The sequence below is a fragment of the Lissotriton helveticus genome, chromosome 3_1 (assembly GCF_964261635.1).
Source record: "Lissotriton helveticus chromosome 3_1, aLisHel1.1, whole genome shotgun sequence".
Lineage (NCBI taxonomy): Eukaryota > Metazoa > Chordata > Amphibia > Caudata > Salamandridae > Lissotriton > Lissotriton helveticus.
In genome coordinates this window covers 152,318,465-152,553,966 of record NC_136061.1, presented here as the reverse complement: position 1 = coordinate 152,553,966, position 235,502 = coordinate 152,318,465, and the positions used below count along the sequence as shown (strand labels likewise).

The following is a 235,502-nucleotide window of genomic DNA, read 5'->3' as shown; positions in this document are numbered from 1 at the left end:
CAGGGGAGAGTTGAAGGCTGTACTGTTCTGCGAAGTATTGCCTGATCCACTATCCTCCGATTGACTACCAAATATGTCTGTAAATTAGTGCATCGTTTCTTTACACTGCAACTATAACTAAGTTTGGGAATCATCCCACAGACCTCTGTGAGGGCCAATTAATCATTCTCTCCTTCCTGGACTGATCAGAGGTAGAAGGCACACACTGTCCCTAGGTAACAGGAACTGGAATATCTTGGAGCTATGGAGGTTACCTCTTTTATCTTTCTTTCTTCCAACCACGACTTTATCTCTTAAATTATCTTCCGTTAAATCCCAGGCACTCCGGATCAACGAGCAAGTGGCACGTGATGCCAATTAAATACCCAATAAATAAATACACGTAGCTCAGCCATGATACAGTTTAAAGGAATCCTGTTTCCACTTCATAAGACTAGAGTCAGTAGAGTGGGACTATAACTCTTGCACAATTACCTTCATTCTTAAATGATAATTCTACACTGCGTGCAACACTGTTTTATTTTATTCTAAAACGTCTTCATTGTTTTTAGAAGTGGCAGAAGTAGGTAGCTAAGCCCTTGTCACTTTGCAAAGATCTTATGGCACAACTAATTTCACTGACTTCCAGGTTGGATTATAGCAGAAATGCATTTATATATTTGCAAAATCCTCACATGGTTATGTGTAATGTTACATCTCATAACTAGTACAACAAAGCAACAATTCAAAACAATTTCAAAAAGGATGCAAATTTCTGATCACTTCCTGCAAACCATATAAGGGGCACAACTAAGACTATATCAGGCATCACATTTTGTTTTGGCTTACATTTCGATTTGTCCTACTACACAGAGACTAAATTGCAGTCACTCATTTTTCAATCCTGGCAATAATGTTTACCTGAGATTTCTTCTTTCTTTTGTTTGTTCATACTTTATAATTATAGATGGAGGTGCCTCTTTCTTCAAAAGAATCTAGTCTGTCAGTCGTCACCACATATTTCACTGAACCTCTTCTGAGGCTTCTTGGAACCCAATCAAAATTTGTATGATCGAGTCTAACACTTCTGTTTTTTTGTTGATGGCAGGGTTCCGAGCTGCCTTACTCTAAACGACAAGGACGCCCGCGTTGGTCTCTGAGGCACAGCTCATTTTTTAATTGAGGATATACTTCACGCACTTTTTCCAATCTGTGCTGCAATTTGACATCTCACAGCTCATGATCACCAGCTGATAGTAGCTTCAAGCAGTGCCTGTGCAGACACCAGCTGCTAATTCAGATGTACATTGTTTATGGAAATTAATTCAAGGTCTCATGATCACCCGTTCAGGAAGCAGTTATTATGCACTTAATATGTTTGTCAATTGCTTTTAAACGGGAAACAGCTTTAGCACTTATGCCCGTGCCATAGTAAATATATAAGAATTTCTGTAGACAGGGCATTGCTGGGTTTCTAACAGTGGGACCTCCGCAGGCTCTGCCATGAGAAACACTCTGCCCATCTGCTACTCTACCTCTATAAACCAGCCATGCCATGCTACGTCCTATGTGCCTCATATGCCATGATGTCTCACTTTCCTCTAAATCAAGGTTATTGCCAATACCCCAATGATGGAGATCATCTTATTAAAAGTGCTTATGAAGTGCTCAGCTTAGCCATTTACCTGTGGCCCCTAGGGCATGTTAAATATATGTTTATGTCCCTAGAGACTTAAGGTACTCGGTAAATCCCCAGCCATTGCCAGTCCGGTCTTTTCCAAGCCTGTGGGCACTTAGCTTTTCTCCAGTTTATTTGCATTCTATATCCCGTTTTTGTTGTTGTGCTACAATGCACCATATGGCAGCTCCATAGCACTTGACATCGGGAGATAAAAAGGAAGGAGCTAGATGATCGGCTAAATAAACGAAAGAACATAGGAAATACTAAAAAAATCCAGTTCCACCAAACAGTCCAAAGATCATAGGAAACTATCAATAGTCCAACAGAAACTTAGAATTGAGGAATGGGGTTTGTCCTACATATGTTCAGATACTCCGTCTCAAATGCCTTGGAATGAATGAAGAACAGAATCTTAGTTCTTCACTTGAGGTGAAGGGGACACAGTACCCGCGTCTGACGGGTAGAGTAACAAATGAAAGACTCAAGACATGTGTAGGCATTACTGGTGAGGAGGGTAGCTTAAACGTTGGTCTGAAAAAAAGAGGTGAATTTTGACACTGGTGTTTTAATAGAAGGAAGTCATTTTCAAGTCTTACTTGGAATGGTAAGGCATTCCAAAGTGAGCAATCTTGGACTTATAAAGATTTTCCACAAGTCTGCATGATGGCATAGTTCAGGTCTACTGCTCAAATATTTATCAATGGCTCACATGGATCAAACATTTCAGAAAGATATCCTTTTGAGTTGCCATGATGGGTTTGGGTTACTGAAAATCGATCTTTTAGGTGGTTCCATTGGCATGATCTCAGTACTGGTGTGGTATGGTCATGGCATTTCAGGCCTAGCAAGGAACAGACGACAAGCTGCTGGAATCTAGGGTTTTCTGAGTGACTGTTTTTGTAGATAAGTGTAGGTACCTTTCCAATAGTTGAGGAGAGACACTACCACTGACAAAACTGATGAGGGTTGCATGAAGAGGTGAAGGAGACATAGGAATATTCTTAACATCAGCAGGTGGCGGAAAGTTTATTTGGAGAATGCTTTTTCTGGGGAGTGAATAATAGACCATTGTGCAAGAGAGTATAAGTAAGTTTCAAACAGGAGATAGAGGAGTACCCGGATATTCTAGGAAGCTAAAAGAGAGTAAATGGACTACTTAGGTCAGGGGGAAAAAAAATGTATCATCATTTCTGTAATGACAATTTTGAAACATCCAATGAGGTACTTGTGGTAAGCAATATGAAATATTTGGAGGAATCTCACATTTGTTGTCTAATCTGAGATTGAGATGTACACCTTTCCCATAAGCATTTGAGAGATACCATATAGCAGTTGAAGAGTAAGGGTGACAATGTAGAACCCTTGGGGGACCCACATTTTGGGCCAGATGTAGGAAGGCCGTTACCATTCGGTAACGGCCGAAAATCGGTATTTTCGGTCGTTACCGACCGGTATTTAGCATTCGGCATGTAGGAGATAGAAAATCATCCGGATCGGTAAATTTACCGAATCGGTAAAGTTACCGAATCGGTAAAATACCAAATCGGAAATTTTACCAAATTGCAAAGGTTTGCGAATTGGTAAATTTACCAATCGGTAAATTTACCGAATCAGTAAATTACCGAATCGGTAAATAAGAAGTGGTAAAAATGGATATTGAGATGTAGGGAAGCTCTGAAATACCGAATTTGCTTGAAATTCGGTATTTAAGAGTCGGTATTTACCATGGATTGGAATCAGGTGGTAAACAGGTGCAACCTATAAAAATGGACCCAAAATGCAATTCTTCTTGCACAATGGCGGCATTGTATGTGATTGCAAGACGGCTAAGGCTACAGGAGGAAGGGGAGAGGGAATGGCAGAGAGAGGAGCAGGTCTACAGGCAGAGGATAACCCTGTTCATGCTCACAGAGGCAGAGATACTCCAGAGGTACAGGTCGGCCCCAGACACCATCACTGACCTCATCAGGGACCTCCACCCACTGTTGGAGCACACTACCCCAAGGGCACACGCTATTCCTCCCCATGTGCAGGTGCTGTGCAGCCTACACCTGCTTGCCTCTGGGAGCTACCAGAGTGTGGTTGCTGCGGTAGGTGGGCGACCCAGAGCAGCCTGTCAAGGTTTTTTCACAAATCCTTGACGCCATGTTGCAGAGGATGGAGCATTACATTTCTTTACCTGCCACCCATGCTGAACTGGTCCAAACAAAATCAGACTTCTACCAGATGGCACGTTTCCCCAATATCATTGGCTGCATTGATGGCACGCACATTCCCATTTGTCCCCCTGCTGCCACAGAATACATCTACAGGAATAGGAAGTCCACCCACACCATCAATGTGCAGGTGATCTGCAATGCAAAGTTCGCTATTACTGACCTTGTGGCAAAATTCCCTGGGAGTACCCATGACTCCTATATATTTCAGAACAGTGGCATCTATGCACGTCTGACTGCAGGTGAATTTGGTGAAGGATACCTCCTAGGTAAGACACAGTTGTGCGACCCCTATAAGACCTATTGCAGTAAGCTGTACAAGTATGCATGTGATTAAATCATACCCATTTTCTTTTAGGAGACAGTGCATATGCCCTCCGCTCCTTCATACTCACCCCCTACCTCAACCCCTCAACACCCACCCAAAGGAGATATAACGGCGCACACAAGAGCACACGCAATGTTGTTGAGAGAACATTTGGCATCTGGAAAAGCAGGTTTAGATGCTTGCACAAGAGCGGAGGTGCAAGGCAGTATACCCCCATCACCTGCTGTAAGATCATCGCTGCCTGTGCTATGTTGCACAATCTCGCTGTAAAGAGGGGTACTGAGGTGGATTTGTCAGACTATGAGGATCATGACGACGACATTGCTGTGCCTGAAACACAACCTGCTGGAGTGTCAACACCAAGTGATGGCAGATACAGACGTGAGGAAATAACACGCAACTATTTCTGAGTGAGTGATGACACTGAAACCTATATTGAAAGCACAAGCTTATGTTTAATTTAGAATATTTCCAGGTATGTTAAAGAACAAAAGTGCAACAGTAAGCATTTCACAGCAATGCTCACAGTGAGCAAACACACACACACAGGTGTTGAATCCACCCACCATAGTTGTATATTATCACTAGGCAGGTTTAAATGGCACAAATGTGCAACTAAAACTTTATTGTTCCAAGATTAGAATGTCCAATGGCAGTAGGCCATATCATCAACTGTTCATTTACGGCCACGCTTTGCACTAGCAGGTGTTTGTGGCTCAACCTGTTCACTGGGCGTTTGGCCTGTAGCCTCACTCTGTCGCCTGCTGCTCCTCCTTGTCTCTACGACATGGTGGCTTGCCGTGCTGCTCCTACTGGTGCTACCTTCAGTGTCCGGCACGTCAATGGCAGCAGTTTGTGCACTCTGGGCATTGAGTAGAGCCTCCAGCGCACCGGTCATTCCGGCTATGCCCCTTGTGAGCTGATTGCTGTTATTAGTCAGGACTTCCTGACTATTCATGCTACGTCTGCATAGCAGGGATGTGGCTGTTGCCAGGCGGTGTATGGATTTCTCAGTTCTCTCTGCACGCTGCTTGTCCCTGCGCCTTGAAGTAATTTCAGAGTCCAGTTTTGTGCACAGTTCCTGTATGCCTGTTGCCATGCTCTTGTTCACTTCCACCAGCTCCCTGATGCCCTTGCCAATGTCCTGCATGTTGATGTTGAGGTTTCACATGTGTCTTTGACAGGCCATGATGCCCTTGCCCTGCATCCTCTGAATCCTGACCATGGATCCCTCCAGGCCTTGGAAGACACTGGACCCCTCCCCACGTGCACCTACACTCCTTCCTTGTACTGTGCGCCTTCTAGTGGTACTTGGTACAGGCTCTGTGCTGGGCTGCAGTGTGACAGAGATGGCAGCTCCAGCCAAGTTGTGTGAGTCTTCACCCACCATTTCACCAGCAGCTGTCTCCATTTCCAGCAGTGGGGAAACAACATGCCTCCTGCTAGGGTGAGCAGCAGGTGTTTCTACCTCCAGGGATGCTGGCATTTCAGGTGATGATAGCAATAGTGGGGACTGTGTTGGTATTGGGGAGGCCGGCATTTCCTCACTGACGTCAGGTTCTTGGGAAGGTGGCTGCCCACTTGGAACACCTGTGTCCTGTGATGCACTGGGACCTGGCTCATGACTGTAATCCCACTCGGGTGCCGTGCCTTCTGCCTCCTCAGACTGCCTTCTGGATGTGTGACCTTTGGACATATGAGCACATATCAGCTAGGTGCAAATGTCTCACAGCCACTACTATTAAACATATGTATTTGCACTTAGTACATGCTGCCTGCCCTTCATTATGTATGCATTCAGTTGAATAACTTGGTGGTTACAGTGCTGTGTGACATGCTCTTTCATTAACTGACTACGTGTACCATGATGCATTCTACAGTTTGGCACAGACACCCTGGGACTGGGGTAACTTAGCTGCAAGGGGTGAGGGATGGATTAGGGTGTGAGGGGGGATTGCTGTGCATGCTTCTTACCTTTTTTGATGCAGCTTTCGCCGAACTGTCCACTTCTCCCAGTCCATGGACACTTTCATGCTCCAGGGTTGTGGCTACCATCTCCTCCAGGTCGGTGAGGGGGGTGCAGTGTTCTTTCCTCCACGTGTTTGCGAGGCCTGTTTGTGGTGGTCAGCCAATTGTTTTTTGGTGAGGCTCCTTAGGTCATAAAACCTCTGTTTTAAATCTTCAGTGACTCTGGTGGTCACTCCCACTGCATTTACTTTCTCCAGGATTTCCAGCCAAATCTTCCTTTTTGCAGATTCTGGAACTGTTAGGGACTGCTTTCCAAAATGTCTGTGGTGAACCCTAATCACCTCCTCAACAAGGACCTGTAGCTCCATGCTGCTGAATTTGAGCTTTCCTTTCCTTTCAGCCTGCTCTGTGTCCTTGCTGCTTGCCATGTTTTAATTTAAAAGTGCACAAACTCTGTCTGCTGCTGCTCCCAGTCTCTCTGCTCCAACTGCCTCTCCAGAACCTTCTAATTACTTGCAGCTGCCTGTGTAGCCACTTCCTGGTAGGAAGGGGGAGGGTGGTTGCACCTGATTGGCTGTTGTGTTAAGTTTCACTTTTGCTTGCAGTCTGATTCAGTATTTACCGATTCGGTATTCCCAATGCATTCCTATGGGCCAAAAGGCCCATAGGGATGCATTGGGAATACCGATTTCGTAAATACCGATTCGGTAAATACCTATTCGGTAATTTCCGATTTTCCGATACCGAATTTTACGATCCGGTAAAAAATACCGATTTTTCACCTACATCTCATTTACCGATTTTTGAATACCGAATCGGTAAAATTCGGTATTTAAGAATTGGTCAAATCAGATTACCTACATCTGGCCCCTAATGTTTGCAGCCCGGTGGCCATGAGCATGTGCTGTAGTGTCACTAGTTTTAGCCTTCATAACCTAGGGTGGGAACTGGACCTGAGAATAACAAGGCTCTCATCCTTGCTAGTGAATGGACTATGGAAGGAACATTGACGTGTCCTGAAATATGGTATTCTTTGAACAGCTATAGAAACCACCTACCCATTTGCCATTGCCTCCAAACGTGCTGCAATGTTTAAGAGACAGGTAGAGATCAGGGCAATGCAGAAAATAGAGGGTGATAGAAGCCTGCCTGCTGAAAGCTTTCAGATAACATGAGAAAAATTGTGAAGAATTGCGCCAACTGTCTATTCCAGCCACAAATCTTGGGAGCCCGCAAGGTTTTCTTTAATGCAGTGGATCGCACTCTAAATTTCATACGGAAACTCAGAGTCGTACCCAGGAATTTAACATCCCTCATTTCTGCATCCGGAAAAAAGTGAAGGTGAATTGCAAACATTCACCACGTTTCTCTTTACTCTTCTTGTATGCTGTATATGCCTTCTCCCACAACACTGTTACAGGAAGAAGAACAAGGGGCCAGCTATACAAATAATTTTTACAGTTGCATTTTTTAAATGTACTAAACCTATTTTAAGGGTCAATACATTTTACGGACTCCTAAAATGGGATTACAACCCCATACTGATTTGTTATTGGGGCGGGGTATATTGTAGGCATCACTTAATCAGTATGACATATGTCAATGTTTTATGATATCTGACTGCAAAATACTGAAAATGTACTAACTCCTGCATTAAGGTGATAAGGCATTTGCAAAAAGAAAGTGGTCTGCATGAAACCCGTCCTGCTTTTTGAGTTCTTTTTCTTTAAAGAAAATAATAGCGTTAGTCAGTAAAGCTGAGGAAGAGGTAGTGAAATTGAATGTCCTCTTCCCGGAGAAGAGAGTAATAACCATAAAGGAAGATCATTAAGCACTTTTTTCATTGATTAGAGATCATTTAACCAAAGTAAAAAGGGGTGATACTAAAAATTTAAAGGAAGTACCCTGGTACAACAAAGCACGTGGGACAGTGAAAGCAGGTTTAATAACGCCAATTAAATCTAAGTACAAGAGTTATCTAATGATGTGTAGAGCAGTATTAAGGGGGGAACTGGCCAAAGCTAAGAGAGCCTGGGAGAATACCACATGGGAATATTTTAATTGAGCCATAAATAACAAAGATAGCAAATCAAAGATAACAAAACATTTTGGGAAATAGCTGCAAGGAGAGTAAATGGTTCTTGGAAGTCTAACCACATTATTGGGTGGTTCACTTTAGTAACTTATACTCAGATGTAGAGAAATTATACTGGAATGTCGTAGATCCGACTCTGGCTAATAAATTGGAAAACTAAAATACATAGGAATTTGAGCTAAGTGAAACTTTGGTGGCCATAAAGACTAACCTAGCACTAGATACCCAATGACCTACCTGGCCCATCCAGATATGTGGGATCCTTATATTAACCATCTACCAAATTCTATTTCTTTTTTTAAAACATATTTTATTGAACAAAAGCATTACAGTACATAATCAGGCAGTGCATCACCCCCGGCGGAATTGTGACAAGATAGGACGCAGATCTGCAAGGAGACCTAGCCATGGATTACATCTATGTACCTCGCTTTTTGGGGGTAACACAACATGCATTAATCAAACATCTAGTCCAATAGTACTGCGACTATACATCACTTCTCAATTGAATTTTAAGAAACCAAAAAGGGAACAAGACCCAACAACCACCCCCCCTCCTAACCCCTCCCCCCCCTTGGCTCATTCAACACATAAATGCACAGCATAACATGTAGTAGTTGCAACCTTATTTCTCTGTGCGCATCTGCTTTAGGAACCAAAATAAATGGGATACATTCCTGGCCCATAACCAAAGGTGCAGGGCTCTGCACTCCAGAGACCACTGCCACAGCAATATATGAAGCGCAAGCGGGCATTGAGCTTAACATAGAAACAGATCCCGCCACCAGAGAACTGAGTCAAACAAGCCAATTAACCTACACCCCCCGCCACCGCACCCCAGATTGCGCTACCGACTACCGAGTTCAAAGCAAAGACTACCAATGGATCACCCGTTGAAAGCTACACACACACACAGAGGTCCCCGCAGCAGGGTCCCCCCCCTGGCCCCGCACCACTCGGGAGCACCCGTGCCAAAAAGGACCTATCCCTACTGTCAGCCTGTCTCACATCAATCACCAGGGGGATCATCTGACTCACCCGGGGGATCCAGCCACAATCCTCTATAATCCGCCCACCTCTTCCATATTTTATAATGCTTCTGCGGACAGCCACGGGCAACGAAGATGGGTTGTTCCAGCCCCGTGTTAAAATCCAGACCATTCCTCCAGACAGAGAGCGGGGGCCCCCGATCATTCTTCCAGCCCCTGGCGATGTCCCGTTTTGCCAGGGTGAGCCCCAGGAGCAGCAGATGCCGTTTATAGGTGTTGCCACCGATCCCATCCATCACGTGGAGAAGAGCCAACCGCGGGGTGCGCGGGAGCATCCACCCGAACACCTCTGACAAGCATGCAAAAACCCCTCGTCAAAAGCGGACCAATGCGGTGCATGACCATACCGTATGGAGAAAGGTGCCCTCCTCCCGGCCGCATCGAAGGCACTCCGGGGAGGCGATCAGACCCGCTCGCCACAACCGGGCCCGGGTGAAATAGATGCGATGCAGAAATTTTAATTGAATGAGCCGCAGATGCATGGCTATCGCGGCCCCCCGTGGGGCCGCTAGGGCCTCCCTCCAATCCTCTTCCTCAAGAGCGCCGATGTCCTCCTCCCACACTCCTCGCAATTTGTCCATCGTCGAGGCACTATGAGTGACCAGGGACTGGTAGATCCTCGAAATCTTTTTGGTCTCCAGATCCCGCATAAAGACCTTGGCCTCCAGGGGGCTAATCTCCGGGAGCGCCTCAATGCCCACCAAGCTAGCGGAAAGGGCATGGCGGAGCTGCAGGTAGTGGAAGAATTGAGATCGAGGCATGTGGAATTCTCTCTGCAGGTCCGTGAAGGACTTGAGCGTCCCATTCCGCACCACATCCCCCCGGGGCCGAGATCCCTATGGCATCCCAATCCCGATAGCCCCGTAAGGTCGCGAGCTCTGGCAATCGCCCGTTATGCCACAACGGGGTCTCATCCATCAACTTATTCCACCACCCCATGCACTTTAAGTATTTTCGCCAGATATTAAAGACTAGCTTTGTAGCCGGTGGCAGGTCCCTCAGCAACAGCGCCGAATACAGTACCGTGTGTAAGGTGTGTGGCTCCATCAAGAGCCGCTCCAGTGCGTACGCCGGGTCTCCTCTGTCCCCATACCACCACTCATTCAAGATCAGGAGATGGTAGGCCTGATAATAGGAGAGAATATCAGAGGTCGCCAGTCCCCCACAGTATGTGGACAGAAAGCACGTACAAATCGCTACTCGGACCGCTTTACCCCCCAATAGGAACTGTTCCAGCGCAGAATTTACCTGTGAAAACCATCTGGGCGTTATCGGATATGGGTGGTTCTGCAGCTTGTAGTTCAACCGCGGGAGTGTGACCATCTTGAAAATCGCCGACCGGCCATAGATCGTTAGAGGCATACGGGACCAGTTTCATGTCCGATTTCGCGCGCTTTCAAACCGGTGCCAAGTTCCTCTCCCATGATACCACGGGCACGTCTGTGAGGAACACTCCAGGTATTTGAGCCCTCCATCCGCCCTCTGCAGCGCAGCGGCCCAGGGCCCCACCGCTTCGTGATTTCCCAGTATCCATATCGTGGACTTCCGGGGATTCATGTACAGTCCGGAGGACTCGCCAAAGATTCTCATGACTTCCAGTATTCTCGGCCCGACCTGTTCAAGTCCGTCAGAAAGAAGAGGACAACCAAATTCTATTTTAAGAGCCCTGGAGGTACCATTATCTTGCAGATGGCAGAGATCGTTCCTATTTATAAGAAGGGTCAACGCAATGATCCTTGTAACGCAATGATCCTTGTAACGCAATGATCCTTGTAACTACCGGCCAATTTGTTAGGTAGATGTGCTGCAGTAGATCTTCTGCAAACAGGTTCTAGCACATCTCCAAGAGTGGATGAAGCATAATGATGTGTTGCCCGATTCCCTGGCAAGTTTGAGAAGTGGTATAAGCACTATCGATCAGGTCTTTAGTTTTAATTGTATCTATTGGAAGACTGCAGCAATCAACAGGGGCAGACTGTATGTGCCTTTGTTGATCTGTGATTCAGAAAAGGGGGTGGTGATGAACAGAGTGCCTGAATTAAGCAGACCACTCTTACCCAGTCCAAAGATCAGGGCTTGATCCATCACCGTTTTTTAGCTCACTGCACCATCCCAGCTCAGAACTTGGCTATATGCAAATTAGTCTGTTCCTGTCCCAGTGCATGATGGGAACAGGGCAAACCAAACTACCAAGCCAATTCTTATACTGGGAAGGAAACAAGCTTCCGGGGACCGGTTTCTGCCATTTCAGGCGTCGTCGGCCCGGCTTGCTTGAATCCTGATGGTGCAATGAGCAAGGGACTCACATCTGAGTATACCCTTCCACGCTTATGGTGGACAAAATGATTCAGAAAAGGGGGTGGTGATGAACAGAGTGCCTGAATTAAGCAGACCACTCTTACCCAGTCCAAAGATCAGGGCTTGATCCATCACCGTTTTTTAGCTCACTGCACCATCCCAGCTCAGAACTTGGCTATATGCAAATTAGTCTGTTCCTGTCCTAGTGCATGATGGGAACAGGGCAAACCAAACTACCAAGCCAATTCTTATACTGGGAAGGAAACAAGCTTCCTGGGACCGGTTTCTGCCATTTCAGGCGTCGTCGGTGTGAGAAGTTGGCCTGATATGCAGTGCTCACTATTCTAGTGATCACTATGTATCAGTCCAAACAACCCTTATTGATGATTGGTTGTAAGTCAACCTTATAGACCAGCTATCCTAGTAGCATGGATACGAGCAGTCTAAGGCTAAACTCTAGAGGGCGTGTTAAGCCAGCTGTTTTACCATCACATTACCCCTTGAACACCAAGTGAAAGGACACCACACAAGTTGTTATCAAAAATAAAGTATATTTATTTATAACAAGACTACCCTGGCTCTTTATGAGACAGGGAGCTAAGCACACAACAAAACTCTTAAAGAAATACTGAAAGTCGCACAATTTACACAAATGCCCGGGGGCACGAAAAACCATATACACAAGAAGTGGAATGCGAAGTTACTAGCAGGTAAGTAATACTTTTCTAGACTGTAGAAACGCTAGGCCTACAATGCTGAACCCTTAGATTAGAAGCAGGAGGCCTAGGGACGCCGTGTGCAGAGTGGGAACTCTCACGCGTAATGCGGGAACAAGTCTATAGATACTAGCACTTGCAAAGTTACTGTTCTCGGGCGAACCCGACTAGGTGGGTCGAAAACAAGGGTGGATCCGAACACTTAGGGTGTTGCACTATGCTGGAGCACCGGAGTACTCAGTTTACCTAGCCCAGGGGCTGCGGCTGCATAGGGTTCAAGTTGCGTCGGAAACCCTCGTTGAGGATCCAGGAGCCTGAAGAAAGAAGTTGCTGGCAGGCGGCCAGTGAAGAAGTTCGTGGTGATCCAAGCCTGGATCAGGGAAGAAGAAAACCTGTAAGCAGAGGGGACCAAGTTCTGAATAACTAGCCAGTGATTTAGGTGGGCACCAGGATGGCACCGGACGAAGTCACCTCAGCCAGGTGAGTGGGCGCTGCTGGGCTCTGCAGTCTCTCGGACCAGGAGGCGTTGTCGGCGACCAGGAGGGAGGAGCGAGCTGTCCCACGAAGGTACTTGCTGTCGACGTCGCTGGACCCAGGATTGGGGCAACAAGTCTTGGCAAATGCAAGGCCCACGCGGTGGACCTAAAATGGCGTCTTGAGTGGACCAGGAGGGTCCAGGGTGCTTCTCTGAAGAAGGGAAGCAAGGGCCAGTCTGGAGCAACCAGACCAGCGGTGTTTGTCGTTAGAGTTCGTCGTCAGAGGGTCACTAGCCAATAGGCAAGTGACCTGGACAACGCGGTGAGCAGCAAAAAGCAGAAGGGCCCCACGCAGATCTCGTGGATGCAGGGGGGCTGAACTTCGGTGCTGGAGCTGCTCAGGGTCGGGGCTTCTCTTACCCCAAAGCACTCAGTCGAGGGTCACTCGGTGGTCGTGCTGGACAAGCGTCGTGCAGTTCTGAAGATGGCCGGTCCCTCGAGGTCTCGTCGCACCCACGGATCACAGCTGGGCTGATGATGTAGGTTGAGGTCAGAGGTGCCAGGGAAGCTGGTTCTCGTCGTGCTGGAGCAGTCTTGATCCAGAGGAGAGACTGGCAACAAACCACGATGCTTGGTTGGTGCCTGCTGCTGCAGGGTGACTACTCCTTAGTCACAAGGGAGAAATCTTGAGAAGAGTCTTGAGTTCTTCGTTTAGAAGGTCGGTTCAGGATTCAAAGATTGATCTAATTTGGAAGGGGGCCAGTTCCTACCTTTATCCTGCAAAAAGGGGCTGGCACGCGACTAAGTCCTGCCCTATGGGTGGGACTAGGAGGGGGGTGGTTACACCCCTCTCCTTTGGCGGGCTTTCCCCAGATCAGGGGCTGGAGTGCCCCTGGAACTGGTTCAAGCCGGCCTATGCACAGTGAGCACCGGGGTGCCACTTGCAGTCACCTTCCTCTAAAGCCCTGCCTACCTAGGATACACAAAATCCTGTCTGGGACGGTGCTGGCACCGCCCCTGGCAGGAAACCCTTTGTCCTTGCCTCCTGGGCTGGGAGGACTCCCAGCAGCAGGAGGGCAGACTTGTGTCTCGGTGGCAGCATCCATTTTGTGGAGCTAAGGCTCTGTCTGACTTTAACCGGGGTTACAGGTTACATACATGTCGTGTCCCTCTAGAAGGGTGGAATGCTAACCCCGTCACCAGAATTGGCGAGGGGTTAGTATTCCAATTCGTATGACACCTTACTCGACATGTTTTGATAAAGCGATACCAGAGTTGGCATATAACCGCGAGGATTATAATGCACTTAAGAGTATATGGTATGCGATATCATGGAAACGGCTAATGGATAGATCCCGAAAGCCGCAGATAGGCTCAGCTCATGCCAGAGCACTATCTCACACGATTCCAAGCACTCTGCCTTCAGGATTGTCAAGGCCTGCCATAGGAGTGACTGATAGGAGATCTGTGTGCCCATTTAGGTTTAGATATAGGAATACTATATCTACAGCAGAGGGTGAGTACACCACTCTGCCCCAGCTGTCAAGCAGCCAGTTGTGTCTGTTTGGTTAGTCAGCCCAGGGGTGGCATAATACATGCTGCAGCCCCTGGGAGACCTCTGGGTACATCTCAGCCCTGGATACAGGGACTTAGAGAGGGCCCAGTGCCAATTCAGTACCTGGGTACACTTTGGAATAGAGAGAACAGCTAGGCTGTGGGTCTGATTAGCAGGCCCACAGCCAGGGAAAGTCGTAAACCAGTGAAGCAAAAAAGCAAAAATCTGGGTGATCATAGGATTGCAGACCCTACTCTCCTACAGTCGGCCCGGCTTGCTTGAATCCTGATGGTGCAATGAGCAAGGGACTCACATCTGAGTATACCCTTCCACGCTTATGGTGGACAAAATGATTCAGAAAAGGGGGTGGTGATGAACAGAGTGCCTGAATTAAGCAGACCACTCTTACCCAGTCCAAAGATCAGGGCTTGATCCATCACCGTTTTTTAGCTCACTGCACCATCCCAGCTCAGAACTTGGCTATATGCAAATTAGTCTGTTCCTGTCCCAGTGCATGATGGGAACAGGGCAAACCAAACTACCAAGCCAATTCTTATACTGGGAAGGAAACAAGCTTCCGGGGACCGGTTTCTGCCATTTCAGGCGTCGTCGGCCCGGCTTGCTTGAATCCTGATGGTGCAATGAGCAAGGGACTCACATCTGAGTATACCCTTCCACGCTTATGGTGGACAAAATGATTCAGAAAAGGGGGTGGTGATGAACAGAGTGCCTGAATTAAGCAGACCACTCTTACCCAGTCCAAAGATCAGGGCTTGATCCATCACCGTTTTTTAGCTCACTGCACCATCCCAGCTCAGAACTTGGCTATATGCAAATTAGTCTGTTCCTGTCCCAGTGCATGATGGGAACAGGGCAAACCAAACTACCAAGCCAATTCTTATACTGGGAAGGAAACAAGCTTCCTGGGACCGGTTTCTGCCATTTCAGGCGTCGTCGGTGTGAGAAGTTGGCCTGATATGCAGTGCTCACTATTCTAGTGATCACTATGTATCAGTCCAAACAACCCTTATTGATGATTGGTTGTAAGTCAACCTTATAGACCAGCTATCCTAGTAGCATGGATACGAGCAGTATAAGGCTAAACTCTAGAGGGCGTGTTAAGCCAGCTGTTTTACCATCACATTACCCCTTGAACACCAAGTGAAAGGACACCACACAAGTTGTTATCAAAAATAAAGTATATTGGAGCCTCCGGGCTCTGGGTGTGTTCTCCTGATCGTGGAACCGTCCCCTCCGCTCTTTGGGCTGACCTTAATTATCGTCCATTCGCCTTTAGTGTTTATGTTTTCTTTTTGTAAAAAATAAAAATACAAATTGTTCTGTGATGTCTATAAAGTAACGCTCTGTACTTGAGCTGTACCTATCCACGGGTGTATAATTTCTTACATGCATTTTGCCTTGTTATTAGCGGCCAGCCCGTGAGGTTGTAGGCCCATTCTTGTACTTTTCTATGCTTACTCCAATAAAGGTTTTGAAAAAAAAATAAAAAAAAATAAATAAATAAATAAAGTATATTTATTTATAACAAGACTACCCTGGCTCTTTATGAGACAGGGAGCTAAGCACACAACAAAACTCTTAAAGAAATACTGAAAGTCGCACAATTTACACAAATGCCCGGGGGCACGAAAAACCATATACACAAGAAGTGGAATGCGAAGTTACTAGCAGGTAAGTAATACTTTTCTAGACTGTAGAAACGCTAGGCCTACAATGCTGAACTCTTAGATTAGAAGCAGGAGGCCTAGGGACGCCGTGTGCAGAGTGGGAGCTCTCACGCGTAATGCGGGAACAAGTCTATAGATACTAGCACTTGCAAAGTTACTGTTCTCGGGCGAACCCGACTAGGTGGGTCGAAAACAAGGGTGGATCCGAACACTTAGGGTGTTGCACTATGCTGGAGCACCGGAGTACTCAGTTTACCTAGCCCAGGGGCTGCGGCTGCATAGGGTTCAAGTTGCGTCGGAAACCCTCGTTGAGGATCCAGGAGCCTGAAGAAAGAAGTTGCTGGCAGGCGGCCAGTGAAGAAGTTCATGGTGATCCAAGCCTGGATCAGGGAAGAAGAAAACCTGTAAGCAGAGGGGACCAAGTTCTGAATCACTAGCCAGTGATTTAGGTGGGCACCAGGATGGCACCGGACGAAGTCACCTCAGCCAGGTGAGTGGGCGCTGCTGGGCTCTGCAGTCTCTCGGACCAGGAGGCGTTGTCGGCGACCAGGAGGGAGGAGCGAGCTGTCCCACGAAGGTACTTGCTGTCGACGTCGCTGGACCCAGGATTGGGGCAACAAGTCTTGGCAAATGCAAGGCCCACGCGGTGGACCTAAAATGGCGTCTTGAGTGGACCAGGAGGGTCCAGGGTGCTTCTCTGAAGAAGGGAAGCAAGGGCCAGTCTGGAGCAACCAGACCAGCGGTGTTTGTCGTTAGAGTTCGTCGTCAGAGGGTCACTAGCCAATAGGCAAGTGACCTGGACAACGCGGTGAGCAGCAAAAAGCAGAAGGGCCCCACGCAGATCTCGTGGATGCAGGGGGGCTGAACTTCGGTGCTGGAGCTGCTCAGGGTCGGGGCTTCTCTTACCCCAAAGCACTCAGTCGAGGGTCACTCGGTGGTCGTGCTGGACAAGCGTCGTGCAGTTCTGAAGATGGCCGGTCCCTCGAGGTCTCGTCGCACCCACGGATCACAGCTGGGCTGATGATGTAGGTTGAGGTCAGAGGTGCCAGGGAAGCTGGTTCTCGTCGTGCTGGAGCAGTCTTGATCCAGAGGAGAGACTGGCAACAAACCACGATGCTTGGTTGGTGCCTGCTGCTGCAGGGTGACTACTCCTTAGTCACAAGGGAGAAATCTTGAGAAGAGTCTTGAGTTCTTCGTTTAGAAGGTCGGTTCAGGATTCAAAGATTGATCTAATTTGGAAGGGGGCCAGTTCCTACCTTTATCCTGCAAAAAGGGGCTGGCACGCGACTAAGTCCTGCCCTATGGGTGGGACTAGGAGGGGGGTGGTTACACCCCTCTCCTTTGGCGGGCTTTCCCCAGATCAGGGGCTGGAGTGCCCCTGGAACTGGTTCAAGCCGGCCTATGCACAGTGAGCACCGGGGTGCCACTTGCAGTCACCTTCCTCTAAAGCCCTGCCTACCTAGGATACACAAAATCCTGTCTGGGACGGTGCTGGCACCGCCCCTGGCAGGAAACCCTTTGTCCTTGCCTCCTGGGCTGGGAGGACTCCCAGCAGCAGGAGGGCAGACTTGTGTCTCGGTGGCAGCATCCATTTTGTGGAGCTAAGGCTCTGTCTGACTTTAACCGGGGTTACAGGTTACATACATGTCGTGTCCCTCTAGAAGGGTGGAATGCTAACCCCGTCACCAGAATTGGCGAGGGGTTAGTATTCCAATTCGTATGACACCTTACTCGACATGTTTTGATAAAGCGATACCAGAGTTGGCATATAACCGCGAGGATTATAATGCACTTAAGAGTATATGGTATGCGATATCATGGAAACGGCTAATGGATAGATCCCGAAAGCCGCAGACAGGCTCAGCTCATGCCAGAGCACTATCTCACACGATTCCAAGCACTCTGCCTTCAGGATTGTCAAGGCCTGCCATAGGAGTGACTGATAGGAGATCTGTGTGCCCATTTAGGTTTAGATATAGGAATACTATATCTACAGCAGAGGGTGAGTACACCACTCTGCCCCAGCTGTCAAGCAGCCAGTTGTGTCTGTTTGGTTAGTCAGCCCAGGGGTGGCATAATACATGCTGCAGCCCCTGGGAGACCTCTGGGTACATCTCAGCCCTGGATACAGGGACTTAGAGAGGGCCCAGTGCCAATTCAGTACCTGGGTACACTTTGGAATAGAGAGAACAGCTAGGCTGTGGGTCTGATTAGCAGGCCCACAGCCAGGGAAAGTCGTAAACCAGTGAAGCAAAAAAGCAAAAATCTGGGTGATCATAGGATTGCAGACCCTACTCTCCTACAGTCGGCCCGGCTTGCTTGAATCCTGATGGTGCAATGAGCAAGGGACTCACATCTGAGTATACCCTTCCACGCTTATGGTGGACAAAATGATTCAGAAAAGGGGGTGGTGATGAACAGAGTGCCTGAATTAAGCAGACCACTCTTACCCAGTCCAAAGATCAGGGCTTGATCCATCACCGTTTTTTAGCTCACTGCACCATCCCAGCTCAGAACTTGGCTATATGCAAATTAGTCTGTTCCTGTCCCAGTGCATGATGGGAACAGGGCAAACCAAACTACCAAGCCAATTCTTATACTGGGAAGGAAACAAGCTTCCGGGGACCGGTTTCTGCCATTTCAGGCGTCGTCGGCCCGGCTTGCTTGAATCCTGATGGTGCAATGAGCAAGGGACTCACATCTGAGTATACCCTTCCACGCTTATGGTGGACAAAATGATTCAGAAAAGGGGGTGGTGATGAACAGAGTGCCTGAATTAAGCAGACCACTCTTACCCAGTCCAAAGATCAGGGCTTGATCCATCACCGTTTTTTAGCTCACTGCACCATCCCAGCTCAGAACTTGGCTATATGCAAATTAGTCTGTTCCTGTCCCAGTGCATGATGGGAACAGGGCAAACCAAACTACCAAGCCAATTCTTATACTGGGAAGGAAACAAGCTTCCGGGGTCCGGTTTCTGCCATTTCAGGCGTCGTCGGCCCGGCTTGCTTGAATCCTGATGGTGCAATGAGCAAGGGACTCACATCTGAGTATACCCTTCCACGCTTATGGTGGACAAAATGATTCAGAAAAGGGGGTGGTGATGAACAGAGTGCCTGAATTAAGCAGACCACTCTTACCCAGTCCAAAGATCAGGGCTTGATCCATCACCGTTTTTTAGCTCACTGCACCATCCCAGCTCAGAACTTGGCTATATGCAAATTAGTCTGTTCCTGTCCCAGTGCATGATGGGAACAGGGCAGACCAAACTACCAAGCCAATTCTTATACTAGGAAGGAAACAAGCTTCCGGGGACCGGTTTCTGCCATTTCAGGCGTCGTCGGCCCGGCTTGCTTGAATCCTGATGGTGCAATGAGCAAGGGACTCACATCTGAGTATACCCTTCCACGCTTATGGTGGACAAAATGATTCAGAAAAGGGGGTGATGATGAACAGAGTGCCTGAATTAAGAAGACCACTCTTACCCAGTCTAAAGATCAGGGCTTGATCCATCACCGTTTTTTAGCTCACTGCACCATCCCAGCTCAGAACTTGGCTATATGCAAATTAGTCTGTTCCTGTCCCAGTGCATGATGGGAACAGGGCAAACCAAACTACCAAGCCAATTCTTATACTGGGAAGGAAACAAGCTTCCGGGGACCGGTTTCTGCCATTCCAGGCGTCGTCGGCCCGGCTTGCTTGAATCCTGATGGTGCAATGAGCAAGGGACTCACATCTGAGTATACCCTTCCACGCTTATGGTGGACAAAATGATTCAGAAAAGGGGGTGGTGATGAACAGAGTGCCTGAATTAAGCAGACCACTCTTACCCAGTCCAAAGATCAGGGCTTGATCCATCACCGTTTTTTAGCTCACTGCACCATCCCAGCTCAGAACTTGGCTATATGCAAATTAGTCTGTTCCTGTCCCAGTGCATGATGGGAACAGGGCAAACCAAACTACCAAGCCAATTCTTATACTGGGAAGGAAACAAGCTTCCGGGGACCGGTTTCTGCCATTTCAGGCGTCGTCGGCCCGGCTTGCTTGAATCCTGATGGTGCAATGAGCAAGGGACTCACATCTGAGTATACCCTTCCACGCTTATGGTGGACAAAATGATTCAGAAAAGTGGGTGGTGATGAACAGAGTGCCTGAATTAAGCAGACCACTCTTACCCAGTCCAAAGATCAGGGCTTGATCCATCACCGTTTTTTAGCTCACTGCACCATCCCAGCTCAGAACTTGGCTATATGCAAATTAGTCTGTTCCTTGTTGATCTGTGTGCAGCCTTCAACTTGGTTCCCAGGGCAAAGTTGTGGATGGTTTTGGATAGGATGGGTATTCCCTCTAACCTGTTTGCTATCCTTGTGCATCTATAAGCAGAGAACTAGGCACAGGTTAGGTGGGGGCCCGGACCAACTAACTGAATCAATAGTGATCAAGGGCAGAGTTAGACAAGGTTGTCTTTTGGCCCCTACCTTGTTTTCATTGTATATAAATGGGGTTGTGGAATGGCTCAAAAGGGATGGGTGGGATTCACCAAAAATGGCTGGGCGAAGGGTGCCCCGCCCTGCTTTTTGCTGATGACACCCTATTACTCTCCAAAATCCCCTAGGGTTTACAGCAGATTTTGACCAATTTCAATACAATTTGTGCAGACTGTGGGTTGGAGCTAAATAGCTAGAAGACTAAATTTATGATCTTTAGCACTGCAAAGTCAAAGAATTGCATATGCAATATGTATTTGGGAGAAGATTTAATTGAACCAGTTTCCTGTTTTGATTGTGTGGGATTAAGACCAGCCCCAAATCTAAACTGGGATTTTCAAGTGCAAGAATCGCAAATATCTTTAATACAGCATACTGCAAATATATCTAAGCTTCACTAAAAGACTGTATATAGTTGCACCGGCCCTGGAGATTTTTAACATTAAGGCTTTGGGAGCAGCCCTGTGCGGCTCAGAAATCTGGGGGTACGTGAATACCAGCATACTGACAGTGATAGAAAACAAATGTATAATATCTCTTCTGCCACGCCCTCTGAGTACTCCATTGACTCCAGTGTACCTGGAGATGGCAATAAAGAAAACTGCACAGAAAGTTGAGTGTAGACCTTTGGTGTATTGGCACCCTTATGGTCCTTGACTGCTCTAGGAGTATAACAAGAGGGTCTAAGCGATTTCATGTCCCCTCTTGGTGTGCAGAAAATACTGTGGTTGAGCTCTGTTAAAGCTTTATGGGGAGAATTGGGTCTGGAGGGATTTTGGGTTTTTCCAGAGAAATTAAATTCACTCTCTAATGTGGAGTTAAAAGCATTGAGCTGGGAATATGTGTCTGTTCAAACTGTTCGCAGTTTCAAAGGATCACTGGAAGTGGAGTTTATTGATATTAAACCTTTTTCTTTATATAAGAGTATGATCGCTGAAATTACTCCTCCACTTGCGTGCAAATTGTATTTGCAATTCAGATACAAATCCCTTCCTACAAGAGCCTTTTGCAGCAAGTAGGCCAATGCATTCCCTATGGGAGATGATTGTCCCGCTTATGAAGGGGCTCCTGAGTCAATAATACATATATTCTTTTTTTGTACAGCTTATAGATATCAAAAAGCCAAATTGATAGAGCCCTTGTATAGGAAATTGCAGCATATTCAGGCTTATAGGATTTTCAGCACTGACATAGAACTGTGGTATATTCTATTTCCAGATTACTTATGTCGGCTTGGATCTGGTGAAGCAAGTGTATTCAGGCTAGAGAGTAGCTAATGCCACTATATCATAATGGTGTCTTAAATACTGCTATATTGGCGCATATTCCTAGGATCTAAATGGTTTGGTACTTTAAGCCCATGTGAAAAAATGTGCACTTTATTGCTAAGGTGACTATTGCTATTTTGCACCTGTTTTATGGTTTAAACGGATTGATAGTCTGAGCTCATGGGGAACATATGAAGACTTGCACTTGTATTGCTAATTTGTACAGGCCTATCTGCATAGCAGAACTGGGACTAGTGGGATATTTTGCATTTGATAAATCTGACCCTATTGTTCATTTTTATATTTTTGATGCTTTGATCTGTATGGATTTTTATGTAGAATGATTATTGGTCTATCTATGTTTTTATGTGTACTTTTATGATCCTTGGTGATTGAAATAAAGTTGTTATGATGAACATTTTAATTTTAATTGTGAATCTAAGAAAATACAAAAAAGTTAATTTTTTCGATCAATGTTATTGATTTTAAAAACATTAAAGAAATACAGCACTGAAACTTCGTCTCGAGCATGGTACATTAAATGACTTGTCACTAAATATGCACCATCACACTTGTGGCCCATACCCATCCTTAATGTCGTACACAGACTCGACCCCAGAGGGGAAAGGCAAACAGGCAAACAGTGTCCCGCAGTGCAGAGAGTCCTTCCCTCTTTTCAGCTGTTCGAGGTGGGGCGGGGCGGTCAGGGAGAGCGGGGCCAGGTGACTCGGCCTCTCACACACCGGGACTCCTGGGAGTGTGAGTCCCGGGTTTTGCGCTCGCAGCCCTGCCGCTTACCACAACCCCACAGCAGCGTCCACAGAACGGGAGAATCCGAAGCGGGACCCGCGGAGCGGGTACCGCGAGGCGTTGGTCAAGGACAGAAGAGCCTCCAGCAATTGGCAGCGCCATCCAGGTTAGGCAAACAGGCAAACAGTGTCCCGCAGTGCAGAGAGTCCTTCCCTCTTTTCAGCTGTTCGAGGTGGGGCGGGGCGGTCAGGGAGAGCGGGGCCAGGTGACTCGGCCTCTCACACACCGGGACTCCTGGGAGTGTGAGTCCCGGGTTTTGCGCTCGCAGCCCTGCCGCTTACCACAACCCCACAGCAGCGTCCACAGAACGGGAGAATCCGAAGCGGGACCCGCGGAGCGGGTACCGCGAGGCGTTGGTCAAGGACAGAAGAGCCTCCAGCAATTGGCAGCGCCGTCCAGGTTAGGCAAACAGGCAAACAGTGGGGAAAGGGTAACTCTGCTAATCAAACTGGCCCAACCACTTACCCCAGACCTCCCATGCATGGCTGGACATGCCGTGACCTCGTACAGTGGTTTCTCCTGGTTTCTCCTGCGTTGCGCACCAGTGTACGCCTTTGCACCATTTGGTTAAGGTAGAGGGGGGAGGATTCTTCCATGTGGCGGCAATATCTTGCTTGGCCACCACAGTGGCTGTGCCCAGAAAGAGCTTATCCGCCCTGGTCCCATCCATGCCGTCCATAATCCCCAGGAGTAAGTTTAAGGTTTTAAGTGGCAGCTCCCAGGCAGATACCAGTGCCTGCCAGTACGGGGTGAGACCAAACCATGTGATAAAAGTCTGCTGATTCTAACAGACATTGTGTCCAAGATGGGGTGGTTCTTAGGCCTGCCTGATGGAGGCGACTGGGGCTGAGCTACGCACAGTGGAGGTAGAACAGCTGGACAAGGCGGAGCTTGGCTGAGGTAGTAATGATTTTAGGAGCCATCGAGGCGTCACACCAGACCTCGTCGTCTAGCAGGCCCAGTCATGCCTCCCACCGGAATCTGAGCGGGTCTAGTGTTGCTGGACTGTTGTTGGTCAGGGAGCGATATATCCTCCATATTCCTCCTTTCCCTAGGCCTCTAATCATGATCTGCTCCTCCACTGGGCTGAATTCTGGCAGTGTTGTGCCTATTGGTATTTGTACATTAAGAGTGTGGCGTAGCTGCAGATATTGATAGAATTGTGATGAGGGAAGGGATTAGCGCGTCAGCAGGTCTTGGAATGATCGTAGGTGATCCACTACCGGTACATCTCCCAATTGCGAGATGCCAATGAGGTCCCACCTCCTGAAACCTTCTAGAGCGTCTACGTCCCTGAGCCCGGCGCCCTGCCAGAGGGGTGTTTGCTGTGTCAGCTTGTTGTCCCAGTGGGTGTAGCGTAAGGCTGAGCGCGAGGCCAGCAGGACCACTCGATTCACTGTCGGTAGGGTAGTGGGTATTGGGCTCTCCGTACATCATTGTCTGGATCCGAGTCAGTCCTATACAAGAAAGTTGATTGGAGTCACAATCCAAAACTTGCTGAACTATTAGATTTTGCCAAATATATTGACAGATTGATCTTGTCAGTGTAGGTAGTAGCAATATGTTTAGCTAATACTAGTACATTAATGTGTACTATCCAAAGTAATGTGAAACAACAAAGTAATGCCTTGATGCACACACTTAGCATGTTGTTGCAATTTGACTTTGATGCATGAAGGCACAATTATGTGCCGGTTACAAAAATGGTTAGTAATCTCTCATTCTAGACCAGGGGTCTCCAACGAGTAGCTCGGGAGCTACTGGTAGCTCAACAGCACCCTCAAAGTAGCTCTCAGTGTTTAAGCCAAACCAAGCCATCGCAGAGATTCTGTGTATATTAAAGAAGGCAGCACTGCTCATTTCACTACCCATGAGAGTTACAGACAGCCAAACGAATGGCAGGGCCTGTTGATAACACTCAAACACACAATCAGGGATTTATAGAGTGCACTACTCACCTGTGAGGGTCTCAAGGCGCTGGGGGTGTGTGTGTGGGGATTTGGGCAGCTCAGGTAATTCGAAAAGCCAGGTCTTGAGGCTCTTCCTGAATGCTTTCAGTGTGGGGCTTCATCTGATGCTAAAGGGGAGTTTGTTCCAGCTCTTGGCCATGATGTAGCAGAAGGGTGTGCCTCCTCTCTGGTTCTGTGGATGCAGGGGATTTCAGCCAAGGCCTGGTCAGCGGAGCGGAGGTTTCTTTTGGGGGTGTAGAAGGAGATTCTATTGTTGAGGTATTGGGGTCGGTATTGGGGTCCAGTGTTGTGGAGGGCTTTATAGGTGTGTGTGAGCAGCTTGAAGGTCATTCTGTTTTCTACGGGGAGCCAGTGGAGTGCTCATATATGCTGGATAATGTGGTCTTGTCGTGGGATGCTGAGGATGAGTCTGGCTGTGGCGTTCTGGACAGTCTGAAGATTGTGGAGTAGAGATTTGTTAATCCGGCATATAGGGCGTTCCCATAGTCCAGCATGCTGGTGATGAGTGCATGGGTGACGGTCTTCCTGGATCCGGGGGGTTGGTTCATTTGAAGGTCTTGCTGAGTATGGGGAGGGTGTTGAAGCATGTGGAAGCTGCAGCGTTGGCCTATGGGTCTCCCACATGAACCATCTTTATTCACTTTAAATCTGCCTAAGAAGGAGATTGGCCATGTTATCTGCCCTGCTCGATCAGTCGCACTGTGTGTGACATCAAAGAATAGTAGCAGCAGTAACCAGGGCTGACCCACCAAAGGGTGTGACTGCAAGAACTAGAGTGAAAATGTGTTAGTTGGGAGCATGATCAACCAAAGAGCTGAGGAGAAGAGAGTATGCATCTAGGGCAGAGAAAATTAAAAGCATCACATTCATTTTTGTGTGGGTGTGTGACATTGTGTCCTTCCTAAATAAACAGTGTTGATTCCTTAAAGCTACTCCTAGCGTCAAGGACTGCCAAATATGTATGCTGGTCTCCATCATAAGAGTTTTATCTCTGAGGCAATTGCGCCCATTCATGGTATAATTGTGCCATAGCCATAATATTTTCGTCCTTGACTATTTTGGGCATTCAAGTCTAGTAATTGCATACTTGCTGCCATCACTGACATATTAAGAGCATGACTGGCCTGCTTTTAGCCATCCCTGACAGAGTGGCAACCACTTCTCCCATAAAAATGGCCATTACTGATATATGTTGGGCATCCAGCTGTGGCACAGTGGTAGCCCTGGTTTAATGGTGAGCATTATTGGCATTCTTAGTGTTATGGTGAGGAAGCATGGCCTATGATTCCAATACCTGGGTATTTGAAGCACAATTTGTCCATGAGAGGCACTTTTACATGGTAGTACTCAATGAAAACAAAAAGCTGATGTTTAGGGATTGTGTATTTTCTAACGATGAAAACTGATTTGATTTTTAAAGGAAAAAATTATGCTTTTTCAGAAAAGGTTGTTCTTCTGGAAAATTGAGTTTGATTGCTCAAAGTGGAAAGGGATTTTGATAGAAAAATATGTGTATTTTCAAAAACGAATATGCTAATGACGACAAAATATTGCAATTCTAAAACACATTTAAAGTTGTTAGTTGAATGATAATTCAATTTGAGTTGGGGAGACTTACTGCTGCGGTAATACCCTTTGTGGCACACACCATGTGATGATTTGAATTTTACTTGATTACAAGCATTTAATATTGATAAACGTTTTCCTAGCATTCTGCTGATAACTTCACCTGGAATTTTTGGGTGGTTACTACTGATAATTGTGCTTATGGTGGTCATAGTGTAACATTAATACATATAATCAGCATTTTACAGTGATAAAATATGCTAGTAGCTCAGCAGGACTTTCCTTGAGCAGAATTAGCTCTCATTACAGAAAAGGTTGGAGACCCTTGTATCTAGACAAATAGAGGAACATTTCCTGAAGTCTGGTCTCTACTAGCGTGCATACTTTTTTGGGTGATAGTGTCACACCATTAGAGTAGATGATAGGTGGGAAAGCATACCACAGTAGAGTAGGGATTAGACTCAATTTGATCCTGAAGAAAGCCCATTGACCCTCATGGGCACTTAGTGGGGCTGAAACATGTCGACCCAACCTTGATGTTTCGGTCATTATACCCAGCAACATAATTTTTATTTCTATTTTTAACCTCACCAAGGGTACTCAGATTAAAGACACAGCAAGAGAAACCTGCAGGCAATTTTAAAAAGCATAATCTCAGTTTAGAAAGTGCTCTGCTTACAAAGTGTGTGGAGCTCACCCACTCACATTAGGTGTAGTGGGTTATGTTATGGGGTTATTGATATAGTGCAAATGACTCGTCCCCAAAGTGCCACCTCAGCGCTTTGAAGACCGGCAGATGGAGCAGCAGCCAATCAAAACAACTAGGTTTTACAGTGTTTTTTTAAGCCAGGGAAGTAAGTGCATGCACGGATAAACAGAGGGAGCCTGTTCCAATGGTAAAGGGCCAGGTAGGAGATAGGAGCCCTGCCGCCATACTTTGACATTCAGATGAGTCAAGGGCATAAAGGAAGTTCACTTTTGGCTCTAAGGTTCCTGGCAGGACGGTAGAAGATGAGTCTGTCCTATAACTATTTAGGGCCACTGCCTGATAGTGATTTATGAGTAGGACAGAGCAGTTTGAACAGAGCTCTTTTTTTAATTGGGAGCAAATAAAGAGCCGTGAGGGTAGGGACTGAAGGTGTATGAGGGGGTAGATTATTGACTAGGTGGGCTGCCGTGTTTTGAACCATATGCATTTTGGATAAGAGGAATTCATTCTATGCTAGAATAAGGGCATTGCCATAATCAAAGCGACTGGTTATCAGCACCTAGGTGGGGGCCTTCAGAGAGTTTCAAGGAAACCACTGAAAGATTTTACTCATGCAAGTGCATAGTGTCGAAACAAGTCCTACAAGTTGACATAATCTATTCTTTCATTGATAGCCTGTCATCTAGGAGTATATCCAGCTTCCTAGATGTTTAGCTGGGAGCTACCCTGGCTGATGAGGGGTGTTACCACGAAACTGGTTCCAGGATGCACGTTTCCTGTCCAATGAAGACCTGGCTTGGCAGTTCCGTCTGGACTGTTCCCATGTGGCACAGGGTGAAGACTGATTAGTATATGGCTGGGTCTGAACTGGGGTGGTGAAGTGAGCTAAAGAACGATGATGGATTAAATCCAGATCTGTGACTGGGGTTGAGTGTCTGAAAAGTTTCAGCTCTCCGTTCATCGCCTCCTTGTGTTTGCTTTGTTCGCCCTAAATTGGCAGGGTATGCCCAGACGTAGGTCGCTTACTCACTTTGCCACTGGATTCAAGCTAGCCTGGCTGATGAGGGGTGTTACCCCGAAACCGGTCCCAGGATGCTTGTTTCCGGTCCAGTGAAGTCCTGGCTTGGCAATCCAGTCTTGACCGTTCCCATGTGGCACAGGGTCAAGACTGATTTGCATATGGCTGGGCCTAACTTGGGGTGGCGAAGAGAGCTAAAGAACAATGATGCATTAAACCCAGATCTGTGACTGGGGGTGCGTATGAAAAGTTTCAGCGCTCTGTCTATCTTCTCCTTGTGCTTGTTTTGTTCGCCCTAGGTGGCAGGGTATGCCCAGACGTAGATCGCTTACTCACTTTGCCACTTTATTCAAGCTAGCATGGCTGATGAGGGGTGTTACCAAAAAACCGCTCCCAGTGTGCTTGTTACTGGTCCAGTGAAGACCTGGCTTGGCAGTTCGGTCTGGACTGTTCCCATGTGGCACAGGATCAAGATTGATTTGCATATGGCAGGGTCTGAACTGGGGTGGCGAAGAGAGCTAAAGAACAATGATGCATTAAACCCAGATCTGTGACTGGGGGTGCGTATGAAAAGTTTCAGCGCTCTGTCTATTTTCTCCTTGTGCTTGTTTTGTTTGCCCTAGGTAGGCAGGGTATGCCCAGACGTAGGTCGCTTACTCACTTTGCCACTGTATTCAAGCTAGCATGGCTGATGAGGGGTGTTACCAAAAAACCGCTCCCAGTATGCTTGTTACTGGTCCAGTGAAGACCTGGCTTGGCAGTTCGGTCTGGACTGTTCCCATGTGGCACAGGATCAAGATTGATTTGCATATGGCAGGGTCTGAACTGTGGTGGCGCAGTGAGCTAAAGAACGATAATGGATGTAACCCAGATCTGTGACTGGGGTGAGTGTCGGAAAGTTTCAGCGCTACGTCTTTTGTCCCCTTGTGTTTGCCTTGTTCGCCCTGAAATGGAACAGAGCCAAGCTCAGCTGGGCACCACTCATCTGACCAGTGGAGCTGAGATTTGCCAAACAGAAGGATCTCTGTTTGTTCCGTATTTAATTAAAGACAATTAAGGGATATCCAAGTGGCAATTGTCCTCATGCTGACGTCAAATCGCTGTTTGATGTTCTCAATGTCCTACCCAAAAGAGATAACTAATTGGGTGTCGTATGCATAAGAAAGTATCTCAAAACCACAGAACTTGACTAGCTGGGTAAGGGGAGCTACATAGATGTTAAAGAGCATGGGGCTCAAGGAGTATTCCTGAGGGAATCCCTTGCCCAGGGAATTGGTTTTGAATTGAAAAGCAAAAATGGATACCATTTGGACCCCGTGGCTAAGAAAATCTTTAAACCGCTGTGCCCTAGATACCTGTCTTGTAGAGACGCTGAATCAGATTAGAGTGCCATATGGTATCAAATGCCACCGACAGAGCAAGAAGAATGTGCATGGCTGGATTACCCACATACAGGGACATTCTGATTGTGTCCACTAATGCTAGTAGGGCAGTTTTGGTGCTGAGGGTCTAAAACCTGACTGAGAAGCGTCCAGCAAACAATGATTCTCTAAATAGGAGGACTGCTGTTTGTTGATGTAGGATTCCAGCACTTTGCCTAACTTAGGAAGGAGAGATATAGGAGGATAGTTAGCTTACTCTTTAGTGTCACCATTGGGCTATTTTTAAAATGGGAATAACATACGGCTTTCCATTTCCGAGGGATGGTGGCTAAGGTCATAGATTGATTGCACAATGATGTAATTGTAAGTGCATGAAGGATGGACAGGGTGACCATAACATGAGGAGGATATGGCTCGGATGGGGAGCCGGATTTAATTTTAGCTACTAGATTTGGGTACCTGAATTCGAGAGATGGTCTTGAACTTTTTGTGTATTATGATGGTATTGTTACAGGAGGGATATGTGTGAGGGTTGGCAGTAACGCCTTGGTGTGAAAGTTTTGGTAGATGCTGCCAATTGTAGTTTCGAAGTGACTGGCTAAGGGGGTCCCATAGTGTCTGGGAAGCTGGTATAGCTGACTTGTGGGCACAGGGTTTGGAAAATTTGTTTAGGACATTGAACAATTCTTTTGTGGAATTTCTAGCCTGATATATCATGTTGATAATATGTTACCTTCGTTCTATACTAATTATGGTGTGCTAGACACTTAGTGCTTGTTTGTAGTTATTTTTGTCTATGCTAGTATTTGAGGCCCTCCATTTGCATTCCAGTCTTTTACAGCTTAATTCATCTGCTCTCAGTTCAGCAGTGTACCAGGAGACATTGGGTCTTCATAATTTAATGATCTGTTGTTTGTGAGGAGCGACGATGTGGAGAGCTTGAGAAAAAGAGTCATGATACACAGCTATGGTCGAGTTGATGTCCTGCGAGTTGCCACGGTTGGCTGGCATGGAAAGTGGATTGAAAAGATGCCAAAGTGATCTGCCTTCATGACCTTGATCTCAGATTTAAGTTTAACAGAAGTTGCCCCGATGGGGAGCTGAAAGCTGATCAAAAAGTGATCTGTCCGGGTCAAAGGTTCTGGAATGTCAACCTGAAGGAGTAATAATGGGATAGGTTTATTACTGTATTCTGTTCCGAAATTTAGAGATAGGCAGGCCATTAAATTAAACACAAAAAAATACAAGCTAGCCCAGTCTTGGACGGTTCTTCGGATGTCTTCAATGAGGTCCACCACTGAAGGAGTTTTTTCTCTCTTCTGTTAAGGTCTGGTTAGATTCCCGATCTTGTTCTCAAAATTAAAAGAAAAGAAAAAAAAGGCGCAGTCAATTCTCAAGCACTATTGGTTACCGTTAGCTGCCACCGCACCTCGTGAGGGATTTGTGAAGATGGAATTTATCAGGTGTACCGTCCGGTTCCAAATCTGCCTCTAACCTCCCCACCTCCGCCTCCAGTGCCACCAATTCCTTACGATGTTCCTTCTTCCTCCCCGAGATGAGAGAGAGTGTCTGACCCCTTATCACTGACTTAGAGTCCTCCCTTGGGAGGACTCAACCGAGCCCTCATTTTAACTGTAGTAATTCTCAATGGCTTTAACCCCTCCCATGCTGATGACGAGCTCAGCTCGTCATCGGCCACGGTGCTCGTGTGCTGATGACGAGCTGAACTCGTCATGGCCATTAGAACGCTCGCATGCTGGGATAATTCCCCTGCTGTGCTGAGCGTTCTGAGGAAACGGGTGTGGCCATGACGACCTCAGCTCGTCATGAGCACAGGAGAACTGTAACTCATGACAAGCTCAGCTCGTCATGAGCACCGGAGCGCTGTGCGCGCCCCCTCCCCTACCCCCCAGCACAGCAGGAAAATTACCCCAGCAGCCAAGGGGTTAAGGAGCTCCCGCCGGATATGGGGATCACACAAGTACCATGCATTGATGGGGGCCACACGTCCCACCTGTTGAAAGCCAAGTGACAAGTGGATCTATAGTGGTGAATGATCTGAAATGCCTCTGTCTAAGTGTTGTATTTCCCGTATGTGGGAGAGTTGCGAAGCAGGTAACAGGAAGTAGTCAATTCTGGACAAACTTCCGTGCGCCCCTGAATGGAAAGTGTACTAGGAGGTATCAGGATGAAAAGCCCTCCATCCGTCCGCAAACCCCATGGATTCTTAGAACTCAGGCAACCAGTGATGCGAGCAGGGTAGGTCGCGCGGGGAATACCGGTCCAAATCTCCAGCGACCCCCGAGTTAAAGTCCCCTCCCAGCACCAAAAGGCCATAAGGAATTTCCAACAGCATCTTACCTAAGTCCCTGAATGTGGAGACCTGAAGGCCCGGCGGTACATAAATCGAAAGGAAAGTGATGGAGCGGCACTCCCACGTACCCGAGGTTCCCACATATCTCCCTCTTGCGTCACACCAAATATCCTGCACTGCTAGGGGGAAGGATTTTTTCATTAGTATACCAACCCCCCGTAAGCCCGTGGTGAATCCTGCGTGGGCTAACAAAATGTATCCCCCCCTATGCAGCGCTTTACAAGTGTCTCCTATCAAATGGGTCTCCTGCGGAAGGACAATATCAGGGGCCTGACGCTTAATGTACTGCAGAACTACACTTCGCTTGATCTTGTGCCCTAACCCGTTGACATTCCAGCTCATCAATTTAACCCCACTGTCCCCGACTGATGCCATTTCTGAGTTTAATGAACACCATGAAAAACAATATTGCTCCCCCAATCAGTGTATCCATAGCCGCTGCTGATGCAAACAAAAATAAAACCAAAAGATTAAACAAGCCCTCCCAACTCCCCCCACCCCGCTGCCCTGCCCTCTGGGTCTAGAACTGCCCATGATAAAACTGGCAGAGTGCCTGTTGCCCCGGAAAATTTAAAGGAAGAAAAGAGAAAAAAGAACCCCAGTGGGGGAAGGGGGGGTATAGGCAGGGTCCCTCCCGCCCAAGCCCAGGAGATCTATGCCCTGTCCCTACTAAACACATTCCCAACTCTTCAGAATGACTCACCATCCGGCTCCAAGTCCAAAAGGAGACCCCCACCCATTCACAACGCCCACCCCACATTACATACACTACAAATCCAACCACTGAAAGGGTGCCAATTTACTGCTGACAGTATTCCCAGGTCAAACAGGATTACTTTAGAAGCCATCACAGATCCATTGGAGGATCATCCAACTACTATAGAAGTCATTTTCACATCATCAGACCTCATCAAGCTCTTGAAGTCATCAGCAGAGTTTAGAAACTTGAGCCTGATGATTCAAGAATGACTATACCCGTCCAACATAAAGTTTGAATGGTATCACTCAGTGTTCGTCATAAACTCAAAAAACATCTTGATATGTTGTGTGAAGAAGGTATTATTGGAAGAACAGATAGCTCAGAATAGATATCTGCAATTGTAATTTCCTTAAAGAAATCTAGTGATATATGCCACTGTGCTGACTTGTGATCATTGAACAAATATATTGTGGTAGATTCCCACAAGATACAGAGAATAGAAGATTCACTGGCGGCTATCTATGGAGCTAAATATTTTTCTATTCTATTCTTGATCTGAAGTCAGCATATCATCAAGTTGCTTTGGCTGAGGAGTCACAAGATTTTTCTACGTTTGTCACTCCATTTGGAGCTTAGAGATTTTTAGGATTACCATTTGGTATGGACACCACCAGCAGTGTCTTTCAAAAATTAATGGATAAACATTTCAAGCTCTAAGTGGAGTGCAAACCTTTCAATATTATATTTTAATCTTCGCAAAGACTCCAGATGAACACAAGTTATTAGGCAAGGTATTATAAATCTTGGAGAGTAAAGGCATGCCTGTAAGCTTTGAAAATAGAACATTTCTTCAAAATGAAATTGACTATCTGGGACACAAAATCACAACTTATACCATTCAACCTAAAACAGGTTTATTGAATCCAATGGCTAAAGCTGTAAAACATATGTTAAAGATTCTCGAAGATCATTTTTAGGGTTGGGAGAATATTAGGCAAGATTGTTGCAAAGTTATGCGATTTTTGCAGAACCCCTGCTAAAACTATTGCACATGGATAAGCATTTTACATGTGGTGAAGAGCAGGACGAAACGTTTGAAAGGATTAAGTCTTTGATTATTCAAACACCAGCACCAAACCTTTTTGATTCCCTTGGCAAAAGCTATTTAAATGTTAACGCAAGTTCTTTAAGATTAGGAGCTGTTTTTAGTTAAATTGTTTAGGGCAAAAAGAACAAACCTTATTTCATTTCTTGGGCACTGAGGGGTGCACAGTTACATTACATTTCCAATTGAAAGGGAGTTATTGGCCTGAATGTGGGTTGTGGAAAAACAGTTTTTTTATGGGGAAATTGTTATTGTTAAGTACTCTTATAACGCGCAACAGCTACTCCGAGGAGTGTCCGTGCGCAGAGCCAAGAGGAGTCACTGAACTACACCGCCTTCATCACGGAAACAGGTGCGTTTTAAAAGTTTCTTGAAAGTTAACGGGTCTTGGGTGTTGCGCAATGAGAGAGGACGGGCATTCCAAGCCTGGGCGCCTTGACAGCCAAGAAGCAACCGCCCAGCTTCTGACGAAAGAAGCGGGCACCCTAGCTAGAAGGAGAGCTGCAGAGCGGAGTTGTCTCAGCGGGACATGGAAGGAGAACCGCTTCTGTAGAAAGGCAGGCCCACGACCGTAGAGGCTCGATGAGCAATGACCAAATTTAACCCGGTCCGCCACGGGAAGCCAGTGGAGTACACAGAGATGTTCTAGCACGCTACTCCTCTTAGCAATACCCAAGAGGAGCCTGGCGGCCGCATTCTGGTAGACCTGAAGTCTATTCAGAGCGTATCCCGGGATGCCAATGTACAACTCATTAGAGTAGTCCAATTGGGAAAGGATCAAGGCCCAGATGACCGTCTCTTTGCCCGGCCTAGAGAGGAGAGGTAAAAAACTCCTTAGCGTTTTGAGAAGGCCAAGGCAGCTAGTTGAGAGCTGTTTCACCTGGGCAGAAAAGGAGAGGTTATCCTCAAACCACACTCCTAGGTTTTTTACTGCTCTGCCATTGGAGGTTGGTAGGGGGAACCCAGGAGGCCAGATGGTGTCTCTGAAGCCTAAAGGGAATTTCCCATAGAGTAGGATCTCTGACTTGTCTTCGTTACATTTGAGTTGGACCGCCCCAAGCCACTCAAAGACCAAAGACAAGCAGTGCTGAACCAAGGATACAGATTCCTCATCCTTTTCCCAAGTAAAGAGAAGCTGGGTGTCGTACGCGTAGGCTATCATCTTAGCCCCCAAGTCCTCGGCTAAATATACCAGAGGAGTGACGCGAATATTAAAAAGAAGGGGGCTAAGGGAAGACCCCTGTGGGACACCAGTGGTGACCGACTGTGGAGTTGAGGCGGCCTGTGGCAACCAAACCTGTTGAGCCCGCCCTTCAAGGAAGTACCTCAACCAGCCCCAGGCAGCGCCTGAGACACCAATTTCCGTGAGTAGGGCGAGCAGCAGGGAGTGTGGTACCGTGTCAAACACCGCGACAGGTCGAGTATTACCATTTCTGCTCTCCCACCGGTGACTAAGCACTCGCGGATGGCTTCGGAGATCTCTACCAGCGCTAACTCAGTTTTGTAGGAGGAGTGAAACCCAGACTGCGCTGGATGCAGAGCATCAGACCCTTCGACAAACTCTGTAAGTTGTCTGGTCACCACCTTCTCACAAACTTTCGCTAAGCTGGGCAGGAGGGAGATAGGACGATTATTCCCAAATAGTTTGATCTTCGGACTGATTGGTAAGACTAGTTTCTAGGCTGCATGCATTTACTTTTGAAATAAGACACATTGTAGAAAGGTGCATGCTTGCGCTATGTGCTGCTAGCTAGTTAAGCGTGGAGCGCTTACAATTCCTATTTTAGATAGCGTTTTTCATCTTTATGCTGTAAATCGTTTATTTGGTCTTAATATTTTAATAATATCGCCCACATTCTTGCACTATAAATTGTGCCCTCACCGCATTTTGTGGAGTCTGTTGTCCTTGCTGGAAGCCCTTGTGCTCCTTCGCGTGGCGCTTGGCCGCCATCTTGGGGGTGGTGTTTTGTTAACTGTGCCATCTTCTCGAGCGCTCTAGCGCTTGCCAGGACTCCAGGTGAGCCGGTATTTAAGACGAGCACTCTGTTTGCTCGTTCTTGAAGAAAGGTGCATGCTTGCGCTATGTGCTGCTAGCTAGTTAAGCGTGGAGCGCTTACAATTCCTATTTTAGATAGCGTTTTTCATCTTTATGCTGTAAATCGTTTTTTTGGTCTTAATATTTTAATAATATCGCCCACATTCTTGCACTATAAATTGTGCCCTCACCGCATTTTGTGGAGTCTGTTGTCCTTGCTGGAAGCCCTTGTGCTCCTTCGCGTGGCGCTTGGCCGCCATCTTGGGGGTGGTGTTTTGTTAACTGTGCCATCTGCTCGAGCGCTCTAGCGCTTGCCAGGACTCCAGGTGAGCCGGTATTTAAGACGAGCACTCTGTTTGCTCGTTCTTGAAGAAAGGTGCATGCTTGCGCTATGTGCTGCTAGCTAGTTAAGCGTGGAGCGCTTACAATTCCTATTTTAGATAGCGTTTTTCATCTTTATGCTGTAAATCGTTTTTTTGGTCTTAATATTTTAATAATATCGCCCACATTCTTGCACTATAAATTGTGCCCTCACCGCATTTTGTGGAGTCTGTTGTCCTTGCTGGAAGCCCTTGTGCTCCTTCGCGTGGCGCTTGGCCGCCATCTTGGGGGTGGTGTTTTGTTAACTGTGCCATCTGCTCGAGCGCTCTAGCGCTTGCCAGGACTCCAGGTGAGCCGGTATTTAATGCTCACACGGGCCGCGCAGCGGTGACGCGCAGCGGTAGCGCCTGACTCTCGCCTGAGTCAAGCCAGAGTCTGCCCGTCTGCGCCCGTCAGCGCTAAGGAAGTGCGGGGTGCGGCAGACCTTTTCATCTTCATTATGGCTGCTTCCATCCTCAGGTATGGTAGAGCAGACTTACTGGCCTTACGTGAACAATTTACTATTTGTCCACTTCCGTCTGTAGCACCGCTAAGGGGCCCTTATCGGTGCACCTGTTGCTGTTGGCGCCTGTCTCCCCCTTCTCGCGTCCGCTCCTTGCAAATTTCATCCCGGCAGATTAACGTGTCGGGGTGAATACTGCCAGTATATATAGCCTAAATGTCAGATCTCTGGTCAAACACCAGGCGGAGATCTTTGATATTGTCACCAATGACTCCCCTGATGTGTTTTTTATGACCGAGACATGGCTACAAGATGCTGACACTGCGATTTTAAACCTTGCCTTCCCCCCTGACTACACCGTGGCAACTCTCAACCGCGGTTCGAGAGGTGGTGGAATTGCAATGGCGGTGAAACACCGCTTTCCTTGTGAATGGAAAGAACTAAAACTTCCAGGTTGCGAATGTGCTCGCTTTAGAATCTCTCTGTCCCATTGCTATAGCTTTTCAGGTCTTCTAATATATCGGCCTCCGGGCTGCGATGCTGCCTTTAGGGCCGCTCTCCCGGACGTCATTAGCATAGAAGCTCTTGGTTGTGCGAATTTCAATGTGGTAGGTGACCTCAACCTGCACTTTGACTGCCCATCCCAATCCTCCATTAAGAGCTGCCTAGCAGATCTAGAAGCCTTGCAGCTCCTACAGAGAGTGCTGTCCCCCACCCACTCTGGCGGGCACATACTGGACCCGTTCTTCACCTCCTTAGAGGACATTACTTTATGCCAACCTGTCCAGTTGTCATGGACAGACCATATGCTGGTGAAGGCAGTTATCCCTGTGGTAGATTCTCTTTTTGTGGCACAGAATAAAACCTCTCTCTCCCGCCAGTGGAGTAAATTAAAACTTGAAGACTTCTACCTTTTATTAGGAAAAACACCCCTATCTCTTCTCTCCGATGCTGATTGTAGGTATGATTCATTCTGTACTTGGATTGGCACGGCCTTGGACTCTCTTATTCCCCTTGTACGCTCCAAGTGCCGGACCAAGGCCCATAGCCCGTGGTATGATGAGACCTTGTCGTCTCTCAAGAGAGAGTGTAGGCAAGCAGAAAGGCGATGGAGGAAAGCCTATGACCCCGCGCTCAAAACCTGCTACCTTACTCTATCCAAGGCATATCACAGAGCGGTTTGTCGAACACGTGCCGCATTTTATGCGCAGGAGTTCCGGAACAGCCCTAATCCCTCCAAACTAATCTTCAAGGTCCTAAAGGACCTTACAACTAAGAGGGCCTCCGCGGCAGAAATCTGCACTGATTCTCACTTCGAGAGTCTGGCCTTGTTCTTTGTTCAAAAGGTGCAACTAATCTACCTCACCTCTCCAACTATTGTGCACCGCTCGGATTCATCTGATTGTCCTAAGATCAATGATAGGATTCTGGATTTTTTGGCCCCCCTATCTGAGGAGGGTTTTGATTTATTGAGCCAAAAAATTAAATCTGGCTCCCCTGCAGACCCCCTCAAACCGGCCCTATTTAAAAACATGCAGGCCACATGTCGCGCACCCTTGCTTGCCCTTATTAATTTGTCACTGGGTTCAGGGATTGTACCCACCAAATGGAAGCAAGCGGTAGTTACCCCCATCCTAAAAAAGCCTACCCTAGATCCTATAAAACCTGAGAACTATCGCCCCATCTCTCTGCTGCCGTGGGCTGCTAAAGTCACCGAAGCCCACGTGAATGGGATCCTGGCCGACCATCTTGCCAAAGCTAACATCTTGGATCCCACGCAAAATGGCTTTCGTACAGGCCACAGCACGGAGACTGCCTTGTTATACATGGTTGAACATCTGCGCTCCGTGCTGGACACCGGACAAACAGCGGCACTCCTGTTGTTAGATCTGAGTGCCGCTTTTGATACGGTGACCCACGAAATCCTGTTGCGGCGGTTAGAGGAAGCTGGGGTTAGGGGGCTGGCACTAGGCTGGTTCCGCTCCTTCCTTTCCAATAGATCTTTTCAGGTTGCGATACCACCCGGTAAATCCACCTCTCACCCACTCACCTTGGGGGTCCCACAGGGATCATCTCTGAGCCCCACTCTCTTCAATCTTTATGTGAGGCCGCTGGCTGCGGTAGTCAAACGCTGGGGCATGACAATGGTGTCCTATGCGGATGATACGCAGCTGGCGGTCACACTAAGTGGGGACTCAGCCATGGATGCCCTCAACTTCTGTGAGGGGCTACGTTCGGTGGCCAATTGGATGAACCAGAATTGTCTCCAATTGAACACAAAGAAGACAGAGGTGATGGTGTTTGGGAAGCAACCTGGATGCTGGAATGACAACTGGTGGCCCCCCGAGTTAGGAATGATCCCCTCTCCTGCTATGGAGTTAAAAAACCTCGGGGTCTGGCTGGACCCTACACTTAGCTTCACTTGCCAGACTAAGAGGGTGGCTGCCTCTTGTTTTGGCATTATTAGGGGCATCAGGCCGGTGCTTAAATTCTTCGATGCCCCCACTAGACAGCTTGTGGTCCAGGCCTCGGTACTATCCAGGATAGATTATGCCAGTGCTCTGCTAGCAGGCACGAACAAGGCTGAACTTCTGCGGCTACAACGAGTGCAGAATGCCGCCGCAAGAGCGATATTTGGGTTGCCCAAACGTTGCTCAGTGTCCAGAGCATTGCAAACACTCCATTGGTTGCCTGTTGCTCGGCGGATTGAGTTTAAGGTGCTTTGCCTGGCCTTTAAAATTTTGAAAGGCATGGCTCCACCTATTCTCATGAACCTTCTGACCCCATATGTCCCCTCTCGCTCTTTGAGATCGATGGGCCAGAATTTGGCTGTTGTTCCTCGCTTTTTGCTGAGCAGGATTGGAGGCCGCTCCTTCCGAGTAGTAGCCGCTAAGCTTTGGAACGCTCTCCCTAATGATATCCGTGCTTTGGAAGATTTAACCAGGTTCAGACGTGTCATCAAAACTTTTCTTTTTAATAAAATTAACTGACTCTGCTGCATTTTGTGATGTTGTGTTTACCTTTCTTGGCGCCAGGACGCCCCTTTGCTGGGGCAGCTGTGCGCGGTATAAAAACCATTAACATAACATAACATAACATAACATTGCTGGTGGAAAAATATTTAACAGCTGATTTTTTATCCAGACTACAACAAAGCTCTAGTGGTGATGAAAATGTGTTAAATCAACTAGAATGTGTTGTCGCAACTTTAGATGCAGTTGATAATTATGATGGTGCCATTTCAGAGAAGGAATGTTTGCAGATGTGTGAATGTGATAATCAATTTGTGCTTATTAGACAATATTTGGTGAATGGATGGCTACCTTACAGAAACCTTGAACCAAGTTTACAAAGTTTTGCACAAATATCGGATGAATTAAATTTTGAATGAGGAATCTTGTTAGGACATGATTTATTTGTTCCTTCACTCCAATCGGCCAGATTAGCTCGTCAAGGTCATCCTGGGTTGTCAGCTATTAAGAAACGTCTTAAACAACATTACTGGAGGCCTAGCTTGGATTCTGTTATGGAAAGGTATATTGATTCATGTGCTGTTTGTTTAAACTCAGATAAATATTGGAAAATATCTTGTGAGCCATCCAATCTTACAGAATTACCTAAAGAAAACATGGGAGAACGTTTCTATTGCATTTTCAGACACCTAAAATGTGTTGGGGAAGAGCAAAAAGTTTTTGATTGTACTTATTGACATTTCTCATAGTGGACTTACCACTCCTTTGTTAGTAATCCAACTACCAAGTAAGTTATCTTTTCTCTTGGTAAGATTTTTCAAATGGAAGGTTTTCCCAAGGAACTTGCATTTGGCAATAGAGTCCAATTTGTAACAGGTTTATGAAAGAAAGTATTACATTTCGCCTGGCTAATAAAAATGTCAAGAGTTTTTGAAAGAAAACATTTGAGCCATCACAACACTCCATACTCGGTTAATGGGGTTTCTCCTAATCATCTGATGAGAGGAAGGGAAGCATGTACATTACTGACCCCAGATGTATGTCAGTTTTCTATGATATAAACTGAGTTTAGCAAAAATGTTGTTGATACCAAGAGGACGTGGCAAGTTACCAATAAACGTTATCAATAGTGTAAATAGAACCAAAGCAAAGAATGTAAAAAGGGATGATTGGGTGCTTATTTGTAAACTTAATATGGCTACAAAGGGTGAATCCAAATGTACTTATCCGGTACAAGTCTTTAAATTCACTGGAAGTACTGTGTTATTGCACAAAAGGGGGTGGTGGAACAAAGAGTTTTGTGGTTGTTCTCCAACCAGGACCAGAAGAGATTTTACATAAGCAAAGAAAACTTGTGGATAACCCAAATGAGGAAGAATTAACTGATGTAGAAATTAATATAAATAATTATATTTCTTCTGAAAACGGTACTTCTTCTGTACAGTTTCCAGCTGATGGTACAATTTCTGATAAGGTGGTGCGAAGTAGTATTATGGTTTGGAATGTTAATACACTAGATACGCCAGGTGGAGACATGTTTGGAAATACTTCAAGAGTTGTCAAAGTACTTGAAAAGTTTAATGATTTTATTTTCTACTAACTTAAGTTTCTTTTGCAGCATATACTTTTTCCATGTGCTGTTTGTTTTGTTAAATAACTAAAAAGAGGGACATGCTGTACCAGATTTATTAATGTATTTATTAACTACGTGTTACTTGCTTACTTGCTTAGGGTTAGGTTACACGCTCGGTGTTCTTAAATAGGTTTTAGAATGTATGAGTGTTATAATTGAGAGGACTACTGGTGATTGGTATGATTGCCAGCTGTGGAGACAGCACCTGTCACCCTTGCTGTTTCTCCTCCGTGTGGGCTTTTATTCTCTGTAAATAAAAGAAGAAAACACTTGTACTGGCATCGTATTATGTTTTGAGCTGTACTCGCTTTTTTACACGGACCTTATAGTACATAGGTTGGTTTATTGATTCCGGTCCGGGGAAGACATGGCTTGGCAGTTCGGGCTGGACTGTTCCCATGAGGCACAGGGTCAAGACTGATTTGCATATGGCCATGTCTGAACTGGGGTGGCGTTGTGAGCAAAATAACGATGGATTAAACCCAGATCTGTGACTGGGCGTGAATGTTTTGCCAATTTGCAACATTCCGTCCATCACCTTGTGTGTTTTGCTGTTTGCCCTATGTGGGAAGGGTACGCCTAGACGTGGGTCCTGTGCTCACTACGCCACTGGAGTCAAGCTATCCTGGCTGATGACGGCTGATAGCCAGAAACCGGTCGTAGGATGCTTGATTCCGGTCCGGGGAAGACGCGGCTTGACAGTTTGGGCTGGACTGTTCCCATGAGGCACAGGGTCAAGACTAATTTGCATATGGCCATGTCTGAACTGGGGTGGCATTGTGAGCAAAATAACGATGGATTAAACCCAGATCTGTGACTGGGGGTGAATGTTTAGCCAATGTGCAACATTCTGTCCATCACCTTGTGTGTTTTGCTGTTTGCCCTATGTAGGAAGGGTATGCACAGACATGGGTCCCGTGCTCACTACACCACTGGAGTCAAGCTATCCTGGCTGATGACAGCTGATAGCCAGAAACCGGTCCTAGGATGCTTGATACCGGTCCGGGGAAGACATGGCTTGGCAGTTCGGGCTGGACTGTTCCCATGAGGCACAGGGTCAAGACTGATTTGCATATGGCCATGTCTGAACTGTGGTGGCGTTGTGAGCAAAATAACGATGGATTAAACCCAGATCTGTGACTGGGGGTGAATGTTTTGCCAATGTGCAACATTCCGTCCATCACCTTGTGTGTTTTGCCGTATAACTGTTTGGAGGCAGAAGAAAGGAGGTTATTTGATCACATAAATTCCACTGAAAAAGAAGAGGGGAATGAAGAGTGGAATGTGTTTAAAGAAGCCAAATTGACGATGAAGAACTACTTTGATACCACCATGAGTGTGATAATGGAGAGGTACAACTTGTACTAAAGGTACCAAGCACCAGGTGAGGCAATTGAGTCTTACGTCGCAACATTAAGAATGTTGGCCACAACACCTGCATTCAAAGATACAGATGAGATGATACGCGATCAGGTGGTGATGCGAACCACGTGTGTGAAGCACAGGAAAAACTGTTATGCAATAGGAACCCAAATCTAGATAAGGTAGTCTCCACCATCAAGAGCATGGAAAGATCAGCCAAAGGAGTTAAGGTACTGGGCAAACCTGACAACCAACAAGTGAGTCTCAATCTTGTCCATAAGGATGAAGAATCTGCTTTCAACAGACCATGCAAGAATTTCACTAGGTAAACCCCCAGTATATACAGCAGAAAGCCTAGCTGTTATTGTTACGGATCCAATGCGCATGTGGCAACTAACAAAGAGTGTCCTGCATGGGGAAAGGTCTGCAAGGGATGGGGAAAAATTGGACGTTTCCTTAAAGTTTGCAGAACGTCGCTGTTAGACCTGTCTGGCTTTTTTGCGTAGTCCCTCCAACGTATTATTTATTTTGCCCCTTTTTGCCCCCCATACTTTTACTAATTTTTGTGTCCACTAGCTTTTCTAGGTGTTGGTGAAGGGGATAGGTGTTCTTTTCCCCCCTCATAGTTTTTCACCTCAGGCCTAGAGGCCTGTTCTGACAGGAATAAAGTTGGAGTCACAAAATGGTGGCTACCAACTGCCCTAACTGCCAAACCCAGAACCTGTCCCATAGAGTAGAATAGGGCGTTCTAGAACCTTCTGGTCCCTTCTGGACTCCTGAGGGTCAGCCTATAAAAGGCGGAATGCTGGACGGCCATTTTGTCTTACTGGAGAGAGTCAGCTGGAGGACAGGCTGTAGCTTAAGGTGGGGGTAGGATAGTCAGAGGATTGACCTATTGATTCACCACCCTTCCTCCCTTGGGTTATTTGTCCTGACCCTGCTGCTTTGGATGACTGGAGACCCTGGGCGCCTGGTTAACCCCTAGTCTAGCAATACAAGGGGGTGTAAAAAGGAGAAGGAGACTGCAGCGCTGCGGAGCGCAGTCCTCTACCCAGTAAAGAGACTGTTTCTGAGGGAAGCCTAATCCCCTCCTTACCCAGTAGGAACAGAGGCTTAGGGCGGAACCTGAGGGAAGTGACCCTTAGATACTTCTCTTATCAGTTAAAAGGGTCTGTGAGCAGGAGAGGAGTCACTCGCCATAAAACTCAAGTTTATTCCCCCTTTCCCTGTTACCTGGGGCAACCTTGCCAGGGAGGAATTGAGGTGACTGTGGTGGGGCTGGAAACGTGTCCTCAGCGGGGCACCACAGATGCACTGGCCGCCTGAATCAGCCCACCGACGTTGTCCTGTATCCGGTGACTGCGGCGGTAGAATTGTGAGGAGAAGTGCCCTTCCTCTTTCCTGGGTTTGAGAGAGAGTGCTGGCCCTGCCGAAGGAGCGTGACTGCTGGCGCGTGGGGGCGGGACCGGAGGAGGCAGTCCCAGTGAGCCGAGCAGACTCCGTCCTGAGCCGCTGTACTTCCGCGCATGCCCGGTCGCGCCGCGCTCCGTCAGGAAGGTGGAGGCGGGACCAGACGGGGAAGCGCCGGGAGCCCAGCAGCGGCTAGGAAGCGTTGAATCATCTCTCCCCCGCTCAAGCGCCTCACGGGAGAGCCGGCGCGAGCGGGAGGGGAGAGCTGAGGAGCCCAGCAGCGGCCTGTAAGCATTGTAGAGATCTCTTTTCCCCGCTCGTGCGCCACACGGAGGAGCTGGCTTGAGCGGGAGAGGGGAGCTGAGGTGCCCTGGAGGCTGGTGAGCCTTGCCAGCGCTTGGCTCCTTTGTCCTGGCAAGCGGTTACCCCACCCTCTGGCGTTTCAAGACTACAACTGGAAAACCCTACCACAAGTAAGGAGAATAACACGAGGGCAGGGGAGCGAGACTTAACAAGTAGGGGAATAAAGAATCTATTCCAAAGTGTGAAGTGCCCTTGGGGAATCCCTGAATGGAATACATGAAACGTTACTCTAATTGGAATAGTCACATTTCCAGTTGTCAGTAGTGAGGAGGAAGGAAAGGAGTCCCCTTTGCTAGAGGAGTACAGGCTCTACTTCAAGGAAACTACTGTTCTTTGATGGGAAGGTGACAAGCCAAAAAGGGGAATTGTAAGGTTGACAATGAAATGGTTATTGCATACCTGGCTAAATGTAAAGTGCTGACTCTGCCTCTTCTAAAGTAATGTTTGTGACGAAAGTTACGGAAAGTCATAATAGCAAAATTTAATCAATTCTAGAGTTTAATGAGATGTACTGTTAATACTGATTAATGTGATAAGTTGATACTTCTGAAAGTGCTATTACTAATTTTTTATGACATCCGTATGTACTGAGTTATGATTTCCAGAGGTATAAAACAGAGAATATTTTTATAAAGCAGCTCTTATTTTTCCATAATTTGGTGTAGTGTCATTTTTGTGTGTGTTATTGCGTGGAGTTACTGCTGGGTGGTTTTCAACCTTCACACTTGTGCTTCTAGCAATTGTGCCCTACCCTAGGCCAGGCTACCCTAGGTGACCTGTCATCCCAGGTTCCAACAAATTGGTGTCTAGCGGTGGGATCCTGACTGTGGTTGCAGCTACTCAGTAGTAATTAAACGTAATATACTAGCCTACACCAGGAGTTTTCTCCTAGCGGCCCTCCTAATTTGTGCTTTTGTTTTTCCAAATTTGTTCCTGGTGGTGGGGCGGAGGTAGCTTCAGGTTGCCCTTGCAACTCAAATTTCCTTGTGTGTATAATCTGGTTTTGCCTATTTCAAAATGGAGTTTGCACTAGAAAACCTAGATACCTATTCTGTGGCTCAGCTGAAAGATTTCTGCCAGAAAATGGGGGTATTTTTTAAGCATGGTGCCAAGAAGGGGGAACTCCAGACCAGTCTAAGGGCTTGGGTGGAGGCACACAAAGAAGGGAAGGAGGAGGATGAAGGGACAGACCGGGACCCGGTTGTGGAGATAAATGGATTATTCCACTCGGAGGGGGAAAACCTACTCCCAGGACCAGGGTCCTACTCCAGGAAAGGCAGTAGTGTTTCCGGGGGAGGCTTAACCGAAGCAGAGCTCACTGACAGGAGGGAAAAGAGGCAATTAAAATGGGAGTTGGCTAAGCTGGAGCAGGAGAAGGAAGAGAAGAGGATGGTTCATGAGTTCAGGTTGAAAGAGTTGGAACTCCAGGCCCTACAACGGGGGCCCTCTCCTGTAATGAATGGTGGCAGCGAATCTAAAGAGACAGCCAGGGAGTCCAGACCCTATTTACCAAAAGATCTCATTGCTAGCTTTAGTCAGGGAGATGACATAGCCAAGTGGTTGGCTGCCTATGAGGTCTCCTTAAGAGCCCATGGGGTGCAGGAGAAGCACTGGGGGGGTGGTTTGTATAAATACATGCCTCCTGCTGGCCGGGACACCTTGCTGGCCCTGGAACCAGAGGAGCAAACCAACTACCCCATCATGAAGCTAGCATTGGTAAGGAAGTTTGGGCTTACCCCAGAGAGGTACCGTCAGAAATTCAGGGGGAGCCACAAGTTGAGCACCCAGAACTGGGTGGACTTCCTTGACTATGCACGAAAGGCATTGGAGGGCTGGGTCAAGGGCAGCGAGGTGAAGGATTATGAGGGGTTGTATGATCTATTTTTGAAAGAGCACCTCCTTGAGAAATGTTTTCCCGGGCTGCGCCAACACCTGGTGGACAGCAAGCTGACCAATCCCCGGAAGCTTGCAGAGGAGGCGGACATCTGGGCAAGTACCCGGGTGTCCTCAAAGGGGACTGGAGGGGATTCCCAAAAGGCCGGACAGGGCGCCCCTCAGAAGAAGGAGGGGGGAGATAAAAAGAGGGAGTTCTCTAAAGGTCCCCAAAACAATTTCCAAGGAAAGGGAACAGGTTTCACCCCTAAGGTAAACCCGCCCAGAAACCCTAATCCTGGCCAAAGCCAGCAGCCAAGGGTTCTCCACTGTTTTGAGTGTGGTGGTGTTGGACATTATAAGGGGGATGTCAGATGCCCAAAGAGACCACCCCCTCCCACCGGAGGAAAACCACCGGGAGTAGCTAGTGTAGCGCTCGGGGAGGAGCTGCCCTTAGATAAGGGGGGTGAGTGGGCGGGTGTCACCTTAGTGTCCCTGGGAGAGCGGGAGATGGTTCCAAAGATCCAGGTGCCCCCAAATACTACAAAGTATGGGCAGTGGGTCACCATCAATGGCCAGAGAGGGGAGGCTCTGAGAGATACAGGAGCCAGTATGACTATGGTGAGAAGTCAACTGGTGTCTCCAGAGCAGGTGGTTCCCAATGTACTCCATCCCGCCGCGATGGCTGACGGCAGAATGGGCCACTATCCAGTGGCTGAGGTTCCCTTTGAGTGGGAGGGGGTTGCAGGTTCACTTCGAGTTGCCGTAAGCCCTGCCGTGCCAGTTGATTGTCTGCTGGGGAATGACATGGAGCACAACACTTGGAGAGAGGTGGAATACCGGACGCACTCTGCGATGCTGGGTACACCTGACTGGGCCTGTATGAGCACACGGTCTGCGACTGCCCGAAGAGGGAGTTCGCCTGGGTTGGAGCCTGGAACAATGGCCCAACCCGCTGCCAAAAAGGGACAGACCCGGAGACAAGAAGAGCCTGCTTCGGCTTCCACGCCCCATGTGACAGATCGGCCACCTGTGGTGGTGGACCAGGAGTCCGTGGAGGGGGAGGTAGACTCTCTGGAGGATTTACCCATCCCTGCTGAGTGGCATGTGGAGGGAGGACCTACCAGAGAGGAATTCTGTAAGGGGCAGAGGGAGTGCCCCACCCTTGAGGGACTGAGGCGTCAGGCTGAAGCCCAGGCAGCAGGTGATGCTACGGGACACCACCATATCTACTGGGAGGATGGACTCCTCTACAGTGAACCCAAGGTACCCTTACCTGGCTCATCAAGGGCCTTGGTAGTCCCGCAGCAATACCGAGCCTTTCTGCTGGAATTGGCTCATGCAATACCCTTGGCAGGACACTTCGGCCAGGACAAGACCTTTGCTCGGCTTGTCCTCCACTTTTACTGGCCTCAGATGAAAGTGGCGTCCAACACTTACTGTCGGACATGTGTATCCTGCCAGGCCAGTGGGAAAACAGGGGTAAAGCTGAAAGCTCCCCTGGAACCACTTCCAGTCGTTAGCACCCCCTTTGAAAAGGTGGGCATCGACATTGTAGGGCCATTGGATCCACAAACAACAGCTGGTCACAGGTTTATCCTGGTTCTGGTGGATCATGCCACACGGTATCCAGAGGCCATTCCTCTGAGGACTGTCACTGCACCTGTGGTGGCTAGGGCCCTGATGGGGATCTTTACCCGAGTGGGATTCCCCAAGGAAGTTGTGTCCGACAGGGGGACCAACTTTATGTCAGCTTACATGCGGGCGATGTGGAAGGAGTGTGGAGTGACTTACCGGTTCACCACTCCTTATCACCCCCAGTCGAATGGACTGGTAGAGAGGTTCAATAAGACCCTGAAGGGCATGATAAGAAGTCTGCCTGAGAGCCTACGGATAAAATGGGACGTCCTCCTGCCCTGTTTGCTGTTTTCCTACCGAGAAGTGCCGCAGAAGGGAGTGGGCTTCAGCCCTTTTGAACTGTTGTACGGGCACCCTGTGCGTGGACCTCTCAGCCTGGTGAAGGATGGATGGGAAAAGTCTCCCAGAAAACCTCCTCAGGATGTGGTGAGCTACATGCTGGCCTTTCGGAGCCAAACGGCAAAGTTGTGGAAGCAAGCTTCTGACAACTTGGAGGCCAGCCAGGCAGTAATGAAGGAATGGTACGACCACAATGCTCACCCGGTGGAGTTGGAGCCTGGCCAGAAAGTGTGGGTGATGGAACCTGGAGAGCTAAGTGCCCTTCAAGATCGTTGGACAGGCCCATTTGAAGTGTTGGAAAAGAAGGGTAAGGCCACTTACTTGGTGGATCTTAAGACCCCTCGACAGCCCCTTCGGGTGCTGCATGCCAATCGCCTCAAACCCCACCATGAGAGGCCAGAGGTCATCCTGATGATGGTGACTGATGGTGCCGAGGAAGCAGAAAGCGAGCCTCTCCCTGATCTCTTCTCGTCCCAAGAGAAGGATGGGTCGGTGGAGGGAGTGATTCTCTCCCCATCCCTAACTCCTGAGCAGCGAAAGGATTGCCACCAGGTATTGGAGCAGTACTCTTCGTTGTTCTCCCTTGTCCCGGGAAGAACCCACCTCTGTACCCATGATGTGGACACAGGGGACAGCCCACCAGTGAAGTCGAAGACCTACCGGCTGTCCGACAAGGTGAAGGCTAGCATCCATGGAGAGGTTGCCAAGATGCTAGAGCTGGGAGTTATCGAACCTTCCAACAGCCCTTGGTCCAGTCCGGTGGTGCTCGTGCCAAAAGCCGCGCCACCAGGCACCACACCCGAACTGAGGTTCTGTGTGGATTACCGGGGACTGAACTCAGTGACAAAGACTGATGCTCATCTGATCCCTAGGGCGGATGAATTAATTGACCGGCTAGGAGCTGCCCAATATCTAAGTACCTTTGACCTCACTTCAGGGTACTGGCAGATCTCCTTGACAGATGGAGCAAAGGAAAGGTCAGCCTTCTCCACGCCTGAGGGACACTTCCAATTTTGCGTGATGCCCTTTGGGCTCAAAAATGCCCCTGCCACATTTCAGCGGCTGGTGAACCAGGTCCTCTCTGGAATGGAGAGTTTCTCTGCTGCTTACCTGGATGACATTGCTGTCTTCAGTAGCAGTTGGGAGGACCATTTGCAACATTTGCAAGCAGTTCTCCAGGCCCTGAAACAAGCTGGATTGACCATCAAGGCCAGCAAATGTCAGATTGGGCAGGGGTCGGTTGTGTACCTTGGACACTTGGTGGGTAGGGGGTCAGTGCAGCCCCTGCAGGCAAAGATTGAGGCAATCATGGCCTGGGAACCCCCCAAGACACAGACTGAGGTCCGAGATTTCCTGGGCCTCACAGGCTACTACCGTCGCTTTGTGAAGGGATATGGCACTATTGTAGCGCCCCTCACAGAGCTCACCTCAAAGAAACAACCTCGACGGGTAGTTTGGACGAAAGCTTGTCAGCAAGCTTTTGAGAAACTGAAGCAGGCAATGTGTGCAGCACCGGTCCTGAGGGCCCCAGACTTCTCCAAGGAGTTCATTGTCCAGACAGATGCATCAGAACATGGCATTGGGGCAGTGTTATCGCAACTAAATGAAGAGGGCCTGGATCAGCCTGTGGTCTTCTTATCCAGGAGACTGCTTCCCCGGGAACAGAAGTGGAGTGCAATTGAGAGGGAAGCTTTTGCGGTGGTGTGGGCTCTGAAGAAGCTGCGACCATACCTCTTTGGCTCGCACTTCCTGGTTCAGACTGACCACCGACCCCTTCGTTGGCTGATGCAAATGAAGGGGGAAAATCCCAAGCTGTTGAGGTGGTCCATCTCCCTACAGGGAATGGACTTCCGGGTGGAACATCGGCCTGGAGTGGACCACGCCAATGCAGACGGTCTCTCCAGGTATTTCCGCCTTAGTGATGAGGACGCCCAAGGGGTTGGGTAGTTCTCCCCACTTTCAGCTGGGGGGGGGGACGCGTGTTAGACCTGTCTGGCTTTTTTGCGTAGTCCCTCCAACTTATTATTTATTTTGCCCCTTTTTGCCCCCCTTACTTTTACTAATTTTTGTGTCCACTAGCTTTTCTAGGTGTTGGTGAAGGGGATAGGTGTTCTTTTCCCCCCTCATAGTTTTTCACCTCAGGCCTAGAGGCCTGTTCTGACAGGAATAAAGTTGGAGTCACAAAATGGTGGCTACCAACTGCCCTAACTGCCAAACCCAGAACCTGTCCCATAGAGTAGAATAGGGCGTTCTAGAACCTTCTGGTCCCTTCTGGACTCCTGAGGGTCAGCCTATAAAAGGCGGAATGCTGGACGGCCATTTTGTCTTACTGGAGAGAGTCAGCTGGAGGACAGGCTGTAGCTTAAGGTGGGGGTAGGATAGTCAGAGGATTGACCTATTGATTCACCACCCTTCCTCCCTTGGGTTATTTGTCCTGACCCTGCTGCTTTGGATGACTGGAGACCCTGGGCGCCTGGTTAACCCCTAGTCTAGCAATACAAGGGGGTGTAAAAAGGAGAAGGAGACTGCAGCGCTGCGGAGCGCAGTCCTCTGCCCAGTAAAGAGACTGTTTCTGAGGGAAGCCTAATCCCCTCCTTACCCAGTAGGAACAGAGGCTTAGGGCGGAACCTGAGGGAAGTGACCCTTAGATACTTCTCTTATCAGCTAAAAGGGTCTGTGAGCAGGAGAGGAGTCACTCGCCATAAAACTCAAGTTTATTCCCCCTTTCCCTGTTACCTGGGGCAACCTTGCCAGGGAGGAATTGAGGTGACTGTGGTGGGGCTGGAAACGTGTCCTCAGCGGGGCACCACAGAGTGCACTGGCCGCCTGAATCAGCCCACCGACGTTGTCCTGTATCCGGTGACTGCGGCGGTAGAATTGTGAGGAGAAGTGCCCTTCCTCTTTCCTGGGTTTGAGAGAGAGTGCTGGCCCTGCCGAAGGAGCGTGACTGCTGGCGCGTGGGGGCGGGACCGGAGGAGGCAGTCCCAGTGAGCCGAGCAGACTCCGTCCTGAGCCGCTGTACTCCCGCGCATGCCCGGTCGCGCCGCGCTCCGTCAGGAAGGTGGAGGCGGGACCAGACGGGGAAGCGCCGGGAGCCCAGCAGCGGCTAGGAAGCGTTGAATCATCTCTCCCCCGCTCAAGCGCCTCACGGGAGAGCCGGCGCGAGCGGGAGGGGAGAGCTGAGGAGCCCAGCAGCGGCCTGTAAGCATTGTAGAGATCTCTTTCCCCGCTCGAGCGCCACACGGAGGAGCTGGCTTGAGCGGGAGAGGGGAGCTGAGGTGCCCTGGAGGCTGGTGAGCCTTGCCAGCGCTTGGCTCCTTTGTCCTGGCAAGCGGTTACCCCACCCTCTGGCGTTTCAAGACTACAACTGGAAAACCCTACCACAAGTAAGGAGAATAACACGAGGGCAGGGGAGCGAGACTTAACAAGTAGGGGAATAAAGAATCTATTCCAAAGTGTGAAGTGCCCTTGGGGAATCCCTGAATGGAATACATGAAACGTTACTCTAATTGGAATAGTCACATTTCCAGTTGTCAGTAGTGAGGAGGAAGGAAAGGAGTCCCCTTTGCTAGAGGAGTACAGGCTCTACTTCAAGGAAACTACTGTTCTTTGATGGGAAGGTGACAAGCCAAAAAGGGGAATTGTAAGGTTGACAATGAAATGGTTATTGCATACCTGGCTAAATGTAAAGTGCTGACTCTGCCTCTTCTAAAGTAATGTTTGTGACGAAAGTTACGGAAAGTCATAATAGCAAAATTTAAGCAATTCTAGAGTTTAATGAGATGTACTGTTAATACTGATTAATGTGATAAGTTGATACTTCTGAAAGTGCTATTACTAATTTTTTATGACATCCGTATGTACTGAGTTATGATTTCCAGAGGTATAAAACAGAGAATATTTTTATAAAGCAGCTCTTATTTTTCCATAATTTGGTGTAGTGTCATTTTTGTGTGTGTTATTGCGTGGAGTTACTGCTGGGTGGTTTGCAACCTTCACACTTGTGCCTCTAGCAATTGTGCCCTACCCTAGGCCAGGCTACCCTAGGTGACCTGTCATCCCAGGTTCCAACAGTCGCGTTCTAGAAAGATTTATACAGTGACTAAGTCCAAGTCTGAAGAAGACTCAGAGAGTGAACTATTGGAGAACTTGGTTCTGTTGCCCGCCATTATTAACAGTGAAGATGCGCAAAACCATCCCAGGTGAAAATATTTAGATTTTGGTGGATACTGGATCAAGGATTACAATTTTGTCAAAGGACACCTACCGTGGTCCTAAGTGAAAGACACCGTTGGAATCCAGCAGAATTGTTCCAGGCGCATATGGAGGACACAGGATAAAATTGGAAGGGGTATTCCAAGCGTATTTGTCATTCAAGGAAAAAAACACTTTCATAGGGATCTTTGTAGTGGATTACAACATGAACGTTCTGGGTTGGCTGAAACAACTTAAGATGATGATCAACCCTTGCCAACCACTGTATGTATTGAGCATTCAAGAGGACGACTTGAAAACAATTCTCCAGGAATTCAAGGAAGTGTTCAACGAGCAATTGGGATGCTTAAAGGACTTCGAGCAGTAATGCATACCCAGTGAAACAAAGGGTCAGGAACATACCATTATCTGCCCGTGCTGAAGTTTAGACAATTCTAGAGAATTGGTGCAAGGACTGTATAATCAAACCAATCAATGCATCTGAGTAGTTGTCGCCCATGGTTATTGCAAAGAAAAGGAATGGAAAGATCCATTTGTGCATTGACCTTCATGAATTAAATCACCACGTAGTAAATGATTGCCAACCCCTGCCTCAGATTAATGAAATGGTGATGACGTTAGGTCAACCAAAGATCTTTACTACACTATTCTCCAGCGCTGCATACCATCAAATACAATTACAAGATGAGTCAAAGAAATATACAGCATTAATCACACCAGAAGGTGCTTATCAATTCTGCATGTTACCCTTCGGGTTGTGTTCAGCATGAGCTGTATTTCAGCGCACGATGAATCAGTTGTTCAGCGGCATGGAAGGAGTTAGATCATTCCAGGACGATGTACTGATTTACAGCAAGGCGGAAGAAGAACACCTAGTCGTTTTGAGGAATGTTCTTCAAAGTATTCGGGACAGTAGTCTCACATTGCAAAAGGACAAATACAAATTTCTAAAAGGAACTGTGGAATATTTAGGTCACCTCATCGATGAAAATGGAGTACGACCAAAACCGTCCTTGATATCTGCTATTTCCTGTTCACCGAATCCCAAAAATAAGGAAGAACTTGCATCTTTCTTAGGCATGTGTAAGTTTCACTCCAAATTCATACAATATTACGCAGCCAAAGTCGAACTACTTTGAAAAATGATAAAGACAGATGCAGAATTCATTTGGGATGAAAAATGCGAACAGTATAAAAACCATAAAGAAGGAACTTGAGCAAGCACCATCACTCCAGTCATTTGACGAGAAGTTGCAAAGCACTGTAACCAAAGACGCCAGCCAGATCAGCTTGGGGGCTGTGCTCAGCCAAAGGCCTGAGAAAGGAGAGTAAATCATCGCATTCGCATCTCGGAAGTTAAGGTACCCAGTGATAAAGCACACAGTAATTGAGTGAGATTTATTGGTTTGTGTCTGGGCTGTTACAAAGTTTTTTGTGGGGCAAGGAATTCACCATCCGCACTGGTCACAAACTGTTGGTCAGTATACTCGAGGGAAAGGGTTCCAGCCGACCTTCGCCAAGAATTGAATAGTTGGCATGCAAATTGCAGGAGTATCAAGTTAGGATGGTATATATTCCAGGCCGAATGAATGTGTCGGCAGATTACTTTTCACGTGCCCCCTGTGAGGATGAATCTGAATGTGATGAGGATGAGGAAGATGATCTACTTGTTGCATGCTTGTTTGAAGGTCACGAATCCAATGGTACCATTACTAAGTCAGAATGGTTAGGAGCGATAAAAGATGACACAGTGTTGGAAGGAATTAAAAGATGCGTGATCAAAGGTTGGCCATGTGAAAAGGCACTCAACTAAGCACTCAGACCCTACTGGAAAATTAAGGAAGATATTGGTGTTGTTGAAGATGTCATTCTCCGGGGTGAGACTTTGATAGCACCAGTATCCATGAGGAGCAGGTTGGTGACTTTAGCCCATGAAGGACATGTAGGGATGACAGACACCAAACAGAGATTAGAGGAAAGGTACTGGTAGCCCTCCATGGATCGTGACGTTGATGTATATGTGACTCACTGTTCAGTTTGCACTGAAGCTGACAAAACCATGACTCTGTTGAACTACCAGGGGGTCTATTGATCAAAATCAGCATCGGCTTTATTGGACCTATGAATGCTTTGAATCTAGAGATAAGCTATGCCATAGTGTTAAATAATTACTTCAGCAAGTGGATGGAAGTCAAATTTGTGTCTCAACATACCACGTGTGAAGTAATTGACTTCTTGAAGGAATTGTTTTGCAGGGTAGGTTTCCCTCATCAGCTCGTCACCGAAAACAGAGTGCAGTTTATATCCTCTGAGTTAGTCTTGTTCCTTAAAAAGAATGGCATAGAACATGTGAAATCCTCTTTATACCATCCGCAAAGCCATGGCCAAGTAGAACGGGCCAATCGCTTGATTAAAGAAACTATCCAAATGGCCTTAAAGTCACACATTCCAGTCGAGGCAGCACTATGCACCAGGTTGCGGTCGCACCGCACCACCCCACACAATACCACTAGTAGAACCCCATGTGAACTAATAAGGGGTAGAGCAGCGATTACATGTTTTTAACCACATTAGTCATTAGCTTGGAAAAAATGGGAAAATGAGAACCACAAAGAAAATGAGAGCAGGGTGAGAAGTCTGGTGGACAAACGCCAGAAGCGCATGCGCATTAATTACGATACAAGAATTGGAGTGAAAGAGATGCCTGTGAAGGCAGGTGATGTGGTGAGAGTGAAGGGAAGGGGCTAACTTGAGCAATTACAGTGTACCTAGGCGTGTGCTCAATACAAAGGGCACTGCCGTCTTCCTCAACACTGGCCAATGGTGGGATGGTTCAAAAGTTGCTAGAAGCAGGATCCCCGAGCCTGTGAGCAGGGCCGGGAATTGCAGAATGAAGTTCTGGCATCCCCAGCAAAGGAACGCATAGGTGAAGTGTGTGGGGCTAGCACAGATTCTGCAACTGTTAGCGATCTCTCCAATGTGTCACCTCCTGAGCTGGCTACTGGACCGGTTGATACGGTTCGGGACAGGTGAACAATTGTTCCGCCCATAAGATTTAAGGACTATGCAATGTACTAGTTTACCTTTAAGAAAAGTAAAAGTAGTTCCTCTGCTTGTCTAAAAACTTTGTAATCCCATTGTTGTCTGAAAAAACGGGAGAAGATGTAATATGTTGTCATGATTAACCCTTGCCTGTGTCCCTTCCCCGCTCCTGTCTTACCTATTGTGTCTGTGTGCATGGTTCCCAGCGCGCGGTTAGAACGTTCATGTAGGAGTGGGAGGGAGCCTTTAGTTAACGGCATTCTGAGGTACAGAACAATAAAGAAGGTCGCTTTTCCAACCTCCGCCTGTCGCCTCATTAATACAAGTTTTAGTTATAAAACTCTTCATGTCTATGTTTAAAACGGGGGCATGCAAATGATGTTAACTTAAAGTTCACGAATGCCGACCCAGAGCAGCTAGCCGTGTAGCAAATTGAAAAGTCTTGAGTCAGTAGGACAGTGCCAACCACGCAAGGTTTTTCCATAAGGACCTGGCTTGATAAGGACGACTGCTGGCCGCAGGCCTGCCAAGTATCACGCATCAGGCGTGACTCTAACGCATTTCAGTGTGGTGTTCCACATCACCTCACTTAAATGTGTTGTCACCCATTTTAATGCCACTGACTCTTGTACCAGGGCTGAAGTAATTGGCCCCTCCAGGCTGCTAGAGCGCGCGCCTGTGACCTGCGCCCGCTCAGCTGCCCCCCGCAGACTTGCCGCCCAGGGCGCAGCCACCAGCACAGGCTCAGTCAGTAACATAATCTTGCACAAATGGCTGCTACAAAAGTATTTTAATAGCCTGCCGCTAGTTGAAATTCCCTGACCTCTCCAGGCCGGGGCAGTGCTGTATCCAATACTGAGACATCTGGGCGGGCCTGCCCTCAATGGTTGCTTGATTAGTGGCTGTGGCGCTGCGGGGCGGTGGTATGACCTCACCTCACATCCTGGAAGGAAATGAGGTCAGATTGAGGAAGCGGGGACTTTGAGGCGTGCTGCGAGAGGGCTGGCAGTCACTGTGTCCTGCCCGTTGTGTCCGTCAGCATAATGAGTCACTGGTCAGTGCGCTGCGAACTGTCAGTCATACAGTCGTTGGCAGCATCAGCATGGTGCCTGAGAACAGCGCTGCCTCCCTGCACCGGCCTCCGCACCCTGCCTCAGCTATCTGCTGAAATCAGATTTTACCATATAAATATCCTGGGACATTCTTATCACTCAGTTAGCATGGACCCCTGTTTAGGCCCTTACTGTTCAAAAATATAGGCCTAGGTTAAATTGGCCACAGTACTGCCATTTTCTGTTGAAGTAAGCAAAAGCAGGTCTGATCAAGAATTCACCCAGCATCTCTGTCTGCGAGCCGGCTCACTCCTGTTCTGGCCCCCACCCCGCTTGTGTGCTAAAGGTCGACTTCCATCCAATTCTTTCGACATGACAGGAGGCCACATCCTCTAACTGTATTTGAGAAAAGAGGAACTTGGACCCCTATAGGCATGGTAACTGGATACACAGATGGTACACCCTCACATAAAATGTACTGTAAAGCGCGTTTTCTGTTAAAATACAGCTAAAAGCTAATTTACGGTAAGCCTCAAGTCAACAAGGCATGACCTTTGGCCTAGCATAAAGTGCCATGTTTGCGGGAAAGGGCTGCTTTTCGAACATATGGATGGGAAGGGTACGGAAACTGGCCATAAATGACGCAGGATGCGTGGATAAGCACGAGGTGGCGCAAGATGACGTTGCTATACACTTCTCGCCATCTGAAAACATATAAAAAGGAGGTTCACAAAGACCTCTTTGAACTACTTCTCGTCTATACATAGGTATCAGACAGTGAGTTTTTCCCAAAGGCTACTCAAGAGCCTTTGTCCATGTTTCTTGTAAATATGCTGCTCAATTTTATACTCTGCAATATGAAATGGTAGACTTGATATATATTCTTTTAACATTGCTTTTTCCTTATTGCATTTGAAATGTATAACTTGTAATTCCAGGACTTCTCACTTATAGGCAGAAGTGAGTATTCCCAGGTGAAATGTGTCTTGTTTTTAAATGCATTTCTGCCACAAATGATAAATGTGTCTTTAGGTTTAATTCTTCACTCTGACTATCTCTGAAAACTGTCATTCTAATGTCCATGAGGCTATCTGAGACTGCAGAGCTCTGGACACAGAACTAATGTGATTTTTATGTCTTTATATTACTGTTTCTAGAAGTTGTATCTTCTTAATAAAACTGTTAACCTTTCAGCTTCAGTTTCCACGGCTCACATATCTGTTTTTCTCTACTTTTAGAGCAAGGGTTCCTGCACAACCGGTTACAAATTAAGGTGCTCCTTTGTCCCTAGTTCTCTCCCACGATCTTCCCAGCGCAGGATTCAGAGCCACTGCGCCCCGCCCCCTGACACCTCCTGCCCCGTAATAAATCTCCCTCTAACATTTTGGAGCCGTGACTCCGGATTAGCAGTACCAACAGACAGGAAGCACCTGGCCCTGGGGGAAATACAGAATGCTACATGATCGTGCCCTCCCTTCTGACTGAACCACATGCAGGAGCACAAGCGCACGGGTAAGTTTATATCTGGACTGCCTGGTGCGATATTGTCTTCTCTTGGTTGAGCAGGGGAGAGGTGTTCTATGATTATGATACAGCTGTGTCCCTCCCAGGTTATCAGTTACTGTCTAGTGGTCTCGCTACACATTTTGTTTTCAAAGAGAGGGAAGGTTATGTATGATACAGAGCTCTTGAGGCGGTAAGCCAAGAGCAGGAAGCAATTTTAAAAAGACTACGTTTTTAAATTGTTGTTATAACTTGTGTTCTTAAATCAGACCTTACTGAGACAGAGCTCTTGAGGCGGAAAGCCGAGAGCAGGAAGCAATTTTAAAAAGATTACGTTTTTAAATTGTTGTGTTACCTTGTGTGCTTAAAATCCTCTTGCCTCTTGCTCCTCTTGTGATTTCCTCCCCGCGCAGCTGAGTCAGTTGCTGAAGCGGGTCACAGGACAATCGCCGTGAACCCCCGGGCAAAGCCCACTGACACAGGCCACGCCCCCTTAACTATATCTAGGCGCGCTTTTGGGCTGCGCTTGTATGATACAGAGCTCTTGAGGCGGTAAGCCAAGAGCAGGAAGCAATTTAAAAAAGACTACGTTTTTAAATTGTTGTTATAACTTGTGTTCTTAAATCAGACCTTACTGAGACAGAGCTCTTGAGGCGGAAAGCCGAGAGCAGGAAGCAATTTTAAAAAGATTACGTTTTTAAATTGTTGTGTTACCTTGTGTGCTTAAAATCCTCTTGCCTCTTGCTCCTCTTGTGATTTCCTCCCCGCGCAGCCGAGTCAGTTGCTGAAGCGGGTCACAGGACAATCGCCGTGAACCCCCGGGCAACGCCCACTGACACAGGCCACGCCCCCTTAACTATATCTAGGCGCGCTTTTGGGCTGCGCTTGTATGATACAGAGCTCTTGAGGCGGTAAGCCAAGAGCAGGAAGCAATTTTAAAAAGACTACGTTTTTAAATTGTTGTTATAACTTGTGTTCTTAAATCAGACCTTACTGAGACAGAGCTCTTGAGGCGGAAAGCCGAGAGCAGGAAGCAATTTTAAAAAGATTACGTTTTTAAATTGTTGTGTTACCTTGTGTGCTTAAAATCCTCTTGCCTCTTGCTCCTCTTGTGATTTCCTCCCCGCGCAGCCGAGTCAGTTGCTGAAGCGGGTCACAGGACAATCGCCGTGAACCCCCGGGCAACGCCCACTGACACAGGCCACACCCCCCCTCTTGATATATAAGAATGTGCCATTTCTGGAGGCGCAGCGGACGGGCGCAGCGGGCGCGCCGGCGGTGCGCCGAAGGCGCGCCAAAGGCAAGCCCGTCCGCGACCTTACGGGACCCGGGGTCACCCCCCCTGGCCCCCACACTACCCAGGTCAGGACGTACAGCTCAACGGCAATCCACAACATAGGACTTGCAGCCGCTACATACTGTACACACATCTATTCTCCGGCTGAACTCCCCTCCCGTTGTAGTGGGTGTAAACACCCTTTTTCAAACAACGCCCCGTCAGTCATGACGCGGGAATATTACATGTATGTGCTAAACTGCCGTTCACTACCAAGGCACAGCACTCAAATTGCCCTGCTGCTAGAAGAACGCAAACCTGACGCTATCTTCCTTACCGAGACGTGGCTTTCGTCCCAATCAGAGCCAGACATAGTCTCTGCCCTTCCCCCTGGCTTTCAAATCCATAGACTAGACCGGACAAAGGGGAGAGGAGGTGGCCTGGCCATCATTGTTAAAGACCAGTATCACTGTCGCGTGACAACTGAAACTATACCTGAATGCGAGAGTCTTGCATTTAGGATAGATTTCACGGCGAACAGCTCCTTCTCCGGCACCCTGATATATCGTTCCCCAGAACCAGACAAGCTGTTTCATAGATCTCTTCCAGAAATTATAGCCAATAGAAGCATGACAGCCGCTAATTACACGGTTCTAGGAGACCTTAATTTCCATTTTAACTCCCCCACAGATCATACTGCCTTGGAACTCACAGATGATCTAGCAGACCTACGATTAACCCAGCTGGTCACAGCTCCAACCCATGAAAAGGGTAACCTCCTTGATCCGATTTTTAGCAACTGCACCGACTTGGTGGTGGGGCAACCCATTCGCCTCCCCTGGACGGACCATTTTTTAATTTCGCTTACCTGGCTCAGTATCAAGACCCCCCTGGCCACCCCCCAAACCATAACAAAGAGAAACTGGGCAAAACTACCTTTGGAATCTTGGAAAACCAACCTAGACTCCACTCGCCCACCCCCCTGCACAGACCCTAATATAGCGTATAAAAATTACGAGGGCTGGATTAGGGACTCACTAGATACGATTCTCCCTTCCCGGAGATCTTTTCCAAAGAGGCTGCACAAATCAGCTCCCTGGTTCTCGGACACTCTAAGAGAACAAAAACGCCTCTGTAGGAAACGAGAGAGAGCGTGGCGACTAAACTTCCTACCTGAAAAAAAGTCCCAATACAAAGAGGCAATCAAGGCCTATAGAGACGGGGTCAGGGCAGCCCAGGCTACTTACTTTGCAGATAAAATCATGGAAGCCAAGTCCAAGCCCAGGGAAATCTTTCAATTATTGAAAAAGTGCACTAAAGTGAACACGCCCCCCCCCTTGACAAAAACACAAGAACAATGTAATGAACTAGCGGATTTCTTTCTCAATAAAGTCACCCAGATCTATTCCTCTTTCCCAACAGCAGCCAGCAATTCGGGAACAGTCATTCAGACATCTGCAAGTATCTCCCCCCCCCCAGACCAGGCACATTTGGAATATTTCCCCCCACTTGACCTTGATACCCTCCACCAATTGGCACGCCAAATCAAATCTGGCTCCCCCCGTGACCCAGCCCCACCTGAGATACTATTCCAGGCAAGCCAAGCCACCCTGCCCGTGATTCTAGACCTACTAAACTCCTCCATCTCCTCCTGTACAGTGCCCAAGGCATGGAAGAGAGCCATGGTCCGGGCAATATTAAAAAAAACAATTTTAACCCAGATGATTACTCCAGCTACCGCCCTATCTCCTTACTTCCCTGGATAAGCAAGGTCCTGGAGAAGTATATCAACAATCAATTAGTCCAATTTCTTGAAACCAACTCGTTATTGGACTCAACCCAGACAGGCTTCAGACCCAAACATGGGACTGAGACCGCCTTGCTAGCGGTTACCGAAGAAACACGAAGGATACTAGATCGGGGAGGATCAGTGGCAGTGATCCTCCTCGACCTAAGTGCAGCCTTCGATACGGTCAGCTATGCCATCTTGCTGAACCGTCTTCGCAAAGTCGGAGTAACTGGAGATGCATTGAAGTGGCTGGACTCCTTCTTGACCAACAGATCCTTCCAGATCTTCGATGGGGAAACAGTGTCAGCTGAGAAACCACTTAGCTGTGGGGTACCGCAGGGCTCCTCTTTGAGCCCGGCACTGTTTAACATATACATGAGACCACTGGCTGGGGTCGTCAAACCATACGGTATCAAAATCATATCATATGCTGATGATACCCAGCTAGTGGTCTCCCTGGCTCAAGAGGGCAACAGCACAACATCTGAAGGGCTGATGAAGTGTCTAGAGGATGTCAAGGTATGGATGACATCCTCCTCCCTAAAACTTAATGGAGATAAAACTGAGCTCATGCTCCTGGGCCCAGCACTGCCAGTGTCTTTCACCTCCATATGGCCTCCTTGCCTGGGAACCCCTCCTACTCCTAAGGAAAGTGTAAAAAGCCTAGGAGTATGGCTCGACAAAAACCTTTCCTTCTCCACTCAGGCCACTAAACTCTCCGCTACTTGCTTTGGCTTGCTCAGAATGTTGAGGAAAGTCTTACCTCTTCTGCCTATGGAAGCCAAACAAATAGCAATGCAAGGCTTGATTCAGTCCCGGCTAGACTCGAACAACGCCCTGTACGTGGGAGCCCCTGAGATGACATTACGAAAGTTACAAGTGGTTCAGAACTGCGCAGCCCGCACCCTGCTACAAATCCCACGTACTCAGTCAGCCAGACCCGCATTGAAAAGCCTACACTGGCTGCCAGTAAGGCAGAGAGTGACATTCAAAGCATTATGCATTGCCCATCGGGCCTTCTGGAAAACAGGCCCCGCAATCAATACCAACTTAGTCACCCACTACCACCCAAAGATAACCCTTCGGCCGACGGAGGCCTTCTTGGCCGTGGTACCTAAAGTAAGGAGAGCTCGGACCGGAGGAAGGATGTTCTCTCTAAACGCCTCGAAGTTGTGGAACTCACTGCCTCTACAACTCCGGTCCAATTCGAACTTGCTCTCCTTCCGTAAACAATTGAAGACCCTCCTGTTTGCAAGGTCCTCTGAGCTCTAACCATCCCGCTTTCACCAGCCCTGTCTTTATGCTCAGCGCTTGGACGCCCATTGGGCAGCAATCGCGCTTTATAAGAATTAATACAATACAATTATGTGCGGAGTGGAATTCTGAAGACTGAAAGTGAAGTTGGGACATTGATATGATTTACGCATTTTTTCTTTCTCAATGATCCTCTGTAGACACATGTTGCTAAATGTGCCTTTTGTACAAACAAAGTATGAAAGACTGCGTCTTGCGTCATTTACCTAACTGGAGTTTCTAAGTGAAGTCTCTTTATAATAGAGATAAATACCCAGTATTTTTTGCTTTTCTAAGTGATTCTAACTCGAGTTTCTAAGTGAAGTCTCTGTATAAATAGAGATAAATACCCAGTATGTTTTGCTTTTCTAAGTGAGTCTAAGTGATTTGATTCTAAGTGAATCTCTGTATATCGTCTAAGTGACCTGATTCTAAGTCAATCTCTGTATATCGTCTAAGTGACCGGATTCTAAGTGAATCCCTGTATATCGTCTAAGTGACCGGATTCTAAGTGAATCCCTGTATATCGTCTAAGTGACCCTCCATTTCAATAGTCAATGGAGAAGAAGCTAAGTCTGAAAACCATGTAGCTAATGGTTTTTTCAGATGGTGCTTATGTAAATAACTAAGTCAATCCCCGTTGTTGAAAGTATTGTATTATTCGCCATTTAAAAGTACTTATTTTGCATTTTTTGCATCTTCTTTTTTCTCTTTCTGTACACCATTTGCATAGGAAGCACTTTAGCGCCCTCTAGTGGCCAAAGTGCGCAATTTTTTTAACGAAATTCAAACACAAAAAATATATTTTTGAAAAACATGAATGAAATAATAGCTATTTAGTAGGCATTTTTTAGGACTACATGTCACTGCTTAGTGCCATATATATATATATATATATATATATATATATATATATATATATATATATATATATATATATATATATATATATATATATATATATAGGTTTTTTATTAGGTATAGCTGCAGAACTTTTTGTTATTATTATCATTTCTTTATGGTCATTGAATTGGAAGTCACTGGCTGGTACAGAGGCTGACCTTAGTTAGACCATAATATCTAGGCACACATTGGTTGTTCTTTTTTTCAGGATTTATTGGTTGAGTATATGCACATATTTATTAATTGTGGAGTAATACTGCTGAAAAATATTTGGTGAACATTGTTGAAGGCCACTGCCAAATGCAGAATAGTGGTTCGTTAGTGAGATTCAATAACTAGGGAGAATGTAAATGCATTTATGTATCCCCATGTGTATTGATCTGCCACTGACTAGCTGAAGAGATTGTGTAAGCTAAGCATCGTGAGCACCATAATTGTCACAGATATACTATTTTAATGCCACTACCTTTCAGTGTGCATTCAGACTAGCCCCCCCTTATCGGCGCTCCAGGAGAAGCCAGAGAAGCTCACTGCTGTTTAAAATAACTAGGGGTCACTTAGGTCTACAGAAAATGTTTTTCTTTTAAATTAAATTTTCACACAAATGAATAGGATACAGGGTTACAGAACATACAAGACTGCACACACAATACACGTGCATGTTTCTATGATAACACCTGGATTAGAGTTACCAACTATTGTGATCACCTCTTGGCCCCGCAACCCCTTGCGCGGCAAGGTCCTCGTTGCTTGCTTGGGCGAACACCCTAGTGCCCTACAATTCCCCGACCTCTCTCCAAAAGGTGTTTATAACGGCCCAGATAAGGAGAAGATTAATGAGGGATTTTATTTAGTCATCAAAGAGGCATTAGGGAACAAACTTGTACTAGACTATCCTATAATTCTTAACAACTGATACATAAGGGCAGCGATAGTACATATACATATATATATTTTTACTAGAAGATACAGATGAGCTACAGTGAACAGCAACCAGTTGAGGTAGTTCTGCACATATTAGATAATACAATTATAGCAGTACAGAACACTAGCGCACAAAGTCTGTGAAAATTTAACAGACGCCAAATTTCCTTGATATCTAAAGAGTGGGACTTGTTGGGAATCCAACTCACACAGGGTACTGAGATAAGATTATCTACACTGCATCTAGTGAGACTGTACCGCACAGGGCGAACATATAGATCCCCTACCAATAGCCCACACCTTACACTTGAGGGATCACAGTACTCACAGGGCTCCCCATCTGTGAGGGACACTCAAGACATACCTTTGCAACTACCACTGGTGTTCCCATCAAGATCAGATACTACTGAACCGCCCTCCACAGAATTAATTCAGTCAGTGGGAAGTGTAGTAAATAGCGAAAACACTGATCTCACCCACCAGCATTCTTTCACACCATCTCCTCCAAGCACCAACTGCCCGGAGAAGCAGGGACATTCACAAGATACTCACACCCCACAAGGTTGTGAGCATCACGCATTATTTCTGCAGGCACTATATGACCCCAACTTGCCCTGGTTTGGAAGGATCACACCAAGGAATAAACGAGCAACTGGTGCAACAGCTTTTACCAAGTCTCATAGAGCTGTTACAGAGACATCTTTTCACAACGCATTACCCATTAGTATGAGCATATTTACAAGACCGCCAGTTAAAATGAGAATAATATTGTCACATTCACTGCCACAGATTGCTCACCTCAAAGGTAGCTCTAAGAGATGAGCAGACAGCCCACAGAATACACAAGACTACAGATCAAGGTACACATAGAGAACGGTTGTGTTACTGCCCTGTCTGAGGATCTAACAGCATCCTCTGTTCAGGTCGCACCCCTAACGCATACAGTCATCTGGACACTAATAACAGGCCTGGGAATTGACACAACAAACTTTCAGCAGGTGAGACTGACAATAACACGTAGTGGAATTACACCCTTAGTCCTTCCTATATAGAACGCAGAAGAAGAAGAATGCCAACACCCACGGCAAATTCACCAACCTATGACGTAGAAGGCATGTATCCAGGACAGGTTATAAAGACCGACCTAGAACACTTATCAAATGACCAGGCAGCCATAGGCCATGACGATGTCTCAGTCCCAGACATCTCAGATGATTCACAAGACAGTAGACCAGAGAGTACACAGGGCCAGCTATCCCTGAGCTCCCAAAGCACAGTACTGCAGGGCTCCGCATCAGGAATGCCAGTTCAAATTGTCACGCTATTTACAATAAAGATGACTCCTGTATCAAACTCAGCAGGCCCCCAGCTGGAACAGGACCAGGAAAGCGATGGGGCCTCTGGCGGTTCACAGCATAGCTCACACATGCCACTCCCCAGACTTAATAGCCCAGCCCCCACACCCCTAACTGAGGACCATAATACCCCAAGAAAAAGAACTAGACATTATGGCCCATTCCGATCCCCTAGCCAGCGGCGTTACAATACACAGGCACACTATAATGAGGGGCAGCCCCTGAACACTGGTCCCAGGCGAGAGGAAGAACACCTGCTACAGTTTAATAAAGAAAATAGGGACAGCAAAGAGTATCCCTCTGAGGTAGTAACTGAGGGAGACATTAGCAGGAAGAGGACAGAGCACAACATATGCCAAATAACGGATAGAGAAGCAGGGAACATATCACATGAACAGTACTCAAGAAGCACCACTGGCAATACAGCAACACTCCAGCAACTGTAATTACATGTAGGCAGGGTAGAGGATAGAATGACTGAACTGATGGGTGGCTTGGGCCAATTTAGTAAGAAGCAACAACAAGCACTCAATGAATTAGCAGGTGCTGCAAACGTAGCAGAGTCACACAGTGGCGGGGTCACAACTATCATGCCACAGCAAGGGCCATGGATAGACTTACATCAGGAAGCCCAAAGTGCAGCCCCACCACAGAGCAACACAGCAGCTTCTCTCACAGCCAACTTCTTAAGTATACCCCAAGCTCTACCTGCAGTCATTAACTTCAAACCTCAGGTGACACCACCACCTACGCTTGTACCCCAGGCATCACCTCCAGTAGTTACAACACGCAGGCTAGTAACGCCACAACTAGACCAAGATAATTTGGATCTGTCATATGTGCTCGAACGGGCAGAAAACAAGAGGAGTAGACAGAAAAGAACAGGGATAGGAAATGTCGCAGTATTAGGTAACAATGGGAGACCTGAGGACATCCCACAGGAATATGATGTATCCTGCGCACAGCCAGATCTAGAGAACTGCACCACATTGCCCTTAACAGGCCAAGACCGCCATTGACCAATAGTCTGACGCCAATTGAGATAGTAGTAGTTGGAGAAGGGTCTGACTATTATGTCGATCCATTCTCAGATAACTTGGCAGGCTGGACAGAAGCTAATGCACATCAAATGAATGTCTGGCCCGAGAAGGATCTTTTGAACGAGAGGAAATGGCCACTGCTGAAGAATGTATCTTGCAGGAGGCAGGAGATGACGATTGGAACTACACCTACATGCGCCAAGGCCTAAGGGTCTGGCAGAAATACGCACGCAGGTACGGTCACACAAGACCCACAGGGATAACACACCAGGTGCCCCTGCTGTCCGAAAAGGTCAATGACCCCCCCCATCTCGGTCCCTTGGTACCTAACGGACAAAGAAAATTTGAAGAAAGAACTCCCACCCCTCACAGAGGGTGCGGGAAAGTGGATACAAGCCTTTGAAAAGCACACTGTAGGTGTGCCATTGGCTATTTGGGATGTGAAAAGTCTGCTCACCTCCCTGATTGGAGAGGATGCAGAGGATGTGTTTTCACGCATCGACACAAGACTTTCCACCACTAATTCAGAATTAGATGGTGATCCTTTCAATAAAATAAGATCAGCGCTATGGAACGAACTGCGCCGGAAGTTTCCCGATGTCTCAGACATCGGATCTCTAATGTCACAAACAAGGCAATTAGCTATTGAGAACACAGCTGCTAAATTAGAATAGCAAAAATTAAAGAAAAGAGAGACTCTTGATGCAGGTATGGTAGCTACACTAGTGAGTCAAGTGACTACTGTTACTAATTTTTCACAAAATGCCTTGAATATACTAGGAGGTAACACACAGGTAACAGCACCACAGCTACCTCAGCAATACATGCCTGTGTACCAAATGGTGCCCCAGACTCAAGCCCTCGTACCACAGGGAGCTACAGTACTGCCCCCCATTAATTCGGTTTCACAGGGCACCATCCAGCAGTATCAGGCTGGAGGATATTCAAGTTAGGACAGCCCACAGATAACTCTAGTGTGTCCTTGTTGTCATGTCTCACAAACATTAGAGAGGACCCAGTTGTGCATGTCATGATTAACAACAACACGTATAGTTTCTTGATTGACACAGGTGCTACATTCTCCTGTATCAAGGAGGGGGCACTGCCCATCTCCAACGAGAGCACAAACACACTAGATTTCTCTGGGGCGATAACAAGGGTCCCTTTCACCGAGCCAGTACCAATAGAAATAGGAGGTAAATGTATTCAACAGCGTCTACTTTACACAACACAGTCCCCAGTAAATATCTTGGGACGTGATCTCATGGCCAAATTAAATATGAGAATATATTTCAATGAAAACGACACAATGACTTTCTCCATTCCTGATACACCACCGACCAGAAAGATGGCTGTCAAACAAAAATTCCTCAAGTTATTCCGTATTTCGATCGTAGGTCTGAAGACTGCCCTCTTCAGTGTCCCATTGCATGCTGACAGTTTTTATTCGCATTTTCATTCAGAAATAGGCAATTCACATATCAAAGGTGACATCAGGACTACTGTGAGTCCCCCAGAGTGTTCAACAGAGTTGTCAAGGATGATTGGCGAACTTCCAAATACACCTGATCCATCACTTCCATACACAATTGATAGTACACAGCAATATGATCTCATTGCACAACTGCAACTCATGTAGATACAGGGAAAGTGCCCCACCTGAAGAAAAAGAATTGTGGAAGAAGAGGGGAGTACACAGGATGTATCAGATTTTATTTATTTATTTATTTACAGACAGACAATGACAGGAAGGCTTTTTGCAAATAGCACTCACTTAGTTGCACCTTCCTACACATGTCCCTTGTGATATCATGTCCACAACTTTGCAGACAGAGTGGTTTATCCCCAATGCATATGAGCATATACAACTCTTTGTTCATTAATGCCTCATGTTGTCAACAGTATTCACTTAATACAGCTATAAAAGAGTCGCATCAATAATACCAAGGGCCCTTTTTAGAGAACTCCACATTGATATTGTAGTGGTTTGACCTTTTTCACGTGGATTGAAGCTGCACCATGTGTCCATTATGACACAAAGGCTGCAGCTACATTTCTGCTTTGTAAGGTCATATGTCACTGAGGATTACTGGATGCCATTCGCAGTGACTCACAGTGACAGTGGCAGACATTGTTCAAATGCCATTTTTGACACAATTGCGACAATGTTGGAAGTAAAACATAAGTTGACTTCAGCCTATCACCCCCAAAGAAATGGTATTTTTGAGTTCCTCAACGACCTGTTCAAAGCCAAGATCAGTAAGATAAGTGCCACAATTGGAAAGAAATGTCTCTTTTACTTTTCCAAAGCTCTGTTTACCCTTAGAAACACTCCCAGTTCTGATCATTACCTCACATCTCACCAGAGTGTCACTGACAGATCAGTGAATACGGTTGTTCTCTCCACCAGACTTAAAACAAGAAACTGAGCCTTCTTCTGATATTGTGAAAGATGAATTGTTTGTTGATTTATGTGCCCTAATGCGTGCTTCAAAGTTCCTTTCTATTCAGATACCAAAGACAAGGAACAAGGGTCATACTTCTAATGAACTTCCGCCTATCTGCCTTGGGATACACATCTTTGTAAAGGAAGCAGTCCGGAAGAGGAGAGACCTCAAATTCAGCGAACACTTGCAAATTGACTTTTCACCCACAGCTGTCCGAATAGCCAAAAAGGAATGGATTCATCGAAGCCACGTGAGGGGCCACCCGGCACCATCCGAAATTTAAACATTGACCAAGAGAAGGGCATCATGTACCAACTGACTATCCAAAAAAAAGAGTATGGAGATCGTAGGATGGCCTATGGATTAAGACGCAGCAACAGAACCACCCTCCATGTCAAGTTTTCAGTGAAAAAGATATGTACAATTGCAATTATTTTCTTTGTTATGTTTGTAGCTTCAGTAGCCATATTCCACTGGTTAGCAGTGCGATTAGAGAAAGAAAAAAGAGCTGCCAGCTACCTTAAAAATTTTACAACCACAGGGCACCCCATGTTCAAGTCACTTCCTGGTAACAGGCAAACTGGGATAAGCACCAGCAATAGTTATGACACCTATGCATCACCCACCTTGACACCTTCCTCACCCCAAGCAGACCCCACAGAATGGGACATGGTACCTCATCTCACCCTGAATCCCCCTATGATAGGTACCCCTAAACGTTCCCATCAAAATAAACGACGTGTCAGAGACAAAATGGGTCGTGGGAAAGTGCCAGTCAGATATACATCACGTACCGAACTTAAGGAAGAACAGGCTATGCAAATTTCAGACTGGGTCAGTAATCTCCAAAACACAGTTGTTTACGCTTTTTACCAGCACTCTATGCCTGATTTCCACTCAAAACGCCCTAGTAAGACAGCAGAGGATAATGGGATTCACAACGTTCTATTAGACAACATGTGGTACAGAGACATGAGGGAGGTTGGAAGAAAGGTCACAAATGAGTCCTGCTTTGTATGTTCACCCATTCCTCACGCTGTAGGCGCAGATAAATTGCTCTTTCCCAAAGAAGTCCCACCGCCCGCAGCCAAATGCCTCCTACACCTGTTTCTTTGCCGCATACATGGTCAGATACAGCTCCACTCAGCCAAAGTGGATGATGCATTTGTAAATACCACCGAGTGGGATGACAAGTATGTAACATTTACGGTCATCACTAATACATTGGAAATTGAAAGGAGAATGGAGGTTTACCGTGATATGAAAGTACCTGCAGACATAATGCAGGTTTGGGAACATCACTACAAGACACTAGGGTACTTCACCTTCCCAACGCCACCATCGAAATGCCACTCACCCGAACATCATCGATGTAACTATACCCATGACACATGCCCTTGTCAGTGGAGACCAATTCTGCACCTGAAGGCCAACATTTATGTCAACAGCAAGTGGAATGGCCCACATGACTTAATATGTAAGGCAGCCTCCTTAGGTAGCCCAATTGTAGGACAAGAGCACAAAAAATTTTTCAATGAGGATATAGAGAGGGAGTGTGCTGAGATATGGGCACAGGAAAGTAGAAGATACACTTTCAATGAGGGTACACCATACAAACAGAAAAGAGCATACAAGCTAAAGTCTCCTCTCCTTTGTTTCCCAGGTAATGGAACAGTTCCTGTGGGTCGAAATACTAATTGCAGTAACACACTTTTTAATTCGGACCTTAAGTACGGCACCTCCAGCCTCATGGACATCTATTGGGCCTGCGGAGACCACATCTATCTGCAGCTGCCTCCCCACTGGCAAGGAATTTGTTCCATCGTGACGATGCACAAATTGCATCTGGTTGTTCCAGCAGCGAACATTTCCAACATTCATACACACCCGATGACAAGTGATGTCACCCTGCTCCACCACCAGAAAAGGGAAGCCAAGAAGTATTTCTCAGATGGCCCTTTTCATGAGATTCCACAAGACTTTCGCCTTTTCAACGATGCTGAACTTTTCTTCGGGGGCTTTGTCCCATGTTCCAGACCAAAGCCAATGCTCGCTGGCTCCAAGTGACCAGGTACGAGCTGATGCAGCTTGTCAACAACACCCGTGGTGGGTTCAACGCCGTGAAAGAAGAACTACGACCTTTGAGACTCATGGTTCTGGAACATCGCTATGTTTTGGACCAGTTAACTGCAATGAATAGTGGTGGATGCGCCAAAGTGGGAAAGTCGTCCTGCTGTGTCTTCATTTTGGCCAATGATGCGGATAACTGAACACTTACAAAGGCCATTGAGGACTTGGACAATTTGGGAAGACAGATGCCTGAGGAAGGAGGTGTCTGCGGGAAAGGGCTGCTTTTTGAACATATGGATGGGAAGGGTACGGAAACTGACCATAAATGACGCAGGATGCATAGATAAGCACGAGGTGGCGCAAGATGACGTTGCTATACACTTCTCGCCATCTGAAAACATATAAAAATGAGGTTCACAAAGACCTCTTTGAACTACTCCTCGTCAATACATAGGTATCAGACAGTGAGTTTTTCCCAAAGGCTACTCAAGAGCCTTTGTCCATGTTTCTTGTAAATATGCTGCTCAATTTTATACTCTGCAATATGACATGTTAGACTTGATATATATTCTTTTAACATTGCTTTTTCCTTATTGCTTTTGAAATGTATAACTTGTAATTCCAGGACTTCTCACTAATAGGCAGATGTGAGTATTCCCAGGTGAAATGTGTCTTGCTTTTTAAATGCATTTCTGCCACAAATGATAAATGTGTCTTAAGGTTTAAATCTTCACTCTGACTATCTCTGAAAACTGCCATTCTAATGTCCATGAGGCTATCTGAGACTGCAGAGCTCTGGACACAGAACTAATGTGATTTTTATGTATTTATATTACTGTTTCTAGAAGTTGTATCTTCTTAATAAAACTGTTAACCTTTCAGCTTCAGTTTCCACGGCTCACATATCTGTTTTTCTCTACTTTCAGAGCAAGGGTTCCTGCACAACTGGGTACAAATTAAGGTGCTCCTTTGTCCCTCGTTCTCTCCCACGATCTTCCCAGCGCAGGCTTCAGAGCCATTGCGCCCCGCCCCCTGACACCTCCTGCCCCGTAATAACTCTGCCTCTAACAAATCAAAATAAATCACCTCCTCCCCCCGCCCTCCGCCGCTGCAAAACTTGCAGAGGGAAACTGTCCTAACCGAGAGGCGAGCCATTCACTTAATCACCTGCACAAGTTGGGTGCATGCATGCTCCCGATTCATGCCATATCTGTTCCAGTGACAACGAAAATGAAATGTGTCCTGAGGAACGACGCTAGACTTCTCGTCAATGAAGTAACGTGATGTGCCAAATTATTTCAATGTGATAAGAGTTGGTTTACACTTCACTTACACTAAAAGTGCTAACATGGGCTGTGTGCGTCATAAACACAGAAGCTGCAGTGTCCCTACTGAGCTGCATCCATAAAAAAAAAGTTATTAGTAGAAAGATTAAAAGAGTGGTCGGCGTCCACGGCACACCTCTTCCCCTCTCTGGTTAAGATATGGTCTTAAGAGGCATGCTTTCCTGAAATAAGTTGGAACAAAATTGCGCAGTTTGAAAAGTACTGTGAAATTTAGCTGCATATTAATTTAAAGTAAGTGTGTGCCTGGGATTATATAAAGCGCACTGATACCCATATGGTTTTGTGACAGTGCGCTCTATAGATAGCAGCAAAGAAAAATGTGTAACTTTTAGACAACTTCAGAAGAATGCTAAACTTAAACACCACGAGGCCTGCTGCACCAGCTAGCCGGATGCCTGCTGAGCAGTGAATGCCCAAAACTGGAGCTAACAGTCAGGCAGGCATCTTGTGCACGCAGAGTCTGAGCCATGGGGTTGATGCCAAATCTGAGGCGGGCTGCACAAAGAGTTTGAGGGCTGGGAGCACTGTATGCAGACTGAAGCTTGCTACACACAGACGTTCATCTGCGTGTCCTGAGGCATGCTATTTAAGAAGGACTGCTGCACACAGCTATACCATGCACACAGATGCAAGCCTCCTGCACCCATGCAGCATAGCACAAAGCTACACTGTGCACACCGACACAAGCCTCCTGCACCCATACAGGATAGCGCACAGCTACACTGTGCTCACACACACAAGCCTGCTGCACCCATATAGCATAGCACACAGCTACACTGTGCACACAGACGCAAGCCACATGCACCCATACATCATAGCGCACAGCTACACTGTGTACACAAACACGAGCCTCCTGCACCCATATAGCATCGCACACAGCTTCATTGTGCACACAGACGCAAGCCTCCTGCATGCATACAGCATTGTGCACGGCAACAGTGTGCACACAGACACAAGCCTACTGCACCCATACAGCACCGTGCACAGCTACACTGTACACACTGATGCAAGCCTCCTGCACCCATACAGTATCCCGCACCGCTACACTGTGACCACAGACGCAAGCCTCCTGCATACACACAGCACCACACGGCTGCAGACTCTGTGGTGCCCGCTGCCACACACAGAACAAACCTGCAGTCTATCATTCACAGAAAGTAAGGCCTGCTGCTAAAAAGGCAGTGCAATAACTGCTTGACAGTTTGAGGCCTTCTGCAAACAGGGCCGAGACCTGATGCCTGTAGTGCTCCGAGTCAGGCAGAGATCAAGGGCACACTAAACTCAGTTTAGTGTTGCGCTCTAGTGTTCCCGGTCACGTGTGTGGCAGGGAACGCCGGGAGCGCAGGGAGGAGCTGAGGATGTGGGCAGCCGTGGGGACAGGACGTTCTCCCGGCGCTCTCCTGGAGGAATATTAGTTTAATAAAGTGTAGTGGAACACATACGCAGTGTCCGCCTCTCCTTTAACCTTAAGCCTACCTCTACATATTGGCGATGAGGCTGGGAGGAGAGGCCGACATACCAGCGTGACCCGGTCGCCATTGCCAGGCGTACGGACAATGCGACCAGGAGAGCGCAACAGCAGGAGCAGCGGGAGTCTCCGCAAATGAGGTAGTGGACGGAGGCGGGAGGCGGAGAAGACACCCCAGCGGAGCGCAACCAGAAGCCCAGAGCACGCGAGAGGCATCAGAGTGCGCAGTGCGCCACCAGCCTGCCATCGAGGTACACACACGAGGCACCACCACCAGCACAGAGGCCACACCACGCTTCCCCTGTCTGCCCCAGCTGGTCCCTCATCACCTCAGCAGTGCCAAAGCCCAGAGGGAGGTTGCACCAGTCTTCCCCACAGCCCCCTAATAGCAGCAGGAATACTGGCACCCGGGCGCAGGATTAGAGCACTACAGTCACCAAGCTAGACAGCTCCACTGTCCGGTGACTTCTATAACGTACAACCAGTCAGATGGCTGGAGAGGCCGCGTCCGTCCAGGCGGCCACAGGGGCTTTGTTCACACTTCGCAGCAAGGCACAGCACTCAGCAGAGGCACGCGTGACTCTGGCACACCAAAGTCAAGGCAGCGGAGGAGAAAGTCTCCCGGCCCTAGAAGGGGCAGCAGGCCAATAGGGATAAGCACGCCGGGGAGCCCCAGAGCGCAGGAAGAATCGCCACAACAGCAGGCCGCCATGTGCGTACAGACCTTCTCCCTCACCAATCTGGTTCCCTCCGCACCAAACCCAGGGGAAACCACCATGAAATGGGAAGATTGGAAGGAGTATTTTTTTAACTATAGATTGGCGTTAGAGGACGAAAGGGGCACAGAATTCCCCAGCAAGCGGAAAAAGAAGATACTGCTACACAACTTGGGCCCAGAAGGCATTAGAGTGTACAAGAACCTAATCCCAAAACCCAGACAGGCCGACAATGAAGACGTGTTCCAACATGCCCTAGATGACCTGGACAGCCATTATCAACTGGTAGTCTGCACAGCCATCGACCGGTTCAACTTCTTTCACCAGAAACAGAAGGTGGGAGAGTCCGTGGATGAATACGTAGCTGCACTGAGAAGACTAGCGGTTACCTGCAAATTCAGAGTGCTACACGACGACCTCATCGGAGACCAAATCATCATGCACACAGTAACTACATCGATACAGGAAAAATTGTGGGTCAGCGGGGAGGCTCCCCTCAAATAGATAGTGGCCATGGTCAAAAAGGCGGAACTCTCAAAGAGATGCGCGGAATCCGCAAAAAAGAAACACGCCAGTACACCCAAGAGCGGAAGCAAACAGAGATGAGGAGCACGCGCCAGCAGAAGAAACACGCTCCCAAAATGGCCATGACCCACAAAACCCAAAGTGAAGACAAGAATACGTGCTATCGATGTGGAAGCAGAGCAAATGTAGCCAACGATAAACAATGCCCTGCATTCAGAGCCAAATGCATGTTCTGCGGGGTCATGGGGACATTTCGAGAAGGTATGCAGACGCAAACCCCGGAAGACTTCTGTGAAATATGTTGCACAAGAACAAGAAACAGAAGAGGAAGGTACAGGCGATGAAGAGGACAACGTACTATGCATAGAAGACAAGGTGTTGGGTATAGACTGCACCTGATCACGCAAACCGCAGTGTAACATATTCATAGGCGGTATCCAGGTCTCCATGGTGGCCGACTCGGGGTCACCATACACCATCATACAACGCAGCATTTGGAGCAGGGACTTTGCACCGATTATAGGGACACACCTCCTGGCAGCAGACATCCACCCAGTCACCTTTACTGGAGAACTGATTCCCATGGTGGGGTTTCACCCACTCCAATTTGAATTCAAGGGCCGCACAGCAGCGGGAAAGTTGTATGTAGTGGAGAAAGGGCCCTCAGTATTAGGATGGGTGGACCAAGAAGAGCTGGGGATCCAACTAAATCCCGAGGGCACGATGCAAGTGCTGATGACAGACTCGGCACAAGAACACGAAGCCGACAGATGGAAGTCGGGATTCCCCACGGTCTTCGGGGGCACCATTGGAAAACTGACGAAGTTAATGCATAAGATATGCCTCAAGGAAGGTGGCAAGCCAGTGAGCCACAAAGTGCGGAATATCCTGTTCAGTGCAGAGAGCACTACAGCAAGAATTGCAGAGATTGGAAGACAACGGAATCATAGAACCAATCGAGAGCGCTAAGTGGCTGGCACCCCTTGTCGTGGCCAGGGAGCTCAACAGCAAGGTACGCCTATGCATTGATTTGAGAGAACCGAATAAGAACATCCTGATAGACAAGTTTCCCTTGCCAAGAATAAATGAGATGCTGGCCCAGACGAAGGACATCAAGTGCTTTTCCACCATAGATCTAACCTCGGCGTACCACCAGATAGCATTGCACCCCACTTGCAAGAAACTCACATCATTTACCACGCACTTTGGGTGCTACCAGTTCCGGCGGATGCGTTTGGCTTGGCATCCGCCGCGGCGGTCTTCCAAAAGCTGATGCACAAATTGTTCAAGGACACAAAAGGAGTGCAGTACTTTCAGGACGACATCTTGATCATGGGGAGGACCAAAGCGTATCAAGAGACCAAACTAGACACGGTACTACACATCCTAGCACGGAATGGCCTCACAGCAGAGTGGGACAAGTGCAAATTTGGAGTGACCTCAGTCACATACCTGGGCCATGAAATAAGTGACCTGACCTCAGGACACCCCCATGCCGCACGGCCCTCCAGCTGTAGGCGATTCTGTGCCCCATCACCTCAGGTCCGCCCTTGACCTCGGTGCCCCCTCGTTGCTGCTGCTCGTTCTTTCTTCCTTCCCTCCGTTTTGCCCTCCTGTCCCTCTGTTGTAATTTCGTCTTGTTTTTGTTTGTATTTCACTGTATTTCTCTTTTTCTGTCTGTAGGATTGCGATTTTACCGCTCCCCGCCGCTGCTCCATCGCGGCCCGCCCCCTTTTTTTTCCTGTGTCCCCACTGGCCACCCCGCTCCCGCCTCCCAGCTGATCCTCCCTCCCACTTGGCCTTAAATGGAGACCGCGCAGACGCGCAGCGGACACGCCGATTGTGCGCCGAAGGCAAGCCCGTCTACGCCTGTCCGCGCCTGGACCGCGCCCAGCGCCAGGACCCCTGGCTCTCGTCGACGCCAGACCATAAGACGGACCTACGACGCCACCACCCTCCACGCACTCAACACCGGCCGAACCCCCGCCTGTATCGAGCCACCCCGAAACGCACCCAAGGACCCTTCACCTGCCAAGCCTGCAAATTCACCTGCCTCCGGACCTGCACCGCACCTGCCAAGCCGAGCACCAGCAGCGACCACCTCAAGTGCATCCTGCTCAACACCCGCTCCGTCCACAGACACGCCGTAGAACTCTGGAACCTGCTCGACTCAACATCTCCAGACGTCGCCTTCCTCACGGAAACATGGATGAACGCCTCCTCAGCGCCCGACATCGCCATCGCCATCCCGAACGGATTCAAGATCACCCAGAGGGACCGCGTCAACCAGACTGGAGGAGGCATCGCCATCGTACACAAGTACACCATCCACATCATGACCAGCGCCGACGACACCTTCACCGCCGCCGAACACCTCCACTTCCAGATACACACCGATCCCAAGACCACCCTCAGAGGCACTCTCATCTACAGACCCCCGGGACCACGCACACAATTCAGCGAAGACATCACAAACTTCATCAGCCCGCACGCCCTCATCCTCCTAGGGGACCTCAACTTCCACCTGGAGAACAACAAGGACAGCAAGACCACCACCCTGCTGGACAACCTCGCCAATCTCGGACTCAAGCAACTGGTGAACACCCCCACCCACTACGCCGGCCACACGCTTGACCCAGTCTTCTCCTCCAGCAAGTACATCACCTTCAGCCACTCCACCGGACTTCATTGGACGGATCACAGCTGCGTCCACTTCAGCTTCAGAAAAACCACGACCCACCACACCCCCCCAACAGGTTCCTCGCAGGCGCTGGAACAAGATCACCGCCGATCAGCTCACCACCTCCCTCAGCCAGAACCCTCCCGCCAGCACAACGGACCCCAACAAAGCAGCCAGCAACCTCACACAGTGGATCACCAACTGCGTAGATGACCTCGCACCACTAAAGACCCCTCCCAGCAGACACGGCAGCAAGAAAGCCCCTTGGTTCACCGACGAACTTAAGAACTCCAAAAGGAACTGCCGCACCCTCGAGAAAGTCTGGCGCAACGACCAGACCACAGACAGCATGACTGCCCTCAAGCACGCCACCCGCAAACACCACCAGCTGATCCGCACCACCAAGAAGACAGCATTCAAAAAACGACTGGACAACAACGCCCACAACAGCAAGGAACTCTTCAGCATCGTCAAAGAACTCTCCAACCCCAGCGCCGGAAACAACAACATCACTCCCTCGCAAGACCTCTGCGACTCACTCGCCTCGTTCTTCCACCGCAAGATCGCCGAAATACACAACAGCTTCGGCGCACCAACCACGCACCCAACCACCGAACCAACGCCCCCCACCACCACCCTCTGCGCCTGGACCCCGGTCAGCACCGAAGACACCACCCGCACGATAAACACCATTCACTCCGGATCCCCAACCGACCCCTGCCCCTACCACGTCTTCAACAAAGCCGACTCCATCATCGCACCCCAACTCCAGGACAACGCCTCCTTCAACACCGCCACCTTCCCGGAAAGCTGGAAGCACGCCGAGCTCAGCGCCCTCCTGAAGAAACCAACAGCGGACCCCACCGACCTCAAGAACTTTCGTCCCATCTCGCTCCTCCCTTTTCCTGCCAAAGTCATCGAGAAGACCGTCAACAGACAGCTTGCCGCCTTCCTCGAGACAAATGGATCCCTCAACCACTTGCAGTCCAGTTTCCGAGCCAACCACAGCACCGAGACCGCCCTCATCACAGCCACCGACGACATCAGATCCCTGCTCGACAACATGGAGACAGCGGCCCTCATCCTCCTGGACCTCCCTGCAGCGCTCAACACTGTCTGCCACCGCACCCTAGTGCAGCGCCTCAGCAACGTCGGAATCCAAGAGAAGGAACTGGAGTGGATCATCTCGTTCCTCGCCGGAAGAACCCAGAGAGTCCGCCTCCCCCCGTTCAGATCCAAGACCACCGAAGTCATCTGCGGCGTACCACAGGGATCATCGCTCAGCCCAACCCTCTTCAATGTCTACATGAGCCCCCTCGCAGCCATCGCACGCCATCACAACCTCAACATCATCTCCTACGCCGACGACACCCAGCTGATCCTCTCCCTCACCAACGACCCTGCCGCCGGCAGAAGCAGCCTACACGAAGGGATGAAAGACGTCGCCGAGTGGATGAAGAACAGCCGCCTGAAACTGAACTCAGACAAGACGGAAGTCCTCATCCTGGGGTCATCGCCCTCCGCCTGGGATGACTCCTGGTGTCCCCCTGCCCTGGGCACCACTCCCAAGCCAACGGACCATGCACGCATCCTGGGCTTCATCCTGGACTCCTCCCTCTCAATGACCAGACAAGTCAACGCCGTCTCATCATCGTGCTTCAACACCCTGCGCATGCTCCGAAAGATCTTCCGATGGATCCCCACCGAAACCAGGAAGACGGTCACCCAGGCTCTCGTCACCAGCCAACTGGACTACGGAAACACCCTCTACGCCGGAACCACAGCCAAACTTCAGAAAAGACTCCAACGCATCCAGAACGCTTCCGCATGACTCGTCCTGGACATCCCCCGACACAGCCACATATCCGGCCACCTGAGAGACTTGCACTGGCTCCCCATCAGCAAGAGGATCACGTTCAGACTCCTCACCCATGCACACAAGGCCCTCCATGACCTGGGCCCCAAGTACCTCAACAACCGCCTGACCTTCTACACACCCACCCGCCAGCTATGATCGACCAGCCACGCCCTCGCTGCCCTTCCACGCATCCGCAGAGCCACCGCCAGAGGAAGATCCTTCTCCTACCTGGCAGCCAAGACATGGAACTCCCTCCCCAGCCACCTTCGGTGAACCCAGGACCATCTCTCCTTCAGGAAGCAACTCAAGACCTGGCACTTCGAGCAGTAACGGACCCCTCTCCCCCAGCGCCTTGAGACCCTTCCGGGTGAGTAGCGCGCTATACAAGTATCATGATTGATTGCACCGAAACAGGTGAATGTGAGAGCAATACAAGATGCTCCCACACCGAGAAGCAAAGAAAACGTCTGTTCCTTCCTCGGAATGGCGGAGTTCTACAGCAAGTTTGTTCCCCACTTTGCCACCAAAACGCACAATCTAAGACCACTCCTTAAGGAAAAGACCACCTTCACGTGGTCGGACGCAGCCCAAGGCGAGTTTCAACTCAAAGAGGACATATGCGAAGCAGTGCCATTACATGTATTTGATCAACGGGCATTGTCGATCCTCACCACGGATGCGAGCGACAGGGGATTAGGGTAGTCCTCATGCAGAGAACAGAGGAAGGCACGACGACAACAGTCAGTTTTGCGTCGCGGTCCCTGACCCGGAACGAAGAGAAACTCAGCGTGGTGGAGAAAGATATGCTAGCGGCAGCCTGGGCCATGGAGAAGTTCCGCCAATTCCTCTGGGGCTCTAGATTCCTACTCCGAACAGACCACAAGCCGTTAGTGAAAGTGCTTGCTTCCAGAGGACATGCGAGCACCACGCCCAGAATAGCCAAGATGACACTAAAACTTCTGGACTACGTGTACGATGTCGAATACATCCCTGGAGCAAAGAACAAGGTAGCAGACTACCTTAGTAGATCGGCGGCTATGGAGGAAGCCCCTACGGAGGTGGAGGATGAGTCCTACACTGTGGCCTTTACAGAGGATCACGAAAAAGTAATCAGCGCACAGGAGTGGAAGGCAGCATATGACACTGACGCCTGTCGGAAAGGCACTCAAATAATTGGGATGGCTGGAGAAGAGACACTTAGATGCTGACCTAAGGAAATTCTATGAAGTTTGTGAAGAGCTGTCAGTAGGAGACAAGGACCAAGGACATGTTTATACTACGAGGGGACAGGATTGTTCCTCCCAGCCAACTGAAACGTCTACTCGCAATACTACACGAAGGACATCTGGGTATAGTAAAAACTAAACTGAGAGCCAAGCAGGCGTACTGGTGGCCTTTGATGGACAGTTGTGTGGAGAGGCACGTTAGAGAATGCCCACACTGCAGCGATGCAGACAAGACGCAGACCAAGCTACGACCCCCGCTGGGAAAATTTACCAATCCTGCCAACCCCTGGGATGAGCTGTCGGTGGACATTTTAGGCCCATCCTAGATGCGCAGAGCATACCTAAATACGTCATTGTGCTGGTCCACAGGTATTCCAAGTGGCCAGAACTCGAGATCTGTGAAGTAGTGGACATAGACGCAGTACTGGCATTCCTCACCTCCACGTTCCTTCGGGAAGGGATTCCAAGGATCATAACCTGCGACATCGGTCCGCAATTCACGTCCGACAAGTGGAATGCGTTCAGGAACAGGAATGGTATACAGGTGAAACACACCCCGGAATATCACCCGGCTGGCAATGGTCTGGCCGAAAGATTTAATCGTGTGATTAAGGGGTCAGTGCAAGCAGCCATCAGCGCAGGAAAAAACTGGGAGACGGAACTCAAAAACACAGCATGGGCCTACCGCATCACCTCTACCAAGAGGCGATATAGCCTCTTCAAGATACAGAGAGGGTGAGATCCCTTCAGTCGGAATAACATAGCTTGGAAACAACAGACAGTGTAGAGCAAGTGGTCCCCGGCGGTGGTACGTCAAAACCTGGAAGCCACACAGACGATGTACAAGGATCACTACAATGCCAGACACAACATCAAGGAAACGTCTTTGGAGAAGGGGGAGTGGGTCAGGGTCAAACTGGCCCAGCAGAGGAGGAAAGACGACAGCAAGTACAGTGCACTGTGGCAAGTACGTGAGGTGTACAACCGCTCGGCTAAGCTGAGTGATGGAAAAATATGGTCCCAAGACAGAATGACTAAGTGTAATATAGTCATAAACTGGGGCAAAGAGACAGACAAGACATCAGCAAGGAGAGACAAAGAGAACCCAGAGGAGGAAGAGAGGATCGCGGAAACCGGAACACTGAGCAGCAGCACCAGAGTCACAGCTCCCAAAGAAACCGGCTTCAGAAGGACGCAGAAGGAGCTAAGGAGCACGGGGCGAGGAGTGCGGCAGGAAGATCAAGAGGCGGGGGAACCCGAAGGGGGAAGCACAATGCAAGAATCACTCTGCAACCCCCCGCTTAGCAGTGCAGGAGACACAAGAGCGAGCACACCGCTGAGACACAGCCGCTCAGGAAGAGTTGTAAGGGTGTGTCACGGGGTCACGGGATCACCCGAAGTATCCCCCGTGACTGACTTTCAGTCTCCTTCGCAGGACTGGAGCGGGCCCTTCAACGAGGGCATGGACTTTCCTGAGCCGAGGCCTGCCCCCGTAATGACAGCGATCGTCGGCCTATCCCAGCCGACTACGTCTGAGAAAAGGGTGGATGCGGAAGAACCAGCGGAAGCAGCCGGGAGAAGAGGCGAGGAGAGACGGAGAGAAAGCCAGTCGGAGTGGAGACTCGTCGAAAACACGGAGGGACTCCCTAACAGCAAAGAAGACCCGAGGCAACCATCGGAAGGAGAGCCAGGAGGCCACCGACAAAACGCTTCGCCCAGCAACGCTCATGGAGACGCGTGGCTAAGCCAGGTACGGGGAAGACTCCAGGGCCTCTGCTATCTTAAGGGTGGGAACGGGTAACTGCAAGGGGGCGGTTTACAGTGTTGCAGAATACTCTACCTCGTTTCTTTCATTATAATCACGTCACGCCTTTTGGTGCGAGGAGTTGCTGCCTGTCACGAATATATTGTGTTCACATTGGTGGTGGCTGTTCACAAACGTTACCCGCACTCCCTTCCCCATATCGTTTGTAGTATTCAGAGCGGTCATCTAAATACTACCTATCCTTTGTTTTTTTCTCGGGGCACGTCCGGTGACGAGAACCGAAGACTCCGGAGGACCGGAAACAAAGAAGGACGGCAGGATACCGTCAGACCAGATTCGCCAAGACGGACTCTGTTTCCAATCAAATCCCCACTTCTGGCAAACCCCAAATAAACCCTTTTGTGTACAATTCACGTTGTTGTTGGCTCCTTCCCTGCTTGTTAGCCCCCACGGGTTACAAGTGGCGAGCCAGATAGAAGTTTTTTCCGTCTGCCAAGATGGAAGCCTTAATAAACCAAATGAGGGAGGGACAGGCCAAACTTGAATGGGCCATGGGACAGTCAAGCGACCAAGCTGAGCATGACCGAGCAGCTTTTACTACCGCAATACAACAACATGCAGAGAACCTAACAAAGTTAGCCGAAGGACAAACCCAGCTACTAGCGATGATAGGACGAACACGGGCTGTAGTTCCACTCCAAAAGTATGTTGCCGGAGACAATCCCATCTCTTTTTTCTTGAACTTTGAGAGGGAAGCAAGGGCTAGCGCCTGGCCGGGAGAACGCTGGCCTTTTTACTTAGCCCCCCTTTTGTCAGGGGAAGCCCAAGTGGCTTATCAGTTGGCCAACAAAGACGGGACAGCCAAATATGGCCGCGTAAAACAGTTTGTTCTGGATCGAATGGGAGTAGATGATGAGAGCCATAGACTGCGGTTCAGACAAGAGAGAGGGCTCCCCGCCGATACTCCTAAGCAATGTTCCCTCTAATTTTTTTCCTCTGTGTGCGGCAGTGGAGGGTCGCTGCAACCATGGCTATGTGCGCCAGGAACCAAACCGCGCGTGTCTGCGGCGCCAAATGGCACTCAAAAAGTTTACTTTAAAAAGTGAAAAGATGGTGCATTTTCACACATACAGCGCCACAATAAGGGTCTTAAGGGCAGTTTGCAAATTGGATAAGCACGCCATGACATGAATTGGTTACACTGGCAAGTACACTTCAAGTTTAGAAAAGCACAAGACTTCAATGGTGGTACCATCATAGGATTTTAATAAATATTCTTAACTGGAGCACAGTACATTGGGTGGAGAAATGTCCCCGTGCTCTCTCTGCCCGGTCTTTCCTTCTGTACCCCTCGCTGCCCCATGTCTCTGCCCAGTTTTCCCTTCTGTTCCCCTTGCTGCCCCTGTGCCTCTCTGCCCGTTCTGCCTTCTGTTCTAAGCTGCCCCTATATTTCTGTATTCTGTATTTTGCCTCTGTGCCATTCGTTTTTTGTGCCTTTCTGCCCTCTGTTCCACTCATTTTCCCTCGTTTTTTGTGCCTTTCTGCCCTCTGTTCCCCTCGTCTTTTGTGCCCTTCTGCCCTCTGTTCCACTCGTTACTTGTGCCTTTGTGCCCTCTGTTCCAATCGTTTTTTGTGCCCTTCTGCCCTCTGTTCCAATCGTTTTTTGTGCCCTTCTGCCCTCTGTTCAACTCGTTTTTGTGCCTTTCTGCCCTCTGTTCCACTTGTTTTTGTGCCCTTCTGCCCTCTGTCCCACTCGTTTTTTGTGCCTTTCTGCCCTCTTGCCTTCTGTTCCACTCGTTTCCCCAGCCGCTGTGGCCTTTTGTTTAGGTATCGCTGTTAATCAGAGCCCCTTCAAGTGTCTCTGGCACGCGGTGCATGCATAAGTGTCTCTGGCGCGCGGTGCAAGCACAGGTGTCTGTGGTACACGGTGCATGCATAAGTGTCTGTGGTACTGATACTCACTAATAAAGGAATAACCTTTAGGCATATCTTGAGGTAATCTTATGCATCCTGTTACACCTAGGACCTCTTAGCAGGAGCAAATTTTGGTTGGAAGCGCAATCTAAATTACGAAAACAATAACTCTTGGAAAGCCCTAATACAAGTTATCTAAAAACAAGGCACGAACAGCAAGTATTTTAACTTTACCTCCAGAGAGGGGCTTCTCCGCTGCCATGTGCTGTGACAAGTCCAGGGCTTTTATTCAGTGTACGAGCTGCCAATGCAATCAGGAGACTACCTACTCTACTTCCTAATTTGTATTTTTCTTTAGCTTCCTGACTGAGCGAAGTAGTCCGACACTTTTTTAGACACACCCCCATCCAGTAGGCCCATCTGCATGCTCCCTTCTAGCCCTGGTTAAGAAGACTTATCCATGTCCCTGTTCCTCCTCCATGGGTTCCACACCTTCCATTTTTTGAGCATCCCCTTCCTGTATATACCGGTTTCTCTGCCATCATGCACCAGTCCATGTCCTCCGCCCAGTCCTCCGCCCATGCTTGAATGTCCGTGCTTGGCACTCCCACCCCCCTAACTTTTGGCTGTGTTCCTCTTAGCCACTGCCAGTACCACCATTAGCAGCAGTTTGGTGTGCTGCGAGGATTATCATCACCCCGCATACGGAGTATCAGCATATTGACGGTATTCTCTACTTTTGTCCCTGTTGCTCTGTAGAAGCCCTGTCCATCTGGAACAGCGTAGGGCTGGATTCTCTCATAAGCCCACATGGTGTGTAGGAACTCTCAGTGTGACGCATCCCCTGCTGCACACACTGGAGCCTGCCCTACCCATGTTATAGATGAAAACCCCGTTGTCGTATGCTCTGTGCAGCAATCGCAGCTGCGCCAGATGCAGATCCTGGGAAGTAAATTAAGGGAGGCTGCCTGCAGTGGGAATGAGCGTGCTGTTAATTCAGGATTTGTTTTTCAATATGTAAACCCTGTGTTCTGACCCACCAAACCAACCCCACGGACCGCTGCGGCCGCTGGAACCCAGAGCACACCCGTTAATGTGCATGTCCAGGCGGCATGCTTTGCTCCGAGAACCGTTGTCACCACGGCTGAGCTCACGGTTGGCGCCGGAATCATGGTGGTCGGCTGGCTGGTGGCAGCACTACTGATAATTGCACCTGCTGCTGCCGGGCCGCCTGAGCTGTGTAGCTAAATGATGGCATCCCCCACCGCCTAATAATTATTTCCGAACCTGGCCGGCGAGCGTCAGAAATGGAATCAGCCCACGTGTACCATTCGGCCAGAACAGCACCACAAGCCAGTGTTACAGTAGAGGCAGCGAAGGTGGGTGCTGCAGCAAGTTGATGCTTTGTTTGCAGTATGTTTAACTGCACAGCGGGGGCACACAATATCTCACGCGACCGGGAGTGGGACACAGCCCACTCGGCCGCGGCACCACCAGCCGGGATCAGCTGCCCAGTAGCATGATGATCAGTGCCTGAGAAAAGCAGGTAATGTATTACCTAAAAATTAAGGGTTTATGCATATCTAGATTTCACTTACTTTACCATATACTTACCTTGCGTTGTAAAGGAATGCGTGATAAAGGCATTGCGTGGTTAATGATGCACGGTAAATGATGTGTGGTAAATGATACATGGTAATGACATGCGTTCCTCTGTCATACATCCACTTGAGCACTGAGCACAGTTACCACAAATTAAATCTTGCATACTTCGGTTTACTTTATGGCCATTGTTACGCATTCATTTAGTCTAAATTCCATCTGACAAATCATATCATTAATGACAAGTGACATTAACTGGTGTGTTCCTACTTTGAGTTATTTTAAATATTTCAGCAGAAATCATTGTTCTTTTTATTTACGATAGCCCCTGGTACCAGGGGGTTAAAAGTGTGTCTCTGTCTCTTATATATAATAAAAGTCTGGCATTAATATTGTTATTGCATTTAGATAGTGCTCCATACGCCTGATGTTGCACCAGTGTGCATCAGCGAATGGGTGGCCTGCAGCGACATGGCTGGAAGAGTACTGGATTGTACCATAGTTGATGTGGGGAGCTTTTTGATGTCATTCATGAGTAGCCACGGTGGTTGTCCTGTTGTCTGTCATATTGCCAGGCATGTAGTGGATGGAAGAGAAGAAATAGAACACTTGTAGTTTACATCCACTGATTGCTGAGAATGATTGGCTAACCCTCTAGAATTCACCCATGAGTGACAGGGGAGCCCCCCAATGGCATGCACTGGATACAGTCAGACATGACAGAGGCTCTCTATAATCCTCCAGAGCCAGAAGTGAGTAACCTCAGACATGCACTGTACACAGCCAGCTGCGGTAAAGACCTCAAGAATATCACACAGGCATAAACTGGAGACAGGCAGCCACTGAAGCTATGAAACCATGTGGCAATGGTTGCACCCAATGGTGGTTTTGGGGCTTCAAAGCACAAATAACCTTATCATATGCTTAGTGAAGTATTCTTGTAGAGTAAATCGCAGGAACAAACATGGGTGTGCTTGTGGCCTTTTTTATATGAAATCTGAAAAAGGGCAAACAAGTAATTTGGCTAGGCACCTGGAAAGATGGAAAGGGAAAGGCCCTTAGTGAACGTGTGCACATGTATATACTATATAATGCATACGAAAATCGCAATTATAAACATATGAGATGAGTTATGTATGTCATAAGGATAACCAGTGGGCATGTGGGTGCAGTACTCTCAGGAAGATATTCTTCAAAAGAAATTAATTAAGAGTCTTAATTAATAAGACCAAAGAAAGTTAATTATCATTATATGAGGCTCATGGTAAGCATACATCCTAGATCATGGGGTATATTGATGGATACACACCGCTGAAGCACACAGATCATAGTCCACACATGCATACATTGCTTTGTTAGTTAAGCGTATGTTAGAGTTCCAGGTTGATTCATGGAGCACAAAAACATTATAGCTACCATTTTAGGTTAGGGATGTATACTGTGTGGTACACCTCAGGGATAGATAATGGGTGACATGTATCAGCATACACAGTTGCATATTATGCTTTATTTATAAAAATAAAGCCATATATGTATTTTTTTATAAAAATTGCTATCAAAATGAGATCTGGTGTATACTATGTGTCTGGTGCAGCATGTGGTGTCAGTTAGGTGTGTGATGTTGGGTGTATGTTAAGTGGGTGGATTGCAAGTGCAGTGGGGGTGTATATTGCCCTGTTCTGGGAGTAGTTTGTGGTCATATGTTGAGTGTGGGTGGGGTTTGCATGGTGGTATGTGGCACGGGTCGGATATAGTCTGTTAAACAGTGCATTGTAAAAGTGTGTTTGAGACATGCACTGGGAATAATATGATACTTTCTTCTATTCAAAATGTCAGCTTAATGATGAAATAGAGAAAAGAGAGAAGCAGCAGGCTGCAAAAGAACAACATGAAACGCTGTGTCACAACTTGCCTGAAATAGTAATTTCTTTAGTGGCTTCAATGTTAATTGTGAAATTTGCCCAATGTGCACTTAAAAATAAATAAAATAAATGTCTACTCTGAAGTGTGTTCCTTCCATTTCTTCTGATATATCGTGTGAATTGTTTCAGTCTTACAAACTACAGAGAGCAGAGCTGAAGACCTTTGTGCCCAGACACATGCCACTCAGCCACATATTGCGAAGAGTCACATGTTTCCAAATAACTAAGGGGGTAATTATGATGGCTGGTGGACGAGAGTCTGCCCACCATCGAGGTGGTGAGTGAGACCAGCTGTCTGTATGACGGCGGTCCCGCGAGTGAAATTACGATGCAGCCCGCCATAGCACTTCTGGCAGTGGCGAGCCTTCCGCTCTTGTAATGACTCCCTAAGTCGTCTAGTCACTTCTCATTCTGTGGCAGCGAAGACACCACCGACTGCTCCCAGTGACCCCTGGCAATTGAGGGCTGGGTGGAGGTCAGTGGGAGGAGGCAAGCAGTGAGTTCCCTGTTTGAAGTGGTGTTGGGACTGCATCTCCCCTCCCTGCCTCCTCAAGGGCAGCTGCTGGTAGAAAGGAAACACAACCTGCCTCCTTCCTCATCCTCGCAGAAATCTCTCACACTTCTCCCATCTTTAAGCAGAATTGTGGCAACTACTGTGACTGTGAGCATTGAAAAACACATGGTCCTCCTTGGCTTCGGCTTAGGACACTCTTTTGCTCATGTCCACCCCTACAAAAGAGATACAATGAGTGAACACTATGAATAAAAGACTGGAGTCTTTTGGGCCACTGGGATATAGAACCAAGTCTGGTCGAGTTTTGTACTGGGCCTCATTAGCATAACAGAAGTTGCTCTGTCTTCTCCTAACCTCCTGCATAGCTTTTGTGCTCGGGAACATTAGTTGACCTTACATGCCCGAAAGCCACTAACTCAGTGCTGGCACTGGGAAATGTGTTCAGCAAGCCTTAGCCCTGCCAGTAGTAGAAGCTTTTATCCCACCACTTCAAAACTCCCCCAAGGAGAAGCCTTTGTTGAGAGTTGATAGATAGGTTGGTGGAGAGTTCTCTTCTCAGACTATGAAAATATTGCCTGATTGATAGGCACTTTCCTCTACTGCAAACACTGCTATTATAGGAACACCCATTTGGCCTTTCTAGCAAATCTGTAATTTGATCTCCCAAAATTCAACACTTTCTCTTCTGTTGCTCGGTCATGAGTGGAAATAGTCAATATGACCGCACCAGAGTCCAACACTTCCCCCAATGCAACTGCTACGTAATAAGATGATAGTGTGGACATAACCCAATGCTTTCGGGCAGTCAGCATATGAAGGAATGGCTTCATGGAGGAATATTTGAGGATAAGAATGGGGGAGTATGGAGTGGAAAGTGGCCTTTGTGGGTCTGAAAACGTCTGCTGGTCGGCAATGTTTCCTCCAGAGCCAGAGGTGAGTAAACTCAGACATGCACTGTACACAGCCAGCCGCGGTAAAGACCTCAAGAATATCACACAGGCATATACTGGAGACAGGCAGCCACTGAAGCTATGAAACCATGAGGCCCTTTGTGAAAACATTTGTTAATTGCAGCCCCGTCATGCGCGCGATTAACAAACATTTTCACAATGGTTCACAATCGGCCCCCAACCACGCTCCCTTAAGAGAAGACATTTAGCAAGTCCGTGCTTTTGGACTTGCTAAATGTCTTCTCTTAAGGGAGCGCGGTTGGGGGCTGATTGTGAGCCATTGTGAAAATGTTTGTTAATCGCAGGGCATGACGGGGCTGTAATTAACAAATGTTTTCACAAAGGGTCACAAACAGCTCGCAGCCACAGCCGGAATTACCGTTTTCGCGCCGCTCGCGTTTTAAAAGCGGCGGCGCAAAAGCACTCACAGGATGTGTGCGCGCTACCCTCGTGACTCTGCGCGCTCGGGGGTAAGCAAGGTGCGCGCGCGCGCGCGTTACAGGGAACACTGCTCCTAAGACTCTTTTTTATAAATTAAAAGACGCAGCTGATAGATGGCTGAAACCCCTGGACTCTACGATGGATGACGTGATGAGCAAGATCTATCTTGAACAATTCCTTGAAGCCCTGCCATATGGAACCCAGCGATGGCACAGGCAGCACGGAGGATTAAGCCTGGAGCAGGCCATAGAGATGGCCAATTCATATGTCAGGGCTCAGTCACGCACTATTCCCAGGGAACCGGAAAAGACCACCAAAACCATAACCCCTGCTAAAGTCGAAAAGAAGAACCCTAGACCCATTCCAGAACCTCCTTTCCGTGTTCGCCCCAGTAAGCCCAAAACTCCTGCTGTGGTGGGACCACAGTGTTACGACTGCGGGGAATGGGGGCATATAGCCCGGTATTGCCGGAAAAAGAGAGAGAAAGGAGAAGAAGAACCGATGAAAGTAGGCTACATGCCCCACGCCATCATGTATGCCCAAGAGACAGGACCCACGTTCTATGTAAGTGTGATCCTAAACCAACAAAAAACACGAGCATTGTTAGACTCAGGTTGCCACCATTCTGTTGTTAGGCAAAATCTTATCCCTACCTCATGTATCTTGATAGGCCGCACAGTTGGGATCACATGTGTACATGGGGACGTCAGGACCTATCCATTGGCCTGTGGAAACGACAATGAATATGTACATAAGCGGCGTTCATTTGTGTTCACCCTCGCCACTGTTGAAGGTGAAGCGAAAGTCACGTAACAGTGGCCCTGCCATCTTGTCCCCTTTTAGGCCCCATCACGAACATAGATAGTAGCCATTTTGTGTGTTATGACCTCTCTGCCCACTGCCAATAACCTGCGTCTCTCTCTCTCTCCCCCACTCCCCAGCCTCGCGAGTATTCCCCCGCGCCCCGACAGCCCCCGGTCTCTCCTGCTCGGGCCATAAACGCACCTCTAAACACGACCCTGTCTCCGTGCTGAACCCCTGCCCCCTCGCTCTTTCATCCTACCCATAGAACAGGCCCCCTTTGATAACCTCTTCCTCCTTGCCCGATTGTCCGGCCCGACCCCAGGCCATCACTTAGCCCAACAGATGCGGTTTATTGCCCCTACAGTAGGACCTTGCCTCACATCAAAGGAGCGGGGGTTAATCAATGCCCTCACACCCCTAGGTCCGATCGATCGCCCGCGTTCCTGTTCCCAGCGGAATGTCCAGCTGCGCGATAGCCATCATGCTGAGATTGGGGTGGGGACTCCTACTGTAGATATGTGTGGGAACGGGCCTGAACCGGGGATTCCAAAGACGCCTTTTCCGTACTTCAAAGCATTACCAAGAATGTGTTGCATGTAATAAAGTAATAAACCAGTGTATAAGAGGCCAGGCCTCAGAGATGTTGGCAGAGCACCTCGAGAAGATACCCTGTTGTCTGATTTGACGTGTTCTGTTCCGTCGGAAATAAACTCCTGTTTCCTGCCTTCCGGTCTCCAGCGCCTGCCTCTTTATTTGGTAATCGTGAGTTGGGTGAGAAGCGGCTAACGCCGGGCAAACCTAGAAAAGGGGTAAAACGACCTGATCTGCCTGAACCCTTTTTCATCAATTGGCGTCCCAAACGTGGGGCCCATCAGCGACACGTGGATCCAGTGAGAGAGGTCCCAACGACAGAGTGAACGACTGCAACGATCGGGAAGAGCTCCTGCCCGATAGACCCTTGTCTGGCAGCCGATCATCCGAACTTCACTGGTTACCTAGCAGACCTCTCTCGAGTGATCTACGGTCCTGACTGGGAACCATCAGGAGTGCCACAGCAATTACGGAGAATAGAGGACGATCGGGCGCTGGAAACGGAAGACGAGAAACTGTCCATACGGTCCGGGTAAGGTCGTGTAAACACGACAAATTGCGAATTGATTGTTTGATTGTCATTGGAAAATACTAGTATTACACATTTGATTGTTTTGTCCTGAGAGATTCTCTGTCTACAAACGGGGAAGGATAGGAGTTTTCTCCCTTTGCAGATAGTGAAGGGTGGGTAGCGCAGGCTTTTGCCCCCGTTGTAACCCGTCGCGCCTACTTCCCTCTCCATTTGATTGATTGTTATCCAAGCATTTATTGTTTTGGAATTGGTTCTGTTTGGATCATTCTCTATTTGCAAACAAGCACAGAGTCGCCATACTCTGTTTAGTCTTTGCAGATAGTGAAGGATAGGTAACGCAGGCCTTTGCCCCCGTTGTAATCCGTCGTGCCTATTTTTATCCCCCACTGATTGATTGTTTGACCGAACATTGATCATTCGGAATTGGTTCTCGGAAAGGATCTTCTCTGCCTACAAACAGAGAGGAACAGGAAGATCTCTCTCTTTGCAGATAGTGAAGGGTAGGTAGCGCAGGCTTTTGCCCCCGTTGTAACCCGTCGCGCCTATTTTATTCCTCATTTGATTGATTGATTGTTTGTCCGAACTTGACTGTTTGGAATTGGTTCTCTCTTTGGGTATTCCCTATTTGCGAATACTGTAGAATAGAAATATTCTATCTAGTCTCCGCAAAGTAGTGAAGGATAGGTAGTGCTGACTTTTGTCCCCGTTGTAACCCGTCATGCCTATCTCCTCCCCATTGCTCAGTAGTTGGTTCAGCCCGGACCATTTATTAGAGGTAGACCATCTGGCTCCACCGGAGGACACCCCTAATAAAAAGGACATATATAAAGAAAATGCGGATTAGCCGCTGTATCGTGCTAGCAAATAAAAGAACATAAAAATCGTTAGGAAAAACAAAAAGAATCGAGTAAAATCAGTAGGCCACTGATGAGATCTCTTTTCGACCTCACTGAAATGGAAGCATTAGGAACAACCCCTCAGGAAATATGAAACTAGTGAGGAAAGCCGAACTCAACGCCATGATGACTGCGAGACAGCTCGGCTTCACCGCCCACCCCGCCCAATTAACGACAAACCCTAGGCAAATATTAGAAATATACAACACTATAGCAAAGTAACAGGTTAAAACGTTTTTATTTGAACAAAAATATATTAAACAACTATTTACATGACAAACGGCTGCAACAACAAACCCACAATGCATTTCGCCATCTGCTTGACGCCGTTCCTGTCCCTCCTTCCCCAAAGTAGCAATGTTGGGCTACTTTGGGCTACTTTCTAGTAGGTTTTTGGGCATCAGAAAGTCTACAAAAGCCGTCGGCGGCGGCCTGGGGTGGAGGACCATTACGCGAAAAGTCCGGAGGCGACACCACGTGCCAAGGCCTGTCCCCAGGATGAACCAAGGGACCCGTTCCTGGGGCCGTGGTAAAGAGCGGCCGGCCGCCATCGGCCGGAGAAGGCATGGGCCCGACCTGAAATGTACTGGTCTTCCCGTTCCCTTCTTCTTTCGGCGCCTTGCAGGCCACAGGGGGGGGGATGTCTTGCATATGCCTCCGATCCCCCCCCCTCTTCTTAATCGCCTGGTCCGGCCATAACAAATGTCAGCGAGACGCCGCGGGGTGCACTGGGAGGGAGAGGTGGCGCGGACGAGCCTCTCCCGCCTCCCCAGGTGGAAGCCCCTCAGCTGCACCCCCAACGCTCCACGCACCCGGCAAAGGGTTCGTCCACTCTTGCGGTGCAGCGACGCTCCACGCACCCGGCAAAGGGTTCGTCCACTCTTGCGGTGCAGCGACGCTCCACGCACCCGGCAAAGGGTTCGTCCACTCTTGCGGTGCAGCGACGCTCCACTCACCCAGCAGGGTCTCGTCCACTGTGGCGGTGCAACGACGCCTCGCCCAGCAGGCTGGAGTCCGTCTGCTCATTTGACCCAGTGACTGCCGGTAGCTGCAGAACTCCTAAAAATGCCGGTCGACTTTGCAGGAATGAGCCTGGCGTGAAAAGTTGGCCTGGTCGCCTGTCAACCAGAAAATGGGCCCCTGTCCAGATGCGTTCTCCTCAGCTTTGAAGATTCTACGAGAACTGCGGAGGGCCCTCGACCTCCGCGGGCCCCCGACCGCCCCCCGATGGGAAATGACTGCCATGATTGCCCGCAGAACGACCAAGACGTAGCCACGAGACGTTGGCGCTCTCATGCTGACGCCAGCCTCAGTTTGAAAGACCACCAGTTTGAATGACCAAAAATCCTGCAGACTACTGATTTGATCAGTTCCGGTGGAACACCAGTATGACCCGGTAGGAAAGATTGTTGCCCCCTCCCTTTTCTTTGATTGATGGTTCATGTCACCGGTCCCTTCTGTTGCCCCTTAGCGGAACTTCTGGACTGCCGAAAGAGATTCTGGTCCAACCCCGAGTTGGTGGAGACATTTTGACTATACTTGGACCCGCCTGACCCCACCCAAAATGGCGCCGGTACAAACGAAACTCGCAACTCCCCGTTGTGTTCCGGATGCTCAGACTTGATATCATGAGATATGTATGCAGTTTTTGAAGCACATGGCGGGAGGGGATGAGTATTGCTTGAACATTCGGACAATGAATTGATATTAAGTTCTGACGCATCATTGATTACAGTATTATTGAAAGTTCGAATTTTTTGACACTGATGGTACTTGCCCACAATGAGTTTTCGATATGATTTTATTGCACTTATCGTACCTTGATGAAATAAAACGACCACCGACTCAGTTATGTTTTCCTCAGATAAATATGACCTCATGTACAGTTCCAGTCTGCTCCGTGGCTGGCCCACGTGGTTGTAGGCCTGCATTTGTACGTCAACATTTTTTTAAATAAAATTTTTGTGAAAAACAAATATAGTCGTAGCTCTTGGATTGGTAAGTTCGAATACATAGCCATTGTTTCCGATCTACGTAAAATACAGGCGAAATAAAGCAAGTCGATTACTGAAAGGTTAAAAAGCAAAGTACCCAGAAATATTGAAAATGTGAATGGTCCAAGTTTGTTGCGTGTGTTTTTTACTTTTGTGCAACATAAGGCAATCGATAAAGGTCCCGGTGTTCTGTTTTACTTTGTATGTCACATATCTCAGGGAAATTGTTTCAGATGCCCCTAAACCAGACCCGGTACCACTGTAGACCACCCCGCCTCCTCGAAGGAGAACACGAGTTCACCCCCACTTTACACTGACTGCCCTTTTGTTTCGACCCCCCCCCCTACATAAGATCCGCAATATCACACGTGGGCGATCTATGCAATATACAGCCCATCAAATGATTATGCCTCCCGCACTACCAGTCCCTCTGGGCTTAAAACGCCGAGATGGAAGGGACTGCACCCCGCGGAGATAGGTCGAATACGTGGTAAATAAAAGCCTTTTGGGTTTATGCGCGCGGATGTGTTTTAAAATGCTGCCCCCACCCTTTCTTCTTCCCCTTCTTTCTGCAGGTCACATCGGAACATCGACTAAAGTATGGAGAAGACCTAAGCAACACGCCAGGGTTCCGCGGGGAAAAATGATACATTAACCATGGGGACTGCCCCGAGGACATGATGAATATGGGTGATATGAATGCACGTGTGTATGACCGGATGTGTGTAACTCGACTGGACATACGTTGCACGCGTTGACTCGATAAGAGAGATGTTTTCGTACGACTTGAGTGATGAACGAACGACCGATGGAATGGGGAAAAAGGGGGTCTGAGCATGGCACCTATACACGACGAACAATGCAACCAAGAATGACGTGCACCTACGAGTAGGTTCATACGGTAACTAAATAGGGGAAGGTTCAGGACTATTCCAGGGTGAGGTTTACCCAAGTACCCTCCTCCTGGAAGACTAAGAAAATTATCAAATGTCTAAGATTTACCACCTCCCACTTGCACCCTCATAGACGTGAAACTCGAAACTGCCCATTGTTCCCCCGACTGACACCCCCGTTGCCTCAGCCTGGATGCCCATTCGCTAAAAACGATCCTAAGATCCCACCGTAAGTACTAGCCCGACCAGGTTAGTTCCCGAACAATTGACGAAAGTGTAAGTATTTGCAAAAGAGGCCAACTGCAAAAGACAGCCAGGCGAATTAAATAGGATACTAAGGATGCGCAGCATGCAGGAGGAAAATTTTTGGCCAAGTACTGTTCTATGTTTTGTCTTGAGTTCTGCATATAATCCATGTACCCCCCCCCCGCCTGAATTCATGTGTACGTAGTATATGGATTTACGTTGTCCCTCAGTCTGTGTTTCTATATAACGTGGCCCTACTGTTTCGTGTTGTGTGAGCATTAAATGGCCTATTACTGTACACGTTTCTCTCTCTCTCTTCTTCTCTCCCTTCATGTTGTACGTGTACCGAATAAGTCATTTAAAATACGGACGACTCTCCCTCCGAGGGTCTCCCTGTTCCCTCTTCCTTTGTGCGGTAACGTTGTGCCCCGCCGGCACGAGCCTAATTGGTTTTCGAACACAAAGGTGTTCGGCAAATTGACCGAATAAAAATAAAAATAAAAAAAACAGTTGTAATTTGCCATATTACTACCTCTCCTTTCTGTGAAATGATGGAACTTGAATTGGCTATGAAGGAAAGGACAGGTTAGACGACTGAAGTCCCCTAATCTGGCCTTCTTACAGGAGGACTATATGTCAGTGGCTTTCTGTTCTCAGCTCGTTAGAAACAATGCCCAGATTGCCCCACCCCTCTGCACCCAAGTACGGATGTCCAAAACGTCCCCGTTTTCTCCCGATTGGCCCCAGCTCCATAACACGAAGTATAACTGATGACCCCGATTAACTGTTCCCCCCCCCCCCCCCCCCCCCGAGAAAAGAATGTTTAGCCACTATCTCCCACTCTCATGTTGATAGAAGACTGCCAGGCTAGGGTCAGAAAGCCACATACGTCATGAATGAACGCCAAATAGACTTAGTACAAACTCAGTAGGCATGCCTGTATACATGCTCCACAGTGATAACTCCTGACCGTGACCGATGAAACGTACCCCCAACTACCTAGATCTGGGACGGAATTGAAATGTATAAATGTCTTCTCTTGCCAGTTCGCTAAAACCTGTTTTGTACCCATTCAAGGATACACAGTCACCGGAGGAGAGGGGCCGGACGTGACGCACAGCCTGGCCACAGATCATGAAGCGCGTGTGACCTCGACCTAAGATGGAGCCGCAGAGCAACGGGACGCGGGACGATGCACCACTCTCAAACGCAGAAAACGAAGGAATGGAGGGCTGCCTTGAAGCCCTCTACTTGTTGACCCACGCGTGCCAGAAGTCCCCGCCCCTTTGAGCCCGATTGATGGACCTGCCTGCGCATCACCTTTTGCTCCCTTGGTTTGTCTCAAAGATCCGGTCCCACTCCGCCCTCTCCTCCCTCGATTATCCGACAAAACCCCTTTTTATCCTTTCCACATGGATTTTGACTCCGAGAAAGAAATGCAGGTGCCCAGCATGAGGCACCCTTAAAAGAGATTAGTTAGGAAACAGGACTGTGGCCTAACAGCAAAGGACAGATCACACCCTGCGACGTGTAAAGAACGACCCGAGCTGGACCTATAGCTCCACCGCCGGTGCTCAACAGCGCCAACGGAAGAAAACGAACTACCAGAGCCTACCAGTGATGGCTCGCTACTGTGACGAAGATCCCCCCCCCCTTTTTCGGGACTTTCTACAACCCCTTGACTAATTGCTTGTATTGGACTAAATTCCTCCCTCAACCACTTTTTGCCTGTAAAATGTTTCATCTGTCACTTTTTAAATACGACAAATGTAAATTTATATGTATTCCACCTCGTATGTCGCATCAACTGCACACGGTTATATGCAAATCCACCAGTATTGACAAACGCTAACACACAACTATATGTACACCCCGTCAGTTATGATAAACACGGAAATGACCTAGCTTATGTTAAAAAGCGGCGACTGTGGAAAACGAAAATGAATATGTACATAAGCGGCGTTCATTTGTGTTCACCCTCGCCACTGTTGAAGGTGAAGCGAAAGTCACGTAACAGTGGCCCTGCCATCTTGTCCCCTTTTAGGCCCCATCACGAACATAGATAGTAGCCATTTTGTGTGTTATGACCTCTCTGCCCACTGCCAATAACCTGCGTCTCTCTCTCTCTCCCCCACTCCCCAGCCTCGCGAGTATTCCCCCGCGCCCCGACAGCCCCCTGTCTCTCCTGCTCGGGCCATAAACGCACCTCTAAACACGACCCTGTCTCTGTGCTGAACCCCTGCCCCCTCGCTCTTTCATCCTACCCATAGAACAGGCCCCCTTTGATAACCTCTTCCTCCTTGCCCGATTGTCCGGCCCGACCCCAGGCCATCACTTAGCCCAACAGATGCGGTTTATTGCCCCTACAGTAGGACCTCGCCTCACATCAAAGGAGCGGGGGGTTAATCAATGCCCTCACACCCCTAGGTCCGATCGATCGCCCGCGTTCCTGTTCCCAGCGGAATGTCCAGCTGCGCGATAGCCATCATGCTGAGATTGGGGTGGGGACTCCTACTGTAGATATGTGTGGGAACGGGCCTGAACCGGGGATTCCAAAGACGCCTTTTCCGTACTTCAAAGCATTACCAAGAATGTGTTGCATGTAATAAAGTAATAAACCAGTGTATAAGAGGCCAGGCCTCAGAGATGTTGGCAGAGCACCTCGAGAAGATACCCTGTTGTCTGATTTGACGTGTTCTGTTCCGTCGGAAATAAACTCCTGTTTCCTGCCTTCCAGTCTCCAGCGCCTGCCTCTTTATTTGGTAATCGTGAGTTGGGTGAGAAGCGGCTAACGCCGGGCAAACCTGGAAAAGGGGTAAAACGACCTGATCTGCCTGAACGCTTTTTCAGGCCAGGGTAATGATCACAACCGAGAAATGTAGAGGGTTACAGTATGAATTAGGGGTACTCCCGGAGTTACCCGAACCCCTCATTATAGGTACGGATAACTCATGTTTCTCCACCCTGATGGCTGAGTCCCTACACAAGAATAGGGCGATTGGTACTTCCATACCTGGACTCCTAGTTTCCGAGACCTGGGCCACTGACTCCAACTTCCGAATAGCCCAACTAAACGATGCCGCTCTAGCTCAGTCCTGGCAGAACGCCCAGGACAACAAAAACAGGGGCAACCGTACTTACCACTGTTTTATTGGACAAAAGGGTCTTCTTTATAGGTTAGGAAAAAGCACCCCCCAGCTGATAGTACCAAGTGATTGCGGTGAACAGGTTATGTTTTATGCCCATGCACATCTCCTGGCAGGGCATTCCGGGACAGAGAAAACCACTGACTCCATTACCCAAAATTTCTTTTGGCCAGGTGTGTATGCTCAAGTAAAGTGTTTTTGTCAAGAATGCCACATATGTCAAAAACGGAGTACCTACATTCCCCCAAAGGTCCCACTAGTTCCCTTGCCTATCATAGGGAAACCTTTCGACCTTGTAGGGGTTGACATAGTAGGCCCTCTTGCCAAATCAACCCGGGGGTATCAATATGTAATGGTTGTCGTAGACTACGCCACCCGTTATCCGGAGGCATTCCCCTTACGAGCTGCGACATCGGCAGCAATTGCACAAAGGCTAGTAGAACTGTTTTCACAAATGGGATTTTCCCAGGAACTGATAACGGACCAGGGCACTCCGTTTGTCTCCCGCATGATGAAGCAAGTGTGTGCCCTCCTGCATATAAAACACCTTCACACTTCGGTTTACCACCCGCAAACTGACGGGTTGGTGGAGCGATATAATGGCCTCCTCAAAGTCACCCTGAAGAAGCTACTGATGGGGGATGGGAAACAATGGGACCAGTTGCTTCCCCTGGCTCTGTTTGTTCTACGCAGCCAGGTTCAGAGCAGCCTGGGGTCCTCCCCGTTTGAGCTCCTTTTTGGTTGAAAACCCCGCACCCTTCTAGAAATCCCCTGGGATAGCTGGGAAAGGGAGGTGGCTCAGGATGCACACGAATTGCTTGAGTATACCAACCAAGTCAAAACCAGACTGCATAAACTAAGAACCCTCTCCTATGAGACCCTGGAGAAGGCCCAAATCAAACCAAAAACCTTCTATGATAAGGGGACGAAATGGAGGGAGTTGGCGGTTGGTGACTGGGCCCTTGTGTTATTGCCTACTTTGACTCACAAACTCCGAAAGGAATGGCAGGAACCCTATCCCGTTCAAAGAAAAATAGGAAGAACCGCCTATGTGTTACGGCTCTCCCCATCCAGAACACAGATATATCACATTAATATTCTAAAAAAATGGTTGGGACCCCCACCCCGTACCCCCAATCTGTGGCCACGATTACTCCGGTCTTGCATACAGTGGACCAAACCGTTATAAACCCTGACCTTACAGAGACCATGAAAAAAGAAGTAATAGACGTTCTTTTGAAAAACCAGACAGCATTTTCAGACCAGCCCGGAAGAACCTCCCTGGCGGTCCATTCCCTTCCCACTCCTAAAGGAGTAACAGTAAAACAAAAGCCATATCGGGTACCTGAAGCACAATGCAGGTTATTGAAACAGGAGGTAGACAAAATGCTAGAGTCAGGATCATTGTACCCTCTAAAAGCAGCTGGTCCTCCCCTGTGGTACTAGTACCGAAACCGGACGGAAGCACTAGATTTTGTATAGACTTCGGCGCCGTAAACAGGGTCTCCAAGCAAGACGGTTACCCTTTGCCTAGGGTGGACAAACTAATTGAACGCCTTGGTGAGGCTCAATACATAACAACTATTGACCTCACCAAGGGATACTGGCAAGTCCCCCTTCAACCCCAAGATCAGGAGAAAACAGCTTTTTCAACACCCGATGGCCTTTTTCATTTTACTGTTCTCACCTTCGGCCTGCACGGTGCTCCAGCGATCTTTCTGCGTCTTATGGACACCCTCCTGGCCCCCCATCATCAGTACGCGGCGGCGTATTTGGACGGCATAGTCGTCTACAGCCCTACCTGGGATACCCACCTACACCACATAGGACAGATACTAGGAGCCTTACAAAATGCTGGTTTACACATAAATGCAAAAAAGTCAAGGATTGCGTTCACACAAGTTAAATACTTGGGGTACGTCTTGGGTGAAGGACACATATTTCCACAACAAGAAAAAGTAAGAGCAATCCAGCCCCAGTCTTTCCCCTCCACTAGAAGGGATTTAAGGACGTTCCTTGGGTTAGTAGGCTATTACCGCCGTTTCATTCCCCATTTTGCTACGGTGTCTGCTCCACTCACTGACCTGCTCTAGAAAACAGCAACCTCCTCCCACTTAAAAAAACCTTCCCCCCAGGCTTGTTCCGCCTTCCAAACACTTAAGGACATATTGTCCTCTGCCCCTGTTTTAACGACCCCAGACTTTGGGAAACCATTCTTTTTACAGACAGATGCTTCGGGGGTGGGTTTAGGTGCTGTGTTGTCCCAACTGGATGAGGAGGACAGGGAAAGACCCATCTTATACCTAAGTCGTAAACTTTTCCCTAGGGAGGCCGCATACCCCACAATCGAGAAGGAGTGTTTCGCGGTCAAGTGGAGTATTGACAAGCTCCGTTATTATCTTGAAGGCCGTCAGTTTACGCTTTTTACGGACCATGCCCCATTGACTTGGTAACAGCAGAACAAAGGTCGGAATGATCGCATTCTACGTTGGTTCCTCTCTCTTCAACCTTATGACTTTGAGGTCCGCCATAGGAAAGGGCTGGATCAAACAAACGCTGACTTTCTGTCTCGTTATCCTCTTTCCCCCGAATGGGGAAAGCTAGGGGGGGGAGATTTGTCACAGGGTCACGGGATCACCCGAAGTATCCCCCGTGACTGACTTTCAGTCTCCTTCGCAGGACTGGAGCGGGCCCTTTAACGAGGGCATGGACTTTCCTGAGCCGAGGCCTGCCCCCCTAATGACAGCGCTCGTCGGCCTATCCCAGCCGACTACGTCTGAGAAAAGGGCGGACGCGGAAGAACCAGCGGAAGCAGCCGGGAGCAGAGGCGAGGAGAGACGGAGAGAAAGCCGGTCGGAGTGGAGACTCGTCGAAAACACGGAGGGACTCCCTAACAGTGAAGAAGACCCAAGGCAACCATCGGAAGGAGAGCCAGGAGGCCACCGACAAAACGCTTCGCCCAGCTACGTTCATGGAGACGTGTGGCTAAGCCAGGTACGGAGAAGACTTCGAGGCCCCTTCTATCTTAAGGGTGGGAACGGGTAACTGCAAGGGGGCGGTTTACAGTGTTGCAGAATACTCTACCTCGTTTCTTTCATTATAAGCACGTCATGCCTTTTGGTGCGAGGAGTTGCTGCCTGTCACGAATATATTGTGTTTACACTGGTGGTGGCTGTTCTCACAAACGTTACCCGCACTCCCTTGCCCATATCGTTTGTAGTATTCAGTGCGGTCATCTAAATACTACCTATCCTTTGTTTTTTTCTTGGGGCACGTCCGGTGACGAGAACCGAAGACTCCGGAGGACCGGGAACAAAGAAGGACGGCAGGATACCGTCAGACCAGATTCGCCAAGACGGACTCTGTTTCCAATCAAATCCCCACTTCTGGCAAACCCCAAATAAACCCTTTTGTGTACAATTCACAATTCCCTCCTTGTTAGCCCCCGCGGGTTACAGGGTGCCAAGAAGATATCCAGAGTTTGACATGGACAAATGAATGCCCGCCCGGCGGGACCACGTTGGGTATCGTATGCAGTTGTTTGTTATTGACTTTGTCACGTTGAAAAAGGAGGGAGATATGTAGTGTTGCGCTCTAGTGTTCCCGGTCACATGTGTGGCAGGGAACGCCGGGAGCGCAGGGAGGAGCTGAGGACGCGGGCAGCCGTGGGGACAGGACGTTCACCTGTCGCTCTCCTGGAGGAATATTAGTTTAATAAAGTGTAGTGGAACACATACGCAGTGTCCGCCTCTCCTTTAACCCTCAGCCTACCTCTACAACTAGTCTGTCTGCACAGCTGTGTCACTCATTTAATTTAATTTTAGAGGAGGGTGTTGGTGTAAGTCCTGATATTTATGTTTCCCTTGCCTTTTATTGCTTGATTTTGCTTGCGAGAAAGTGTTGCTCATAGTTGTTGAATGTCACTCATAATAATCACACTGACATTATGAAAATGTCACACATAGCAATCCAAATAAAACCTTGGCAGCTATATGGCCGAGAAATAAGCTGTGTGATGTATTGCCATCTATAGAAAATTAAAATGAATACCTTTTGAGGAAATATACGTTTCAGCTCCTGGTCAAGATGGCAGCATGGTTTAGAAAATATATATAATCTAAGGCAGTGGTTCCCAAACTTTTGACTCCTGAGGACCCCCTGTAAGTCACTACTGGAAGCCGGGGACCCCCAAGCAATTTGTACTATTTAAATTTTAAACAATAAAAGAGAAGTCTGTGAAAAATACACAGACAAGTGCATACCAAACAAATACTCTAATAGCTAAAGATTTGATTATTTTATATTGAAAGAATTTGCAAAAATTCAAACCTTTTAATGGGAAGGGTGGTGCTGCACTTCAGCGTCTAACTTTTTTCAATGTTTGCTTTTATTTTGCGGTATGAGGCTCCTGCTCCTGCCAGGGCCGTAATGGAAACCCATGGCAGCCCTGGCAAATGTCAGAACAGTCGCTCCACTGTGTGCACCAAGTGTAGCGAGTGAGCCTGACCACTACAAAGGGAGCTTTGTGGGGCTGTCCCCCCCCCAATAAAATTTGGAAAAAATGGTGCATTTAACATACATTTGTCATTATATATTGAACTGTATTAGCTTTTAAAGCATAGTAAATGATGACGTTACTGTGTAGCAGGATACAACGATCTTTTGTTTGGGCTCCTCAATGATTCCCTCACTATTACCCTCCAGCAGTGCCTCTTATCTCTCCATAGCTCCTCTGTCACATGTATTGCATTTGTTTCAAAGCGTCTCTCATACCAGTGTAGGGCAGAGACAATGAATCCTACATGTGCAAATCAGTGTACAGAAATTGTTACATAAGGCAAAGGTGACTTCAAGGTGTGGGATTTATGTCATCTGTACATGTAAGCATTTTTTTTAATAGTGCTTGGTCTGGAGAAGCACAAACTCAGGATTCAGAACATAACAGTGGTTAGCACTGATGTTAATAATAATCAATCTTAGCATTTGTAAAGTGCACTACTTACCTGTGAGGGTCTCAAAGCGCTGAGTGGTGGTGGTGGAGGTCGGGATAAGCTGCTACTGCTCGAAGAGCCAGGTCTTGAGGAGTCTTCTGAAGGTCGGCAGTTCTTGGGTCTGCCGTAGGTGGATTGGAAGGGTGTTCCAGGACTTGGCGGCAAAGTGGGAAAATGATCTGCCGCCGGAGGTCACTCTTCGGATGCGAGGGACTATGGTGAGGGCTAGGTCTGCAGAGAGGAGCTGGCGGGTGGGGGTGTAGAAGCTGAGTCGTCTGTTGAGGTACGCTGATCAGGTGTTGTGGAGTGTCTTGTGTGCGTGGAAGAGGAGCTTGAAGGTTATCCTCTTGTTGACGGGGAGCCCGTGCAGGTCTCTCAGGTGGGGTGTGATGTGGCTGCGGCGAGGGATGTCGAGGATCAGGCGTGCCAAGGCGTTCTGGATGTTTTGAAGCCGTTTCAGGAGTTTGGCCGAGGCTCCTGTGTAGAGGGCATTTCCGTAGTCCAGCCTCCTGCTGATGAGGGCCTGGGTGACCCTTCTTCTCGTTTCTGTGGGGATCCATTTGTAGATCTTGCGGAGCATGCGGAGGGTGATGAAGCAGGAGGAAGCAACGGCATTGACTTGCTTAGTCATGGAGAGGGTGAAGTCGAGGATGACCCCTAGGTTGCGTGCGTGGTCGGTAGGTGTTGGAGCTGTTCCCAGTGCGGTCGGCCACCAGGAGTCGTCCCAGGCCGACGGGGTGTATCCGAAGATGAGGACCTCCGTCTTATCCGAGTTCAGCTTCAGTCGGCTGCTCCTTATCCATTCGGCGACGGCCTTCATTTCTTTGTGGAGGTTGGTTTTGGCGTTGTGGGGATCCTTGGTGAGGGAGAGGATCAGCTGGGTGTCATCGTCGTAAGAGATGACGTTGAGGTCGTGAAGTCAGGCAACGTGGGCGAGCGGTGCCATGTAGATGTTAAACAGCGTTGGGCTGAGGGATGAGCCTTGGGGTACGCAGCAGATGATCTCGGCGGCTTCGGAGTGGAAGGGGGGGGGAGTCGGACGCTCTGTGTTCTGCCGGAGAGGAAGGAGGCGATCCAGTCTAGGGCCTTCTCTTGGATCCCGGCGTCGTGGAGGCGTGTGTGTAGAGTGCGGTGGCAGACCGTGTCAAAGGCGGGTGACAGGTCCAGGAGGATGAGGGCCGCGGTTTCTCCGTTGTCTATCAGATTCCTGATGTCATCGGTGGCTGCGATGAGGGCAGTTTCTACCCAAATAAACCTTTAATAGCAGCATCAAGATAATGAAAGACTGAGAGAAAACATAAATTACTACCTTGTACCATGCAGTTTGAATGCAGCTCTTTGATGGCAGTTCATAGCTCACTGTGCTAGTTTAAGATTGTAACTTATGAACTGCACAGTAACAACAGAAGCTCTGTCACAAAAGCCGTAGCCCACTGAGTTATGCACATAAAATATTGTTTTTTTAAATGCATGGTACATGTTCTTTGCAACAGGCATATTAACCCCTTCAGCGCGGCGCGAATTTTCGCGCTGTGCGGAAGGTTCTAATGAGCCTATGTGCTCATGACGGAATGGTTACATCATGAGCACAGCTCACCCGACGCTCATGACGGAACCGTTCCGTAATGAGCATGGAAGGGGTTAAACCTCTGCAGGAGTCAAAGCTGCCAATAGGCAAAACTCCCATCTCTCTCTCCAGCAGGTACATTAATCATCGGAGTTATCTTGACGCTATTATTGTTGCTATGAAGACTGCTGATTATAAAGGAACTTTGTAGTGCTTTTAAAGCTGCTGCCTGGGGACCTCCTGGGAGTGTGTCACGGACCCCTAGTGTTCCAGGGACCCCCGTTTGGGAACCACTGCTCTAAGGGCAAGGTGCATAGTGGATGCGACTAAATAATAGTGTACACTTCAGCGGCCATCTTAGAATGTACACATTTACGAGAAAACCAAGTAAATGATATGTATATGTTGAATATAAATGCCCTTCTCAAATGTAATAACTACATGCACCACGTGTATTATTTGATACACGTCACGCTTGTCAATATATGTATAGTTTTAAAATATTAGCATGCTATTAATTATTTAATAATGGTGTTGACGAATATTCGGAACTTTGATGATGTCAATACAGTCTTGAGAATTTAACAAAAATTCACAGACGGCTTTCGAGCAGAATTATCGAGAGTCTTTCCTGGGGCGTTCAAGAGCCACTGTCCTACCCTTACCTGCTCGCTGTGTCTGTCCGTCCTTTGTTTCCATGTTTGACGTTCCTGTACGTAAGAAGCATGGCTGCCCCCATAACCATCATGAGCCGGACCATAAACAGAACCCTTTTGTAACGTACCAACGCTTTCTCTACAGATTTCTACTGAAGTTATCGCTTTGCTGACTGAAGAACGTTATTGTCAGTTGTAGCACTGGTAAACACTAGCCAATGGCAGGGTGGTACTTTCCTGTTCCAGCACTTATTCTCCCTGCATTTTCTTCTTCCTGCTTGTTATATTTGTGTCCTTTGTTTCCATCTAGTCCTAGAAGTACATGACCCTCCCTAATTCTTGCACTACCGAGACCCCATAGAATTTTGTCTTTTTTCCTGCATATAAAATTCTGCACTTCGCACGTACTCGGATTTTTTCTCCTTTCCCATTAAGGTTGTTCAAGCAATTGTTGCCTGTCTGTCCTTTGGTTCTTGCTGACAGTGGCCTTCACTCCCCCATGCCTAGTTCTTTTGCTGAAAAACTTGACATGTATTGTTCCTAGAGTATCCAGAGTTTAGTGCCTGGTCACACCCAGTGATGCACATGGCGCTAACCATCCTGCCAGGTCTTGCAAGGCTTCGCCCTATTCAGATCAATGGTCCCTATAGATATCTTGCTCAGTTAGCTGGGAGCAGAAATGATGATGATCTCTTACCAACATTCAAGTATGTTGGTGATCGAGCCAAAAGAAAGGACAGAGTCTTTGTCTGGGGTTTCTCTTTCACAGGGGCCCTCGGTATTCCGAGCTTTGTGGTACCAGACACCGGCAGGAAAACACCTAAGAAAATGCAGCTTACTCCGTACCGACTGGATGTGGATGAGAAAGTAAGTAATGTTGCCAGTCACACTGCTACCCCATAAAACGTGAGAGTGTTTATATTATGGGATTTGTAAAGCGTGTGACTACCCTTGGGCATCTCAGCGCTGATGTGATGCAGAGGTAGTCTTATGGGAAAAGCCATGTCTTGAGTTTTTTCCTAAAGGATGCTTCATTTTCCGTGAGTCTGAACTCTGGGTCTAAACTGTTCCAGAGTGTTGGTACCAGATGAGTGAAGGATCTTCCACCCCATCTGGCTCTTTTGATTGTGGTCACTTTCATCAAGAATTTTGCGCTTGATCTAAGATGTCGATGAGGAGAATAGTGGGCAACCAGCTTTTGGATAAGGGTGGGACCCCTCCCATACATGTCTCTGTGGGCCAGGCTTAAGGACTTAAATTTGATTCTGACTTGAATCGGTAGCCAATGCAGTATTCTCAATGCTGGTTTGACTGATTGCCGTCTGGTTATGTTCAGTAGAAGTCGGGCAGCAGCATTCTGAACAATTTGTAATCTATTTGTTACATATTTGGGAGAGCCAAGGAAAAAGAGAGTTGCCGTAATCCAGCCTCGATATCACTAAGGCATGGGCTACGGTCCTCCTGACGTCCTCTGGGAGTAGGGATATAATTTTCCTAATTAACCGTATCATCCCAAAACAAGTGTCAGATAATTTATTGGCCTGTCCCTCCATTGTTAGATTCTGGTCCAGCCACATACCAAGGTTTTTTATGGCTATTTTGGGCGGGGGGGGGGAGAGGGCCCCCAGGTGGCTGGCCAGAAGATCTCTGATCGAGGATTAACGTTTTTAGCCAGAATCATCAGTTCTGTCTTAGCCCCATTCAACTTGAGTCTACAGTCCGCCATCCATAGGCAGGGGATGAGTAGTCGATGGTCTGAGTTGACAGAGTCTGAAATTGAGAACACTAGTTGCGTGTCATCCGCATATGACACAATGGAGATACCAAATTCCTGGGTTATGTGGGCCAAAGGACTAAGATAGATATTAAAAAGAGTCGGACTCAGGGAGGATCCCTGAGGGACTCCCCATGGTGCTGAGAGAGAGTCTGACACAGTGTCGGAGAAAGTCCTGCATAGTGATTGTAGGATGACCAGATTTTGAATACCAAAATGTTCAACATGTTTGCATCGCCAGTTGGGCAAAGAACGACTTAAGTAACACAACTCACTAACATAGAAAATACAGACTAGGAAGAATTAAGGAGAATTAAATACAACTTCTACACGCCTCATCTAACTAATCCTGCACTACAATACATAACAATTTCAATAGGACCTTTCTGAAAACCGGGACATGTGCTAAATAAATATGCTGACATTTGCCAGGTCAAATGGTAGAAAAATTGGACATTTTATGCAAAACCGTGATGGAAGGTCAGATAAGTAGGTGAAGATGCGAAAGTAAGTGATTCGCATCCAAAGCTGATGCCGAAGTCTATAAGTCATCAAAATTGGTATCTTATTTAAAAAAGTATCATAAGTATCAGTGATGCCTATTGAACGAAACAGTCCTCACCCTTCTGCATTGCAACCTTAAGCAGAGGTTGAGCAGGATATGCCGTGTAGGAATTGCTGAGATATCATTAACTTTTTGGAAGGAATTTCGTTTGAAATAATGGTGAGACAAAACCTGGGTATATCACACTTTCCTAACCTATTTGCATTGTGTTAAGACAATGAAGCCACCACCTCATGGGTGTATTGAAATTGAAAACATAAACTCCTTATCAGCTTCAGGGTCTGCTGCCTTAAATGGCATGTGATATAAGACTTCTAGCAATTCTCAGTTCTAGATATGGTTTCCTCAAGAGAAGAGCCATTTATTTAAGATAATTTAAAGCATTTAAATATATGGCTTGTATCATGCTATCAACTTATTACATGTAGTATTAGTAATCTGTTGAAGTTTTGTGTCCGCAACATTGGGAGTTTTGTTTACAACATTTCCACTTTTTTGCATTTATTTTCCCATGTCATGTATTAATGTTGGACTTGTACAAGATTATCCACCTTTGATGTAATCTTGCCTATTCTTACTAAGGAAGGTTTTTATAGCTTATTTTAGTAATGGGTTGTTTGCAATTTTCTCACATGCATAATTTCCTTTTTAGGTTTCTTCTGCCGCATGTGGCTATGGGTTCACATTATTATCCTCCAGAACAACTGATCTCAACAAGGTCTGGGGAATGGGCCTGAATAAGGATTCTCAGATTGGATTCCACAGGAGCAGGAGAGACAGAAGTAAGTCACCTAGGTATACTGAGTGAGTTGCAATGTAATTTGTTATGGATGACCCAAGCCTTTCCAAGTGAGTACCTGTTTTGAATGAATGAATGAATATGCAAAGTGCAAAACAGATTGCTCATTGGCATCTCAGCATCTTGAAATAATACTATGTATTTGTTTACATTGATATAGAAACTAAATAGGCATTTATATTTTAATAAGGGGGCAGCTGAACTAGTCATTGAGCTAACGCCTTAACTTCCCACCCCCTGCATACAACCAGCATTTGTAATCAGGAATACCATTTTAGCTGAACTAAAATAGCATTAGTTTTAAGGCAATCAACTAATAATTTAGCTGTAATGTAACACTTGAAGACTTCTAGGGCCTATTACATGCTACTAGTTATTGTATTGAAATTGTACACTAATTAGTGGAAGATACTTGTTAGACTGATTAAAATTTATAACCTCGTTTTGTTGAGTTATGCTTTTCTTCTTTCATTGCTGAGGATACTTCATAAATAGAGCCCATTAACTGTCATTGGGGCACAACCTTGCAGTAGCATTTTAAATAAGTGAACCGTTCAGGCACTGACAACCTTATTGTGCCCATTAGAACAGCATCTGGGTACAGCTCCTACTAAATGGTAACTTAGTGACTGCTGCCAAATCACATGGATGTCAGCAGTATTCAATAAATCCCCTTTCCTCTTTGTCCAGTGTTACAGTATACAAATGCGATGTCAGCACTTTAGGATGCTCTTTAAAATATACTATGTTTGAGAAAAGATGTAGTCCGCTCCCCTTTTTAGGGCTCGCCTGGCGTTGGAGCGCGAAGCGCTCCCGCCAGCGAGTTCTATAGTCACTATCCTCCCTGCCAAGGGAGTGAGAGCTGTGAACGAGCAGCTCCAAACCTGGGAACGAGCCGACTCAGGTCTGTGAACGCGCGTCACGCTCCTGGCCTCCCGCGTCTCTGCCGAGGCGCGCTCCAGGCCGACTTGCGGTGTGCGTCACAGCGTGTTCCAGCGGCCGGAGGTAGGTAAGTGAGGGCGGGGGGGGGGATTTGTTTGCTTGTTTTAAAGCTGGGCCCCCTCGCTTATCAATCTATAGGCCTCGTTATTTAGTTTTAACTTCCTCTTTTGTGTGCCGTCCTTTGTTGCATTAGTATCTATCATCACGGCAATCCCTGCTCCTCGACTATATTTTGAAGTTACACCTTCTATTTCGTGTGTGAATGTTTTACTTCTGTATATACGTTTGTTGTCTTAGCAGAGCTCTCATTATAAACACCGATTCTTGTGGGCAGTACAATTCCTTCATTACTCTGAGCGGAAAGGGACTTTTTTTGTGTATGTATGTATGTTTTGTGTGTAAAAAGTGACAGCACACGGCAAGCAAACGGCTTTGTTTTAACCCACACACTCGTCAGCAGACTCGCATGGATTGACTGGTTTATTTTTGGACAACCTCGTGTTAGACTTCCTCGTACTCTCTCTGCCTCGCCATAAGAATGCGGCGATTTTCTCTCAGATGTGGTTGCAGTTCAATGAAAACCCCTACGGAATGTAATCTCGTGATGAAAACTGAGGTCATGCAACAAATCACATGGGACCAACCATCATTCTTTAACAAGAAGCTGGCAAAGCTACCTTTCAAAAAGTATTTAATTGTTCAGGGCATGCATAGGTTACATTTTAGTAGTTTCAAGTTTAATGATTTCCTATTCAATGTATTTCATCCGGACAGTTGATAGGCATTAGGGGAGAGTTGGGGGCGTTACGGTCAGAGCTGCCGATTTTAAAACTTGGGAACAGGTTCGAATCTCGGTGTCAGCTCAACATCCTGCGGTTCTGGCGAATCAGTTAATCGTCCGGTGCCCCAAAGTGGATATGACCTTGTGTAATGGAACTCCGGTGCTGGTGTAAAGTGCTCTGTAACTACGGGTCGAGTACACGCTCCATAAAACTGTGGGAAAAAGGGCACAGTTTGGCTCTTATTTCACTTGTGTTACTAAAGATAAATATGCACAGTACAAGCATTACATCTGGAAGCCATACAAAGCAATGGCCTATGTGATAAAAGCACCAAAATCGGGTTAACCCCAGGACCCTGTAGGATATCGGGTGGAACGACCAAATATGATATACTCGCGCCCCTTTCTTACTAAAAGTATTTTGATCGAAACACCGTAATTTCAGATACCAGAATCATGGAAGAATGCTATTGAGGTTCTATTTAAAATGGGTGATCGCAAAGATTCAACCTTTTTTAGCCAAACATCTTTAATAACCACAATGTTATTTTGAGCAAATGTTTCATGACCGTTTCAATGAATGGGTGAAATAGAGAAACATCACTAAACCGTGTCAATGTATGTTTCGAAGAGATCGGTGCATTCAAGTTTTATTGATAGCTTCACGAATGGGCCACAGTAGAACGTCTTTGTAGTGTATATACATTTGAGTAAAGTTCTTGACTCTGTTAATCGAGCCAAATAATGGAAAGTATACACAGAGATAAGTGTGGAGCCTGAGTTGCTGAATTACGCAATGATTCTTCAAAGTGATAACAGGTCAAGGTAAAGATATTGCACTAATATACACTTCGCAAATGATATTCCACTCAGGGGTGTAGATTAGGGCTGCGTCCTTGTCTCACTACTGTTCTTTATATTTAAATGACCTGCCAGAATGCGTTAGGCAAGTATTTTCAGATGCTCCAATGGTAAGTGATATGAGAATTTCACTGCTATTTGTAGACCTCGCTGTGATCTTTGCTACAGAAATTACTGTTTTCTTTTGCAGAAGTAGGTATTTCCTATTAATGGTTATTTGGCAGAAAGAAAAAAAGGTTGGTAAGATGCTGTTGATGGATGGACAGACCGCTTGAGACGTTTGATTTCTAAGATTACTTCAACTCTAAATTGGAGTGGGGAAGGGGCTCAGATGAGTAGTGTAGCAGATGCTTTTTGGTAGAACTTAAGCTGTATCCTCACTGTCACAGTGCAAAACGTCTTCAGTACTCTCCCAGTCCACAACGGGCAGGTCAAGTGGGCAACCCATTCCCCCTCTGTCCACTGCCAGATGCCTCGAGTCCGAGGAGGGGGCTGCATGGAAAACAAAACATGGAGGGTGTTGGAATAGAGTCACCCCATACCAGCCCCACTGTCGGAGACCCATTTTTCCTCCAATGATAGAGTGCCCCAGTACGCTGATAGCTAGGCACCCATGTAGAAGATGTGGATATGATTTGGCACCCCAGAGGGTGATTGCATGATAAATCCTTTTGTGAGCCAGCGCTGGTGTTCCAGCATTGATGTTGAAAGTGCCTTCTCCTGCTCTTACATCATAACCGTGAGCCTGTCTGGGCTTTTATGGCTTGCTGTCGGACCCCATGCTATGTCTTCTACTCTACAATAGATAGTCACATCTGAAAATCAGGCAGTCGCTGTGCTTTTTTGAGTGTCCATCTTTTGAGATGGTTGGGTACCACACAGAGATTTGCCAAAACTCAAAGACCTGTATTAGTTGGTCACATGGCAAGTTCTAACTCTGTGGAGAGACACATTGTACCTGAGCAAATCTACAGACCCCTCCGGTGCGAGATTTTGACGTAAGAGTGTGGGTCAGAGCATTCCAGGTGGGAACATTTGATAAAGCAATCCAATGGCTATTATTCTTTATGCCAGTACTAACGCCTGCTGTAGGAATGCATATTGCATATTTATGCTTTGGTTTAGTAATGATATCCAGCAAGCCGCTTCTTGGAGAAAGTGCGATGCTTGCACCAGTAGCTATATGTAGTTTCTCGGACACCTCCCTCTCATCTGTAACTGTATCACATGTGCGGTGGAAGGAGGTGGCACAAATATTTCCTACATCTAGGGCATGCAGTCGATCTACCAGGGTGGATTCTACCTAGCTGTATCAAAGTTATGTTATGTTCTGCTGTTTTATGTTGATTTGTGGAGTATTTACGTAACACCATGAGGGTAATTTTGTGATTGAGGGTGTGTAGGCATGTGGCCCCGTGGACTTATTCAAAGTGCGAGGCTCTTATGAGTAGCGGGTGGTCATTCCATATGTTGGGTGCGATTTAGGAGAACAAGCTGCCTCCTGCTCTAGTTTTGTGGATGCAGGATGTATTCAAATGAGTAAGGCTGAGCTTAGGTGTCGGGGAGGATTGTTGAACTGTATGCGGCTTTTCAGGTATGTTGGTCCAGTGTTGTGCAGGGATTTGTAGGTGTGCGTGAGGAGTTTTAATAGGCTGCCTTTGTGAATGGGAAGCCAGTGGAGCTCTCTTCTCAGTGAGGTGAGATGTGTGCGATAAGGGAGGTTGAGGAGGAGTCTTCCAACAGTTTCCTGGATGGTCTGAAGTCTATGCAGGAGATACTTGGAGATTCTGGCGTAGGGTGCGTTACCGTAGTCGAGTCTGCTTGTGATGAGAGCTTGCTTGAGGGTATGTCTAGTATACTGTAACAGCCACTTTAAGATTTCCACTGTATTCACAGGGTGTGGAAGCAGGGAGAGCTCACTATGTCGATTTGTGCTGTCATGTTGAAGTTACAAAAATAAGAATTGATGGACAGAATGCAGAACAATGTCATACATTCACCCCAGTACAAAGATCTGGGCCTAAATCCATCGATTTGTTGCACACCATGCCATTCCAGTTTGGACTCACCCATATGCAAATCAGTCTTGACCCTGCGCCCAATGGCAACAGTCCAGCCGGAACTGCCAGGCCAGGTCCTCCCTGGACTGAAAACAAGCATCCTAGGACCGGTTTCGGGCTTTCAACCCTCATCAGCCAGGATAGATTGACTCCAGTGGCATGGAGATCACGGGAACCACGTCTGGGTATACCCGTCCCACTTGGGGTGACAAATGCAAAAAAGAACAATTGATGAACCGAATACAGAAAAATATCATACATTCACCCCACATGGTCAGTGACATCACTCATGACATCAATGAATTTAATAGGTTTTTTAAATGCTAATTCCGAACTATAACTGGTGTGAAACCTGTGGTTTTTTCAGTGAATTTCATAGGTTTTTTAATAGCAAATATCTATAGGTATGAAAAGTAATAACTTTTATAACAAATTTTAAATTGTGTAAATATGTTTTTAAAATTTTTTTTTATTGTTTGCCCCGGGGCGCTCCTGGTGCGCGTACCGGTGAACGTACGGGTAAGCGCAATGTTACGAAGCGCTCCGGGGCATGTACCGGGGAGCGTCCCGGGAGCGCTATTCCCGCGAACGAAAATAACATCATTACGTTTCGCGTCGTCGCGTGATGCGTCCTATGACGCACTGCGTAAGCGCACCCAGAAGCATGAGATCGCATACGATCGCGCAACGTCTCGACTCGCTTACGCGACGAGCCCCAAGGCTCGCCCCGGGGCTGCGCCTACGGGCGCGCCCCGGAGCGCATAGCGTAAGTGCGTCGGGTCATGTGATCTGAAAATAACACTTTTCATTGGTGCAGATCAGTTTTGGTTTCCAAATGATGAAAGCTTGGATCATGTGACTTGAAAATAACACTTTTCATTGGTCCAGAACACTTTTGTTTTCCAAATGATGAAAGCCCCCTCCTTTTTAGGTCGAGATTACTCGAACCTATTGTCGTGAACCCAAAAAATTCCTTTCCTAACAGGCGGATTCGGCGGATTTTGGACAGTGCACGAGAGTCACGTGACTCATCGTGGACGAGCATGCCCAGCCTTCCCACTGCCAGCAGCTTCAAAGGGATCTGCTTCCCCCCCGCCAATCAATCACCCTCCCACGCCAGCAGCTCTTCCCGCTCCGCCCCCTGCTCTCCGCACCCTGCTGCATCGAAGGCTTTTTTTTTTTTGGGATCCATTTCACGTGAAGCACTGACATCTTGTCTCGCTTGCAGTCTTGCTCACGCTGCCCAGCAGCCTGCCCCTCACTGCAATACAAACCCCAGGGTTAGCCAGGAAGCGCCAGCAGTGTGTCTGTCCATCCGTTTGAGACTGAGGTGATTTAGCTGAGGTTTGCACGTCGGAGCTCCGTTTGTCAGTGGGCTCGCAGACGGCGAGCCATCATGCCGGGTCCAGGTGTTCTCTGCTCGGCTGCGCTGCTCATATCCGTCAAATGCACAATTCAATTTCAAGAAGCTGTCTTGCTTAGAATCTTTCTTTCCTATATCCCACACAAAGTCCCCCCTCCCCCCCATGAGTTTTCAAATCTGCCCTTACACCTACTGTTTTTTTTTTTTATTTCGTTTTAGCGCACGCGCGCGCACACAACTTCTGGGCATGTCTTTCCTTTTGCCTGCCTCTCGCCTCGCATACCCACCCTTCTCCCTCCGATTTTTTTGTTTCTGACTGCCTTTCTCTTTCTGACTCGCACTCTGCTCCTCCTGCCTCGCGTGTTGGCCTCTCTGCGGTTCTCGTCAGCGCTCGTAAGCAGCCTCGCTGGCAAGTGGTGCTTTAACAAATACATGAGCCTTTAATGAAATTAACCAAATTCTTCAATAACACTGCAATGTGTGTAAATACAGTTCTTCCATATTCAGTGCGTAATTTAAAAAGACAGCAGATAAAATGTACCCCGTGGGAGTAAATTAACGGTACTCATGCGCTATACAAAAGCTCATAAATTCACTACGTAATCAACAGAAACCAGTATTTCGCATGGATTATTTAATCCCCACTGGACATTCCAGCGCCTACATACCTTGCTTGTTTGAAGTAACTGTGCTTCTATGCGCTGACCTAATGGTTTTAGTTACACGTAGCGCTCAACAGCCAAGCCAGCTTTGTTTCTAAACACCCTTAATTGCTGCAGATAAAGCCTGTACATGAAAGCAATTTGCCCAGTAACACACATTTTTGTAAACCGGGAAAGTCGGTATTGGAAGTCGGGTTTGCTCGACTCCCTGCCGACAACATGCTCCGATGTTTAGCTGCTTTACAATTATTGTTAGGGTAACATGAACCGTATTTTGTTAAGAACAACAGAAGTGCAATGGACACATTAGTATGTGAACCCATGAGCGAGTTATCAGAGTATTGTGCTTACTATTGAAGGGGCCGCACACATTGTTTAGAGCGTACGGTCACCCCCACTGTTACTTAAGTGGGGGTGTCCTTTGCACCCCCATCTCCCTCCTCCTGCCAATACCCCAGTAAAACATCTCAAACTTCGACACTCAGGCAATTCTATCCAGACAAAGTTTGTTGAACTCACAGGCGTCGTCTCATCTTGACCCTCGTACAACTCCCTTATGCAGTGTTATATATAAATGGATACCTCCCTTCATAGCGCACACTGCAGAACTTCAGCGCATGTGGGCGCTTTAGGGAAATAACACGATGGATTCAATGCAAGAGCCAGACACAATGAATTGACTCAAAGCCCTTAAGTATAAATTATTTTTAGCGGCACTCATTTCATCTTTGGCAAAAGGATGAAAGGTGAGTTGGCTCTGACTGAGTTCAGACCTGGGAGCTGCACGTGCCCCCACAGCGGCGAGTGCTCAACAGAATCAGCCACCTGTCTCGTTTATTTTTTACGATCGTTACTGGATTAAACCATGACTCACTCTCATCGCCCGGATCACTCTTGGTACAAAATGTGATATGATTGCCGTCCCAAAGCGCTGCACATGCGGTTCTAGGCACGCTCCTGACCGCTGTGCTTTAGTTAAAAGATAGAAAGCTGTAGATTACAAAGTTACTGAATTCAGCATCCATTTTGCAATAATTGCATAAAACAACTTTACACAAGCATGTGCAGACCCTTAATTGTATTACCCAAACACTATGATTTTTTTGGTTCAGTAATTTACCAATGAGCATCTAAAAAGCATACAGGCCGCAAACAGCAACTCTGGCATCTCAGAGGTTCTAACCCACATCAGTGGAGCTCATTTTATTAGTTGAGTATTAGTCTGACATTTAAATCCGTGGCATACAGTTACACGTTGATCTCTGCGGTGCTTAGCAGAGCCCCCTTAGCTACCTTACCAGTTCATTTTGCTTTTTTTAATTTCTATTAACAAACACTACAAAACCTTCAGCTGCCCCCCCCCCCAACCCACCAGTGCCCCAGACAAACTACAACTCCGTGCCCCTCCGCTTTACCTCTGCCATGCCTCTTATCAAAGTGCAATGCCAAGCCTCACACTTCTACCCTCGTCAGGCCCCCTATGAAACTACAACTCTGTGCTCCTCTGCTCTATCCTCGCTATATCCCCATCAAAGTACACCTCCGCACCTTGTACTTTACTCCGCCATGCTCCTTATTAAAATACAGCTCCGTGCCGTGTGCTCTATCCCCCGTCAACGCTGCCATCAAACTTGCCATCAAACTGCAATGCTAAGCCTCACAGTTCTACTCTTTGCATCATTCCTATTAAGGTAGCACCCCGTGCCTCTCCGCTCTAGTCACCTCTAATCTAATATCAAACTACAATACTTTTCTGTCTGCAATATTGTTAGTATACCTCCTATCAGGCTACAACCCCGTAGCTGCAGTTTTACTTTTAACACCACTCTTATTAGAACTACACCACTCTGCCCTTCACATTATTCTATCAGGCCTCCTATCAAACAATAACATAAAAGCTCTATATTATGTTGCCACAGGCATTCTTAATGTTTAGGTATTAGTGCGTTCTCTTCTTACAAACACTGTGGTTAACTTGTGAACACGCTCATAAAGATGAATATGTATTCAAGGTGCAATTTTGGCTGCTTTATTGAGTCTTAAACATTCAACCTTCAACATCACTCAGCGCCACAGCATCAATCTGTGCAACTATTCAACAACAACTGGTTCAAAAATGTTCTGTCAATGTTTCAAACTTTATTACAAATGTCACAAAAAAGATGTTAATATTTCACTTCTGTACTTGGTTTTTCGTCACAATAAAATAAACCGAACATAATCTTCACAAAAGTTCTTTGGAAAAGTTTAAGCTATTGCGATTATAAATTACAAGAACTTTTCTTTAAGTATTAATTATTAAAATAAATTAGAAGCCATTGTTATTTGTAATATCAATACATCTAAGTCACGTAAATAAAACACATATTGCATTACAAATGCTATAGGTGTCACATTTGCGAAAATTAGAAGTATTGGATTGTAAATGACAAAGCTATTAATTTTATCTGTAGCCCTCACTCTATCTCCCTCACTCTATCTATCTATCGCCCTCACTCTATCTATCGCCCTTTCTCTATCTATTGCCCTTTCTCTATCTATCTATCGCCCTCACTCTATCTATCTATCACATCACCACAGCATCACTCAGCACCACCACAACATCACTCAGGGGCACCACAACATCACTCAGGGGCACCGCAACATCACTATGCGCTAACTCAGCATCACTGAATGCCACAGCATCACTCGTCGCCACCACAACATCACTCAGCGCCACCACAACATCACTCAGTGCCACAACCGCATCAATCTGTGCAACCATTCAACAACAACTGGTTCAAATATGTTCTCTCCATGTTTCAAGCTTTATTGCAAATGTCACAAAAAGATGTTAATATTTCACTACTGTTCTTGGATTTTCATCACAATAAAATACACTGAACATAATCTTTACAAAAGTTATTTACAAAAGTTAAAGCTATTGCCATTATAAATTACAATAACTTATTTAAGTATTAATTATTTAAAAAAATTAAAAGCCATTGTTATTTGTAATATCAATACATCTAAGTCACGTAAATACAACACATATTGCATTACAAATGCTATAGGTGTCACATTTGCGAAAGTTAAAAGTATTAATTTCGCTATTTTCAAAACCAACACATATATAAAATATTTGTCATTTACAATAGCAATAGCTCAAACTTTCCTAATGCGAGACCTATTGCATTGCAAATGCTTGTTTGATGAGTGACCAGTTGGAGCATGAGTTTGGACCTAGTTTGCCTCGCCCCCCAAAGTGACAACAATGACACATCTCTGTTCGTAGGCAGTGGAGGCAGACTCGGAACATATTGTGTGCAGAGTGGTGGACAATATTGTTCAAGTTGAATTTTGCATTAGATCAAACTTGAACAGATAAAGTGCAGTTAATATCACCCTGACGGATCATGGACATGCACTAAGGTATGTACTTCCCTTCACATTCAGTTGGGGAATTAGCACCCAGTGCTCAATCTGTGTCACATACATACAGGGTGTAGTGGCCACAGGGACAAAGCAATGTACTGCAAGTTGTTGTGTGGGGATCTCTATTTTTTACGCCTACAGTACAACTTTCTACCAGCCTTAGGCATACAATACCTCATACTGTGTAAGAGGACTCAGGACAGGTGAGACAGTAAACTGGAGCAAAGGTCTGGGTGCATGATTCCACACATGTCGTGTTAGCTCCACGCCTCAATGATGCTTTGTAGAATTAATGTTGCTTTAGCCATTGAACTGAGAGGCACAGGCAGTAAGGAAGACAGTCTACCATTTTTGAGCCCACCCCTTGCGTACTCGTAGATAATAGTGTCACTCCCTATGTCCTTACTTTACTTTCTATATCAATGATTTGATAAGCCCACTGTTCTGAGCATGGGCCACTTTCTTTAAAATAAAATTTTTATCAACAAGTCAGTATAAGCAACAAAAACAAAAAAAACAAACAAAAAGTGCATATATCCCATATAACATAAAGACTGAACAATAAGACAGTTCATTAATCACACATGAAGAGGTGGTGGAGAAGTGTGGCTCACTGGTTAGAGGAGGCAGACCCTGAAGCAGAGGTCAGACCCGGGACCAGGGTTCAATTCCCGACGCGGCAGGGTAATTCTCGCTTCGGTGCCTACTCGAATCACGGGTTCACACTCTGCAACTCTGGGCAATAGCTTGCTTAATCTCCACTACGGCCCCCCCCGGCGGGATGCCTGGCTTTCACCTTGGGGATGCCCAGTACGGGTTATCTCACAGGGAAAAGCCAGGACGGGTTCCCAAAGCAAGCGCCTTGAGACCTTGCGGTGTTAAGGCGCTATATAAGAACCTTTGACATTTGACATACCATCAACCCTAGTTCATGTATCATATACATTAAACTATGAGTCCCCATATAGATTTTAATTTAATCAAAGCTTGAGTACCCCTCACAAACGCCAAAGCATGTTCCATTGCGCATATTTCCTTTATCAACATCCACCAATCACTTTTAGTGGAGGGCTCGAACTGATCGAAACTCGAGCAATTACCAATCTAGCTATTACCAACAAAATCAAGAGTAACCAGTTCTGTCTATAATTAAGGTTTTCCAGGACCCAACATAATGTCTCTAACGGTAAGGGAAAAATCTAACAACAACTTTTGAGAGCATATCTGGCCCACCCTCTGCCAAAAGCTATCAAGTTTAGGACACGTTACAAACATATGTGTGATATTTGCTGCAAAAAGATCACATCTGGGGCATTTTACTCACGTGCTATCAGATCCTGTAGAAGCCCACTTAGCTATTCTCTCGGGTGTATAATATAGGATACAAACAGTGCGAAGCTGTTGCATTCGTAAATTAGTAGCATATACAGATTTCTTAACTACACTTAGACTTTGTTCTATATTGTTGGCCGTGACTTCCCCTCCCAATATTAGACTCCACCTTTCGGCTAATTTGTTGCAATCCCCTTTTCTGTAACTAATGAAGATTTTATACATGTGACTAATCATAGATTTAATTTTATTCGGATAAGGATTATCCCATATCGCTGACTTAGTTATTTTTGTCAAATTTTAAATGTGTTAACAGGTAATTCTTAATTTGTAAGTATTTAAAAAGCATATGCCCCGGTAGCTTAAAAAAAAGTTGCAAACTGTCAAAAGAGACAAAACCACCATAGTCATACAGAAGTGTTAAAATGCCAAAATTAGCCCATCGTTTACTTGTAATATCTTGAAAAATCTCCGGAAAAATTGGATTACCCCACAGAGGAAGTTTTTCGTGATAACATGATAAGTCACATCTAGTTAAGATAGCCTTCCAAATAAACGTAGTATCCCATAGGGTCTTAAATTTAACCCGCTTAAAATAATTTGGATCATTGATTTTATACAAATACATCGAGCTATTTTCTGCCAGCAGTAGTTGGTGAAAAAAGGTAGTACATAAAGGATTTAATAAACTTCGGAAACGACATGCAAATGCAGACCAAAAATACATCTTGAAATCTGGGAAATCTATTCCGTCTGATCAAAGGGGCATTTAAGTAAATCAATTGCTCTCCGTGCCTTCTTGTAGCCCCAGATAAAGCTACTGCAAAGACCATCTAATCTTTTAAAGAAACTATTAGGGACCCGCAGATGGATAGATCTAAAGAGATACAAGAATTTCGGCTATATTTTCATTTTGATGATATTAGCCCGGCCTATAATGCCAATGGGAAGTTCATGCCATTTTTTCAGCAAAATGGCCGTACCTTTTATCAAAGACTCATAACTCAAGGAAACTATCTGATTAACCTGTCAGGATAATCTAACCCCCAAATACTTAGCAACAGCACACACACCATGTATAGATTCCCTAGGTTTAAAATTGTAAAGTTTTTAAGTTTTATGAGTATTAAGTTTATAACCAGCTATTGCGCCAAACTCAGCTGCTTCATTTTCAATTTCTTTCATTGCTCTTACTGGTTCTGTTGTGAAGACCGCTATATCATCTGCATAGACGATAACTTTAGTGAACTTGCACCCTGTCGTAATGGTATGATTTGAAGATTAGACTGTAACGCATAAATAAATGGTTCTATATACAGGGCAAATAAAAGGGGAGAAAGCCGACAGCTTTGTCGTGAGCAAAAAAACGATGGATTTAGGCCCAGATCTCTGTACTGGGGTGAATGTATGACATTGTTCTGCATTCTGTCCATCACCTGTTGTTTTGCATTTGTCACCCCGAGTGTGACGGGTATGCTCAGACGTGAGTCCCGTGCTCTCCATGCCACTGGAATCAAGCTATCCCGGCTGAAGAGGGCTGAAAGCCCGAAACCGGTCCTTGGATGCTTGTTTCCAGTCCAGGGAGGACCTGGCTTAGCAGTTCGGGCTGGACTGTTCCCATGGGGCACAGGGTCAAGACTGATTTGCATATGGCTGGGTTCAAACTGGAAAGGCATTGTGAGCAAAAAAAGATGGATTTAGGCCCAGATCTCTGTACTGGGGTGAATGTATGACATTGTTCTGCATTCTGTCCATCACCTGTTGTTTTGCACTAAAGATTAGAAAAACATCGGATTGTATCCCTAAATACATTAATTTTGCTTGCGGTTTATCGTATAAGACCTGAATCCATTATTTAAAAATATTCTTTATCCCTATTTTTGCCAGCACGGACCATTAGAACTTCCGATGTACCCTATCGAACGCTTTTTCTGCGTCTAGGAGCAGCATGCCTAGTGTAATATCAGTTTTTTCAGCGAGTTTGAACGCAGAGATGGCAGTATTTATATGAGCCGTAGTCTCCCTTCCTTAAATAAAATCATGTTGATGGACAGAGACAAGGTTTGATGTAGCTTGTGTAAATATTTTTGCGTCTGAATTGATAAGAGAAATAGGCCTATATGAACCACACTCGTCAGGAGGCTTATTTTTCTTTAAAAAAACACTATTTGTGTCAAATTCCAGGATTCAGGCACTGTGCCATGGTTTCCAATATATTGTATGACCCCTCTGAAAGGTTCAATATGCTGCTCTTTAAATAGTTTGTAAAATTCCATATGTAATGAATCTTCCCCTGTCGCCTTTCCCGAAGGGAGTCCAGATATTGCTAGAAGTATCTGCTCTTTACTAATATCATTTCCTACTGTGATAATATCTTCCTCTTTTAGCTTTGGTAAGTGTATATTTCGCAAATATTGTTGTATATCTTCCTCATTTGTTAAAATATCAGAGGTGCACAATTCTTGATAATAAACAGAATAATGTTTTAAGATCTATTTTGGTTCTGTGTACAGTGTACCATTTGCCGCTTTTATTTCTTTGATATAGGATTTAGCCCGATCGTCAGCTACCTTATGAGCAAGGACTTTTCCCATATGCACGCGCAGCCATCTGTCTTTTAGGGGTCATTAGCACCACTCGGCTGCACATCTTGTGGCTCCGTCATAATTGACTTCAGTAACGCTTAAATCCCCCTACTAAACACAGTGTGGCACTTTTTGCTAACTTTCATAAACATTACAGCAATGGATTATTTACAGTTCCTGGCGGTCCTCGTGGGCTTTTGGGTTTCAATTAATGATCGTCCACGAAAAGAAAGTACAGCAGCTCTTCTTGTTTTTTTGCTCTGCATGTTTTTCATGGTGCTGTTTGCTGACTTTCATAAACAGTGCAGCATTGGATTATTTGCAGTTCCTGGCGGTCCTCGTGGGTTTCAAATAATGATCGTCAACGAAAAGAAAGTACAGCAGCTCTTCCATTTTTTGCTCGGCATGTTTTTCATGGACCGAGGGCTGATCTTCAGTTATATGCAGCATGCAGTGAACGGCCTAATTAATCCACAATTATATCTCTGATAGCCTTTTAAAAGTATTCAAATTGTCACTAAGGGCTTTCTGTTTATGTTAAACATATTTACTGATTTACAAATGTTACCTACCACCAGCTTTATCTGTCTTTCCTCTGCCACTTCAGTCTAGGCTCCGATCTAAGAGTCTCCACGCATGCATGAACAAAGACCACTTTTGCCAGGAGTCAGCAAATCTCAGCCCAGCGCGCGCACATTTATATAGCGCAAACTCGACCCGAAGGCATAGGAGCGCTTTGCACAGACACCAGTTTACAAGCAGATTGACTTGTTTTTTGGGTTTCGCCTGCCGAAGGCTGCGCTCAGCGCAGCTTTTCGGCGCAGGCGAAATCCTTTGTTAACTAGAAGTGCTTCGGGAACGTCCCCCGGCTCCCATTGGCTAGCTCCATAAATGGAGGCTAGCCATTGGGTGCCGGATCTGTCCGTCAAGGCCGGACCAGATTCGGGGGCGTTCCCGAGAATTTTTCTCTTTTGGCCACGTCATGCGGCGGTGGGCGGGGCTTTTTTTTTGGCTGGTTGAGGTTTGTTTGGGCCATTTGGCGGCCGACCGTCGGCCGAGGAAGTCCAGGTGAGTGGTTCCTTTCCTGTCCGGTCCTTTCCCGCCCCCCCCCCGCTATCCGTTTCTTTCCCGCCCCCCCTCCCCTCGTCCGTGTCTTTCCCGCCCCCCCCCCCCCTTGTTTTATTATTTTGTGGGTTGGGAGTGAGAGGGTAGATTGCTCGGTATATTAAATAATTGTCTGGCAGAGAGGAGGACCCTGCGGAGTTCGTCTATGCCCATGCGGGTTGTTGGTGAGAGGCTCTAGTTCAGTTTTCTGCTTTGCATTTTGGTATTTGTAGTCCCGTTTCTCAGTTATTAATACCTGTAAGTTCCTTAATGGAAAGCTAAACCGTGGTGATGAGGATAAGCTACTCTCGCATGAAGTTTGAAAACTTCAGAGTTCTGCTTCGGTGATAAGCTACTCTCGCATGAAGTTTGAAAACTTCAGAGTTCTGCTTCGGTATTTGTGTTACTTTTGAAACATTAAGCCAGCCACTTTATCGCTCACTTTGTTAGCCGCTTATTTTCGTTTGTAGGTGGGGCTTGCTTTAGTCTTTGCGTTCAGTGCCTGGGCATGCTTTTTTCTGGACCTGGAAACAGTGGGTTTTGTCCCTCTTCTTTTTCTAGCGCAGAAAACCCATAACACTCATGAGAACAGACAGTGGGGTGGTGTACTTCCGGGAAGCACTGGAGCTGGACTTGTACTTCCGGTACGGCGTCCCGGCGCTCTCCGGCCAGCTTTCTGCCGCTGGCTCCCGTACGTGGCCAGTGGAGGGGACTCTCCCCTCCGGCGCTGCCTGCTCCCCGCTCTGAGGCCCAGTGGCGGCGGTGGCGGGCGAGCTGAGGCCGCGGTGAGCGAGATATGGATATACTGACCATCATCTCAGGATGTCTTTTTCTAGCCGCCGACATCTTCGCCATCGCGAGCATCGCCAACCCCGACTGGATCAACACCGGCGAGTCTGCAGGTGAGGAGGGAGAAGTAGGGGCGAAGTCGGTGGTAAAGGATGCTCTACAATTGGGGGGGGCGGCTCTGCAGCATTATTTATACGGCAGGGTGCCATGGCATGAAAGTGTGTGTTTGGGGAAGTAAACCAGGGGTCTGCGAGTGAGCAGTCTTACGGGCCGTAGATGTCTTTACCAAAGATTAACGGACTTTTAGCTTTTGAGCTTGTAATAAATATAGACCGAGCGTGCATTCGGAATCTGCTGTGTATCTGGGAACCTGAAATCCACCTAGTTATGAAGAACCTTCCTTAGTTGTGCTGTACAAGGGCCCTTCGATGCCTGTGTGCGACAGTGTTCATGATAGTGTGTGGTGGTACTGTAATTCTCACTACAAAGTACATGCCTGTCTGGCGGTAACTGGAAGCTGGCATCCGGTTCAAGGGGTCTTGAGAAACACCGAGTGGTGGTGAGAGGATAGTGGTCGGCGGGAAGAAAACAATGCCCGTGTGGACGGTTTGCATTTTAAGTAAAATGAGAATAAAGGCTGGGATGCAGTAACGTATGCGTGTAAGTGTGTGATCCTCTACCTTTGAGCTGACGGTCATCAGAACAAGGATTTTCGTCCCGGGGTCTGCGATTTACTTACAGTGGTCCACTGATAAAGTAGACTGAGCCGAAGGTGGGTTTATGATAAGAGATGCGTAAGCACTGTCCCCGGAACAGTGCTCAATGCATGTTGTGTTAAAGGTATTCCATTACAAGTATGGTGCTTGTGTATAGATGTCGTCAATGTTTTACGATTTTAACATGTTCCACTATCGAGGAGCGGGAAGATGGATGTGAGATGATCGTGCATAATGTTTATAATGAAGTGTTTCTAAAATGTTTGTTTTCACTGTGTTTTCAAAGAAAGGGATTCTCTTTAATGAATTTGTTCATGTTATTTGTGCATTGAGACACACTTATTTAAGGGCGTGAAAGTGACACACTTGTAAGATTGGCACCATCTCACTGGTATCTGTACCCCCTTGCTTACAAAAATTGGACCCCTCCCCCATTTCCAAGTAAACCCCATAAGCTGTGCAGGCAGCCTTGAACCTTGATGAGAGTGAATGTCTGTTCCCGCACAGTACAGCCCTTGCCATCGTTATATAGTCGGCATGACTAAAGTGAACTAACTCTTCAGAGGGGTGAGAGTTACAGTTGAGAAGGAATACGGTACCACCGTATCATTTTTCCAAATCGGTGCCGCTGTCCTCCCCCCCTGCCCCCCCGCTGTCCGTGTGCCCGACTTGTAGATGACATCATCCCTAGCTGCAGAATAGCGGCGTCTGCTGGGATTTGCGGTTCTTTCATCCCCTCGGAAAATAGATTTAGCAAACGTTTTTTGCACCTTGGATAGTCATCCGTATTTTCTCACGCCCAGATGTTTATAAACCGGTTTGGGGTTTGTGGAAGGATCAACAATGTTGTAACTAACACAGTAGGCACTGCTTGTGCTCATAAGTATAGAAAAATCAATTTCCTTCACAGTTATTTAAGCGTACACAATTGCGTTTTTACGACAATCGGGGTATACGTCAGTCTGAGCCTTATAATAATCTGCCTTCATCACTGAGTATGTTCCAGGGTGTCAAAGACTGCTGTGTAGGTTAGATGGCACTTGTCAACTTTGTAAGGAGTTCTACTATGGAAACATGTATGCTGTTTGATTCTTTTGGGTGGCAAGTTCTGAATTTTATTGTGCTTTTGCCTGTACGGGACGAATACATGGAGAGAGTAATAAGGAAATGACTCGACCAGTAATAAAAAAAAAAAGTATCCACAATAATCCTACGGTTGCAAGCCTCATAACTGGTTCGTTTTTTTGGCCTCACTCCTTAATTTACATTTACGATTACAATATTAGTTGAAATGCAGCTTGGAGTTAGCAGCAGTGGTCCAGTTAATACGTCACACTAGTGAGTGGTAAAGTGAAAAGACATGTGTTCAGGCATATTGGAAAGTGTTAAATAGATCACTGCCTTACAACTTCATATGTGTTAGTGGCTGACAAGGCTTACTGTTGAAGAAAAGCCTGCAGGCAATCAAGACTGTTCATCGGTGTGCAAACATAGGGTGTTATCTTTGAATACTTTTAAAAAAAATTCTTTCTAATTATTTTGCGTTCTAAGATGGGTCACTCATGGCTCCATAACACGTTAGTCATCTTGGGAAGGGTAAAGAATGGTTAAGTTAGCAAAGTATTCAGAGCATGCTGTCTGTATGTACATATGCAGGATTGGTCTTTTTTTAATGGTTTTCCTAATGTTTTTTTCCCCCGTACTTTAATTATTTTACTGTTCCTAGATGGCCGACGTGTTGAAAAAATTCTTTGGCTTACCTAGTTAGAAAACTGATAAAGTGCTATCAAACAAAACCATCATTGCAAAAGCCAAAAGCGCTAAGGCCGGATAATAAAGCCAGACTCTTTGGCTTTGCCAGTGCTCGTTATTGGTTTAGGTACAGTTCTCAGTGGCAGTAGAGTAGCGTTTTAACTTACTCTTTTCCGAAATTCTTCATGCACAAACTGATATACAGTACCTGTTGCTGATGCCTACAATTCTCAATACCTTTGTAATTCTTGTGAGAAATGTACTCATTTTAATTGAATTAACAAAGGTTATAATATTGTGTGGGATGGTCAAAATACAAACCGATTCTCTACTTTTCAGACCACAATTGTTGAAATAGTTTGCATGCTGATTTTCAGGTTAGTGGGCCTGCACCTAGTTAAAACTAGTAACTTCGGACCAGTCAATAAAGTGGACATCATGAAAATCTAGGCTTAAAATGAGAATGGAGAGTGACTAAGGAGTGGAGAGTGACTAGGGAGTGGAGAGTGACTAGGGAGTGGAGAGTGACTAGGGAGTGGAGAGTGACTAGGGAGTGACTAGGGAGTGCAGAGTGGTGACTGCAGAGATTAAGCTAATGGCAATGTAAATGACAATGCCATTTATTTATCTGTTTTCAAAACCAACACATAAATACAAATTTTGTCATTTACAATGCCAATAACTCTAACTTTTCCAAAGGCGAAACCATTGCATTGTAAATGCTTGTTTTTACCTCCTACCCAAGCCAGCAGCCTCAACCCTCCCACAAACTTCAATCCCTTTCCAAGCAGTTGTTCCGCTCCATTGACTTCTATGGGGGTCTTCCCCACCCCCATTCACCGCCCATGGCTTCAGTGGGACCGCCCTCCTTAAAGCCAGCAGGGCGGAGGTGTTCCTCCATGGAAGGAATCCCCAGGCCCCCTCTGTGAAAGGAAGGGTTGCCGCGGCTGCCTTTGTGTTTCAAGCCTCTGTCCTTAGCTGAGTCCGGTAATAGTGGTGCACCTGGAGTGGAGAAGAGGGGACGTGGTATTGCCCCCACACCCCCTCATACTTAGCTACTGACTTCGGCTCTGCTAGCTGCAGGCCTCTCTCCTCGCGACAGGCACAATTCTTCACTGCCATAGGCCCCTTAAAGCAAAGGGCTCACCGTCCCGGCGCCAAGGTTTGCAGGGTTAGAAGGTGCTGGTGGGGCTTTTGGGCTGTTGGAGAAGTGGAGGTGCCAATATTGGCCTGGTTTTGAGTTATTCTTACAACCGAGGAGCGCGTGAGAGCTCGAGAGCATTAGGTGCTTTGGAGCAGTTGCGATGGAATGACGTTCAAGTTGGCACGAGCAGCTCCGCCTGAACAAAACTCTCTCGAAGTGTTCTTGTTACGCACCCTAGGCCGCCCTGCCTTGCTGTTACTTCGAAAGGGAGAGTTCGCAGTGAGTGAGGACTACAATTCCCATGGTGCATTTTGTTGTTGGATGAGAACGCTGCACTGGAGATGGGAGTCTGCTCATATGGAACCATCGGGTCACCTATTCACACCAATACCTGATGGCTCCATACAAGCGGAGCGCCAACTTCAGTCCACTGATGCACCCGTGTGGTTGAATTCACAAACTGCGATACGCAGGGGTTTACATTGACACATACATGTCTTACAACCACCAACGTTCTGCAAACAGGTATTGTCTGATTCATACTTATAAATTGGGAAAAGGGAAAACTCTGAGTCCCAGAATGCACCGCACTGTTTTTTTTGCAGGCAAACTCGGCCTTCAGCTAAGCATCTCGTATAGAGCCGATAACAGTCTGAACACGGAGACTGCAGGGGTCACGTTTATACTCGAAACAAGGAAAACTAAAGGTCCCGGTATGCGCATACTTTCCACCTCAGGGGGAGTCAATCAGTGAATACGAACACAAACTCACCAAAGACCCCCGCATCGCATGCATCTCAGACAAGGTGCAGCATTGAATAACCCTCTGCCAAGTGACTCCCACATCAAGTCTGATCCCTTGGGCAAACCCACGATCGTAAACACCATGCCATCACTTGGCACTGTAAGCCGGTACACAATGCCCTGGGTTTAGCGCCAGCCAGGCAGGCACACATTTAACCATACTTAATAGAACACAATGAGTGCATTGACTTCAGCTTTCCACTGATTGCCAAAATCTGGGTACGTACCTACTGTGTGGCTAGAGGGATAACAACACCACTTATTGTAATCTTTCATCGTGTTTCAAAGAAGGAAGCCAAAACCTCACTTCCTGCCCAAAATGTCACGATTTGGACAACTCCGTAAGAGTCCTTCCAAACATTTCTACCAAGCAAGTAGTGATGCCCAAGGCTTGTCGCTGCAGGAACTCCTCGCTGGCTCTGAAAACCTTGGCAAGGTGTCCAAGTACAGTATCAGAGCTTCCACAGTGCAGCTGTTGGCGCTCTTTGCAGCCAGGTTTCGTCAGACAGGGATTGGGTTTTTCTCCTGACAATCGACTGGCGCGCCACCCAGTCTCTAAGGTTCTGCCTCTGGATGCACCGCCCCCTGGCTATTGCCTGGTATGGTCTATATATATTAATCAGTGGTACTCAGCGTAGTACCAGTAGTGGTGGAGGCCCTGCTGAATTTTATGAACAGCCCCCAGTATTATTTTTCACTTTCTAAGAACTAACCTAAAACTAAAACGCATGATAACTACTTATCTTCATAATGGTTTCTTCCCAGTGGCATTCCTTTCTAGATGTTTTCTCGCCATCAGATGACGTTGGCTTGTAATTATGTCCTACCTGTGTTTATTAGCAGGGCCAGGATCCGCCCCTTTGCCGGTAGTGTCTGACCTCAGATTTAATTTACACTTTAGCTGTGTTATGTGACCTACATACATCACCATGTCATTATCGACATCAAACCTCTCCTTGCGCTGCCTGGTCCGTGATCATGGACAGTTCAGACTTTTTGTGTACTACTGTGTGCAGTGCTCTGCATTTATTGCATTGTTGTGCAACACTGCTCTGCCACGCTGGGCATTTAATGCTCTGTTTTGTAAAACTAGTGTGCCATCCTCTGTATTTAATGCAATATTTTGCAAAACTATTGCCTTTACCTGCCTTTAATTCATTGTTGTGCAACACTGGGGCCTTACTCTTCAGTGAATGCACTGTTAATGCACCAGTGTGCATTTGTGTGCCACACGCTGTATTTAATGTACTGTTGTGCAACATTAGTGTGCCACACGCTGTATTTAATGTACTAAAGCGCAACACTAGTGTGACATGCTCTGCATTTAATGCACTGTTGCACAACATTAGCATGCCACACTGAATTATATGCACTGTTCTTCAACACCAGTGTGTCTCACAGTGTACACAATGCACTATTCTGCAACACCAATTTGGCATGCTTGTATATAATGCACCGTTGTACAACACCAGTGTGCCATGCTCTTAATTTGATGCATTATTCTGCAACTCAAGTGTGCCATGCGGCATATAGAATGCATTGGCATAGCCAATAGGTCTCGCCTTTGAAACCTTATGTGTTTAGCCATGCAAAAGTTGATGTTGTTGCACCAAGGATATTGTGCTGCATAATTAAATACTTATAAGGTCCCAGAAAAAAAAAGGTATAGTAATGCCATGCAATAAAGAGGCACTTAATGAAACATACCTCCATTGTTGGGTCCAAACGAAAGGCTTGGTGAAGTCACTGGTTTCTCGATTATCTGGGAGCAGCCCAACAGAAACACTATATTGGGTGACATGGGTAAAAGCACATCCACTGTCACTGCTCCATCTGCTCTATCTGCCCCATCTGATATGTCAGGAGTTTCCAGAACTGGAGCTGGTTTATCGGTGGACCAGCTCTCTAATCCTGACTCAATATGAATAGAACAGCTTGGCTATCACTCAGAACCATCACTGGCTTCGTTTTCCCAAGCTTTAAAGGACCAGAGGCAAGAAGCTCAGGAGCATTTTTCGCAGCTTAGAACTGGCAATCAAGGTATCCAACAGGCTTTACAGGCAGTTAATATATTTCGGTAACTTTTTGCTGCGCCAGGCTGTATATTTAAAAGCCCCCCCGAGCTCTCCTATAACAATAGATGCTGTTACGATCAGATCTCTGTAAAGCATCAATGGATAGGAGATGGCAAATGCGACAGTTAATTGAACCGTTGAAATCTCTAAATGCACAGGCGTTTTTACAAGAAACAGCACGTCTGAAAGTTTTGAGGAGTGGTCAAACGTATTTCTTTTCAATTGTTAATGAGGCAAAAGAAGCAATCAGTAAATGGAAAATTGAGAAGGGTGGGAAGAAATGAAATGAATATCAAGTGAATAATTAGGTACTGATTGTTAAACTTATAAGGCTTCGATTCTAGGGTTTTGGTTGTGGGGGTGGTTTGGGTGACCTGTTTTCCTTTTAGGTGCCTTGTTAGCAGCTTCTTTAAGGGGGTAATTCCTCTTCCAAGTCACGGGGGTGTGTTAGGGAGGTTGGTTAGGGGGGACTCAGGTGGGGTAAAAATGGAAAATAAAATCAACAAGACAGCTCATAGAGAAACTAAGTATAAGTTTGCTTAATGCAGGGAGGGGGGAAAGGAAATGGAAAAGAATAAATGCTATACGGTGGAAACTAAGTGCAATAATGGCAACAGCTCACAGGAAGGAAAAAAAGACAATTTGATTATGTATAGAATTCAGTGTATAGCTTGGAATGTCGCTGGACTAAATAGTAAACTTAAGAGGCAGTTGGTACGGGAAGAGCTAAAAATGCATAACCCTCAGTTTGTCTTTTTAACAGAAACACTTCTCTCATACAAAGATCGTAAGCTACTATTACAATTGGGCTATGAAACTATTGTCTGCACTTCTCAGTCTTGTTCCGTTAGAGGAGTGTCAATACTGAAACAGAAGGGCTTTTCTTGTGTGACACAAAGAACCATGACAGATCAGGCTGGGAGATGGGTAACCACACAGGTTGAAAAACGAAGCAAAAAGATATATCTTATCTGCTATATATGGTTCTAATGTAGATGAACCATTTATTTTTGATGCTTTAAATATGGCATTACTAAACTGGGAAGGAGAAAAGTTGATAATGGGCGATTTCAACTGTATTATGAATTATAATATAGATACAACTAGACAAAAGTTTACTTATAGAATGTCTAAAACAAGAGCTGCAATAGTGGAACTTGGTAGCTTACAGCTAGTTAAAGATTTGTGGAGATACATATATCCTAATATTTCAGGATATACGTATTATTTGTCTCCACATCGTTTATATTCAAGAATAGATATGGCGTGGGTCTCAGATGGGATTCTTGCAACAACTGATATAACGATATGCCCACGTATCACTTCAGATCACAATCCTCTTATGGTAACGTTCCAAGTGATAGCAGGAAATAAAACACATAGATCTTTTACTTTTCCAAAATACTTGTTTATAGATGAGACATATATAGAAATTACCAGGAAGCAACTTGAAACATTTTTTCAAGAAAATGCAGGCTCAGCTTTTCCTGTTATAATTTTGGACACGTGGTAAGCAGTCATCCGAGAGGCCATTTCCTAGTCACTCCACAGCAACAGGCAGATGTTCCGTCCACTCTTCCTGGTGCACACCAGTGGGTGCAAGACTCTTCAAAACATCTTATTGTTAGTGACTCAGCTGAGACTAAAGTGTCTTTGTTCAGCTTTTGGAAACCCCTGAATATTTCGCACCCTCAGAATCTCCCGTCTAGTAGAGGTTTTCCAGGTATGCACGTCTCTTTACCTCCCAAACACTAACCTCTGTTCTCCTGACAATTAAACAGATAAGTCAGTCCCTCAGCAATTTCACATGATAATCAGAAGACATCCATTAACATGGTGATACACAGGCACATTCAGGCAGACTCAAGCTCTCCACCCCAGCTGCTAAGGCAAACCTCTTTTCCCCACAAACAGGTAAAGCTGTTGCAGCACTGCTGTCTGTCAGGCAATCAATATCCTTCTAGGTACATCAGTGCCCTGTCAGAGCGTGTGAACCTCATTCAGGCAACATGCTCACCTACAGCCCACATTATTTTGAGAGAAACCTTACATTAAAGCATAAAGCAACTGGAAACTGTTAAGGAATTCAAAAATGATAAATTGACTATGCCTGCCATAAAAGATAAGCTAGCCTGCTGAAGCTGTGCATCCAAAACCGTCTCTCATATTTTCCAAGGCCAATTTTTTCCCTTGCACCATCTGTAAAGAGGGCCCTGTGTTTGAAAATGGATTCCTGGGCTTTCATAGTTTGAAGAAGCCGCAACTTGAAGCAGTGGATTTACTGATGCTTCAAAAGGTATCAAAGAGGAAAATAAAATAAACTTGAAATTCTATTTCTACATTTTAGAATAACAGTTTCCTTTTTAGATCCACTAAGTACATGAACAATTATCTTAATTTATTTTGCATTTTTCTTGTTGCAGCAAAAGGGTATGAGTATGTCCTGGAACCATCCCCTGTTCCATTACCACTGGTGAAGCCGCAGGAGACGCGGGTTTTGCAGGTTGCGTGTGGAAGAGCACATTCCCTGGTCTTAACAGACAACGAAGGAGGTATGTGTGGCCACTGAAAAGCACGAGTCATCAACAACCTGCAAAATTTCTGACGGTTTTTGTGACAGGGAAAAAGGGAACTGCTGCATGAATGGTTATGGTAAGATCTAGGCAACTGTCCCAAGATTTGACCAGCAATGTTCATGTTCCTCTCTGGGACATACAGGCTGACTTGCGAATATCCGTGGGTCAGTTTGAGCTCCAGGATCTCTCTTTCCTAGTACTACTGGTCACTCAGTCTTCAAACCTTGTATGTTTCAAAAAAAAAATAAAGCCCTACAGAAAAAGGGCAAGTGCAGGTAGGGCCTGTTTTAAATACAATTCAAAGCCCTGCATAGTAGTACAATCTCCCACAAGAGCATGCTGGGGTCCATTTAAAAAAGAAACCAATGCTGCATCAGTGTGCACTGTGTAGACATCAGAAAGATGTCTTTCTTTTAGGCTTATAGCATGGTGTGAAAGAAAGACTATCATTTCCATGCTATAGACGTAGCACAAAGTAGACCCTATGCTATTGATAGACTACAACAGCGCCAGGCAGCGCTTACTCTCTTTACAGTCACTATGAACATCTTAGGAAAACCACCTTCTGCTGGGAATGCATCATGCATGTGTGCAGCTATATATACATATTTCCAGATATTAGACCTTCCTTAAACTTAAGTAACAGATGGAGTTAAACTGCCTTCTGCTATGTATGTAGTGTATAGTCTTGGTAAAAGATGTTGACATCCTCCGAAGCTAATCTAGAAAAGCAATTTCTGTTTATTATTATGTATATGCTGCAGACATTGCAGAGAACAGCCCTTCGGTTGTGTTTATGGTGCTAGTAGTGGTTGGAGGGATTTAAAACAAAAATAAATTCTTTAGTCAAAGCATTAAACAAGGCAGGTCATGCATCGACACATATAAAACATCATTAGTATCACAGTTTAAATCATCAAGAAGGATTTCCCTAATCCTCACCTGTTTCGTGGGTAATGTCAGGTTACATTCAGGGTAGTCCAAACATGTTACATCATTTTTTGTGAAAATCTGTTTTATTGGTCATCAAAAGAGAACAAAAGCAGGCATTCACATTTTGCCAGTTTGTCTTTTAGGTTACATCTACTATTTGCTACATAGGGAGTCAGTTTGTTACATGGACCCAACATATATATGGTACTTGCTTTCTACAGGTCACGCATTTGTCCTTGTGGTTCAGCATGCATGGTTGGCAGGGGCGTGTAACAGGCCCCCGCGGTGGGGGGCCCGAGCTGCAGGGGGCTCCGTCATCACTGTACTTTCACCCAAGAGTTTCTGATAAACTTTGGAGTGGAGGCCTCTCCATGCATCTCACAGGGGGGGGCCTCAAAGTTCGTTACGCCACTGATGGTTGGTGTGGGTCCTGTTTTTGTTATTGGGTAATAGTCTGTTGCATAGATGCCTCATCTCTCTTATGCTGTTGCGCACGTTGTGGAATGATCCGCTAACTGGAGAGGCAGATGGCAACGTTTGGACCAACTTAAAAAAGAACTGGAGGAACAATGGGCCATATGTAGGTAAATAATATTTACTGATTCTAAAATACCGAATTTTACCGATTCGGTATTTCAGAATCTGTAAATGGTATGTAGGTGTTGATTCCGTAAATTTTACCGAATCAGTAAAATTCTGTAATTACTGATTCGATATTTACCGATTCGGTAATTCCAATTCATTCATTGGCCCTGGAGGCCCATAGGAATGAATGAGAATTACCGCGGTAATAGGGGGAAGACTTACAAGGGTGGCAGGGTGTCACATTGACACCCTGTTGCACCCATGAATAGTGCATGGGTGCACATGGCACTTTTGGAAAAGCACAAATTAGCTTTTTCAAAGGTTTTCGATATTTACCACCAACTTTTAGTTTGAGGTAAATACCGAATCCTTAACTCTGAAATGCACTCACTTGAGTACTCCCTACATTAAGGATTCAGTAATTTACTGAATCGGTATTTTAAGGAATCGGTAATTTACCGATTCCTTAAATTTCCGATTCAGTAAATTACCGAATCCTTAAATTTGTCTTTGTCGCTGCCTAGATGTGTGTGGTGCCAAGTTCATATCTGATGCTGTCTAGTTGTGAGTGCCAGCTTTTCTCCATGTTTTCTAAACTTATGTCATCTGATTCTCTTTGTCTGTTGGTTGTGAGTGTCAGCATGTCATCATTGTTGGCATCTTGTCTCTGTAGGTCACACAGTATCGCATTACAGTGTGCTGCAATCGGGATCTTGCAGAGGCCCAGCGCATCTTCTCTGCGTAGCACAATACTTTCTGCTGTGGCCCACACTAGCAAGGAACTTCTCCAAGCCTGTGCCCTGGGAGGTTCAGCGGACTTCCACCGTTTTGTGATTCATCGTTTTCCCTAGTGCAATGAAGCGAGAGGTTACTTTTTGACTTTTGCTTTTGTGATAAATATGTAGGACCCACGTTGTCCACTCTAGGGGCACGTGCGCTCCATACATCGAGCTAGGATGTTAGTTACTGTTGTCCAGTATTCCAAGAGGCGCGGGCAGTTCCACAGCATGTGTAGTAAATCTGCACCTATGGCATGGCATCGTGGACAACCTGCATCTATTCGGTTAAAATATTTATTAATCTTGGCCGGGTGAGATACGCTCTTTGCATTATATAGTATTGTATGAATCAGAAGCGCGTGTTCCGTGCGCGTGTTCCGTGGCACTACGTCAGGACCTTCTAGCACCATGGCCCCCTCAGCGTCTGTAAAGGGCACTGTAGATCCCCTAACCAGCTGTGTCGTAAGGGCGATAGCGCTTTCGACATGTGCTGCCCAAGAGATGTAGTAAACCATCTGGTGAGGTGCCAGCCCTGTCCCATAACATGGATATATTGTGTTGTTAAGTGCATCAGGGGTTCCTGGGTCCAGTCGCCCCAGTGTTTTTTTAATGTTGTTATAAGTGCTCGGTGTAATAATAACTGACCTGGTGAGAGTCCGTTTTCCTCTATTAAAACATCAAACAATAACAGGGCGCCATCGCGATATAGATCTCCTATATCTTGGATCCTCCTCCTCCCAGTGCTGCAGCTCTGATGGTCTGATGGCCATGTGCACCTGGGTGTGCCCAACAGTGGCAATGCTGGTGCATACAGCGTTGTGACGTGTGATGTACAAACACTTGCTGTAGCAGCAGTACGCCACATTGAGCATTAGTCGGGTTGGCGCTTTTTCTTGATGGCATGGGTGGAACAGAGTCAGGAGGGCGCTGAGGGACCAAGGCAGTTGGGCGGCAAGGTAATACTGTTCTTGGTTAGGTAGTGCCAAGCCCCTTTGGTTGGTTGGCAGATAAAGTTTCCGGAGAGCTACTCTGCTACGGGAATTTCCCCAGATGAACCTCCTTATCGCCCCCTTTAGATTTCGGAAAAAGGGTGGCAGTATGTATAGGGGCAGGTTAGCACAGTAACACTACCACTTTCTACACGGTCTGTAACCATCAAAGGGCGCATGCTACAGAACAGCATCTGTGAGCTTATGAACGTCACCGCTTAATTTATGTTACTGGCAAATAAGTCATCCTGATGATGGAGGACTCTGACTCCCAGGTATCGTAATGTATCTGTCTGCCAGTTTGTGCAGACATTGAGTACATATCTTGGGTCGGCACCTTTTATCGAACGGATATAGGCACAACTTGGATGCGTGCCCCTTTATCTTGACAGTGCAGTGGACGAATGGATTGTATGTCTCTAACATATATAAGGAGATCATCAGCATATAGTAAGATAGCGTGTGTGCCGTCTCCCAGTGGCATTCCCCAATCTTCTCCTTGTAGACGAATGGCTGCAGCCAGGGGCTCGATAGTTAGGGAGAACAGCAGCGGGGATAATGGGCAGCACTGCCTAGTCCCTCGCTTTACTCTGATTGGATCCAAAATGTAAGGTCCTGTCTGCACTCTCATCGTTGGCCCATTATATAACAGTTTGACCATGGTGAGGAAAGCGTCCCCAATTCCGTAGCGCAGTAGCACATCGAACAGATATCCCCATTCTACAGTATTGAATGCCTTCTCCAGGTCTATTGCAGAGACAGCCGGAGCAGGCCACCGATCTACTGAGTATTTTGCCTCTCTGAAGAAACGCCGCAAATTGTACAAGGTATTGCGAGCCGGTCCATATCCGTTTTGGTCAGCAAGTACTACAGATGGGAACAGGGGCGCCAGCCGGTCGGCTAATAGTTTCGTGAATATTTTGTAGTTTGTATTTAGTAAGGCCAAGGGGCGGTATGAGCCCAGGTCTTTCAGGTGTCTGGGAGCGAGACTAACCGAGCCTAGTCTCAGTGGAGAAGTGTGGCTCAATGGTTAGAGCGGCAGACCCTGATGCATAGGTCTAGCCCGGGACCAGGGTTCAATTCCCCGCCTCGGCGGGTCTTGGGCTCAAAATTCCACGGACCTGATAATTCTCGCCTCAGTGCCTATTCCAATCATGGAGTCCCACTCTGCAACTCTGGGCAATGGCTTGCTTAATCTCCACAACGGCCCCCACAACGCTAAGGATGCCTGGCCTCCACCTTGGGGGTGCCCAGGAGTGGACACCTCACAGGGAAAGCCAAGATGGGTTCCACAGCGGTATTCGTACAAGCGCCTTGAGACCCTTGCGGGTGAGTAGTGCGCTATACAAGTATCAATTTACATTTTCATTTAATGATTTCGGGAGGGCAAGTCCCTCCAGGACAGCGCCTTACAGGGCATGTAGGTGCGGGGTCAAGGATGCTGCATAGGCGGTTTAATACTCTGCGGGTAGGCCATCTAGACCAAGGGTCTTCCCTGTTGCTAGGGTTGTTATAGCCGTTTGAATCTCGTCAGGTGTAATTGGATCGTCCTGCATTGCTCGGGTGTTATGGTGGGCAGGTGTACGGTTTCCGGAAAGGCGCTCACCTGTATCTGGTCGTGGTGGGTGGTAGATTTGTAAAGTGCGGCCTAGTGCCTTATCATTTCTGTGTGCATTTCTTGTTGTGTATGCACTATGCGACCCACTATTGTGCATATTGAATGTATGAGGTGTCTTGGTTGTTACTGGCGGAGCAGCCATGCCAGCAGTCTTCCAGGCCTATCTGAGGTTTAATGTGTGCGTGCTGAGATCGCAGTGTAGTTTAGGCGTCCCAACATGTTCTAGAAGAGAAAATTCACGTAGTAAGTCCAGTCACACTTTGTCTTTTAAGTCCAACATCAATGTCTCCGCATTAGCCATTAAGAAGCAGTTCCACCTCCCACGTCCGCCGCTTGAATAAAGGTGTAAGTCAAATCGCCCTGTAACGGACATTGGCCCCTCCCCCACTTTTGAACCGATCTGATCACAGATATATCCCTGATATACATTCCAACGTCACCAAACTTTAGTCCATTTCTGGGGCCATCCCAGACCTTAATACACCAACTTCTCTGCTAGCATACACCAGTCCATATCCTTTTCCCAATCAAACAACTGTGGCGCTTGTTCTGCCTCCTCCACTCTCCCCCACACCCATAAGCGTGCAATGTGGTTGGAGGGATTTTTGTTTTTCCATGCCAAGGCCCTGTCCTCCTTAATATATAAAAGTGATGCACTGCCCTGTAGGCTCTTGCCCTCCCATGGCGTGCCCTTAAGAATACATATTTAGCTCTATCCTAGTCCAATAGTTTCTGAGACCAAACTCAATACTTTAGGTCACTTCAAAAATTCGGGTAATACGTATTAATACACTAACTATTCATCTAGCCTAGTTGGCTTATTCAAAACACCGATCTACTGAGTATTTTGCCTCTCTGAAGAAACGCTGCAAATTGTACAAGGTATTGCGGGCCGGTCCGTATCCGTTTTGATCAGCAAGTACTAGAGATGGGTAGTTGATATAAAATAAAAGACAATGTTTACTTTTGCGAGGGGGAAACGTCTTGTTTGTTTCTTGGTCACATTTTAACCCTCTATAATCTGACAGATTAAAGAAGAACTTTAACACCAATTTGTCTTTTATTTTATTTTTGAAATAAGCTTTTTCATTACCATTGAGGACGTTTCAAAAAATAAAAATATTCGAAGCACCTGTGTCTCTTTATGTGCATTGCTGTTTTGAGAAATGGCGACCAGCTGTATGCTGTTTCTGGAGTTTCAATTCCCATCTATGCCAGCATTCTTGCATCTGTGTACAGTGAAGCTGTAAAATGATCTGTGGCATGGGCTTTACTTGAGTCACAGTAGCCTACCCTTGCACACCTGGGTTTCCTACCTACACCGTTTCTTCACTCTCCTCTAACCATTTTTGCATCACATCAAAATCAATATTCCCATCCCCCCACTTTCACACATTCCTTTGATTATTTTCAGTATACCCGAGTTTTTTTGCCAAAATTTCGAACATGTTAATTAATCACTTTGGGACAGTGTAGGCGTCTATCATGTTGGGTATCCACTATGTGTTTTTTTGTGTGTGTTTTTTTTTTTGAGTTTAAACTTTATTCAAGAATCACATCATCTCTCATTATCTTCTTTTACTAGTACACCAAAGTATTTTCTTTTATTGATTCCACAAGAAGAATTTCCCCCATGAGTCATGGCCCTACATTGTTGTGCTACAACTTCCCTTGTCACTGGTCCGTTTAGGGCTTGGCATGGCTAGGATGCATCCCTAAAAGTGGCTAGGGATGCCACATTTGGAAACACTCCAATGCATTGGTTGAACAATATAGTTTCAAGGTAAATCTTTAATTAAAACGTAGATATACTCTAGATCCAATCCTTTGCTGCCACGGGATCTTCCATTCCTGCTGTGTTTTTTCAGTTGATATCTGTGGAGCCACTGCCCTTAGTGTGTCTTCAGATTTTTGTGCTAATATTCCTTTGCATTTCATCCACCTTTCACCTGGGCTCACCATTATCATGAAACTTACAGCTAGTTCGTTTCTGCCTATAGTAGCCACCTTGTGTGCGTAGCCACCTTGTTTGCGTCCAACAGTCCCTTCTGCTTTAATAAATGGATGAAAAATGCACATCCTAGAAGATTGTAGGTTAGTTTATTAAATCTACAAAGGGCTTTGACTCTCTTTATTTCTACAAGTCTGATCAAGAATGGTAGAATTCCTCCTTGTCCATGGCCTTCCACATTATCTGAAAATTGTCAAATTTCACTTTAGCTGTAGGCAGACATTGTTTTTGAAGACTTGGATGTGCAGCATGTGGGACATGGTGAATGACAATGAGACTTTGGGGGAGAAGAGGAAAGGGAGGTGTTTGGTGACAGCTGTCCAGTGATTGTCTTGTACTTTAGTGTCATTTATGTAGCCCTTTCTACCACTAAGGAGGCGCTGAAGTGATGTAGGGCCTGGCCAAGGACAAGACTGCGGTAAGAGACCCAGACAGGTTGAGGGGAGGATGCTGTGATCAGCGTTTGGAGCCAGTAATTGGTTACGGCAGCAGTTTAAACTGGTGGGTGCCTCGTTAGGCGGAGGTTGGTGGTGCATGCCAGTTCCTCTTCTGGTCAAGTGGAAGGGAGAATGAGGCATAAGCCTGGGCCTGTGCAGGGTGGAGCCCGGTAAGGTGACTGTGTGTCCTGTATGTGTTGGAACAGTCCCAGTGTCCCAAGGCTTTTGCTTGCATTGCAAGTGATCTGTTTATTTTAGTGGAAAGTCGATTACACATGCACACTGGAATTGAGATATTGTGTATGTTCCCTTCCATGGACCTATCACTCACTTAAAATTACCCAAGTGATTGATCTGTTTGGGGAAAAAGTGTCTATATTGGCTTCATTATGGTGGATGGGTCAAATTTGGAGTCCTTTGCTATTCTGAATGTGAGGCATACGTTTTGGTGGAAGAAGCTTTATTTCGGCTCTTTTCAGGGATTTGCGGAAAGTTTTGCTGTATGTAAAGGTGATTGGTATGTTTTGTGTGTGTTTGTATATGTTGGTGGGAGGTTGCAGTGGGAGGTTGCAGTTTGAATAGATTATTTGTTTTGCTTTGTAGTATATCCTCGTACTGCTGTGAGGGATTTGCATTTGTTGATTGTCATTTGCGTCAATGGTGTGCACCCTCGTGCTTATGTCCATAGTTGCAGCCAAACTTCGCTCTTGCTTCTGTGTCCTGTCTGCCCTCGTCATTTTAACAGCCTGGTTACCCAGAATAGAGCAATTGATTAGGTTTAGTTTTTTCTCTTGCTCTGGTCCTCATGAAGAGGTATAAAGGTTATGCAGTGACAGAGCAAGGAATACTGAGGAGAGAGGGTTGGGCATTGAAAATTTGTCTGGGCATCAGCCTTATTAGGCAGTTGGCATAACTTCCTTTGGGAGAGGTTTTGTCTGCTGACCACTTAATGCTCTTCATATAAATGACAGCTCTGTAGAGTTGCAATTTGTCTGGTTAGTACTGATGGTATTTAACATCCTTGCTGAGGGATGGTGGTGGTTAAGTGGTGGTTCTAGTTTTATGAGGCAGGTGCATACTGTGTTAACTCGTTCCTAGTGTCTGTCGCTAAGTCGGCAAGTTCCTGGTTTAAATGAAAGTGTTTCAATTTACTGGGACCTCATTCATCATGGTGCAAGAGTGTCATTGATTGTGTTTGTTGTAAAGTGTGTTTGGTTTATTTCACAGATGAGGCATTTTAAAATAGACAGTGACTTGCTCGGAGTACATGCATTAGTCATTAGAAATTGGACATCTTTGACAGTATTGAAGAAGATGTGAGTTGAAAGTGTGCTCTGTGCTTGCTAATGAATGATAAAAGTAAAATGATAAGTTCAGATAATTGAAAGGTTCACAAAAGTGGATAGTGAGACCCATAGATTTTTAAAACCTTAAGTAATTTTTATCAAGGCGGCTACCTAAAGTATATTTATGCATTTGTGTATTAACCTTAAAGTGATTTCTGGCAACGCTTTACAGAGATATACGTGCTCCTTAGAAGCAAAATATTCTTTATCTTGGGCTATTCAAAGGGTACCTTGATATACATGCACCCAAGTATAATAGGATTGTTCTCAAAGTTATTAATGTCCATTTGTTCTTCATATGCATGTGACTCGCATGTTCTTGTTTTTTTTTGGCAGTTTTCAGCATGGGCAATAATTCCTATGGCCAGTGTGGAAGGAAGATTATGGAAGGTGAAGTTTACAGGTACAATGCAAGAGGAGCGTGCTTCAATTTAAAGTCATTTCCTTGTATATTTACACATCAAACCATGATTCCTACAACACAGTATTTTCATTTTAACATTTCGATCAACATCTGAAGTAGAACTTACTGCAGGTGTGCAACACTTCATTTATGACACAACCTTATTGTTTATCACACTAGTGGGTCAGGTCTGGAAATCTGAGAACACATCTTTTGTCAGAAGGGGCTCTTTAATATAAATTAAAAACATATGAATATATTGGATTTTGGAGCTTCAGTCATTATTTTTGAAAGAAGACTAAGGAACATGTGAAACCTTTTCGCTGTGCTCGATATGAGGATTCTTCCATTTCTAATAACATACTAATAGTACTGATACATAATGCTAGTTGCACAGACAATACACCTACAAATGCTACACAATCCAAAAGGTAATCTTAGTTGTCAAAGAGTACTTATTATTTTTGTGACGCACAAGTAATGTAGAGAAAAACACTAAACTGTCTTGATGTGAGCTAGAGCACCGTTTTTATCGTGAAATAGTTTCAAATTGTAATAACGTAGCTTTACACAACTGTTATCAGTACACTGAACATTGTAAAAGGTTATGATAAAAATATTTATTGTTAATTAAACCGCACATACATGAGAAAGGAAAACACATAAGTGCAGTGTGAAACATCAGGCAAAACAAGGGGTACTTCTAATTTTTTTTTTAAGTTTGGCAAATTTAGATAGTTTTCATGTTGCTTTACCTTCCAGGTCAACTCTTAAACGCTTGCCACTGAAACCTTCTTGAAAATTGCAATGCAAGTCTTTGGAATATGAATTCTAATATCTTAATGTGAAGGCATGTTTCTGTTTTGTTGTGATACGGCTCATCACACCACATAGATCTCAAATATGTATGTGGAAAAAAAGACATATTACTTACTCAATATGCTTTTTCACTGTGAGGGTGACGATTGAGAACACAATGGGTATTTGTTTTAATTAAAAGCTTTCTAAGTACACTGATGTTTTTGACGTAGTAATTGCTTCCATAAGTCATGGGCAAACGTAGCTCTTACTCGGGTCTCCAGCAAGTTAAGTCTTAGGACAATGATGCACCTCAACAACACCTTCCCACGTCCTGTTTCAAAGCACGGGATTTGTAGTAAAAAAACTATGCAGTGACAGATGTTGGTTTACAACTGAGTCTCTGAGTTTTGCAGATAGAAACACTGACAAATCTCCCGCTTTAATTGCACGCCATATAAGTGTACCTTCTCTCTCGCTCTATGTGTTTGTCTCTGGTGCACTCTCATTCACTTGCTCCCTCTACCTTTCTTGGTCTCTCTCTGAAGCTCACTCTGTCTTTCTCCTTTGGTCATATTTTGTTGCAACCAGCAGTCTATACAGATATGATTTGCTGAACAGTGAAAGGACAAGGATGAGCAAAAAGAATAACACATATTGACGATTAAAGCAAGTGGGCAGAAAAGATAAAGCAAAACTCTGAACTTGTGAAACATCTAGGAGCAGTCTCACTGAAATGCTGGTACAACTTTAACTTTGCAGTAATATGTAATAGCTCTTATTCCATATTTAGACGAACCCATAGGATCAATTGTGCCACTAAAACGTACGATGAAGTAAAGGACATCCGTTCCTAGAAGACATAACTCTAGAATAAGAGATGACAGAAGAACATAATTGATGGGAGCCTGAGGCTAAGACATTAAAACAAACTTCAAGAATTTCCCACTGCTACACTGTCGTTTGAAGCACCAAAAGTGATCTTGTTATTCTCTCCAGTGAAATAATTTCATATCATACCTGCAGGAAAGTGGTGTATTATGTAGTGATGCTAGTTAAGCTTCAGTACGCAATACTCTTGGTATACCCCAACGATGGTCCTTGGATTCACAAAATAAATCCTTAGCTCAGTCCTGGTATAGTGTCAAAGGACAGTAAGGCTTTACTAGGGGATCATGTGTTAAGCATTTGAGAGTACTTACTTGGATGATAAGTTATTGGCAAGACTCAATAGAAATCCAACGCCAATTTATAAAAAATAAAGGAGATTTTTATATTAATTTAGACACTAAAACAAACACAATCAGATACATATGACGGGAGTTATGGATTTTTGAAGGACAAATAAATCTCAGCAATTCCTTACTGCAGAACTAGCACGATTTAGAGTGTAAGTCCAATAGGCAGTTTGCCATTGATTGTGTAATGTTGCTCTCTTCTGCATTATTTACAACAGTCACTACCTGCTCGCAATATTCAGCCACCACAGGACATGCCCATATCAGATGTAACAAGTCTGCATTGCCTTGGTGGAGCCTCAGACATTCCTGTGATCTGGTTAGGTACATTTTGTGTAGAATAAGGTATGCACTGAGTAATATCTTGCATTGTGTGAGGCTTAACCTTGCATTTCTAGGCAGCGTTTTATTGTACCACAGTATCCTGGTCCATTCTGCATCTATTTTACAGTGCCCCGTTATCTTGTTCCCACTTTCCCTGAACTGTGAGAGGAGTTTGCGAGTGGTCCTGGGAAAGTTATGTATAAATGCTAGAAATCGTTCTCCCACCCTGTGACAGATTAGCAGTGTTCATCATTGTGATTGATTTAGAGTGACCCAAGGAACATCCCATGTAAGTCTTATGGTCTTTTTGATTGTAGAAAACCTTAGAAATTGACTTTTTTCCAAGTGTGAATCTTTGGCTTCAAATGTTATAGAGTTATCTCTTTCATATGGCTGTTTACCCGCAGAGATTAGTTATCCGCTGGCATGGTTATGTTGTTATCCACGTTAACGCCGAGACACCTCAGTTGAAGTAGCTGCGCGCTCTATAAATATCTATTATTATTATTATTATTATTATTATTATTATTATCATCATCATCATATATGTCTCTTAGTAATTTACACCTGCCATCTATCCACCCTGCAGCTGTTACCTTGTTTGAGCTTCTGGAAATGTAGATATGCAAGATTTCTACCTCCAGATCAATGGGAACATTATTCTTGACTTTTTTTTAGCAAATTCCTTTTTCCCCACGACAGGAGTGAGCCGGCTTCATTTCAATGTGGACTAGAATTTCAGGATTCATGTGCTAACGCAGCAATGTGGGGATCTTGACGGTGATGGGTATTCGGCCCCTCTTGGAAGGATTATTTTATTCTCCACATTTTTTAAACTAAGGCCCCTTTGGAGGCATTTACAAAGAATTATCTGGTGAGTTGATCGTGTAACAAGAGACAATTGATCTCACCGGCTACTTATCTTGCAATATATACATTTTTGGAGGCATCGTAGGGGGCCCCTTCACCCCTTTCGTGGGGACCACCTTTTCAGATTTTCTACAAATAAAGAACTATCCGACTTGGACAACATATAAATTATCAATATGCCCAGGCTCATGTAACAGTTGTCCTTATGTCCAGATATTGACCCCCATGCGGAGGTAGAAATTACCATTATCGGGCAAGACCGGTAGAAACGTCAACATCCTCTTTCTTTGGCCTGCATTACTATTTGTTGACCCTGGCTCAATGGGAAGGTTAGGAAAGTGGATTGATATTTTATACAGGCCCAACATTGGTTCGGTCGACCGAATCACCTAATCCAAACAGTGTTGTAGCCACTGACTCTAAAAACAGCCCCTTCCTTACTCCGTTTCAGAAAAGCCCTAAAACCTAGCTCTTCAAACCAATTTGAAAAAGCATCCTATCCACTTGCTCAAACCGTAGTGGACACTGTTGCTGCCTTAGTTCAGACTTTTATAGCTCCAAGATGCCCTCGGGCATGAACTGCGCTTTATAAATCATATTTACATATTTACATTACATTATTTATTTATTTATTTTATTTTATTTTCTTATAAAGCGCTAACAATCATCCAAGTAGGATATCACGGCGCTATGATTGCTAAAGTGCATGGACAGTTGGCATAGGTCGAGTTGGATTAATCTGGATGGGGGAAGAGGAAAGTTTTTAGATGTTTCCTAAATGCCAAGTGGCATTCTGTGAGTCGGAGGGCCATAGGCAGTTCGTTCCACTTGATTGCAGCGATGTGGGAGAAGGCTCGCTCACCCATCCTGGCTCTCTTTAGTCGAAGGGTTCTGGCACGTGCCGAGAATTGAGAGCGGAGGTTCCTGGTGGGAGCATAGAACCGAATCCTGTTTCTGAGGATGAGAGGGCCTGTCTTGTGCAGCGCTCTATGTGTGATACACATCATTTTAAAAGTTGCTCTTTGCTTCATTGGCAACCAATGGAGATCACGCAAACAGCTCTTGGCTGAGTCAAATTTTCTTTTCAAGCAAATAGCCTTGGCCGCTGCGTTCTGCACCATTTGGAGCTTGGTGAAGAGATACTCTGCCATGCCTACGAACAGGGAGTTTCCATAGTTCAGCCTACTCATCAAGAGAGACTGGACTAGGATCTTTCTGCAGTCTATTGGAATCCAGGGAAAGACTCTTTTAAGCATTTTTAATATTGCAAAGCCTTTGCCGCATATGGCAGCTACATGGGTTTTCATGGATAGGGAGGTGTCGATTGTTATTCCAAGATTCCTTGCTGTTGGTGTCGGAGCAGGTGGAGTACCCAGGGCTTCTGGCCACCAGCTGTCGTTCCACAATTGAGTGTGACCTCCGAACAGCAGTATCTCTGATTTGTCTGCGTTTAGTTTAAGGCAGTGCTTGTGCATCCATTCAGCCAATTCAGAGAGACAGTTTAGTAACCTGTCTTTGGGGTTGTTCTTCTCATCCAAGATTACAGTTAGTTGAGTGTCGTCGGCATAGGAACAGATTTCGACACCCCACTTTCTGCCTATTCCAGCCAGGGAAGACACAAAAACGTTGAACAAAGTTGGGCTTAGCGAGGCCCCCTGTGGGACCCCGTATTTGATGTTCCGGCGTGGGGATGGGAACTTGCCCATGTGCACTGATTGCGATCTATCCGATAGGAAAGACCGCAGCCATCCCAGTGCTCTGTCCCTAATGCCCCTAGATGCTAAGGTTTCCAGGAGCAGATTGTGTGGGACGGTGTTGAATGCCGCCGAGAGATCCAACAGTATTAGGGCAACTGTTTTCCCCTGATCTACATGCATTCTGATGTTATCCAGCACGGCCAGGAGTGTTGTTTCCGTGCTGTTGTTGGCCCTAAAACCCGTTTGTGTGATATCCAGCAGGTTGTTAGCTTCGAGAAAACTGGCCAGTTGCCTGTTGACCAGTTTCTCTAGGACTTTCGACAGATAGGGAAGTTGGGATATGGGTCTGTAGTTGGCCGGGTTGTTGATATCTAAGCCTGCTTTTTTTAGAAGGGGGGTGACTGTGGCGTTCTTCCAGCTGGATGGGAATTCTGCAGCTTCTAGCGAGTGATTCAGTACTTGAGTCACCGCAGGGCAGATTAAAGGGATAAGTTGCCGGAAAATATGATGAGGGCAAGGGTCCAGGGGGGGGCCAGATTTGATTTCAAGCATCGCTTTGCCCACTTCCTCTTCAGAGAATGGGCCAAAGCTAGTACAGCATGCTTGGGAGGTGGATGGCTCGGGGTTCACCGGGCTGCCCGATTTAGGGTTGGGAAATGATGAGTAGATCTTGTCTATTTTTTCGCAGAGTAAGTTATTCATTTTGTCGCATCCTACTTGTGAGGGAGTCAGATTAGATGAGAGACTGGTAGGACTGCATAGCTCTTTTACTATTTTAAAAAGCTCTTTGGAGGAGTCTTTATTTTCTATAATTCTACGAGACGAGAAAAATAGTCCTTTTTTGCCTTCCTAATGGCTTTAGTGTATTGCGAAAGTTCTTTCTTGTATACCATCCTCGTCTCTTGAGTTCTTGTTAACCTCCATTTGTGTTCGAGCATTGTACATTACATTACAGTACATTACATTGTATATATGAAGTAGGGTATCTTTGCTTCTTATTTTTTCTTTCACAATCACATTGCACTTGAGCACTTCCTTTTCACTTCTCTTCTGACAACCGCCTTTTGTTATAATGATTGATTAAATACTGTTTTTTATGAAGAATATATAAAGATAAGATTTTTTCATATAAACATTGTTGTCTTTGGTCTTTCTCTCTGTGACAATAATCTAATTATAAAATAACTCTCTGTATGACCATTTGAATTGATTTCTTCAGTCCTGTGCCCTTTAGGTGGGCTGAAAGGATATGTCAGGACCCAGTGTTGCTTATACTGTATAGATTCCCAGATCCATGACTTTTTCTGGGAGAATCCCATTAGTATTTAGTGGTATATCAGTTACCACAGGCATTGGAATAATAATTAAATTAGTCAGTTGCAACTTTTTCCTATAGCCCACAGAAAATAAATAGATGTTGAATTGTTATGAGGTAAAAGTAAGCTTCAGAGGGGTGTTAGGCATAGACATGGTAGGAACTGCTTTGGTATGTATGAAGTTGTGAAGAGTGGCCTCAACACCATCCTGTTGTGATTGAAGAAATGTTGATTTCTGAAAGCTTTGAGGGGTCACTGCATTTAAGCGCATGATTTCTAATTGCAATGCAAATTGGGTTTTAGAAATACTCTAAACATGCTAAGACCAAGTTGACTTCAAAACTTATGGTACATGCCAACACATAGGTCTAATATTGAGTCACCTGATATCTTGGTAAATCTCCAGTAAACATCAGTACCTCTAAGCTTTGTCGAGCGAACAGGCTGAACTTGGAAGCAATGTCTAAAGTATTTACTGAGTATCAATACAGTTATAAAGTTAATGTGCAGCATAAGAAAAATCCCACAAAAACAATTTAGAAAAGTAGAGTCAATATAAATGAATCAAATGACACCGAAACCACGGAAACCCAATCAAGGGAACCAAGGATATAAATCTTTAAAGTTTAAGTTCAAAATAGCTCCAAAAAGAATTAATTGCCAACTGTAGTCAACTAGTTGCGATTGACCAATACCTAGATACAAATTAAGGCTGATTGAGATGGGGTGCTGGTCAGATACATAAACCAGGTACGACCTTTTCGGCTGTTTTACCTGTGGACTTAGTCTCTGAAATGTAAGTCAAACATCATCAGCGGGGCTGTGGCGGAAGAGGGCTTCATGGCGTCTAATAGCCGCTGGATGATATCCTGGTGAAGCCGTTGACTTTTGGGAGGATAACTCAGAGCGGGAGAAATTTGAATATCGCACACAGGGAAGGTCCCTTCCCGACCGAAAACTTTTGTCGCATTCTCCTGCTGAAGATTTCTACATTTGGACCTCGTCACTATTTTGGAGCTCGGATTATTCCAGCGAGGCAAAGATGTAGTCTGCATGCTGCGGAAAAAGTGATCCATGAACCAAATACCTCCATGATGTCCCATTGAATTGGATTTGCTGCTGTGGAAAAGCAACCTGAATCTTTAGCCCAGCGACAACACACCTTTAACGTATTGACTTGGTAGGTGGGTTCTGCTCCTGCTGAGGTCTTTGGATCCAAAAAGTATCTAAGTACCAGGTTTCAGGGTATGTTAGGAGGAGTACACCTTGACACAGTTAATAGATTCAGGACATTGGGGACCTCAGTTGGAGGGGGATGGGGTCAAGACTCACTCCTGTAGAAGCCACCAGTAGGGTCCAAGGCAGGTCTAGCTGGAACTGGTCAACCTGGCAGTTGCAGGAAAGGCCTCTCGTAGCCTGTAGTGTGCATGTGGCTTGAACAGAAAGTAAGCTTAATGACCTTTGCAGTCGACTTCTTTGAACTGGGTACAAGAGGGCGAGCAGGTCCAGTCTTCTAGGCTCTTCTCAGGTCTCGGACATCAATTTCAGTCCTACTCTGGTGTTCCACAGTCCCAGTAGTGTACTGAGGAGGATACTGTGGGTCCACAATTACGTCTTGTACCAATGTTTGTGTGGTGTGTGTGTGTGTGAGGGGGGGGAGAGAGTTGGTGGCTCCAGGGCCCTCCCTAACCAGAATTGTTTAAAATTAAACCAATACATGCTATAATTTTAAATACCATGTACCCTGCCTTATGGGCAGTATGACCTAATTATGGGTGATGTATCAATATTTAAAAGGAGTTATCTTGACAGGTCGTATTTTCAGATTTCAAACTGCATAGCAAGGCTACAAATAGTAGGTCTGTAATCATGTTTTCACTCACTGACGTGGGTGCCACAATGGGTGCTGTAGCCCAATAGAGACATTTAACTTACAGGACCTTGGTACACCTTGTACCGTATACTAGGGACTTATAGGTACGCTAAATATGCCTGTTGCAAGGGGGTTTTATCTGCTTACAGTTTTACATCCAGCAAAAAAAGTCAAGGCAAAAAACCTGAAGGGTACCCCACACAAAAGATGGGCATTTCCTACACTACTGTTGAATGATGCTTTGGCTCCTAAGATCCTTAGTTAGTCTTGCTTTACACTAATGTCTTAGTTTTTTTTTCTTTTGTCTCATAAAGGGTTTCAGAAACGTTCTTCAGGTACTATTCATTTTGCTACATTCATTGGCCTGATTGATAACTTAAAGAAAAGCATTGACGATCAAATGTAGTACCAATCTGCTTAAAGGCAAATGGCATCTAAATGACTGTATGCTAGGGGAGGTTTGTTATTCAACTATTTACATCTATTCCTAACTAGTAATGGATTTTGGAGGATGGGGGCACATGTAATGCACTAGTGTATGAGAATATTGGATATATCAATCCCAGTATTACAGTTTTACCATAAATTGCAAAAGTTCAATTATCCTGTTTATGAGAGTTGTGGTGAGGGTATCTCTAGTTTCCATTGCCCTATATGGAGCAGATGTCTGGAGAGAGACACAGTAATGAGACTGCCTAGCTTACGGTAGAATCTTCATAAGCTAAAGGGAAAGATCTAGTGTGTAAAGTTGACATATAATCCCCCAGCCTCTGTTTTATGCTGTGAATCTTTGCGCTAGAGCCTTAAAAGATGGCCTTGTGTTTTGACTACAACTCTGCTTTTTAAACCTGGAGTTCTTTGCCCGGGTCCCTTTTGGTGAAATATGGTTTGGGCATACTAGTATGTTTCATTGTGGCACCTAGTTAAGCTGGCAACTTGAACATGATTTATATACGAAAAGGTAGTTCAATTTGGCCACTATTTGAGGTGGAAGGACAACCAAAGGACTTTAAAAAAAAAAAGGATTTAAGGCTCAGGTTTTGAATATTAGAGCTATCCCATATGTAATACAGACGCTATATACTTTTGACCCGAGATTGCCGAGCTATCCCTCATGTTCTACATCTATTTCAGTCTCAGAGCTTTTACAGCAGAGTTGTATAAGTTCTTAGTTACATATCTAAAAGACACAGGCTAAAGGTAAACTGACCTACTAAAAAGTCTGGTTTTATTTTTTGGAAGGTTGGTAGAGCAAACCACAGTTAGACACCAGAATCTAAAAAGGCGGCTTAATTAGAGTTGGTTCCACATCTAGAGCTTTAATCAAGTAATGGCCTGATAGATGGATTTTCTCCCTACCCTGGGATCTAAGTGTATACATCGGTAAGAGATATGTAATTTATTCCAACATTAAAGCCTAACTATAGCAAGTATCAACATTTGTTTTGTCCGCAGAGCCCAAAAAAGATGATTTACGACTTGTTTTTCCTTAGCATTAAGTAGTGAATCTATCTGTAGTTGGAATCCAGTAAGCCCATCGCTGGCACCCATCATATTGATCTACCTATTTAGATGTTGCTTAGGCAGCGCGTGCGCTGTTTCTTTGAGACTTTTCGTTTTCCATCAGTATGCTTAGAAACTGCCCATTGCTTGCCATTGGTTGGCTTCACTATCACTTTTATTAGCTTTTTTCTTAATGGTCAGCTGTTGTAGATTTTCTTCCGTTTCATGTTTTTATCCCTCCTCTGGATCATGAACACGTAAATTATGTACTTCTCTTCTCTGTGTTCTTCACCTGTCAATCTGCTTGCCCCCACCTGCCCTTCCTCCTCCCTTTGTCTGAGTCTGCTTGCTCCCATCCTTCCTCTTCCAATTGTCCGTGCTTACCTTCTCCCAAACTCCCCTCTCCCTTTGTCCATGTGTCCTGCTTGCTCCCACCATCGCCCCTCCCATTGTCTGTGTTGCTTCCTTGTTCCCACCCTCCGCCTCCTGTTGTCTGTGTTGCTTCCTTGTTCCCACCCTCCGCCTCCTGTTGTCTGTGTTGCTTCCTTGCTCTCATCCTCGGTCCTTGCTGACTCCTTGCTCCCCTCCTCCTCTCTCCCATTGCCCATGTTGCCTCCTTGCTTTTGTTCATGTTACCCCCTCCTCCTTCCCGTTAGGCCCGTTGCTACCAGCACCCACCCTCATTCTTGTTGTGATTGTTGTTCCCTACGTGCCATAAAAGAACAAGTGCTATTACGTCGACACCGCTGGCTGCTTCATAGTAATCTTTTTTTTCCCTGCCCTCTCTCCTTTCATTGTCCTTGTTGCCCCTCCCACCCTGCTTCTTTTGTTGTTGTTACTGCCTGGCATGAAAAAAGAGCGATATGATACGGACACTGTTGGCTATTTTTCCGCTTTTTTCTTGGGTAACTTTTATCCATGCGCACATCAGCCGCACAGTTAAAAAAAAAAATTTGGCAAAGCCTCTGCCTCATGTAACAGGACCTATTGGGATTGCCAATGCTTGTTAAGTGTTTGGCATTGTAACCTCAGTAGAGAAGGACCTGATTCATTTAGTCCATCTTCCATTCTGTTTTTCACACAGTGCTACAGTTTTTAGTTTGATGTAATGGGGCATAACCATAGGTGATCACTCTCACATTCAGCTCATTATATTTGTGTAATATCTCATTTATTACTACATTAATCTTTAATGTGTTTTTACCTTTATGGAGCCACATCAATGAAAATAGAACCCAGGTTGAAATACAAACGTACAATTCCTTTTTAAAATTTGTATTGCAAACAACATTTGTAGTTGAGGTCTCTTTGATGGACCTCCCGGCCATTCTCTTGCTCCGCTTTTTCTTTCCTTTTTTTACTCGTTTTTTTCCATCAATTCTATCTCCCCCTTCACTCTCCTTCTGGGTCTTAACCTCCATTTTCTGTTGTTTTCCCCTCATTTCAAGCTCCCCCTTCACTCTCTTGTGTCCGTTTTTCACTCGTTTTTTACCCTCATCTCAATCTTCCACTTTCACTCTCCTGTGTCCTCTGAGGCTTTCCTCCACTCTTTCTTGCACTTTTTGCTGCATTATTTGCACTTTTTTCTCTCTTTTTGCCTTTTTCCTTTTGCTTTTTTAGCCCGATTTTCCCCGCCGCTGCCCCTCCCCCTCAGCACGACCAGTGAAACCGGTCCAATCCAGCTCCCCTGCCCGCTCCCAGGTGTCCAGCCCTCCCCGACCCCTACTTAATGGCGGCCACTGCGCGTCCGCGACACCAAAGGCAAGCCCGTCTGCGCCCATCCGCGACCCGACTGCGACCAGCGCCAGGAGTCCTGGATCTCTGCACCGCCAACGCAACGACCCAGCTGCACTCCATGCTCTCAACCCAGGCCGCAACAACAACTGCAAGCTAGCATCACCAGCCGACACCCATGGACCCTGCAGCTGTCACCGCTGCCGGCACAGCCGCAGCAACGCCAAGACCACTGACCCAGCACAATCCGCCCGCAAGAACACAACCAAACCGAAGACCCTGCAATGCATCCTCCTCAACGTCCGATCCCTCCACAAACACGCAACCGAAATCTGGGACCTCCTCGACAGCACTACCCCGGACGTAGCATTCTTTACCGAAACCTGGGCCAACACCATGTCGGGACCAGCCATCGCCATTCCCCAAGGATACAAGATCTCCAGGAAGGACCGCCCCACCCGCCCTGGAGGAGGAATTGCCATCGTGCACAAATCCACCCTCCGCCTCAGCACATTCCCCGACGAGCCCACAGACCTGATGGCACACCTTCACTTCAAGATACTGACCAGCCCCACCTCCACCCTCCGTGGAACCCTCACCTACCGACCCCCTGGATCCCGTGGCCATTTTGCCAACTCCATCACGGACATCATCTCCCGCATGCCATCGCGTCCACCAACTACACCCTACTGGGAGACCTCAACTTCCACCACGACAACCAACTGGACCCCAGCACCACATCCCTCCTGGACAACCTCCACAACATTGGACTCCGCCATATCGTGACCGAACCCACGCACTCAGCAGGACACACCCTCGACCCCCTCTTCACAACAGGAAACTCCGTCACCTTCAGCCACACCACCGAACTCCCATGGACTTACCATCGATGCGTCCACTTCACCTTCAGAACACCCACCATCTACAGTCACCAGCACCTGCTCCCGCGAAGAAACTGGACCAGAATCACTGACGACCAGCTAAATTCAAAACTCAGCAACTCCACCCCAACCATCGCGGAAAACGACGACGCCAACACTGCAGCCCGAACCCTGTACAGATGGATCTCCGACAGCGCCAACACCATAGCCCCCCTCAAGAAAAACAACAACACCCACGCCAAGAAAGCTAGATGGTTCATCACCAAACTTCGAGAGTCCAGACGCACTTGCAGCCGCCTCGAAAAGACCTGGAGGAACACCAAATCCACAGAAGCCCACAACAACTTCAGAGCCGCCTCCAACGCCCACCACCAACTCATAAGAAAAACGAGGAAAAAAGCGATTGAAGACAGAATCTCCACTCTTGCACACAACAGCAAAGAACTCTTCAACATCATCAAGGAGTTCGCCCAACCCACTAGCGAGTCCACTGACATCCCTCCCTCACAAGACCTCTGCGACAAACTCAGCACCTTTTTCCACCACAAATTCAAGAGCATCTATGACAACTTTGACGAAGACAACCAACACACTGAACCCTCACCAACCACCCTGACACCCTGAAGCCAGCGATCAACAACTGGACAGCCCTCACCACCGAAGATACACTGAAGACGACTAATTCAATCCACTTCAGGGCGCCCACGGACCCCTGCCCCCACCACATTTACAACAGAGCCGCCGACACCATCGCACCCATGCTCTGCCACACCATCAACCGCTCCCTGGCAACCGCCTCATTCCCTGATGACTGGAGACACGCTGAGATCAACCCCCTCCTGAAGAAACCCTTGGTTGACCCCACCGACCTCAAAAACTACAGACCCATCTGCCTGCTCCCGTTCCCAGCCAAAGTCATCGAGAAACCCATCAACGACCAACTAGCCACATTCATCGAAGACCACAACATCCTCGACTCCTCCCAATCCGGCTTAAAAAAACCACAGTACTGAAACCGCCCTCCTGTCAGCAACAGACAACATCCGTATCTTACTGGAGAAAGGAGAAACAGCAGCCTTCATCCTCCTCGACCTCTCAGCGGCGTTCGACACAGTCTCTAACCGCACCCTAATACGCAGACTCCACGACGCAGGGATCCAAGACAAGGCCCTCGACTGGATTCGCTCCTTCCTCTCCAGCAGAACGCAGCGGGTCAGACTCCCCCCTTTCCTCTCAGACCCTACACTTACCACCTGCCGAGTCCCCTGGTCACCAGCAGGCTCGACTACGGCAATGCACTCTGTGCCGAAATAAACAAAAACCTCACCAGCAAGCTACAGAACATCCAAAACGCCGCTTCAAGACTGGTCCTCAACCTGCCAAGCCACTGCTGCATCTCTCAGCACCTGCACACACTCCACTGGCTCCCCATCGAAGCTAGAGTCGCCTTCAAGAATCTAACCCACGCTCACAAGGCCATCCACGACACAGGACCAGCATACCTGAACAGCCGACTCAAATTCCACGCACCCCAAAGGACCCTACGATCAGCCCAGCTATCCTACGCCATGGTCCTCCGTACCAGAAAGACCAGATCGTGAGGCCGCTCCTTCTCCTTCCGCGTGGCCAGTGCCTGGAACGACCTTCCGCTCCACCTCAGACAGATAACATCGCTCCCCATCTTCGCAAGAAACCTCAAAACCTGGCTCTACGACAGACCCCCTTCTTGATGGACTGGAACCTGCGAACCCCCCCACATCCCCAGCGCCTTGAGACCCTTACGGCTGAGTAGTCGGGCTTAACAAACACCTGATGGTTCCAGTAGTGTTACTGGCTGAAAAGTGCATGACAACCCCCTTCCTCAATCTATTTTAACCAGGCTGCCATGTCAAGTACTATCCCAGTGCGTCGGTTTTATCACTTCAAAACAATACTTCTCAAAAGCAAGAGCTCGAAAGACTTAATACCTTGTACAAGTAACCTTTCAAAAATGCAAAGAATCAGTACTTGAAAAAAGAATAGCAGCTGAATGACTACTCTTTATGGTTAGGGAAAGATTGCTTAGAAGGGGGCCCGGACAGAAAAGCAAGGAAGAGGGAAATGTGATGACCGAGGGGCATAAAAACACAGGATGAAAAAGACGAAAAGTTGAGAAAACATTAAAGGCAAGTATGCCCATTTAACATAAATGCCAGCCAACAAATTACGACACAAAAACAGTGCTGGGAAAAGAGATAAGAGGAAATGAAAAATAGAAAAAGGGGAAGAGAAGGCAAAATATTCAAGGTTACTGAATTTACTGGTAGAGACTGAGAAAGCCATTTGTAGAAATGGCTCTTCTTCTCGATGGAGGAGAATGTGCAGCAGTAACGAATAAAAATAGGACCTGAACACAAGGAGCTGCTGGCTTGCAGATTACCATACAGGACTAACCTTTTGCATAAAAGATGCCCGGGACCATTAGCGTGTGGTATTAATTATGTCTCTTCTTTTGCCACTGTTTTTCCTTGTAGTGAAAGTCAACTTATTCACAGATTGCAGAACTTTGGCAGCAAAGTTACCCAGGTAAGGAAACCTTTTTTTTTTTTTTGTAAAATTTTTTTATTTTGCAAAACACAGAGATAAAACAGTAAACAAAAGTCACCGCATCGGGTGCATAGATGGTCCCATACAGTGGGAAAGCAATAATGCAAGACGAGGCAATAATGCAGTGCAAGAGAAGCGAGTAGATGCCAGGCTCCAACATCCGCAGAAAAGATGTAGTCTCGAATGTAACCCCAGTTGGGGAATACGTCTAGTCCAGCCGGTAGAAGTTCAGAGTCACAAAGCCATCAAACTAAGCCTCGTCCCAGCGGCACATATGCCCCAATAGCGGAACACAAACTTAACTTCCCCCATCCCAACCCCCCCCCCTCCCGTGACGGCGCCTCATCCATTCCTCATTCATCCATCACACACACTTAGAACTGAAACAGATGTAGGGTCCTCAGCGATGCCGGGCAAACTGCCGAGGGTAAACCAGTAGAGAGAAAGGACACCAGGGGGCCCCATGTGTGCTTAAAGTTTTTGTAGTTGCCTAGGAAGATGTCCGCCATTCTCTCAAGACTCAGAAGCCTCCACAGCCTAGCGTGCCAAAGTGAGATCGCCGGTGCCTCTTTCCGCTTCCATGCGGCCGCCAGCGTGAGCTTGGCAGCGCCGAGGCAGAGCCATAGAATCTTCTTGTCTGCGCGCGTCTGGTGCTCAAGGCCAGGATCCCGCAGGCCCAGGACCACGGATGCCAAAGAGTCATCAATGGGATACTGCAAAATATCTTTAATATGGGATAGAATCTCGTCCCAGAAGGGTCTGATGACCGGGCAATCCCACCAGATGTGGCGGAAGTCCCCCAGTAGGCCACAGCCCCTCCAACATCTATCCGAAACTACCGGGTAAATACGGTGAAGTCGGGCGGGGACCATGTACCATTGTGTGAGAGTCTTCAAATGAGCCTCCCTCAGTAGAATTGAGTGGTTAAATTGCGTCATGTCCCTCCACAACGCCGACCATTCTCCATCGGCGATGTCCCTCCCCACCATCTCCTCCCACTGTTCCATGTAACGCGGTCTAGGAGAAAGGGCAGAACGAAGCAACAGTTGGTATAGAAAGGAGATGGCCCCCTTCATGGCAGATGTTTTCAGCAGAAAGGCCTCAAATTCGGAGAGAGGCCTCGTGGCAGCCTCCCGAACTCCTGGTGACGTGGCCCAGTGGAGCAGTTGCATATGCCTGTATTTTTCAGTTGGCTGCACATGGTAATCCCGCATGCAATTCTCAAAAGTCAGGGGATCAGAGCCATGGAACAGATGGAGCAATGCGCGGCATCCTCCCTCCCTCCAAGTATCAAAGGGACCCTCGGCGAGTGCCGGCTGGAACGCCGGGTTGAAATGCAATGGAGTGAATGGAGACGGGAAGGTCGTCCATCGCTCATCCCCCGCCAGGGTGTCCCACACTTTCAGTGTAGTCCCTGTGGGCGTACTAATGTACGCGTTCAACGGTCGATCACGCTTGGGCTTCCAGGCCAAATCCCAGATGGACCGGCCAGTCACGCTCCGGTCCATATGCAACCAGTGTTTGTCGGAAAATTGCTGTGACCATTCCACCATGACTCTTAGTTGGGCAGCTTTATAATAGAGGTGTAGGTCCGGGAGGCCGACCCCTCCGTCAGCCCGCAACCGTCGCAAGAGTGCAAACGAAAGCCGAGCCCTACCTCCCTGCCAGACAAATTTTAAGATCAATGTTCTGAGCTGTCCAAAAAATGAAGTGCTCAGTGGAATCGGTAGGGCCTGAAAGAGATACAAGTATTTAGGGAGAAGGACCATTTTAATGGCATGCACCCTACCCAACCATGACAGGAATTTGGGCTTCCACTTCTCCAGTTCGGCCCGCGTCTTAGCCACCAAGGGCGGGAAGTTGGCTGCAAATAAGCCACCCACCGTGGGGGTGAGGTGGACTCCTAAGTAAAGTATCGAGCCCGAAGCCCAGGGTAGCGGCGTCGAAGTGCCTACCCGAGCAACGTCGGCTTGTGATAAGGTTAAATTCAGGACATAAGACTTGCCGTAGTTTACCTTGAAGCCAGCCACTCCCTCGAATTCCAGCAAAAGATCCCGCACGCATGGGAGAGAGTTAGCGGGGTCAGCCACTGATAGCAGAACATCATCCGCAAAGAGAGAGATTTTGTGCTGCTCCCCTGTGAATGGAATGCCCTTCACCCCCTCATGCTCCCGGACCGCCATCGCCAAGGGTTCAATGCTAAGCGCAAACAATAAGGGAGAGAGGGGGCATCCTTGTCTGGTACCTCGCGAGTGCTGGAAGAAGGCCGATAGGTGGCCGTTCACCGCCACCCTCGAGCGCGGGCTACAGAAATTAGCCCTCACCATGGTGATGAACCGGTCGGAGAACCCAAACGCCTGCAACGCGTGGAATAGAAAGCTCCAGTCCACGCGGTCGAAGGCCTTCTCCGCATCTAGGCCTACCAATACCGCCGGAATGTGGAACCTGTTCGCCTTCTCAATGAGATGAATCACCCTGCGCGTATTGTCGTGCGTTTGGCGGCCTTTGATAAAACCGGATTGATCCGGATGTACAATCGCCGGTAACAAGTCCTGGAGGCGGCTCGCTAGTATCGCCGAATACAGCTTCGCGTCAATATTAAGCAAGGCTATGGGGCGGAAGGAGGGACAGAGCTCAGGATCCTTCCCCGGTTTCGGCAGGACCGTAATCACCGCTTCCGCCAGAGTCCCGGTATTCACTCCGGACGTAGCCATGTCATTAAAGAGGGCAACTAGAAAGTCGCACACCTCAGTTGCGTAGGTTTTATAGAAGACAGCAGTGTACCCATCCGGGCCGGGGGCTTTATGTAATTTCAAGTTTTTAATGGCGGAGAGGACTTCCTCCCTCGAGATCGGAGCCTCTAACAGATCGTTCCACGCCTTGGAGACCTGTGGGAGCGGTAAGCGCTGCAGGAACTCCCGCTGCGCCGTCGCATCCAACTCCTCGCCCGTATACAAATCGGCATAAAAGCGGCCAAATATGTCCGCCTTCGCCCCGTCTCGATGATGGAGAACTCCTGCGGGGTCTCTGATCCCTCCTATATATTCTCGTTCCCTCTTGTCCCGCAATTGCCGGGCCAAGTGTCTGCCAATCTTATTGCCACTAGAGTATGAATGTCGCCCCAATCGCAAGAGAGTAAGCTCGGCTCTATTTGCATAGTGAGCCTTCAATTTGCCCCTAACCGCCGTAAGCGGACGCAGGGTCACCCTCGAGGGATTGAGCTTATGAGCCCTCTCGAGTTCAAGCACCTCGGCTTCCAGTGCGTCCCGCTCCTTTCTACGCAGGGTGTTAAGTTGCGAGTTGAGGCCCAAGCACGTCCCTCTGATCGTCGCCTTAAAGGCGTCCCATGTAGTCGTCAGAGAAGTATCCGACGGTGGATTGCACTCGAAAAATTCACGGATGGCCAGGCGTAAGGCTTGATTGGAAACCTCATCCCTGACCACTGACGCCGGGAAGTACCACTTCCGGCTCGCGGAGTCGGGTGGCGCCCAACGGAGAGTGAGCACCAAGAGACTGTGGTCCGATACCGAAATCGGAAGAATGGCGGCATCTAAAATGTTCCCTCTGAGGGACCGGCTAAGAAAAATGTGATCCAAGCGAGAGTAGGAGTGGTGCACATGTGAAAAGAATGTGTAGTCTTTCATGGCAGGGTGGAAAATTCGCCATCCGTCTACTAGACCCAACTCCCCCACCCCTTGCTGCGTGGAATCCGAAAAGACCCCTGTGTCCGCCCTACGCCCCCCCGAGCTGTCCAAGTCCCTGTCCCACACCAAGTTAAAATCTCCCAACAGGAGCAAGAGCCCCTCCGCAAAGTCCCCAATCTTCTCCAGCAATTCTTGCAAATACTTGTTCTGACCCGCAGTGGGCAAATATACTACCACAAACGTACACAACCTGCCCTGAATGTGCCCCTTAACCATCAGCCATCGACCCTCCTTGTCATGTCGGACCTCCACCGGCTGAAAATGCAACGTAGCCCTGAACAGAAGCGCCACCCCCCGATGCTTCGTAACAGCAGAGGACCTGTAAACAATGGGGTATGCCCTATGGCGAAGCCTCGCCTCATCCTTTCGTGCCAAGTGGGTTTCTTGCAATCCAACTACATCAAGTTGATGATCCATCACATACTTCAGTACTCTCTGCCGCTTCCGTGGCGAATTCAAGCCCTTAACATTCCACGTCCCTACACTAAGCGGCATAGCGGAAAGAAAACCCAAAAATCGCTCTCAGCATGCCAAGTGCCACCCACCCCGCATTCAGCCCCGCCATCAGGCAGCAGACAACCAGTAGCTTCCAGAACGTACGTGGCACTAAGGTGCCAGCAGTAAAGTACGTACTCAGCAGCAGACACACAACAAACATCCCCTTCGGCCCTCCGTCACGGGTCCCTCCCCACCGTCCCCAACAACCCCCATCCCCACCCCACCCCAGTAGATAAGCAATCCAAGCATAGCACAAGTCACAGAGCCCCCCCAACCCCGAGCCCCCAAACTCCCCAACACCCAACCCTACCCGTAGAGAAAGAAACAACAAACAAAAGAAGTGGAAATCATAAAGGATAAAGAGAATACTCATCAGGTCCAGTAGTCCAAAGTTCGTGAGGGGCCTTCCTAACTGGAAGTGGAGCAGGGGTGCCAGTTGGTCAACCCCCGCGGCCATGGTCTGAGGTGTCTTCCCAAAAAGTACATCCATACCCAGACCAAGGCAACGAAGCCCCCCCAGCGCCGATCCTGGTCAGATCAAATCCGTGGTGGTCATGCCGCTCCAGAGCTTTCTTGCGTATCCGCCAGAGTGGCTGAGGCCACCGAAGCCACTGCTTCGGCCCTTTCCTGCAAACCAGAGGCACGATCCGGCCGCCGCCGGTCTGGGGAAGCCCCAACCCTATGCCATGAGGACGAGCGGTGGCGTCTCCTAGATGGCGAAGCACTCGCCTCCTGTGAAGAAGGGACATCCTGTAGACCCAAGAGGTCTTTTGCTGCTTGAAGAGAATGAATCTGTGCCAGCCGATTCTGCCATCGGAAGATGATCCTGAAGGGGTGGCCCCATGAGTAGGAGATGTTACGTTCTCTCAAGAAGGTAGTCACCGGGCGAAACTCCCTTCTCTTCCGCAGCGTGGAGGCTGCCAAGTCCTGGAACAGCTGAGGGGCATGGCCCCTGAATTGCAGTGACGTGATGGCCCTGGCTTTGCGGAGAATGCGTTCTTTGATTTGGAAATCATGAACACAGACGAGGATGTCAGGAGGGGGACCCCTTCCTCGCCTAGGCAGACCCACTCTGTGTACTCTATCCATCTCGATTTCCCTCACCTCCTCCTCGTCCAAGATCTGTAAAAACAAGTCCCGGACGTAACCACGCAGGTCTCCCGCCTCACCATCCCACGGCACCGCCCGAATGCGGATGTTGTTCCTCCTGGAACGGTTTTCCAGGTCCTCCGTGTGCAACTGTAGGTCCAGATTCTGTTCGGTGAGGCGGATGATATCTTGTTGCAGCAAGTGCACATCGTTAGCCATGCTCAAATCATGGTCCTCCAGGGTCGCCACTCTCTCGCCAATGCCGTCCACGTCTCTGCGCACTTCCCTCAGGTCAGAGGCCAACTGAGCCTTGAGCTCAGAAATATCCTCCTTAATGGATGCAAATAGTTCAGACATGAAGGCCTTAGTAGCAGGCGCCTCGTCATCCGACACCTTCTGCGAGCCACTGGCCCCCGGGGACGCCGGCTGCTGAGAGGACTTGGAAGCTCCATCCTTACCCTGTCGACCCCCCTTGCGTGACACGGTGGTCATCTTGGCTGGTGACACGCAGACCGGGGGAACAGACCCCCCCAGTCAGACAGGATACAGGCGCTATGGGAGCTCGTGGAGCCCGAGGATCGCAACGCTTCTTACCAGGCAGCTCAAATGGAACCCCCTCACTATCCAGGGATCACCGGAAGGCAGATCTGAAGCAGGCGAGCCACATGCTGGGGGTCAGGGGACCCTACCACCAACTAGGTGCGAGCAGGAGGCAGGGCTCTTCAGGGCAAGGCAGTCACAGTCCACTCCAAGGGTAGCGCTGTCCACGCCGTGGCCTCCGGGAAGTAACTGAACCGGAACTGCGTCAGATGCAGATGAGATGCGGACCCAGGGGGCAAGGGTGCAGCAGTCCGGCCCCAGCAATCCGGTCCCCTAACGGGGTCTGTGATCCAAACGGTTCTGCACTGCCCACTCGAGGCCGTGGATCACGACGCCGGTCGCCCTGGCACCACGTGGCAACTGCAATCGTCCAGCCAGCCCCCGCCTATAAGCCAAAGCAGTTGTAGAGAGCTCCAGGTCCCGCTGCCCCAGGTGTCACGGCCGCTCACGCCCCCTCCTGGGGAGGCACTCACCCTGCCGACAGCCCTCGCTCGGGTCGGCACCGCAGCCGGGCCCTTACTCCGACCCTGCACCGCCTGTTCACATCAGCACTGGGCCCCGCGTGATACCACGCTCCTCCAGTGGCCCCGGTCTGCGCAGCCCGCCGGTAGTCTGCCGGTTCTGGACGCTCCGTGGCGTGCTCACCGCACCTCTACTGTCCGGCCGCCGGAGGCACCTCCACCTTCTTGCTGTCCCCGCCGTCCTCCGCAACAGGGCTCTGAAGCCCAGGCTCGTGTCCCTGCCGGCAGGACCCCTGCCCCCACCTCCGGCAGGCGCTGAATAAACACAGGCGGCACTTCCCCAAGTGCCGCGTGCGCAGCAAGTCACCACGTCGGCTCCCCGACTACGCGAGGCCGGTGCTTCACAGGCCCCAGAGGCGAGGTATCCCTGCGGACGTTCAAGGGTCACTCCGCTCCTCAGACGGCACCGCTGCACTCCGCTGCGCTGGGGGCCCTTCCGCCACCCCTCTGGACCCGGGCAGCTACACCAGGACCGCGCTGTTAGTAGCTTTTTTCGGATCGGCGCCGGAGAGACCTGAAGAAGCGTCCTACTCCGACGCCATCTTGGCCACGCCCCCAAAGGAAACCTTTTTAACCTGAAAACTATATGCCAAATATTGCTGATATGCTTGATTCAGTTATATGCAATGGGCTCACCTGGCACAGCCTTTTCTGAGAGTGGTAGAGTCTTGCTCCTAACGCAGTGCGACCTAATCCTTCATTTTCAGGAGAAAAACACAATCACAGACAATGGTTAGTGAATCAGGCCTTTGGCTATACTATAAATGTAACTGTTGCAAATGATTGCTAAGACCTCCTTTTGGAGTACTGTGAACTTGAATAGAGGCCTTTCTCTGGGGGGTGAACTGAGAATTGGTACAGTCCATAGCACAGCTGTTAACATAATACAGGCCTATATATAAATAAGACAGAATTTAGTAACAACCGATGGCTATGATGTAAAAACTGGGATATAAGTGGGTTATTGAAAAACGTCACTGATATGGGATTCTTACATAAAAGTGTATGGTTTTATGTAGAAATTAACTTCTAAAGCAAATGCCAGAATATGCAATTTGGGGCGGGTAGATCTGAGACCCTTCCTAGTTAGTCCATTTCTTTAGCTCCGTCTTTGGTCTCTCAGAATGATTACCTTCCTTCAATGAGTATATATAGTGTGGGAGCTTTAGAAATTTGTTACATTTCTGGCATTTTAGGACCACTCATGTGAAATGTATTTTAATAGATTGCTCTATGCATGTAGACTGACATTTCCTTTTCTGCCTAAATCAAGGCAGAGAGTCAATGTTGCATCTTGGTGGAAGCCTTTGTCGTGTTTCCGTTTTGCAAATGATGAAAGCTGCATATTGTAACAGGAGGCATTGCTTACTCACATTACCCCACGATGATGCCTGCTTCTGATGGATTATTTTGGAAGTGGGTGCAAGTTGACCGATCCTCTATGGGCTGATAGCCAGTGGGCATAATGCACACATGTTAGATTATGCAGTGCCGTTGTTTGTTGAGGACAATCAGGCGTCATTATTGGTAAAATCAGTAGGATTGGAGAGTGGATCTGAACATTGAGCTGACAGCACTGACCAGGCTTGGACTTGTAGTGCGTGTCTTAGTTCCATGCTTAGTCTCTTTACAGCAAAAAATACAAAAACCTCAGGTTGGACCTATATTCCTTTTAGCATTGAATAAATCTCCAAACTACTTTTCCAAGTAGTTTGGAGATTTATTCAATGCTAAAAGGAATATAGGTCCAACCTGAGGTTTTTGTATTTTTTGCTTGTTTTGTCTCTCCCCCTCTGGACCTTAAATTAACCGGGAGTACTCTCTCTTACTATAGTCTCTTTACAGCACCCTAGGGAAAAGATGACCAATAGCTCAGCTCAACTCTGGTATGATAATTGGATTATAACTTCTAAAAGAGCTGAACCGGTTACATTAACTATCCCCACATATCGTCTTTTCATTACGTGATAAGTGTTTGCTGGAAAAGCACTGAGGACACTCTATGGATGCTTCATAGATCTACTAGAGAACAGAAATAGGCAGGAGGAAGCAACAGGAAAATGGAAGGAGCAAACAGGAACGCAAAGAGTAGAAAAATAGATACTAATATGGCATGTTTATTTGGTAAGCACGCACGTAATCCTAAGTCTACCTTCAAGTGCTGCTAGGGAACAGAAGAGGTATGTTAGGGAACACAGGTATCGTTCAGGCATGTTGTGGTTTGGAAATGCATATGTCATCCCCAAGGCTGCTTCAAGGTGCTATGTGTAGAACGCGAGACCAGGGTTAGGAGCCATCCAGCACCCTATAAAAAAACAGACTGCACCGAATACCCTTGCATCAGGGTATCGTATGAAGTCGCAAGGGTGGATTTGGAAATAGATGGATAGATGGAAAAAAAAAGCCCAAACTGGTTTAGGACTGATTAATTGGCTGGTGGCTTGGGTGTGTGTTTGCGGTGCCAATAAAGGGCCAAACCAACGATGGAACAGTAACTTACCGTTCTTCACTGTTTTAAATAAACTTTATTACATGTGCGCTACAGTATAGATTAAGTCTGTGCTCTTTTTGTTTACTTTCCACCTATATCCATGCAGATTGCCTGCGGACAAGACCACAGTCTGTTTAGAACTGAGAAAGGCGAGATCTATGCATGCGGATGGGGTGCAGATGGACAAACAGGTTTGAATTTCAGAGAAAAGGCAAATCAACTACCCCCCTTAAGTTATTGTAATTTACTTACTTAGTTTAGTAGAGTGTGACTAAAGCTTTGCACACAGTAAAATGTGATTTCTCATAGAGACCTAGTCCCTAATTGTGAGGCAAAACATTGTAATTGCAGTCTTTTTTTGTTTTTACTTTAATATATTATTGTCATCATAATTAGTAGCTACCCGCAGAGGTATTGTAAGGTTTTATGTTTCATTATTATTTCAGATAATTGATAATTATATCCTTAAAGAATCATGTTGCTGTGCAATATTGATTCTCTTCCCAAGATAGAGTCTTGGCATCTGGGCTTCACACTTGGTATCAGTACAATGCTTTGGTTTGGGACAAAGACCAGTGATGTGCTGCCACAGCAAGACCTACATCTAGACATACAAGATATTCGAGAGTGTATATGTGATTTATTATGGCAATGCTTTTAATGTTGTGGTGAGTAACAGTGAGCTGTGAGCACAGCCAGCATTGACCACACTATTTCCAAAATAATAATAAGCAGAAATCGGCAAAATGAAAACGTTTTTGGGTATTAGCAATTTTCCCAGAATTCCATCCTGATTATAGACCGAAACAATAAATGCTTCTTGAGATGGAAGTAATCCCCAGATACTTTTCCCGGTGGAGAGACTCCTTATCCTACACTCCCAGTGACATTTGGAGGTATTTCATTCCCCTGCCCACTGCTAAGGGGATTTACTCTAGCCCTTGCTTGGAATAAATCTCTGACCATTTCTCGAGTGGGAACAGTTGGGAGACATGTGTGAGTGACCATACTCGGATGTATTTCTGCATGGTCATAAACTGTCAAGGCTGAAAATGCCTTAAACGTCTCCATCCCTTGCGGGAGATACATCACACTAAAGTGCAAGTGTATTCTTGCATTTTCTGCTGTCTGCCATCCACAAATTCTCCCAGGCTGTACTTTGACTAGCTGTTGCTTGTTCCTAGGTAGTCCTTTTCATCAGCTCCGTATTTGGTCTCCCAGAATGACCACCACACTTCAATGAGTATGCATAGTGTGGGAGCTTTACTATTATGAGGCTGCACTTTGTATGGATGTTGCTGATTTATCATGGCTTCTTCGTTTCCAGTTCTGTACTTTGCTCTCACTAGGAATGCTCCATTATGAGTTGTTCAACAGCCTTGTGCTTTGTGAGAATCCCAAACATCCTTTGTATAAATGCTGCTGAGCTCTGACAATACAACGTCAAGTTCGGATGTTCCCACAGCAGGATTACATCCCTGTCACACGGTGCATGTTGTGAGCTCACTGGGGTTTACAGAATACAGTTTGTGTGGTGCGGTGATCCTTATTACCTGAGCCGTAGCAACTTGATGGTGCAGAGGTCGGTGTCTAATGAATCATAGCAATTTAGCCCCAGCTTTTTCTTTGTTTCCCTTGTGATAGTGTCACTACTCTGGGAACCTTTAGATGCCTCTGTCTCACATCATGTAAATGACAGACTATTAGACTAGTAATCACCAGCTCTATCTTTTTGAGTGGACTTTGTGGTACATGGTAATACTTTGAAATGTAGCAGCTGGTCCTTGACTCAATCTCCCATGAAATGAGTCCAGTTGTGTGCTCTCTGAGATACACTGGCATTCCTCTGTGTAGCTCTTACTTGATGCTGATAATGAAGAATACATTCTATTTAGTCTCCAGCTTTGTGTTGCCCTTGTGCTGCGATAAGGTTGTTTCAGGTGGAGTGAGCAAACACAAAATCATATTAAATCACACAAAAGCTGTAACGTTTGGTGTCTTAAAAGATGTTTGACAAAATACAACAAAATCCATTACAAGAAAGTCATCGAAACATCTTCAGGTACGCACACTCAGTCTTGGAAAGATTTTCGTTACACTTTAATAAAAAACATTCAAAGGAAAATAGCTTTCCCAAAGCAAATAACTCGGCAGAAAAAGTTAGACCTGCTTTACAAGTGCTTATTTTAGTGATGGTGATACCTTTAAGATCAAATCTGATTCTGTGATTTCTCAGTGTTGGTTTTCATGTTCAGCACCATTTTATAGACATAACTTATAATATGTGCTATTTATTGCACCAGGAACTTCCAAAACCTGCTGTGCTAGATTTTATTTGGGCTACTGGTAACCGGGGCCTTTGTGCCTTGTATGCTTCTATTGACCCCCCTCCCCCTTCACTGTGAGCAAAGTGTTTACTTGTGAATGAACATAAGCGTACAGTGCTCTCTGTAAAGATATGGCTTTTCGCAGGACTTTTTTGTCTCCTCGTAAGTCTGGACGATGCTGCTGGTAAGTAAGTGCATGTAGTCCTGCCAAACAGGCCTCTTTTTCAGTGGCCTGACCCTTTAAAAGATAGATGTCTAATTGGCTCACCCACAATTGGCATAAGTTTAGTTCTTTATAAGTTCCTTGTATGTGGTATGGTATCAAAGGCAATTAGGGCCAGTATGTTAAATGTCCCTTGTGGACTACAAAACTGGTTGTGCCACCACATGTGTGACAAGGTAAACAAGCATTGAAAATGCAATAGGTCTCGCAATAGAAGAGTTTGACATTTTTCGTTTTGCATATAGATGAGTGGCGTTGCGTGGATGAGTGGCGTTGCGTGGATGAGTGGCGTTGCGTGGGTGAGTGGCGTTGCGTGGGTGAGTGGCGTTGCGTGGGTGAGTGGCGTTGCGTGGGTGAGCGGCGTTGCGTGGGTGAGCGGCGTTGCGTGGGTGAGCGGCGTTGCGTGGATGAGCGGCGTTGCGTGGCTGAGCGGCGTTGCGTGGCTGAGCGGCGTTGCGTGGCTGAGTGGCGTTGCGTGGGTGAGTGGCGTTGCGTGGCTGAGTGGCGTTGCGTGGGTGAGTGGCGTTGCGTGGGTGAGTGGCGTTGCGTGGGTGAGTGGCGTTGCGTGGGTGAGTGGCGTTGCGTGTGTGTGTGGCGTTGCGTGTGTGTGTGGCGTTGCGTGTGTGTGTGGCGTTGCGTGTGTGTGTGGCGTTGCGTGGGTGAGTGGCGTTGCGTGGGTGAGTGGCGTTGCGTGGGTGAGTGGCGTTGCGTGGGTGAGTGGCGTTGCGTGGGTGAGTGGCGTTGCGTGGGTGAGTGGCGTTGCGTGGGTGAGTGGCGTTGCGTGGGTGAGTGGCGTTGCGTGTGTGAGTGGCGTTGCGTGTGTGAGTGGCGTTGCGTGTGTGAGTGGCGTTGCGCGTGTGAGTGGCGTTGCGTGTGTGTGTGGCGTTGCATGTGTGAGTGGCGTTGCGTGTGTGTGTGGCGTTGCGTGTGTGTGTGGCGTTGCGTGTGTGAGTGGCGTTGCGTGGCTGAGTGGCGTTGCGTGGGTGAGTGGCGTTGCGTGGGTGAGTGGCGTTGCGTGGGTGAGTGGCGTTGCGTGGGTGAGTGGCGTTGCGTGGGTGAGTGGCGTTGCGTGGGTGAGTGGCGTTGCGTGGGTGAGTGGCGTTGCGTGAGTGAGTGGCGTTGCGTGGGTGAGTGGCGTTGCGTGGGTGAGTGGCGTTGCGTGGGTGAGTGGCGTTGCGTGGGTGAGTGGCGTTGCGTGGGTGAGTGGCGTTGCGTGGGTGAGTGGCGTTGCGTGTGTGAGTGGCGTTGCGTGTGTGAGTGGCGTTGCGCGTGTGAGTGGCGTTGCATGTGTGAGTGGCGTTGCATGTGTGAGTGGCGTTGCGTGTGTGTGTGGCGTTGCGTGTGTGTGTGGCGTTGCGTGTGTGTGTGGCGTTGCGTGGCTGAGTGGCGTTGCGTGGCTGAGTGGCGTTGCGTGGGTGAGTGGCGTTGCGTGGGTGAGTGGCGTTGCGTGGGTGAGTGGCGTTGCGTGGGTGAGTGGCGTTGCGTGGGTGAGTGGCGTTGCGTGGGTGAGTGGCGTTGCGTGGTTGAGTGGCGTTGCATGTGTGAGTGGCGTTGCATGTGTGTGTGGCGTTGCGTGTGTGTGTGGCGTTGCGTGTGTGTGTGGCGTTGCGTGTGTGTGTGGCGTTGCGTGTGTGTGTGGCGTTGCGTGTGTGTGTGGCGTTGCGTGTGTGTGTGGCGTTGCGTGTGTGAGTGGCGTTGCGTGGCTGAGTGGCGTTGCGTGGCTGAGTGGCGTTGCGTGGCTGAGTGGCGTTGCGTGGGTGAGTGGCGTTGCGTGGTTGAGTGGCGTTGCGTGTGTGAGTGGCGTTGCGTGGTTGAGTGGCGTTGCGTGGTTGAGTGGCGTTGCATGTGTGAGTGGCGTTGCATGTGTGAGTGGCGTTGCATGTGTGTGTGGCGTTGCGTGTGTGGCGTTGCGTGTGTGTGTGGCGTTGCGTGTGTGTGTGGCGTTGCGTGTGTGGCGTTGCGTGTGTGAGTGGCGTTGCGTGTGTGAGTGGCGTTGCGTGTGTGAGTGGCGTTGCGTGTGTGAGTGGTGTTGCGTGGGTGAGTGGCGTTGCGTGGGTGAGTGGCGTTGCGTGGGTGAGTGGCGTTGCGTGGGTGAGTGGCGTTGCATGGGTGAGTGGCGTTGCGTGGGTGAGTGAATGGTTAGCTGTTGCTTATGCGACGTATAGCACTTAATACTAAAGTAGGCAGACCTTCTTAGCCTTTGTGAGAATAATAGCAAAATAAAAATAAAAACCAGATCAAGTCAAGGACGCAAACGGCACCATGCTATTGTTTATTTACTCAGATGATTTGCATAAAAATGTAACTTGTGAGCACGTTTCTCTAACTCTCCAATAATCCCATTACAACACTTTGTACAAATGAGATTGGGACTCATCCTTCCGAAGTCGAGAAAAATGTGCAACGCTGTGTTGAAGTTAATTTTTTTAATTAACAAAATGCAAATAATGTGGAGAGATTTCAAGTGATTCAGGAATGGGCGCCCTTGTAAAGAGAAAGTACGGCCGGCCTGGGCAGTGATAGGGGAGGAGGGAGGAGAAATGCGAGTCACGGCAGCAGCAGCCTTTGATGTGCCTGCCGGCCGGCCGTGAATAATTAGGGGGTGAGAAATGCGCTCGGAGGGCTGCCTTTGATGTGGTAATGCGAGGCAGGCAGGCAGGCGGCTGGTGGCATTGTGCACGCGCTTTTTAGGGCTTGCGCAAGCGCAATGACCTAAAAAGCACATGCACTTGAAGGAATCGCCAGTGGAATCGCCAGTGGATAAACACTGGATAAGCCCCTATAGAGCTTCGCCAGCTATGCGCTGAAGCGCATCAGCAGGCGAGCCCTAAAAATGACACCCAAACTGCCATTGCAGGCTAACAGAGCAGTTTCCAAACTTTGCTTTTTAAAGTAATGGCAACGTTCAAACCTTCCTGTCACCCCTAAGGCAGGCTTAACCAGCCCTAAGTCAGGATGCTGCATATTAAAAAGTAGAATATGTGCTTTTGCATGTTTTATCAGTAAAAGCCCCACAGTGTCACTTTTACTGTAGAAAAGGTAGTGCTCCGTTGACAAGTACAGGTTTATGCGCTAATGACTCAACAGTGCTAACTAAGGATGGGACTACCAAATATGGTACTGCAAGTTTTCAAAAGAATTGTTGCATTAAACCCTACAGTCGACTTTATAAAGTTAACTCTTTGTGGCTCAAAGTTTCCTGTGACTGTTTACAAGTCCTCCTAGGGAGAGGTATGAGCGACTCTCGGGGAGGAACACAAACGATCTACCAAGACCAGAGGTGTGACCTCCTCCTAGCAGGAAGGCCAAACAGGATGTGAGCCCAAAAGGCGAGCTTCAAAGGGGAAGCTGCCTTTAAAGGGCAAATGGTAGTCCCATTCGAGAGGGGCTGCTCATTTGTTTTGGCGATAGGCTGGCATCTTGGACAGAGAGGAAGAAGCTGTTGCCAAACGGGGTTTTCTGTCAGCCCCCAAGTAGCCACACCTCTGGAATGTGCTTGGGAGCTCCACATACTGAGATAATGGTTCTACACATTGAGATGGGCAGAATCTTATACCCTGGGAGCGCTAGATGTCACACTAAACAAGAAGTTGTGATCAGGCTGGAGGGACATGGTAGTGCGAATAGCTAGTTAGCCGCTCCATCCCTCTGAACTTGTAATTCACAAAAAAGTGTCAACCCTGGCACCCAGACCTCAGATTATTATTATTATTATTATTATTATTATTATTATTGTGTCTTTTATAAAGCGCGCAGCTACCCCAGCGGGGTGTCCCGGCGCTGAAAGAATTAAGAAACAGTCTCCCTGAGTAGAAGTTTATAGGCGAAACAGGAATGTTTTCAAGGATCTACGGAATTCACGTTCCGAATTGCTCCTGCGTAGATCCAGAGGCAATTTATTCAATTTTTGAGCCGCTCCAAACTCAGAGGTTTTGCCTCCAGCTCGAGCTTTCTTAAATCTCGGGGTGGCTAGCAAAAATTTGGTATTTGAGCGAAGGGCTCTAGTATTGCAGTAGGGCCAGAGGGTCGATCTTAGTTGGGCAGAACCAAGGCCCTTGGTGGCTCGGTACGCTAATGTCATAACTTTGAACTCTATTCGTTTACTCATGGGGTCACGTCTGTACTGGAGAGAGTACAGAAGAAAGACTGCCTTGATGTTCCCTGGGCCCAGCAAAGAAAGGCCACACCAAAGACTGGACACCTTCTTCTGCACTTTGGGCTGTGAAGCAAAGAATTGTTCTTTTGGGGTCCCGCTCACGGAAAAGTCGTCCTTGAGCTCCAGATAGAGAAAGTGACTCCAGGGGTCAGTTGGACTACTCCCTGTTACAGCCACCGGGCCATAAAAGCTGAAGAAGCCTGCCTTGGAGAGTTGGTAGCCATTAATGCCTGATGGCTGAAGTGCAGCCTTGGAGACTGAGTCTCAACTCTCACTGTGTCTCAGGTTCGCGTGCATGATTACGATGCTTGTGATATCCTGTTTTTAAAAGTTACTGGAACTCTTTTAATATTCGCCACCATCGCCTGTGTAGTATCGCTCTGTAGTGCATGATTGAGATGCTGCTTAGCCTTGCTGCCTTGCTGTAATACTGTGTGTTTTTATTTTAAATTCACCTTCAGTGTGTCTTTGTGCACTTCTCCCCGCAGCCCCCCGCAGCCCTTACCGCTATTACAGCTTTAGTGCCTGCGCCCCGTTCCACCACGGGATCTCCCGATTGATGTGGAGGGCGCAGGCAATACATTTGGGGGTACCGCATTGATTGGCTCTTCAGGGTCACACGGGTATCCACACGCAGGCTCCACCCTATTTAGTACGGATGGCTTTCTCCGCGCACAGCGGGCTCGCGCCGAAGTTGCGCCAAAGTTAAGCCCGTCTGCGCCCGTCCGCGCTGATATTGCGCCATGGGCCAGACGGGCTGGGCCCCGCTTCTCCCTTCAGGCTGACCGTGAGTTGTATACTTTTTCTACCTTGCTTTCTGTTAGGCCTCCGCCCAAGTTATGTCATCACACTCTATTTCCCGATGATCTTTCAACCAAACGCTGCTGCAGTAGCGCTCTAAGACCTCCTCAGACTCGGCACCTTAGAAAAAACCGGGCCACTCTTGGGGCAGCTAAGTCCATAGAATATCCCACAAAGGAGGAAGGTTTTCTCATTAATGCCAGGTCATTAGTCAAAAATAACTTGGCCTTCAGTGACTTTGTTTCGCAGAGGAAACCCCCCTGGGTTTTCATAACCGAAACCTGGGGATCGGATTCCTCAGGCCCAGACCTGGTCTATGCCATCCCGGAGGGCTATGCCCTGACCAGGATGGACAGAACCGGTCGCAGGGGAAGTGGGCTGGGAATTCTATTTAGAGATTCCTTTATTTGTCGCACTGATCCCTTTTCTTCTTCCTCTGACAACTTCGAGGCTATGTACTTCTCGATAAATGTTGCCCCTACAGCCTCCTTTTCTGGCATTCTTTGCTATAGGCCCCCTGGTCCTAGAGCTACCTTTTCCCAAGACATTCTTAAACTTTTAGAGCCCTTTATCAACAGGCCCAATATAACCCTCCTTGGTGACTTCCATTTTCATCGAGAGCCCGCAGATGCTAGAGACACGGTGTCTTTAGTAGAAGGCTTGACCGCTTGCGGCTTGATCCAACTTGTTGAGGGCCCCACGCATCTAGCTGGCCACACACTTGATGGTGTCTTTTCAAACTATGCCAGACTGGTGACTGGAACACCTATTCCTTTGTCCTGGTCCGACCATCGGGCGGTGCCATTTCACCTTAATGTCACTCCCTCTGCACCCAACCAATCGAATAGGAAAATATGGGAAACTAGAAGCAATTACAGAGAGATTAACAATGTGACTCTTGCACCATTCATGGAAGCTTTTAGCTCCCTCTCTCTGTCCGACCCTAATACGGCTGCTCTAGGTCTGTCTAACGTTTTATCTAACGCGAGAGACACCCTAGCTCCACCCAAGCAACACTATTCCGCCAGAAAGAGCCCCTCGTTGCCCTGGTACTCTGCTCGTTTAAGGCTTTTACGGCAGAAGTGTAGACAAAAGGAGAGGTTTTGGCATGCTCATCCTGACTCTTCTGGAAAAATTCAACACAAATTATTGCTGAGGGAATACAAGAGGGCCATAGCTGACGAAAAAAAGATCTACTATGCCAACATTACGGCCTCTTTAAAATACTCTAGAGACCTCTTTAAAATTATTGACACATTGTCTCTACCCAAAACAGCTGACCCCATAGTCGAGACACAGGAGCTCTGCGACAACATAGCGAGCTTCATCCACTCAAAAATTTCCGAAATTCATAATTCCCATGAAATTCTTAATCGGGAGCTGGATACTAACTGTGCATCCTCACTTCCTCCTTCCTTTCCCTCGCCGGATGAGGTTTCCGTACCCGCCTCTAAATCGAGTTTTGCCGGTTTCCCTCTTTTGACCCTGGAAGAATTAAATCGCCTCCTTGATGCTACCAAGTCAAGCTCGCCCTTTGATCCCTGCCCTTTAAAAACCCTGAAGGTCTGTAGAGAGTTGGCTCTTACTCCTTTTCTTGAGGTCATAAACTTGGCCATCACTGAGGGGATTTTCCCCTTATCTTGGAAAACAGCAGTTGTCAAGCCACTGCTCAAGAAGGCTTCATTAGATCCGGGAGTTTTGAAAAATTTCCGCCCCATTTCACTTCTCCCAGCTCCGGCCAAGATACTTGAGACCCATCTTAATCGCCATCTGGCCACCTTTCTGGAGAGCTCGAAGCTGCTAGACATCTCTCAACATGGGTTTCCTGCTGCTCACAGTACGGAGTCTGCCCTTACGGTTGTGATCAATAACATCCGCTCTGAGGTCGACAGAGGCCAAACTACTCTACTGGTGCTGCTCGACCTCACGGCAGCCTTTGACACCGTGTCCCCTTCGATCCTGGTGTCCAGGCTTGAGGGGATTGGGGTGGGCGGCACCACCCTTAGTTTACTTGCTTCCTTTCTACACCAAAGGAAGCAGAGGGTAAAGTTGGGCAACTTTCTTTCTTCCTCCCAGACAGTGCAATGTGGGGAACCGCAGGGCTCTTCATTGAGCCCGCTTTTATTTAACATCTATGTAACCCCACTTGCTAAAGTGGTTAGATCTTTTGGAATCGAGATTCTGTCGTATGCCGACGACACTCAGATCATGGTTTCCATTACTCAGTCGGTCAACGACTCAGCCTTCAAATTTAGAGCTTGCATGGAGGCAGTATCGCAATGGTTGGTACGGAACTTTCTAAGACTGAACGGGGAAAAGACGGAGGTCCTGATTTTTTGAGGAAATCAGAATATCTGGTCTGAGGATTGGTGGCCGCCCTCCTTGGGGGACTGCCCTCACCCGACCCACTCCGCCAGGAATCTTGGCGTTTTGATAGATTCGGCTCTCTCCTTCGACCCCCAGGTCAACAGAACGGTGACCACATGTTGTGCCATCATTAGGACTCTGAGAAAGATTGCCCCATATCTGTCCCTTGATGCTCGTAAACAGGCAACAGTTGCCCTTGTTTCCTCCAGGCTTGATTATTGCAATGCGCTCTACAGGGGCATAAATAAGAAGTCTGTCCATCGCCTTCAGATGGTTCAAAATGCCGCAGCCAGGATGGTCCTGAACCTTCCAAGGCTTGCGTCTGTAACTCAGGCCCGGAAGGATCTCCATTGGCTCCCAATCCATTCCAGGATTTCCTTCAAACTCCTTTGCATGGCCCACAGGGCAGTCTTTGGACTGGGTTCCGAAGGTATCAGGTCTCTTGTTAGCTCCTATACTCCCAGGAGAACCCTTCGCTTGGCTTCTAAAAATCTGCTTTCGGTTCCCAGATTTATGAGAGCGAGGTGGGGAGGAAGAGCTTTTTCCACCTTGGCTCCCAAGTTATGGAATTCTCTCCCTCCTGAACTATCTAGTCAACCTTCACTGGTGATCTTCCGCAAACTTCTAAAGACCTGGCTCTTCTCTCAGGCCTATTAGTGGCCATGCATTCGGTACTCTGAGACTGCACGTTTGTTTGTTCTCTGCGCCTTGATGCCCATTGGGCTAAGTTTGCGCAATATAAATCTCCATTTCATTCATTCATTCATTCAAAAGATGTACTGAGCCTGCTGGATTGGGAAGAGTCGTCGAAGTGCAGTTTGGTCACCCAGAAAGGAAGCTTCTGTCAGCTAAAGGGAACTGCTGGTTTTGCTTTAACCGGAGACCAGTAGACCAATGTCAACTGATTTTCGACTGGACTTCACCCTGCCTTCAAGGGACATCAACCCTTCAGGCCAAAGTCGTTCCATTGTGTTTGTGGATTAAAGGGGTGGCACGGGATGACTGGCTTAGCATACTTGAGCATCTTTAGCATCTTGCATCAGGGCCACTCCGTTGATTCCTATTACAGTTTTCCCATAAACCCCCAGTACTTAATTTACGCCTGTGGTTTTCCGAACCAGATATTTGCTGAGTGCAAGAGAAGAAAAAACACAGATCGGAAAAATGGAGGAAAAGAAAAGATGGCAAAACTATCACTGAGTGATAAAGCAGAAACCTGCAAGCATGAGATAAAGGGTCAGGGAGTGTCTGGTAGTGGATTAAAGACTACCTAACTTGGTATTCAGCGGGCCAACGTTTAATTGTACCAGCTGACAGCTTCTGAGCAGAACTCTAGGAACCAGCACTCTTTCTTTCTCAATTGAAGTATTGCTCTCCCTAAACCGCGAGTCACGGTAGATTACAATGATTTTTGTTCCAAGTAAAACTTTGTGATTTATTATTTTTTTTCTAAATGTATAACTCCGGAACCTTGTGGAGGAATTTTGTCATTGAGGTGTTAATTTAAAGATAAAAATACATCCTACTTTTAGAAATGTGTCTTAATTTTTGTGTGTGCTGTTTTCCTCGTAATCAACTGTTTTTGTCCTTCTTAACACTTATTCCTTTGATAAAACTTGACTTCTCTGAGGCACGGGTCCCCAGGCCTTGAGTGTAGATTTTACTTACAAACCTGACTGCATCTGATAGGGAACTGCCTTTATTAGAAAGGAATGTCGCACAACCACTTTCTTCACTCTCAAAGCCATCGGTCTGGTCCAACGGTGATTTCAATTTAAAGTTTTATTTTTATGCTGTATCAAACAGTTCGTGTTTAGTAGGATGTCTTGGTGAAGTCTGATAATGGTGACTTCACATAGGGCGTAAACATTACTTTCATTGCTTTCTCTAGATATTGCTATGTGTATATATATATATATATCTAGCAGTGGTGTGGCTGCAAGTCACTGCTGATGTATTTACAGGTTTTGCAGAAAAGATGGGAATGACTTGCATTAATGAGGTAATCGCTGGTAATTTCGGTATCTTTTTGGCGGCATAAGCTGGTGGCAATCTATAATGGTATTATTAGTAGGTTTTGCAGTAGTAACCGGCGCTGAAAAAAATTAAGTGGTAAAAGTGTCTGGTAAACTGATTAAAGGCATTGTTTACCACTCTGCTGCATTACCAGCATACTCTACCTAGGAGGCTTGGTCATCTATCATCACAAGTAGTAAAATGGGCTACAATTGCAAAACCTGTAGGAGTTTATATGGGCCTTGGAGGATGGGAGAGAGTTTTTTTATTTTACTTGATGTTTATAGGATTTTAACAGTTGACATTAAAATGTAGATGAAATTGTTATGAGGTTTCTTTGAGTTTGATAGTATTGAGACAATGGAATGCTGACATTTTGGCTTGTAAATTGATATTTGATTTTGACTTTGTACACTTTAAACATTTACAAGTGTATCTTCCTTTCTGAATCCTACATTTCTGAAATGCCGCTTGCAGAGCTGCTGCTCTGAACATACGAGGAAGGCTTCTGGCCCAATTCAACTGCATCTCACTCTGGCCAGTGTGAAGTGGAGAAGAATTAGACAAGGAACCCCACACCCAATTACAAATCTTTCCAGCCCTGCACTAGAAGCCAGAGTTAAGCCTAATATCGGATATACAGGATAGATGCATATCAGATTTGACATAAAGTGAGAAAACATTAAGGGCCTCAAAGGATGCACAACATAAGAAAGTGGTTAGGGCAGAGAACTTGTTCACAGTCTTCAAAAGTAAATTTCAGATTCTCTTTGATGGTGGGGTTAATAAATTTCCAGAATCATATTGTTGAAAAACTTAGTATCTGAAAGCAAGGGTGAGATTGCTGACATTGAGGGGTGGAATGTATAATTTTAGTAGTGTGTTTATCTCCATCATGGAACTAAATACTTAAGTATCCCAACTCAAAAAGTCATGTACTCCAGCAAATTTTACAGCATGGTATCCGAGTTCTGAAGGAGTACATTATTGAATCACACTGGAGAAGTTCCTTTCTATCTCCCTGACCTTGGATAATAATTGTCAGCACACATCCGATGGGTCTAGACATGGGAGAGTGGTCTTGGGACAAAGTTATTCCTTCCTGAGGAGGAGAGGCAGGGAAAAACTTTTAAAGTCAGCAACAATTAAAATACAAAGAACTTAAGATAAGTATTTACTATGTGCAGTAAAACAGTGGTAAAATGTGGAGTTAATCCATCTAAGGAAATATTAATTGTTACCAATGGCCCAAGCAACTCATTTCACACCATGTTGATTGCCATGCGCAAGGGTAGGATGTTCACGTTTACTCTGGTTGATGATGTTAAAGACTTTGTGAGGAAGTTAAAAAGGAAAAGGATTCAGATTTTGAGTTTGGGCAGGTTCTTGTGCCGTGAAGCACTGTTATGAGAGCTTAATACATTGTACTCCTTAGCTCAGGCTACTCCATCGAGTAGCCAATGTGCTACTGGTAACACTCCGGCTACCCGTAAGTAGCTTTCCAATGTGCATCCCAGACTACTAAATTAGAAACTTTTCTGTTCGAGACATGTGAGCTGTATATCACATGCTTTGCATACTCCTGCCATCTAGTGTTGGGTCTAGATGTTTGCAAGTGTTTTTCACCGAAACTTATATATTTGCCCCAAATATTTGAAGACTGGATTTAGAAAATAGGTGTTTTTTTGCTGCGAATCTCTGCGAAACTGTAAGTTAACAATTTATGGTAGGGGCAAGCATACGGGGAAGATTACTCAGGCTTAATGTCTGCCGGCAGAGACAGTGTCTGTGGCACTGGTAGTACTGGTGCAGGTTGAGGCGGTCATGGACAACCGAAAACAAAGAGGCGCAGAAGAGACTAATTTACACACTAAGCAAGCAGGCAATAATAGATTCGGGGAGGAGGGACTGCTGTTCCGTGGCCGTCAGGTGTCGCTGTTGCCACTAGAATGGGTTGCTTCCCCCACGAACTGGCGGAATGTGGCGAGTTAATTTGAAAGACTTAATTTGAAAATGATTATCAGGGCGTGGCAGGTATCCCGTGATCAGACAGATGCCAGGCAGCCGTACATCGGCATTTTAGAGACTGTGCTTCTGCTCATGCCGCCATCACCGCATAGCTGCCAAGGTTTCAGATTGCTATGTGTGACATTTTCATAATGTCAGTGTAATTATGAGTGACATTTCAAGGACTATGAGTGACACTTTCCATAGAGCAAAATCAAGTAATGAAGATGAGGAAAATGTATATATATATCAGAATTTACACCCATTCGAGCAATGTAAAACTCTTAGGAGATCTTAAAACAACTGCAAAGCACCAGAAATGGAAGGGAACTAACCTAGTACCCTTTTAACATGATCGGACAGTGGCCACAGAAACTCTGCATCAGGCAAGGCTCTGGAGAGTGAGGCTGAGGCATTCTCTTACGAGAGAATCCAAACATATGACAGATGCTGACGGACCAAAAGATAAATGTTTAACGTTTGACACAGGCAACAAAAGGGGTGTGCAGTTTAATTTTTTTTATTAATCCACCATACATTTCGGGAGAAGGAGCACTTCTTCATCAGTTTTCCAGATGAAGACGAATGTCCCATTTATCCTAAACACAAAAGCCTGGAATATTAAAGTCAGAAAAAGTAATGGTGTTAATGTGGAAAGTGTCTAGACAGTGGCCATTCAGAAATGAAATTCACCATTTGTAAGATTAAGTAGAAGTCATAAGCACAAAAACCTATATATATATATATATATATATATATATATTTATATATGTACTGTAACACATAAACAGGTAAGAGTCGTCAGCCAGACCGTAAATCACAGAGAGAGAATAGTAGAGAGCTGCATTCAAGAGACAGTGAGTTCAGGTACCTGAAGGTCTGTAGTCTAATACTAGGCTACAGCTGTAGCCTTGGCAATAAAATATGGCGTGCACTATTTTAAATAGTTTCTTGCATATGTATTCAACCTGAATAACTTTTCAAACTATGTTGCTCAAGGACACTAATGCATGTTATTATTTTTAGTGCTACAGTGCTTCAGGATTGTGAATGTAAAGGCTAATTAAATATAATACAGATCTTGCTTTAAATTAATTTAGGAAACAGTCACTCTACAGGACCTCTACTCGGGAAAAACCACAAACCTTTCTCTCGCAAAGCTAGAGGTTAGCACATCACAGTATGTACATCACACTATCAATGAAAAAGTTATCTTACCATGATTGGTCAAATCCCTGCTGATGAGACTCTGGGCAGCTTTAGGCAACAGGTTTGTTCCCGGTCTCCCATATCTGTTTTTAACTCTCTTAACCAAGACTGGCCTTCCGCTTTTCGCACTCCATAACGCAAGGCAGCAACCATGGTCTTCAAGGCTAGTTGTAGACGGGCTCAGGCCTTGTTGAGTCACCGCAGGCTGTAGCAATTCAAGTTTGCCGCCCGGCCCCAGTCTGCCTCCAGTTATACTCCTCCAGGCAATCCTGACTTCTGCGGGGCCGTCCTGACTTTTGTAAGCAAGTTCCAATTGCGGTAATATAGAGAATAAAGCAGGGGAGAGCAGATATTCACAGCTGATAGCAACCCCACGAGTCCCCCAAACAACAGCAAGACCCTTCCCTACGGCTGTTGGTGGCGGGAAGTGTTGAACTCTTCCCCTGGAGGAGCTGGCGAGGCCCTTGCCGATGTGGCGAGTCTGGCTTAGAGGCCTAGTCCGTAATTGCACTGTGCTTGTGCCTGGGATTTACGGTGCTGGGAGCCTAACTGGCAAGAGTTGCACGGCCGCTGTCCTGTAATAATCGTTTGCCCAGAGTGATTGCCTGGGGTGCATCGACACCCCATGCAGTCTGCTGACCTGCTGCGATAGGGCCCAGGGTGGCCATAAGTCTGAGCACTGCACGGGCGGCCGTGAAAGCGGCGGACCACATTGGGGACCCAGCGGCGCTTTCCTAACTGCATCTGACACCGAAGCCCACGCCACAGCCATAAGGGGGGAAGCAAGGCCATCGGAGGCATAAACTGAGACTAGCTTTCCGCAGTGAGCTGCCGGGTGCCCGGAGGGAGATCTGCAATGCTGCATAACAATACCAGTGAATGCGGCGTGGGCTGACAGCCAGGCCCGGTGCGATCACGGAGGCGAGAGCTCTATAGCGGCAGAGACAGAAGGCAGGCAGTGGTTCGGGCCGGTGCGTGCTGCAGCAGCAGGCAGCGCTGAGAGTGCTGCGGGAGAGTGCTGCGGCCGACGCCATGGTAATCACAGCTGATAACAGGCAGTGGCCCGGGCCAGTGCAAGCTGCAGCAGGCAGCGCTGAGAGCGCTGCGGCCGGCGCAATGATAATTGTTCGCAGCACTGCCTCAAACTAGCCAGCCGCCCTATAGCTCGTTAAAAAACTCTGAGGTCATGGGCGCCAGGCGCCGCTCAGCCAGTAGGCACGACTTGAGGGCAGGCCCCGGGTCTCGGAAATTAATTGGGCAGGTGGTGAGTCTGTCATCATGACTCACTTTCAGCGTGCCCCGGGAGGGAATCAAGCAGAGCGAGCAGCCTGCCCGCTCCATTTTGCAACATTGTAGCAAGCAATCTCCCAGAGCAGCCAGCATGATGTCAATTACTCTGTCTCCGGGAGTGCTGGCAAGTCTGCGGGGAGCTGAGCACTCAGCAGAGCAACCGGCGCACACACAGGTCAGTGGCACCAGGCAGCGCACACTACTACCCTGGCATTATGGTAGCCAGTTTCAGCGGTCAGCAGAGTGGGCAAAATGCGTGACAAGGCATTTCAGTGCGGTGATGCGAATCACCGCACTGAAATGCGGGAGTGTCACACCTGTTGCGTGACGCTTGGCAGGACTGTCACCAAGGCCAGAGTATGCGCATTTCCAAACCTAGTCGACCTTGCAATTGTAACGAGTGTAATCGCTACCACACGGCGGACCCAGAACTCTTGAATATTTGCCAAAGTCACTCCCCCTGGGGCAAAGAGACTAACTGGTGGTAGCGTCTGAAAGAGTGGCAGGGCAGGGGTAGAGACAGTCACACGTTCCCTAGGGCCCACGGCTGGGGCTTTAAGTAGGCCGGATCTCACCGGGTCTGAGCCCCGGCAGTTTTTTAGGTAGAGCTTGCTTGACATTTTGTAATGGGGTTTTTCAAAGTGCTACCCTGGTTTCCCTGGCTGCAAGCTTGCATGCATGTGCACGTGAACGCACGCAGCGCCAGCTTGCTCCATGTCACTATGTTGCGCCACACACTGCTGCACGCCGCACACTGCTGCACGCCGGACACTGCTGCATTACTCACACTGCTGAATTACTCATACTGCCGACCGCCTGACACTGCTTCACGCCACACACTGCTGTACGCCACACTCTGCTGCACGCCACACTCTGCTGCACGCCACACACTGCTGCACGCCACACACTGCTGCACGCCGGACACTGCTGCATTACTCACACTGCTGCATTACTCACACTGCCGCACGCCTCACACTGCCGCACGCCTCACACTGCCGCACGCCTCACACTGCCGTACGCCTCACACTGCTGCACGCCACACACTGCTGCACACCTCACACTGCTGCACGCCTCACGCTGCTGCACACCACACACTGTTGCACGCCACACACTGCTGCATGCCACACACTGCTGCATGCTGCTGCACACAGCTGCATTATTCACACTGCTGCATGCTGCACACTGCTGCACTACACACACTGCTGCACGCCTCACACTGCTGCACGCTGCTGCACATTGCTGCATTACTCACACCGCTGCATGCCACACACTGCTGCACGCCACACACTGCTGCACGCCACACACTGCTGCACTCCACACACTGCTGCACGCCACATACTGCTGCACGCCACATACTGCTGCACGCCACACACTGCTGCACGCCACACACTGCTGCACACCACACACTGCTGCACACTGCTGCATTACTCACACTGCTGCACAACACAATGCTGCACGCCTCACTGCTGCACGCCTCACTGCTGCACGCCTCACACTGCTGCACGCCACGCTGCTGCACGTCACACACTGCTGCATGCCACACACTGCTGCACGCCACACACTGCTGCACGCCTCACACTGCTGCACATTGCACGCTGCTGCATTACTCACACTGCTGCATGCTGCACACTGCCGCACTCCTCACTGCTGCACGCCTCACACTGCTGCACGCCACACACTGCTGCACACCACACACTGCTGCACACCACACACTGCTGCACACTGCTGCATTACTCACACTGCTGCACTCCTCACACTGCTGCACTCCTCACACTGCTGAACGCCACACAACACCACCACATCGCTCAGGGACACCACCACATCGCTCAGGGACACCACTGCATCACTCTAGGACACCACCATATCACTTTAGGACACCACCATATCACTGTAGGACACCACCATATCACTCTAGGACACCACCACATCACTCTAGGACACCACCACATCACTCTAGGACACCACCACATCACTCTAGGACACCACCACATAACTCTAGCACGCCACCACATCACTCTAGCACACCACCACATCACTCTAGCACACCACCACATCACTCTAGCACACCACCACATCACTCTAACACACCACCACATCACTCTAGCACACCACCACATCACTCAGGGGCACCACCACATCACTCAGGGGCACCACTCAGGGGCACCACCACCACATCACTTGTGTGTGTTTGTTTTGTCTTTTTTTGGTGTTGGTCCCAACCTATACCGTGTTCTAAATTAAAAGCCAAGACTAAATGACGTTCTGGTCTGGACACCTGGAGATCATGGTAATAGAACTGTGGTGTTTAATTATGCTACGGGCTAGCCGTGACAAAGCTGCATATTGCTGCAGGGCCTGCGTGAAGAAAACCACTCTGCATTTTGCTTTCCTGCAGAATAATCACTTAACAAAACCGTTTCAACGGAAGGAATCTCTACAGGGAGAGAAAATCTCACTGTACCGCTGCAGAAAGTAAACAATTTGCCTTTCATACTGTGTAGTGTTTTCCTTCCGAGGGTGGGCAAGGCTGGCAGCCCCCCACCCAATTGTTGCACATTAGTCGCAAACACCGCAAAGAACCTAATGAATGCTTAACTGCATTAGAAACACAAATTACCAGTCGTGTGTGGAATGCCTGTCTCACAGTTGGGACTCAACACAGGCTTGAAAGACAACTGGCAGGCGGTGTCCTGCTGTGGGTGGTCAGCTTGCACAGACCCTCCAGTGTTCCTTACACTACGCCCCGTCCCACCCAACAACATTCTCCAGGCAAGCCCATCAACTTCAAAGACTTTGCAGTGTGCGTGGGATTCTCTGTAATCTACAAACCACTTGTTTAACGGGCAAGACACACCAGTCAATGCGGGGTGTGGCGTACGTGTATTGAATTAAAGCACTTCAAAGCCTCGTCAGGAGTAGTAAGCGCTATTTAAGTGCAATTACAATACATTTACATTAAACCAAATTCTGCTTTGTTTCTAGCATTTTAACATGTACAGGTAACATCGGACTGCAGATGTTTAATTATAACAAGCATTGGCATAAACAATAGGTCTCGCCTTTGGGACCTTATAAGTGTTTAGTTATCCAGCACAATATCCTTGGTGCAACACTTATAAGGTCCCAAAAGTGAGACCTATTGGCTATGCCAATGCTTATTAAATTAATGTATGTATGCCAAAATTGTGTATTCAAGACGAAAATGTGTTTATTTTCAGAACTCATAGGCTGATGTTTGGAGAAACATTGCGGAGTTTACAAAATATATTTAAAGCTGATTGTTGAATGATAAATCACATGGGGAGACTTTTTTTTAAATTTATTTTTTATTGATTGCAATGCAGATCAAGGATAGGCATGTAACATTTTTTAATGTATTATCCTTGTGCCAGTGGTACGTATCCTCAACCTGGATACCAGTTACAAGCATAAATGTGCACAATAAACATAGTGTGTAAACATAAATATCAACAGTGGAGTCGTCAGGGGTCCGAACCATCTCGTTCCTTCTAGAGGAGTACTAATTAGGCTGTTTGCTAAGGACCCAGATATGGTATATTTGCAGGTATTCCACATTAATTCACTACTCACAGACATTTCAGCACAGTTTGTGATGCTGTGTATAGGTTCATACTCCGCAACGCTGGAAGTCATATGGGGAGACTTATTACTAAAATTACTACTTTCATTCCTGGGGCATTGCGGCTGTGAATGATGTATATTAACCATGTAAAAGCATTCCAAATAGACAAATCCTTTTTTTTCTTTTTTTACTTTTATTATTTCCATTTCCATGTTCAGGAGTTTACATACATCCATTAACTACAGTCCTCTCCATCGTAAGATTAAACATATCACAATTCGAGCGAATACATTCTTTAGACACCGTGTACAGCACAAAGTTATGCAGTATTGTTCCAGCCTAATGATTTTACCCCCCCTTCCTCCATCCTCTCCCCCCCCTCACTTCTGTAATAGCGCCGGGCACCAACACATTGGCAGATCTCCCTACAGTCATGGACTACTCTCAGGGGTTAATGCCTCAGATGCGGTTCACAAATATTCCCCCGGAATTCGTTCCATTTCCCCCAAACTCTCGACCATTTTTTGGGGCATCCCCGATGGGTGTAGACTGCTTTTTCTGATACCATGGCTGTTTCCATATCCTTTTCCCATTGTAGCAGCGTGGGTATCATCCCAGAACCCCAGTTCCTAGCTATTTTACGCTTCACTGTTGCCAACCCCAGCGTTGCCCAGGCTTTCATCGCTGTGTTTAGGTCTGTAGGTTGCCATATATTCAATAGACAGCATTTTGGGTCTGCCTGGAATTCTACCCCACCCACTTCTGCGATCTCAAGTAGAACCTGCTCCCAATAGACCTGTATCTGTGGGCAGTCCCATAGTATGTGAAAGTATGTTCCGGTTTGTCCGCATCCCCTCATGCAAAGTGGATCAGGTGCATGTCCCAGTTTGTGTAATGTGGTGTGAGGGTAATATATATGATGCAGCACTTTAAGCTGCACTAGTTTCAGGCGAGACAGGATCGTCGCCTCCCTGGCCGATGCCAGCGCGTCAAACCAGTCTGAGTCTTCTATGTCCCCTAGCTCCACCTCCCTCTTGCTAGGGAAAACCACCGTGGGATCTGGGAGATTATTTAGTATTTTATGATATGTCTGTGATATGGCTTTTTTGTCCATGTGGTCTGTGAGGAGTCTGTCTTCTAGGGGCGACGCGTAAGCCAGTTTAGTACCCAGCGGGATAGCGCTTGTAAGTGCGTGCCTGATTTGAATGTAGCGGTAGAGCTCCGAGTCTGCCAGTCCGTATTTTTCTTGGAGTGCTGGGAACTGTATGATTTCCCATCTTACCCATAGATCGCCGATGTTAGTGATGCCTATTAGGTCCCATTGTTTGAACCCTTTTGTGTTGGCCTAGGTGCCCAGCTTGCGTGTTGCCCATAGGGGAGTGGCCAGTGTAAGCACCACTTCCCATCCTAACACTTTCTGTGCTGTGTGCCAAATTTTGATCGTGTGGGCTGTGGGGCCTGTCAGGGCGTGCCTCTTCTTGTTTGTGTAAAGGGCTTTCATCAAGCTATCTGCCAGTAACATCTCCCTGTCCAATCGGTACGCCGGATCATCGAGTGGGGTATACAGCCATTGATTGATGATCGCTAGCTGCTCAGCCCAGTAATATATCTTGACGCTAGGTAGGGCTATTCCCCCGGCGTACCAGCTGCAGATCAATTTAGACTGTGCAATGCGAGCAGGCTTGCCATCCCATAGCAAGGAGGAAAGTTCTGCTTCTATGGCTTTAAAATACGCTGGCGGGACCGGAAAGGGGGTATTTTGGAGTGCGTATAGAAATCTCGGGAGCGCCAGCATTTTAAAGAGTGCTGCCCTTCCCAACAGCGTCAGCGGTAGGGACCGCCAGTGTGAAACGTCTGCTTTCAATCTCTGTAGGGGCCTCATCAAATTTTCGTCTACAAATACCTTCTCTTGGGGCGTGACGTATATGCCTAAGTATTTAAAGCCCCCAGTTACAATTTGTAGGGGACATTCTAGGGGAAGTGCCGGCGTTGGGCCGTACAGTAGATAGAGCAGTGACTTAGTCCAATTTATAGTGTACCCTGAGTTTTCTCCATACACCGTGAGGATGTGGAATAGTACCTCCAGGGACTCTGTTGGGGACGTCATGTATATTAACATATCGTCAGCATATAGGGAGATTCGGTCCTCCCAACCCGCCTCCCATGTCAGCCCCTTAAACAGTTGTGTTGTGCGTACCCACGTCGCCAATGGTTCCAATATCAGTGCAAAGAGGAGAGAGGAAAGCAGACAACACTGTCGTGTCCCTCGACAAATCCTTTTTTTTTTTTAATTACTGCTGGCAACCTGGGTTGATGCGCTGAGGTGACAGCTGCTAGAAATCTTGCATATGGTGACCACTAATGTAAACTTATTTGATGTGGGCATTATTACAATACTAATAAATTAGTAGCTCACAATGGTTTTCATTGAACGTAAGTAGCTGTATTACTTTAAAGGTTGGAGACCCAAACCTTAGCAAAACAGAAACGCCTGCTAGGATGTTTTAATATCTTTTGTAAAGTTCATCTGTTGTTGTGAAGGGTACTTATTGTTGATTAATAACAATTATATAAAGGTTTAACTCCAGATCCCTCTTCTATGATGTAGGAAATAAAGACATCTCAATAGGCTGGTTTAAGTTGGTTTAAGGTTTAATGTTCAAAGTCTTACACTATTCTTTCTATGCTATGGTGTTCACTATATATTTTTTTGCCTAATCTGATTCTTTTTTTAAAGAGAATAGACATTTTTGCTTTATTCAACTTTTTTTTCCTTGTCTTCTTAGGACTTGGTCATTACAATTCCACTGGCAAACCAACGAAATTGAATGGCGACATTGCAGGAGTTAACATTGTTCAGATTGTTACCTATGGAGATTGCTCCTTGGCTGTTTCTGATGATGGGGATATATTTGGCTGGGGAAACTCTGAATATTTGCAGCTTGCAACTGTCACTGAAGATACTCAGGTAAACAACTTGCATGGTTTGGAATACAGTTACATGTGTTTGCTCATTGTTCATTAAAGCCTTTTTTCATGAAATGTTTTCATTCTGGTGTCACTCGGAGTTACGGTATTTAGTATAATACACGCACAATGAGCACATAGGCATTTTATCCAGCTTTTCACTCTATCTTATTTTAGATTCTTTAAAATGAACGCATTCCTTAAAATGAGGTTTAAGAACTAGAATCACACTACTCCTAGACGCATCTTACTTCAGAGCTGCAACCACACAAATATATTTATTAACAGGGGCAGAAGTTTCATCTTGGATTACGCTTCCATCCAAGTTGAGAAAGCTCCTTTAAGCAATATCTAAACCTATACAACATTAAGTCAACTTAAATTTTGCAACTAGCGTTTTTAAACTGGTATGCAATTCCTGTTAGCCAATCTCCAATTCATGTTGTCTTCCTATTTATTTAGTTGACTACGTAGGCTTGTTATTTTCTATGTGAAGTGCACTATCCACTCGTCTGGTACAGGTGTTCTGTACAAAGGACTCATAACAATTTCCTAACTAGGATTATTGGTGACTGTGCGAAAAAAAGCACATGGGGAATTCACTAAACAAGAAACGAACTTCACCTCAAATTCATACTGCAAAATACATTGATTTAATTCTTAGTTTTATAAATGCATTTTATGCTGTTTTAATTGGAAGAGTGTTATAGGTTACCCTTAAATGTGTGAATTCTGCTTGGTTTTATATATTGAAAAGTCATTGTTTAATGAAATGCTTTCATAAAAAAATACACAATAACATCCTGGGTCCAGTCCATGAACATTTTTCACACTGTAATAGGCCTTGATTTGAAAAGAAATGGTATTGTGATTTCACCTGCTGATTCATTATTATTGCAATTTTATGACTGTATGTTGAAGTTATGACGGAAGGGAAAGTATTAGTGATGTGGCTTTTGAAAACAGCATTGATTTGCAGCTCATGAGTTCAAGTCTTCCATCCTTCTGCAGATTGGATAATAGCAATATATGTTATTTACAGTGCTAAGGATGGACAGAATTATGATATTAAACATTATATAAGCGTTTCATTATAAAAATAAAACTAATTATTATACATAAATGTGTAACTTGTTATTCACAATCATATTGAATGTAGTTTCCCACTTTGGAAGCACGTTTAAATTTACCTGTGCTGACTATTAGAGTAAGTACTTGTTCCTAGGATCGGAATGTGAAAGGAAAACCATCATATTTAATTTGAATAGGGCAAGATAGGGAAATTGGTCTCCCACCAGGAAAAACATATTTTCCCTATTGAAAAATAATTTGTTCATTTTAGCAGCTGAGGCAGGCGCTGCTCTATGGCTGGTTACCAGTGGTAAAATGCTCCTCCTATTTGCAACAACTTTCTTGATTGACAGAATGAATTCCTGCATAAGGCCTTTTCTTTATATCAAACTTGCGGACTCTGACCACATCTGGCCTATTGTTGGCGTCTAAATGGAATTTGAGATACGTCCAGCCATCTCACTTTTAGGAAACTATTTGAAATCTGGCTATTTATATATTAATTCTTGAGCCATTGTGTCCATTGTATGCACCTGGGGGGACTAATAGATATTTTGTATGCACTCTACAATACTATGAATAAATAAAACGACATTAAAGCATGTGTTTTATGGCATGCATGGAGCCCCTTACATAGATATGGGTGATGCAGAACTTTCCTGGTACCACATCAGTGGGAAATGTGCTGCAGTGCCAGTATCTTTCTTGTTAGATGTGTGTATCCAAGTGATCCTGAAACTATGCAAGAAAAAAAAACTAAGTAACAAGAATTGCCCATTGGTTCCTCCGGTCGAAGAGCTTGTGAGATTACGGAGTATGAATTACACTCATATGCAATTTTTGTCCTCACTAGGGGATCTAATTGGAGGGTGTGCAAGACATGTCTTCTGCTCAGCCAGAAGATACCTAATGGTCTGCATGTTGGCAGATTCAACGTTGAATCTCCTTGGGCGCTTTAATGTAGAGGAGTGATGTTTCTGGGTAAAGAAACCAAGAATGCTCACGTTTGGAGACTTTTTGACTATCTAGCACACCTTTCTCTCTTTGTCAGCCCCTGGCTCATGCCTTAGAGACCGTGCCAAGTTAAAGGTGCCCAGATATATTTACACATTGGTCACTATGAACTTCCATCCCTGGCTCACTCTCTCATGGAATTACTCGAAAGAAAAGTGGACCATACTGTGAAGGAAAAATAATAGTTAACACCACCATTCCATAGATGATTGCTCCAGAGCTATAATCTGCTTTCAACAGCTCCTACTGACCTCTACAATTTAAGAGACTTTGCTAAGCAACTTGTGTCATTCCTTCATATGTTCCTGATAATGCTTCTCATACATTTTTAGGACCAAATTGCTAAACAGTGAGACTGGGCATCGCTCGTCAGAAAAAAATGATTCTCATGGCTACTTCTAACCGCAGATTCCTAACCTTAGAATATCCCCCAGACTAGATCTGGAGATGTTTTTCCAGCAGGGCTGCTTTGTGCTACTGGGTGGTGTCGTACAGCTCTGTGTTGGTTCCACACTGCTCTGGTACTGATGGAGTGGAGCCACATATTCAATGACTTCAAACAGTGTGCTAGGGAACAAATGTCCTCATGGAAAATGACCTGGTTCAAGCCATACTGCAACTGCAGGAAGATGTCATCACGGATCCGCACGAGGTTTGTCTTTGGTTCCTGGTCTCTGGAAACAATTATAAGTTGTGTGATCAGTGCACCCTCATGCATCTGAAGGTAATTGAAGACGTGCAGATTAAGGTGTACATTGCTGAGTTCAAGAAGAAGTTGCAGCCTTTGTTTGAATTCTGCTGCAAGGCCACGGCTAGTTTAAGAGCTAGGTCTTCAGTTTCTTGCAGAATTCTCGAACTGAGGAGGTGCCTCTGATATGCAAGGGCAGGTAGGTTCATTCTATAGGAGCAAAGTAGACGGTACAACTGCCTGATGCGGTTCTCCATTTGCGGAGGGTGTGTGCGAACAGGAGTCCGTCAGGTGGAGGTGTCTGATCCATTTGTGGAAATGTTTGTGGATGTTCTGGTACGTGGCCATTGTTGTATATGGCTTTGTATGTTATGTGAAGAGTATGAAGTATACACATTTGTGGATTAGGAGCCTGTAGAGCTTGTTGAGGTGCAGAGTGATGTGAGTGCGGGCGGGAGCTTTAAGGTGAGCCTGGCCACTGAGTTTTGTATGGTCTGGATTCTTCTGGTCAGTTGAGTCTTGATTATGGCATGGAGTGCATTGTCATAGTCCAGCTACTGGTGATGAGGGCTTGTTTGTTGGTTCTGTGAGTGTTGGTGGGGAGCCATTTGAAGATCTTCTTGAGTATCTTGAGTGTGTGGAAGCAGGAGACTCCGACTGCATTCACTTGACCGGTCATGTTGAGTTTCTTGTCTATTACTATTCTGAGGTTCTTTGCACTGGTTGCTGGGAGGGGAACGGGTCCATGTTCAGCAGGCCACCAGGTTGAGACCCAGAGCACATTTCTTTGCTGAGATTACTACTTTGGTCTTTTCTGTGTTGAGCTTGAGGCAGTTGGTTTTCATCCATCTGGCAACTTCAGTAATGCAGTATGGAGTTATTGGTCCGGGTGTGCGCTGTCCTGTCAGAGAGGGAGAGTATGAAATGGGTGTCATCTGCATAGGATATGATGTTGATTCCGTGGGCACGGATTATGCTGGCGGGTAGGTTCATGTTAGCATTTAACAAGGTGGTGCTGAGTGAGGATCCTTTTTTAGGTCGAGCCTGGGCAGCGCCTGCGCTGCAAGGCATGCTGTATTTGAGTATGGACTTAAACTCCGTCCACTCTCAGCCCATATTTTTCATTGGTTTGTGTCATTGTCCTTTGTAAATGCTGGCTTCTGATTCGTTAATAAGCTTGTTAGTCCCTCCTTAGTACCGCCTTGTCATTTGTAAACTCCCATGAGAACTCGCCCTTTTACTTCAGTTGTTACATGGTATGTCTTATTTAGTCTCTAAGCACTTTTTTCTTTAATGAGTTTCTCCTAATGCAGGCACGACATGCTTTCCTGCAACATGCCTGCTTTCACATTCCAAGCAGCCCGGGTCAATGGCGGCCGCTTTTTTGAAGTGAAATAGGTCTCACATTTACAAGAGTTTGAGCTATTGGCATTGAAAATAACAATGCCTTTTATTTATGTGGTAGTTATCAAAATAGATAAATAAAAGGCATTGTCATTTACAATGGCAATAGCTTAAACTCTCGCAAATACGAGACCTATGGCATTGCAATTGCGGGTTTGGATGGGCACTAGTAATGATCAATGTTCCCTCTAATTTTTTCCATCTGTGTGCGGCAGTGTAGGGTCTCCTCTGTGCGCTGAAGCCATGGCTATGTGCTCCAGTCGCGTGCATGTGTAGTGCCAAATATCACTCCAAACTTTAGCTTAAAAAATGAACAGATGGTGCATTTCCACACATACAGCGCCATGTTAAGGAGCTTAAGGCAGATTTGCAATTTGGATACACACGCCATGACATGAATTGGTTACACAGGCAAGTACACTTCAGGTTTAGAAAAACATAAGACTCCAACAAGCCAGTAACCCACTGCCATTAACAGTGAGGGCCACTGGAAATAAGCCAGAAATACACTGCTAGAAATAGCGAGGAGGCAGAAACTGGAAATAAGCAAGATATACATCGCCATTAAAAGTGAGGATCTGCTACACTGGAAACAAGCCAGAAGTACAAGCACATTAACAGTGAGGATCCAGACACTTGAAATTAGTCAGAAATATACTGCCATTAAAAGTGAGGGCCCAGATATTGGAACTGCCATTAAAAGTGAGGGCCCGAAACCCTGGGCCTAAGCCAGAAATTCACTACCATAAAAAGTGAAGGTTCCATACATAGAACTAAACCATAAATACACTGACAATAACACAGAGGGGGCTTATTTGCTGCTATGTTAATGGCAGAGCAAATATGATGCGGTTTCTGGGAACCTCATGGGCCAATCAACATATTTTGCATGGTTTTGCGCCCTATCACTGCTTTGAAGGGGTCTCCCATGTTGAATGTGGCGGGGTGCCAGAGAGACCGCGCTGGGGCAGCTCATCTGGAGATGAGGCTCGTGAAGATGGCTGTAAGGTTGACTTTTCAGCTGTGGCAGGAATTCCTAGCCCAGCGCATCAAATGCCTGAGTTCTGAGAGTGTTCATGCGTTTAATGTAAACAAAGCTTTTTTTTTTAAAACATACCTACATCGCCGGTACAGTTGTTTGGCTTGGATTTTGGCAATGGTTATTTCCCGCCTGGATTATGGCAACGACCTATATGCAGGTCTACCTGCATATAGCTTAAGGCGTTTGCAGTTGATACAGAACCAGGCGGCACGGCTGGTATTCAATCTCCCAAAATTCCATCATGTAACACCCCTTCTCAAATCCCTTCCCTGGCTTCGCGTTCGTGAACGTGTCCAGTTCAAGCTTGCCTCTATCATCTGTCAAGTACGACTGGGCATGGCTCCGGCCTTCATTACATCAGAGATAGTTCCCTACGTTCCCACTAGGGCACTACGCTCAGCCTCACAAGCTCTCCTGACAGTTTCCCGCTTTCGGAGGAAGAAATGGGGAGGCTCAAAGTTTTCCACCCTTGCACCAATTCTATGGAATTCCTTGCCTTTAGAGCTTAGGTCCATACCTCTCTATCCCCAATTCCGAAAAAAGCTCAAGACCTATCTTTTCACCAAAGCTTTTAATTAGATCATTCGTTTCTTCTGTTCTCATTTTATTTACCTCTCTCATTTCCCACCTCTTGAGGTCTGTCTGTTTTAGCGCCATGAAACCGCTGGTGAAAGAGCGCTTTATAAATAATTTTAAATTCAAAAATTCAAAATTCAGGCCCTCTGATTCATGGAAATACATTAATGTGATCCAGCCCCACTGGTCTACCATTCTCAATTTTTCAGAAAATAAAAATAATTTTACGTTCTGTTTAATGCAGAAATTGCTGCCTTAAATACGGCCATTTAAACAAGCATTGGAAATGCAATAGGTCTCGCATTAGAAAAGTTGGAGTTATTGGTCTTGTAAATGACATATTTTATTTATTTGTTGGTTTTTAAAATTGCTAAATTGATGGCTTTGTCATTTCCAATGCCAATAGTTATAACTTTCGCGAATGTGACACCTATAGCATTTGGAATGCAACATGTTTTGTATTTACGTGACTTAGATGGCAGCTCTGGTCGTTAGGCCACATCTCTAGAGAGCAGGAGAGTGCAGCAGGGGAGAGAAGCACAGCAATGCAATAGGTCTCGCATTAGGAAAGTTTGAGCTATTGGTATTGTAAAGGACACATTTTTTATTTATGTGCTTGTTTTGAAAATAGCGAATTAATAGCTTTGTTATTTACAATGCCAATAGTTTTATCTTTCGCAAATGTGACACCTATTGTAACACAATATGTGTTGTGAGGGGTTGAGGGTGAGGGGTTGAGGGTGAGGGGTTGAGGGTGAGTGAGGGTGAGGGTGAGTGAGGGTGAGGGTGAGTGAGGGTGAGGGGTTGAGGGTGAGGGGTTGAGGGTGAGTGAGGGTGAGGGTGAGGGGTTGAGGGTGAGGGGTTGAGGGTGAGTGAGGGTGAGGGTGAGTGAGGGTGAGGGGTTGAGGGTGAGTGAGGGTGAGGGTGAGTGAGGGTGAGTGAGGGTGAGTGAGGGTGAGGGTGAGTGAGGGTGAGTGAGGGTGAGGCTGAGGGGTTGAGGGTGAGTGAGGGTGAGTGAGAGTGAGGGTGAGTGAGGGGTTGAGGGTGAGGGGTTGAGGGTGAGGGGTTGAGGGTGAGGGTGAGGGGTTGAGGGTGAGTGAGGGTGAGGGTGAGGGGTTGAGGGTGAGTGAGGGTGAGGGTGAGTGAGGGTGAGGGTGAGTGAGGGTGAGGGTGAGTGAGGGTGCGGGTGAGTGAGGGTGAGAGTGAGGGTGAGGGTGAGTGAGGGTGAGGGTGAGTGAGGGTGAGGGTGAGTGAGGGTGAGGGTGAGTGAGGGTGAGTGAGGGTGAGTGAGGGTGAGTGAGGGTGAGGGGTTGAGGGTGAGTGAGGGTGAGTGAGGGTGAGTGAGGGTGAGTGAGGGTGAGTGAGGGTGAGGGTGAGTGAGGGTGAGGGAGGGTGAGGGGTTGAGGGTGAGGGTGAGGGTGAGTGAGGGTGAGGGGTTGAGGGTGAGGGGTTGAGGGTGAGTCAGGGTGAGTGAGGGTGAGGGGTTGAGGGTGAGTGAGGGTGAGGGGTTGAGGGTGAGTGAGGGTGAGGGTGAGTGAGGGTGAGGGGTTGAGGGTGAGTGAGGGTGAGGGGTTGAGGGTGGGTGAGGGTGAGGGTGAGTGAGGGTGAGGGGTTGAGGGTGAGTGAGGGTGAGGGTGAGTTAGGGTGAGGGGTTGAGGGTGGGTGAGGGTGAGTGAGGGTGAGGGTGAGTGAGGGTGAGGGTGAGGGGTTGAGGGTGAGTGAGGATGAGTGAGAGTGAGGGTGAGTGAGGGGTTGAGGGTGAGGGGTTGAGGGTGAGTGAGGGTGAGGGTGAGGGGTTGAGGGTGAGTGAGGGTGAGGGGTTGAGGGTGAGTGAGGGTGAGGGTGAGTGAGGGTGAGGGTGAGTGAGGGGTTAAGGGTGAGTGAGGGTGAGTGAGGGTGAGGGTGAGGGTGAGTGAGGGTGAGGGTGAGTGAGTGAGGGTGAGGGTGAGTGAGGGTGAGGGTGAGTGAGGGTGAGGGTGAGTGAGGATGATGGAGGGTGAGGGAGGGTGAGGGTGAGGGGTTGAGGGTGAGTGAGGGTGAGGGGTTGAGGGTGAGTGAGGGAGAGGGTGAGGGGTTGAGGGGTTGAGGGTGAGTGAGGGTGAGGGGTTGAGGGTGAGTGAGGGTGAGTGAGGGTGAGGGTGAGTGAGGGTGAGGGGTTGAGGGTGAGGGTGAGGGTGAGTGAGGGTGAGGGTGAGGGTGAGAGGGTGAGGGTGAGTGAGGGTGAGTGAGGGTGAGTGAGGGTGAGGATGAGTGAGGGTGAGTGAGGGTGAGGGTGAGTGAGGGTGAGGGGTTGAGGGTGAGTGAGGGTGAGGGGTTGAGGGTGAGTGAGGGTGAGGGTGAGTGAGGGTGAGGGGGTGAGTGAGGGTGAGGGGTTGAGGGTGATTGAGGGTGAGGGGTTGAGGGTGAGTGAGGGTGAGGGGTTGAGGGTGAGTGAGGGTGAGGGGTTGAGGGTGAGTGAGGGTGAGGGGTTGAGGGTGAGTGAGAGTGAGGGTGAGTGAGGGTGAGTGAGGGGTTGAGGGTGAGGGGTTGAGGGTGAGTGAGGGGTTGAGGGTGAGTGAGGGTGAGGGGTTGAGGGTGAGTGAGGGTGAGGGTGAGGGTGGGTGAGGGTGAGTGAGGGTGAGGGGTTGAGGGTGAGTGAGGGTGAGGGGTTGAGGGTGGGTGAGGGTGAGGGGTTGAGGGTGGGTGAGGGTGAGTGAGGGTGAGTGAGGGTGAGGGTGAGTGAGGGTGAGGGTGAGTGAGGGTGGGTGAGGGTGAGTGAGGGTGAGTGAGGGTGAGGGTGAGTGAGGGTGAGGGGTTGAGGGTGAGTGAGGGTGAGTGAGGGTGAGTGAGGGTGAGGGTGAGTGAGGGTGAGGGTGAGTGAGGGTGAGTGAGGGTGAGGGTGAGGGTGAGTGAGGGTGAGGGGTTGAGGGTGAGTGAGGGTGAGGGGTTGAGGGTGAGTGAGGGTGAGGGTTTGAGGGAGGGGGAGGGTGAGGGTGAGGGTGAGTTAGGGTGAGGGTGAGGGTGAGGGGTTGAGGGTGAGTGAGGGTGAGTGAGGGTGAGGGGTTGAGGGTGAGTGAGGGTGAGGGTGAGTGAGGGTGAGGGTGAGTGAGGGTGAGGGTGAGTGAGGGTGAGTGAGGGTGAGTGAGAGTGAGGGTGAGTGAGGGGTTGAGAGGGAGTGAGGGGTTGAGGGTGAGGGGTAGAGGGTGAGTGAGGGTGAGGGGTAGAGGGTGAGTGAGGGTGAGGGTGAGGGGTTGAGGGTGAGGGTGAGGGGTTGAGGGTGAGTGAGGGTGAGTGAGGGTTTGAGGGTGAGGGTGAGTGAGGGTGAGGGTAAGAGTCAGTGAGGGTGAGTGAGGGTGAGGGTGAGTGAGGGTGAGGGTGAGGGTGAGTGAGGGTGAGTGAGGGTGAGGGTGAGTGAGGGTGGTAAATAAATAAGGGTGGTAAAAAATAATTAAATACCGGTACTATTTTTGAATACATTAACAATAACAGATAGCTCAATAAATAAGAGGCAGGATCTGAGGAATCTGAGTCGAACGGGCTTTATTCAGGCAAAAGGGAAGGGACAGGATCGGGACAGCCTGAAATAAAAGGGCATAGAAGGCAGCTGCAACGTTTCATCAACAGTACATGATATATATAGTAAAACATCACAATTATATTACATACAGTAGGCGTAACTAATGACAAGCGTAAGATAAGAATACATGGGCGTGAAAAGAAGGCGTGCACAGGGCGTGCACGTAGACATGTGATGAGAACGTCACAGAAGTGTCATAAAATGGGTGGATACATGGAGGGGGCTACCTGAGCAGCTGGGACTTTTAACCTAGTAGTGCGCGCAAACGGGCCATGACGTGTTATCAGGGAGAACTGGGGGCTATGACTTCTGCACTAGAAGAGGAGACTAAAGTCTGCGGTGTCAGGACGACATGTACCTATAGCATATCTGGTATCTTGTGTTTGGAGTACATGTTGATAGAATCGAAAAGTTATCAGGGCAAAGGCTACTTGACACTAAGGCTGGTGCATGCATATATTCTACATGTATTGCGTGTGCTATGAATCTTTATGGATATTAATACAGTAATTCTCTTACATGGAGACAGAAAGACTAGACTATAGCTGGAGATGTTTATGCGGTTCAGTAGCTTAGGAATGTGAAGACGGAGAGCTGAACTGATAACTAGAAGCATAACATATTCTTGGCAGACAGGCAGGCAGAGCCAGGCCGGGCACCGCGCTGCGCGGCAGGAAGTAAGTGAAGGGTCAGGGATGCAGGTGGGGGCTGCATCGCTCCTCGGAGTGGGTTCAGGAGACTGGAGCTTGAATCTGGTGTCCGGGCCCTTTGAGGCCTAGAAACGGGGACAATGCAATAAATTAACGTGCATAATGTAAAAACGTGGCAACATAGGCCTAATACTCGTTGCTTTCACGAGAACTGGAAACTGGCATACTAGAGTTGGACACAACTATAATTGCGTCTTTAATCGATCATAGGGGGATATATGCATATCGATCATGCACATATAACATAGGATGGGGAACACGTAGGCACATATAACAAGGCAAAATTCAATTTTCCTCATTCCCTCCTTGTGCCCTACGTTTCCATCAGGAAACATCAATATTCATGATACCATCTATCTGTTCATATAGCATCATTTGCTCGTCTCGAATTGTCTTGGAACGGGACTTTGGACTAGGAATACAAGAGGTAGCACACAAGCCGCAAATCGCAGGGCCACATTGTAAACATAGGCAGCAACTGAATATGATCGTTACTGCTATACCTAGGAATGACAATACTTTCCATCCCCAGGCAGATATTATACTCCAGAGCCAACCAGACCATGTCCAGGTGCCTGGATTCTGGTGTAACTGATGGGCAATTTTATGAAGTCTGGTTATAGCTGAATAAACAGACGGCGCGTTATTAGGAATGAAAATGCAGCAACTAGATCCGATGACTCTACAAGCTCCTCCCCTGTCGGCCAGTATGACGTCAAGGACGAGACGATTTTGGAGCACGACAAATCTCATAGCAGATTGCTCTTCTGTTAAGTTACCTAGAGCGGAAGTAGTCTCATTCACTACTGCTTCAAGGGTTCTGGTTAGCCTACGTATTAACTTACTATTCTGAACAGGACCTATAAAGAAAAAGAAACCTTTATTGAAATCTTGATATTGTTCTAAGGCAGTTTCAGTTTGATCGACAATTGGGGACTCGGTCTCCCTTCTATGTCTAACATGTACTAGATGTGTGTTTCTGTGATAATCGGACGGGGCTAGGAAAACTGGTGGCAGTAGGAAGGCAATGTAACATGTTCCATCCCAATCTAGGGGCAGACGAACATATGCGGTCTGGCCACAAACAAAATAAGAATGACGTGAGGTTTTGAAAATAGATTTCCCACTGTCACCATACTCGATCATAGTAGTACAATCACTATGTCCTACATGTGCGGAACCATTCTTTCTGACACATAATTCGCCTTTAACTGGTAGAACTGAAATAGCAGGCAAATCTGGAGTAGTCTCGGACTGAACATTCAAAACCATGAAATTCGAGGAATAATTACCTAGATCATATACTTCATTTTCTAGATCTAACCCTGTTCTATGGGAAAAACCTTCCTTGCCTGGGAAACATGTTCTATTCAAAAGGGACATATCAGTTGAGGATGACGTTAACGTGGACCATGCTCCACACGAACCATTATGTGAAAACGGGTAGGGAAAGAGTGGCAGAACTCCCTTCGGTGTCTGGAAAGGGGGGAGTCGACCACACACCCAACAATTAGTGGCATTGCTGGTCTGGTGTGAATAGTGTAACATTCGGATAAAAGTATTATTACGCATAGCAAGACGATAGGATAACTCGTGAGGAGGCAGGTCACTAAAAGTGTGCTCTACTGTAACATTAGAAAACATATGTACATGTGAATTAATAGAAAAACATAAATGTAAGGCATAACTTATGCAGGTAACCATAAGACTCAGAAATATCAGAAAAAGTAAAGTAACAATGCATCTACTTCGAACATTCTTTTGATAATGTATTCTCTTAGAGCTTTGACTAACTCTCTCACTGTGTGGGTCTATCTCATACATGTCAGGAACCTGTCTAACCGTTTCACCCGAGAGGGACTTAGACAATTAAACTGGCTGACTTACTAGACCGAAGCTTATCTTTATACTCCTGCTGCGGAGTTTTCTCTAACAGGGGAAGTTTAGATTCAGTGTCTGGGCAGTCCTTGAGAACGGGGCAGTCTTTGAAAATAGTCTTTGGTTTGAGTCCATGGAATCGCTTTACATGGCTGGAGTGCAACCACCCCTTCCTGCCTTCGATCTTCACGGCGGTCCTTGTTGTGAGTAGTACAAGGCGGGGCTCCTTCCAGCGGGGCTGCAGCGGACTTGAACGATCAAAATTCCTCACAAGTACCAGGTCCCCTGGTATGACCTCGTGCGGTTTCACTTCGGTGTTGTCTGGAAAAGCAGCGGCAACCTGTGAACGACAAGATTGTAGTGCAGACATCAAGGCGGCCAGGTAATCTGTCAGCATGTTACTGTCAACATCAGTAATTGTACGTGGTCTAGGTGTACCCCACATATTTGGGGGACGACCGAACACAACCTCATACGGAGATAGACCTGAACGGGAATGAGCGACCATTCTCATATAGAAAAGGGCGACTGGCAGTGCTACTATCCAATCTACACCTTTCTCTGCACATACTTTGGCGATTCGGATTTTCAGAGTCTGGTTATGTCTCTCTACGAGACCGGCTGCTTCAGGATGTCGTACACAATGGAACTTCCACTGGTACCCTAACAGAAGGGATACTTGTTTCATGAGCTCGGATGAGAATGGCTGGCCGTTATCTGAATACACGACCCTAGGCAATCCATAGCGGGGAAAATACTCACGAACCAACTGCCTGGCAGTGGTCGCAGCGGTGTAATCTGGAACTGGATATGCTTCTGTCCACCTGGACAAAGCGCATACAACTACGAGGACATACTTGAAACCTCGACATCGCTCCATCTGAATATAATCCATCTGGAGGACTTCAAAAGGGTGGTCAGGAGGATGGAATCCACCTTGTTCCACCGGGACACCTTTACCTGGATTGAACTGACAACAGATCATGCAGGTACGCACTTTCTGTTTGGCTGCTGCTCGTAAATGCTTGTTAAACCAGAGGTTCTGAATACTGTCTAACATGGCTTTTTCTCCTAAGTGTGCTGGACTATGTGCGGTGTTAATAATGACTTGGACCATAGAGTCGGGGAGAAACCATGTGGCTTTCCCCTTCGTCAACCATCCTTGATCTGTCTGGACCCCTCCTTGTTCGGACCATTTCTTTATTTCCTCAGGAGTGGCATGTAACTGTATATCTATTACGTCTTGTGTAGGGTCCTTAACTGTCATACAAGTAGTCTGATCTGGAATGTGTGTCTGTGTCGTGTTAACTGAAATGTCTGGAGTCTGAGCTGTAAGCTTGGCTGTTCGATCTGCTAGATCGTTACCCTGGGAAATGATGTCAGTGACTTTCGTATGTGCCTTGCACTTCATGATAGCGATAGCTGTCGGTAAATGTATTGCATCTAACAGAGCTTGAATGAGGGGGCCATGCTGAATCTTGGTTCCATGAGAAGTCATAAAACCTCTTTCTTGCCAGAGCACTCCAAAGTCGTGTACGACTCCGAATGCATAACGTGAATCTGTGTATATGTTTACTTTCAGGTTCTTTGCTCGTATGCAGGCTTGGGTCAGAGCGACGAGCTCTGCTGCTTGAGCAGACAGGGTGTCAATACGATGTGTTTCTATAACTTCAGTTTCAGTAGTCACTGCATACGCGGCTACTAGTTCTCCTGTACTTGTTCTCATACATGACCTATCCACATAAAGTGTCAGGTCGGGGTCAGGTAATGCAATGTCTGTCAAGTCTTGTCTTGGCTTTGTCATGGTGTTAACAACTTCCACACAGTCATGTGTGGCAGTATTTGAAGTAACTGACGGTAACAGTGTAGCGGGATTTAAAATGTTGCATCGTCTGATTTCTATGTGTGGCTGAAACAGTGTCAGTTCATAACCTGTTAAACGTGCAATTGTCAAGTGCTGAGTCTGGGTTCGGTTCAAAAGAACTTCCACGGAGTGTGGAACTTGTACTGTCAGGGAGTGTCCTAACACTATGGAATCACTTTGTCTGATAGCTAGAGCTGTGGCTGCAACTGACTTGAGGCACGCAGGCAGAGCCTGGGCCACTGGATCTAATGTGCTAGAAAAATAAGCACAAGGCTTGTATTGTCCTGCTTGATCTTGTGTGAGAACAGATAATGCAGTACCATCACGTTCAGTGACAAAAAGTGTAAAAGGCTTACTATAGTTTGGTGTTGCTAGAACAGGTGCATTACATAAAACTTTCTTTAACTCATTGAAAACAAGTGTGTGTTCTTGGGTCCAAGGGAGGACAGTCGATACGGCTGCCTCCTGTGTCGTTAACTGTATCAGTGGCTTGGCTAGGTATGCGTACTGAGGAATCCATTGTCTGCAGTAAGAAGTGAGGCCGATAAAAGCTCGTACCTCCTTCTGAGTCTTGGGCTGTGGAAGATGTGTTATTAACTGGACACGGTCAGGTGTCAACTGCCTACCCCTCTTGGACAGTAAGTGTCCTAGGTAGACCACTTGCTGGACACAGAATTACAATTTGGAAGGGGACACCTTGTGCCCCATCTCGGCCAGGAAATACAAGACTGTAAGTGACGCACGTTCGCAGTCACGTTCAGAACGGGCTGTGATCAATAGATCATCGACATACTGGAGCAGAGCAGTGTCAGTTGGCATGTGAATATTGTCTAGTTGTCTTTTAAGTGCTTGACTATAAATGCTAGGACTTTCGGTGAAACCTTGAGGAGCTCGTGTGAATTTATAGCTCCTTCCATTTAAACAGAATCCGAAAAGAAACTGGCTGTCTGGATGAATGGGAACACTAAAAAATGCGTTCTTGAGATCGATAACTGTAAAGAACGTAGCTTCAGAATCAATGGCAGTCAATAGGGAAGAGATATCTGGGACCACTGGGTACTGGGGTATGATACATTTATTAAGTTCTCGAAGGTCAATCACTAATCGATAAACTGGAGGTGCATTGGGATCAGTACGTTTCAGAATCGGAATGATAGGAGAATTACATACATTGGAGTCTGTTTCTACAACTACTCCTTGAGCAATGAGCTCGTCAATAATTTTGGATAAGGCTGCTACAGCCTCAGGGGGCAATTTGTATTGTCGGATTCGTGGTAATACAACACCTTTCTTCAGGGTAACACGATGGGGTGTGATGTGCATACAACCTACATCAGTTGGACCTTGCGCCCATAAATGCTGTGGTACATTCAATAATCTTGGATCAAAATCACGTAATACATAATGACCTTTAAAATCTCGCAGAAACAGTCGCACCCCTTCTGGGGAGCAGCATATTACTGCTCCTAATTCTTTCAGGGTTCTAATGCCTAGTAAATTTTCTGGACATGATTTCGTGAGTAACAAGTCTGTAGTTCGGGACAATGGACCAACTTCTAGAGTAACTGGTTTCGATATTTCATTAACAATAGGCTTTCCTGAAAATCCAAGGGAAACATTTCTAGAGCCTGAGAGTGGAGCCCCTGGAACCTCGTCATGACTGATAGTAGTCCTATTTGCCCCTGTATCAATCAGAAACTTTCTGTCTTTCCCTAATACTTGACTGTGTACATAGGGACCCTCTTGATCTACAGGTATCTCGATGAGAGGCAAGCCAACCTCCCTCTCTAGGCTGTTTCATGAATACGGCTGATAATCTGGATATTCTGACTGTGCATACTGGTACATCTGCTGTGTAACGTGTTGCGTGGCAGCTATAGGCTGCGGTACTGTAACTGTCTGTTGTGCATTCTGCGGTGGCTGAGAATTCTGTGAAACTTGTTCTTGTCTAGGCGGACGTGGTCTTTCTTTTGTCTTACCAGTAGCTATGTTGTGTTTCAGAACTGCATATTCGTTTATATAATGACCTGGCTGTTTACAGTAATTGCATGTCCCTTTAACGGGAGCTGTAGGATGACTGGCTTGATTCGTACCCCTCTTCTGACTGTCTTGCGGAACAGACTGTGCAACTAGTACTTTCATTTTCGTGTCTTTCATACGTCTCCTTTCATGTTCCTGCTCCTCCCTAATTCTGTTCTGGTGGTACTGTAACATCTGTAGCATCTGTGACGGAGTATTAGCTTGCCAGGTACTCTCGACTTTCAGTACTCGATTTTTAACTTGTGGACTTGAATTCTCGACTAGCTTGGTAACAAAAAGATGTGGATACGACTCACTACTTGTTTTCAGACCACTATTAATAATGAAACATTTCTCAAATCTAGAATAAAAATCACTAGTTTCTTCGTCTTGTTTCTGTTTACAGGCTGAGATGGCATCCCAATCTTCCTTTTTCGTGGCTAGTAATCTTGGCAAAACTTGTATTAGTAACTCGGGCAAAGCTTTAGCTTTATCCCCAAGACCGGTACCTGGAACTCGTGTATTATCTTCAGTTTCTAATGCGGTCCAATCTATCTTTTTCTCTCCCACCTCCCATGCTTTTTCTTTGAGTTTTTCATATATGCCCGCAGGCAACAGGACCTTTAACATTTTAATGATATCAGGGTACGTGTATTCTCCCATACGGAGCATGTCCTTTAATTCACGGTGGAACCCTGCTGGATCTTTATCGTGACAGGGAATTAACTTTTTCATTTCCAGAAGTTCTATTTTCGTGATAGGGGTGTAGACAAATACTCGTTCTAGACCACCCCCCTCTCCCTTAACTGGATGTACATCTCGCAACGGATTCTGTCGGTCTATGTAGAATGATTTTCTTTCTGGGGGTGGAACAGGAACAAAATGCGGATTCAAGAACGTTCTGTATTTGTGGCGCTGTTCTAATATGACACTAATTAAATCGGTACCTAGACCTTTCCATCTGTTTAGGAGTAACTCGTTCAGTACATCATGTAAAGGACCTGGATCAGAATGCTGATCCTCATACAGTGTAATGAGGTGCTGGATCATATACATACCCACCAGACGTTGTTCGGCTGGGGGCAGTTTCAGAAACATTTGGGCCACTATTTCGTCTGGAAACGTGGTAGAATCACTAGTCCATCGGACTGCTGACCGGGCTAGTTCTTGTTCATGCATTGTACTAAGCTCGCTATAACCTATTCGTGATTTCAGAATTTGATCGGTGGCCTGGAATACTTGTTCAAGAGAACACTGTTCTGGTACTGGAGGAGGAAAAACTTTCTTGTAATCTAGGCGTGAATGTCTGTCGGAAAGTCTAGTTCTACCTACATACGCTATTCTGGAGGGATTCTCGCTGTCTACCTCTTCGCTAGAAGAGTCATTCTCTTTCTCGGTTGCTCTTTTTGCTTCCTCTTTCTGGTGTATACTTATAATTTCCTTACGAATTTTCTTGTACATACTTTCTACACTACCTTGTGTCTTGTGTTTTCCCTCGGCTATATTGTCACTCCACCTAGTCAGACCTTTCATCTCGTCTTTGTCTTTATCAGGATAATCTTGCTCTCTTATTAAACAGTTAATCAAGAACTGTAAAATCATATGTTGAGTCTCGACTTTTCTGTGTGTCATAGCTTCGTGAATACTCCCTGGATTCTCTCCTGTACGGACAAAACGATATATTCTGTCTAGATGTTCCTTCATGTCGGGCAGGGTGACCAAAAAGTTGGCAACCCGTCTTAAACGTACTGAATATAATACCATGTGATCTTCGCCTGGGACTGGATCATATATACAGTCGGTAAGAAGTCTCTTGAGGTCTGCGTATGTAGCCACTTTTGGCGTACGCTGTAACGCTGCGTCTCGCGGCGTCAGTCGTCTTACTTGAGGCGGGGTGATAGGAGCACCACCTTCCGCTCCTCCTGAACTGGAATCGTCAGTTAATACTGTACGTGCTGGTAGAGTGACTGGCAAAGTGGGTACACCTAATGTGGGCTGGTCCGGGGGCACTGGCACATTAACTTGACCCCCGGGACCAGTGGCTGGAGGAACAGGAATTACATTATTCACAGGATGCTGAACGTGAGCAGGCGGAATAGGATTTGCATATGCTGGGACTGTATCGTCCAAGTAGGACGAAAGAAAAATTTCAGCTGCGGTCGGTTTATGACGTAGCTTAATCGGGACCAATGGTGGCGGTAAATTACAGGGTGCTTCTGGGGTTGCCTTCGGCAAGCCCTCGGCAAGAAGAGGATACATACCTTTAATAAGGGCATTTCTCTGTCTGTCTGACTGTTCTGCTCTAACTCGTTCACCTTCTTCGATTAACTCCCTTTCTTGGGCTTTTTCTGAGGATTCCCTACTTAATTCTGTTTTTCTGAATTCTTTTTCGGTTCTTTTATGAGATTCTTTGCGCCATAACTCGATGGCATCTTTCTGGGACTGTCTGGCTTTCTTTTTCCATAATGCTTCTTCTACTCGCATGATGCACTCGGCATCCCATGTACCTGATACAGGCCATCTATATTTCTCTTCAAGATCTTTCGTATAATCGACCCACAAGTCTAGATATAATATGGCATCTAAGCCATGCTTGTGATACATAAAATGTCCAGGACTGTCCCTAGGAGGGACAGGAACTGCTTCTTCGAGTAACCCTTTTCTGGTTTTGATCTGACGTAACTTCGAGAACAGAGGCATGGCTGAGTTACACTTGGAACACAATACACAATAATCACAGTAATGAAATGGCAAACAAATCACTCATACCACGACATAGAAATACATTAATAACAGTTCGAACAGAATACTACCTGATACACTGAAAACAGAACACATGAATTTCTCGAGAACGGACTTACTAGAATTACTGGATGCACTGCTCAAACAGTACAGAACATACCGGTCTCATAAAGAGACACGTCATACCGTATCCACCTAGATGGACACGTCGGACTGGATCTGTGTACCCAAACCCATCAGACCGGAGACAAACTAATGACCCCGTCTAGATACTCCCCCAGCAACGGTACTCACCGGGAAGCAGAAACTGGAAGGCCTCGGACTGGACTGGACTGCTACGACGTCGGACTACGAACTTCGGACTTCAGAAACAGGTGGGCCTCCGGATACCTCGGACCTTGCTCTCTCGGCTTGGGCTCTGGTCGGGACGAACCGCATTCCACACCGCCTCGTCTGGATGCCGGACCGCAGTCTCCGTCTCCTCCGTGGGCCTGAGGGAGACTTGAAGCAGAAATATCTGCACGTGCACGGTAGAGTTCCGTCACGGCTGCAGAGGGTCAGGGGGCCTGCGTTACATCGCCAGCGCGTGGGGAAGGGGCACGTCCCTGTTCGGGCGCCATTTATGTGGTAAATAAGTAATTAAATACCGGTACTATTTTTGAATACATTAACAATAACAGATAGCTCAATAAATAAGAGGCAGGATCCGAGGAATCTGAGTCGAACGGGCTTTATTCAGGCAAAAGGGAAGGGACAGGATCGGGACAGCCTGAAATAAAAGGGCATAGAAGGCAGCTGCAACGTTTCATCAACAGTACATAATATATATAGTAAAACATCACAATTATATTACATACAGTAGGCGTAACTAATGACAAGCGTAAGATAAGAATACATGGGCGTGAAAAGAAGGCGTGCACAGGGCGTGCACGTAGACATGTGATGAGAACGTCACAGAAGTGTCATAAAATGGGTGGATACATGGAGGGGGCTACCTGAGCAGCTGGGACCTTTAACCTAGTAGTGCGCGCAAACGGGCCATGACGTGTTATCAGGGAGAACTGGGGGCTATGACTTCTGCACTAGAAGAGGAGACTAAAGTCTGCGGTGTCAGGACGACATGTACCTATAGCATATCTGGTATCTTGTGTTTGGAGTACATGTTGATAGAATCGAAAAGTTATCAGGGCAAAGGCTACTTGACACTAAGGCTGGTGCATGCATATATTCTACATGTATTGCGTGTGCTATGAATCTTTATGGATATTAATACAGTAATTCTCTTACATGGAGACAGAAAGACTAGACTATAGCTGGAGATGTTTATGCGGTTCAGTAGCTTAGGAATGTGAAGACGGAGAGCTGAACTGATAACTAGAAGCATAACATATTCTTGGCAGACAGGCAGGCAGAGCCAGGCCGGGCACCGCGCTGCGCGGCAGGAAGTAAGTGAAGGGTCAGGGATGCAGGTGGGGGCTGCATCGCTCCTCGGAGTGGGTTCAGGAGACTGGAGCTTGAATCTGGTGTCCGGGCCCTTTGAGGCCTAGAAACGGGGACAATGCAATAAATTAACGTGCATAATGTAAAAACGTGGCAACATAGGCCTAATACTCGTTGCTTTCACGAGAACTGGAAACTGGCATACTAGAGTTGGACACAACTATAATTGCGTCTTTAATCGATCATAGGGGGATATATGCATATCGATCTTGCACATATAACATAGGATGGGGAACACGTAGGCACATATAACAAGGCAAAATTCTATTTTCCTCATGAGGGTGAGTGAGGGTGAGGGGTTGAGGGTGAGTGAGGGTGAGGGGTTGAGGGTGAGTGAGGGTGAGGGTGAGTGAGGGTGAGGGTGAGTGAGGGTGAGTGAGGGTGAGGGTGAGTGAGGGTGAGTGAGGGTGAGTGAGGGTGAGTGAGGGTGAGGGTGAGGGTGAGTGAGGGTGAGGGGTTGAGGGTGAGTGAGGGTGAGGGGTTGAGGGTGAGTGAGGGTGAGGGGTTGAGGGAGGGTGAGGGTGAGGGTGGGTGAGGGTGAGGGTGAGTGAGGGTGAGGGTGAGGGGTTGAGGGTGAGTGAGGGTGAGGGTGAGTGAGGGTGAGGGGTTGAGGGTGAGTGAGGGTGAGGGTGAGTGAGGGTGAGGGTGGGTGAGGGTGAGTGAGGGTGAGTGAGGGTGAGTGAGAGTGAGGGTGAGTGAGGGGTTGAGAGTGAGTGAGGGGTTGAGGGTGAGGGGTAGAGGGTGAGTGAGGGTGAGGGGTAGAGGGTGAGGGGTTGAGGGTGAGGGTGAGGGGTTGAGGGTGAGTGAGGGGTTGAGGGTGAGTGAGGGTGAGGGGTTGAGGGTGAGTGAGGGGTTGAGGGTGAGTGAGGGTGAGTGAGGGTGAGTGAGGGTGAGTGAGGGTGAGGGTGAGGGTGAGTGAGGGTGAGGGTAAGGGTGAGTGAGGGTGAGTGAGGGTGAGTGAGGGTGAGGGTGAGTGAGGGTGAGTGAGGGTGAGGGGTTGAGGGTGAGTGAGGGTGAGGGTGAGGGGTTGAGGGTGAGTGAGGGTGAGTGAGGGTGAGGGTGAGGGAGTGAGGGTGAGGGTGAGGGTGAGTGAGGGTGAGTGAGGGTGAGGGGTTGAGGGTGAGTGAGGGTGAGTGAGGGTGAGTGAGGGGTTGAGGGTGAGGGGTTGAGGGTGAGTGAGGGTGAGGGTGAGGGGTTGAGGGTGAGTGAGGGTGAGGGGTTGAGGGTGAGTGAGGGTGAGTGAGGGTGAGGGTGGGTGAGGGGTTGGGGGTGAGTGAGGGTGAGGGTGAGTGAGGGTGAGTGAGGGTGAGGGTGAGTGAGGGTGAGGGTGAGTGAGGGTGAGGGTGAGGGTGAGGGTGAGTGAGGGTGAGGGTGAGTGAGGGTGAGTGAGGGTGAGGGGTTGAGGGTGAGTGAGGGTGAGGGTGAGTGAGGGGTTGAGGGTGAGGGGTTGAGGGTGAGTGAGGGTGAGGGTGAGTGAGGGTGAGGGGTTGAGGGTGAGGGGTTGAGGGTGAGTGAGGGTGAGGGGTTGAGGGTGAGTGAGGGTGAGGGTGAGGGTACATGCTTTTCTCTTTCTTCAAAGGTTGTCCGTGCATCAAGGGTAGTTGACTGAACTTTAAGTATAATAATTGTACGTACTCTTCGGTGGCATTGAGCTCACACCCTCGAATGGTCTTCGGTAGTATTGTTTCCTGTAGAATTCTATTTCCTGCTTATAAAGCGCATGTCTCGGTCAGTATCGGCAAAGTGGTATGTGCATGTGAAAGTCGGAGAGTTGGAGGCGGTTAAGGAAATGCAGAACATTCTGCAAAAGTAATGGGAAACCATTTTTATCTTGAAACTGTTTTTAACCGACAGTCTTTTATTCCTAATCATAGATGAGTGGGAGTAATACAGGGACTGGAGCAGCAGCGCCTCAGTTTGGATTGGTGTGGCAGGCAGGAGAAAGTCAGGAGAGGGAGGAGAGGGAGGAGGGGGGAACTGCTTGCGAAATGAAATTAAAAGCGGCCGGCCGGGAAATGCTCTCGGTAGCATTCGTTTGAAGTGTGAAGCAGGGGGCGGGAGCAGCCTTTGATGTGCGGATAATTAGGGGAGGAGCAGCCAGGAGATCCAAGCTGGGGAACAGATGGCTGGCGATTTGGTGCTGTGCACGCGCATTTTAGGTCAATGCGCAAGCCACGGGCACAGCACCAAATCGCCACAGTTAGGTAAGCTTTGTTTAGGTCACGAGACCTAAAAATGAGGTGCGATTATAAATGATGAAATAAGGTATAGTCACTGTGTTGACAACTGTAGATCTAGACGACCTGGATTCTAATCAGGCATTCCTCAATCAATCACACTGTGTGACTTGAGCCTCTCTTCCACTGTCTCGGTTCTTATATAAAGTGGTAAACACATTGAAGGAGGTCAAATAATGGTATGAGCACTGCTTAATTTGTGCCAAGTGTTTTCAGGCGATTGGTATCGGCATTCACTTTTGGGGACCGGCACTTATGTTTCTTCATCAAACCATGACCCAGATCAAGCGAAAGAAAGCAAGAAAAGTGGGAAAGAATAAGGAAAAGAGAGACAGAGAAAGAGTGTAAGCTGGGACAAAAAAGAATGTGGGAAAGTGATGTAAGGAGAAAGGAGTGTATGGTAGTGGAGGAAAGAAGCATGAGATGGAGTGGAAGCTGGAGTAGACAGCCCTACTTATACAGCATCTTGACAGGCTCACAGTGAACACTTTTATTTGACAAATTACCCACTAATGTATGATACAATATATAAACAGCTGGATATTACAAGTCAGCAGTGTTCACTTACTCGACCTTGGAGGATGACAGGTGGCATTGGGTGTATTGGAATAAAATCGTGTGAGCTGAAGGGAAGCTACAGACCTCAGCAGGCACACTCAGCAGACTAACTGGGAGAGCCCCCTTACACTGGGTACATATCCTGGATGTGGCGCTGCCTTGTAAGCTTTTAAGATCATAAGAGTCTAACATGCACCTGAAGGATAAAGGGTAGCGCTGCCCTAACGTGATGAGAAGCAACAGCAATATTTCAAAAGGAGGCGGATTTTTATGTGGTTAAAAGCCACCAGCTCTGTTGAGTATGAACCAATAATTCCACATAACAAGTGTCAATTAGTAATTCTTTGCCACAGAGCTTTCCGCATCATTTTGGATTTACCGAAGACTATCCTACCAGAGCCCTGCTTTACATGTTGTGGTAGGCTTCATGCCTGTTCCATATCCTTCCGGCCAGGGCTTGAAATGGAAAAATAGAAGTGCAGGTACTCTGAACCAGAGTACATGCTTGTTTCTTGTCTTTGCAATTAAACGTATTACGTCACCCTTCAAAAGTGCTGGTACTCTCCCTCTAAGAATTAAAAAGTGCCGGTACTCTCCCTCTCAAAATAAAAAAGTTCTGGTACTCATTACCGGCCAGTTTAAAGCACTGCTTCCAGGTGATCCAAGGTATAGATGTGTGCAAGCGAACGAGTGGATCCAGCGGGCAAGAACCTGCAGTGGTCCTCTGGCTGGACACAACAGTATCTTACAGGAAGTTATTGAAGACCCAAGCTTGTAAAGTGAACCACTGAAGCGACGAGGGGGTAGTGGGCACCATTGCTCAATGCTTAGTGCAGAGTGCCAGCCAGCTTCTGATTAGTGCTAGCGGAGAAAAGTAAGAATTGGTAACTCACAGAGTGCCCCCTCTCACAGTCTGCTGCTCCCTCGCCTCCCCCAGAGCTGTGTTTATTTTCAGAGCCTGCGGTGCCCAGATAGCAGCCTTATCCCCAGGGCCAGCCTGCTGTGATGTTGGCGGGGACATCCAAGTAATGCCTGGGCAGGCCTGGGTGGCTTGTGTGCACCTCGAGGCCTTTGGGCAGCCGCTAGGTGCCCCGCATGTCGGTCAAAGCAGCGCTTCCAAACAATTTGAGTATCCTTAGTGTGCGGTAGCCAGGACATTTTCAGAATTATGGGCGCCCTGGGCCAAATGTATTTTGGGGGCCCCTGTCCACTTCAGCTTTGAATTTATGATCCAGTTTCAGCTCTTTCATGCCTTCTTTGGCCAGGTCACGGACAGTGCACAGGCATACTTATCCACATTCTAAGTATGTTTAATAAAATGTTTAATAAAATATTATATTCCCTCTAGAGCACGCGCGCAGGCACCACTCCTGACCTCAGCGCGCACCACCTCGCGGCGAGCGCGCACACAGTCAAGACGTCGCGCCGCCGGCCGCTTTGAAAGAAGCGAGCGGCGGGAATGCGGTAGAGCGGTTGTGAGGAGTGCAGGTAAGGATGCGGGGGAGAGCTTGTGGCGCTTGCGGCTATGTGGGAGCGTGGGGCAGACTCTGGCCTTTTGTATAAGTATTGCTGTTAATCAGAGCCCCTTCGCGGGCTCCGATTAACAACAATACTTAAACAAAAGGCCAGAGTCTGCCCCGCGCTTTAATAACAAAAGCGTAGACAGTTTCCAAACACTGCGTATTAGCACACGCTGTGTTTGGAAACTGTCTACGCTTTTGTTAGGAAAGCGCGGGGCAGACTCTGGCCTTTTGTTTAAGTATTGCTGTTAATCGGAGCCCGTGAAGGGGCTCTGATTAACAGCAATACTTAAACAAAAGGCCAGAGTCTGCCCCGCGTCCTCACAGCACACAAGAGCTGTGACACAAAAGGCAGAAGGGCACAAAAAAGAAGGGGAAAACGAGTGAAACAGAGGGCAGAAGGGCACAAAAAAAGGGGATAACGAGTGAAACAGAGGGCAGAAGGGCACAAAAAAGAAGGGGAAAACGAGTGAAACAGAGGGCAGAAGGGCACAAAAAAGAAGGGGGAAACGAGTGAAACAGAGGGCAGAAGGGCACAAAAAAAGGGGAAAACGAGTGAAACAGAGGGCAGAAGGGCACAAAAAAGAAGGGGAAAACGAGTGAAACAGAGGGCAGAAGGGCACAAAAAAGAAGGGGAAAACGAGTGAAACAGAGGGCAGAAGGGCACAAAAAAGAAGGGGGAAACGAGTGAAACAGAGGGCAGAAGGGCACAAAAAAAGGGGAAAACGAGTGAAACAGAGGGCAGAAGGGCACAAAAAAGAAGGGGAAAACGAGTGAAACAGAGGGCAGAAGGGCACAAAAAACAAGGGAAAAACTAGTGGAACAGAGATCAGAAAGGCACAAAAACATGTAGAACAGAGGGCAGAAGGGCACAAAAAACGAGTGGAACAGAGAGCAGAAGAGCACAAAAAACAAGGGAAAAACGAGTGGAACAGAGATCAGAAAGGCACAAAAACATGTAGAACAGAGGGCAGAAGGGCACAAAAAACGAGTGGAACAGAGGGCAGAAGAGCACAAAAAAAGGGGAAAACGAGTGAAACAGAGGGCCGAAGGGCACAAAAACGAGGGGAAAACAAGTGGAACAGATGGCAGAAGAGCACAAAAAACGAGAGGAACAGAGGGCAGAAGAGCACAAAAAAAGGGGAAAACAAGTTAAACAGAGGGCAGAAGGGCACAAAAAAAGTGGAAAAGGAGTGAAACAGAGGGCCGAAGGGCACAAAAACGAGGGGAACAGAGGGTAGAAGAGCACAAAAAAAGGGGGAAACGAGTGAAACAGAGGGCAGAAGGGCACAAAAAAAGGGGAAAAGGAGTGAAACAGAGGGCCGAAGGGCATAAAAACGAGGGGAAAACGAGTGGAACAGATGGCAGAAAGGCACACAAAAAAGAGTGGAACAGAGGGCAGAGGAGAACAAAAACGAGGGAAAAACAAGTGAAACAGAGGGCAGAAGGGCACAAAAAAGGGGGCAGAAGGGCACAAAAAAAGGGGAAAACGAGTGAAACAGAGGGCAGAAGGGCACCAAAAAGAAGGGGAAAACAAGTGAAACAGAGGGCAGAAGGGCACAAAAAAAGGAGAAAACAAGTGAAACAGAGGGCAGAAGGGCACAAGAAAAAGGGGAGGAAAACCAGTGAAACAGGGGGCAGAAAGGCACAAAAACAAGTAGAACAGAGGGCAGAAGGGCCCCAAAAACAAGTGGAACAGAGGGCAGGAGAGCACAAAAAACAAGGGAAAAACGAGTGGAACAGAGGGCAGAAGAGCACAAAAAAGGGGAAAACGAGTGGAACACATGGCAGAAGAGCACAAAAAACGAGTGGAACAGAGGGCAGAAGAGCACAAAAAACAAGGGAAAAACGAGTGGAACAGAGGGCAGAAGAGCACAAAAAAAGGGGAAAACGAGTTAAACAGAGGGCAGAAGGGCAAAAAAAAAAGGGGAAAACGAGTGAAACAGAGGGCCGAAGGGCACAAAAACGAGGGGAAAACGAGTGGAACAGATGGCAGAAGAGCACAAAAAACGAGAGGAACAGAGGGCAGAAGAGCACAAAAAAAGGGGAAAACAAGTTAAACAGAGGGCAGAAGGGCACAAAAAAAGTGGAAAACGAGTTAAACAAAGGGCAAAAGGGCACAAAAAACGAGGGGAAAACAAGTGGAACGAAGGGCAGAAAGGCACAAAAAACAAGTGGAACAGAGGGCAGAAGGGCACAAAAAACGGGGGGAAAACGAGTGGAACAGAGGGCAGAAAGGCACAAAAAAAGATTGGAACAGAGGGCAGAGGGGAACAAAAACAAGGGAAAGCGAGTGGAACAGAGAGCAGAACGGGCCAGTTTAACCAAATCATGTCATGGCGTGCTTATCCAATTTGCAAACTGCCCGTAAGACCCTTATTGTGGCGCTGTATGTGTGAAAATGCACCATCTTTTCACTTTGTAAAGTAAATGTTTTGAGTGTCATTTGGCGCCGCAGACACGGCGGTTTGGGTCCTGGCGCGTAGCCATGGTTGCAACGCACAGAGACCCTCCACTGCCGCACACAGAGGAAAAAAATTAGAGGGAACATTGCTGACAACACAGCAGCTCACTAATATTGCTGCAGATCCTCTCTGTAACACCCTCCCATTTTTTTTATATGTGAGATCCTGATTGGATTAAAAGAAACATGTTTTATAAATGTTGCTTGAAATATAAACAACAATTTGTTGGCAAAATGTATGTACTAGTTCTCTCACATTATCCCGATTAAAAAAAAATTTAAGAAAAACGCTATTTGCAGCAATCTGTTCAAGAGTTATTCAAGGTCACCAGGGCAAGACTGCAGAATAAAGCTGGCTATATCAGGGGGCCCCCTGAAAGGCTGGGGCCCTGGGCCAGAGCCCACTTTGCCCACGCCTTAAAACGTCTCTGGCTGCAGCGGGATGCAGGCCTTCCTACTGCCTCCCCCTCGCAGTCTGGTAGGAGGATTGGGGAAATGCGGCTAATTGAAAGGACATGCTTGGCTGTCGGCAGATTGTGTGCTTTTGTTTTAAGTATTCATGTTAATCACAGATCCTAACGGCGCTTCAATTAACAAAAATACTTAAAGAAAAGCACACAATCTGCCGACAGCCGCGCTCTACATTCAAAAGAAGAAATAAATGCCCTTCAACCCACCACAGGCTGCCACAAAACTTACCTGCCGCTCCCTCGTCTTCTGTCCGCAGCTCTCAGCAAGCTGGAAACAACATTTTTTCACACTGCTTGCTTTTTAAAAGCAAGCGGCACGAACGCTCTCACGTTATGTGCTGTGTGTGTGCACGCTCCACACACAGCACTGCGCGCTCCGGTAAACAGATGTGCGCGCGCACACATGCGCGCAGCTTATTAAGAACAGTGGTAATGATACCCACCAAATATTGGGAACAATGCTATTTTGTAGTCAGTTGCTATATCAATGTGTTGAAATTTCTGCCCCGAGGAATAGATTTGTCTCAGACATAGTCATCTGTAGACCATTCGGACCCAGGGTACCATCAGCTCTGAAAGAGATCAGAGCATTCTGTGCGTCCATGATTGTAAACTCCAGTGCGCCTTCGTTGGGGAAAGCTAAGTTTTTCCAGAGTGGATGGACTTCTCGAAATATCAGAGCAATGTAATAATTTTTATATAAGTGGACTAGCCTGCTACACAGTTAATTCCTGGACTCTATTTTTCAATAACAATTGATTAAGTTACCTTCAAATTTATGTGGCTCGCTAAACTTTCTTATAAATGAATCCAGTTGAATTCAATTGATTTCTACTTTTTTGCTTCATACATTTTCTGTAAGAGGCACAAATGAATCCCCTAATTTGTTCCCCAGTTCTTCGGTTCCTACTTTTCCATATCAGTTGGTTTAATTGTTTTTTTAAAGTTCTTGTCACTCTTGAGCATGATCTCTTTTCCTTCTCTGTAGACTTATTTTTTATAGTTTTAAAAAAAAAGTTCAGTATCATGACTGAATATATACTGGCCATGCCACTACTGAAAGTTAGCTAACGCTCCTCTTCGCATGCTTTTTGGTCTCCCGATTTATACCCAGTCCACAGGAATTATGTGATTTGTGTGGCCATGGTGATTTTTTTGCATAATTATAGATTTGCCACATAATCCATTTGCCGCATAGTATCCGAAAATTTGTTTCTAGCTCAAACAGTTCCAAAGTTACTAAAAATGTTGCAGTGCGGTGGAAGGCCCTTTCTAAAGCTGTACTGGTGTCATTTTGTTGCTTATTGCTATATTTGGTTGTTAAACAGTACTAGTGAGGTACAACCAATGTCGAGACAGTGTTACCAAGTTTAAAAATCACTAAATAATGTAGTAATACTATTAGAAAATGTGCCGCATTATACAGCATCATTTGTCGTCTCCAGCTACATAATTCCAGTGGCCTTGATTATATATTTAGAAAGGCATTGAGAAGGACTGGTTTGTTTGTTAAATTTCACTCTTTTAACAGGTTCAGTATCAGTAAAAATCCCCAGTTTTACTAGGGCTTCATTTCTCACCAATTTGCATTTAACAAGTATGTGCTAGTAAAAGTGATCCCTACTTAGCAAGATTCTATAAGCATCAATATTAGTTTATCTGTAATCCTTGTATTTCTATTTTTCATAAATGTATGTTTGAAGCATGTGTGGCTTCAGATATACATGCTGTGCATTCTACTGCTGTCTAGTGTCTGGCTCGGGTTTTGCAAGTTGTATTTCTTTGAAGAAGTATTTTTAGTCATGTGGTCATACCGACTCCTCCTCTAGACGTAAATGCGCATGGTCACCAACTCCATTAACAGATTGTTTTTGTTCACCATCTGGTTTGGTCGTGATCCAGTGTGCTCCTGGTATGAGCAAGTTCATCAGTTCCTGTCGTGGCCTTGAATCCATGGACTTCCATCCTGTCCGGAGTACCATCTTTGATGTGTATTCTCTCTATGCACTGGTTCCATTCATCGGTCCCCCCAACAACGAGTGTCCAGGCCTCTCGGTCCTTGGGGCCCTTTGGGCTACTGCTTGCTCTGGACTCCCTGCTGAGAATGAAGACCATCTTGAGGCAATGGAATGGATGCTATACAAGAGATACCTCCAGTGTTCCCTGGGCCGACCTTGACACTGTGTGTGGCACCAAAGCTATTGGCGTTGAAGCCCCTTAACGAGCACTGTTCCGTCTTCGAGAGGTACAGAGAGGAATTGGATGCCAGACAGCGAAAGGTTGTTATCCATCCACAGACTGAAAAGATTGCGGCTTCCGAGAAAGTTCTGCCTCAGAAAAGGAAGGCTTCCATTTAGGAGGCTCAGGCTTACGCTGGCCGCCTGAGAGGCCAAAGGACACATGACCCTCTCTTAGTTCTCTTCCTCCTCCGTTCTCACCTGTACCTCTCACTCCTCCCCCTCCCTCTTCTTCCATACTTTCCCCTCATAGGCGTCCACAGTCTAGCTTAGACACTGGTAGACCTAGTCCCTATTCACCAGGAGAAGATTTCCCTCCTGTCTATCCAGATCCCCTCAGGTGATCTCTGGGAGGTTATGATGTGGAGCCTCCCACACATCCAGACCTAGAGCACATTCCAGTTAGGGCCTCTCGACCGGATAATACTATGGACTACCAAGGTCTCAGCCAGCATGCAGCCACCTACCACATGGTGGACCTTTACACTCAGCCAGGGGAAGATGATTTCCTTCTAGAGACACTCTCAAAAACAGAACGCTCTTAGCAGTTTCTTTCTATGTTACAGGGGATGGTTAACTCTATAGAGCCTGTCAAATCTTGGGTGGTTACCCCACACATAAAGAAAAAAAGATAAGCCAGCTTCCACTGATCCCCTGTATATTAGGGACTGTGTTCCTTCTGACTCGCTGGTGGTCACCACAGCCATGAAAGGGGCAGCAGCCCAAGGTACGGGGGACGCGCCACCTCCTGACAAAGAAAGTAAGCACATAGACACTACAGGGAAAAGAGTTGGGGTGGCCACTCACTGGTGCATCGCCAACTCACTGGGCCTCCTAGCCAGGTACGACAGGGCCCATAGGTCGCAAATGAATGGACTCTGGCAGCACCTCCTTGACCAGTACCGTAAGAGAGTGAAAGAGTTCAGAGCGAAAGGCAAGGCTATTTCCAACACTAACATTTGGTGTGCCTTGGATGCTACTGATATCGCTGCACCTGGAGTCAACACCTCTATCATTTTATGTCACCATTCCTGGCACCAAACGTCTAGTTTCAAATCTGATTTACAACAGCACCATGTCAACCTGCCGTTAGATGGGGAACACCTTTTTCGACCACAGGTTGACACAGTGCTTGAAAAGATGAACAATAACACAAATATGGGCAAGACGATGATCGCTTTGCAGACCTCGTCTCACAGAAGTTCCTTTTGTAGGCAGCATTACAGAGGAGGCTCAAATCCCACTTCCTCAGAACCCACCCACTCCTACCAAAGCACACAGCAGGGCTATCAGCAACAGAGTGGCAGAGGTTTCAAAGGGAGCTCCTTTTGAGACGACAACTCTTAAGGGTATAGCAGAGGCACCTCTAGTAAGGGAGCCTCCACTTCCAAACAGTGACTTCCCCAGCACCTAAACCACACCCCATTCCCCTCCATCACACAACACCTGTCTGGGTCTGACTACTGAGATTTCTTCCCTAAGGGGAAGAAATCACCACAGACAAGTTGGTCGTATCCATTATAGAACAGGGTTACTGTCTAGAGCTTGTGGCCACTCAGCCAACCACCCCCTCGCTCGCACAAGCACCCTCTGTCCCGAGCATCACACAGTACTTCAAGTGGAGGTTCAGGCGCTACTTTCGAAAGCCATTGCCGGACAGCACCGGGGCAAAGGCAACTATTGATTACACTTCCTCATTCCCAAGTAGTAAAGTTATCTCAGACCAGTCATCTACCTCTGTCCTCTCAACCGATGCACCTTGTTAGAGCATTTTCATACAGTCACGCTACAAGATGTCATTCCCCTGCTACAGTAAGACTACTTCATTGCCTCTCCTGACCTGAAGGGCGCCTACTTTCACATCTTGATTCACCCATCTCATTAACGCTACCTCCACTTCTTGGTTAGTGGCCAACAGTTCAGGGGAGTCACCACACCTCCAAGGGTTTACACCATGTGTTTGATGTTCTTGGTTGCTCACCTAAAAAGGAAAGGAATTCATGTGTTCCCTTACCTCGATCACCGGCTGATCAAGCGTGCAAGCAAACAACTATGTCTAGCCCACACCTATGCCGCAGTTTGTCTTCTTTACAGCTTAGGAATCACAATGAATGCCAACAATTCTTACGTAGAACCACTTCAGGCCTAACCTTTTCTAGTTGCAGTCCTAAAGATTTTAGTGGGAAGGAAAAGCTTTCCCTAGCCTGCAGAGGGTGCACACGTTCCAACGACTCCTGCCTCTTTTTCAGCCACTCAGTCACTTGTCATTATGCGCTGTTCTCCACCTCTTAGGAATGATGGCATTGCGATAGTGCCTTACACCAATCTTCATAAGTGCCCGCTTCAGGAGTGCCTATCCAACCAGTGGACACAAGTGCACAGTCACATGGAACATCTAGTGTTGGTAAGGGCAAGCACCCATCGATCTCTGCAGTGGTGGAACAGCAACAGTTAGTTGTGGGACAGGCCCTTTGCAGAACCGGAGCAGATTTATCAAAGGTTTTGCGTCGCCCTTGTTCCACGCAAGGGGACGCAGGGTTACTCAAAACCTAGAATGAGATTTACCAAGCCATGGAGGACCGCCTTATGTGGCCCTGCGTGGCTTGGTAAATCTGCAGTAAAGTAAGGCAGTGACTAGTGTTACTCTGCTCCAGGGGGGCTTGCTATTAATGTAGTGTGTGTGTTCCCACGCATCCACCCATGGATTTTGGCACATTGCCAAATTTACCAGGAGCAGTAGACCTGGGAATGCATTAAAATGCTATGTCACAGGTGCGATAGACCAGCCAGATTCATCCTGGTCAAACCATTTACCATCTGACTTTAATACTTTAAGTCTCAGGCCACCACAGGAGTACTCTTCAATCTTCCCAGGACCTCAGGGAGGCACTTAAGGTCTCACAGGGTGTCAGGCAGAGACCAACAGCAGGGTCCAGTCCAGGTCAAGTTCCCACAGAGCAGCTGGGCAGCAGACTGAAAGACCACTTGCAGCATCTCTGTAGCTTGAATATGAGGTCAGCTTTATGACCCCTTCTTTGTTCCTGGCACTAGATGAAGCAGGTCCAGGCCTTCAGGACTCATCTCAGGTCACAGACAGCAGGTCCAGTCCTCTTCTGATTTTCCTCAGGTCCAGAAAGGTTTCTGAAGTGGGTGCTTGGAGACTCAATTTTTATGTCTGGCACGAGCTAGTGGGTGGGAATGACTCCTCGGTACGGCCGAAGCATGGGGTAAAAGTTCCCAGGCTAACCCCACACACTTTTGTGACATTTTCAAGATGACTAAAGTCTTCTGCCACACTCAATTTGGGCTACAAGAGCTGGGGTGGGGTGCACAGGAATTGTGTAATCTTAGTGTTGTCCCACATCAAGGATTATGATGGTAAATCAAAATCCAGTTTGAGGCAGCCACTGACAGACAGAAGTCTGTTAGAACAAAAGTATGGTTTTTCAGCAACCAGACGTGTGCCTCTACTATTATATGCAAGTCCCAGAGGCAGATGTCTGATAACACAAAAGTAGGGTTTTCCAGTAAACAGACAGCGGATACACAAGAATTATTTTGCTATATTGTTCCATGCTTTTCAAGTATGCCCCAAAGTGCTATATATAAACCCAGATTTCTGCCATGTAGTATTTAACAGTATAACCCCCAACCCTGCATATTCAGTGAGATTCAGAGGAATCATCTGTGCCTATTCAGGTTAGACTGTTTTTGCTCCTGTGAAACATTTCACACCTATTCAAATGTTAATCTCTGACTTGGAGAAGTCTGAGAGCAAATGCAAATTTGCCTTCAAGAACTTTAAGCAGGGAAAAGATAACTTTCTAAAAGTTACTTTTTCCTTAATATTTATTAAAAGTCTAACTTTGCCATTGCATTGGATTATTAATAACTATTAAAATATGTGTTGTTTTATTTTTCTAGCTAGTCCTGGTCCCGAGATACAGTATTAGGATTCTAATCTGTCCTCTGGTTTTCTACACAGGACACCTAGGCCTGCCACAGTGTAGAATGTGCTAGACTGTAAGGACATAACATTACATTTTTACGTGTCCTATTTTTAAAAACCAAGCCCCCTGCCTTGTGGACTACAATGCCTAAATAGGAGTATTTATCTATACTACTATTATAAAGGAAGAACTTTGAACCTTTGAGGCGGGTAAACTTGGGAACCACAGCGCCAATCAAAACACCCAATACAGCGTTGGAAAGGTCAGGGTAAGCAGATGGTCATAGGCTATATATCAGCAAAAAATATATGTTAAAAGGGCAAAGTACGTTCTCTGCAAAAGTAGTCCCTTGGAAGTAGTGCCATGTCTGAGGTGGGCGTGTGCGCTAACGAGGAACGTGCTGACATCACCGTCAGACATTTTGGTAAAGTTCAGGAAGTAAACCAGGAGCACGAGGAGGAACGTCCAGGAGCGCGAGGAGCAGCGACAGGAGCGCGTGGCTGAGGAGCGGCGGCGCCCGCGGTGGGCTTAGGTACAGGTCCGACATGCCCAGGTGTAGGCCGCGGGGAGGAGCGGCCAGTAGCGCGAGGCTGAGGAGCGGACACGAGCGCGGGGAGGAGCGGCCAGGAGCGCGAAGCTAAGGAGCGGCGGTAAGTGTCACCCGGTCTTTGGCCCACGGCTGTACAGGTGGTTGGGGGCCTGGGATTCGAGGCGCGAGAGGTCTGTGGGGGCCCTGAAGGTGGTGGTTGCGCTCCGGAGGACTGCACACTGAGCCTCATTGCCCCCGGACAACGTCGGGGCGGGCTGCTAGTTAATATTTATAAAGTAGGTTTTGACTTGCCTGGAAGGTTTATTTAGACAGGTGCACTACTACAGGGAGGCTACACTGATAGGCCTGAAGCTATGTTTATACTACCACTATAGTGGATGGCATAAAAGGTGTTGCAGTCTACTAGTGGCATTTAACTTCTAGGCCCTGGGTATATCTTGTACCATACACTAGGGTCTTACAGGCACGTTAAATATACCAATTAGGAATATGCTAATCAAAACATGTTTAAAGGAGGACTCCAGACACTATACAAGTGGTTAGCAGAGGTTAAAGTGCAAATAGTTTTAAAGCCAGCAAGAATATAGGGCCCAGCAAAAGGGGAAAATGTGGGGAGACAAGGTAGAAAAGGCAGATTTCCTACACTGTCACTGCCTTATGCATTTTTTGTTTTCACCCAAAAAGCTACAATGGTCCCATCTGGGATTCCTACAGCACTACACAGGCCCCTTGTTATGCTTTCGTTTCTCACTTGTTATCCCTCTAAATCTGATATTTTCCATTCTCCTCTGTCTGCTAGGTTCATTTATATTTGATCTTTTCTTTCTCTTTGCAATGATAGTGCAGCCTTCATGTAGGAAATTCATTTTTTTTGCATCGTTTCCCAATTTTTTGGGACTGGATGTTATTGGTAGATTTGTCTCTGGGGTACTGTGACATCGGTAGTCAGGTTCCCAGTGCATGTGCTTTGACCCCTAAAAATGGTAAATTGTTTTTTTGAATTTTGTTGTTTGGTTTTCTCGACGTTAGTGTTGTTTAGTGCTGCTTGACTACTTTACTTGCTTTATCTGAGATAGGCCTGTTGCTTGAGCTGTAAGATACACTGAGTTTGCCCGGGGCTACTCATAGAAGCCTGCCTTTGCCTAACAAGGCATTATATAACTTATTTGGGTGGAAGCTGTCTCCACATTAATAATCCACTAATTATTATCGACATAATTGGCATTCTGTCTTCTCAAAACTGCCTACGTATCTCTCTTTCCTTTGGCTGTCACAAGCTTGATCTCCTAACTCTTACCAAACACAAACCTGATCGTTTGGTATGTCAGTATTGTCTCCTCTCCAACACTATCTAATGTATTTCTTCTTAAAGTCTCTGTATCTGATTTCGTTCCGTTCAAGCTCTTCTGTTTCTGGTCTTTTTCTGCACATACTCCAGTCTCCATTCTGAGTTTCCAAAACTCTTTTACAGTTCTGTTTGGGAACCAAATTAGTCTTAGATTAATGCAATCCTTTTTGATAAAGAATTTATCATTATGTAAATTATTGAACCGACATGTGAACACTGGCCTGCTAAAATTAATAAATTAGACTTTTGAACAAATCTTCTTGCAGGTTTTTACATCTTTATATCAAAATATTTCTTTATCCATTAAAATAGGTGAATGTTCCAAGGCACTTGCCATTTAAAGAAGTTGGTAAGGTGAAGCAAGCTGTTTGTGGAGGGACAGGAAGTGCTCTGCTGAACGGTAAGTGCCACCCTATAGAAGTTGTCTTACTGATTGCAGAGGAGGGATAAGTGATTATTAATTTGCATAGTTGTTACAAAATGTGGTATAACGGTGTTTAATATCGAAAGCAAGAGTTAACAATATAATTGCCCCTCCCTTCTAAAATTTGCTAGGATTCTACATCAGAAGACTGAGTACAGGAAACAGAATATCTATGGGTGTATTTCCATAGTAATCTAGTAATGGCAAGAATGTTTCGTACGTAGATCAGTACTTCAGTTTAAATCTATCCATACCTAGATTTGTTACCTGTAACAATAAATCATAGTGGTATACACTAGAGGGTGTAATTATTTATTTTTAAAAAACTAATTCGACTGCATTCAATCCTTTTACAAATACATTGCAAACAGCCTGGTACAGATATACATCTGCCTTGTTTACAATCTTCCCCTTTTTTCCCAGCATTCACAACGTAAATGTAACGTTTTCCTGACAATGTCTTCTTATAACTGCTGCTATAGGACTTGTTTTTGACCTCTACTAAAGAAGCAGCCCATTATTTGTGCTTCAGCCATATCTGAATAATGGTCAAACCATCACCCCAGGACAGTCAAACTAATAAAATGTTTGAACTCTGGCACCGGACATACCTGTCAATATGTACAAGTGGTTAAAGTGTTGTCATTTTAAGTTTATATCTGTAACTGACCTTTTTTGCACATGAAGATATATTTCTACGAGGAACTATCCAGCTTTTAACAAAGCTATAGTGAGAAAAAGTCATGTCACTGTACTTGCCTTTAACTGCTTTTTTTTTTTCTTTTGCTAGGCCTGCCAGTGTATGTTCCCTATACGTTTTATGACCGCTGTGTACAGGAACCTTAAACATATAGATCTAAGAAGCATATTAACAAGGCGGCGATAAATACTTTATCGCCGCTTTAGCGTCCGTTTTCGGACGCTAAGCGACGATAATCATATCGCCGTATCAACAAGTCCGCTTAGCGTTGGTTTTCAACGATTAGCAACCGGATTTTTTATCGCCTAGCCTCGCATAATTAATGACATGCAAGGTAGGCGTGTGGTAGGCGTGTCTGGGAACACTTCAGGGAAATCTATCGCTAACGGGACTTCGTGATATTAACAACAAGGCCCCGTCAGCGTTAGCTTTGTGATTTATATCGCTAACAGGGGCTTAACTCAGGAATTTAACATCTGCTAAATTCCTGACTTAGGCATACCTGTAATTGGGGGTGAATTATGTGGCTAAACCACAGGCCCTACCAACAAGGTTATCGCCATTTTCAATGGAATATCGCTGGAAAACCAGCTATATTCCATTGAAAACGGCAATAATCCCCGCTATCGCTGGGATTTTTATCTCCATGGCGTTAAGCAATGTTAATACAATGCTAACATGGAGATTATCGCCGGCAATAGATTTCCTCACGCTAACTGCGGTCAGCGATAATTATCACTGCCGCTTGTTAATATGCCCCCAAGTCTTTATATAGATCTCTTAGCTGGCAGTGACAACCTTTACATTTTGTTTAAAAGGGAACTATATAGTCCAAACACATTTTTCCATTCGTGGCCATTTTCATTGGTACCATCGCCCAGAACTAAACTTCTCAAAGCTGGGAAAATAAGGGACCAGATGTACGAAAATACTGGTGGCAAAAAGTGGTCGCAATTTACGACCTAGCATTTTTCAACTAGTATCTAATTTTGCAAACTAGCCTAAGCACTAATAGGTGGGTTAGCTAAATATTGAATTTCAGCTCCCTCTGATTGGCTTCATTCACACTAATGGTTGCCTTCGATGGACAGCATACCACCATTCCTGGGAATGTTTTTCAGAATTATTTTTGTTTAAACCAGCTCGAGTTTCTTAAAAGAAACAGGACCACTTAATGGAAAAAACTGCATTTCCATTTTGAGAAACTTCAGTGAGAGTTGGTAGTCTTCCCCCCTCAAGCTGGCACCCCAAAGGGAAATAAGTGCAAAGGGTATGCCTTTACCATTGCGATCCAGTTGCCACCCCAACTTGGCAGTTGGGTACGTGTCAATGATCTGCGACTGGAATTACAGTTGCAAACTATTGATATATAGGGTTCCCGTTCAGTAATTGGATGGTATGGCCAAAACATGCCCCTTCCAAATAGCAAATTAGTACATAATTTCTAAACTCATTTAGTGATTTGAAAAACTTACGAACCATATTCCTATTTGTACAAAATGTTCGCATCAGATAAGATAGACTCCCATAGAATTGTAGTATGAAAACAGCTGGCCCCATTGATATTTAACAGAAAAGGTTAAAGGTACCATTCTCTGGTTCTCTTTAATAAGGTTTTCTCGAACTTGTTTTAGTAATTAGCTGATAACATGCAAATTTTTCAGATCGTGTTATGGGACCGTATGTTCTGTTTTAAATTTTTTTTCATTTGCAGTTCATTTTCGTATTACTGTCTCTCTCCACGCTTTCAAGAAACACTCCCTCGTGGCCTATCTGTCTATTACAATGAGGACTCAATCACTACTGGGCTCAATAATACATCAAATCACAACAGTGACACTTAACATTTGAAGTTTAATTCTCATTTCTTTTATTATTTCATTTCTTTATATACTTTATGAAATTTCATTTTTTCCTTTATTTTCCTTCTTTTTCTTTAAAAAACTTTTTCTGAAAGTGTAAACATCACAGAAAGCGAAATCAATCATGCGATTCCATCAGATACACATAACAAAAATGTACATGTATAAATTTACTTTACAAAAAAGACCCCGGAAAGATCATATAAATACATCAATTTCACAAAAACCATCCAAACGCATTCAAACTCACCCAAACTCCATACAAATTGCATCTGAACAAGGGGGAGTTTGAGTGACAAGGCAATCTCCACGACCAGATTGAATCTTATGTTAAAAAAACAGGACTGAAAATAGGGTCGACGCGCGTTTCGGCGGTATATGAAGAGTAGTTAGACCACCTTCATCAGGACCTTTCCAGATACCCACATAATTCGCACAGCACCCAGGGGACAACAAAAGGGAGAAAACAAATAAGGGGCCAGTAGCCACCAGCCAATCGTTCCACTTTGGAGTTAAGACACTTGTCTGTTTTTAAGAGAGACAACGTTCTATCTAAAGAATTCTTCTCGTAATGCCCAATTCACCACATACTCATATTTTTCTCTTCAAAGACCCGTGCCCAACAGGGACGGAGTATTCGGAATAATGCGTCAAAGAAATCTGTGAGGAAGCCTTTGTTTTACTTTTCTTCATCAGTCAGCCTTCCCAATTTTTTGATTTTCCATTTATCCAAAATTTTTAGTTCTTTAATCATGCAGAGCAACTTACTCGCTTTCATCTAAAGCTTGATTTACATCCACGGGATGCCCAACATCTCTCTGCTAGGAACAAAGTGTAGTGGGGCCGATCCATAGAGCCAGCACTGGTTGAAAGGAATCCAGCTTTTTTATACTATTTCAGAAATGTAATAGCTATTAAGCATATAAATTCAAATGAAATAAGAATTTAAAATAACATTGTGGAATTGAACTAATTATGATTTTATTATTCAGACCGCAAATTTGAGTGTCCTTGTTTCATGATTTGTAATAATATTTGTAATAAAATGTATAGTCACTGGACGGATTAGGTAACCATTCTGAATGTTTTTACAGCTGCAATCTATACTCCAATCTCTTTGTGTTTCAGCAGGTCGCCAGAACGTGCACCGTATTCATTGGATACTTTGTTTTGAGTTTTCAGAGCAGGGATTCACTTTGCAGTAGCATACAGGTGCTTCTGAGGTTTGTGCTATGTTATAATTTGATGCTGATCGTGTTATTTGTCTCGTTAGAGGACGGACACGTGTTTGTCTGGGGATATGGAATTCTTGGCAAAGGACCTAATCTGCAAGAAACCAAATATCCTGAAATGATCCCACCTACTCTGTTTGGCTTGTCCGACTTCAGTCCAGATATCAGAGTTACTCAACTTCGCTGTGGGCTTGGCCACTTTGCTGCTGTGAATAGTAAGTGCCGTGTCCATACTGTTATATTACTGTGTGATATTTTTTGAATGTCTTTTTATTCAGTTTATTGAACATATGACCAGCAAAAAAACAAAATATGAGACTTTGTATAGTCAACCTGTGTAGATTTTCAAGCACTGTCAAAAAGACATCTGAGTTTATGAACACAGAGGAACCTAGAAATAAAGTCTGTGATTAGCGGAGAAGGACCGGATACCCTCCCAGGTGGTAGTGTGCACTGCATAACATTACATAACATGGAAAACATCCAAGCACCCAGAACTCAAGATAAATACCGTACCAGCCCATTTATCCCTTAATATCAATTCACTATACCCAACAAAACAAATATGAAGTAATGGTACACTGAGCGCAGGTATTATAACAGATAACCCCTGCTTTTATAACTTGTTATCTGAAGCAATCGTGCAAGACATGCATCTTTTCATTTAAGCTACATATTAGCCACAATATGACTTTCAACCCAAAAATTCTAATTACAACAACATTATGGCTTGCAATGACAATATCCATGTTTTAAAATAAAAATGGAAGAAAACATCCCTTCATTCACTGGCCTTCAAATAACTCGATTGGCTTCTGGCATTTGCTGTCCATGGGTAAGAATATTCAGTTCAATAAGTTATAAGTAATTATAAACAACTGCCAAATAAATCATAGGGCCTAATCCCACTTTCCTCCAGGAGGGGACAGGGCCACTCTGTGTGTAGTTTCACCCCTGCCTAACAAGAGATCATGACTACCAGCTTTTATGACCTGAGCTTCTACAGCTACGCTTGCTATCTCATCCTAGGAAATATCCACCATATATTGCCACTTACATATGCGCCAGTATGCGGCTGTCCTCACAAGCTAGCGCTTTAAAAAACTGAAGAAAAATATATGTTAATTGCAATCGCTATAGCTGGAAAGTAACTTTTCTGAGCTGGTAGAAAAAGATGCCTCGGCCCCTCTGCTTGTGAGTAGTGAAGTTTTTGTGATTGCTCTTAGAGAGGCTGAGCGCTATTAATTGAAAATCAGGATGTGGTGTGCAGTATACTACTTCCTGATTGCAGCAGGCCCACTTGCCCAATTAATAGAGGTAATGGGTGTAGCCACCCAGTCTTCCCTTTGCATACCAGATGTGGCAGCTGTTTCTTGAGATCCCATTACTTCATGAGACTGGGGCCAAATATATCAATGTCCAGGTCACATCACAGCTCTGTGTCTGCACAGTGCCTGTGATGTGACCTGGCATATGCTTTGTGTTATGCAGTATCAGTCTGCATGGCACAAAGACTGGTTGAAAGGATTTACAAAAGTCTGTCAACCACATTATCAGGGAGGATTCTTCTGGAGAGATTTGCTACCGGTTGTGTATGCAGAGAAGGAAGCATGCAAGGGACCACCGTTCCTGCATTCACAAAGTACAGTTAAAGCATCCCTTGTGCATTGAAAGGCAGAGTTAGCAATGCCGGAATAGTAGCGCAACAGGCACAGTGGCAACAGTGTTCTGCGCTCCATTGAACTCAACTGTTGGTCCTCCAGTGCTCACAGTTGTCTCGTGGATAGTTTCCCTGTATAAATAGGAAGCCCAGTCCGTACTCTCCAACTGGGAGGGAGTGTTAGGAATAGTTTTATGAGGCTGTAATACATCTTTCTTGTAAATTTTAACAGATATAAAACAAATTTAGAAGCCCAATCTTTGCCTTCATGTACTACCATCTGCTTTCCTTGTGTTATTTACCTGTATGTAGTCTGTGTGGTGACATCAAGCCTTCATCCACAATATTCTTCATTATTGGGTTAGCTGTTCACTTTGGCTAGATTCTTACATATCTTGTATTTAACCATGTGACTCCCAAGGACCAAACAGTAAAAATGCTTAAGAATAGAAGACATTTAACCTTTATTCATACATGACATTCATCAGGTCAAATATACTCCTGGATTGAGCTATGTCTACGTATTGAACAGTGTGTTTTCAAAGAACTCACCTCCGCTGGGACTGTCTCAGATCTGTGAAGTATGGGGTTCTGACATGTAGATGCTGGTGGGATCCCCTATGTTATTTTGCCCTCTGGTGAGCTATGTGTTGATGTGTCCTTAACCTTTGGAGTTGAGCCACAGTCTCCCACCACATAGCTTAATTACACAAGGTAAGCTGAGGCCAGTTTTTGAAAGAAAACATTGAGATTACAAAATATTTGGTGAGGCTAGTAAGCAACTTTTCAGTGCTTTACAGGCACATGCACGGTCACAAAGCATTTATACATTTTCTTCTGCATCATGAGGAAGGGGTGCCACTTTGCCAGCACTGTTTTTGCATTCTGCGTTTCATAGATTTCGCGACTTGCAGGCGTTAGTATAGTTCATTGCATTTTTCTTTCTTTCCACCATGCAGTCTCTGCCACTTAGCGCAGCACAGGTTTCGCATGGGAAAAACAATTTATACTTTTGCCAAGTTACCAACATGAGGAGTTTTGCTTCCTCAGATGGTCTCCATTTATCAGACACTGTTCAACTGCAATATAGCACTGTGCTTTGACTGGGTAGGTGGACGTGGATGAAACAAGTTTACTCTGAGTCACACTCGGGTTATGGTCAGTTTTAGGTCAACGGGAAAAGTTCATGTGTCATGAGCCAACCAATGATAATGCATACCATCTCTTTATCCCAACAGACTCTCAAGATAGTAGGAAACATTCTGTTTGCCTACCTCAGTTTTTGCTTTGTTTCCTTTTCCATAGTTTATCTTATTTCAGTGCAGGCAACGTGCTGCTGATTATAAATCACAATGAGTTTGGTGAGTTTTTTGACAGAATGGGTAATTCCTACTATTCCTAACTCCTTGTCCCCAGGTTATTAGACCCTTATGGTCAAAAAAAGATTTTGGATGAGGTGGTCTCACCCATGCACACAAGAGAGGTTGGCTGGATTGAGGGGAGATTATAGGTATTTACGCTGGCCTGTTCTTGACGAATGTGTGACTACAGGAGCAGCCTGTCTCTGCCAGATAATGAAGTAAAGAGTGGCCCTAAATAGGGTCTTGAAATTCAAATAAGGAGATGTAGAAAAGTCTGGTCTTTCCAAAGTAAACATATATATTAACATACACTCATAGAAATACAGTTAAGGATCCTTTCTGCCCTGAGGAATGCCCCTAAATAGTTATCTGGCTCTTAGAGCGGGCAGAAACATGTCAGCACTTTCAAAGGGTGATGTAGCCATGGTACCCTTAAACATCCAGTAGTTTGTTTATTCACATACTTATCTTACCTGAGGTACTACATAATAAGGAATACACCTGTGGTATACCTTAAGGTATTTTTTAATATAAACTATACTCCTGTTTTCTCCAGAAAAAGAATATGTCTTAAGGACTACCCTATCAATTGGTGTCGAGTCCGCCCTGATAGTCCCATTTTACCAGGGTGGGATGAAGTGGTCAATGATGAAGCATGCCATATTACACGGGTGAGACCACCTCGTCTAAAATCTTTTTTTACCCTAATCGTTCCAATAACCTGGGGTCAAGGAGTTAGGAATAGGAATTACCCATCCTGTCAATAGATTCACCACACTTGTTATGATATGTGGTGTGTCTCAGGAGTAAGGGTGGTGTCTAAAACCTCCCTTTCTCTCACTGTGATATGATGAATATGCTGCTGATTGCCCTTGCATGCACATTGTCTATTACTTAGGGGAATTACATTGCCAGACTGCTGTGCAGGTGTGTCCGTTACAACCACAGTAGCCATTTGCCTAGCCTTACCTCTCATAAGAAGGGTTTCACTTTCAGGAGTACTTTGATGTGTTTTAATACATTCATTTATGTTACCCTTTTACAGACCGTGGAGAGCTATTTGTGTGGGGCAAGAACCTTCGGGGCTGTCTAGGGATTGGAAGAAGCGATGACCAATATTTCCCATGGAGGGTAAGGAAAATGCTCTCGCACAGAAGCTTTTGCAGAATGTTCAAAACATTTTATTTTAAGGACAAAAATGCAAATTCTTATTTGTTGCTCATGCTCGAAACACAACAGAGAAAATGGCATATACTGTCCACAGCCTGTAACTCTCGTACACAGACTATATTCCACGAATGTTCATTATTTTCTGTCGCTACTGTTATTTAATGTGGCACACCCTGCTCTTTCCTCCCAGGGACACTCTTTTATTTCTTCCCTTTTGCACTGCTACCCTCCCCAGCGCGATCTTCGCTCTTCCAGTCACAATCTTCTCACCCCCGGTCTCTTCAAGCGTAAAAAACACGGTGGTTTGCGATTTTCCACTCAGGCTCCTCTTTTCTGGAACTCCCTTCCCCCTGCACTCCGCCTCATTCCATCTTATGTCCAGTTTAGAAAATCTTTGAAAACCTGACTATTTTCATTAGCCTACAACTAGCCCATTCGATCTGTACTGGCTTTCCTTCCCACCCCAGCGCCAAGAAACCGTAGGTGTACGTGCGCTTTATAAGTTCCATTTTTCATTTCATTTCATTTCACCCTAGCAAAAAAATAGAAGCTCCTTGTTCCCCATGCAATACTCACCATTTGCAGAACTAAATCTAAAGTTAGAGGATGCCAAAGCAGTGCCACAACACTGGGCTATATACAAAACAGAAATAATATGAAACGAATTCGATGCCCCTCGAGGCAAAACTGCGTATTATTGAGTTACTACAAATTATAGGACTAAAACTGTATAAATGAAATACTTATAAGGTTTGTTGGGTTTCTTATAAGATTGCTTCAGTCACAGTCCTGACTTTAACATGGCTACTTTTTCTTCTTGTTTTCTAGGTGACCGTACCGGGGGAGGTGGTGGACGTAGCTTGTGGTGTGGATCATATGATTGCTCTTGTAAAGTCCTTTACCTGAAGCCATACATTCCTGGACTCTATTTGTGTATGAAGACTTTAATACTGATTGCTACTGTGTTGGGCAGAAAAGCTTTTATGTTTGCTCTTAGCAGTGAACATATTGTATTCCTCTCAAGTTGTTTCTTCTATGAAGGCTCGACTCGCTCCCAAACTTGAAGAGTGAACAATCTTCCAGCTGAGCTGACTTTGGAACCAATATTCCTTAAGTGGTTGTATTCTCTGCTTGTGAACATTTAGAAGTCTGGATGTGACCGTTCATAGCTAGAATAATGCCATGGGTCAGCCTTGCTTTATTTATTGCTTTACTTTAATAAATGGTGTTTATGAAATACAGAAGACAACTAAGGCTATATCTTATCTTTTTGCAACATTAGAATTTCAACACTGTTCACATTGCCTGCTTGATGAACATTTTACTAATCTGATCAATCAATCAAGTAATATAAGTTTAAACACGATGTATCCCGAGCAGGATTGAACAGTTAAGTTGTACAAATCATGAATTAGAAGTAAAACAGCATATTCCAAAATAAGTGACAGTCTTCTTCTTTATTGTTCACAACAGCATCCCTTTGATTATGCCAACACGTGTTTCGTCTAATAAGCAGTATGTGCATTAGACTTCATCAGGGCTGGAAATTGCAACAAAGACAACAGTTACAAACTGAATTTGTCAGTGCAAAGCATATTCAAATCTATACAAAAAAGACAAGATTTGACTCAACCCAGTGTGATCCATAACTCAGCAGAAGACAGGAACGTATATAGGTAGTATATGTGTACTCACAGGCCTTTTTGCAGTTTACAGAAGTCATCTAATGTTTACAAGTAGGATTTGGGAATACAACTTAACCAAACTTACTCAACATACAAATGATTCTA

At 46.7% G+C, this 235,502-nt stretch overlaps 1 protein-coding gene across 1 annotated transcript; it reads left to right on the top strand.

Moving 5' to 3' along the window:
- The first annotated feature begins 106,061 nt into the window (after nt 1–106,061).
- Nucleotides 106,062–235,150, top strand: RCC1L (RCC1 like). Its single transcript, XM_078679418.1, has 11 exons — nt 106,062–106,904; nt 109,029–109,158; nt 133,983–134,111; nt 143,170–143,236; nt 157,984–158,035; nt 167,066–167,150; nt 189,725–189,906; nt 225,616–225,703; nt 229,563–229,736; nt 233,588–233,673; nt 234,541–235,150. The coding sequence occupies exons 1-11, from the start codon at nt 106,617–106,619 to the stop codon at nt 234,616–234,618; spliced, it is 1,359 nt and encodes a 452-aa protein (XP_078535544.1). The 5' UTR covers nt 106,062–106,616; the 3' UTR covers nt 234,619–235,150.
- Nucleotides 235,151–235,502: the final 352 nt, after the last annotated feature.

Bases quoted from the DNA above. Each gene is read 5' to 3' on its own strand.
- RCC1L (XM_078679418.1), top strand. From the start codon at position 106,617: ATGCACATGGCGCTAACCATCCTGCCAGGTCTTGCAAGGCTTCGCCCT. The intron at 106,905-109,028 runs GTAAGTAATGTT...TTTCCTTTTTAG, and splicing joins GACTGGATGTGGATGAGAAA to GTTTCTTCTGCCGCATGTGG. The intron at 233,674-234,540 runs GTAAGGAAAATG...CTTGTTTTCTAG, and splicing joins ACCAATATTTCCCATGGAGG to GTGACCGTACCGGGGGAGGT.